The sequence below is a fragment of the Semicossyphus pulcher genome, unplaced genomic scaffold, assembly GCF_022749685.1.
Source record: "Semicossyphus pulcher isolate SPU_LCO1_2020_fin unplaced genomic scaffold, fSemPul1.0.p SCAF_11, whole genome shotgun sequence".
Taxonomy (NCBI): Eukaryota; Metazoa; Chordata; class Actinopteri; order Labriformes; family Labridae; genus Semicossyphus; species Semicossyphus pulcher.
Genome location: NW_027211615.1, coordinates 21,913,401 through 22,197,169, shown reverse-complemented (window position 1 = coordinate 22,197,169; position 283,769 = coordinate 21,913,401). Strand labels below are relative to the sequence as shown.

The 283,769-nt window shown below is 42.1% G+C and overlaps 13 protein-coding genes, 1 non-coding gene and 1 pseudogene across 16 annotated transcripts; 12 read left to right on the top strand and 3 right to left on the bottom strand.

The window, feature by feature from the left end:
* Nucleotides 1-88,656: 88,656 nt before the first annotated feature.
* vsnl1a (visinin-like 1a) lies at nt 88,657-128,389 on the top strand. The gene is made up of 4 exons (XM_069686151.1): nt 88,657-88,909; nt 98,069-98,235; nt 124,869-125,084; nt 126,141-128,389. Exons 2-4 carry the CDS (start codon nt 98,074-98,076, stop codon nt 126,336-126,338), a joined length of 576 nt encoding a protein of 191 aa, XP_069542252.1. The 5' UTR covers nt 88,657-88,909; nt 98,069-98,073; the 3' UTR covers nt 126,339-128,389.
* A 2,198-nt stretch (nt 128,390-130,587) lies between these two features.
* On the bottom strand, nt 130,588-132,907 carry sf3b6 (splicing factor 3b, subunit 6). Its single transcript, XM_069657206.1, has 4 exons — nt 132,800-132,907; nt 132,087-132,205; nt 131,310-131,448; nt 130,588-131,192 (listed from the first exon to the last, which is right to left on the bottom strand). The coding sequence occupies exons 1-4, from the start codon at nt 132,827-132,829 to the stop codon at nt 131,103-131,105; spliced, it is 378 nt and encodes a 125-aa protein (XP_069513307.1). The 5' UTR covers nt 132,830-132,907; the 3' UTR covers nt 130,588-131,102.
* Nucleotides 132,908-140,430: 7,523 nt separating this feature from the next.
* tdrd6a (tudor domain containing 6a) lies at nt 140,431-154,217 on the top strand. Its single transcript, XM_069684970.1, has 17 exons — nt 140,431-146,311; nt 146,515-146,591; nt 146,710-146,790; nt 146,975-147,008; nt 147,241-147,326; nt 148,742-148,796; nt 149,044-149,111; nt 149,200-149,263; nt 149,355-149,431; nt 151,140-151,194; nt 151,413-151,480; nt 152,330-152,384; nt 152,542-152,594; nt 152,683-152,746; nt 152,881-152,948; nt 153,965-154,019; nt 154,126-154,217. Exons 1-17 carry the CDS (start codon nt 140,431-140,433, stop codon nt 154,215-154,217), a joined length of 6,933 nt encoding a protein of 2,310 aa, XP_069541071.1.
* A 655-nt stretch (nt 154,218-154,872) lies between these two features.
* Nucleotides 154,873-161,816, bottom strand: pla2g7 (phospholipase A2, group VII (platelet-activating factor acetylhydrolase, plasma)). Of its 2 annotated transcripts, none has more exons than XM_069657204.1 (11): nt 161,492-161,816; nt 160,795-160,922; nt 160,010-160,160; nt 159,569-159,662; nt 159,390-159,458; nt 158,326-158,491; nt 157,834-157,947; nt 156,390-156,481; nt 156,051-156,221; nt 155,811-155,959; nt 154,873-155,690 (listed from the first exon to the last, which is right to left on the bottom strand). In XM_069657204.1, the coding sequence occupies exons 1-11, from the start codon at nt 161,553-161,555 to the stop codon at nt 155,590-155,592; spliced, it is 1,299 nt and encodes a 432-aa protein (XP_069513305.1). In that variant the 5' UTR covers nt 161,556-161,816; the 3' UTR covers nt 154,873-155,589. The 2 variants fall into 2 exon arrangements, with proteins under 2 accessions (XP_069513305.1, XP_069513306.1); XM_069657205.1 differs by lacking the exon at nt 161,492-161,816 and adding an exon at nt 161,276-161,369.
* Nucleotides 161,817-162,567: 751 nt separating this feature from the next.
* On the top strand, nt 162,568-171,288 carry ints9 (integrator complex subunit 9). The gene is made up of 17 exons (XM_069657264.1): nt 162,568-162,653; nt 163,112-163,239; nt 163,341-163,401; nt 163,582-163,644; nt 163,975-164,114; nt 164,301-164,387; nt 164,664-164,784; nt 164,982-165,116; nt 165,215-165,326; nt 165,416-165,596; nt 165,832-165,892; nt 166,953-167,124; nt 168,272-168,396; nt 169,016-169,183; nt 169,445-169,543; nt 169,640-169,777; nt 170,892-171,288. The coding sequence occupies exons 1-17, from the start codon at nt 162,645-162,647 to the stop codon at nt 171,066-171,068; spliced, it is 1,977 nt and encodes a 658-aa protein (XP_069513365.1). The 5' UTR covers nt 162,568-162,644; the 3' UTR covers nt 171,069-171,288.
* A 3,398-nt stretch (nt 171,289-174,686) lies between these two features.
* Nucleotides 174,687-178,698, bottom strand: glrx5 (glutaredoxin 5 homolog (S. cerevisiae)). Its single transcript, XM_069657538.1, has 2 exons — nt 177,898-178,698; nt 174,687-175,197 (listed from the first exon to the last, which is right to left on the bottom strand). The coding sequence occupies exons 1-2, from the start codon at nt 178,193-178,195 to the stop codon at nt 175,025-175,027; spliced, it is 471 nt and encodes a 156-aa protein (XP_069513639.1). The 5' UTR covers nt 178,196-178,698; the 3' UTR covers nt 174,687-175,024.
* prkrip1 (PRKR interacting protein 1) lies at nt 178,582-179,671 on the top strand. The gene has a single exon (XM_069657537.1). It carries the CDS (start codon nt 178,624-178,626, stop codon nt 179,191-179,193), a length of 570 nt encoding a protein of 189 aa, XP_069513638.1. The 5' UTR covers nt 178,582-178,623; the 3' UTR covers nt 179,194-179,671.
* A 147-nt stretch (nt 179,672-179,818) lies between these two features.
* LOC138587374 (small Cajal body-specific RNA 13) lies at nt 179,819-180,095 on the top strand. Its single transcript, XR_011307379.1, has one exon. It is a non-coding gene; the product is annotated as a small Cajal body-specific RNA 13 (non-coding RNA).
* A 2,473-nt stretch (nt 180,096-182,568) lies between these two features.
* clmnb (calmin b) lies at nt 182,569-187,290 on the top strand. Its single transcript, XM_069684957.1, has 10 exons — nt 182,569-182,721; nt 183,161-183,222; nt 183,325-183,420; nt 184,327-184,410; nt 184,515-184,607; nt 184,711-184,937; nt 185,087-185,280; nt 185,619-185,701; nt 186,641-187,239; nt 187,284-187,290. The coding sequence occupies exons 1-10, from the start codon at nt 182,643-182,645 to the stop codon at nt 187,288-187,290; spliced, it is 1,524 nt and encodes a 507-aa protein (XP_069541058.1). The 5' UTR covers nt 182,569-182,642.
* Nucleotides 187,291-197,582: 10,292 nt separating this feature from the next.
* Nucleotides 197,583-199,773, top strand: LOC138585036 (alpha-1-antitrypsin homolog). Of its 2 annotated transcripts, XM_069657255.1 has the most exons (5): nt 197,589-197,668; nt 197,753-198,267; nt 198,506-198,776; nt 198,992-199,139; nt 199,253-199,773. In XM_069657255.1, exons 1-5 carry the CDS (start codon nt 197,589-197,591, stop codon nt 199,442-199,444), a joined length of 1,206 nt encoding a protein of 401 aa, XP_069513356.1. In that variant the 3' UTR covers nt 199,445-199,773. The 2 variants fall into 2 exon arrangements, with proteins under 2 accessions (XP_069513357.1, XP_069513356.1); XM_069657256.1 differs by having other exon boundaries at nt 197,583-198,267.
* A 5,531-nt stretch (nt 199,774-205,304) lies between these two features.
* Nucleotides 205,305-207,689, top strand: LOC138585097 (alpha-1-antitrypsin homolog). Its single transcript, XM_069657336.1, has 4 exons — nt 205,305-205,917; nt 206,076-206,346; nt 207,214-207,361; nt 207,498-207,689. Exons 1-4 carry the CDS (start codon nt 205,311-205,313, stop codon nt 207,687-207,689), a joined length of 1,218 nt encoding a protein of 405 aa, XP_069513437.1. The 5' UTR covers nt 205,305-205,310.
* A 3,245-nt stretch (nt 207,690-210,934) lies between these two features.
* LOC138585081 (alpha-1-antitrypsin homolog) lies at nt 210,935-213,330 on the top strand. Its single transcript, XM_069657316.1, has 4 exons — nt 210,935-211,553; nt 211,717-211,987; nt 212,855-213,002; nt 213,139-213,330. The coding sequence occupies exons 1-4, from the start codon at nt 210,947-210,949 to the stop codon at nt 213,328-213,330; spliced, it is 1,218 nt and encodes a 405-aa protein (XP_069513417.1). The 5' UTR covers nt 210,935-210,946.
* Nucleotides 213,331-216,575: 3,245 nt separating this feature from the next.
* LOC138585115 (alpha-1-antitrypsin homolog) lies at nt 216,576-218,964 on the top strand. Its single transcript, XM_069657365.1, has 4 exons — nt 216,576-217,194; nt 217,358-217,628; nt 218,492-218,639; nt 218,776-218,964. The coding sequence occupies exons 1-4, from the start codon at nt 216,588-216,590 to the stop codon at nt 218,962-218,964; spliced, it is 1,215 nt and encodes a 404-aa protein (XP_069513466.1). The 5' UTR covers nt 216,576-216,587.
* Nucleotides 218,965-222,211: 3,247 nt separating this feature from the next.
* LOC138585049 (alpha-1-antitrypsin homolog) lies at nt 222,212-224,604 on the top strand. The gene is made up of 4 exons (XM_069657278.1): nt 222,212-222,830; nt 222,994-223,264; nt 224,132-224,279; nt 224,416-224,604. The coding sequence occupies exons 1-4, from the start codon at nt 222,224-222,226 to the stop codon at nt 224,602-224,604; spliced, it is 1,215 nt and encodes a 404-aa protein (XP_069513379.1). The 5' UTR covers nt 222,212-222,223.
* Nucleotides 224,605-230,499: 5,895 nt separating this feature from the next.
* LOC138585088 (alpha-1-antitrypsin homolog) lies at nt 230,500-232,554 on the top strand (annotated as a pseudogene).
* The last annotated feature ends 51,215 nt before the right edge of the window (nt 232,555-283,769 follow it).

Sequence of the window (283,769 nt, the reverse complement as noted above, 5' to 3'; positions counted from 1 at the left end):
GTGAAATCTTAAAGTAAAAATCTCAAAGATTTTTATTTAAATAAATGTCTGTTAAGTCTCTATCGCTGAATGAGGTAACACAATGGTGATTGAGCATTTTGTGCGCACAAGATAGTAAATTGTGACCTAGTTTTATTTTTATTTTTTTCAGTGACCACTCCCGGGCTCTGTCCAGTACAGATATTTGTTTAAAATGTAAGTACAGTAAGGAGGTTTTTGTACTCTGTGTGTACTAACAAATGATGTGCCATCGCAGTAATGGTGGCTTGTCTTCTCCCACCTATATCCTGCATTCGCCTGTACAGAGAAACTGAATTAGAACCATGAAACGATTAGCTCCAATAATGGAGCTAATATTACAGCCCATAATAGCAGAACGCACTCAAGTGGAATCCAACCAGCATCAGAGACAAAGCAGCTCAAGAATCAATTGAACAGGACGGGGTTTTCCTTATTAGAGCCCCCCCGAGCTCAGGTTTGTTCATTTCAGGGTGGATGATTGGGGCTGCCTCGTCTATGCTCTAATGCCTCGCTCTGCAGCAGCAGCAGCAGCAGCAGCAGCAGCGGGGATGTGGGAATCACAGCAGATCAACAACCTGCTCTCCTCTGCTCAGGAGAAGAGACTTCAATGGATTTTCTCTCCTGGCGCTGGTTGAACCCAATTACACTTGAAGCAATAAATCCTTAGCAATGCAATTTCCCCTCCAGACAAGATCTGCCGGGCTTCCCCCCTCGCTCTCTGCTTCTCTCTCTCCGTCCTCTGCCACACACACACTCACACGGTCTCTCTCCTTGTCTGTCGCTGCCTCATTCATCCTGCTTATTTATGCCTCTTTAATCATTCCCGCTTTGTCTTCTTCTTCACTCAGTTTATATGTCTTTAACCTTTTTTCACTCTCCTGTCTCTCACTCCGTCGACTGTTCCGGCCTTTTGGCACTCCAATGTCTCCTACTCTTTATCCATCCTTCTAATGCTCCCTCACTCTCTTATTACACCACTCTCCCTGCGACCTTCATCTCCTCCCCCGCCCTTTCTCCTTTATGTCTTTCCTTCATGTCTTCCCGGACCTCTCTCTCTCTCAATCCTCCCATCTGAGCCCTCTTAGTTTCTTCTATGAGTCCAGAGTCTTGTTTGTCTTTGTCTCCCTGTGTTTCATACACACGTCTCTCTTCATGTACGAGTCTCACATGGCTCCCTCTCTTTCTCCCCTGCTTCATGCTAATGTGTTCCCAGTTAATCAGAATATTACATGCAGGAACGTTTTGACCTGCTGTGATGATGGAGTGTGTGCACAGAACAGTTCATCACACATGAAGGGCACGTCAGGTTCCTGTGGTTGATGCAAGGACAGTCGCTAATGAGAGAACTCCACAAATGAATACACTTGTTTCCACTTGTGTTACTGAAAGACTAATCACCTGATGATATATATATTATGGGATGTTAGTAATTTCATAATACATTGTATAGGCTGTTGTAATATGAATGATACTATTATTAGTTAGTATCATTTAACCAATCAATCAATGTATTTATATAGCAGCAAATCATAAAAGTGATCTCTGGACACTTTACATTTGGCAACAGACGCAAGAAAATACTTCCTTATAACGGGCAGAAACCTCGAGCAGAACCAGAGTCACTGTGGACAGACGTCTGCTGAGACGGACAGACAGACAGACAGGGAGGGACACAGACAGGGAAACGGATAGGCGGGGAGGGATACTGACATACAGGAAGGGAGACAGGGATACAGACAGACAGACATACAGGGAGGGATACAGGAAAGGAGACTGGCAGTCAGACAGACAGACAGGGAAGGACACAGACAGGGAAACTGATAGACAGGGAGAGAGACAGACAGACAGGGATGGAGACTAACAGACAGACAGACAGGGAAGGACACAGACAGGGAAACTCATAGACAGGGAGAGAGACAGACAGACAGACAGGGATGGAGACTAACAGACAGATAGACAGGGAAGGACACAGGAAAGGAGACAGACAGACAGACAGGGGGACTGACAGACAGGGAGAGAAACAGATAGACAGGGATGGAGACTAACAGATAGACAAGTAGAATTATTAGAGGTTGCATTAGCATAAATTACCATTTAAATGTATAAGCAATAATCACTGAGTCACTGCATAAGCTACAAATGTAGTGTTACCTGTACGTGTGTGTACACACGAGACAGACACATTCACAAAGACGCTTTACCACAGTAGCAATTACGTAATAATTCTCCTTAATGTTTGAAGGTTGATAGACTTCATACAAAGGATTAATTGGCATTAAGCTGGTGGGTAAAATACATTGGAGCAGTAATAACAACAAACCCTTAATCCCACCCAGTCAACCTGACTTTTCGTTGCTTGGCCGATATTTAAACGCTAAAGGGAGGACGAGGAAGTTTGTCCTCTTTCTTTCTAAATTCTTTCATGTATAGAATACGTAACGTTCTCTTCATGAGGGTATTATTTACATCAAACAGACACACTTAAATGTTTGGGTGTTAAGTTGTCTTTTAATTTGTGACCTTTGCTGTAAAGTAAATTTTTGATTTAGATATAGATCGATAAATAGATGTGCATATTAATATGCCTAGCATCAAACGTAAAGGATTTGAGATTTGTGCTAAAGACTTGTTTAGTAGTTTCAAAAATGTTTAACAAAAAAAGTTATATTTGTTGTTGTTTATTTTAACTGCGATTGGATGTTGGTCCTGAGGACTGAATTCTGTCACATATTGAAGAAACATCCAGATGGATTGTGTGTAGTTTTACTTCAGGTAAGTGAAGTATTTGGAGTTGAATCAATAAGTGTCCAAGTTATAATGTAAGAGATTTTTTTTTTTAATTCTGTAAATTCTGTAAAAAAGAAATCATCACTTTATAGATGTACTACATTCCTACATCTACAAGTAATGTTACATGACCTCTCTAAGGCAGCTTGTACATGTGTGCATGGAGAAGTACAGAGTTTGGTCTCCCGCAGTGTAATTCTGTCTAACAGGGTTAGCACTGTTGTTATTGCCTCAGTGTGACATGTCAGAGAAGCTGGGGGTGTTACATCAAACAGGAAACAGTAGTTTCCTTTGTGCTGTGGCTGCTGGAGCCCCGAGCCAAGAGCTTTATTTAATCTCACTGGTTATTCTCTTCAAATGCAAACAGGTACCCAGGTTTTCTGATACTGCAGGAAAATGAAGAATAACGCTGAGACAGCAAAGTACTCATATAAGAGGTCTATTGTGAGTTTGGTTGTTGGGGTGCTTAAATCTGCAACCTGGACCTGGAATTTTCCTTGATGTTTGTTATGGTGTATCCTCCTAAAGCTCATATAAAATATGAATCATTGCAAACATTAGGTATATATTTAATAGCAGCCACCTGTGCTCTTTATTCTACACATATTAGTGTGGAGTCACTGCTTTCTTGCTACCTGCTGCATTAACCTTTTGTAATTTTATCTCGCAAATCTCTGGCGGTCAAACGGGACTTTAGAGTAAACAAACATGGCGGAGGACAGGCAGGAAAAATTGGGGACGATAGTTTTTGGACTTTTTACTGAAAATTCAGGAAGACAAAAGAACAAACTGTGGTGGAGATGGCGTGAACATGGGCTGTACATATTCAGGAATATACATTTTTTAACAGGAATGTAACTTTTTTCTTAAGACTAAAGTTACGAAGAAAATTGCACCTAAGATCCTAAGAATTCTTTGTGAACCCGGCCCCTGATCTCTGCCAGGAGTTTTCCTCACACCCCTCCTCTGCTCCACTCCCACCTCATCAGCTAACTCTGCTCACCTTTGCTTTCCATCTGCAATCAACCAGTAGACTCTCTCCTGCTCACTCACTCATTGCCAGATTGTTCTTTTGCCACCTCATGCATTACAGGCTTCCCAAATCTGCGCCTGGCCCCGACTAACCTCCCGCCTGCTCCCTACTGGATTGTCTGCTTCTACTGAGTGCCAACCTGGTTCTGGACCCGCTGCTTCCCCTCCGTTCTGTTGCCCTTCTATGAACTGTTGTGTGAGTGTGTGTGTGCACAACCTTACCACACTCGCCTATCTCCTGGTCCTCCTCTAGCCCAGTCCAGAGACTCTAGCAGCTCTAAGCCTAACGAAGAAGGTTAATACATCCTACAACCTCAAGTTAATTCACACAATGCTTAAAGTGACAGTGGGTTTGTTTTGTTCTTCCTTTATACATGGCTTTGTTTGCGCCGCATTCATTCGTCTCAGCTCGAATAAATTAGGCACAAAAAATCTGCCAACTTCATAAAAATCTTGACCTCTGGAAAAGAACAACCCCAGATTACAGCGGACGTGTGGCTGCATGCTGATGAGACGGATGCTCTTTTCCCTCCACATTCTCTTTGGGGTCAGAGCTGTCAGCTGCAGGTCAGGTCCCCGTGTGACATTTCTAAAGGGACGGAGAGAACGTGGACAACGATATAATTGATCTGACATATTACTCATTTTCTTCCTGCTAATGTCATGCTACAAAGGTAGTCATTACAAGTTTGAGTGCACAGTTAATTTAGTCTCTGGTATTTGGATGCAAGTTGAAGAGAAAATCCCAAAACGTCATGAATCTGACGATGCACAAACCTCTCGTATGGTGGGAGTGAGTCATGGTTTAGGGGCTTTGCGGCTGTATGTGTGAAACTGACTGTAAGCTGTCTTAAGCTGCAGCTACATAATTAGGTCAGAGCCCTCCAGCAGTGTGAACAACCCGACTTCAGCGTGTGTTTGAGTAGAGAACACAATATATTGACTTTGAACACGCACTGTGGCGGATGCAGTTGTTTGCTCTGGGTTTTCAAGCCCGACATGTACAGTATGATATACTGTAGCTGTGTGTGTAATGACTGCATTGATTTCAGATCTCTATATATTTTTGTTTTATTCTAAGTATAATCACGACCTAGGATTTGAGTCTCATCCGTTTTAAGTTTCAGTTAATATTGCATTTTTAATACAAAAGAACAGTTTAAGGTACAAAATACTAAAATACATCTCATGTTCAGTGCACATATAAATATATTCTAAACGAATGTGTTGTAAAAATACAAATAATGCATTGATGAAAAACTTAAGGTAATACCTGAATTAACTTATAATACTATATATATATATAATTAATTAAGGGGTAATTAAAAAAGTATTTAAAATTGCTTGCTTACCTTATGTTAAATGCAAATTAAATTACAATGCAAATATTACAATTACTAAAAATAACATATGCAATAACACACTAATACTACGACTAAATAAATATTAAAATATTATATTAATATTATTTTTTCCAAAAAAGTGCACTTTTATTAAATATACTATTTTACAACTTCAGTTATATTTCAATGTCAGTAATCTTTGTCTAAAATATGATAACATGGAATGTAAACTTCCAGATTTAGAAAAAATACTTTATTTATATTTTTATATTTTTTACTTGAAGGCCCTGTGAGGATTTTTTAGTTTGTGTTGTACATCTTATCTCTTCGCTGATTTTGTCCTGTCCATTCTGTAAAGGTATAATAGGTAAGATTTTCCTAGAAAAATAAATAAAGACTTTTACAAATATAATATAATATAAATCACTTATGGGCCTCTGTACATGTGTGTTGGTGAGTGTGTGTGCAGACCCTTGTGAGACCCTTCCCTCTGCATCTATTCTGTTGTTTTGCTTTGCTCGGGATGTTTTCAGGAGGGGCGCTGTTGTGGTTCCCTGAGCCAATCACAGCGTACAGGTGAGTGTGGGAGTGGTTCAAATTAGCAACTGGGCCCCTTTCAGACCGGCGAACATGGCGAAAGAGCGATGCAGAGTTGGCCTTCTTTCTGTTGCGCAGGTAGGTGCCTCAAACTGGGTAGGACAAGCTAACCGGTGGTTAGTATGCTAGTGCAAAGCTAACCGGCAGATAGTATGCTAGCGCAAAGGTAACCGTGATGCTGTTGGTGTTGGCTTGGCGGGGTGGGCGTTTTCTCAGAGCGAGAGTGAGCTTCTGCTGACCGAGGGGCCCAGTTTGAATGTGTTATTGACAAAATGCAAGAAAAATCCTAGTTATTAAGATACGATAAGATATCCAGGGGGGAATATACCTTTAAGTGGTGTTTTTTAACAAAAAATCTCATCCTGCTTTCTTTACCAGTCATATGTATTACTCACAAAACATTTTTGCCCTGGAAAATGTAAACAAAGGCAGCGCTTCATCTGACATCTAACCCCTGCCAGCGGTTTCAGGCATTAAAAGTAACTATATAGAAATAATCAATCTTGTCGCTGATGGTCTGGTTTGCTTTTGTAGCTCACAGAGACATCAATTAATTTCAGTCTGTTTCATAACCAGTGAAAAACTCTCACAGGAGCTTTGAGTTATGGAAAAGTTGAATTCTCCTGAATGTTCTACAGAAATACAAAGTTTTAGGAACTGTAAAAAAATGATGGATATCTCTGGGAACAATAAAACTTTTCTGACTCATATTTATGTAGATTTACAACGTGTGGGCGAAATCAGCGAGCACGGCATTAAACAAAATAATAAATGAAAACCAGTTGGCTGTTTTATTTGTTCATTTGCATTCATGCAGCCAAACGACTTAAACATTTTTTGGGTCAGTTGCGTGTACGAGCGTTCATGTAACAGTTTCTCTTTTGGGCAAAAACAATAGGAAAGATAACTTATAATGGATCTCATGTTCTCCTTGGGGAGTTTTCAGTGGAGCCTCACAGCTCTGTAATGAGCGAGCAGAATGATGCACAGAAACCGCTCTCCGCTATCAGCCGTGGATGCTTAAGATACAGCTCTGAATATTTAATAGCTCCTCTTTTGAATGCCTATTTTTATCATCTTGGCTCAATAATTCAAAGCGCACTTCTCCTGTTCTCATCTGCAGAACCTTGGGAGTGTGTCATTACTCTTTACATGTATGTCTATGTGCATGCATGTGTGTGTAGCAGCACAGAGAGGACGATGGAGAGACGAGCTTTAAGGAAACACTTGTTTTGCTCCGTGTCAGTCACCGGGTAATGCGTCTGCCCCCACACTGCGCTATCAAAGACGCCTTGCCGAGGAAATAATTTTAAGTTTTGCGTGGTCCTGACCAGCTTGTCATCCTGTCAAACTCTGTGGGGAGAAAATGTCTTTTTTTTGTGTGTGTTCTGTTGTGTTCAGAATATTTCCAACAACAACTGAGATGAGAGGGAAAGCATGAAAGGAAACTGCCAAATTTTACCACAGCTTGGATCCCAGGCTCAGAGTCCCCATGATGTCAGATCCCCCCTGAGTCTTAAATCTCCTCATGAAAAGGTCTTTTTTTGAATAATAAAACTGTAATCAAGCTCAGACCCAGCCAAACGCCCAGCACTTGACCTACAATCAAACAGCCAAGCGAGCAATCAAAGACCTTTCTCTTTTTCCCCCCAATCAGGATGAACGACAGGTTTGGATGGGAAGTTTAGTCTGTCGACGCCCACCTCACAATGTTGCCACAGAGCTGTTTAAACTGATTTAATTAGCTGCTTTTATATCAGCCCCGAGTCCACTGAAGAGAAATGATGCAAGGACGTTCCTAACTAGGCCTTTGGGCTTTGTCTTTTGGCAGAGTAATAACTTCACTTAATGAACATCTGAAGTATACCTGCTTCTCCCGTTCTTTGGATTTCAACTTCAGCAAAGGTATAATGAAACAGGCAGAAAAGGCCAGGCGTTAAATAAATCAAGGTTATAAATGTACAGTATATGTATAAAAAATGTCATGTGTCAATGTCAATCCAATGAGAAACCAAAACCAACAGTGCATTAGTCTAGCTATCAGTTATTCCTGACTTCCTTCCCTGGCAGTGGGCACAAATACATTACCCTGTCTTTTGGAAATGTTGTTTAAATACACGTTATATACAAAGAAAAAACCATAGCCAGACTGCGTCTCCTATAAACATAATTTGGAATTGTCAAATGAGTACAGATGTTTTGGAACCGCACACAGCAGCGAAACAGGCTGTAATGGCTGCAACGTAATCCTTGGGTGCAAATCGGCAGATAAAAGTATGTCCACTAAAAGTGCTTTTATGTCGCCACTGACGGGCTCAAATTGAAAGGATCGCAGAATTCAGGACTCGCCAGTTCCCCCAGCAAAGGAAAATGTCATCCAGTGCAACATTGTTGAATTTGAAAGAGATATTGGAGCTCTATAACACTGAAGAATTTATTACAGGATTTTTCAACTAAAAAAATGTAGTACCATAAAATTCGGTGTATAAGACGCACTTTTAAAACGTAATTTTTTCATGTAAATAGTGGGCTGCGTCCTGTATACCCATGCGAGCAATATACCAGTATAAAATGCAGAGGGAGGTGTCAGTACCCCATCTGTCCCGGCTGCCCGATCCGTTCTGTGCGTGCGTCGCTCCACTTGAGAGAGTTGTGTTGGTGGTGCAGGCGGGCAAATTTGCGTGTTACATTAGATTAGAGAGTTGTGTCATTGTGTTGGCTGTCAATTAGCTAATTTTACTGAATTAGTATGTAAAAAAAAAAGATCCTTTCAGCGACCTTAAGTCATCCTTTATGTCTGTATTGATCACCAAGTGATTTTAGTAAAACATCTTTTAACAATCGATGTTAATAAAACATGCAGTTGTGCAACCTTTCTGTGCTTTTATGTTGGCTAATAACGGCCACATACTGTTATTTGTATTGCAGTGAAGTGTATTTGTCTGATATTGTGTTGTTAACAAAGTTATTAAAACATGTGTGGTACAAATCATTATCGTGTTACGTATTTTACCCAGACGAAGGTGCTATCCGTTTGTTAAGTAGTGACGCCACATCTCCGCGTTAAACTGTTTCCGGATCCAAGCCGCTACAACATCTCCTATTTAAAATATGCTGCAGTGCTGTTTTGTGTGTCTACGCTTCGTCACGGACAGGCACCGCCTTGAACGCCATTGCAGCCGCCACCCTCACAACAATCAACGTTACCGTAGCCTGCCAGCTACCGCTAGCTCTGGGTTACCTCCAAAAACAGACTATGATTTATATTCCGGATTTTACAGTATATTGCGTTATTAACTGATTTATGTGTAATTATTGCTCAGCATCACTGGCCTGTGTGGCTTAGTTACATTAAATCATCTTCATACGAGTAGATTTGACCTGACCCTTTATTACTGTGACTTTTCTGATGCTCCATTCGCCGACCCAGCCTTCTCCATATGTGCAGTTTTTAGTTGTTGCTTGTTCCTGCATGACCTCCTGTATTAGGTGATTGTACACACAGTATATAGGTATGAGCAATTATGCGCTTCATGCATGAATGTGCACACATATGCACCCCTGTAAATGCTTTAAACTGTATATGTGTGCAAGCAAGTGTGTGCCTTAGCGCATAGATGCCTGCAGGCGTGCTTTCAAACGGACGTTATAGAGACAGATGGCTCAGGTGCCCTCCACACCCATGTTTGAGCACTGCTCATGCCGGCGTATTGCGTCTCTCGCTGCGTGTGTGTTCTGTTGCGGGTGTGTTCCTCCCTGCGTGTGTGTGCCATGGCAAGTGTATAAATCTCCGCAGCGACCGGGATTGGTGCTGCGGCCCCTGATGGTATCGGAAAGAGGAGCGCCAGCCGACAGAGAGCCTGGACTCACGTGGGAACATCCCAGGCAGCACACGGGAGAGGAGGAGGCACTTTGTGTTTTATGGCTGTTTTTAATGCAAGGTTACTGCTGAGCCGCGAGTGATTCACCGTCTGACTCACTGCTGCTTTTATTGTGTAATCAAAGACGCTTTCATCTTCCCCAAGGTGCATTCTTTTATATTCTCTGGATGTAAGAAAAGTACATTGTGTTGTAATTAATTATTGATATAATTTTGAAATATAGTGTTTACTTTCTCGGAAGATGTAATATCAGCACTCATATCATAGCAACAGTTATACAGCAATGATCTCCTCTTCACACATTTCTCCATACGCATTAAAAATGTCAACGATGTTTGTGTAGAATTACTGGGTTTATTTATTTTCTTTTTACGACAGGACAGCAGGAAAGGGAGTAAAACCTGACATTCTCCTGTCATCACCAAAGACAGTCCCACAATGGTAAAGTTAGCATCACTAATGCTAATGCTGTCATTAGCATGACATTTTTAGTAGCCTAGTTGTTGAACATTTTGATAACATGCTTCCTTCCTTCCTGAGAGTAAGGCGAGGACATCGACTCTACTCTAATCTCTACAGGCACGGGAGCCAGTTAGCTTAGCTTAGCATAAAGAGTGGCAGCATAGGGAAACAGCTGATCTGTATGCTGTCTGTAGCTTCATGTTCAACAAATCATGAGAGCGTTATCGATCTAGTGCTGTAGCTCTCAGCAAGAATGCAAATAAGCGTTCACTCTTATGTAATATTATATTAAATTGGATTCCGGCTCTGTCATCATTTTCCATAAAGAGCCCGAGGCGGGTTTTTCCTGAAAGGGACAAGTGTGCTTGATGTCAGCGGGAATCCTGTATTTAATGAATCCCTGTTTAAATAATAATGACCTCTGTCTTCCAGGAAAGCTCCTGTTTCGGTCAGAGCGTCTCAATGTAGAAAGGGAATCAGCACACACACGTTAAACTGGAGCACATGGAAAGCTGGTTACATAAGAGCAGACAGGCAGAGGAAAGCAGAGCGTCTTATCAACGGGGGGTGACAGTGAGACTTTTAAGTTTGGAGACTGCAAAGAACTCAGTGAAGAAACGTTAACGTAGGTTTTGCAGTGTTAACTTTCTTGAATGTCCATACAACCTCCACTGTCCAAAAAGACAATATTCACTGACTGATGTTTTTGGGTCCTATATTGTCAGAATGGGCTGGGCACAGCTAGAAGGATCCAGGTTCGAATCCCGGTTCGGATGCAGGGGGCCTTTCGGTGTGGAGTTTGCATGTTCTCCCCGTGCATGCGTGGGTTCCTCCCACAGTCCAAAGACATGCTCGTTAGGTTAATTGACGACTCTAAAATAGCCTGCAGGTGTTGTGAGCGAGAGAGGTTGTCTGTCTCTATTTGTCAGCGCTGTGATTGACAGGCGATCAGTCCACGATATACCCCAACTCTCACCCAATGACAGCTAGGATAGGCTTTTGACATGACAGAGTAGATAAAGCCTGGTGTCAATGATAAACTCATGATTGTTGCATTTATTGGACAAAAGAGGCCAAGTGTTACTATCAAGCGGCAACCTCCGGAAAATTGCAGCCATCGAGTGTCACTCACACAGCCACTGAACTTAAGTTCGCTGTTGTTGGAGCCTTTTAGGGAAGCAACAATCCCCTTCATGAGTAACGGTTCCAGACCGTCTCCACACGTGTGCCGGGGTTGAGCCTCAGACAGCCCTGGCCCGATTGATGTCTTGATTGTAATAATAATGAGAACATATTATTAACGAATTGTATTTACAGAGAAATACATTTTTTGGTCACACAAAAGGTGGAATTGTGGTCATGATCACTGGAAACTCTGTGTGTGACGGCCCTTATAATACTGCGCCACAGTTACCACCAGCTCTCTGCAGATGGCAATGCTTTCACTCTTACTGCGCGGCGCTATTAGCACTTTAGCCAAAGAGACTCATTTGCATAGAGAGGGCACAAATTTGCCCAGAATGTCTGCATAAGTACTCTTATACCCTCTGTGAGTTGTATGTCGTTTGCATAGGTTTAGCAGGAGCAAAAGCCGCGTAATCCTTTAGTGAATGAGACCCTGATTGTCTTGTGATTCACATGCAATTAGTAGGTCTAAACTTTTCCAAATTAACATCATCATGCAGATTTAAAACAGTAAAAATGCAAGCTTTATCAGGTCTGTCTGCATGAGGAAAAAAAACTACTTTTAAAATGCTTGTTTATTGAATGGCGTCCGGATCAATTTATTTCTGATGCATCCTGGAAAGTCAGGATAATCTAAACGTTGATTGGCGTTTTGCAAATGTAATGCTCTTTTTTTTACTTAAATTAATACGTGAATAAAGCAAGTTTTTGTGTGCGCATCACGTCATTGACTTTCTATGTAATATGTGAAAAATGTAATATGTCTGCAGGCTTTCCTGAACCCCAGGTTTGAGACATTTTATTCTACACTCTACAGTCTTGGATCTCTTTATATCGATATCTCCCACAGCAGCTGACAAATTTCAAGGACAAGCCCACCCAGCAGCCCAGGCTCTCGCTGGGACTTTGTGCTCCACAGGACCACTTCAGAGTATTCAGAGTTTATTCAGTTACTTTGTAGAAAATTCTCCTTTATTTGTGAAAGAAAGTTATATTTTTCTGCATTTCCTAAAGAAGTAAGCACCAGGTGACATTGGTTTTAGGTGCTTGTTTGTTCATGCCACTTCATGGACGACTTTTGCTCTGCAGTATGAGGCTGCATTTGCGGGGCTGTTCATTTGTTTGGAGCTGTGTTGAGGAGTCAGAACCGTAACCAGTTAGTAACGTTTGCATTATATCACTAAAATGTTTTGTCTTGTATTGATAATCAGAGCAAATGGCTTGTGGATACAGCTTCAGTGCAGACAGTAGCACCTTATACACTGCCAGTTCCACGTTTAGTCTTCTATGTAAAAAGCACGGAGGTGGAATGATTTCTGGAATGATCTTTTTAGGATAGACCCAAACGCAGGACACAGTGGGATTTTGGAGAAGAAGGATGTTTTAATGATGCTCAGAACAGAATGAGTGGCCTGATGGCTGGGAAGGGAATCCGGGTGGGCAGCAGGAGAGGGTGAGGCGAGTGGTGAAGCTGAGGTGTCTTGAGGCAAAACTAATAAGGCAAGTTCACCTTTTAGCTAAATACAAAATTATTTGGCCGAGAGCGTGGCTACCACTGAAGGTTGAACGACAATCTGGCGATGAGTGACTGAAGAAGCAGGGTTGAAATACTGCAGGCTTGATGACTTGATGAGAGGAAGGTGTGCAGACTGGGAGGAGTGATGAGCCGATTGAGAGCAGAGGTGTGCAGGAGGAGCAGAGCTGGGAGTCAGGGAAGTGGGGAAGCCACGCCCATGCCAGGTACACACACACACACAACCAGACACAGAGACAACGAGGAACAGACAGGGGAACACTGGGAACACAAGGAGAGGGAAAACACAGAGAAACACTAGGAGATAAGCTGTGGCACTGCCACAGCCATAACAAGCAGAGCCAGCTGGGCTCACAGCGCAGTGTGTGTATTTGAAGCATGCGCTGTTTGTTTACACCTCACGCACGTTTTGCTTCCGCAAGGGACGCTGCGTAAAGACACACACTGGGGCGGCTTTACGCCGGCGTTGCTTGGTCCAATGTATAATGGCAAAGGCTGCATGACGGGGGAGCTTTGTTACGGCGCTGAGGTGGAACCGCAGTGTAAAAAGGGCTAAAGTTACGTTAGCCATAGCATGCTAGGGAGCTAACGGTGGCTTTATACATGTGGGAAAGAAGTGATAACACTATTACTTTGTTCTCTAGTTTTCATGCTGCCAATTTTCATCTAATGATGCATGTATTTAACTATAAACCACGTTGTTTATGTGGACCAGCAGGCTGTTCATACTGAGTACACTATTATTTCGGTCAATTAAAGTTTTCTTTTCAATCTCATTGGCCAATTAGACCCTGTGTGTAATTTCTGGAAGACAATGAGAAGGATAAGGCATAACAATGAAAGTGTACTCTTCTCTTCAGACGTACAGTAGGCCTACATAGTTTGCTTTGTAGACACCGTTGATATTTTGTAGGATAAATGCATTAAAGCAGTTTGGTTGTAGGGCTGGATGATCAGTCTAACCTTATGTAGACAAAATATAAGACAAGTGATTTAGGTAGGATGCAACACATGTAACAGTTTCATATTTACAGGTAAGTAGAACAAAATTATTATAATTTCTCTTAGCTGAAGATGTGTAAAAGTACTCTCACTTGAAATACATAAGATGTAATGGTTGTACAATATCAAACATGCTATTTTTCTAAATGCGCTCATCAGTAGATTTTCTGTGCGTTACTGACACTGTCGAGTAGATATGAAGCAGCAGAGAGGCAACGAAAAAACAGGGCATGGCGTGATGCTGACCTACACTGATGAGATAGCTGCGGACAAAGCTGCACTTCAGATGCCAAAACAACTCCCTGTGGTTCCTTCGACAATACGCCTCCATCAGATGATTGCTCTCACACCAGGAAAGGTCATCTGGTAGAGTCAGTCATCTCCCAATAGGAAGGTTGATGGTTCGATCCCTCACCGCTACAGGGAGGGATTGCTCCCGAAGGCGTAGCCAGTGATGTATGTAACGTCCTGATTGGAGATTGGCACGTTGCATAGAAGCCTTTTCCATCGGTGTGTGTGAAAGGGTGACGAGTGGTCGGAAGATTAGAAAAGGGCCATATAAGTGCAGTCCGTTTACCATTTACCATCAACCGAGATAGAACACACAAAGGATTGAATTTGACGTTCAGCCCATCTATTCTGCCATCCCTGAAAAGCAACAAGTGCAGACAAACGGTGAAATCAACTGGGAAAGCAGAGATATAATTGGACAGTGGTTTGTCCTCAAATATGAAGATTAAATTTTACCTGGGACCATTGTTGACGTCAATGAGACGCATGCAAGAGTCGCATGCATGCACAACATGCTTCTCAAGCCGTGAGGATACTTTGTGGTATTTCTTTGATGGTGTCCTCAGAATCATCCCACAACCAACCCCAGTGACGGGACGTCATGTAGAAATAGATACACGGGCAGAAATCGCTAATGACTGCTTCGCATGGCCAGCGTGTGAGGGAGCTCTGGTGAAGCACGGGAGGCCTTGCTTCCTGTAGCGGAGTGGTTGGTGTACTTGCCTATGGTGTTATCAAGCTGGGTTTGATTACCGTCTACCCCTGCATTCGTGAGAAGGATCTATCAAACAGCTATCTAATTATCTTGGCAGCTGTTCGATTAAATGTATTGTGTCAGGAATAGACTGTAAATGGACCTATCCTATGTAGCGTCACCCATCGGTTTCTAAACTGCATGCATTATGCCTCGAGTTCCATATTTAGCCGCCACCATGTTGCCAGAAGTTGCCATATTTGGATGCTGGAGAGGAGTGAGCAGATGGTAAATGCAAAGTGGTAAAAGCCAAACCTACCCCCGTGGTTATTCCATTAGCTGGTGAATGAGCTAGCTTTCCGACAGAGTTAGGATCGCTTTGAGGTTGTGGCTGACCACAGTTGTTTACTTATCAGACGAAGCAGAGAGATCTGGTACAACATGGCAGAATCTCTGGTAAGACAGCGGCAGGTGAACGACATGTACCAGGTAACTAACATCAATACTGTCTGCTATGGTTAGCAAGTAGGGCATTTAGCAGCTAGAGACATTTCCATCAGAACAGATTTAAAGGACATTGAATACCAGACTTACAATTCGCACCCATGCTTCAAATATTCAAATGCTGCTCTGTATTTGTGGACATTAGCAGTTTTTTTCCAACATAAAACACTTTAATTATCTATATTTTGTTGTAGCTTCCAATAAGTGGCAACAAGGCTAAACGCAGAGGCTTGTATGCTAATACGTATCTTAAAATGTTAACCATTCTAATATGTCAGTGTTAGAATGACCCGTTCAGTGGCTGGACAATGCAGTGCTTAGGGTTGGAAAAAAATGCCAAGGTGTACCAAAAGTCATTTTTGTGACAGCAGCAGTTACCTGCTTGGCAACATTCAACAGAGCTCTGACCAGCAACACAGACAGATAGTTAATTGGCGCCTTTTGTACTGTGACACCGGTAGACTCACATTGGACTAAACCTATTATGAGGCGCTCCCCACAATATTATTGACTGACTAAATGAGCCTAAACAATATGTAGATATTATACTCCTATTCATACAATTTATAAACACCTACTGCTATTCAACACCAAATAAACCCATTGTACATACTTACAATAAATATAATGTACACCCAACTATTTCACCTCCCCTCTGCTTATCTTATTACTTGGTCCCTCCCAGAGCGTTTATCCGAGTGTCCGTTCCCCCGGGTGAATCTTTTGACCCAAACACCCTGGATAAATACGGTTGTTAAATAATCAATAAATAACGTTAAATACAAAATGTGCAAACATGCAATATGCAAAATGTACTGTGCAAATACCGCTATCAAAGTGCAAAGTGCCATTAATAACTGAAGGTGTTTGTGTGCATAAAACCAAACCCAGTGTGCATTATTTACATGGCAACAAAGCCGTCAGTCACAAGTAACGACGGGCTCTTCGTAACAGTCAGTCAGAACATGCACATCAAGACTTCAACCGTTTATAAGATGCACGTTGGAGTTTGGTCACATTACTTCTCTGCTGGTGCTCGGAAACAAATTGGCACAAGTTAAACAAAGACTGTCCCTGAGCTGATGAAACCCCCCGGGCAGAGCCTGACATACACAACATTTAAATAGACATGAACACACACAGAGAGGAACATGCTGAAATAATCACATAAATCTAAATGCTAATGCAGGAGGAGGCTGGGGACGTGGAGGGAGTTCGATTAAAAAAAAAGAAATGGGGCCGCATGTGGAAGATTTGCCTATAAAATGATTTTTGTGCCTGCCTGAACAATCTCCAGGCTCCATAGGCACGACCACATACACACATACAATCCCATACATTGCTACAGTGCACAGTGACTGTATTAATGATACAACAGTATAGACAGATCAGAGCTTGTGTAAACGTGTGGGCATTTCTCTGAGCAACGAGCCAACCAAAGTGCACACACGTGCGCTTCTCTTGATGGTTAGGATGGATGGAGATGTAACGGTTCACTGAATGATCCCTCCTCCATCTCCATCTTTCCTCTTCTGCCATCCATCCATCTATTCATCATTCATTTCTCCTTTCATCCCTCCCCCTGCAAAAGCTGCATTTATGTAAGAGATACTGTAGAGCGCAAACACTAAAAGCCAAATGGACTGGAGTGGATCTACATTATGACTCTGCTATGAGAGGTCTTCAAACGGCAACACAGCTCACTTGGTGTTAATGGAGTTAGTGAGAAAGACAAGAGGGAGGATTTATGTTCAATGGCATAACTGTAGTGTTTTCACAGCTCATTATTTCCATCATCAGACAGCGGACAAAAGGTACTGGTTCTTTGAGTACACGCTTCTCCTGTGACGTGATAGTACATACATCCAAGGTGGTAATTGCCAACCGAATAAGCTGCATTTTAATCAGAAATGTGGAAGGTTAATGACACAGCTGTTCAAATCTTGTGGCTCATCGAGCTGAGCCTCCCCACAATTGAAATTAACTATCAACATAAAAATGAGTGCTGTGCTGTGGTTCTACTGGATCCTAAAGTTTAGGAGCAATCACGTCAGCAGGCCTTGAGTTGAGACTGTTTTGTCAGTTGAAGATGAAGTGCTTTGGTTTTCTTCCTCACCAAACATCAGGAACATTATTCATCTCGCTGTGTTTGTTGTGTGCTCCTCGTCCCCGACAGTAGCACATTTTCCCATCCGTCCGTCTGACTTCCTGTTTGGAACGATCTGCTCTGTTCAGCTTGACGCGTGTTTAAAGTGGCCGCCATCAAAAAAAGACCTGGCGCGTATCTTTAGCGGAGCAGAGCGGAGACACACTTCTGGGATGCGCCAGAGACGGACCGCGGCGTGTGCTGTGGAATCACAATCATTGACTTGAATGGGCGCGATCGACTCCAGAGGTCGCGGCGTACAGAGAACGTACCGGAGACGGATCCTGTGGAATCGAAGGGTCACACTTTATATTCCTTCTAATTTTGCATCCTTTTGGATTCGGGAATGAAACAACATGTTGGTTGTAAAGGGATTCTCTCAATGAGCTTACACACTCTAAGATACATAAGCTGTGTCCCAATCCAGGGGCTGCAGCCTTCAAATGCCGTATTTGAAGGCAGATTGCGTCGCAGATTGCGTCGCAGAAGCGCGTCGAAGGCTGTCCCAATTCAAGGGCTCCTTCAGATGTGGCCGACAAATGCGTCCTCCGTTTTCCAGGCCCAACGTATCCCAAGATGCATTGCGATTGCAATTGAAACGAAGTTGAAGAGCCGAGGAATACACTTTAAAATGTAAAAGTTTTTGGTTTCAACTCAGTCGCATAGCTAGTGTTACACATGTTTAAAGAAACGAAAGGGCCCTTGAAACAAATTATCTTTAAAATGACAGGTTAACTTACTCAACGTTAGTTATGCTAGCTAGTTAGCCCGCTAGCTATCTGTTTCTAGTCGACAGAAGCAGCATTCAGTCATGCAAGGATAATGGTGGGAATAGCTGGTGACGCAAACAGGAAATGCTACGTAGACCAGACCGTCTCATTTCAGTTCGGCCATTTAAACGGTCCACGCAGGCTCTGAATGGAGCATCCTCCGTGGACCGCCTCCTACAATGGCTGCAGCCCCTGGATTTGAACACAGTTATACAGAAGAACAAGTGAAATCAGTTCTATTATCCCAAAATCACAAATTTAACTGAACTGGCTCAAAAATCTTTACAGCAGACAAAAACCACAAAGCATTGAAAGGAGATCAACAATTTTCTACAAACGGATATTCCCAATTCAACGTCCGAGTCTTCTCTTCGTGTCTATACTTCAGTACGTAGAGTATGAACACCTTTGACATGAACGAAGGTCCCACAGCTTCAGATCCACAGAACTTCTGAAAGCCATCCGTAGATCATTAATTAATCCAGCTGTCATAAACGTGCAGTAATTAATGGCAAGCGCTACGCGAACTAACAGCTGGTTGAAGCAGTAATTAAGTAATGAATAGGAGTGTTCAGTGTCATTCGAATGGAGAACCCAGCACAGTATTTCCCAAAAGGTTTACCTCATTAAAATATGATTTGACCTTATCAATAGCTGTTTGAGAGCCCACCGCTTACATTTGTTTTGCACCATTTGTGCAGAACGTCTAGGATTCCCACAAGCCATTGATTAATAGTGAGTAATGGGGTTTTCATCTCATAATTATCCTTCTTTCTGCATATTAGAGCAGATAACCAAGGTCTCCTGTGGGCCACAATGAGCTTAAGCACTGAATACTTTTGTTATAACTCATTCGGTGCAGATTTAACAGCAAAGGTCTTTGAGATCTAGGACAGACATGGCTTTGTAGTGTACGTTCCCTTGACATTCCTCATGGCTTTTAAGTGCAGTGAGGGTTAGCGAGAGTTGGCAATGTAGTGTGGTGTCAAACAGTATTGAAGTGTGAATGAGGTGACGATGACGGAGCACTATGTTCCATTAACTATGGCCTGTGTGCATGTTCACTGCTGGCGTGACCATATAGATGAACTAAGCAGTTGCCTAGGGGGCCACTCCGACAAGGGGGTAACGTATAGGCCAAATATTCATGAGCAAAATATTGAAGAAACTAATGCAGACAAAAGGCACATGGGCTGCTGTGGAATGTGTCAATCATGCGGTACCTGCAGCCAAATCCTGCCCCCTGTTCTCACCGGGCAATGGTTGCCTGGCTTACAGACTCTTTGCTCTGTTTGAGGACTTGCTTGAAACAAAAAATTGGAACAAGGCTATTGGGTTCATGGATCTGATAAATAGTAGGGAATCATTACCCCTAGGGCATTTTCTTCTTCAGCTTAGGTTCAAGCCAACTTATTAGCTGTTCAGTGCAGTAGCACCAGCAGGTCAAAGAGAAAGGACTGCAGGCTGGGTGAGGGCAGAGGTTGAGGTAACCCAAGCCCAAGTGGAGGCAGAAGAAGAGTCGACAGGCTGGGTAGAGGCACTAGCAGGCTGGACTGGAAAATATGCCGGAGTCGTAAGGTTTCCAACTGTTGGCTCTGAATTCTGATCCCCAAATTCTTTATCTTCCAGCTCCTCCCCAATGGTGAGATCTTCCAACAGCTCATCTGTCTCCTCATAGTCTGGGTTCATGTCTTGAAAATCAATAAACAGATAATGATATAATTTTTCCAAACTAAAACAAATCTAGTGCCTCATTACAAGTTAACATTAGTTCATCTATACCAAAATCTAAGTTTACCACAAATAACTATCAGAGTTTTGAGTTCATTTAAAGGCGAGCGACAGGTGTCAGAGAATTAAAAGATCACAGCTGTGGAGTGGCTCTTGAAGATGCCTTGGAGGGAACGACCGGCAGGTGATTGGTGGAAGAAGCAGAAGGACTGAGGAAGGTGGAACTGGGGAATACTGGATGAGTGCCGAAGCTGGGCAGTCCGGAGGTGTTGCCCCAGGAGAAGCAGATGACGTCTCCAGAAGCAGGTGACATCTGATGGACCTAATTGACGAAACTGCACCAAAAAAGCAAAACAAACACACTGGAGCCCGAGGATCATAACGTGCACAGTTTCTGAATAATGAGAAACACTTAAGCACTTAATGCTGATTATTTATTTATATAATCAGATTTGCCTGGAATAAACCAGCTCAGGTGTAAGTGAAATGAATCTGGAAAAGGCCGGCAAATTGTGTCATGAATATTGTATATTGTTCACACTTGGGGTGAACTAGCATTGCATGAGACTCTTTGCTGTATGTGTATGGGTTAATAGCCTGTTTCTGTTGCTGATATGTTGCATTGCTGTTGAATTGAACGACTGGCATATGGAATGACTTTCATGCCTTCACATTTGTAAAAAATAAATTTCAGACCATGGACACTCTGATCTTTCCAGTGTTCAACTACCTTATTTATAAAGAGTAAACACTTCAAGTAATATCATAAACTTTGTAGATTCAAGAAAATGGATTGACTACTACTTTTTAGAATTAAGCAGGCTCCAGAAGTAAAATATCTCGGCCTTGTATTAAGATTCCGACCTAAAACTTGATAAGCATGTGAAAACTGTGAGCAGACAATCTTCAACATTTATCTTCATCTTCAACAATCAAGCCTCTGATGATGATAAATAATAAAGCCATAAACATTTTAGACAGGAAGCCGATAAGATCACATCACTGTGATGTTCTAAAAAAATTAAATATGTTAAGTTTTGATAATTTTATTAAATTTGCTAATCTAAAACTCGTCCATAAATGCTTACATCATCAGGCTCCTCAGGTGCTCAGTGACCTCGTGGTGCCACTGAGACTATCAGGCTCTGTAACTCGTGGAGCGTCTAATGGAGATTGTAAGGCGCCCTTTCGTAAGTTATCACTTGGATGAAGCGCTTTTTCTGTTCAGGGGATCAATATGTGGAATGTCTTACCTGCAGAGCTCAAACTGGATCCTGACTGGGAGCAATTTAAACTCAAACTGAAAGAGTTTTTGAAGAGGGCTCAGTCTTGTAGTCATGTATGATTTTGTGCTCCCTGTTTTACATTAAGTTTTATTGGAGGAGTGTATTTTGTGTCCTGTATTGTTTTATCTGTCTGTTTTGTATTGTCTCTTGTGTATTTGTTGTTGATTTCATGTATTTTAAAGGCCCATCGAGGGACGGGCTTTGCAAATTAGCCAAGGCTATAAATGCTGTAGTGTGTGCCATCGGTTTACTTGCTTCGTACTTGTCCCTATACAAATAAACGTTAAATAAAATAAACTGTGCATTAGATGTCGGGACAGCAAACAAAGTGAAAGTGGATGTGGTTTAAGGACACACAGAGTCTGCCTCAGGGAAGACTTAAATAGGACCAGAGGCAGGAGGCTGATGGGAAAGCTACTTTTGGGCTGATGGTAATGGTAGGATACCCTATGGGGAAGCATTGACAGGAGCTGCTGCCTGCTGCCTTTTTCTTTTCCAGCTCGGAAGTGCTCGAGGGCAGTTTTTACTCATCCTTAGTGCCATATTAGCAGGTTGAAGTGCCTCAGTTGGACAGGAAAGGCTAAGAAAGATTTATTCCCTGCAGGAGCAGTGAGACATTCTGCCGCTTCACCCTTTTGTAATGCCACTGGATGAGGGTTGTTTGACTGACCTCTACCAGCTCAGTGTGGGGCTCTGCATGATGGCTCCACTACGTAGAATTAGCTGCCAGATGTTGCAGATATCCAGCAGAATAAGAGTTCATCTAGTCAGGGTCCCCCTTCCTTGTTTTTTGTGCCAACAACACAGTCTCAAAAATGAGGCTTTGACAGGGCGGCAGAAGTCTGGCCACTGGGGAGGGGAGGCAGTGGATCCCAGTACTCACATTGGGAGTAAACATTACTTAATTTGGAAGACTGAACTTTACTGCTACCAGCCTGTCCTGGTGCCTGGCAGTGAACACTACCTGTTTCTGGTCATTTGGCAGAAGCTTCTGCCAGAGGCCAATGATTGTGTTGACCTTTTGGTACTTTGAGGTCAGACTAGTACTTGAGATGCTCAGACTCCCCCGATACCCATCTAGTCTGTCCACATTATACATGCCCGGCATGGTGAGCTCATCCACAGCCTAAAACAGAGCAACGATAATGAATTACTTATATAAACCAAATAGTAGGGACTCATTACCCCTGAGGTATTTTCTTCCTCAGCTTAGGTTCAAGCCAACTTATCAGCTGTTCATTGCAGTAGCACCAGCAGGTCAAAGAGAGGGGACTGCAGGCTGGGTGAGGGCAGAGGTTGAGGTAACCCAAGCCCGAGTGGAGGCAGAAGAAGAGTCGACAGGCTGTGTGGAGGCAGCAGCAGGCTGGACTGGAAAATAACTGTTGGCTCTGAATTCTGATCCCCAAATGCTTTATCTTCCAACAGCTCATCTGTCTCCTCAGAGTCTGGGTTCATGTCTTGAATGGGCTGCCATGTCTGCATATACAAATAATCAATACCAATAAGCTCTCCTTGGACATTTGTTCATCTATACAAAAAGTTTACCACAATTAACTATTAGAGTTTTGAGTTAATTTAAAGGCGAGAGACAGGTGTTGCAGAATTAAAAAATCACAGCTGTGGAGTGGCTCTTGAAGATGCCTTGGAGGGCACGACGGGCAGGTGATAGGTGGAAGAAGCAGAAGAACTGAGGAAGGTGGAACTGGGGAGTACTGGATGACTGCCGAAGGTGGGCATTCCGGAGGTGTTGCACCAGGGGAAGCAGATGACGTCTCCAGAAGCAGGTGACATCTGACATGGACCTAATTGACGGAGAGAAACTGCAACAAAAAAACAAAACAAACGAAGCCCGGAGATCATAACATGCACAGTTGCTGAATAATGAGTAACACTTAAGCACTTAATGCTGATTATTTATTTATATAATCAAATTTGCCTGGAATAAAACAGCTCAGGTTTAATGTTGAGTTATGTTGAGCCTCTGGAGCACCTGTAGTTTTTAACAACCAGGCCCTCCGTGGTGGTGGTAGTGTCGGTCTCCATGCGGAGAGCCACACCTGACAATTGGATGCACTTAACATGCCTCTTTTGCACATGCCACGTATGCTCTATCCTCATCAATGGGTCGTTTCCCTTTTGCCACCAATCAACTCTTGCAGCAGGTGGTCATAAGTTCCTATGCATTTCCATTGCATTTTAGCAGCAGAAGCTTAGTTTTTTCCATATCCTGCTTCCTATACAAAGACTAATGATCACATCTGATGTTGATCTTACATTTCATCCAGCAGAGCCTTCTCTTCATGCAAAGCTAGTTGGCTGCTCTAGGGCGCACAAGCATGAGCCATTTTTCCTTTTGGACAACCGTAGGAGACAGCGAGGATAATTTGCAATCATCTCTTTTGTTTTATACTCCCTTAACCGATAAATCAAAAATTCATTATGCAAATTAAATTAAGTGCAGAGTGTTATTGTGCTCATCTTTCATAGCAGGGAGGAGGCAGTACAAACGAAGGCTCTAAATTATGCACTACCGTTCCCGTTTTTTATGGTTTTTATAGAGCTTTGCGGACAATCATTTCACGGGAGAGAGGCAGAGTTCGGACATTTTGAAACACTTTGTTGGATCGGGTCCATTAATTACATAACGATGCATGTGTAGCTGAGCACACGTGTCAGTGAGTGATATATTTTCCTCTCCGATTGATCAAACCTTTTAAGTTAATTTGGCTTCACGGGAAAAATGAGCTCAATCGCCATGAGTCAGGCATCCACAGTCAATTTTGATTGTCTGGAACTGAATTTAAATCTATAACTCAACCTTGACTTGACTGGAAACGACTGGATTAACTCGTGTGACGGATGTATGAGAGTGAGTACAGTATACTTGTGCTGTGATGGTGTAATTGTGTACCTACACTATAGACACACATTTATATGCAGCCTAATTCTCCAGTGCAAATTGTTTCAGTGAATTTGCGGTTCTCTTTATTTCAGTGCAGCTGGATAAGACTCCAGCTTTCAGGGCCTGCACGCGGCCATGCTAACCCAAGTAACGGGAGATGCTGGCTAAGCTAAAGAAAGAGTACATCAGTGCCAGCTCCTGCCTTCAGGTCTTTTCAGACGGGGGGCGATTGACGCACCTTGTCAATCATTTTCAATGAGAGGTAGGGAGGCGCCTGCGATCTGACAGGTGGAGCAACAAGTGGGCGCGACCTCGTGAAATAGTCGCGGTCGTGCTCGTCACACGCACACGCCCGCCTGCTGCCAGAGTTAAAAGTTCTTAAACTTTTTTCTACGTGTCACGCTGTAGTAATCAGAAAAACAATGGATGAAAGACTGATCCTTGCTGTGTGTGACTTCCCGGAGTTTTATAACCACTTCTTAAAACAGCTACAGGCACATTAACGGGAGGGCCTTTGTATGGCAAAGCATCGGCGCAAGACTGGATGTTTCAGGTAATGTATCTGTGACGACCCCAACCTGTGGTTGCTGGTTGGCTGTTTGCTCTCTGTGTTTAAGACGCCAGTGGGTGTGGTCGTGTTGTCACGACTGGAAACACTTGGGCCCGGTGTTCCCAATCCTACTTAAACATCCCTCACTCTGTCTTGGACGGGAGATAGAGAACTGTCTGCTCCCCATTAGGCCACGCTTCTTAATCTTGTGTTACTTCCTATTTTCACAGCTCACACCTCATAACCTCGCTCATGCACACACACTAGCACCACTGACTTAATGACTCCCACACTTCATAATGTTGGTTAATTTCATCCTTTTGTGTTTAGTTACAATAAATTAATTAGTGTTTTGAAGTAAGTGTTTTGAAGCCATGATGGTATCGTAGTTTTAACTTAAGCTAGGCTATATGTAACGTTAGCTGGGAAGAAAATACAGTTGTACCGGTAGGGATACAATAGTGCGCAGAAGCCGTTTCCATGGTTACCACACGTAGAGTCCGGTGTCGTCCCCCGTCTGAGGGGAGAGAAGACAAAAAGCATGTACAAAAACATCAGAAGGTAAAAGCTAGTTAGCCTAGCTTGCTAGCTTTTGCTTTCAAGTTAATGTTGTATTTTGTAAAGGGACATGATTCACGCTATGTGGACTTTTCAAGACGAAAGTATCGATGATTCTCGGCTGTACAGGACAAGCACCAGCGGTTATGTGTCACTGATCAGATGATAATTTGACGTTGAACATGAAAAAACATTCATGTCAGTCTCCCAAGCTGTGATATTATGAATTTCTGAAATGATTGTGCGAGTCCCTTTGCAATACATGCACAGGAGATTAAATTCCCTGGGTGGCGTACATATCATGCTCCTGTCAGAAGGTGACAGGGAGTCTTGTCAATCAACCTGTCAAAAAATAAAAAAAACAGTGTCCATATCATTTTCATAGTTTAGATTTTTAAACAAAAAATTGAGGATAATTTAAGTTTAAGATTTTAAATGTTTTTTTTTAAATTGGGAAGTTCAGATCATACAATCAGTGAGTAAACAGCACATCAGACTGTCCCGGCTGTTCAGCTGCTGACAGACAGTAGGTTGACAGTACAGTTGTGTCAGCACAGAGACAGGGACAGTATTGATTCCACAGTGACATCTTATTTCACATGTCTGTTTAGTCCTGCTAATGTGTTTGTTTAGCCTGCCCTGCACATAAACAAGTATTGAATATGCGTGTGCATGACAGCAGACTTTTGATACACTCGGCCCAAACCAGGAGATTTTGTATTCTTTTTATGACGGCCATCTGTCGGCACTAATGTCGAGACTGAATGACGCACACAAGACAACAACATGACAATGTTTGGGCCTTTTAGATAGAGATATTTTCCCAGTAATAGAGCTGTTGCTTCATTGTATTGTAGCGTTGATTAAACTTAGCTGAAAGAACAAATAAATGTAAATAAAATGTAAATATTTTGGCGGCTAATGGATTTAATTTAGGCTAATTTAAGAAGGCCTTCATTTTTTTTGATTTTGATCAATACTGGAACTTCTGACATGGGCCAAACTGTTCAGGTGGTCAGTGTTTGACATTGTATCACTGTGGCATCATCTCATTAGTGTTATTTTGCGGCTGTTTCATCTTCTGGATTTATGTGTCTTCACTTCTTAATTAGCTCTCTTTGAGGTGTTGTTCAAGAAAACATTTCATCAGTTAGCGGCAGTGGTGAAAACTTTATCTTGTTATACTGAAATCAATAACAACAAAGAAAGTCTTTCATCTCAACTTGTTTGAGCCGTGTGAGCCTTGAAGTTAAACTCGGCACACAATCTGCTGCAGCGGTACAGATTATGGATCATGTGTGATGTCAGGGGAAAAGCATAGAAAAGACAAGGACAATGGGACATGGTAAATAGACTGCACATTATAGCGCTTTTCTACTCTGCCACTTACTCACAGCTGAGTGAGTAAGTGACCCAATCATACCCAATACCCGGGTATGAGCGAGTACGCCAGATATTTTAGGCAGTATAGGAAGTGGATTCTAGTACTGGTATCAGTACAACTCTAGAAGGTGATTCAACTATTAAGTGAGTCAACCTTGGAACCCATCGACCATCGTCTGACGTTGATATAGCCTCTGGGGACAACGGTGAACAGCGGTTAGCGCTAAACAACTTCCAGCCAAGACTTCCTTTTCCGTTCGCTTCATTGTTTAGAGTTCAGCTAGAAACTTGAGAAGCGACCGTGTGTTCAGATAAAAAGCAAAGCTAAATTCATCCCTCCAGATATGTCAGCAAAACAAACGGCGTCATTTCATGGTGCGTTAAATCCCCTGAAGGAGCGCCCGTTCATCTGTTTGTGATGTGTCTCACACAGCGTTTGCACTCAAGCTAACTTTAGCAGTATGAACCTGTTAGTTGAAATTAACCGGTCTTACCTTTGCCGAAATTCCAACATCATGATGCATGAATGCTCGAGGTCGGATCGATCATTTCTGATGCATTCAGGGAAGTCGGGAAATCTGAGCGTCAAGCGAATTTGTCTCAAGTTGAATTTTTGATCTAAAACGGATTGTTAGCTGTTAGCATGCAGATGTCTGTTTATAGAGATTAATAAGAAGCTAAATCACCGTCGGATCGCGCTGATGGTAGAAGATATGTTATTATGGGATATATATAATGTGTATAATGATATGGTGATTGGCTCAGTTGGTGGAGAAGGCACCACCTATACAGAGGCTACAGTCCTCAACGCACTGGCCGCAGGTTCGACTCCTGGTTTGCTGATCATTTGGTGCATGTCATCCCCCACTCTCGCCAAAAACATATAAAAAATAAAAAAAAGGCTCGGTAACAAGTAGCTCTGCATGCACCCGAGGCCAATCGTTAAGAAAGTCTAGTCAAAACATTTATCTATGATCTAAATCAGCCTAGCCACAGCGTTCATGCAAAACGTCTGCAGTTGCTGTCGATGTTTGTCAAGTTTGGTTCAGCTACAGTCTTTCCTCCTTTCCATGTGACTTGGTTTGTAGCTGAAAAGAGCTACTTGCTATTTGAGCTTGGATTTGCTTGTATTGCAAACTAACTACACTTCAAAAAGAACTCTTTCATGCATTCCCGATTTCTTCGTCAATATAGCACACGCTGAGGAATGTGTTGCTTCAATTCACTCCATTTACCATTAGCACTGATTGGACATCCACAGAGAACTTGGCAAAAAAATTCCCTTTTAACAAGTGACTGTGCAAGAGAGGACACACAAATTGGAAGGAAGTGAGTGGGTGAACAAGTGGGTGAGAGCAAACTGCAGAGTGAAGCAGTGAACATAGCATGGAGTGAATCATGGGCGACCAACAAATCATGGAAGTTGAATGCTAATGCCGACCTGTGCGACATCAGCCTGCTGCCGCTTCTCACCTCACGAGTTCACAGTGGGCTCGTCTAGCTTCCGGCTCAGCTCGCCTTGCTGAGGAATCATCTTGAGGTGGTGAAACTTGTTGTTTTCCTGCAGGGAAACATGCGGGATGAGACATCTACACACTGTGGCGTTGATTTTGTGAAATATTTATCATCCACAAGTATAAATTTATAATAAAAGGGTGGAGATTATGTGTGTGTCTGTGTGCTTACCCTGTCCTATTTTGTCAAAGGCAATCTCCCCGACTCATGTTTAAACTGATGTTAAAAAAGAAGAGCTGGAAGGAGAGAATGAGTGAAACAATGGAAAATAAAGATGGAAAAAATGATGGTGACAGAAAGAGAGGAAAAAAAGAGATAAGACAGCAAATAGGATTCAGAGGGTCGTTCGGATTGAAAGGAAGAGCAATAAAATGACAGGGAGATGCATCCTGAGGAAAGGGAGAGACAGGGTCCCTTGATGTCTCTCAGGTGGAGAGCAGAAGTGGCTCTCGTTGGCTGCACAGCAGAGAATAATATTACATCACTAAAGTAGCTGCAGCATCAGTGCACAGTTACATAAGACTGTCACAGATCTTTCCACTCTTCCATTGAGGCCAAAAACCTCAGGAGAAGCACATTCATACTTCTGCTGTCATTCAACTGTGAAAAGAATTCAATTTAAAAAGCATTAACCGTGTCCGTGCAGAGCTGTGGCATCACTTTGTATCCATGAGTGTGAGCTGTGAGAAAAAGCAGTGAAACGGAAAGATATGGGTATCTGACTGACATGTTTGAATCATCACTTATGGGCCTCTATACATGTGTGTTGGTGAGTGTGTGTGCAGACCCTTGTGAGACCCTTCCCTCTGCATCTATGCTGTTGTTTTGCTTTATATGGGACGTTTTCAGGAGGGGCGCTGTTGTGGTTCCCTGAGCCAATCACAGCGTATAGGTGAGTGTGGGAGCGGTTCAAATTAGCAACTGGGCCCAATTCAGACTGGCGAACATGGCGAAAGAGCGATGCAGAGTTGGCCTTCTTTCTGTTAGACAGGTAACGTTGGACAGCAGCGCAACGGTAACCAGCGGTTAGCATGCTAGCGTGAACGTAACAGTGATGCTGTCGGTGTTAGCTCGGCAGGGTGGGCGTTTTCTCACGCGAGAAAATGAAAGTGAGCTTCTGGTGACGAAGAGCCCAGGAGCAGGGGCCCAGTTTGAATGTGTTGTTGACAAAACGCAAGAAAATATCCTACTTATTCTACCTTTAACAATTACCTGCTTTATGAAATTGGAAAGAGCAGCTTTAACTGTATCTCAATATTTCTTTTCACCTAACGTGTGCAAAAAAACTGTGTGCAAAAAATGTGTACTACACGTCTCACATTTTGCTCCTCCTTCAGTGTGCTTCCATCTGTGAAACCTCCAGCAGTGCACAAACTGTGCACTGCTGACATATGCTCAGTGAACAGCACCCAAAAGAAGTAAAATATTCTGCATATATTTTTTTTTCTAGCCAGAAGACACCAAGGGATTCTTCTGACTCGTAAATGAGCAACCTGCACCTAAAATGCTCAGTGAAGCCGAGACTACAGCGGCAGCTTTGCATTGAGCCAGAGCACAGGAGGTCTGTTGTGCTGCTGGCTCTCCCACACATACAGCAGAATGCTAGCACATTAGCATAATGAGAGAAAAAACAAAACAAAACTGGCACACAGCAGCTGTGCAACGGATATGACACAGAGTCATTTCCAATCCCTTTTCTGCATAGAAGAAACAACAGTATGTTTTTAGCTGGGTTTGTTAAACGTGTTTTGTATGGTGTTACGCGGAGTGCCCTCCAGGTGTTGTCGTGAAAGCTGCTAAAAAACGAGAGCTGTGAGGCGAACTCTTCTGTGTCTACACAGGAGGCGTAGCGTGAGCCTCATGAACTAATTAAACCAATTTATGTCTGCTGATGCTTGAGTTCTTTCTTTTCCTGTAAATTAAATAAACATAAAGGAATAGTCCAACATTTTAGGAAATGCAGATACATGCCTTCCTTTCCAGAGTAACGTGAGAAGATAAGTGACTTATCTTTACATTAAGAGCTGGAGTCAGGAGGAGATTAGCTTCCACAGCATGAATCCTGGAAGCAGGGGGAAAGTGGTCTTCAATGTGCAGTGGGTGGATATAGTGTTCAATATGAAACCTATTCCCTTATACTGCAAACAGTTGTTTTTACATTTATGTTTGCACATGGATTACACATTTCTATCTATCTATCTATCTAGTTATGCTTTCTACAAGCATCCTGGCTTTTATAGCACAAGATATCGGTTTCCTTTCCCATTGTAAGACGTTGAAACTGATATAAATGGATTTGTGCACTCTTTAGAAAACGACATGACTGGCTTCTCAACGAGAAAATGCTCTGATGGTTAAAATGCTGCTGCTACCGCTCCCTCCACCTACACTTACAGCCAACAGATGAAATATAAAGTAAGCCCTGAAATGAATTCAGCAGATTGATGAAACATAGCACAGAGCCGTAGAGGTAAAGCAACTTATTTCACCGGCTGGAACAAGCCTGTCAAATTTCATCCCAAAAGAAAACACAGCATTTATTTTATCCCTTGAGTTCTTGCGTAGGCAGCCGTCATGTCCCTCCACTTTGCTGAGACTGGAGTGACAAAGCTTTCCTCTCTGGCATTTTCACTTTGACGTTCGGCATCAAACCAGCTGCTGAGCGGAAGAACATGCTGCGTTTTTCTTTTCTTTTTTTTTTGTTGTTGCAATTTTTTCTGAGTGTGTGTGCCCTTCTGCTCCTGTTCTGAAAATAAACCATCACACGGTGAGGCATGCTCATGATTTTAATATGAGCAGCTCAGAGGATGCAACACTCACTCTGTTGTATGATTTTAACACGTGGTGATGGTGTTTTATGTTATTGTCATGCTGCTGCAGTAAACCTTGAATAAAGAGACATATAGACACGACACACCTATTCATGTTACAATAAAGGATCAGAGTGCGTCGCATGCCTGTTGACTGCCTCTCCACACCTAGGATTTATTTGCAGATAGCCAGACAGCCATTTTTTTCTTTGTCTCTAGACACGCCACACGTGGCCACAGGAGAACATAGAGGTAGTGTGTGCGGTTGCACTTTGTGTTTGACAGTGTGTGATGTAATGGCGGGAGGTCACGGACAGTAGCAGCACTGAAGCGACAGAGGTCAGGCAATCAAACTGTTAGAGGGAAACTCTCTGTTGTTCTGCATTCTGGTCACTTGGGTTCATCTTCCTTTACTGCATACACAAATGCATTAGTTTAAAATATGCGCGCGCACACACACACAGCAGCAGCAGCAATGAAAATAAATGGTGCGCTGGCCTGCAGCCTGAGGGACTGAATTGTTATTGGATACTGAATGAGAAGGTGGCCAGATTTGATACGCTGTATTCTAGCATTATAATGTTGATCTATTAGATCCATTAAAGAGCGCAGCAGAGCGTTTGGCCTCTATAAGGGAATTCTGTTACGTTTGCAGTTTGTAATGAATCCCATGAGAAACACTGAAAAGGGAGCAATCATTTAGTTTTAATATGTATTCCCACTGTTTTTCATACGGCTTGTGGCAGCCCAATCAGAATTCATGACTCAATCAGAATGCAAGGTGTTTGCTGATAGCAGTCAGCCTCGCAAATGAACTCTTTCTAAGGCCAAAAGAAATATAACGGATTTTTAACCAAAGATTATTTGATTTTTAAACTTGTTTCCCTCAATGACTGTTTAGATAGATAGATAGCTAGATGGATGATGCGTCTCCATCTGCTCCCATTGTAAGAAAGTGATGCCAAAATAGCCTCCATGATAGGCGCTGCCATCTTGCGATGGTGACGTCATTTGGAGCTAGAGTCTGTGCAGTAGAGATCGACGGGTGGCGCCGCCGTAGCCACGTCCGCTAACCAAAACACACACTTAACTTACCGAAAAACACAGCAAGGATCCCGCACGCCGGCGTGTTTAACAGCAGGACAGCTTCTTGTGTTGGTCTGAGGTTAACGTTCACAGATAAACTTCAATGACTGTAGTGATTGTTTTAGTTACGTTTCCTCTCACCGTTCCTCCTCTACTCTGCTCAACTGGAACTGATTGGCTGCAGGAGCCCAATTTCTCAACAGAGCTGTCAATCATCATTTTGACAGCATCAGATAACTAATTAAAAATAAACTTGTCAGAAAAATGAACACTTGGACGTAAATCAGCAAGATAAGAACTAACTATAATGACAGAAATCATGTTTGAGAGAAATGTATTTTGATTTTATAGTTTGACTCATGTCTCATCTGCTAACATGGTGGAGGCGGGCTTTATGACCTATACTGTAGCCAGTCAGCAGGGGGCGCTAGAGATGTTTTGGCTTGACTTTCAGGGAGCTGTCATGTCGTACATCTTTTTATACAGTCTATGGCTTCCCTGAAAATAACTACTTTTGGTCCCGCTTAAAAAGCTCAATTCAAACTCCTTTCTTTACTGTCAAGGGTAGGAGCTTTAAACAAAAAGGGAGAGGACCCAGATGCAGACTCTGGACGAAAGATGACAACAGACTAGCAAAGAAACAGGGAAGACAAAGACTTTAAACACGGGGTAAACAGGGACACGAGAAACTAATGAGGGCATGGCACGCAATCTCAAAGGCGGGAAAAAAGACAGGAAGTAAATCAACGCAAGAGACAGTGACATAATACAAAGTAAAGCTGGAAATAAATATCAGAAACAAATACATAAGTAAACAACAACAACTCATGACACATACGTTGGATGCATGCCTGTAGGCCAACGTCACTTTTTACCAGCTCAGCTTACCTTCAGTGCACTGACTCACAGACTCTTTGGGTTATACTAATGAGCAACTGAATTTATTGGAAGTGCACCAGTTAATTGGAAGTGTTGCTATTTTCCTTGTAATTGTTATTAAATGACACGGTCTTTCCAGGAAACTCCCAGTAACAATGAACACAAACCTGTAAAATAAAGCGTCTCTCATACGGCTCCTCTAAACTGGAGTGACATCTCTGAAATGAGTACCGGCTCATGACTCATGCAGACATTTCCAGGCCACATTTGAAATTACAACGACTGCTAATCAGAGATTTATGACAAGACGGTTTACTGTCACTTCACATCAAAGCAAGAAGCAGTGATGCTGTTAAATGCTCACAAGACAGGACGTCTGTCTCCCTTTGACATCCTTCTCGGTGGTTTTAGCTGACTAAATAAAGCTACAGGAAAATGGATCTTGAAAGTGACACATCGTAGCTTGTTGTTGCATTCACTATGAATAGAACAGCGAGATAAAAATAAAGCCAGATCATTTTGAGATTATATGAGGGGGGGGATCAAGGTGCAAAGGCTAATGCATTCTCCAAACAGTGATTGTCACACAAAGCTTAGCTGCAACAAAGAGTGTCTGTTAAATATGATCTGTTTGAGAAAACCAAACTATACAGTGTGTTTAGGCCTACTGATTAAACGTGTAAGGAATGGACTAAACAATGTTTATCTGCTCTAGTGTCAGCTGCTAATGGCTAGTTAGCAAGCTTATATTGTTGCTATTTCCAAAGCCAAGGCTACGTTTAGCATACCGTTTGGTAACTGCATTACTTTAATGGTAACATGATGCTATTGTGGCAACATTTAAAATGACATTAGCAGCTCTGTGTTGGATTTGGAGAAGATTCAACAAGTGTTTGGCAAAGGTGAGAAAGAGCTATTTAACTGGGACATGGTATCCGTTAGCTTTAACTCATGTCTATATTGCACATTGTGTTGAGTTAGCATCGTGTGTGCAGCAAATACATGTGTATTTAAAGGTATAATATGCAGGATTTTTCCTTGCATTTTGTTCAAGCTCACTCTCCCTCTCTCGTGCGAGAACACGCCCACCCCGCCGAGCTAACACCGACAGCATCACAGTTAGCTTTGCTAGCATGCCGACCGACCGCCGGTTAGCTGTCCTACCCGGTTTAAGGCACCTACCTGTCCAACAGAAAGAAGGCCAACTCTGCATCGCTCTTTCGCCATGTTTGCCGGGCTGAATGGGGCCCAGTTTCTAATTTGAACCACTCCCACACTCACCTGTACGCTGTGATTGGCTCAGGGAACCACAACATCGCCCCTCCTGAAAACATGCTCACTGGGAGTGAAAACATGCTTCCTACTTCATGAACAGACAGTGTTATCAACAAACTGAATGATGGGTTAATTGCGTTGCTTGATAAAGAAACAGCCTTGCCAACCTTCAGCCTTCCAATCATGAAGTTTATATTTCACCAGCCAGCTCTTCCTTTCGCTCTTGTGTCTCTGTGTCCAGCTGTAATTACAGCAGCTGTTCCCTTCTTGGACCGACTCTCTTGAGAGCCCTCATCCACATTTCCTCTTCAAATTAGACTCATGTGCGATTATAACTGGAAATGTGGTGTTGTGGCGCTGCACACGAAGCTGTCAGCATCAATCAGAGTGACGCCTGGTCTCTGAACATGCTCGGCTGGGTTTACACAACACTAAGTGTGTGTTCAATGTACGTTTGGTGCGTGTCTGACAGAGACAGAGATAAGATAGGAAATGGTATTTATGTCATAAATTGTCCAGAACAAAAGAGTTTCAGGCATCTGGGCTCTGAAAGAGAGTTAGCAGGTTGGAGTAAATTCCTGTTGAAGCAGCACAAGGTATATGGTAAGAAGCAGACTTGAGAAAAAATAGAGTAACTGACTGATGAACATAATTACTACTGACAATACGCCACACATGCTTGCTCGCACAATTAATGCTAGCAAATCTGTAGCTTTCTGGGGCCCAGATGCTAGCGGGGCAACTTGTTAATCTTAAATATAAGCAATGATAACCAATTCTTAATTTGACCAGAAATAAAAATTTAACCACTAGTCAGCTTAGGAAGCTGCTGCTAGCCAGGCTTAGGAGACATGCTAGAGCCAGGAGGCTAACACGACAGCTAATCTGACACCAGTGAAGGCGCTGCACTACCACCTCTTCCTGTCAGAAGGAAGATGAGGTGGATCATTTCAATAACAGCGAAGACTTTATTAATTTTACATTGGCTCTAGAATTTTGACCCGCTGTCTCTTCTGTGAATAATAATGGTGCACCTACCTATGCTCCTATAACTTAGCAAGTCCTCTCAGTTAATGTGTGTTTATACAGGATGTCGAGATAGTCATTCATTGATATGATTTCATCAGGTTAGTTAAGGCCAAGCCATTTCTGTGGGCGGGCCTAGTGAACGGGCATGCAGTGGTGCTCAGATGGACCTCTACAACCTTACTGCTTTTGCTCCCAGATGTGCACAGCTGTAAAAGGACAAGTCTGACTTAAGCTCCCCTTAAATGGGAGGAATTTTTAAGTTCCAGTTGAATTAGCGGAGATGGAAAACCCGGTTGGAGTTTGATCTATCACAGGGGTCTCCAACCTGTGACTGACAGCTCTGACCAACCTGTTTTCTTGGCGTGGTCACCTTCATCGTCCATCATAAATCTGGCTAAACAGGCTGATAGCGCCGAACTCCTCACTTTAGCTTAACTAGCGTAAAGCTTAACTGACCCAACCTGTGGAGGTTGCTGCAACATTGCTGTGATTGGTTAGGTTCAGACGTTGACAAACTTGCCAGGAGCATCATCGTTTTTTATTGACAGCTGATCGGCCTATCCTATTGTTTTGTATTGGAGGGGGCGGGACATCTGTGTGTTTGATTGATCTGAAATGGGAAGAGACTTTCAAGGTGCATTTATTGTCGTCAGATTTTTTGTACAGAGTCTGTGAACCTCTTGGTGAGCTACTAAAATCCAGCCCGCGAGCTACCTGTTGGAGACCCCTGCTCTATCAGTATGTTTTACCTCCTGACAGGTGAATGTAGAAAAGGTTTCTTGCAGTCTGAAACCTCTGCATGCGTATGTTGCCAAACTGCCAGGGCTGTCAGTTCATAACAACTGTTTATGAACTATTACTTGTGAATTTTCTGCCATTGCAGTTGAACACTACAGCATGTAACTGCTTAACTCAGATGGAAACATTTGATTGTACCACCAACAATGACGGGAGGAAAAAGAGGAAATCAATGCAAAGATTGAATTTTCTGTTTTAACTGGAGAAAGTGGGTCAGACTGGTATTAGATGTTAGATTTAATTACATGAAAAGGATCAATTGTACAAATAAACCAGAGGATTTCTTTAATCCCAGTTAAGACTTTGTACAAGTACGAGGAGGAGAGATATCCGAGCCAAACTTTCCACACAAACTTCACTAATGAAAACTGCTCTGACGTGTTGGAGCTTGATGATGTTAATGCACCATGAAATCTTTTTAAAGGGAGCTTTGTCTTTGCTGTTGATCCTCGCTTGTTTTAATAGGGCAATCTATCCAGAACAGACAGCCTGATGGATCAATGGTGAAGTTTAGAACTAATGCTGGCTTTAAAAGAACAGTCTACTTTAGGATTGGGATGGGTTTATATAAAGTTAGTAGGTAAAGTTTATATATATATAGCATCTTTCAGGAACAGATGCTTCCCAAAATGCTTCACAATCAAAGATTAGAAGGCAAATCAGAAGGAACGCAACAGACATTATCCTCTTTCACTCATGTGCTGCACTCCTGAAAATGTCCCGACATTGTCCTGGTGAACGGCTACATTTTTCACCCCAACTTTATGCAGACATTTTCCTGCCAGCCTACTAGTAAAATGTCCACAATAAGTGTGAACGCAGCAGGAACATTCACCATGAGTTTAGGATAATTTACATGACAATGATAGCAAAGCTGGGAAATTGTCAGGAGTGCAAGTGGGTCTTTAGCTGCAGTTCTCACTTTTAGTGGGAGACAGTTCCAAAGTTTAGTAGCTACAACCCTAACAGCGCAGTCTCCTTTAGTTTTGAATCTAGTGTGAGGAACGACCAGCAAACCCCAATCAGAGGACCTACGAGTCCTGCTGGTGTTGTGCAGGACTCTTGGGTCTGAATTTGATCGGAAGCCAGTGCATGCCAGACATGACGTTGGAATAAAGCTGAGTATAAATGCTAACAAAGTTAGTGAGGCAAGGTTTAGTCTTTTTTAAATGCTGTAAAGGACGATCCAAACAAATCAAAGCCAGTGGAATTGTGAGAAACTGTGAGTCTATGATATTAAAAGTGTCACAAACAGAATGATTCTTGTGATCATCTTTTGTTAGGAGCTACAACTTTTTTGTTAAGCTCCCACGACCCTGCGTCCTTGGGTTTGCTACACCTTACAGTTCATTCTGCTTAACTGTCACTTCATTGTGGTAGCAAAAGCACTATACACTAATCATTGTGAAAACAAGATGGCAGCTATCTCTGCCAAGTCATTCTTCAGCCGACCAAGAGAGGAAAGTGGACATGGTACAGAAAAGCATCAGATTTTATTGTTTGAAACTTTATTTCTGCTTCTTTTTTTTTGAAACAGGGGAAGAGAGCGGGGAAGACACGCGGCAAAGGGTCGAGGGCAGGAGTTGAACCTGGGACCGCTGAGCTAAAGCCAAACTTAATTAATGCTTAAGAATGTTTGTAGTTCGATATGTTGTACAAACATGACATGTTTTTGTTCATTCAAAGAAAAAGTGTAATAGTAATCACAGTTTGGGAAGATGTTGGAAGAAACCAACAACTTTTATACTTATGTAATACATTTCCAGTGAGTATTAAGCTGTCAGAAAAATGCTGAATTCGGTAGAAGGATACAGCTCAGATGAGAAGACGAATGAACACACAGCTCTTTGTTTGCTGTTCTGTTTTTGCCCAGCAATGTTCAGACATTGAATTAACTGTTTTATAATTGAATTACACACTGGTGACATTATTGTTTCCTACTTAAAATAATCCCAGTGTCCCCATATGAGAACACATTTGTCTTTCAAAAACTTCACCCTGAGGCCGCAGACTCGAAGGCTGCTGGCCTTCTAAAAATGTATGATATACTGTTCATCAGGGCGATACATTAAAGTCCTTTCAGCCATTACAGGAAGAGTTTCTTCTTATACACATTTTTATTGTCACCTACAAATCAGGATCTGAACTCAACTTCATATTATGAAAGTGGAATAAAGCTTAATATCCATGATGATCTTATAACAGAAGCAGTGTTCTTCTAGTGAGAGTGTTGACTTAGATGTAAGACCAGCTGTCTCTGATAAGACTAAAATGAACATTAAACATAGCTGGGAAGAGGATGTTGGTATTCACCTTGATGACAAGATCTGGCACAGAGTTTTGTGCCAAAAACCACTCAAAACACAATATAAAGATAATTAAAGTGTAACTGCAACCACAGGTCTGACCGTAGCTCCACCCACTGTACAAGTTTGAAAAATACTCAAAGTGGGCGAGGGGCTGAGAGGGGGCTGGGTGCGTCTGGCAGCTCAGCGACGTCCCCTCCCCTGGCCAGAGAAAAACGGGAGAGCGACACAGAGTCACAAGGCACATACGCCACAGAGAGCTCTTTTGAGGTGGAGGACTTCTCCCCTCCAGAGTCCCAGTTCCAGCCGTTGGCTCCAGCCCCACTAATGCCTGAAGTCGGAGCTTTCAGAGCCGAGGCAATGCAAGTGCGCATGCGCTGACCGTGCGTGCATTGACAGGTGTTACCATTCCTTTTTATATAAATTTCATGATGTAATTTTGTCCCAAACGGTCGTCCTTACGTCACCATCGGCCGTGTGACTTTCAAAATACGTAGTAAATATGATTATTGATGCCTGTCGGAAATGCCAAAAACAAGCAGGCACGCATTTTCACTTCATGTCATCATGTCCATTGATCACAACATTCTGCTCCCAGTAATGGATCCACAACGACGTCTTCTTGATGTTAGCTTGTTGTCTGATCAAAAGGCAGTATTGCTCAGTATCATGTTGCGTGCTGCACGCCTTTCAATCCTGCATGTACACACATCTGTCGTGTTCTTAAACAATTAAGAAGAAAGTAACAAGTGTTATCTTTAAACAGGAAGTAGTTTTTTTACTTTTTAAAAGGATCAGGTCCTGATCCCAAATAGTTTGGAGAAAGTTAAACGCACGCCAACAAAAGCTCGCATCTTAGGGGCGCTGGTTTAGCTCAGTTGTGCGGAGGCTACAGTCCTCGACGCACTGATTGAAGGTTCAACTCCCGATCATTTGGTGCATGTCATCCCCCTCTCTCTACTCCCCATATTTCCTGTCTCTCTTCAGCTGTCCTTTCCATTAAAGGCAAAAAGCCCAAAAGTGTTAGAAGGTTAAAACAGAGGATCATCGACAAACAGATTCACACTGGCTGTGTGCACAAAGAGATTTATTAAGTCTATGTTTTGTGCAGGCATCTTTAAAACCTTAAACTATGAGCTAAACTGGCCCTGTGAATTTTCTCTCAGTAATGCAGGAGAATAATACCTAACCCCAGTGTGAAGTCCACACCGCTCTTTTTAAAGACACATTAAAATAGCACCCATCGATTTGACCCCTTTAATGATGCACACTTATTTTTTTCTACGGCAGCAGACACCCGGGAAGCCGCGGCTCCGCAGATAAAAGAGCTCACCAGTGGGTGGCACTTTTATAGTTGATTTAAGTTACTTAAACAGATGAGTCAGTGGTGAGAACGTTCTTATTGGTGGTTTGGGGTTTGTTTTTAGCTGCAGCACCAAAGGGGGGGGGGGGGTAGTTAAAGTGACATTTAACAGAAAAATCTATACAGCGATGACTCAATTCTGCTGGGTTTACAGTGTGATATCTACAATCATCTGCTGTGCTCTCCTGATAAGACGCTTTGAGGAACACCAGAATGAGCTGTTACTCTTTTTAGACTGAAATTATTTGTCATTTTTGCCAACCAACCCGATTTCTCCTGCCACTCTGTCTCCCCGTGTGTCTTTATCGCTTTGTTTACCAGACAGAATGTCACGGTGTCATTACCACAGTGTCTTATGAAGCAAGGAAATAATATGTTTCCCCCAGCATTTTACCTTTTTATTATCTGAGGTAATAATCCACAACATAAACACATCAACAAAGCTGCATCAGGGAACAATGGTGGCCAAGTGTACAATGATATTTACAGCTGCAGCCTGGTTACTTGTCAGGTTTCTTTATGAAACAATATGTAAATATTGTCAGTATACAAGACACATTTACATCGCCTACTGTACTGTTTTGCTTCTATTAGGACAGGCTAATGCTAGGACTTACAGCTGGGGGCATTAAAACATTGTCACACATTGACATGACAAAATAAAAAGTATCCTTAGACATCCTAAAACTTGCTGGACAGAGATAGATAAATGAACGTTTGTTTCATGCATCAGTTTGAGGAAACACCGATCGGATGTTTTTGTCTGCAGCTATTTTAAGTCCCCTCAGCGTTGCTAATCACTGAGTTTAAGGACTCTTTCACACCTACAGTCCGTTTGTTAGATCCGAATCAAAGACAAAATAGTTACAATGAGGAAATGAGGAAATTGCTTTCTGATTGGTCAGAATTTCCACATGGGAAAACTGCCTGAAGTAAACAATGAGAGAAAGCACACTCCTCTTCATCTATCAGTTCGATCAATCCCACTCTCCTCAACAGTTTGAATACATCCATATTCTTGTGCACAGCATATGAGTACGGAAGCCCTTAGCGGACATGCACGAGATAATGATGTGGCACCACCGTAACGTCACATGATTAGAAATCGTATTCCAAGAGTAAAGCACAAAACGAACATAAAAACACGCTTAACTTACCTCAATAGTGTGGGCGATGGCAGCATGGCATGTCCTGGTCTGTAATATCACACTGACCAGCCTGTTGTTCTGTTTTCTACATTGCTGGAAAGTTATCCCGTTATCACGAGAAAACCAGCTTTGTTTTCCCGAGATAACGAGAGAAATAAGTCGAGATCTCGAGAAAACGACCAGAAATAACTCGTTATCACGGGAAAACGTAATAAATAAAATTTATGGATGCCTGTCCGCTAATGGCCTCCGTATATGTGAAACTTTTTAGTGACCCCCTATTAGAGTCCTCACCTCGTCGCTCCCCCACATTTGTCCTCTGCTCATCTTGCTGCATGACTTCGTGGCTGTCTCTGCAAGTGTCAACATCCGTTAACAACCCACAACGCTCAGTTTTTTGGTTTGCTTCCTATACTACTGTCTGTCCTATAGTAAGTCTGATTATGTTCTCGTCTGTATTGACCCAGACCCAGGTTCGTTTGGAAACGGGCCGAGTCCGGTCTCCGGTGTCTCCACTCTTCTGTGTTTTTTATGCAGAAATATGAAATATGCATGAAATCAAGTGCCTGGTGTTTTGCATCCATTCAAATCTTACTAAATGACATGAAGTACAGAAGGTCAAACTCTGTAAAAAAAATGTCTTGTTCTTTGATTTTAAAAAGTCGATTAATAATGGCAGGAAACATTTCATCACCGAGCCTTACATCCTGGATGGTGTGGTTCTTTTTACCCAGGTCACATGTTGTTGTCAGTTTACTCTCATCTCATCCTCCACTCTCTCTTTCCAAATCCTCCCCGACTCTCTCCAGCATGAATCGTGAAATTAAACCTCAAAAAGCCAAAACACATCTTCAAAACTAAGTGTCATTTCTCTGTTGCTGATTGATGTTACACAATCATGACTCATCCTACTGTATCCTGAGTTTATTAAAGCTTCGGCGTTTTGCTATTCCAAGCACAGAGTTTCATAATTCTGCTCTTTTACATTTGATTTTTACAGATATTTCTGCTTCTCTCTCTGACTGTATCTGCAGCCTTGCATATCAAGTAGATAGACAATGCTGTAACAACAATACTAGTGTCTTTCTCCTTTGGTTACTGCATCACGTGATAATTATAGAGTCATAAAACATTGCAGACTAATCATAGCTCTTGGTCCGTCACAACTCTCATTACTCCCACTCAGAGGTGTGGACTTGAGACTTGGTGACTTGGACTCGAGTCGACTCGAGTCACTGTTTTGATGACTTGCAAGTTGACAAAAAATAAATGAATTGAGACTCGACTTGAGGCATGATGACTTGGATGACTTGCGTGTGTTCATAAGTTTGAATGTTAGCTGTTAAATATAAAATGATAAAATTCAATGTTGTCAAGTTTCTGTCTAACTATCAGGTATGTATGCAGCGCAAACTGGGAATCATGATTGGACGACTCAAAAAGCTCCCCGGTATGTGATTGTCATTATTGGAAGACTGGCTGTCGGTCAAACTCCTCGCCAGGACCCAAAGAGAAGCCTCATCAGTCGTACTCGTTACTACTCAATACGGTCTCAGAGCAGACCATCATCATGGCTGCGTCTGTGCCAAGAAAATACAGATACAATTCATTTTCATACTTTTTGAACAGGTTATATACATTGGCCAATAATATCATTATTAGACGAGCTACTAACACCTTGTCTTTTCTTTGACTCGGGACATGACTTGCCTTGACTAAGGACTCGACTTGACTTGACATAGCCTGTTACTCGACTGGACTTGACTTGACATCACCTGTGACTCGACTTGACATAACTTGTGACTTGACTTGACATCACCTGTGACTCGACTTGACTTGACATAAACTGTGACTCGACTTGACTTGACATAAACTGTGACTCGACTTGATTTGACATCACCTGTGACTCGACTTGACATAACTTGTGACTTGACTTGACATCACCTGTGACTCGACTTGACTTGACATAAACTGTGACTCGACTTGATTTGACATCACCTGTGACTCAACTTGACATCACCTGTGACTCGACTTGACTTGACTTGCCCAAGAAAAAATGTGTCGAGACTTGCTTGAGACTTGGACCAAATGACTTGAGACTTACTTGGGACGTGAGCAAAGATGACTTGGTCACAGCACTGCTCCCACTACACCTATTATCAGACCAATACTGCGTAATCTGATGACTTGGCCTCAGACTGGCTTCAGCTAAACTTGAACAAACTTTTTGCAAAGAACAAGGACAGATTTTTTCGCTCTCTTCTCTTTACTGGAGTGGAGGAATGATAGTGTCTAATGATACTAATATCCACAAGCCTCTCTCATGTGGCTGTTATATTAAGATGGACTGACACATCCTTCAATAAATGGCGTGGCTGGATCGATATATTGTCAAGGCGTGCAGTTTGAGTAAAAGCTGGCGCATTTGCTGAGGGATCCTGCAGCACTGCAGTGGGTTGTGTGGCCCTATTTTCTTTATACATTATTGTGATATATTGCAGCTGTCAGAAGTGTGGACCTGGCCCCTTTACACTTCTTTAGATTACTGAAAGCCAAATCAATTCCCCCTGCTGCGGCTTCTAATAGACTTTTAGTCGAGGCACGTTGAAAACAAAACAAACCGAGTGATTTTATTCTGAGATAAAAACACTCTGGGATCCTGGGCCTTTTTCTCTGCCCAAAATAAAACATTGCATTTTTCATTTTTAAAGTCCTCCAGGAGGTGGAAGGTTTCATGCACCTGTGAAGAGGTGCATTCTCTTTACAAAAAACATTGTTTGTTTATGCATCACCCTTCTGTTTTCAAGATGCCCTTGTATGTAATTGGCAGGGAGCTCTGATTTTTTATTACTTGTGTGGCTGTGGTGGGGGTGCGGATGGGTAGTGGCGGAGAGGGGTCTAAGTGCGCTACTGATGTTGGTGAGGGGATGGAAATTACTTGTGTAACAGCGACGACCGAACCGAGATCTCCAGGAGATCATTAATATTCATTGAACATACCACATCACATGCAAAACACAGAAGAACGGGAGTGGTGTAAAAAAAAAGTCCCAATCGTAAATTTACATATAAAACGTGAACACAGGCGGCGGAGGGAGATCCGTGCTGGGGCTTTGGTTCTCTCTGTGATTTTATTCGGAAAGGAAGCTCAAGAGTCGCAGCGAGGACCAGGAGCAGGAGAGACTACATGTTACTCTTTTACTCTCAGGGAATCCAACAAGGGGCTTTATAATGTGATTGCTGGCGAGCGACCGGCTCTGCTGTCTGCAGGTGAACGAGGAATTCAATGAGACATCATTGTGAGCAATTGTCAGTCGCATTAGTGTCGCTCACAGTTCCTCTTACAATCCTTATTTCATACACCGATTAGCCATAACATTATGACCACCTGTCCAATATTGTGTAGACCTCTGAAGGTGTGCTGAGGTATCTGGCACCAAGACGTTAGCAGCAGATCCTTTAAGTCCTGTAAACTGCGAGGTGCGGCCTCCATGGATCGGGCTTGTTTGTCCAGCACATCCCACAGATGCTCAACTGATTTGAGATCTGGGGAATTTGGAGGCCAAGTCAACACCTTGAATTTGTCGTTGTGTTCCTCAAACCATTCCTGAACCATGTTTGCAGCATGGCAGGGAACATAATTCTCCTGCCATTAGGGAATACCGTTTCCATGAAGGGGTGTACTTGGTCTGCAACAATGTTTAGGTCAGTGGTGCGTTTCAAAGCAACATCCACATGAATGGCAGGACCCAAGGTTTCCCAGCAGAACATTGCCCAAAGCATCACACTGCCTCCTCCGGCTCGCCTTCTTCCCATGGTGCATCCCGGTGCCATGTCTTTCCCAAGTAAGAAACGCACATGCACATGAAGAAAACATGATTCATCAGACCAGGACACCTTCCATTGCTCCGTGGTTTAGTTCTGATGCTCACGTGCCCATTGTAGGCGCTTTCGGCGGTGGACAGGGGCCCTGTACGCAACAAACTGATGCACTGTGTTCTGACACATTTCTATCAGAAGCAGCATTAACTTTTTCAGCAATTTGAGCTACAGTAGCTCTTCTGTTGGATTGACCACGCGCATCGAGGAGCCTTGAAGCTAAATTAGCCGTGAGTGTGAGTGGTTGTCTGTCTCTATGCGTCATCCATGTGATTGACTGGCGACCTCTCCAAGGTACACCACACCTCTTGCCCAATGAAAGATGGCATCGGCTCCAGCCCCCCCGCGATCCCTGAACAGGATAATCAATAACATTTGAACACATCAAGAGAAATGATTCCATATGTTCTATTTATCAGTTTGTTTTTATAAAGCTTTTGTTGGTCATGTCAGTGCCACCATTATCATCTGTATTATGGCTCATTAATACACCTATCTGCAGCTCTTAACATCTTTATTGTATCACTGTTTTGTTTGACATTATCTTTATGCTCTCTAACAGCACAATAGCTCTGCTATATTCTTTCTCCTGCATTTTAATTGGAAATAAAAAGCCGTTCTGTCAGGACACCAACTCTCACAAACTCAAGCAATCACATCTGCTAATGACAAATGATATCCCATTTGGCCTCATTTACGAACAGGCCATTTGACGCACACATCTTGGATTCATCATTTTGTTCTTACCTAAATTTCTTTGTACTCTGCGAACAAATTTAGAACTCCCTCAGACCATGCGTACGCACAAATGATGAAAGAAATGTCCTAGGAAATGTTAACACACACCCTTTTAACTAAATGCATACTATATTAAAACTTCATTTACTGGGAAAAAAAGGCTTTAATAGACAACAATAATTGAATTTACTAATGTATGGACCAAACGTAAATGCCGTGTCATCCTCATAATTTATTGTCATATAATTAAAATCTTCAACTATAGCAGTTGAGTTAGTTTATTAAGTTTACAACAGAGTAGACCATATGAAAATGTTCATATTGAAATGTAACACTTTTGTTACAATTGTTTCCATTTCTGCTGATGTGAAATTTTTCATTTTACCTTTTGAGGCCATCTTTCACGTTCTTTCAGCTTCTCCGTAACACCGCTCTCTTCATGTGGCACCAAACAGATGTCCTTGTACAGAGAAATAGAGGCGTGGCAGTATGCTGATTGCAGATTGCGGACACGCGCCTGTCAATTCAGAATGGTTCTGATTTACTAACATACGCACGGTGGTGAGAACAAAATTGGCCGGTACGCACGTGTCATATATCTGACGGTGATTTTGCGCAAATACTTATTTTTTGCGGAGAGTAAGAACATTTCTGCGCAGGTATTAGTGAATGAGGCCCATTGTACCTGAGAATCTCCTGTTACAGCATGTGCTAACTTGTGATCATGTTATTTCACCTTACACATCCCTGGAGTCATTTCACATACCGTACTGATGTCATGCTGGTACTCTGCTTTAATTAAAGTCAATACTTAGCTCAGCAAAACTCCTCAGTCAGTGCAGCCTCACATTAGCATTTTGGCCACAGAAAAAAAGGGTATAAGAATCCCAGCTGGGCAATGATATTGAAGGCTTTATATCACACATACTTAGACTGTGTTGTATTGTAGTGTGACGCCAGTTGATGTTACCACCCAAATGCAGCACATGGGCAAACAGGGATCGTAGGTACTTACTTTTACTTTTAGCTTAGGCAGGTAGCAAACAGGCAGGTCATAACACAGTTCAGTATCATCCAGTACCGTGGAGGAGCAGGCAGGAGACATAGTCGAGGGAGCAGCGGGCCAAGAACCAGGTAAGCACTGTGTAGAAACCAACAAACCAGTAGGGAGCGAGAGGAAGGTAAGTTGGTGTCAGGCAGAGATTCGGGGAGCCAGCAGGTGGGTGATCACTGGATGCACACAGCGATGAGTGTGGCCACGCGGTGAGTGTCTCTGAGCCACAGGGAATCACAGGAAAATAAACAGGAAAACTCAATCTGTAGTGCTGTCGCAGGGGTAAGCCGAACAGCCAAGGGGAGAAAGAGAGAGAAACCAGGAAGTGCTGGAGAGTCTTGCACGAGTGAATGAGCAGGGATGTCTTACTGGCTCGGTTGCAGATGGAAAGCAGCTGCGTGCACATTTGAGCAGGGTTAGCTGATGAGGTGGGAGTGGCCGGCAGACGGAGTGGAGCAGAGGTGGGGTAAAAATGACTGGGAGAGGGCAGGTGAGCGGCGGAGCAGAACTATGACACATGCTTAGACTGTGTTGTATTGTAGTGTGACACCATATTTGCTGTTATTCCCTCACCTGCTTGGGTTCCCTGCTCCCCTCGGCTTTACCTGAGACGGGAGCGGCTGTGTTGGAGATATTCTTTACTTCGAGGTCTTGTCTGCTTAGTTCAGCACTCTGGTACAGCAGAGCTTTGCTGCCTTATCAGAGAAGAGAGACTTTATTTACCATTTGCGTATGTGTGTGTGTGTGTGTGATCCCATATCATACAATATCCAAACCCCAGCTTGCCTCTCTTGAAAGCTGAGGAGGGCTTTTCTAGCTGCAGTCATAACACCATCTTCTATACGCTTATGCATCCACTGATATTGGTAATCTAAAAGTGTGTAGTTCATAATTTTCCTGTTACGTATTTGTGCGCTCTTCGTCCTTGGTGTAATGTGATGAGTTAGAAACAATGAAACGACTCCAAACCCACTTTGTTGCTTTAATTACGAGTGCATCTGGCACCAACGCTTCTTTCTTTTTCCTCGAAAATGTGACTAAATTGAGATGCATTGTTTTCTTTCTTCTGCCAATTTAATGCTCTTTAGGTTTTATCCACATGGTTTGTTGTTGGCTGCCAGGGGGCCAAACAGGAAATGTCTCCTTTCATTGTGAAAATGGGCTGCAATCTTTTCATACTAAAGGTTTATTGTACTCTAAGGTGATTTCCCGTAAGAAGAAAAGGCCCCAGCTGACTTTTATGCAGTAATATTCAGTGAAGCGGCTCAGAATATAAATGACTGCTGAATCCATGTCAAGGCATTATGCAAAGCCTGTTCAATACCCCTTGAGAAAAGGACATGAGAGCAGGCTGAAATACTGAACTCATAACTATGTGTAGTCATGCAGTCGTGGCAAAGAGAGGACAGAGGCTTCCTGGTTGCAGAGATACAGCATGGAGTCAGAGGGAGGCATTAGGGTTTTCAAATCTTCTCGTCATTGGTTGAACAAGCGTGTTTTCTTATTTGTCCGTATTTAAATGAGCTGAGAGCAGGCAAGTATTGAAACATCTGTTTTTAGTATTTTAGCCTACGTCCCAATCATGTAGGAGATGTGAGTTCTTGTGTCTGGCCACCTGATCAACGTAAGAGCAATATTCACTCTCCTTTAAGCTCTGTTAAGGTCTCCACCAGCTCCTGAGGAAGATGTCTGACTTTTTAGCTTCGTTCTCTTTGGCTATGGTGATAAACGGTAATTGCGGGAGCACACTTCCCAGATATCCAGACAGTGTTGCATGTGTGATGTCCACGGTTGGCTCCGGTTGTAACTCTTGATTTTCCTCGCTGACGGTCTCTTTCCTTTTTAGACTGTTTGCCTTCTTTCATCGCGTCGAGTTTGTTTCTTTTTTTCACTTTTCATTTTCACTTATTTTTGAAGTTGTATCTGTAGTCATCCATCTTTTCTTTGTTTGTTCAGCCATAGTAGATTACTGTTTACTCGCAACACTTGCAGAGAGCGGAAAAGCAGCAGCTTAGCTCCGCCTACCCTCTCTGGCAGACCAACCACTGCTTGCTGATGGAAAAAGCGTCACTAACTGGGCGCCGCTTGTGATTTTTTTCCACAACAGTCGCCACAGACACCCAGTCTGTAATACTGCAAATGCAAAGGCTTTCATCAGTGGGCCATAGGCTCAATCACCATTGTGTTACCTCGGCGATAGATAGAGACTTAACAGACATTTATTTAAGATTATTACTTTAATAAAAAATATTGATTGGTGCAGCTTCAAGGATAAGAGTTTAGCTGAGTGTATGTCTCCCTCCCTCCCAGTCTGTCTGTCTGTCTCTCCCTCTGTCCCACCTTCTCAGCCCATCCAGTCGAGGCATGTTGCTGTTCACCATCCACTCCAGGTTTCTGCCTGCTTTCAAAGTACTTGCTCATGGATCAGTGTTGGGTCTCTCTCTAAATAATATGACATAGAGAATGATCCAGAACCTCCTCTATTTGTAAAGTTTCCTGAGATCAATTTTCTTGTGATTTGGTGCTGATAATTGATGGATTTATTGACGTTGGGCTTTTATGAAAGATTCCAAATCAGGGCTTTATTAGCTTAAAAGTTTCAAAGATAGCTTGTAAAATATTTAGACTGTACAGAAAGCATTGTCAAACAAATGTACTATTATTATAATGACCTTAAATCTTGTCACACACAGTAAATCCACCATCTCACTGGCCCTGAAGACCTATGTAACACACCTAACACGCAACATATTTAGATATTTGCTCAATATTTCTAATACAAACTGATCACGTGGTGGTTTGTGGATGTAACCAAGACATTTACAGAGATATTAGTAATGAGTGCACTAATTTGTACACTAATTTGTGCATAATTAAATGCCTCATCCGCACCAATGTTTATGTGAAATATATCATGATTCTGATGAGGAACATGAGGGCGCTACTTAAGTAGAAAAACATCATGTAGCTTCATTAAGCAATTTTTGAGAAACGTCCTCATGGCTTTTAAACTGTCAAATATAAAGCTAAAGAAAAATATTGACAATCTGAAACTTCCAAAAATATCTCAGCATCAGCTGTTAAAAGTATTTGATAAGGTGATTTAAACCTGGATCAGAGCTTTAGTTATCAGCATCCAACACGGTGATCGTACGTTTAACATCCGTGAGAAAAAGCTGTGTTTCCAGCAGCATCATTACTGCTCATTAAAAGCTCATCAGGCGAGGACGTGAGCATGTGAGTCAAAGGAAAACGCACGAGCGCTGCAGACGAGCTCGTTCCTAATGAAGTTTGTCGTAAAGTATGCACGCATTAGCCATTGATGGAGGTGGCGCTGGGGGCCGTGCTGGAAGGCCTGAATGACTAATTGATTTTTTACACACAAATCCCCCCTTTTGCTATTGATTACCATTAGTGCACTTATAATTTAGTGGTCCCGGGAGATATTGCTGCCTTCATTTACATGAGTAATATGGGGTCAGAGCTGTTTGCGATCTGCGCTCACATTTGATCCAGATTAGTCCCAGAATTATTTTGATCACTGAACATGTGTAAGGAGGAATTACTCCTGCCATGTGCTCAAGGTCTTTTAAAGAAAATCTGTCCAACATTTACGAGTAGAAAAATTGACAAATATATTTGTATCCAGTTAAATTCTGACAACTTCCTCATATTGATCCATAATCTAAGCCTGAGGGAAGATGCTAAGGCCTAGCACGCTAGCAGACTGCCACCCACAGCAGCACCGACCGATTCCCTGCAAGATCGGATCAAACGTTGGCCACGGCAAACTGCACCTGCTGCCAAAAGCTGTGAACACGGACCAGAGGGATTTTATGCTTTGAGAGGAAAACAGAAGGCAGAGTAGAAGTTTGCACATTCTGCTGTCATAAATCTTCACTAGCGGTGTGAACGCCGGCTGACTCATAATTTGCTCTGCGGCCGCCCTGTCTCTGCAAAGAAATCTGTGCATTCACGCTATACGGGGAGTCTGTAGGTTTTTGTGTGTGTTTGCCTCCATGGTTGAGCTTGTTTGCAAGAAAAATAGAGTTTGGAAGAGCAGCTTCTCTTCTCCGTCTCTGTCTTTCAGGGCACTTAAATGCGGTTTGCTTCGCTGAACACTGCGAGGCTTACACAGGATAATTAAATTAAGGCACTGTTCCCAAAACAATGAAGAACAGTGTATCTGAATATTTGACTGGGGGGTATGTTCCTCTTTTATTGTACACAAATTAAAAGTTAAGGAACATTTTTGTTTACTGCAGCTCTTCGTCTTATATATATGAAGCTTTGTGCACTATTGCAAATATTCACTTGAGTTAAGTAAGGAAATGATTGAGATCGCTTCGCTACACCACCAATAAACATGCAAGATCAAACCAGTTTAGTGAGATTATTTTAACCCTTTATTTGAGGGTAAAATCGACCCTCAATGGCAACTCGGCTGCAAGAAAGGTTCAAGAAATAACCTGGCTATGGAAAACCAACTATGGCTGAGGTTATGCAGTGAGAGCAATTGTTAAAGATGAGGTTATTTACTGAGCATTTTTGTTATATTTGTTAAAAATTCGGACAGCAATCAATAAATCAAAGGCTTTGACAGATTTGGACGGAATATAATTATTTCAATCAGGAGAGACTTCATGAAGACTGAGCACTTATTTATTTACAAGTTTGGAGAGAAATGTGCAAAGTCTTTGGCCATTAGACTCCATCGTGATGTCTTCATGCACTTGAAGGGGTGGAGAGGCCAAGAGCAGGACAGGATACACCCCCGATGGAGTCTAGACACTGGTGGTGGTGATGATGGTGATGACAGGATGAGCTGAGGAGCTGGACTTGGACACTCATGAGATGGATTGGAGGTGAACGGGGTGGAGGAGGGTCGCATTGATGAAGCTGAAACGACAAACTGTCTGCGGAAGAGAGAACAGCTTTAAAGTTTGACAGCAGCGGGATGATTGGTCGACAGACGTCGAGGCTAACTCTGGTTGGTTTAGTACTTAAATAGTAAACGCCCATAATCAGCTGATGGCCAGACAGTAAGGACAGAGAGGGAGAGAGAGAACGTGACATGAATGAATGATGCTAATGACAGAATGAGTATAAACATGAGTCTTCCTGCTTGAACTTGCGCTCAGCTACATTAGACGGCGCACCTGCCTGTCCACCTGCACACACTCTGCCTGTGCATTCATGAGCCGTGCAGCTTAAAGGTAGCGGGATAGTCACACAGGAACGGCATTGAAAAGTAGTTGAATTCAGTATGACGTGATGATGCGCTGCACTTCTCTCTCGGGGTGTCTTCTTGCACCAATAGTGTAGCGGTTCAGTGGTCATGTGTTTTGGAGTGGCTTTTGCTGTGTGGCTAGTTTCTCCAGTTGTCGAGCCCTTATTTGACGTAATAATCTTGAAGATTTTCATGTAAATAAATGTCTGTTAAAGTCACTATCTATTGTTGAACACAATGGCCTTTACATTTGCAGTATTACGGACTTGGTTTGTGTGGCGACTTGCGTGGAAAAAATCACAAGCGGCCCCTAGTTAGTGACGCATTTTCCATCACCCAGCAGTGGTTGGAGTGGATGTTACGTGCTATGTTCTGGTAATGTTTTGAGGGGGAAGTTTTTATTTGGTTCCCAGAAAGTTCCTCTTAATAGCAGGAGAACGTTCTCTGAAAACGTCTTCAGAAAGTTGCAGTGAGAACGTTAAAATCACGTTTCAGGAACGTTTTATAAATCACGTTCTGATAGTTGAGGCCGTACTAACATCCTGAAAAGATCCTCAGAATGTTCCAGTGAGCATGTTCTACCTTTGATTTTATGTAACATTGAGCAAATGTTTTATAAAAACGTTCTGACATCCCACGCCTCAATAACATCCTGAAAATATCTTCACAATGTTGCAGTTAAAACGTTTAAGTTTTAACGTCACAAGAACTTTATTTGAAATGAAAAACATTCTTAAAACATTCTTTGAATATTAGATTAAAACATTTTCTTTCGAACGTAATTAGAACTTGTAGGTAATGTTAGCTAATGTTATGGGAACGTTCCCTGCTAGCCGGGTAGGCGGAGCTAAGTAGTGTGAAACAGTCTGAAAAGGAAAGCGACCGTCAGCGAGGAAAATCAAGAGTTACAACAAGTGTTGCGAGTAAACAGCAATCTACTATGGCTGAACAAACAAAAAAAAGATCGATGACTACAGATACAACTTCAAAAATAAGTGAAAATCCAAAGAAAGCGAGGAAAATCAAGAGTTACAACCGGAACCGTGGACGTCACACATGAGACACTGTCTGCGTATCTGGGAAGTGTGCTCCCGCAATTGCCATTTATCGCCATAGGTGGCGCCAAAGGGAACGAGACTGAGATCTTTGAGATTATAACATTAACTCAAATTACCACATGAAATTTAGACCGGCTTTCAGAAAAGAGATGACCACAATAAAGAAAGAGAGAGAGCAGGAATATGACAAAGAAGGGCTGTTGAGTCTGTTTATGGCAGGGCCACCCGGGCGCCGCACAGATAACAGTTTCAACTATTTAAAACATGTCATTATACACACACATGTCCTGTGGCTTTAGGAGTTAATATGCAGTATTCAGTATAATTGGTTTATGAGTGTTACTGTCCCCCAGGTGACTCTGAGTGTTGCATCAATTAAAAACCGAGTGAAATAATGTCAGTGAAAATTGTGTGCGGCCCACCGGTTGGAGGGGGCATTTGGGAGAAGTCACTAATTAGTTTTGCACACGTACTCACACACACAAAAGTAATGAGGTTCGGAGGAGGAGAAATCAAACACGGACTCACTGGGAGCGTCTGTGACTGCAGGCAGCAGGTCAGGAGGTGCATTGGATTGTGCTGTCTCACTTTAACTCTATCCTCTTGAGAGAGGTGAAGAAATGATGGCTCAGAAAGAACAAACATTATATATGGAGATAAGAGAAGCATCGTTATTTACACAGGCTTGAATCGCTCCCTCTCTCCTCCCACGGAGGTGTTGTCCGGTTCACAGTGAGTCATCGGAATATAAAGTGATGCAGGCGGGAGAGGAACATGTGTGACAGCGACGCCATCCGCCAAGCGTCACCGTTAAAACAGAGACGCAGATGTGATGTTTTGGATATTTAGACTATACGTGCATCACTTTGCATTCGCGTCATATTTAAAACAGCACTTGTTGTCATGACTATTAATCTCCAACATCTTCACATGACTAAAGGTCCGATTTCTTCAGACTGATGCTAAAGAGGCAGTGATTCAACTTCCAGGAAAATCCACTTCATGAATTATGTACAAAGGCAACGTTTTCCGAGGGAGTGAGGCGGTACATTTATGAATCACACTGAGGCGGCGGGAAGCTGCTCGGGGTAGATGGAGGACAAACAAAGCACATGAGGTCGGGGTTTGCACCCTGAGCGTGCAGGGCGCGCAAACAAGATATGAAAGCAACAGGAGCCGGTAACCTGATATGTTTCAATCTTGTGTTCCTCTGCCGTGCGTCCCGACAACTGTCAGACATCCAAGATGAATGGTGCTCTTACCCAGATGAGGTTTGGGATCCATGGCAACAGCTCCACCACTTTTAAAATGCTGGTTTTTAGGAGCATCTTGACTCCGTCTTGCTGTCATTACACTGTAATTAGACTTTAGCACAACATGTTTCTTCCAGCTGTACTGCTTGTCATTGTCACAACCTTTGTTAAATATGTACCTTAATTGTTTTAATTGACCGCAGCTGCAAAACAAACCAAAGCAAACACATTGTTTTTTTATCATCGTATCAGAAAACATCTTGTTACTGTTATTCTGAATGGAAGGGCCTGTTTTCTCTCACTCATCACCGAAGCTATTTGCACTCAGAGCACAATGACATGCTGAATTTAAAGCTTTCCTCAAGTAGCATTTGTGACATTCTGAAGACAGAGAGGCAAATAAATCCCCCGAGTACCTGGAAAGATCTGTGCTCATCTGTCTCAGTTATAGTCAGAATCTTAACGTTTGTTTTTGTACATAAACTTTGGAAACACAAATGCTGACGCCGACATTTGCTTGCTGACATGAGGCATCTTTCCCTGATTCTTAGGGAAACAAATGACTACATCCTTGATTTGTTCAACAGGAATAACTCATTACAGGTGCTGCTTGTATCTCGGCTAAATGCAGTTATGTATTTCAACTCGTCAAACTCCCTAATGCAGGAGGTAAGGTATTATTCAAGCGATTCCTCTGTCCAGAAGTCCTACATGGAGCACCAGTGTTTTGGTTGAACGCTGTTTCTCTGAGCATTCCCAGTATACGTGATGGTTATCTGACATGTTTTCAGGCGTGTTACTTTGTGCAGATTAACACTTTAATTGTGTTAAAATGTTAATCCAGACATTACACATAAAAACTGTGTTTGAAATGCCATACTACACTCGCAGTACGTACTGATTTGGCCAAAATGTAGTATGCAGCATGCAAACAAAAGCAAAATGTGCAGTATGTCAAAAATACCCGGATGTCGTACTGATTCGGAGAAAATCTCCAGTATGCATCGGACCAGTCTACCTCGCCTACTGTATCCCACAATGCAAAGCGCTGGAACGTCACAACAACAGTGAAAGTAGTGGACAACAGCAGCATTCCAGCAGAAGGGGGCGCTATAGCTAAAGAAGCGGCGCCTGGTAGCACCCTGCAAAATTAATTTTTACTATACTACATACTACCGCCAAATGCAGTATGTAATATATAGTATATAGCAACCGGCCGTTAGCATGCTAGCGCAATGGTAACCGGCGGTTAGCATGCTAGCACAAAGGTAACCGTGATGCTGTCGGTGTTAGCTCGGCGGGGTGGGCGTGTTCTCGCACGAGAGAGTGAGACTGTCGAAGAGCCCAGGAGGAGGGGCCCAGTTTGAATGTGTTGTTGACAAAATGCAAAGAAAAATCCTACTTACATACATACTTATTTCTTGACATACAATTTTGAACTTTTCCAGAGAGAAGTATGAGGAAGACATGTTTTGTTTCATTTCTCTTTACTTGTTAGAAATGTAGAGTAATGTCTGAAGTCAGGAGTGTAAAACCTCTGAGCAGAAGAGTTGGAATCTTTTCCCAGTCGTTACAGCGCAGAGGAGAAAAAGCCCATTATCTGGAGTTTCCCACTCGGCAACCTCTGCTGCAGAATGTGTTCGGTGTATCATGTCAGATAAATTGACCCTCCAATCCGGCATTTACTGCTGTGTTCTGACCTTATTTTCTGGGTTTCAAATACTGTCGAGGTGAATAAAGTGGAAGTAATTTCATGCATCGCTCTGTGAGAAGTGTCTGCGCTCTGGCTTGTTATCAGTTTTAAAAATCAATAATGTAGTTTTTCATTGCAGAAATAGCTGAAAAAAGAGATCGGGGATTACAGTTTGAAAAATCCACGAACCCAGATCTCAGCTGGAAAAAAAACCTGAAGAAACGACCATCAGTGGCTTTTCTCTCCAACAAGTGCACATCTGAGACTTTGTGCTCAGTGTAGAAGCTCATTTGCCCCGACTTCTGGCCGAAGATCAGAGCCTCGTGATTCGAGGCGATCGTGTCGGGCTGCGAGCTGACTGACAATCCTTTGTGGGCCCGGAGGGATTGATGGAAGAGAGTGAAGAAAGAGAGAGAGAGAGAGAGGGAGCAGGAGGAGGACGGATCAATGGTTGGTCGACCCTAACAAACAGATCAAGAGGTGACCTCTGAGTGCACGCCAAGAATACCACAACAGAAGAAATGGACAAAGCTAAGAGAGTGGAAGCCAGGTGAAGACAAAGGAAGAGCTAGGCTAATGCAGAAAGACCTTTAGGCGCTGCAACATTCCCCACAGCTTTCCAAGGGTAACCGCTTAAAGCTCTATATTATACAGGTGAAACAAGGTATGTGTGGGTGGGCCATGTATTGTCAGAGTGCTATATTGTGACCAAATTGTCGTATGGATATTTAGTGGTGCTGTAAATTATGTGTATTTATTTTTTTAATGTTCAACTGCAATTTTCTGTTGTGCTTACAGAAATGTTTCCTTCAAAGAGGGAGTATTATGCTGTCTCACATTTTTAGATATACTGTATATAATTTCACAATGTTGAATGTCCAGACTAAACGTGTGTGAAGTTTTGAATCTGTAGGTAAAAGTATGTTGGAGTAATCCCCAGGCTTCTCAGCTCAGTCTGCAGGCTGCTGTGAACACAGTTTTTTCTACACGCTGCACTTTGTGATGTCACAAGTCTTCAACAGAGCAACACACAAACAACAGTTTAGTTTGCACCTCCGAGGTTGATTATCTGCTCACTGGGATATCATTCTGTGATTTTTGTGCTTCTACCATGGCTGAGTAAACTACTTCATTAAAAGTGTTCTTTGTTCAAGATTTCAGTGTGTTGTTGTTATGAAAACAGAAAAAACGTGAGTCTGTACCGGTCTGTACATGGTGTTTTATTTTGAAATGACCGGATGCTGTATGTTGTTTTCGTGTGTGACTTCCTGTTTGGAACGATCTGCTCCGTTCAGCTTGACGTGTCCTTGAAGTGGCCTCCGTCAAAAACAGACCTGGCGCGTATCTTTAGCGGAGCAGAGCTGAGAGACGCTTCTGGGACGGGCCGGAGACGGACCGCGGCGCATAACACTCAGACGACAAACGGAAACTCCCCATGCCAAAAATCTTGTCCCTTGCCTACAGATCGTACCTTCATGCAGAATCTGTCTCACAGTTAATCAGATTTGGGGTTCTTTCACTGTGTACACTCCTTCAGACCTCCAAATGCATGGAGATCTGTTTGCTCTTCCTTATTGCTCTATCCTGCAGTGTTTAACCATCTTCTCTGCTTCCCAAAGAGAGAAGGATTTATGTCATTCTGGTTTCATAACTTCTCTTATGTCTCTTTGCCATGTGTGCACGATGTACTGTGATGGAAGACTGCATTGTATGGATGGATTATTGTGTGTGAAGTAATTATGTGACTAATGTTAGTTGCTTACTGTAACTCGTGATTTTATGAGTATAGGTGCAACCATCTAAGCTGTTGGTTCTTTAACTAGAGCCACTTTCCCACTGGTCAACAAACCCACTAGCACCCACTGACAACCGCTAACACTCAGCATTCAGACCCGGGTAAAATGACTCTGCAGTGGACCCGGGTAATTATTGCCTCCGCTTCGGTCGGCATTGATGGGAACACAAAACCCGTGTCGACACACTAATCTCCCCCCCCTTTCCTGCACGATGCTATCTCCATCGGTAACTTCTGCGACTCCTTGTCATCTCAGCTACAAATTCTGCCCGTCTCCGTCCGAGCAGCGCTCCAACATCGTTCCAAATTTGTCGGCGCCGAGTTTGACACACAGACTGAATGAGTAATAGATACAATAAAGACCTAACCACCGTAACATCTTTAGTGTTTACTAACCCTGTTTCGGGCGCGTTTGTGACGTCAGACGGTGAAGCAGCAGAAAAGAGACCAAAAGGAGTATACTTCACTGGCAATGGGAAAAGAGACAACCGGCATTTAAAAGCAGGTCTTCCCGGGAAAGGGGTATAAGTGAGGAAAATAGTTTTAAGCTATATGCATAAGCAAACTTCTTACACGAGAAACAGCTGTGGCTCAGAGGGAGACCCCAAACTGATCCCAGAGGTATGGCCTGCTGTGTATGCACATACTTAGCTAATTCGTGGCCTTGCATGAACTGTTTGAATGTGACATGTTGTGTAAAAGTGTACTCTACAAGTACAGTCCAATCACCATTTACCAAGGTGTCCCAAATAGGGATCGCTTTGAGGGCTGCTCTAATCTGGTTATACCTTACATAATGGGGAAAATCCAATACTAGATCGGCCCTAAGTGCAACTTGTTTACTGACTTACTCCGTCAGTAAAAGACTTCCCCAAACATTGCTGTGGTCCAGCCAAAAAACAATAACAGTGATGTTACAGGGATGTGTCAATCGCTTGCAACAGGTCAACCAGAAGTTTTTATTTAAGCTCTTAGTTACAGCTGATCTAATATGCTAATGCTGACGTGTGTCATCTTAACCAGCAGTGACAGTTGCTAAGTATATGTTCTCCATTATTGTCCCCTTATAAAAGAAGAGAGAGGGGAGAGTATGGGGATCAATTGGAGCATAAATAAACAGTGATACCTTCGCTAGCCAAGAAACTTTGAACATACTCTGAGATTGATTTAGTGGTTTGTAGCGAGATGCCGGTTGTTTTTCTGATAAGGAGAGTCTCCCGAAATGTAGACAACACTTATTTGACCTCTGCCCTTCTCATCAAAATTGAAACGCTCCTCTCTCTTTATCTTTCTGGTTCTCTTCCAGCACCCGTCCCTCTCTGTTCTTCCATCTCGCTCTTGGTTAAAGCTCTGGCTCCCAGCTGCAGAGTCTTCACAGGAGACAGAGGTTAACAGAACACTGCCCTTCCCTCTCTCTCCCTCACTAAATTATTAATCCAGCGCCCGGCGAGCTCATCAGTTAAATCAAGACGGGGGGGGACAAATCAGACATGGCACCTTTTCTCATCTTCGGCTTCACCTGGAAACAAAAACTTGGGTCTGTCCGCTGTCCTGCGCGGGCTGCTAAAAAAGCAAGACATTTAAACTGTGCGAGCGCGGCTCACTTCTCTGCTGTTTCATCGCGTTAGCTGAGCGACGGCTGAAACGTGCGCCTTCAGGCTGCGCTCCAGCCAATCCCTATTGGTGCATTACCGTGCAGCAGCAGCATAACTTCATTAAAGTTTCATTGTGTCTCGGAGCAAGCTTGACGGGAGCTCTAAGCTGCCCGCCTGCGTGCCACCGCTGACTGAAAGTACAAACGCTCCTCTCTCTGACTCACTCCTCTCTCTCTCTCTTCATCCGTCCTTCCTCCCTTCCTCTCTGGTCAAGCTGAGTGCTTGTTAAATAACATGCAGGCCCTCTGAGATTTGCCTATAAGCCTGGTGTTGAGCAGATGGGCCAAAGGACTCTCTTACTCACTTAGAGCTGTCTCTTCTGGTGTTAAAGTTGCCATTTAGACTCAGGAGAGAAATGTAAGGAACATGAAGCAGGCTGTTATCTCTACTCTGCAAACTCAGACATCTTTTCCTGCAGAAAGTCAGCTGCAGAAATGTGTAAGGAAAGCGCTATTTTTTAAATGTAGGCTGATATCTGATGCTTTCATCTTGTGTGACGTTCCCCGAGCGTGCAACTTCAGCACCACTGCAGCTTTTGTCTGGAGCTTCCCAGCAGTGGGTGTGTATGCACCAAGTCGATCTGTCGATGGACCAGAAAGGATCCTCTGGTAAATGTAATCTGGAATCAATTGGACTTGCTTGTGGCTGGATTTGTAGCAGAGGATTTATATAGCTGCCCTCTCTCTCTCGCTCTGTGTGCTTTCGCTGCAAATGGGGTTTTGTTTCAGTCACTGAATATCTCTGAGTCAACAGCAGCTACTGGGAGATTCTTAGGGCGAAGCAGACGGGCGTGTTTCAGCAAACACTTTTATGAGATCATTTTTATTGTTTGGAGTAATTTTGAACCTGTCAATATTTCCCAATACTGAAAGCATTGTGGTTTAACTTGCTTTGTGTTTCTTAGCTTCTGAAGCAGCAATAAGTCAGGGATCAGGACATTTCCTGCTCTATTTTAAGCACTGATAGATCAGAGTGAAGTTGGTTTTTATTTGAAGTCAGTGAAGGTTTAAAAGTTTGATTTATTTGATTCTAAGTTGATTCTTTTCACCCAAGGCTGTCACTGCTGGTGCTGCAGTGACGTTTGGGTTTAACACCCTTTGATCCAGTCGGGTGATCTTGAATCGGATGTTACGTAGTATCACCAGTTACAGGGTATCTGTTATTGTTCTTCTTTTAGACATCTGTAGTCCTGTGACAGTCAGGAAAATGACATTGAAGCCCTGCAAATATTACAGTTATAATCTCGAAAATCTTTGGCAGCACTGCAGGAGCACACTTCCCAGATATCCAGACAGTGTTGCATGTGTGACGTCCACGGTTGGCTCCGGTTGTAACTCTTGATTTTCTTCGCTGACGGTCGCTTTCCTTTTCAGACTGTTTGCTTCATCTGAGCGTCAAGTTTGTTTCTTTTTCTTTGGATTTTCACTTATTTGTGAAGTTGTATCTGTAGTCATCCATCTTTTCTTTGTTTGTTCAGCCATAGTAGATTACTGTTTACTCGCAACACTTGCAGACACCGCTTAGCTCCACCTACCCTCTCTAGCAGACCAACCACTGCTGGCTGATGGAAAACGCGTCACTAACTGGGCGCCGCTTGTGATTTTGTCCACGAAAGTCGCCACAGACACCCAGTCTGTAATACTGCAAATGCAAAGGCTTTCATCAGTGGGCCATAGGCTCAATCACCATTGTGTTACCTCAATCGACGATAGATAGTGACTTTTACTTAAATGGTAATCTTCAAGATTGTTGTCTGTCACTGTTGGCTGTGATGGTTTGTCTGAAATACCTGCATAACCGTGAAATGGTTCCAAGCACAGAGGAGTGACGATGTTTCAGGGATTGTTTTTTCCCCTTTTGGGAAAGGAGGCAGAAACGGGCATACACTCTCCAACAGCCAAGAAGATGTTTGACAGGAGAAACAGGCAGCAAATGTATGAATTCAAAGACACATACAAAAGTTCAAAAGTTGGAAATAATTAGGAAACACATGGCTGAAAGCTCCGAAATATCGCCTTCAAGTCGGCATATGGTGACCTCTCCTTCTTTACCTTTGATGGTTCTTCTCCAGCCGCCTGCTCGCAAGTCTCCTGATTTTACGGGAGTGCATTTCTACATGGCTGGATTACCCTTTTAAGTGATCAAAACCCTGCTGTCCATACTAAACATACATATTTTTCAAATGTACGCTGACCTTTGGACTCCTTCAGCCTGGCTGATTTTAATGAGGGTAAATCAAGGATACTTCTATGAGAGGTTTGCAAACTTTGGAGACATCCTCTGGTTAATCCAGTAGCATCAGATTGCTGCAAAATGCCTTTATAATATGAAAAAATGTGTTGATTTAATTTTTAAACATGTCTTTTCTGTCCATCTGTCTTTTCTTTTTTTAAAAAGTGGAGTATGAAGAGGGAACCCGGCTGTGTGTTTCAGCCACAGGGAGCAGATCAAAGTGTGAGAGCCTTCAAAGGGAAGTGCTTCTGTAGGCCCCATACTTCTATACATCCAAGAGTGTGATCCATACAAGGTTGTTTTATGTCACGCCTCGTTTACGCTGCTCAACAGACGCAAAATATGAAATGAATATTATGTATTATCATTACAAGCGATTACCCTGTGCCCACTTCAACTGGCACGGTTAACCGCATCGCATCAAATCCATCCTCTTTCAATTAGAAACTCTCCCCTTGAAGGTTTTATTAGAGGCTTTAGAGACACGCAGGCCAAATAATCAACAAACCACACTGTGATCGCTCAAGCACCCAGCGGGGAAATAAGCATCCGGCGCTGCGGTTTCGGCATCCGCTCAGCGCACACTCTGTTTCTGCTGAGAGGGTGAGAACGAGGGAAGATGCTGTGGCGGATAGCAGGTGAGGGATGGATGGAGAGCGAGACAAGCAGAGCGACTGTTAATTAGAGGGTGTGACGTGTCCCCTGGATGTTGCGGGTTGTGGTGGTAAATATTCAGTAACGATGCAATGAGGCTAATCCGCAGACGGAGAGAAGGAGCCGAGTGGCATCAGCCTCGGATGAGCGATGGCTGTGGGAAGGGGAGGAGGAGGGAGGAGGTGGAGATGGAAGGTGGTGTGGCACATGGCCTGTTACCATGGCGATGAGTCCCATGTCGACCTGCAGAACATAAATTAATTCCAGTTTTTCTGACATGAGAATCCCTCTCTCGCTCCTCCGAGCGAGCTCCGTCACCGCGGACCTCTCGCCCGCTTTGTGAGGCAGATTCCTGCTGCCAAGTAATGAGAACAACACGGCTGCTGTTTACTGTATGCTGACAGTGAGATAACGCTTAGTCATAGGCCTCATTTATATTCATACTGCTCTAACTTATGCTCACAGACACAAAGTAGCATCCTGCGCCGCTGACAGAGGCCCGTTTGGACGATGCTAAAAACGTGCCGACATGATTTTTCGTCGCGTAATGCCTCTTGATGTGTCTGACAGGTCGGCGGCTGTGATTTATGGCGTTGAAAAATTGGTGCTGATGTTCGGGAGATGAGAGACTTCTGCAGGTGGTGAGGAACAGACGAGAGGGGCGGAGAGGCAGACTGTAACACCAAACTGTGGAGAGACAGTTCTTTAGCTGTCAGACTTGTCAGCTGATATCACCACTTTTGTTTAGCCTGCCATACATCAAGACATGAGCGAAAATAACAACTGAGCTGTGGCTGTTTCATCACTTACATAACGCTGATCAAAATAAACACCTACAACAAATCCATGCAGTTCCTCATTTCTATACCGCATACATTTATAGTTTGATAGAGTTTAGATTGTCATGTTTCAAAGGCATCAAACACCATGTGAAACAATAGTCAAAGTGTCGCTTATGAAGATGATTGCACTGGGAATTAAACTCTGGATTTGCAGCCTCAAATGATGCACAAACACGGCTGCAGCTGTGCATTAACATCTACTGGAGGTAGTGCTTATTTTGCCTGAAACACAAAAGTGAGGGAACAACAGTTTCGTCACATATCCATTTTCTATACTGCTTAACCTGTTCAGTGTTGCTGGTGGGCTGGAGCCTATTCCAGCTGTCATTGGGCGGGAGGCGGGGTTACAGACTGGACTCAATCCCAGGGCTGACTGTGGGAGGAAGCTGGAGGGAACCCACACATGCACGGGGAAAGGCCAAGAAAGGCCCACTTCGTCTGAACCGGGGTTCAAACTCGGAACTTTCTAGCTGTGAGGCTAACGACTGCACCACCGTGCAGCCCCGAAACTTTCTTGCCAGAAGTAAATGCCACAGATTACATTAAAGCTGGGGTTGGAAACTTTAGAAACCAGCAAGAACTGCAAAGCTTGAACCTGTCAAAGCCACTCTCCAAAACACATGAAGTACTCTGCCTCACTTATACCCCTTTCCCACCTAAATTTAACGTGTTGACGCAGGTTTTTCAGACCCGGGAAGACCCTGCTGCGTCACCGTCTGACGTCACAAACCCGCCCGAAACAGGGTTAGTAAACAGTGAAGATGTTACAGTGGTTAGGCCTTTATTGTATCTATTACTCATTCAGTCTGTTTATCAAATTCGGCGGCGACAAATTTGGAACGATGTTGGAGCGCTGCTCGGACGGATACGGGCGGAATTTGGAGCTGAGATGACGAGGAGTCGCAGAAGTTACAGATGGAGCGTAGCATCGCGCCGGAGAGGGGGCGGAGATTAGCGTGTCGACACGGGTTTTGTATTCCCATCAATGCCGACCGGAGCCGAGGCGATAATTACCCGGGTCTACTGCAGAGTAATTTGACCCGGGTCTGAATGCCGATTGTAACCTTTCCCATTAAGCAAAAAAGCTGTATTAAACCTTCGTTTCTCTGCATTCCTGATGTGCAACTTGCTCGCTTGCTTTAGCTTGTGGAAGTCTCCCCTCATGCACAATAAGCGCACAGACAGAGTGTGTGCAGAAATGTACGCAGACAAGCAGTTACAACAGACTTATAGCAGGTCTGCTAGCTACAGCTACTGTGTGTGTGTGTGTGTGTGTGTGTGTGTGTCAGATTATTTGATTTATTGATTGCTTTCGGATGTAAAGAGAATTAAAGAAAGAATCAACTCATTTAACAACAAATGCTTTGAATATCTCGCCTACCCTCAGATACAGCAGAGTTACTGTCTGCAGCCTGGCTCTAGCAGGTGGACACCGCTCCACACAGTATAAACTATATATACAGTAGATCTCCCAGGCCAGAGGTGAGCACACTCCCCAAACCGTTCTATATGCACCACAACACCTCTGGGTGTTTCTCTTCCCTGCTTTTTATGGCTGTGCGAGCCGCTGCTAGAGCGAGCTCTGAGCAGGGGGAGAGAAATATCGACTCTCTCTGCGTGGCACATGTAGGCGCAGCAGCCTCAGCTGACTGGGGTCAAGGAAAGAGCAAATGATTTGTGCATGCGCCCTAATTCTCCCGCCCTCCTCACAGCTGGAAATGTGAGTCGAGCTTTGGAAGAGGAGGATGTTTGGAGTTGTTAGCAAACTCAAACATTTACAGAGGACAGAATGTAAGTTTTTAATTGTCGGACTGTTTGATTATCTTATATTCCAGCATGACGTGTTACAGTAAACTGGCTCAGGCAGTGATAAGGCGTAAAATGAAGACATGAAGAAGCTGTGCTTCCAGCTCAGTCATAATCATGAAGCGAGTAACTGCTAATAAAAGCAATGGACTCCAGAAAAGAGCTTCATGTACACATCCATCTATGATCTATATCGCTCATCCTGTTCAGGGTCAGGGGTGGGATAAGGGTGGGGAGCCTGAGGCCGATCCCAGCTGTCATTGGGCAAGAGGAGGGATTCATCATGGACTTTCCTCACCAGTCAATCACAGGGAGACACTTCAGCCGAATTCCCACTGTTCAAAAAACCTGCTAACACTCTTGCTTAGTGGGAAAGGTTACAATCGGCATTCAGATCCCGGTCTAATGACTCTGCGGTAGACCCGGGTAATTATCGCCTCGGCTCCGGTCGGCATTGATGAGAACTCAAACCTGTGTCGACACGCTAATCTCCGCCCCTTCTCCGGTGCGATGCTATGCTCCGTCGGTAACTTCTGCGACTCCTCGTCATCTCAGCTACAAATTCCGCCCTTCTCCGTCCGAGCAGCGCTCGAACATCGTTCCGAATTTGTCGCCGCCGAGTTTGATAAACAGACTGAATGAGTAATAGATACAATAAAGACCTAACCACCATAACATCTTCACTGTTTACTAACCCTGTCTTCGGCGCATTTGTGACGTCAGATGGTGACGCAGCAGAACAGAGACCGACAGGAGGATACTTCAGGTGCAATGGGAAAAGAGACAATCTGCATTTATTAGCAGGTCTGAAAAACCTGCGTCAATGCGCATATTTCATTGGGAAAGGGGTAATAGAGACAGACAACCTTTCACGTTAATATCAAACCTACAGGCATTTTTTAGACTCTTCAATAAACCTAACCAGCATGTCTTTGGACTGTGGGAGGAGGCCGGAGTACCCAGAGTGAGCCCACGAATGCACGGGGAGAACCGGCAAACCGCACACAAAAAGGTCTTCTATGTAAAAAACAGGATGTGAACCAGGAACTCTGAATCTGCGAGGCGACAGAGCTAAGCACTTCACAACCCTGCAGCCCTTTAGGTACACATCCAAATCTAAAATCTGCTTTTCCTGATATAACAACAGTATAAAGTATGTTGTGAGCATTTTAAGTTGGCCTGTGTGCACTTGTCTTTTAATTCTTTGTGAGCATTCTCTGCTTTTTTCTTACACCTTTGTATGATTTGTATGCACAGTGTGTGAGAGGTCTGGAAGTGTGTGGTTGTACCATACATCTGAAAGTGAAAACCGTAGGCGGCAGATGCAAAGCATGAACCTTGAAGGCAACAAATGATTAGCTTAGTACATCATGTTTGTGCAGCAGTGTTTGCAAACTGTGTCAGGGTCACTCGTATATGTCAATAACAGCCTTTTGTCATGTGGCACTCATTGTGTGAGTCTATTCAGTTCCTTATGTGATAACATGAGGTGCATCAGGTGTGTTGTACATTCAAGCTACAAGTCCCTTATCATAACAATAAAAAAATATGTTGTTTTTATCGTCTTCAATCTTCTGTTCGCCTGGGTGTTCATTTGTTTTAATGTCTGACCACAGAGAGGCAGCCGGAGAGGGAGAGAAGTGAAACTCCGAAACGTGGGGAGAGGCCCGTCTCGCAATCACAAACACTTAATAGATTCTCGCCATTTGTTTTGCTGCATTGCAGCAGTGGTTCCCTCATGGCCCTCTCTCTGGAAAGGAGGGAGAGTCCCCCCCCCCCCCCAACATGGCAGCCGAAATCTCAGTTCAACTCCTCACATTACAGCACATTAAGCTGAATTGATCTGTTTTCTCTTCTTGCTCCCATTGGGTCGCAAAAGAGGCTGTTTTTCTGCTCATCTATCACCCCATCATCCCTTTTTAATCTTCCATATTTCCAATCCATATTACTTTCATTAATATATTCCTACAGTTCCACCATATTATTTCATCAGTAGCACTAAAACCACTTTTTTTTCTCCCCATGGCATTTCATTTCTCTGACCAGATCAAAGCAATTTATTAGCCTCTGCTCCAACACAGACATCAATTCCAAAAACATCAATATCACTCTGTGGAAGGTGTTGCCTGCTGCTTGATGACTTAGACAGATTTAGCAGTCCTCTATTTTTGCTGTGACACATCATCTACTCCCTATAGGGATGTGTGAGACGTCTGACGGCGGAGGCGTGATCCTGGGTCAGAGTATCGACAAACCCCCTGTGGAGGTCAAACCTTTTCACACATGTACAGTCTTTAGACGGACAGGACAGCCTGCAGGGGGCCGTGGGGACAGAGAGGAGGAGAGACAAAAAGTTAGAATTTAATTTTTTTCATACATAAATAATTATTTTTTTCAGTTTGTATTAAATAAATACTTGGACATTTGGAGTAAATTTACTAACTTGCTTTGTTGCCAAGAGATAAATTAGAAGATTGATACCGGGGTGAAAGCTAAAGGCGGTTAGCCTAGCTTACAATATAGAGCGCAAGTAGTTGAAAACAGCTAGCTTGGCTGTGTCATAGTTTCACACGCACACCTTTTAACTTTATTAAATACAGTCAATTCAGTTGTTATATGTTCTATTAAATGCAAACAAAAAGTTAGCAATTTCTTTTTTAGAGGGAGTTCTTTCTTAACGAACATCAGGAGCCTGCTCGGTAATGTCACGATTCAGGGACATCCCTGAGTCCAGCAGCAATTTCCCATGTAATAATTACAGCACATAACTCACAGTTATTAAATCACAAATTGCCTCATTTATTTAGCTGTCAATCATCCTTTTTACAGCATTAAATAACTGATTAAAAATAAACTTGTTAGAAAATGAACACAGCATGATAAGAACTAACTTTAATGACAGAAACTATGTTTGAGAAAAATGTATTTGTCGTGTATTTTAATTTTATAGTTTGACTCATGTCCCATCTGTTAACATGGAGGAGGCGGGCTTTATGACCTATACTGCAGCCGGTCAGCAGGGGGCGATAGAGAGGTTTTGGCATCACTTCAAGGGAGCTGACATGGTGTACATCTTTTTATACAGTCTATGGTACAAATAAACAATAAAGATACCTGATGCCCTACATTCCTACAACGCCCAGCATGCATTGCGCCCCTCCCTCTGAAAGGAACGGCCCAGCGAGAGACGCTGGAGTGAAATACAACCGTTTCGTGAAGTCAATGGCTCAGAGTGGTACAGAATCTGAAATAAGACGAGTATATACCGGTGGATCGTCTAAAAAATCTTCAGGTCTGCAGCCTACATTTCAAACCTGATGATTTTGAACGAGACATGACATCAGAGGCGGGCGTCCTAGATTGAGGAAGTCTAGTTTAGCCTTCGCCAGATGACGCGTTTTACATAGTCTGTTGGAGGTTTTCCAGGGCCCATTGGAGAAGCGGATAGCGTCCTCCAAAGGCACAGAGCAAATTGCATTTTTTCCTACCATAATGGCGTTAGCTCCCCATAATAGCATGATAGCACTGAGGTTGAAAATCGGCGAACTGGCCCTTTAAATATTGCGCCTAGATGGCCTTATGTTGGTTGTAGACTTACATGATTTTGCAAAGTGCTTCGTCATTAACTAAGAGACAGACTGTGTCAGAGCATTCAGAGCAGCTTAGACCTTTGGGGTTTTAGTGAAATAGCCTGGTTATGTAGCAGAAAAGTGTTTCCCAACGGGTTAGCCTGATGGTTAAAGAGCCTGTCGCTCACTTAAAAAGCCACATCAGTTTCTGCAGCAGCCAGAGACAACACTGCAGTTATATATTCTGAAGTGCAAATGCTACATTGTCCACTCAGTGCATGGATTTATACTTTCAGCTGCGATACATTTTCCAGAGAGATGCAGCAACACAGCAGCAATGTTCCTCTTCTTACATGCAAACAGTCATTTCCACTTCTCCAACCTGTCTCATCTGTCTCCACCTGCCACTACTTGTTGCGCTCAATATGTATCCATCATTTCTGTGTGTTATCACTTGTATAGAAAGAAACCACTGGCAGCAGCAGCAACAACTGCAGCAGCGTCCAGAGCCATTTTGTCATGACTGTTGTGGAACAGCACCCTGGAGATCAATGATGGAATCAGCGTCACGCAGTGAATCAGGGAGGTTCGTGTGGAATGAGAATTAGTCTGCAAGATCAATGCACTATAAACAATTTCACTGCATCTCTCCTCCCCTCCTTCTCTCCCAGAGCTGAAATAAATACACCTAATTAAGCACCAGAGGGAATGCTGACTCTGAGACCAGACACGTTTTAAGAGAAGCAACAGATAATGTACAGTGTAGCGCTGAACAAATCAAACATCATCGATCAGGATCGATGCCGCTGAGCTGCTTCCTGTGCGTGTGTTTTATTTGTGCCACCTCAGCACCAATGCTGCTGAAAATCAGAGGCGCTAACTTTTCTTTGATGTGACTCGTGTAGATACACGGAAGACAGGAAGACATCTGTTCCGTAAAGACAGCATGTTCTGTCATCCAGAAACATTATGAGACACTTCTACAGGCGGCCGCCGAGCTAATGCCTGTTAATTGTCTGTCCCTCGTGGATTAGATATACACTTGATTTGACTTCCTGTTTTACTTTGTAGTCCTGTCAGTCCTGAGTTTGATTCCTAGTGTTTCCTGTTTTATTTTGTAGTTCTTGCCCCTTGTATGTCATGTCTTGTTTTACTTCCCTCCTTTGTTCTGTTTCCTGCCTTTCCGATTGTGTGCCCTGCCCTCATTGTGTTCACCTGTGTTAATTAGTCTCACCTGTCCCTGATTACCCTGTGTGTATTTAGTCTGTGTTCATTCCCTTCTGTGCCAGTTCATTGAGTCTATGTCTGTGACCATCCAGTATCCTTGTTCCTCATGTTTCCTGTGTGGACACTTCTTTGTATATATTGACAGGAACATCCTGTTTCTACCTTCATTTGGCTGTTTTTTTTGCCTTTTTCACTGCTTCTTGTCTCGTCGTAGGAGGCGAAGCACAGGTGTCGCTAATTACATTAACGAAGGCTCCTTTGTATTCAGGTGTCCCAACTGTGTGAGCAATCATGCACGACACCAGGAACCTAAAACTGAAGCAACTAAAGAGACTTCAGTCGTCGTTAATCGTAGTATTCACACCTGTGCGTTTGCTGCCTGTTTTGCATTAACCTACTAAATCAAAGTTTGGGACACATACATAGCACATCTTTTTATCTCCTATTCAGTCTGCATATCTCTATTAATTCAATATAAATTGCACAGTTAAACTAACATTTGCTTGTGAATAAATAAGACTAAGGGTCTTCCACTCTGCTCTGTGGGGCAGGACAAGACTTCTGGTGTTAGCTAATAAACCTACTCCTGAATGTTGGTAAGATGAACGAGCTAATAGTGGACTGGAAAGGAAAGGGAAGGGAACTACACCCCCAATGGGTCCTCCTGGAGAGGGTTGGCAGGTTTGTGTCCACACCTTGGTGTCCACAGCCTGCAGGGCCTGACCTGTGCACTCAGTGACTCAGTGGTGAGAAAGTGACAGACTGTTTCACCTCAGATGCTTGGGTAATGTCTGCGTTTCCCCTTAAATACAGAGGAAATTCTTCTCCTGCACCATCAAGAATAATTCCTTTTAACACTGACTGGTCAGGAATAAGCATGCACAGAGCCATGCACGCAATATATTGTTCAGTTTTTAATATTTTGGCTTGTGTTTTCTGTTATTTATCATGGCTTCATACTGAATCCTGTCACCATTTGAAGCTGTAATTACCCCAAATGGCTGCAATGTCGCCAAAAAGGGCGTAAGACTTATAATTCAGACTGAATACTGTAATTTCCTCCACTGCAGAGGCTACAGCAAAGAGAGTTTAGTGCTTCTGGGGTCACAAACACAAAGTCCCAACATCCTTCACCAGGATCGTGGAGCGTCCCTGGCATATTTAAGAGGCTGAGCCATTTCAAAGAGTACCCACTCTGACAAGTAATGCTTCAGAGCGTCTGAGGGAAGAATCATAAATCTGATGCAGGAAAATAACTTCTGTCTAGAACTGCTGAGCCTGTGCTCTGCAGCTGTCCTCATTGTTAAACCGAGTCACAAAACTACAATAAACAGATTAATTGTTTGACTGGCAGAGTAAAACGGCAGGCGTGAAATATTTGATAATGCTGTCTTGGAAATGCTCGTTGCCGCGGCTCACGAGGGTTAGAAAGCTGGCATTATTTTATGTTCAATCCGGTCACAGTTGCGCTGAACGTTCCAGCTTTGTCGAGCAGTTTCCCCTGAAGAAGCAAAGCTCATCCTATTTAATACAATATCAAATTTCTGCTGCAGTCAGTCCACAGGAGCGGGTCCAAAACAGACAGACTCTCCAGGAGGTGCCTTCACTGTTTTCTGTATAATAAGGGACTTCTCTTTTAATGACATTCACTGTTAGCAGCTTATTAAAGGAGATGCTGTTTTTAAACAGGTTAACAGCGCAAAATGCAGTTATTGAAGATGAGGGAACCAATTCCCAAGCTGGTCCTCTGCAGATTAATGCCCTCTCCCATCGTGCCTGTGGGGTTAGCAGAGAGGCAGACAGCGATTAGTCACTGGGTGCGGGGAATTTATGACAGCCCCTCATTTTCATGTCAGCTCAGTGACTCTGCTTTCGCACTAACAGGCTCTTTGAATATCTCCTTGTTTAATCAGCCCGATGCAAACGTGTTATAAAATCTGCACGGAGTTTGCGGACCTCGCATGCCAATCAAAGTCGAGAATACTTTCAGGAGTTCTGATGTACGTATAACTGCATGGCTGTTTTGTACATTTTGCATATCAGGAAAACAATGCACAGCGTTTAGCTTCAAAGCTGAGCTCTGGAGACAGCTGGGATACAAAAGGCCAGTGTTCACAGTGTGGGTGGATTAAAATGGTGCTGTAGCATGTACGTAATGAAGTACCATAATGGAATTATGAGAGATTTTGGCACTTGTTAATTCAGGCCATTACTAAATGGCCCCACCTACGTTCCTTCAGCTGATAGGCCCTGGCCCTGATTCAGGCTCCACACACTCATCTGGGCTTCGCCTCTCTAAAATAACCGTCCGCCTCATCGCTCAGCAGCAGATTTAAGTGATGCCCACAACAGCATTTGATGCTAAAGAGCCTAATGATGATTGATTGCAAGGCCGCAGCTTTGCTTTTTCTGACCTACTAAAGCAACACAAAGTAATTGTGAGAATTAAGTAGCGTTTAACACCATCCACCCATAAACAACCTCCTGAGGTATGCGGTGACTTTAATACCACTTAGAGCAGTAATTGTAGGTGTATTTCAGAAGATCTTCACACTAGTCGTGACCTGATATTTAAACCGCTCAACCAGTAAGCTGCCGGAAGAAGCAGTAAGATGTAGGTGCTGCTCAAGAAGTGAAGGCAGACGTGTAATGGAAAATTTGCCTTTTAAAAAGGAAAAACCTGTGAAATTGGGGCTTTTAGACTTTATTGTCCCCAGTGGAGAAATTATTTTTCCATTATCCATCCATTATCTATACTGCTTATCCTGTTCAGGGTCGCGGGGGGGGTGGAGCTGATCCCAGCTGTCATTGAGCAGAAGGCGGGGCACGGCCAATCACAGCGCTGAGACACAGACACAGACGACCTTTTGCACTCACACCCACACCTATGGGTTAATTTAGAGTCACCACTGAACCTAACGAGCATGTCTTTGGACTGTGGGAGGAAGCCGGGGACCCCGGGGAGAACCCACGCATGCATGTGGAGAACATGCAAACTCCACACAGAAAGGGTTTGAACCAGTGACCTTCTAGCTGTGAGGCAGCAGCTCTAACCACTGCACCACCGTGCAGCCCCAGAAATTCTTTTCACAGCCAAAATTCTTGGACAAACACCAACGTGAAACATCATCAGCATAAGACAGCAACATCAAAAATAGCACATGTAACCTAGCATCACACAACTGTTGTATATTGCACCCAACAAACGGTGCCCGCGCAGCAGGGCCTTCTATTATTTACGGCAGCTATGGCAGGTATCAGGCTTTTCCCAAAGCGGGCTCCTGTACCTGCGTCCTGAAGGTAATGGGGTGAGGAGGTGATTGAGTGGGTGTGTGATGTCCTTATCTTTTTTTTTTTTTTTAACATATGTTTATTGACATTTTTGATTTAAAGATACAAAGTACATTAACATACAACACGAACATCAACAACCCCACCCATCAAGGATCTCATCCAACAAGGTCCATAGAGAGAACAAGCAAGAGAAATAAATAAATAAGTGAAAAATTAAAAAAAGTAAGATACATAGAGCTATAAAATCAAACACACAGTGTCACGTCACTACAAAAAACGTGCACAGACAACAGAGTAACGGCACCCAGGCGGTTACAGAGCCAGTGTAGACTAATGAATTTCAAGGGTCAAGGGCACACGCAGATCTGCGCTTCCAAGAAAATGCAAAAAAAGGCCCCAGATTTCATAGAATTCGCCAAGCCTATGTTTAATACTATAAGTCAGCTTCTCTAGCTAGACACAATGATAATTCTCTGAGCCAACGACAAATAGGGGGACATGACACATTTTTCCAATACATGGCAATGAGACGTTTTGAATGGACAAGGCAAAGATTTATCAATTTGATTTCATGCGATCTTAAGGAAAGATTTTCAGGGTAGAGGCCTAAGATACAGAATTTAGGGGAAACAGGAATGGGTTTGGAAATTATTTGGGAAATTACATTTATTACTTTCTTCCAAAATGTTTGCATCTTCTCACATTCCCAGATGCAGTGGAAGGGTGTGATGTCCTGTTCTATTGAGTTTGCGATGCTCGTGACGGACCTGCTGTTGAGTTCTGTGAGATTGGGTGTGGGGGGGGGGGGGGGGGGATTAGCTTGGCAGCCGTGTTTGTGATGCGTATGGGTTTGGCCCGGCTAGTGACTGATAGCAGTGTGAAAAAACAGGTAGAACAGTACAGTATGGGCTGAATGATACTCCGGTAACATTGAGTCCTTTGAGCGTGCGGATGGCTGATAGTCTTTGGTGGCTGCTTTTTTGTATGTCGGTGATGTGTTGGTTGAAACTGATTTTATTGTCCAGAGTCACTCCAAGATATATTTTAAACTGTCCACTATTTCAGCTGTTTGGTTATTGATGAGAACGGGGTGCTGAAGTGGGAGGGGCATCTCATGATTGTCAACTTTTTGACCCAGAGGCTGCGTCGGGACAAAAAGTTGACAATCATGAGAGAAACTCACACAAAAGCAAAGTGGTCTTACATCACGCTGAAGGCTGCAGCAGAGCTTTGGCAACCAAACACAGCCGACTTTAGCATCGAGCGTCTGAAATTAAAGACTACTTTGTTGACCATTCGGTGTGCAGAGCTTTCGCAAAACCTCCGGACAGCTGTCCCGGTTGCCATCCTGCCTACACCAGTTTATCTGGGCTCTGTCATGACTCAGCGAGGATCCTGTGTTTTCAACCAGCACTGCTGTTTGTTTTTTGCTCAGACGGGTCTCCTGTTCGGTTCAATTTAATTAAAGCTTTTCAGGAACGGGCAAAAACAATAACGCAAACTCGTGTCATAACACTCAACTGTGAAATCCTCTTATTGTCACGTCTCTCGGCCCGCTGCCCTTCATTCTCTGTCCCAAAGCAGAGATTACTGTGCGGTCGGACCTGAGCGAGACAGCAGTGGGATATATTTCAAGTGTTCACAAATGTTTTTGGGGTTATCTGGATGTAGGGCAAGATAAATCAACAGTGATTACGCAACTTTGAATTAATGATACCTTCACTGTTGTCCTGCTCCACCGCAGGCTCTCCGCCAGAGCTGCTTTCCACCGGCATCACACAAGATTAAAAGTTATTACGATAAAGTATCCGTTGAATGTGTGTAGAATCAAAGTGTTCAGGAAGTGTTTACTTCTGCTCACGTAACATTACGGACCAGCAGTGAGCTCAGCAGTCTGCAGAGACGATAGATATTCCATCCAGGGTATTTTTAGTCTCCGAGTCGATCATCTGATTCTGCCACTGTGGCCCAGTGATTACTATTGATCTGGAAAAGGCAGCAAATACATGCAGGCTTAGTTTGTTAGTGCTGTAATGTGTGTGAAAGGGAAACGCTTAAGCTCTGCTTGTTTGCTTTGCAGAGGTGCCGGGGTCTCCTGCAGACAGATTGACACCATGGCTTCTCCTTTGATAATAACACATCAGGTACTGAAAACACAGTTGTAAACAAACGTTAGATGCAGACAGATACCTTTAGGTCCCGGTTTGTGCTGGATACGTCAGTGAGAAGAAATTACAACCCTTATTTAAGAGTTTGATCGGCGCTTGTTAAGAAGCCGGGGCGAAAGAAGTAGTAGATATTCAAAGCCGAATAATAGCTGCTCTTGCCAAATTGAAGGCATGTTGGCTAATGCCCATTAATTATCCTCCATCTTTCCAGTAATAAGCTTTCTAAGTATAGCCCTCATGGTTCTTCCTACACAGAGAAACCATGCAAATGACTCAAAGGGCATAAAGGGAGGAGGAAGTGCGTTTATTCCCCGTCTTCAAGGTCTCTCTACGAGCTTAATGACGTTACTTGGACTCTCACGCTGGGATAATTCCCGACTTCCATTACGCCTAATGAAAATAAACAAATGTGTGCATGCCTAATCCCTTTAATTTTGGTTGTGGGGGAGAAATTAAAAACAGGGGAATGTTAATCACTGCCAGGTTTCATTTCTAGTAATATTCTGCGTCGCCGATCCCTGGGTTATGCTAGGAGATGATCATTTGTGGTAAGTGAATTATACAGTGAGGTTTCTGTGCGAAGGGGGAGGAGTAATTTTGTAAGAAGTTAAAAGAAAAAAAGAACAGAGAGAGATAACTTCAGTCTCAACGGGAGCCTTTGAAGTCTCCTCGCGGCTCCTAAAGCTGTGATGTCTCTTTAATGTTTCATTGAAGGGCAGCAGATACAAGTTAAAGGGAAAAGAGTGTCACATGAAACGTAAAATGAAAAGAGAATTAACCCTTTACTGCCCGAGCTGTGTTGTGGAAGAAAGATATTTGGAAAATTGGCCACTTTGGAAGATGTATCAGTCAAACAACTTATCAGCCTCTAACCACTCCCCAAGGTTCCTCTGCCTCGGAGCAGTGGTTCTCAACTGGTTCAGTTTGGACCTGAGAAGGCGGGAGAAGTCAAATACGTGGAAGTGAATAAACTACACGTCTACTGCACGCACGTCACAGGAAACCCATGTCCTTCAAAATAAAAGCGCAGCATAGATTTTTTTTTCAAGCACACATCCGCGACCCACTTTTGGGTCCCGACCCACCAGTTGAGAACCATGGCTTTGGAGCATATAATACATATTTCCATTATTGCCATAGAGTGTAAGTAGAAGGACCAGAATCTTTTCACACAGTACATCTCCGGCTTTGAGCATGGTTCTGTCCGATCAGCCTGATGTTGCCTTCAGGGAACAAAAAGGAAACGGCGTAGTATACAGCGCTAAAATATGTATTTGAAGATACAAAATCATTCTTGTATTTCTTTGGTCCATGACTTTTGTCCTGATTGAAATATCCCAATAACTTCTGGATGGATTGCAAGTACACCCCTTCATGGAAACAGTATTCCCTAATGGCAGTGGTCTCTTTCAGCAGGATGATGCGCCCTGCCACTCTGCAGAAATGGTTCAAGAATGGTTTGAGGAACAAGACAACGAGTTCAAGGTGTTGACTCCAAATTCCCCAGATCTCAAACCAATCGAGCGTCTGTGGGATGTGCTGGACAAACAAGTCCGATCCATGGAGGCCGCACCTCACAGCTTACAGGACTTAAAGGATCTGCTGCTAACTTCTTGGTGACAGATACCTCAGCACACCTTCAGAGGTCTAGTGGAGTCCATGCCTCGACGGGTCGGGGCTGTTTTGGCGGCATAAGGGACCTACACAATATTAGGCAGGTGGTCATAATTATATGGCTGATCGGTGTATAATTAGATATACATAAACACTTAAAACATGCGTAAAGGTGATTTAATAGAAAAGCTCTGATTCACTGTGAGTTCTATTACAGACAAACTTTTCATGCGCTAGCTACAGCAGCTGGTTTGTTTCATAATTCACAGAAGCTTACATCAACCTGTTGTACCTGCTGTATGTAGGCCAGACACATTTTTAGTTCAGACTGGCATGCATTATAAAAATACATTAACTGTCAAAGTGCCTGGAAGTAACTCCCTGGCCTCATTACGATACATGGTGTAATTGATCATGCTTTAATTTGAAAATATGAAAGAATAGTGAACGGGGCGCTGGTTTAGCTCGGTTGGTAGAGCAGGCGCCCCATGTACAGAGGCTACAGTCCTCGTTGCACTGATCGCAGGTTCGACTCCCGGTCTGCCGATCATTTGGTGCATGTCGTCCCCCACTCTCTCCTCCTTACATTTCCTGTCTATCTTCAGCTGTCCTATCAATTAAAGGCAAAAAGCCCCAAAAAATAATCTTAAAAAAAAAGAAAGAAAGAATAGTGAACAGATAACACTTCATTACTCTTAGAGTGAAACTAAACCATAAGGTGAGCCGCCTGTGTGCGATTAATAAGAAATAACTGAGTGAAATACTGTTCCAGTGACTGCAAATGGATGTTTGGTCTAATAAAACACAATAAATGCAACATTAAGTTGTGAGACTAAAATAAATTAATATGTTAGCAATGTATTGAGAAGTTGAAGTTGTCATTACCATCGACCGAGAAGATGATGTTTTAAGCTTTAGGGGGAAATATCCACATGAAGATTAGGCGCTGCAATAAATCAGCAAACAAACTGGGCAAATACGCCTCAGACACAACTGACATAGTCATTATCAGTCGTATGAAAAATCTAATTCAACTTGCCCAGCATCACAGACTGAGCCTGATTAAAAAGGCAGATTGAATGTGTAGCGTCTGAATCCAATTATTTTTGGAAAGCCAAACTGTGGCGTTGTTTCTTTGTGATTTGCGCTTGTGTGTGTCTGCCAGCTGAGGCACCTTGCTCATTGAAACAAAATGCTCCCCCCGCTCCAAAAAAAACGCTCACATTTCCTCATGCTGTTTTGATTCAGAGATGTGATCAGGACATGAAGAAAAAAAGACATCATTAAATAGAACAGTGGTCAATTTGCTTTGATAAATGCACCGAGGGGAATCCTGCTAACACAAAAGCAATTACTGGAGCTCGATTCAAAAGAAATATCCTAATTACTCTTTATAAATGCGTCATTTCTACTTTTTCACTCTGCTCGTTAACAGAGAGGACTTCATAGCGATGAACCAAAGACCACAAATGGCAGGTTTAGCAGCTGGCAGCCTAAAATCTGAGTTGTGTACAGTGAAGGGAAGTAAGCACGGTAATGTGGCTGTGCTATCTATTCAACAGGTGCATTTAGTTTGCTCTACCAACTGGAACCGTCTCCAACATGCACGCCGAGCTCTAGAAAAAAACAGCACGTCTAACGAACATAAACAAACACATTCACTTCACATTAGCGGAGCTGTGGCAGGTAAACAAACCCCAAAGAGCACCTCTTTCTGCTATCATTATACCTCGAGCCGAGGTGTCGCGTCCACAGCCTACAACCGCAGCGGCGAGTGCTGAGTTCATGTTTAAATCAGTGCTTCCAAAACCTGACGTAACGAAATTAATATTGATGTCATGTTATGATGTGGTGCTCGAGCTGTGGCACGATGTTACTGAAATGTTTGTTATGATAAGAGAGAGTAGATTTAGCTCTGGATAATTATGAGTTTTTATTCATACATTTAGAACAAATAACACATTTTGCTGGTGGTGGGACATTAGAGTACATGCTCCTTGTTTGCCACAGTAATGAGCACGGATCTATGCTGCCTAAAGGAAGAGTCCCGTACAGTACATGCGTGAGAAACACATAAAATATGGAATTATATTATTAAATAATTTAGCGAACTGACCATTTTTAAACTCCAGCTAACCTCCCACGGAACAGCTCGGGGATGTGTTGCATGCAGCACACGAGGACCTGTTTAACAGTAAAAACAGAACACAACAGTAACAGAACATACTCGGCTCATTTACTCCGACTGCAAACGCCCACACACAACTGGAACGTGAAGCATACTGTGTCGGTACACCTACAGTGAAACACATACGGACCAATTATATGCAACTGAAAACAAAGCCTATGTATTTTACAACAATACAACAACACTATATAGCTACTTCATATATTAACTTGTACTCTTATACATGTATAAATAAGATTGAGAGGGATGTATACATTTAAAACGATCATCAGTGCTGGAAATAAGCCAATAAATAAGTAGATAAATACAAATATACGTAGTTAATAAATAAATACATATTGGGGAAACATTTTTTCAGCAGGGTTTTCTTTCATCAACAAATACGGGGAGGGAGTCCTCCGGCAAGGCACTCAGTCCCGCGGCTGAGCTGCTCAGAAGGCAAACAGCAGCAGGCTGTGATAATATAGGAACTCCCTGTGAGAAGATGCATGCAAATGTGTCATTTTCTAGATGCATCCTTCTCAGGGTAAAATGGCATTTAAAAATGTACAGCACTCACAATAACCAGAGAAGAAAACATTGAGCAAAACACTTTAAATAAGCAAATATCACAGCAACAAAGAACGCTTCATTAAGCTCGTACATAACGTCTCGATTACATTCCGGACGCTCATTTGTAAGGGTGGGGGCGGTGTAGGTGTTTGGTCTTGGCTCTCTTTGAAAGTCCGACCCGCAGCGGCCGTGTGCATGTTCTCAGAGGCTCCAGTCTCCGGGGCCGCTCTGCTGGTCCTGCACACAAAAACACAATAATATAACTAAACAGTCTGCACGGAAGCCTTCATATTACACATTATGCAGCGGGTAAGAATTAATTCAGAACCAAAGCCCCACAGAATAAACTGGCTTTGTTTTCTGTTTATTGGTGGCAAAAAATCCACAGTGAACAGAAAAACTGAACACTTTGAGCTTTTACCACAGATTAACGTAATTCTCCTCAATGTGCAGACAGAATAGCCACGCTCTTTGACTGGTTTCTTTTCTCAAACTGACAAGGTGAACACATTGCATCTCAAGGTAGGCAGGTTGTTAAATATTCAGAGGCCAGCCCACTTAACTCCCAGCAGACACACTGAGATTCATGATGCAGCGGACTCCAGCAAAAGTAGTGTAGGAAACGTGGGAAGAGAGAGTGGGGGATGACACACGGCAAAGGGCAGAGGGCGGGAGTTGAACCCGGGGCCGCCGCATGGTTCATCCGTATATGGTCGCCAATGTAATCGCTGAGCTTAACCGGCGCCCCAAATGATTCTTTGAATTCTTTTTTTCTAACATCGAAATTAATTTAACTTTTATCAGAATCAGAATCAGAATCTGGGTTTATTGCAAAGTATTTTATTTACACCAATGACTGTATATATAGATGGACGACGCGTCTCCATCTGCTCCCATTGTACGAATGTGATGCCAAAATAGCCCCTGTGATAGGCGCTGCCATCTTGCCATGGTGACGTCATTTGGAGCCAGAGACTTCGCAGTGGAGATTGGTGGGTGAAGCGGCCGTAGCCATTTCTGCTTACCCAAAACATATTTAACTTGACGAAAAAACAGCAAGGATCCCGCACACTGGCGTGTTTAACAGCAGAACAGCTTCTTGTGTTGGTCTGAGGTTAACGTTCACAGATATGTAAACTTCAATGACTGTAGTGATTGTTTTTGTTACGTCTCCTCTCACCGTTCCGCCTCCACTCTGCTAATTCAGAACAGATCGGCTGCAGGAGCCGTATTTGTCAACAGAGCTGTCAATCATCATTTTGACAGCATCAAATAACTAATTAAAAATAAACGTGTCAGAAAAATGCACTTCGACATAAATCAGCATGATAAGAACTAACTATAATGAGAGAAACCATGTTTGAGAAAAATGTATTTGACGTGTTATAGTTTGATTCATTTCCCATCTGTTAACATGGAGGAGGCGGGCTTTATGACCTATACTGCAGGCAGTCAGCAGGGGGCGCTAGAGAGGGTTTGGCTTCACTTTTAGGGAGCTGTCATGTCATCCATCTTTCTATACAGTCTATGGTTTACACATACAAGGAACCTACACAAGAACCCAACATTTCACCAATAAAAGGCTCAGTGGCATTTCAGTCTCTCGTCTGCTTTAACAAAATGCAACTCACTGTGGCTCAGTTGTTCCAAGAATGGTTGACACATGAAGGAAGGAGACCACATTTTTCCTTTCTGCTCCAGCTCTCTGGGCTCTGAAAGAAACATATTCACAGTCGGAGGCAGGCTCTGTCTTATTTGTTTCTCTGTTTACCCTTAAACAACATTTTCAGTCATGGCGGTGTAATCGTTTCCACTGCAGCTAATTGGGGAAGGGAAATGAATATTTGAACACTCATGAGACGAAGCTCTGTCAACTTCAAAAGACGAATCAATAAAAAGAATTGTATTTCTTCACTGAATTAACCTAGCTGACCTTTCATAGTCTACCACCAGCACTCTGGAAAAACAGCGTTAACCACGCAAGACTGAGAATACAATGGAAGAAAGGAAGAGTTTGCTCTAATTAAACTACTTCTTTGTAATGTCGCCTTTGTAGTGTTGCATATTTTTCTTCTGAAAAAGTTTTAGTTGAGAAAATAATTACAGTATTTCACTTTTGTGAAATGTAATTGTTTTGTTCCTTTAAGTAATAATCTCGAAGATTTTCATGTAAATAAATGTCTGTTAAGTCACTATCTATCGCCGAATGAGGTAACACAATGGTGATTGAGCCTATGGCCCACTGATGAAAGCATTTGCATTTGCAGTATTACAGACTGGGTGTCTGTGGTGACTTTTGTGGACAAAATCACAAGCGGCGCCCAGTTAGTGACGCGTTTTCCATCACTCAGCAGTGGTTGGTCTGCCAGAGAGGGTAGGCGGAGCTAAGCAGCTGCTTTCCCGGTCTCTGCAAGTGTTGTGAGTAAACAGTAATCTACTACTAATCAAGAGTTACAACCGGAGCCAACCGTGGACGTCACACATGCAACACTGTTTGGATATCTGGGAAGTGTGCTCCTGCAATTACAGTTTATTGCCATAGGTGCCGCCAAAGAGAACGAAACTGAGATCTTGGAGATTACCACTGTAGCGGCAATCTATCCACAAAAAATGCCACTTGAGGGAACTTGAAGTCTTTCCAACTCATGCTGGTGTGTAAAAATGAGGTCCTCCATGGTATGCGTTTAACACTTTATTTGATCAAAACATTAAAAACACCTACAAAAAGACAGGTGTAAAACGATTGTACCAAAAACACATCCATTCGACACACACACACGGACACGGTTGAAAAACTGTGTGGCTTCCCCTGATTCTCATTTCCTAATCACTGATCAGCTGTGTCTCCCCTATCTAGCCTACATGTGACTAATCACCACCTATGCCCACAGCGGTGCAGGTAACCAATAGCAACCATAGTGCCTATCACAAACACACATCCACATTCACAAGTCTAAATTGGCTGCAACAACCACTTTAAGGCATAATAAGCTTTTTTTTGTTTGTTTTGTTATATTTAAGAAAACTACAAACCTGTGTGTTTCTCTGCAGTGTCCACTGATGCTTCTTGGCCGTGGCGGCCGCCAAGTGGCACCTCCTGCTCCCCATCATGGCTGCCAGGGGTATGAGAAACGACTGGATCGCTTCCACACACGTCCAGGCGGTGGTCTTCATCAGCACCATCTAAACAACCGACGTGCGACACACAGTGGAGTCAGAATACCGATGAAGTCACAGAGGAGTGTTTGGTGCATCATTGTTTCAAGATTTTAATGGTGTCTATAAGCCTCATGTTCATTTTTAATGTGATTTTTCATATGTCAATTAATTACATATAATTTTTCTCATTTGTTTTCACTACATTTGGTCGAATTTGTACATAGGTAGTGGTTCGATTTTTAAACTAATGTAGGATAACTACACCTTCTTTTTTAAACAGTGTGGTGTAGAGATGCAGCATTTTACAGCGTTAACAAGATTAAAAGGATAGTTTCACTTTCTTGCTGATAACTGCTCTCCAATCTGTTATCAGCAGATAAGCTTATTTTAGCACTGACATATGAAGCAGGGGCAAATAGCCTGCCCGGGTCTGTCCAAAGTGGAAAATCAGCCTAAAAACACCTCTTAAGCTAATTATTAACACACTGTTACTTGTTTCATTCACATAAATATTAAAAAGTTCTGGGTTAAAAGGACTTCATTTGCTGGAATAATTCCTGGAGTCTTGTTGTGACTGTGCGGTTGCCAGGCAGGAGACTCTCTGCAAAGAGTATTTCCCAAAATCTCTTTCAGTTTGTGCTGTGAATTTGCACATTAATTCAACTATACTGTACTTACAAAACCTATGCACAAATCATCACAGAGTTGTATGTACATATTACGGGAATTTAAATGTTTATATTTTGTGAGTTAAGAAACAGAATGTCAAATCTTTGTTCTGCTGTGACATTTGCGAAGAAGGGTTAATATCCCAGAGGATATTCTGCACTGTGATAACTGCGTTTGTTTTGCATTACAACAGTCAGCAGCAGGAGGAAAAAACTGTTTTTCAGGGTATTATGGCTTTCATATGAGCTCAATAATATAATATTGTGAGTTTAAATCAGATAGCTAGTCACCAATTAATGGCTAAGTGTTTAAAAAGAAAAGGCTGAGGTCTAATGGTGCCGACTGCTGTATCTCATAGGTGCTGTTAATAACTGGAACCATTCTTTAACCATTAGTATCAAGTGATTGAAGTTGTAACTGTATACTGTTCAGTAAAGCAGAGTCCTTTTCTTTGTAGTTACCTGATGATGTGTCTTTAAGGTGTCCTATGGGACGTTCTTTGTACTCTGAAGTGTTGCTCTCCCAGGCTTCAGTTACATCACCACTCTGCTCAGGTGAGGATGCTGTACTGTCGCTTGCAAAATCACGTCTACTGACATCAAAAAACAAGTTGAGCTCTTTCAAGACTTTGTCGAATTGTTTTTTCATCTCAAACTTGGGACTGTCGTTCACATCAGAGGCCGGACTGTCGCTCTTTGAGGAAACGGTGGAGGGCTGTGACTGTGGCTTTAACTCATCTTGGAAGCACACGGAGGAATTACAGGCTGATTCGCAGTAAGGCTTTTGCTCCGGCCAGCCGAGAGCAGGGACATGTGCTGCTGAGATAAAGTTTGTAAGTTCATCACAACTGTAATCACTGCTTGATAATCCATTTGCCATGTTGTCAGTGTGACACTTGAATCTTTCCACCTCCTCCTCTTCGGCCTCTTCCTCCTCCTCTCGTGGCACCTCCTTGTGCTCGTTGCCCTCTGCCTCTGGCATGGGGTGGTGAAGCTGTTGCTGGGGTGTTTTCAACAGCTGCCTGGGCAGGCTGGTGAGGAGAGGGCTGCTGCTCAGACCAGCATCATCAACACCATCGTCGTCGAGTGAGAGCTGGATCTTTTCAAAAGTGTCATAAACACCCAGCACGCGTTCGGAGAAGGCAGATGGTAATGGGGAAAACCTGTCGCTGCATATGAAGGGTTTTTTGTCGTCATTTTGTGAATGGCTTAATACACGAGGGCCGGGAACAACTGCATCACTAGACGGAGGAAAAGCGAAAGCTAAAAGGTCATCCGTCTCAGGTCTGTGTCGGCAATCAGGGAAGCCGCTCAGCTCGCTTGTTTGTTCATGTTGACCGCTGAGGATTAATTCGTCTCCACTTTTGCTCATGTTGCCTTCTATCCATGCACTGATACACTCATCAAGTGATGCCACAGTCGTGTCTCTTTTCTGTCGACTGTTTGCAAACATCTCTAAGCTGCCAAACTCATCAGTTTGTTCCTCGTCTTGACTTCCTTTCTTCTCTGTTGTCCCTTCTATCTTTGGAGTTACAGCACTATATGGGTGATCACACAGTAATTCAAGGTTATTTTCCAACTCCACGTCAATGTGTACTAACTTGTTGCCAAAGTTACTTGTTTCGCCCTCTGCCCAGCCGTGGATGAGATCACCAATCGATATTTCAGATGTCTCTTCTTCATGTTGTTGCAGAGGTTTTTCCTGTAAGTCCGCTGAGTGTTCAAATGTTCCGTGTTCGCCACTTTTCATTTCAGGACTTGTTGTGTCTCCTCTTTCTTTTATGTCCATTGTTCCCTCCATTCCCGCAATTTCAGTCCATAAATATTCAACCACCTGTGTCATCAGGTTGTCTAAATTGATGGGAGGACATGCAGACTGATCCTGCTCTGTCGAATGATGTGCCACAGTGTCATGGCTTTCTAGTATTTCGTCCCCAGCAGTGGGAGGCTTTGCGGGCCCACCTTGGCTGCGGCTGGGATGGGACTTCCACTGACGGCTGCCTCCATTGCCAGTTTTTTGGTGTGTTTCATCGATGGTGATGCAACGAGCTTGGGGTTCTTTGTATGACTGATAGTCCTCTTTTTCCTCTTTGCACAGGTCTGTTCTGATTTGGTGTGGAGCTGGAACCTGCTGTGAAGGCCGGACGTCAGGACAGAGAGGTATATCTATCTCACAAACTTTAACTGATGGAGATAATTCTACACCTACAGTGCTCTCAGAGTTACAGTGTTTCTCTTCAGCCAGCCCGTCACTTTCACTCCAAATTGCAGGGTCAATTACACCGAATGGGCCTGCGTCATTATCTCCCTCAGCAGGCTCTTGACTGATTCTTGCAGGCATTGGAGTCTCTATTGTGTGATCAGCCGTTTCACTCCCAGCTTTGGCTATCATCTCGCCAGCAGCAGGTGTTCCTTTTGCCCCACAGAAGTCATCAGCTTCAAGACTCGCAGTCTCAGTTCCAATATTTCTGCCTAATACCACATCATAAGAAACAATTGATCCCTCGGCCCACTCAGCAGCAGAAGGGATGGAGTTTTCGCTCATGCCAGTCTCATTAACTTGGCCTTTTGTTTGCCCATCACAGGCAGCAACATTTTCATTCACACAAATCTGCAATTCTAATATGTCTGCCATACTCCCAGAGGCCTCCTCTTTGGGAATTGAGTAGAATGATTCAGAGTCTGCATAATCATTGGAAAATATGGGACTGTTAGCGTCTTCCTTTTCCTTGCATAAAAGTATGTTCTCACTGAATGCAACCTCACTCCTCTTCTGATTGCTCTCTTTAACTACAGCAGTTTGGCTCCATGTATTACAGAACTCTGTGTCACGGAGTGTATCCTCACAAGTGTAATCAGACAGACACCTGACCTCCTCATCACTTGAACTAAAAATAAATTCTTGGATTTGACTGACACTACTTTGCACCTGTCTCCCATCTTTTTCATTTCCAGCGGGAAGATTGCAACCACCAGGGGGCTCGTCTTCAAGTGATTTCCCCAGACAGTCGCAATCAGGATGACTGGACGTGTCAGCGCTTGCTTTTTTTGAAGTGTGAGACTCTGCTAATGCCTCACCTGCATCATCTGGCAGGTATGAGCTGAGCTTGTCAGTTTCATTAACTGGAGGCTGCTCATCTTTCACCAGAAGTAGGGAGTTTCTCTCAGCAGCGAAACAACAGGCATTAGATTTTCCAGCGTTTACATTTTCAGTGTGTGACGTAGTCAACTTAGTAATAGGGCTTACTACTAACTTAGTGTCTTGCAGTGGATTTGGGGGCTTTCCATCTTCAATATCTTCACATACTGCTGTGCATACTAGGCCTGCACTCTTCTGCAAGGTACTTGTTGTCGATGGGGAGCCAATGGTTGTCCGAAATGTTAAAAGCTCTGGAAAATCAAACCTGCTGTGGTTGTTTGTCTGTGTACAATCTATCCTCAGTCGTTTTGGGGAGAGCGGTGAAGTAAGTTCAGGGCTGATATCCTCTCGTGTGATTGTATCCATTTTCTTTTATCTTTTATATCTGAAATAGAAACAGCTTGGATGTGAACGCTGCATTCAAAATAAAACTGCTCAGGACAAGTGTTACTCTATCAGAAAAATGCAACCATGTCAAGAATGTTGCTAAAGCCTCTGGCAGATTTTTAGTAAAATCATATTCCACAGTAAAGAAACCCCAGCCTGTACTACGTGCATATTTTCATGCATAAATGCATAAAAGCCTCAACAACTCACCTTACATCAACGCTGCTGTTCAAAACCGCAAAAAAGTCATCCTTCTGCAAACCTTTGAAAAAAATATAGAAGACAGCAACATAATGTTCAGTGAGTGAAATTCCCACATCAGAACAGATTGTTACACAGCATGATGCTGATTCACGTTACAAAACACAGAGATTGCATTATAGCACTGTCACTGCTCCGCTGCATCCCTATTTTAACACCCAAATCAAGAGCTATGATGCATCAGCCTCTGACAATGCTAGCTTTGTCACAATGTGAACAGTTTTTTTCACATCGGGAGATGTTGCCTTGTTCCATTTGGAAGAGCACAGGTGTTACTAATAACATTAACAACGGCTCCTTGCTATTCAAATGTCCCTATAAACCATGAAAGAATGACAGCCCGCCGGCACTCACAATACCAGCAACCAAAGCAGCGAAATGGAATGCAGACATCATTAATTTTGTAATTCACACCTGTGCTTTTTCAAATGACATGTCTATATTTCTTCTGTAGAAAAAAAAATGTCTCACGCTCACTTCTAAGACTGATCAACCAAAAGTTAGATTTAAAAACTTTGAGACACTAAAGGGGCAGGCGTCAAACATTCAATGTGTATGTTACCTGACAAACTACCCTGTCACACAAAGGCACATTTTTAAATGTACAAATACTTGTTGATTTATAATATGGGATCTTTAGAACTATTTTTGAAATATATAAAGGACCTCACAGTTTAACATAATTAAAATTTAATTAAATAACTTTTTCACCGTCATATCTATGCTTTATAGCAGACTAGAATTATATGACTATATGTATAGGATAGTATTTGGAAACCACAACATTTATACATGTTACAATGACTAGCTATGGGCCACTTTGCAAGAATAGATGTTTCTTATTTAGCGAGCTAGCTAGTAGAGTTAGTTGCTAGTTACTGTTCGCTTTGTTAATTATAGCTTTGGCCAGCAGCCTAGCCAGAGCAAGAGTACAAATGGCTAAACAAAAGCTGCCTCCTTTTTTTAACTTATGAATTTACAGTTTTGAAAAACGCTGTTTTCATAACTCAAGTTACGAGCAAGCGTTTCTGAATAATTAATTGATATATCATGACTTTATGTAGGCCTAATTATGAACCTAACAAAGGTAAATGTTAGCAAAGTCAGTTAGCTTGGTGAAGTGTATTTTAACATTGCGATTGAAAGAGGTAAGCTAACCTTTTAAACTCATTAAATCATTAACTTTGACAATTATTTTATACCGTTTATGTTAGTTGTTCAAAAGTTACTCACCGTTCGTATTAGTTTGTTAAGCATATAGTCGAACACACCTAGTTACTTGGGTTAGCGGGCTAGTTTACGTTAGCTTAGTTGTCCGGTATGTGGCGCGAAATTACGGCAAGGCACCTAGTTCTGTGAGCCAATGGGGTTTGAGCTTGGGCACACGTGACCTCTTTGCGCAAGCGCAAGCCGATATAAACCTACATTTACTAACTTTAACAGATTAATCAAATACTAATCGTTTTCTAGCGCCGAAAGGGATTTAAATGTTAAATATGAATATAATTTCTGGCAACCATTTTTTTTTTTTATTCATGGCAGTATCGTCCTGTAGAACCCGGCCACATAGTGGAAGGAAGAGAGACTAAGATGAACTGCTCTCTCTCTCTCTCCCTCTCTCTCTCGCGCTCTGTCAGTATCTGTCTCCTCCTCTCAGTGCATCAGCAGCAGTGTGCGTTTAGCAGCATCATTCTACGGACCCGCTCCGCTGTACTTTCGGTCGAGTCAGACTTTTCTCTCCTGCAAACATAAGATACAAACACCACAAAACAAAACCAAACGCACAGCAGAATCCCAAGCTACCAGTGGCTCCACAAAAGAGCAGCTGTAGACGTTTGAATCGCTTCTCTTTTCCGTGCTCGCGGGTTTTTTGACCACTCCAGACAGCAGACCGGACTTCTCCCGTTGACTCCGCACTCTCGCAAGGTAAGATGGATGGATGCTCTCTGTCATATGTTGGATTCGTGTTGTGCATGGAGAAAAGAAAACATTTTACGCATTTACGTGCACGGTGCAACCTGTTTCATTATACATTTTGCTTTTTTAGGAATAATAGATGGATTTATTGTCGTTCATATTAATGAGACGCAAATTACATTTATCAATACAGCATACACAGCTTTTTGTAGAAACTCCTTGTTCCATTTGCACGTTGTGCATGCAGACATGCGACCTGTCAGTATTTCATTAACATGGTTGTGCCTTGCTTGGGTTTACTCTGACTGCAAACACACGAACACACACACATCCACACACAACAGGCTTTTTTATGAACAACAAAAGTGTGAAGAGAGACAAATCGGCATCGTTGGTTCATGCTGGTTAATGCACACTGTGCGAATTTTGTCGATTAAAAATTGTGACTTTGCGTGGGAAGTCTGTGCTTGGCACGACATGGCACGATGTTGTGTGATTCTGGTGTAGTTTGGGACTGGTGCTGATGTTGCAAGGGTGTGTGTGTGTTCAAGAGGGAAATGGGGGTGTGGTGTGTCTCCTTAACCCACATCATCCTCACCACGAGGCTACTTTCTGCAAATCCAGCAGGCATGACCACATCCCTTGCAACTGCACCACTATGCTTATTGTTCCATCTCCTGCACACACTCTTTAGCAGACATTTCCAATTATCAACAATTACAATTATCTGACAGATTTGCCTGAATCAGACCCTTAGATATTGTGCCTACTGGGTGTTGCTGGGGCTCTGCCTGCCTCTCAAGGTCATCCCCTGTTGGCAAATGATGGTGGAGGGACAGTGTTATGTAACAGCGTGGCTCAGGGGCAGGTCTGCTGGTTGTCACAGGTCTGTAAAATTGCTTATTTAAATATATATATTTGTGGCATCCCACACCTGTGTGCTGATGTGTAACTACAGTTTGGATATTTTTTCATTTTGGCTGTGACGAGGCCCCAGTGGACCAGAAGACAAAGGGCTATGACTCAGGTTGGAGTCAGCACGGTGCTCTGCTCTGCATTGCACTGCAGATTGACCCAGAGGGTCTTGTCCCAGACTCGGCCCTTCTCATGTCTCCATAAAAAAGGGTGACATTTGGTGATTATGCACAAATTCTCTATTTCCCCTGTAGATGTGAGTAACTGCATGGTGAAAAAAATGTTTTTACCATGCATGCAATTAAGAGCTAACAGGGGGGCGGGGTGTGTTCACTGTGCTAACAAGGGTGTTATGGCTCTGCATCCATCTCACGTCACACCACGAGTACTTTCACATCACTTTCCTCGCATTCATCCTCTTTCCTGGCACATAGGCGTCATTTTCTTTGTGCTGTCTTGTACTGCTGATGCACTTTCCCATCCTGTTGCATTGTGAAAATGTAACTGAGGTAGCTGGAGAATGTGGAGGGAATTTCATTATCACCACTGAGCGAATGCTGAGCGGAGAGCTCTTGTTTAGTTACCTAACAATCAAAGGTAGTTTTCATCTTCTTTGTCTCATTAATTGCCACACAAACTGTGTGAAAACAGGCACAAGATGGTCGTTTTAAAAAGTTCATGCAAAAAATGTGTAGGAGGATGATGTTTGGAATTTGCTTCACCGCACCATGCTGCCACTTGCGTCACTTTAAAGGTTGTGCAGTTGCAGGTTTTATATAAAGTAAGCTGCGTGGTTGGTATTAAAAAATGTGTTGTTTATTGAAGTGTTAGTTCTCTTGTTTTTACACCATGAATTAAACACTACAAGTATTTCCAAAGGAGGTAAAGGTAATTGCGTCTTGCTATTTCTTTGGGAGTATTCACAAGGCCTGGATGCTGCTGTATGGTATGGAAAAGTAGCACCCTTTGTGTTTGTGATGAAAGCTGAGCCACCAGCAAACACACTGACAGAATACAGACACAAATGCAGCCCTGATGCTTGTTGCATGAAGAAGGGAACATAAGAGTAATGAGTAACACATGCAGATTGATGCAGTCTGAGCTGGTGTAAGTACATTGTGAGCAAATTAGAGTGAATGAACATTCAGCACCATATCCGTAAACTGTGTCTGTCCTTGTCTGAATTTCTCTTTCTATGTTTTGTGTGCTGCCTCATCATACATGCAGACAGTATGCTCTTAGTGTGCTTGATGTCTTAAAATGCAGCACTTAAGCTTAAGTCTTACTGATTCATGTAGTCCTGGGATGCAAAGTGCACACACACATTAACAAACATTACAGACGCACAGTCTTAAGCGCACACACTTGCAATAGTGACTGGTGTGATGCACTGTAACTATGAACGGTTGCATTCATTCACAGACTGCACATACATGCTGAATAAATATGGATCTTTCAGTGCACACACACATCTACACGGCGGTATAATGCGGAGGCAGTCGTGAGCCCTGTGCACACATCTCTCTGGGGACGCATCAGTCTTTTGCTGCAGCTGGGGTCTTCAGGCGCGGCCCATCTTGTCTGACAGGCTGTATTGTAGCTGAAAAGTGTTGGCAACTTGCTGTCGGAGTGCACTGCCTCCTCAGTTTCACTGCAGCACCGGTGGGCTTTTCTCACGTATCACCAATCGCTTAACATAAAGAGAAGAGTCCAGGTCTTAGTCGACATATTCTAACAGTTAACTGTATGTTTGTGAGGATTGCTGCAGATTTCCTCTTCTAACATAATCAGGTCTGTGCAAAGCGACAACCTCTGAAAAATGCATTTAATTTCTCTCGCTAATTTTCCTATTTATGACAACTGTAGTGAGGTTGCATTTTTATATAACTCACCTTTTTAAATTCTCTTAAAGTTTAGCACAGTTAAGGGCGTGGCAGCTTTGAGTAACAGGTGGATTAGCTGTATGCTAGGTGTCACCTTAGCTAACTCCTGTCACTGGACTTAACCTCTCAGCTGTGTTTGTGCTTTGATGCCTTTTGGGTAATTTTCACGCATTAATCTGATACATAACATAGCTTGCTGTGTAGTTCATACTAACATGCTGTCCAAAAAGCCTGTGCTCCATGTTTTTCAGCGAGTGGAATTCTAGTGTTATTTACCTGATATGTTAGCGCTAATTAGCAGGTATCCGCGCTCACCGCTCCTTGCTAACTGTAATTGTTTCTCATATAATTCTTAATTTGTGTCGGGCCATGCCTGGGAGTTGGGGTTTTTGTTTCCCTGTAGAGAAAACCGTGCGCTGTAGTGAGATGAACAGTTGTTTTAAGTGTTCACCAGCAGCTTGGCCTCACTACGGAGGTGTGAGCGAGTGAGCATCGAGTCCACCGCCTTACACACACTCTCGTACACTTAGTGTAATAAATAAACTAATCTGGCCAGCAACCACCACAAATAGAATCTCGTCCTGGTTACTAGCTCATTTGCCAGCTAGTGAATTAGCCATTGGCACAGACTGTGGCGCTTTGATAACTTGATTTTTGCCAACCCTCTGCTGCTCTCCAGTGCCACCCTCTCATCTACATATGGCCACTTCTGGGTTTGTGCCTTGAGAGTAAAAATTAGGTTTCAGCAGCATTTACTGAATCTTAATCAGAAATAGTGGAATCCCTTATATAATATATTTTGGTTGTTTTGGGAAGGGGGGTAATTTTTTTAAAGCAGTGTTTCTCTTGTTAACAGTTTAACAAACACTTCAATAGCTTTAAGTTCCCATGAACCATCTAGCAGGGTGCTGCTAATATCTTTATTTGTTTCCTTTAAAACAGGAAGCCAGAGAAGGACCGCAAGTTTAGGTTTGGGTTTACATAAGCCAATAGCATCAAATGTGAAAACATGGAGACCCAAACACAGCGGCGATAAACTTGCAGGTCCTGTGCGTCATGGGGGAGGGCCATAAATTGGGGCTGAGTGTCATTGCATGTCAGTGCATTATGGGACATCAACATTATTTTATGGTCTCCAGGAAATTACAAACTCTACAATGCCATTAACAATAGCTACATTGTGGTGCATAGTGGAAGAAAAAAAAACGTTATTTGAGAACTGAAACACAAACATTGATGTAAAAAGAAACTTGAAATCCAACTTTTTATGTTGTTGGTCTGCTACAGATTACATGTCTGAGATGGTGGTAGGGGTTGTTGGATGATGATAGAGGATGATGTGCCTTTGCTTGTGTATTATACCCCTTTCCAATCAATTAGCATGTTGACGCAGGTTTTTCAGACCCGGGAAGATCTGCTTATAGATGCTGATGGTCTCTTTTCCCATTGCCAGTGAAGTATACTCCTGTCGGTCTCTTTTCTGCTGCGTCACCATCTGACGTCACAAACGTGCCCGAAACAGGGTTAGGCTTTCTTGTATCTATTACTCATTCAGTCTGTTTATCAATATCGGAACCGACAAATTTGGAACGATGTTTGAGCGCTGCTCAGACGGAGACGGGCGGAATTTGTAGCTGACATGAAGTCTGTGCCAATGGCTAATTCATTAGCTGACAGAAGTTAGCAACGGAGCATAGCATCGCACTGGAAAGGGGGCAGATATTAGTGTGTCGACACGGGTTCTGTGTTGCCATCAATGCCGATCAGAGCCGAGGCGATAATTACCCGGGTCTACTGCAGAGTCATTTGACCCAGGTGCTGATTGTAACCTCTCCCATTAAGCAAAAAAGCCGGGTGTTAACAGGTGAAAGTGGGTTTTTTGACCAGTGGGAAAGCGACTTTAGTTGGTTATTAGATCGTTCACCCCAGAGTTCCCCACAGAGTAATATTGTGTTTATGGTGGTAGTTTACCAGAGTAGTTTTTATATTAGAACGTAAACCTGCCGCTTGCTCGCTCAGATGTTGGGTGGTCTTCTCATCAGTGCAGCCTGCTGCCTTCTCTGCAGGGAAAAGCCAACAATGGTCCTGACTGTGGTCAAGCTAACAAGCCAGGTACGGGGAGCATGGACATCGATATTTGCTTGATAAACCCTCAAACAACACAAACAAGATATCAAGTTCAGCAGCTGGAATTAGGTGTGGTGACATCGAGCAGCATCCAAGTCTATATAGTTTTCAATGTAAACCTTTTTGCACCACCTGCAGTCCTGTAGAGTTAATTAAACATGGGGGTCAATGTGGATTGAGTTGTTTTTTGGTTGCCACCTGATCCTGACCAATAATAGGGACCAAACGTCAGGATGTCGTGACCTCTGCTGCTTCAATTGTTTTTTTAATCTGTCTCCCATGAGTCCTCTTTGTAGAACAAGCAGTACTTAATCACTGGATTACCCTCTTTCATAAATCCAGGTCAAATATCAGTGTCCCACTAAATACTGAAATCACAAACTCAAAAATATCGCCCATCGATGTTGGCAGATCATCTCCTTCTTGGGTGTGTCAGTGTTTTGCTCCCCCAGTGAATGTTGTAGCATCATTTTCACATATCAAAAAATATTTGCGCTTTTTGTGTTTGACAGGGAAAAAACTGCAGCTTCACAAAGGACATTTTGTCTGCCAGTGGTTTTGCTGCGGTGCCGATCCACTGCTGAACGATACGAGTCGCTGTACAAAATCTCATTGACTGATTTTGTTGATTTTCTACCTTGAAATGCAGCTCACAGGGAACGATGATCACAGGGTCAGTTATGAAGGAGAAAATTGTACAACTTCCTCTCCTTTCCATGAGCGACTAAATGCACTTAAAATGCCCCGTGGGTCGCATCAACACAAGGCGGGTTTTCTTTGCTTTGAAAAGCCCCTATTTGAAATGAGCAGGGTTTTATGTGAACTCTTTTTGTGCGCTCATATTGTATGAACTGCGTCATAACTACCACATGGAGTCCCAGCTCAGAGGGGGAACGATCCAGGGATACCACTGAATGGTGTGTGAAAGAATGATAGATAATGCCACAGCACCATTACATCCCAAAGTGTCTCAAATCAATTGAAGGCTCGTAAGTCTGAGTTCAGCAGCTGTGATATCAGCTGTGCTGTTTTCCTTTATGGCGGTACAGCCTTTGACGTACCTGCAGCGACTTAATTTGATGTAAATTAATTTATTTGTTGTATGGTCCGTTTAATTTTCTGTCAGCGTGGAAGCCTGATTAGTCATAACTTCATTTTGTACCTCATGAATCCTGCGTTACTTTGTGAACTTGGATCATGCTGAGGGAAAGATTGGATTTCGGGACAAAGTAAATCCATCTGCCTCAGACAAATAGTTTCCAAGTGGTGGAGCAGGGACCGTGTCAGCTGCCGGGGAAGGTTCTTAGGGTCCTCGGGGACACGAGGAATTGTTCCTTTTTCTTTTTTTTTTTTCTGCTCGGTCAGATGAGAATAGCTTTTCTGATCAATGTGTCACTCTCTCCACTAGACAGTCAAATTAGATCAACTGCTACACAGACACGCGCGCACACATAGACACATTTAAGAATCAGTATGACATAAGACACAGACGTCTCCTTGTCATAAAAACAACCCCACACACGGCCCAATTCCATCCAGATAGAGGTGATAGAAGCAGATTTGTATCGCTGCCCAGACTGATAACTCTTTAAAGTATGTACATTAAATATGAAGCTGCCAAGCTAAGCCCCCCCGTCTCTCTTTGCTTTTAAAACTTTGGATTTTATCTTTGATCAAAACTAGGCTTCTTGTTTTCAGTTTTTATGCTAAGCTAACATGTAGTGTAAAGACATGAGAGTGGTTTGTATCCTCTCATCTTAATTCATGTGAATCCATCATAACTATCTATTTAAAGTAGGGATAGACCGATTATCGGCGCCGATATTCGGCATTTTGACGCATATCTAAATCGGCCTTTTTTTTACTTGTTTTTTTTTTTTTTTTACTTGTTTTTTTTTTTTTTTAATCCGACGGCCGATAAGAGATCAATTTAAAACTGGGTTATTTTGGCTCTGATGCATATTCTTAAAGGCATTTAAACAAAGTTAAGTGTTGGAGTTTGTATTATTCAAAATTCTGACGCCAATATTTTCACTTTTACTGCAAATGAATATCGGCTTCAAATATCGGTTATCAGCCTCCTTGACTACTAATAATCGGCATCGGTATCGGCCCTGAAAAAACCATATCGGTCTATCTCTAATTTAAAGCACCTCACAACTGCTATCTCAGCTTTTAAAGTTGTAATCTGGAAGATCTCAGTTTCGTTCTCGTTGGCGGCATCTATGGCGATAAACGGTAAGCACACTTCCCAGATATCCAGACAGTGCTGCATGTGTGACGACCACAGTTGCAACTCTTGATTTTCCTCGCTGACGGTCGCTTTCCTTTTTAGACTGTTTGCCTTCATCTGAGCGTCAAGTTTGTTTCTTTTTCTTTGGATTTTCACTTATTTTTGAAGTTGTATCTGTAGTCATCGATCTTTTCTTTGTTTCTTCAGCCATAGTAGATTACTGTTTACTCGCAACACTTGCAGAGAGCGGAAAAGCAGCCGCTTAGCTCCGCCTACCCTCTCTGGCAGACCAACCACTGCTGGCTGATGGAAAACGCGTCACCAGACACTCAGTCTGTAATACTGCAAATGCAAAGGCTTTCATCAGTGGGCCATAGGCTCAATCACCATTGTGTTACCTCATTCAGCGATAGATAGTGACTTAGCAGACATTTATTGAAATGAAAATCTTTGAGATTATTACTTTAAATGATAAATAATTTATCAATGTATTACTTTGCATTACTCATCATTGTGAAAAGCACTCTATACATTTTACTGATTTTAATTTGATATGCTTAAAACCTTCTACAGAACTACTGCTTCCTAATGGTTTCACTACAGTATGGACATGACCCTGCAGACTCACTTAAAGTAATCAATCACAGACAACTCTCTTACTCTTTCTAAGGGATCACTTATGTTGTTGTACTTTACTAATGCGGTCGTGAACAGTGGCCATTTTGGAAACATGCCTTAATGTTGTGTTCAATACAGTCTGACATCAGAGGCATCACATCAAGCCATGAAAATGAAAACGCAGCAGGCCTGAACGCTTTGAAGAAATGTGACTTTTCTTCCAGTGAAAAGGTTGCTGCTTGTCAGTACACTTCACTGGATGTCGAAGCGTCTTTGAAAGCACCACAGGGAGAGTTTTAAAAGAAAGTCCCTGCTCCCAATCACATCAAGTGATGCATTATATGTCCCAGGTGAGCCGCGGGTCTCTGCATTGTTGATTTTCACAGCATATTGAAATGAATGGAAACCAGTTGCAACCTTGAAGGCACAAAATCAATCTCAGAACTTATGGTGCTCTTTCAAAAAACGGCCACTTTAAAGTCGCGCCCTGAAATGGAGCTTTACAGAAAGCAATGCAGCATGGCCGCCTCAGCGTATGACTGCAGCACCTCCTGGATGCCTGCCGGAGCCTCCTCTCCTCTCCCTGTGCACGCAGAGACAGATTGGCACCACGCGTGCTGCCGCTGCCTCCTTTCTCCCTCGGTCTTTACAAGCTAAAGAGGTTTAATAAAACATCTCGGCAGAGAGTAAGAGTAGAAAGGTTCCAAAACCCTCGCCATCTTTTGCAAATTATGATAATTACCGGTTGTTTAATGAACTAATCAAGGCTGTAAAGAGGCAGCATCAGCGCTGTGCCGACACAACAGCTATCTGCAGAGGCAGCTGGATGCGAGCAGCTCCAGTGGAGAAATTAAGGGTCATTAAGCACCAAAACACACTTTGGTTTTCTAAAAAGTCAAATCAGGCTAAATACATGTCATTACTACATAAATCCGAAGAGTGTCATTGAAGGGTGAGGCACCTACCACTGCGAAAGGAAATAGCGAAAGGCTAAACATGGAAAAGAGGTCGGGGGCAAGAAGGAGCTATTTTGGCAAAGTAGATTATTTTATCAGGATTTTAAGGGTTCAGACTTTCTCTAAAAATGAATCAACAACAAACAAACCAAACTAGGACGAGCAGCTGCTCAAAGGGACACAGAGAAGAAAAGTTGCACATCTCACAAACTGACCCTGATAATCAAGAAGAACAGTCCAGGACTAATTTCAAACATCTGACCCCGTTCCTGTTCCTCATATGACACATCATTTTTAAAGCTTATTTTTAGACGGAGCTTTGGTTAGCACTCTCAAGTTCTTTGGAAAAACCAGCCTCATAACCTTTAAACAAAGAGGCACTTCTTTGTGTCTGTGTTAATGAAAAAATTTGTGTGTGCGTCTTCCCTTTCTGCAGGCAAAATGGGGAAACAGAACAGCAAGCTGACCCCTGAAGTGATGGAGGACCTGGTGAAGAACACAGAGTTTAACGAACACGAGCTCAAGCAGTGGTACAAGGGTTTCCTGAAGGACTGCCCCACCGGCCGCCTCAACCTGGAGGAGTTCCAGCAGCTCTATGTCAAGGTGAGACTCCACTGACTCACTTTGCAGCTGATGGATTACACAAATATTGTTCGCTCCAGCACTCACACTCATTTGTATCAGCTCACCACACACATACCAACCCAGACAACCCCGGCTAGTGTCCGAGGTTAATATCTTCAATACGCAGCATGACTTCCTTCATTTACAGGTACCATAATTTAAGTTTTGGTGCCTTAAACTAACCAAATGTTTGGGTTGTTTTAAGTTAAGGCACCACAACTACAGTTAGGCCCAGAAAAAGATCATGGTTTGGGCTTGAATAATACATGTTCGATCTGGTTTGGGCATGAACAGTGGCCTGCCAGGCGAGCTTTCCGGTAGTAAACCCTGAAGGCGTCCTGGAACGTTATTCATGCCACCAGAATGCAACAGGGTTTGGAAATAATGTTGAAAATCAAAAGGCTTTCATGTCACAGGCACAAAACACGCTTCTGTTTTAAAGACATTAGTTTGAAACGGTTTCTGACTGACAGAAAAAGGGACGTTTGTGTCCTTGTAAACAAATCTACACTCTTAATTTTGTGACTAATTCGCTGACTCCCTTGAGACTTGTTTGCACATACACAAGCTCAGCCCACCGAGCACTCACTGTGCGCATGACGCACAGAACTCTGAGTAGATCTGACGAGAATTCAGGAAAGCAGTTCAGGCGACTAACATTAGAGTCAGATTAATTAAAGTAAAAGGACAAAATAGCCCAGAGCCGAAGCACAGAATGCTGCTGAGATCCTTAACACTCGTTCTTGACTTATAATTATGGTGGTTGAATGACATCCAAGGGACGAAAGATTTATTTATAAATGACAAGTGAAGTGTTTATTTTTTAAGACATTAGTATGACATCATACAATAATGAAAAATTATAAAGTATGCAAGTATACTTTGAAAATGTGCGAAGTTATAGTGGGCGTACATTTGTTTAAAGCCGCATTACGGTCATCTGAATTTTTCGGCTACTTGGGGGTTGTTAGTTTTCATTATAGCAAAGTGTTGCCTATCCAGCAGACACAGGGCAACTGACAAATGTAAGTGCAATAATCACCTTTAAGCTCGTTTTTGGTCTCCACCGACTCTTGTGAGAAATATCTGTCTCTTAAGAGGCTAAATGCTACGCTATGCCCAACAGCAAGACGCTAACTTTGTCCGTCTGCTGCTTGGTGTTCGACAGCAAGCGTACAGAGTGTATGAGACCTTTTCATGTGAAAACAAAGCAACAGACCAAAGAAATTTTCTAATTGTGACCCCATTACACTTCAGACATAGTCATGTGATCCATCCATTTTCTATACCGCCTATCCTGTTCAGGGCCGCGGGAGGGCTGGAGCCTAACCCAGCTGTCATTGGGCGAGAGGCGGGGTTACACCCTGGACTGATCGCCAGTCAATCCCAAGGCTGACACAGAAGCCTTTTTTGCGGTTCCGCCTCAGCGCTGTAACGAAGCTCCGTCCCCATGCCACCTTTGTCATCTTACAGTGGACCACGCAACACCGGCGTAAAGCCGCCCCAGTGTTTGTTTTTAAATACTGTTACGGCGTTGCGGAAGCAAAAAACGTGCGCGAGGTGTAAACAAAGCGCATGCTTCAAATACACACAAGCGCTGTTCTACCCTGGAGTTTACACAGACGCCGTTTCGCTTATGTTACTTCCTCTGATGCCGGCTCAGAGGCAGAACGACTTCAGCCCACCATACCTCCTCTGTGCGTTCTACATAGAAGACGGAACGTAACAGAGGCGTAACAATCCCGCTTGGAAGCGGCAGTGTAAAAAGCCCTGTAGAGACAGACAACCCTTCACGCTCACATTCAAACCTACGGGCAATTTTAGAGTCATCAATAAAACTAACGAGCATGTCAAAAACTGTCCAGTTCGAGTCTGTACAGTCTTAAACATTTTAAATCTTGCATTAGGCCAGGCTCCGTTAGTAGCATTTAGTAGCATTTATATATAAGTAATAGTCAAAATGTAGCACTACTGACAGCTGTAGATGTAATAGCATAACAATAGCATTAGTCACAGTATCAAAGCATCATTAGTAAAGGCTTCAGTGTCATAATAAGATGATGTGCATAACTCAAAGACCAACCAAACGCATTCTCAGTGGGTTTGCCCATAATTGTTCTATAAAGGGTTCCTCGGTGTGACATGAATACGTTCTGAATCACCACAAAAACCACTGAGGGAAACTTCACTCCCATTATAAGCACTGCTAGATTCTAGCAGGCACCCTGCCATGTTCCCATTTGCCACTCCTGTATCCGGGCAGAAAACCAACCGAGAGGCAGATATCAGAGGCGCTCAGATGATTATCTTCTCATGCTAATATGTAGCCCACCGTATCTCATTACCTCCGACGGAGCCGTGTGAATTTATTCCGTGATTTATTCATTTCGTTTTTATAAAAGAGGAAGGAACACTTTAATAGAAACAATGATGAACGTGTAATGGAAGTGAAAGTGTGATGAAATAGCTCAATAAGTGGCTATGAATATAGATTCTCGAACACAAGGAGGGCTTCTACTGCTGCAGCTGATACTACCGTCTGCAGTTAATAAATGCAGATAATAGAAGTTATTAAAAATGGATAAAGGGGGTTTTTAGTGAGGGTGGGCATTTCAAGCAAAAATACTGTCACTGGGAACTATTCGACTATTATTCTGCCCCCTGCGCAAACACCCGCTGACATAAGGACAGAGAGAGATCTTTTATTTTCATCTCAAAGTGTGTACAGAAAAAACTCCTTACCTGCACATAACCTCTTTTTTGTTTATTTTCCACACAGGACCTTTGTTTTTTTTAAGATAATTTTTTTTGGCCCTTTAAGCCTTTATTGACAAAGAGCAGTGGATAGTGTCGGAAACAGGGGAAGAAAGAGTGGGGGATGACACGCGCCAAAGGGCCAAGGGCAGGAGTTGAATCGCATCGAGGACTGTCGCCTCTGTAAATGGTCGCCACTGTAACCGCTAAGCTAAACCGGCGCCCCCACACAGAACTCTTTGACGGCTGCATTTTTCTCCGGTTCTGAATCTCACAGCGCCACACCCGCTTTACCGGCACCTGGCGCTAATGCTTTCTTCTTTTTCTGCTATTTAATGGCAGTTAGCAAACAGCTTTCAGCTGCGCTACAGCCACTGTACTCCAGTTGTACCGCATTAAAACCAGACTGCCAAAGATATACTTTTAAGATGAGATAATAGGGGCGCTGGTTTAGCTCAGTTGGTAGAGCAGGTGCCCCATGCATGGAGGCTACAGTCCTCGACGCACTGATCGCAGCTTCGACTCCCGATCTGCTGATCATTTGGTGCCTGTCACCTCCCACTCTCTGCTCCCCACCTGTCCTGTCTCTCTTTAGCTTAAAAAAAAAAGAAAACATGAGATAATTGTCGCTTGAACTTTTAGATTTTTTTTAATGATGATTGAAATATTCTAAATTCACCGCCCTAGTTTTTAGTGGCTCAAAATGTTGGTTTAAGCAACAGGCAGAAGGAATTTGAGGGAGCCACCTTTTGATTCTAGGAGCAAACAACACAGAACTATCTGTGCTGTTATGTTTCTTTGCTACATGGTAGTACTGTATGTCCCTTTTGGCTGTTGCGTCTGGCTTATCTCAGCATCTTGTGTCCTCGTGCACTGTATTCTTTAACGTCCTGTGAGTTCTCATGTAAGAAAGCGCTCTGAGTAGTGTTAGAGTAGGCATTCATCTTTTATCACTGGTGCCAGGAAATGCCTCATAACCAGGGGGCTGCCGTTACATAAGACACGCCTGGTTCGCTAAGGTCATGGGTGCACTTCCTCTTAAATGCCATCGGAGCTCATACATCAGCTGAGACCGGAAAAGAAAGTAAAAAGAAAAACCGTGAAAGCATCAGAAATAAGTGTCGATACGGCTGCCGTGGTTTGAAGATGAATCAGAGGAAAGGGTACATGTCACCACCGGGAATGACATTTTCCATTTAGACCAATTTGTTCCATTAAAACCTGCAGGAAAATCTTTTTAAATTGAATTGCAAAGATAACCTGGACTCCTGGGAAATAAGACAAAGTTGGCAGCTCTGATAGAGGGATAGAAACACAAAAGGAATATCCCCAACAATCTCTTTACTACACAATACAGAGTGGCAGGAAAATCTGCAGCTTCACAAAGGGGGCAACACAGCCCAGATCCAAAAGCGTTGTAGGCTTGAGTGTAAATCCCGTTATTGATGCATCCCATTGTGTTTCTAGGCAACAGTGTATCAGTGATAGCGCTTTATTTAAATCCAGAGGGCTGATAAGTGGAAAAACGGTCTGCTGCGACCTCACATTAACGGGACAGATTGTTCCTGTGAAGAGTGAGTCTGTGTGTGTGTGTGTGTGTGTGTGTGTGTGTGTGTGTGTGTGTGCGTGTTTGTGCGGCGGGGAGGTCATATGTTTAGTGGGAGGAAGAGGGAGACGGAACAGTTTGTTTGCGTCGGTTGAAAGTGAGAAACAGAGAGCGGCAGAGATGAGAAGAGTAAGCAAGTGAAAGAAAGTGCGTATACATTATTTATTAGTCATTAGCTCCGATGGAGTCGTGCAACAGAGACACCAGAAATGACCGGGAAGAGTCGTGTGTGAATGTGTGTGTGTGTGTGTGACCTCGCTGTGCATGCATGCATGAGAAAGGCAGAGATCGACTTACACCTGTGCACCAACATCTTAATTTTTCTAAACTCCTGCCCTCATCCCTGCTCCGTTAGATCTCCACACATTTTGCAGGTCTGCTAAATGCAGTGCTACCTCCAACCGTCTTCCTGCCTTGGACTGTTTGTACTTTTTTTGGTTTCAAAGAAGACACGCTGTTCTCTTGCTTCCTTCATATTTCTTTTTTAACTTCTGTGCTGCCTCTCTCACTCCTTTAATTCCAGCTGCCTTTGTAGAGGAAATCATCTGTGAGGCTTTGGAAAGGACAGAGAGAAAAAGAAGAAAGAGGGGGAGTTGGAGGCAGAGGTATGAGAAAGGAAAGAGGAAAGCAGGTGTAGCATGTCGGCTGGAAATAATAGGTGTGCGTATCTCAGGGCGGTCACTGATATTCACAGTTGATGCTGTAGTGCAGCATATAATGAGACGTTCTGTAACCGGCAGTATCGCACTTTACCGTTTCATTTTCTCTGTACGGGGGGTTGAATTACTTGGTATATCATTATGAAATAAGTCATTAAAAAGTAACGAGTCTCTAACTGTCAGATTGCTTTTATAGTTTAACAATAGTCCTTGAACATGCTGAATTCAAAAGTCAGGCGAAATGGATGGAGAAATTAAGACTGTAAGATTAGAAGTAGTTGAAATGGTTTCCAAAAGATAAAAGTGCCATTAAAATGTCCATTTTAGATGTCAGTTCAAATGAAATAGCTCATTTAAATGCATATCTGCCATTTATATAATCAGTAATCCATCACTGTGGTGAAGAGGCTGAGTGGATTTAGTTTGACTCGCAGAAACTCGAGGTGTTTCATTTTCGCTTGATTTTTGTTCTCTATGGAAAAAATGACGCATCCTTTGTGATTTGTATGTACTGACGATAGACTGTATAAAAAGATGGATGACATGACAGCTCCCTAAAAGTTAAGCCAAAGCATGTTGAGCGCCCCCTGTTGACCGGCTGCAGTATAGGTCATAAAGCCCGCCTCCTCCATGTTAACAGATGGGACATGAGTCAAACTATAAAATCAAAATACACGCCAAATAAATGTTTCTCACACATGGTTTCTGTCATTATAGTTAGTTCTTATCATGCTGATTTACGTCCAAGTGTTCATTTTTCTTTGAGTCAAAGTTATTTGATGCTGTCAAAATTATGATTGACAGCTCTGTTGACAAATACGGCTCCTGCAGCCTGATCTGTTCGGGATTAGCAGAGTGGAGAAGGAACGGCGAGAGGAGATGTAACTAAAACAATCACTACAGTCACTGAAGTTTCCATACCTGTGAACGTTAACCTCAGACCAACACAAGAAGAAGCTGTCCTGCTGTTAAACACGCCGGCGTGCAGGATCTTTGCCATTTTTTCCGCTAAGTTAAGTGTGTGTTTTGGTTAGCGGAAATAGCTACGGCGGCAGCGCCTATCGGGGGGTATTTTGGCTTCAATTTCGTACATTGAGAGTAGCTGGATCATGTCGTCCATCTATATATACAGTCATCGGTATTGAAGTATACCCCTATGCCGTAATGTGTACCAGCCCGGTCACAAAGCACAATTCTTTTGTGCATCCTTGCAAAAAGGACAAATCCAGTGGCCAGGTGAAATAGGTCATTTCCACGTGGCTACTTGGTTAAGTACTGTAGCTGATGAGATTTTTGCAATAGCGCACTAGCTGGCAAGGAACTGGTGCTAATCAGTTACAATGGCTCTCCTTGCTTCTTTCTGTTAGCTCTGTAATGGCCTCCTAATCTCCTTCGGCAGTTTTTTTTCGGGGATTATTAATTGTAAAGGTGGAAAAAAGTCTCCAGTGACACATCTAAAAGTCAACTTTTTCATTGTGCATTTGCACATTTACTATTGTGAGGGCCCGATCAGACAGAATGCGTTTTGCAGGCGTAAAACGCGAGGCGCACTGCACTGACTTTTTGTGAAAGTAAACACCCGAACACCAGACAGAGCGCGTTTTAGCAGCTGGAGGCGGCTTCTTTCCCCTACTGTTGTTAAGGCAACCACCGAATCATTAGCTGTCATTAACCTAACTATTACATTGTAAACTGACAGAAGGCTCGCCTCTCCTTTCATCCGATTGGACAATGAGAAAAAACGCCCATGACGTCGGGCACTTTTCTGCTTTGAGTTGAAGTTTTTTTAACTCGAGTCGCTCGGAGCGTTTCCTCAAAAACACGAGGCGCACTGAGTGGATAAAAGCGAGGTGCTCCGCAAAGCAAAAGCAGCGCGCAAAAAGCCTCTCATTGAAAACAATGACAAAAAAGCCGCCCCCAGCTGCTAAAACGCGTCCTGTCTGATCGGGCCCTAAAGCTGCTTTTCTTTCTAATTGACAGCAGGGGGCGACTGAACAACAACAAGAAATGTTATTTTATGAAAACAGATGATAAAATATCGTTACTTCTCAAGTGAGAAGTACAGTATTAGTACAGTTTTACCATAATGAGTTTCTTGTCCCCTCGCTAGTTTGAAGTCCATACAGCATGACTTTACATAACACATTGTCTGTGTTGTAATTCCTGTAAATCCTGGTCAAAGTACCCAGGATCATTAACCTGACCTCCTGCAGGTTTTTGTTTCCCAGTCGATTTTCCACTTTTAGTGACACTGCCGACGCCAGACAGTGATGTAAAAATGGAAGAGAGGCCTCCGTGACAATTCACACTCCAGCGCTTGCATGCCACAGTGTGTGAAATTTCTCATCCTTGACACGCCAGCCGCTCTGGGAGCCATTTGTAACGGGGTAACGACGCTCCCTGAGATGTTAAGGTGATAGATTTTGTCACTAGATTTTTGTCAGCGCTCGATGCATGCAGAGACAGCAGCCACACACATACATTGAAGAGTGATGCACGTACACAACACATTATTCTTTTACTCGAAACAGGAAACACTTTTATGTTGAAATACTGCTAGCATCCTGTTAGCACTGTTGTACTTGTTGCAGCTCTGTCCATGTTAGTGCGTCGGTTGACAGTGACATGAAAATGAGCATCAATGTTGTTGGTCTCCTGCCAGCTGGTGTTCTGTGTTTGCTGTTGTGATGAGCTAGCATTTCACCGTCAGTATAATGGACCTCATAATGGTTTCTGCTACACACGGCAACTATCAGTCTCTGTCTCTTCCACTCATATTACTCTGTTGTTGTTTCTATGGAGAAATCATGCACTTACTTACAGGGACACAAACAAAGAGAGGCCTGTGTGATATTTCCACTCAGTCTTTTGAGCTTGCAGCTGTTGTCATGGTTTCTTTGCGGGTCCGGGAAGGCTCAAAATATTAAGAAAATGTTTTATTACGTCGTCAAATTCAGTTGTGAGAGGGAAGTATCAACATACGAGAGGTCGGGAGCAAAAAAGGGACATTTCGGAAAAGAAATATTATCATTAACTCGTCTTTCTTTCTTCAGATGGGAAGTGATGTAAAGGGAAGAGAAGGCCTTGCTGTAGATTAAAAACATTGTTATGACACAAGCCCGCTCATACACACACACAGATGCTGACCTGAATGTAGATGTATGGATGGATGGATTCCGCTCTGTTGCGTCTCGCTTGCATAGCCTCAAGGCTTTCGCTGTTGACGGGTGTGGAGTGTGTGTGTGCGTGTGTGTGTGTGTGTGTGTGTCCAGCATTCAGCAGCACTGACTGTGAGATTCCCCTCTCCCTCCCCTGATAGACAGACAGATCGCCGGGCAGAATGATAGGACGGTAAATGGAGCGACAGACAGACAGTGACATCATCTGGCTGACAGCCTGTTTCTGTGTGGAAACATATGTCGCCCGATCACAGGAGACAAAAGGCAGGAAAGATAGAGATGTAGTGTTAGATTGACGCGTAATATAAGCTGTTAAAGCCCGCCTTTTTCCAGGAAGACTTATTTGGAAAATCCTTCTGTAATAATTCAGACAGATGTTTGACACGTAGTGGAGCTAAGCCTCTGCAGTAGCTGTCACATGATACAGTCATGACATCAACAGTCAACAGTCCCATAGACACAGATTAGAGCATGACAGTATGGCTGAAATCAGGGTCATAAAACTGAAGACTATTATGCAGGGAAAAGATCAAATAAGTGCTTTACAATGACATATGTATATATTTATGGACGACACGTCTCCATCTGCTCGCATTGTACGGAATTTAAGCCAAAATAGCCCCTGTGATAGGCGCTGCCATCTTGCATTGGAGTAGAGATTGGCTGTAGCCACTTCCACTAACCAAAACACACAATTCCCGTGTGTTATCCCGCACGGCGGCGTGTTTACAGCTTCTTTGTGTTGGTCTGAAGCAAGCGTTCACAGAAACTTCAATGACTGCGGTGATTGTTTTAGTTATGTTTCCTCTCATCGTTCCTCCTCTACTCTGCTAATCAGGAACAGATCGGCTGCAGGAGCCGTATTTGTCAACAGAGCTGTCAATCATCGTTTTGACAGCATCAAATAACTAATTAAAAATAAACTTGTCAGAAAAATGAACACTTGGATGTAAATCAGCATGATAATAACTATAATGACAGAAACCATGTTTGAGAAAAATTATTAGACGTGCATTTTTATTTTATAGTTTGACTCATGTCCCATCTGTTAACATGGAGGAGGCGGGCTTTATGACCTATACTGCAGCCAGTCAGCAAGGGGTGATGGAGAGGGTTTGGCTTCACTTTTAGGGAGCTGTCATGTCACGTCCATCTTTTTATACAGTCTATGGTGCCCATACATACCACTTAATCAAGGCAGGTGGTTCCTATTCAACATCTTGGAGCGGTCTACTGCTGACTTACAGTACACAATATTCATCCACCCATTATCTATACTGCTCATCCTGTTCAGGGTCGTGGGGGTGCTGGGGCTCATCAGCTGTCTTTGAGCGAGAGGCGGGGTAGACCCTGGACAGGTCGCCAATTAATCACAGATGGCGTACAACAATTTACGCTCACACTTATACATACAGGTAATTTTAGAGCCACCAATGAACCTAACGAGCATGTCTTTCTGTACATCCCACTAGCACCATATTGTTCCTTCACTTTAGTGTGCCTGCACTCGACACCTGCACTTGTGTAAATGCATTATAATACACTTAGTTTATCTTAAATGTACAACTCACTAACTTCATATCAGGACATATAAAACATGTATCTGTGCATAATACAACATCATTTAACTGAAAGTAATGCAGTCTGAAAAGGCACCAGTTATATTTGTGCTTCTGTTCAAAACGTGATGAAAAGCTGGAAAACTTGATGGAAAAAATAATGTGTTTCTGTTCACTCCAACATCCGAGCCACCTTTCCCCTTTCACACAATTCCAGGTAGCTGAAGATGTGGGTGTTTATGTTCTACAAATCTTGTATTCAGTCCATGCTTTCATAATATTGCATAATATCAGATGCTCCTCTCCCTCCTCCCTGTCTCACTCTCTGTCACTTTTCCTCTTCAAACCTCCTTTTTCATCCATCCCTCTCTTTACCCACTTCCTCTCTCACCTCTCTTCCTCTCTGTCCAAGTGGGCCTGTGGCTGCCGCACACTAAAAATAGCTTTTGTCATTTCAGAAGCTCTCTCATGCCATCCTCCATCGCTGTCACCACACACACACACACACACAGATAGAGAGAGAGAGCACAAGAAATTCTGTTTATGTGGTTTAGCAACATGAAACACTTTGTGTTCGCCTGAAAAGACTTGAAAAGTTACACTGTGCTCCAACAAAGAAACAATCCTGACTCTTTGTTCAGAGCTCAGAATATTTGAGTCAAACACGCGGCAATGATAAACTCCGGATGCATGACTCACTAATGACAGTTAGTCGTTTGCAATGTTTAGAAAGCACGGAGGGGAGGAAATCTGACACTGAATTAACAGACTGTAATTTTCACAAAGACAAACAGTGGTTTTTCCTCTGTGAGTTTTCTCCGCCGTTTCCGAACAGAAAATTGGTGCTAATTGCTGAAAGTGTCTCTGTCAGTGTTTGCAGATGAGATGCATCTTTAATGAGCTGTTATGAAGAACACGTAAATACAGTCAGAGAGGCAGAACGAAACATTCACAGAGACATAGACGGGAACAAATGGACGGATGGTTGGATTTATAATAATGAATCCGCCTCTCTGGCCTCTTTGCGATGTCTCACTTCAAACATAGAAGTTGTAATTGAATTATTTAGCAACTTCCAGCAAGTCCCACCACTGCCTGAGCGTGAGAGGCAGAAGGGGGAAGTTGGTGAGTGCTTTTAGATGCCCTAAGTAAGATTATATGGCTTGTTCTAGGGGGAAATCATTTTCAGATTAAGCTGCGTATAACCATTAGCACATCCCCACAAAGCTATTAGTCTCACAGTGCAGGTTTAACTCCTGCTGTGTAGTGCGGTGGTTCTGAGAATCACGTTGAATTGCTTAACAAGGGTTCAAACCATGCCCTCTGACCTTCAGAGAGCTGATCTGATTACTAGTCATATATCATTTTGATTGTGCATGAACAGAAACAGCATGTCTGATTATGGCAAAATATATATTTTTAGCAACACAAGCTACAACGTGATTCAAAGAAGGATATTTTGATACCTCCACTAATGGTGGTTAAATCACACACTATATCCTGGTGTGTATTTAGATGTGAACTCGAGGTCAGGTCAGGTCAGGTCTTGCATTTGTCAAAGTACCCTGTAAATAAAATTGGCCTTGTTAATCAACAGAGTGGCCCTCCTCTTCCCAGCCTGTAGTGCTTTGAAGTAGGCCAATATTAGGTTAGGAGCCTGCTTTCCCTTTCTTTCTCTCCTCCTCTTTTTATCTTGTGTCTCGCTTTTACTCTTAGTTTCTCTGCCTGTGTTTTTCCCATTTGTAATCACTTTACTTTTTTATGTTAGCTTTTTTTTGTCCTGATCTCTTTATCTTCTCACTATCTAATATATATTTTTTATTTGTTTGTGTGGGTCAAAGATTGACAGTAAAGGAATAAGTTGACATTTAAGAAATAGGTTTATTGCTTACTTGCCAAGAGTTAGATGAGAATATGAACACCAGTAACATGTATGTACTCATATTATATACTCATACATAGTAAAATACAGTCAGTATAAGTTGGTTAAGCATAGCATAAAACGGTAAACAGATGGGAACTGCTAGCCTGAAAAAAACAGCCTCTCAGAACCTCAAAATATTAACAACTAACTCTTCTCTTCTCTCTTATCAAACAGAAATTAAAAATAGTTTGTGATGACTTAGTTAAGAGCGGTAACTGTTTCTTGGCCAACCAGTGACTTCCTGGAGGACACAATTAAGATTGAACTAATGAGATATTTTTAGGTTTCCTATGTAATTACACCTCTGACTGTTGGTGGTGTTCCTCAGGGCTCCGCATTGGGTCCTCTCTTTTTTATCTTAATGCCCCCAAATTTTAAAAGTCTCTGTGACTCTGCCCCTTTGATCCTGTCTCATGTTTAAAAAAGCACTAAAGTTTCAGCTCTCTCAGCATAATCACACCCTCTCACATTCCCATTGCATGCTCTTACGTCAAAGTCAGGAAGTATAGTAAACGTGTCAGCACGACACCATGTAGCATTCATGTTTTGACACCTGTGACAAGGAAAGGACTCAGTTAAGCCTTCACTTATGATTGCATTTTTAGGGAACCACTCACTGCAATATTTGGACAAAATTACTTTATTTCAGTCACAGCAATAGACCACTTCTCAAGATAAGTGTCACGCTTCAGTCCAGTGACTCAGGGCCGATTCGGTTTCTTTTTTGTTCAGATATTTTGTGCTTTGCGGTGTTTATCCCCTCTGACCCAGCTGTCTGATCAGCATAACTTAACAAGGCTTAACTGCTGGACAGAGTGCAGCCAGTCTCCCAAACTGAAGGGTAGTTAGTGGAAGTGAAACCATTAGTGCGATGACAGATACTATATATAACAATATAACAACGTCAGCTCCCGTTACGGTTCAGATGATGTCGAATCTGCATACGATTTGAACAGAAGAAAAGTTGTGTAAGTCACTTTATGGTTATGTAATGTCTCTTAATCATGCAACATCTGAATTGCATCCCTAATGGGTGCAGTGTATCAGATTATACGGCTGCCAGATTTTCAAAATAAAGTTTATCCTGCACGGAGAGATTTTTTTGGATCAAAAGAAATGAATTATGGAGGCTAATCTGAACACAACCACAAGGATTGAAAGAAACTCATCATGAACTGTATCAGCAACTTGCTTTTTTATTAGGTTGCGATGAATATTTCAGAATTATTATTGTGTATTTTTTTACTCAGGCTGTAAGTATTGACTTTTGTAATAACTGACGGCCAACAAGGAAGTGTTTCGTCTGCTGCCAATGCCTTGAAAATGAACTACATTTGTTGAGGGTTAAGGGAGCTATTGAACTACTGGGGGAGGCACGATTTGTTATGACAAAATAAAAATTATTAAATTATAAAACTGAAGATTATGAAGAATATTTTTAGAAGCTTAAACTGGTTGATGGAATTTTAGAGAGCTGACAGTCATGCTAGTGACTGTATTTGAGCTTAATGCTATGCTAACATGTTCACACTGTCGCTGCTAAAATGTGTTTAACAGGAATAATTCACACACCTTACTTTAGCATGTTAGCGTGCTATCCTTTACTTATTAGCAGTAAATGCAAAGTACAGCAGAGACTGGCTGGAATAGCTCAGCAGATATTTGGTCATAAGTCTGCAGCTCATCAGTGAGATTAGGATGAAACCTCTGGGAAGCATTGATGTCTTAACAAAATGTTATCATATTACCGTAGTACCAGGGTTGACTCACAATGCTGCCTCGTTAAGTAATTATATCCGTAAAACGTGTAATCTTAATGCCGAAACTGCCGTCATGGTTGGTGCGAGAGAAAAGCATTTGACTTGACTTAAAAGCCCCGAAACCTTGAAGTAAAAGAGACAAGGAGGCTGTGGGAAAAGAGAAATAAAGTGAACACTTTGTGCCAAATGATTTAGTCACCCCCTCAGGTCGACTCACACAGTCACCAGAGAAGGGCAATGTGCTGCTACCTGTGCAGAGTGGATAGAGAGACTGAGAAAAGTTGGTACATTTCATATTATTGCCCAGATTAATGTTTGTGCAGTGTGCACAACAAGCCCAGAGCTCTAATAATCACTTACAGCCGTCAGCTGGCCAAACTACAGTGTTTATATTGCATGTTTATATCCTGACTGTTACCTGTGAGTCCCTGTGCTATGAGAGTATGCCTAGATCTATATTAGCATTCATGCCAGGGTTAGAATAAATGCAAACCCAATGCAAATGGGCTCAAACCTGAGGGAGATGCTATAAAACATTAAGACATCCTGTAGGTGTGATAGCTTGTTTAAGCCAGATGGAAGTTATGTCTAGGCAGAAGGGAATAAAGAGAGTCAGTGTTTGCATGCAGATTCAGAAGTTTTTCAGACACAGAGTCAGGAATGATTAAGGAGCCATGAGTGATGAATTTAAGCTTGAGGAAGAATAACTAAGGAGGTGTGAACAAAATAATGATACTGTAATGTCTGCATGTAGAGAAAATGTGAAAGGGGTTATGCTGTTTTTCTGCTCTTCTCTTTCTTCCCTCTCTTCTTCTACTGGCACGTCTTTTGGCTCCGCAGAGCTCGAGGAGCTTGCAGGCCGATTATGAGCTTTTTAAAAAGGGGGCTTCAAACTGCACAAGCTGCTGTGGACTTATCTTGCCAGCGCTTTAGAGACTTGCTATTCTGGACGCACAACTGTCCGGCGAAGATAAAGGAAAGCAAGTCGTCCCAGTTTCTCAGATATTCTGCCTCGCTTTGAGTTGCGTCACAAAGGGCAGAGGGTATTCCTCAGGTCTACCTGCCAGACCAGGCAGCCAGCAGTGAGTCACACTCTGCTTCCTGCCTTGCTTGGCTGCTTTTCTGTGTCTGATTTAGATCAGAGTCGGTGTCCGAAAGGCAGAAAAATGGCACTGGTGGAACACGCTAGGCATGACAGTTTTTGAGCTTCTGGTTGATAAATGCACATTTACAGCCTCAGTTTAGCACACGAATGGCTTGGTGCTGATCTAGGATTATTGATAGTGAATATTATCATGTATGCAGTTTGGTGTGTTTCCCTCTCACTGCAGCCTTCCTGATGTTTCTTTCCTCAGTACCAATAATTCCTCACAGCCCCTTGAGGCATAAAATTAGTTTCCATACTCAATAGTGCCATCTGTTGTCATTTACACTCCTATCTCAGAGTTAATGCTGCCAGATGGGTGTTTTGTAACAACAGAAAACCAGGGTCAGGTCCCTGGACTGCTCCAAATTCCTCTTAAATCACAAGCTCACTGATTATGTGCAGTCCAGGAATTAGTGGCAGATTCCTGGATTTCACACGACCGTTCTTGATGAACATCAGGGATTTCACACGGCCATCCAAAGCAGTTTAAACATCCTCCGGGTCCCTGTAATGTATGGTTTCACATGTGGTGTCAGAGACGACGACCCCCACCATTCAGTATGTGATCTCCACCTCCAGCACAGACACGTAACCAGTACTCATTACACGTATCATTGGTGGTTTATGTTTTAATCAAGTGGCCGCTCTTCCTGAAATCCTATTGTCTCACTGAATCAAATGCTCATCCCTCAAGACCAAAGCAATCTTACAGTCCTTGACCTTGTAAACAAAGGTCACACGTGTATGAATGTTCACAGTAGCCAGAGATGGATGCCTACCACACTCAACTTGCTGTAGCAGTCATTCTGTAGTCATGTCTTATCAGTGTTGGTTAACGTTACTTTTAACATAACTCGTTACGTTACTGCATTACCGACTGAGAAAAGTAACGTGTTACATTACTTTTGCGTTACCAATAATAATACATGTCTGTTATATTCTCAGAACGGCGTGTAGCCTACTGTTCGTCTACATTTGAATGTGTTGACTCTACTGTCATTGCATAGCCTACTTTACGGCCCATAATCTGTAACTCTTCAGCCTAATAACAGGAATGACAGACGCAGTATAATCTTTACAGCTCTTTATTAAGCTAACAATCTGACAGTGAGACAGTATTAGGCACAGCTGTTTCAATGACAACAATACAACACGGGCTCTTAGTCCCAGCAGTGTTGCGGAGCTGCAGATAGCAGCTGAAGATGCTAGAAGCTCTTCACAGCTGACAAGCACTTATCCTACAGACACAACATACATTTCACCGTCATATTGCTCTTGCCCCTTTCCCCAAGAATCTCTCTGCCATCTCACTCGTTGAGTTAGGTAGCAACGCATGCACACTTACACAGCTGTGTTTACCTTTCGCTGGTACGCAGCTACCTGCCAAGAGGTAGAAGAGAGACAGAAACAGTGCTTCAGATATTTCCTTATTTCGTGGCCAAAAATGGAAAAGGGAAATACTGCTTATTTTTCCAGTAACGGATTACTGTTACTGATGAAAAAGTAACACGCTACGTTACTCATTACAACAAAAAAAGGAATCTGAGTACTCTCACAATTGCTTTGTAATTATTACTTCTTTTACTTCTGCTTGTGATTCCAAGTCTGAGAGATCAGGACATTCATCACTGATATCTCCAGTGTTGTGACCAAGTCATCTTTGCTCAAGTCATTTGGTCCGAGTCTCAAGCAAGTCTCGAGTCATTTTTTCTTGGGCAAGTCAAGTCAAGTTGAGTCCTTAGTTAAGGCAAGTCAATTCCGAAGTCAAGTCACTTTTTTTTCACCCAAGATGCAGCACTCTGACCTGTAGTATCCGGCCTTTATAAAGATAAAAGTCAAGGTGTTAGTAGCCCGTCTAATAATGATATTATTGGCCAATTTATATAACCTGTTAAAAAAGTATAACAATGAATTGTATCTGAATTATCTTGGCACAGACGCAGCCATGATGATGTACTGGTCTGAGACCGTATTGAGTAGTAACGAGTACGACTGATGAGGCTTCTATTTGGGGCTTTGATGTTGCGTGTTGCCATAGCGAGTAGTTTGGCAATCCAATCATGACAATCACATACAGGGAGCTTTCTGAGTCCTCCAATCATGATTCCCAGTTTGCGCTGCATACATACTTGTTAGACAGATACTTGACAACATTGAATTTGATCATTTTATATTTAACAGCTAACATTCAAACTTATGAACACATACAAGTCATCCGAGTCATCATGCCTCAAGTCTCAAGTCATTAACTTGCTAGTTCAAGTCGAGTCTCAAGTTGTTTATTTTTTGTCAAGTCGCAAGTCATCAAAACAGTGACTCGAGTCGACTCGAGTCCAAGTCACCAAGTCTCAAGTCCACATCTCTGGATATCTCCCACTTTGGGAAAAGAACTACTGTCATGTCAACGAACATATACATAACAGATACAACAATATTAAGGCTTATTTAATCGATTCAGATTACTTAAAAGGAGCAATACACTGTTCATTTAGTTGTCTCAGGTAAATTATTATGTGCAGATAAAAAGCAACAGTGCATTGTTAATGGAAAGTGTAAGTCTCAAATCTAGCTAAATGTCACACTGGTAGCAGAGGGGTGCTCCATATTGGTCGAAGAATCAAGTCCAGGTATGAGAATCTGAATAGAAGGAAAAAATGGTATAATAACACCTCTAGTTTGTTTGTATTTGGTCTCACTTGGAAAGGAGGTGCACATGTACATAACACAACATACTGGAGGCAGCTGGTGTGTGTGTTTACAGAGCTACCAAACAAATTCCCGTTGTTTTAATCAGTCACTAATCAGTATTTTTCCATCACGCCACGAGCAACCACAGTCTGATTTCACACTGCACAGGGCACAAGTATATTTCCACACAACAGCAGGTCACAGTGGAGCTGTGAAGGTAATTTTAATCCAGGAAGTGAAAACAGATGAGGTAATTACAGAATATGAGCCCGTTTAACGGCTGCTGCAGAAACGATACAGACCATAAATAGTTTCAAAAGAGGGGTTTGGTTTTAGAATTCTAAATTTAATAAGATTAGAACAAAGAGAGAAGCTTATTTTAGTGTTTTTTTATTAAAAATATACTCTGGGATCAAATACTGCTGGCTTGTTTACCCTCAGTGACACTGATATCACAGCCGACACCCATCCGAGGGTAACAAGAGGATGATTAAAAATGAATTTCACAGAGCAGAGGGAATTGAGTGTGTGTGTGTGTGCGTGTCTGTGTGTGTGTGTGTGTGTGTGTGTGTGTACACTTTCCATCTTGTGTAGACCCTGGAGGCTTGGAAGCAGTAGCGGCTACAGCAGTGCGCTGGCTAAGTTTCTGTTGCTGCCTGGCATGTCACAGAGGGTTTATGTAAGAGCACACGCAGGCTCCGTCTCTCTCACGCAGACACACACACACACACACACACACACACTGTAAATACCCCAGCAATGGATTATGCATGTATTCCCTCTCCCTCTCAAGCGGCTGCGTTCTGCTCGGTGAAGTAGCTTCTAAGCGATGCTTTGATGAGGCAATGTAAACAGCCATATGCAGCGACAGCCACTGCTGTCATCCAAGGTCCTGCATGTGTGTTTCTCCAAATAGGCTCGAGTGCATCTGACAATGTTAGCGAAGAGATGCACCAAACATAAGGCATTATTTACACAGCCCTCTGGTGCCAGAGCTAACGCCCGCTTTTTGAGTATGTCGCTTACAGGAAGAAAATTCAGACCCGGAGTGCTTTGAAGGGCAAATTACAGCCTCAGACTGACCTCTAAAACCTCCGCTGGTGTGCTGCGAGATGAATGGCCAATGGCAGACCTGCTACATATTGTTGATAACATTAGAGGCAGTGTCTGAAGCACCCTCAAGCGAGGAGAGATGACCTTGTAAGCTTCATAAAAGCTGAGCGGGAATATTAATAGGCTTAAGAACCCAAAGTGTTATAAGATGTAGCTCAGATCTTTTACAATCAATTCTGCTCTATTCTCTGGTGATCTGTGGTCATTGAGCAGCTTCAGTGAGGGATCATTTTTCTCGCGGCACTTACCCTGCAGGTAATGATAACATTTATCCATGGGCATAAATGATATTGAACAATATTGCTTAGGGAGAGGGAACCCGGCACAAGAGTGTGTGTGTCCTCATGTCGTTAGCGTGTGTCTCTGGACCATGGAAGCAGCGCTGAGATACGGACAGGGATGGATTTGGATTCACACACTATCAGTGGAAAATAGACAAGAGTGTGGCATCGCCATGGCAGCAGTCCAGCGCAGGCATTATGGGACAGTGTGCGCATGAATGATCACCCTTTGGGTCATCTTGTGGGAGATAGGCTGGACAGGAAGAGGGCTGTTTTGGCAGGTCTCCTGCTTGTCAGCTTTCCCTCTTTGTCCAATGTAATTACAGCGGGCGTATACAGACCACTTTTGGGTCTTAATTATATTATTTGGTCATAACAGAATCAATGGATCAGAACATTACAGTGATAATACAATACTTAAGATTGAAATAATATTAAAATCATTTTTATATTAAATATATCTGACATTTATTCAGCAAGAGCTATTTTTATGTTTGCTAATAGCATCGTCCACCTTTCACGTGTTGCACATGCACAAGGGATTTATAGGATCATTCAACATAAATATAAATTAGTCTAAGCTAGCATGTATGTTTATTAAAGTTCTGTGTGCTGACTATCAAAGAAAGGACAGCTGTAAATGTTTATATACTTATTGCTGCTGCTGGATCACACAGCTGTAATGTCCAGTGTGTAATGGAAGCTGGATGGTTTATTAATGTCTGTGGACACGATTGTCATTGCCACAGGTAGTTGTGTCTCAGGATGATAATAAATTTACCTCTAAGTTGTGTGTGTGTGAGCATGTATGTGTTTCTGCACGCATCAGAGTAAGTGCGCATAATGGAGAGCTTGTTGTCTGTGATTCTTATCGTTAACGATTAATGACCGTGAACTGGGGTCTGATATCGGTCAGACACAAAAAATCTAAATTAGCATCCCTAGTCCCAGACTTTTATCCAATCCAAAAAGTACAGTTTAATCTTGTTGGTTAACCGGTTATTAATTGTTAAGAGTGTCAGAGTTAACCGGCCAAAAAAAGAAATCTCTAGTAGCAAGGCTTCCAAAAAGTAGCCTGCTTTCCTCCTTAACGCAACAATCTTCTGTATTTACTCTGTGAGAAGAAGATCCAGCTTTATACATGTTGACCTTTGGCATTAAGGCAAATGTAACACTGTTAAAATGTAATACATGTATTTACAATAAATGGCGCTGTAGTTACACACTGTGGCCACCGGAGGGCAGATGACGTGTTTTTTTAACTTGTGCAATAGTGCCTTAATAATGTGATTTCTAGTTGCAGCTTTACATCAGTTCTCTTCAGTCCCATGACAGTATTTAGTGTAAATTGTTCATCCTAACTCCAGGTCCACTTTCTAGCTTTGCATATCATTTTCAATTATAGCAATCGCCATGACAACTGAACACTGAGGAAGGCTGACAGACAGCTCTGTAACACAGACTGTGAGGTGTGCTGTTAAATGGACCTTGACTGAAGACTTTAGAGGTTTTGGCAGCTGATCAAAATAATAACTTTCTACATAAAACTTCTGTCCGTGCTTAGAAGTGACATTTTATAACAAAACAACAAATAAATTAACTGATAAAACGATCAGGAGATAAAATAACAGTTAAAGTGAATCACGGTTAATGGTCCAAAGAGGTTATAATTCTGACAGCTCATTGGATGCATCACAATGCTCAAAGTACCAACTGTAGGTTGCATCAGATCTGTTTTTTATGTAAGCACTCACACAACAATAATCCAGTTACACGCAATCTGCAGCTCCCCAAACTGCAACAGAATGTGCATATAGTAAACAAGTCTTCGCAGCATTTAAAGCCCGACCCTTTGCGAGCTCATCACTGGAAGCTTTTAAGCTACAAGATGTCCGTCCAGCTTAGCTGTTATCTGAAGAGCTGGCAGCAGAAGCAGGGCAACGGAACAAAAATAAATAAATCTGGATCCGACGTTGCTGTTACTTAATTCTGGAGTTATTTTAAAAACCAAGACATTTGTCGCTTCTTACTGATGAGCTTCTCGTTTGCTGTTGAATCACAGTGTCTTTGTGTTTGGAGCTGTATTATTCATCTGTTCTCTGATCTCGCAGTCAGTCACTGTTCTGTTGGTGTGAAATGGCCTTGATTTAAGTGTGACGAGTGGAGTGTGTCTTTCTATTTAGCGCTACTTCTCTTACTCTGCACTCCCTTTCCTCGCTCTTCGTGTGTTTCCATCCCTCCTCTCTGGCTTTCCCTCTCACAGCTTTTGGATCAGCACCCAGTGCCAGCTTGCCTGCTGATTATGAGGCTTTAATGTTCCATTTAACAGCAGCATGTTCTGGGTCGTGTGTGTGTGTGTGTGTGTGGAGGTTGGGGTATCCGTATCACAGAATAGGCTTTGCCGCACGCTCATTGTCACACACAAACACTCGGACATTAGCCTTCATAAAGCCAGCTGTGCCTGTCCGCCTGGCTCTTCCCTGAGTGGACAGAAGCGGTCTGGCATTCAGCCGGCCCTTTGATGGCCGATCGCAAACAGCCGTATCGAACAGCCGTAACGGCGAATAGGAGCCAAATCAGGAGAGGAATAGGATTTAATGGAAATGTTAACAGCCTTATACCCGGAGCTGTAAAGGCGAGGAAGCAGTGGCTTCAGGTCTTGACTTGGTCATTTTGTGCCATCTAGTGAAGGTTTTGTTTCACCCACAGCTGCGCTCTCTGTACTCTGCTTTTAAAAGCAGCAAAGATTAACTAAAGAAACTCACATGGAGGAATTTCACAGTCTCATCACCCTGCCCCACTTTCTTTCTTTCCCTCTTTTTTACATAACAAAGTGTTTCATAACTTGCCAGATTGTCGATGAGCCGCAGTGCCTTTCTCTCCCCCTCCCTCCCATCATCAACATCTCTCCCTCATCACTTCCCTGACACCTTTCCTCCTCTGTCTCATTTCCCTCTCCCTCCCTCCTCTCGACTCTTCCCCCCCGCCACACTGTCCCGTCCCGTCCACGTGCCTCCTCCTCTTCCCTCTCGGGGCCTGTTGCAGATGATCTGGGGCAGGAGGCAGGGCTCGCGTGGGAGGGAAGCCATGTTTAATTTGCGCGGGATCCGTCAGGCGGCGTCCCGTTCATCCCGGCGGCTTCGCGCCAGCAACCCCACTCCGTCCTTAGGGGGCTTCTTTCCTCAAATTAGTTTGGCTTCGGCGCGGAGCAGAGGGGCAGATAGGAACCTGTACTGCTTCATCGCTGTCACACTCCCTCTCACACTTTCTGTCACACTCACTTTCATCTTCCCTGTTTTCATTCTTCTTTCTGTTAGCTCATTGACATCTCTCTCTCTCTTTCCTGCTTCTCTTCTGTCTCTTAACTTGCTGCAGCAGAATGTACACCTTATTGAAGATGGGCAGCTTTTACAACCTGAAGTGACGCCTACTGTCTTATTTATCCTCCTCCTCATTCCCTGCTTCATTCTGTACCACCTGCATCTCCCATTAGGATTCATGGCCTCGACTCCCCCCCGCCCCCTGCTGTGACTGCAGACAGTCGGAGTGTGCTGGGGCGGTTACTCTTCGGAAAAGCTATGGCAGCGTCCTCGCCTTGTTCCTCGCCCCTGTATAACGCCACCGTCTGCTACGTTCACAGGCAAGGACACGGTGTAGAACAGTCCTGCACCGCCTGAAACAAAAGCACACGCGCCTTTGAGAGCTTTCTGCGGGAGACTGCGACAGAATTTTTCCAACTGCTTTGAAAGTTTTTCGGGAGTTTGAAGCTGCTATATTTAAAATGGATGAATAGAAGCAGGGGTTGCTTTCAGAGGTGAAACCAAAGCTAATTATCGCCCGGCTCTGCAGCTCCCACAACTTTACGGAAGTTTTCAGTGTCTTTCAACTCACAGCCCAGAGCAGGGTGCAGACTAAAAAAAGGCTAGACCTAGGCGAGATTAAGAGTGTCATTTGTAGGGGCTGAATTGATTTAGAGGGATGATCAAGTTGCTCTCTAACTACTTTCTGTGTAATAAACTGTGTGCCAACAAGTCCTCAATACAACTTCAAAGGCGATCACACGGTATTTCAGTGTTGTGTTCACAGCTTGTTTCTGCTGCCCCCAAGTGGCCAAAAAGAGTCACAGCAGTTCCAACCGTTTTTTTAAAAGATGGATATTTTCACGTTTTCATGGGTGTCACATTTTTTGTTGTTCACAGTGAACAAGTGGAAACTTCATAATTCCATGTTTTTCCAGAATTACATTTTTGAAAATGTCGCCTCTGAAATGGGCCGTTTAGAAGAGCTACAGGTTTCTACCATAGACTGTCAAAAAAGATGGACGACATGACAGCTCCCTAAAAGTGAAGCCAAACCCTCTCTATCGCCCCCTGCTGACTGGCTGCAGTATAGGTCATAAAGCCCGCCTCCTCCATGTTAACAGATGGGACATGAGTCAAACTATAAAGTCAAAATACACGTCAAATAAATGTTTCTCAAACATGTTTTCTGCCATTATAGTTAGTTCTTATCATTCTGATTTGCGTCCAAGTGTTTTTCTGACAAGTTTATTTTTAATTAGTTATTTGATGCTGTAAAAAGGATGATTGACAGCTCTGTTGACAAATACGGCTCCTGTGGCCGATCTGTTCAGGATTAGCAGAGTGGAGGAGGAACGGCGAGAGGAGACGTAACTAAAACAATCACTACAGTCAGTGAAGTTTACATATCAGTATAAGAAGCTGTTCTGCTGTTAAACATGGCAGCGTGCGGGATCCTTGCTGTTTTTTCGGTAATTTAAGTGTGTGTTTTGGTTAATGGAAGTGGCTACGGCTGCCTCACCCGTCGATCTCTACTGCGCAGACTCTGGCTCCAAATGACATCACCATCGCAAGATGGCAGTGCCTATCACGGGATCTATTTTGGCATCACTTTCGTACAATGGGAGCAGATGGAGACGTATCTATATATACAGTCATTGGTTTCTATGTAGAACCTTCCTTTCGCCGAAATCGACCAATCGTCATTCACCATCATTCACCTCGGGCTGCCAGCTTACCATTCTGATTCCTCCTGGGAACTCCTTGGTTGCTGTACTTGCCCCGGTATCGTCCTCCCACTCGGAGTACGATTCTGGCTCGTAGATTTAAGGCTGATTAACCGATCCTAGAGCAGCCATGTTTTCTACAGCTTTGGAGTGACAGTGCGGTGCCGCTCCCCCATGTGTCTGACCTTTGAACAGCGAAACGGCTTGTTCGTTTCAGGAAGAAGGAGAGGCTCCGAAAAATAATAACATTAAAATATGTGCAATATTTTAAAATGGAACAAACTTCACCAACATGATTCAAAAACACATTAGAATATTAGAAAATTGATTGCAGAGCTAAAACATGTCCACTGTAAGTCTGTCTTACTCACGAAGCTTGACTTCCTCTTGCCTCTTTCCTCCCACATGACTTCTCGTAATAGTCTCACAAAGGCAGCACAAACAGCATCTGTTGATATCAGCTGATGGTTAAATAAGTAGATGAAAAGGAAAACTGTAATGAAAGCCTACTTCAACTCCTCACTTGATTCACCTTGACTTTAATATGTGCAAACAAAAGCCTGAGAGGGAACAGAAAGCTCAGGAGCGCCGGTCTCTCTGTTTTCAATGATTTCTTCATACCTCTCTTATAACATATAAATCATAGTTTATATTCACATAAAGTCATCTTAAGATCATTTACTCGATTGGATTGTTTTCTATTTAGTTGTTATTCCTTGATGAGGGCTGTTGCTGCATCACCAGCGCTCTTTTGTTTACACCGGTCCTCAGAGAGCAGCCTCGCTCGGCTCAGATTACCCATCGGCTCTCAGAGTTTTTACCAACGAGGTCAAGTGGAAGGTTGTAACTAATGAATCGCTCAGCTTCTCGCGGCTGCCCACAGGGTTCACGGTCTACGGTGGATGACGAGCGGCACGGGGGCTCGGCGGTCATCCACAGCGTTACTGCATTAACCTCTGAGCCGGTGAACATGTAGAGAAGGACGCTGTGATGACATGGTAGTTTGGACTGCTAACAGGCAGAGGGGCTCTAAGTGGAAGTCAACACAGAGAGATACACAGAGCTGATCGATTGTATTTACTTAATCACAGACTGTACAATCATACGGCCACAGCAGCACAGTCAACCGTAAACCATAGAGTTGAAATCCTTACTTACTATTATTACCACATTTAAGAAATCACATGAGATAGATGCTGTTGTTTGTTCTACAAGGAACCCCGGTTCGGACATAAGGGGCCAAGCCTGTGGAGTTTGCATGTTTCCCCCCGTGCATGGGGACGGGTACTCCGGCTTCCTCCCACAGTCCAAAGGCATGCTCGTTAGGTTCATTAGTGACTCTAAATTGCCTGCAGGTGGGAGTGTGTGCGTTAAAGGTTGTCTGTCTCTGTGTGTCAGCCCTGTGATTGACTGGCGATCAGACTAGGGTGTAACCCCGCCTCTCGTCCCATGATGGCTTAGGTTAGGCTCCAGTCCTCCCGCGACCCTGAACAGGATAAGCGGTATAGAGGATGGATGGATGGATGGATGGATGGAAGTCCATAGCCTTGCTAGAGGTGCTGGCAGTGCTAAAGGCTAATGTCAGCATGCTAATATGATCAAAATGACAATAGCACACTTCCAATGTTTATTATTTACCATGTTCACCAAGATTAGCATGTTAGCTTACTTACAATCTCGGATCCCATCATCTACAGTCTGAGACGATATAGCCTCTGGGCACATCGGTAAATGTGCCAGGCGGTAAGCGATAATCAACTTCATGTCAAAACCGTTTTTTTGTGATTTACTTGTTATTAACGGGTCTTACCTTTGCCCAAATTTCAACATCACGATGCAGATTTGTAAGAAGTAATAATTCAAGCTTTGTCAGGTCTGTCCTCAAGAGGAGAAGAAAACTCTTAAAATGCTCGTTTGTTGAACAGAGGTCGGATCGATCTGATGCATTCGAGGAAGTCGGGAAAACTGAGCGGCTTTCGTGACACAGCGTCAAGGGAATTAATCTCAAGTTAAATTTTAGATCTAGAACAGATTGTTAGCTGTTAGCATGCAGATGTCTGTTTATAGAGATTAATAAGAAGCTAAATCGTCGTCAGATCACGCTGATGGGAGCCGGGATGGCATTACGGCGGATTATGTTCCGCCTGCTTGTCTCTCCTCACTGACTGTTTGTCCTGCATAGGCCACAGCCTGCTGATACGTGATTGGTCAATATTGCTCGGACTACAAGCGTAGTTCAAACAGAACATTTGCCGTCCCGGAAATCCACGTCCCCGTGGATTCGCTTACTAATAAAAGCTAATAAGCTTTAATCACAATTTAAATCAGACTGATATGAGTTACAATAGTTTTGCGGGTATTTGATCTTGAACAAAAGTACAGAAAAAAAAGACAATATGACAGCAACACAGTGACAACTTGCACACCTATAATTAAAGCTGACTTTAACTAACTGTGTGTGGACACAGCAGGACGTCCTGCAAAGTGAAGTTATGAGGGAGGAGGACTCATATGCAAGTCACGTGTCAGGATGCATCCGGTGTGTCTAAAGTTTTTCAGAATGAATGAATGGCCTTTACAGCTCCTGGCAGCTTATGTCAGTGACCCTGAACTTCCTGTGCGAGGCCCCGAGGGAAAAGACAACTTCCCTTCTGGGATCAATAAACACTAAGATGTAAATGTTGTTGCCTTTTTAAAAATGTCTCATGCATCTTTAAAGACTGCAGCCTGTAGATGATGTAAAGTGACCAAGGTAACTGTACACTTCTAAATCTGCAGGACTTCTTTAGAAACCAAATCCAAAACAACAGGCATCAGTACAGACAGCATTGTTTTTGGAAGGAATTGTTAAAAAAAATAGCTAGATCATGAAGAACAACTCAGTTACATCCTTGTCCTCTCTTTTCTTTATTCCAGTTCTTCCCTTACGGCGACGCGTCCAAGTTTGCCCAGCACGCCTTCAGGACCTTCGACAAGAACGGGGACGGCACCATCGACTTCAGAGAGTTCATCTGCGCCCTGTCCATCACATCACGAGGCAGCTTCGAGCAGAAACTCAACTGGGCCTTCAACATGTACGACCTGGACGGAGACGGCAAGATCACGCGGGTGGAGATGCTGGAGATAATCGAGGTAAGAACATTTTGTAATGGAGCTAAATGGGTTTTCAAATGGTTCTGGAGTACTGTTCTATACATATATACATATATCTACATATGTGAATGTTATATTTTAGAGGAATCGTTGACATTGTGAGAAACAAGCTTGTTGCCTCATATATCTGTACGGTTTATACTGTAAGGCTGAAAATGGAGGGGGAAGCCAGTGCTGCTGAATGTTACAAAATCCTCCCGCAAGCATATTTAGCGAACACACCTGAGAGTGATATCAATCTCCTCATCTCGCTCTCAGCGAGAAAGCGAATTAAGTGCATTTACCAAACTACTGTGGAAAACTATTTCCTCCGTCCTCAGTTGGCACACATTTCCACATGTCTTTTTGTGTTTTTTAACCTGATGAGTCACTGGCACTTTCTATTTTTTTCCTTAGTTAAAGGTTACAGCAGAGGGCTGAGCCTAAAGGGCCAGACAGAACACTTATTATTCACCAACAACAGTAATATGAAACAAAGGTGCAGGTGTAGAGCAAACTCATGCAGAGTTTTGGGTGCTTTGTCTCCTGGATAATAGTCTGGCAGAGGGAAATGTTTTATAATTCGGCAATAATCACAATAATTAATTAAAACCTTCAAGAATTAATTCTGATTTTACATGCCTGCAAAAAAAGGGCTTATTTTGTTATTGCATGTGTGGATGCTTGCAGAGACTAATCTTCCACATTCTGCACTGTTATGTAAACACGCATCAATAAATACAAGCTAATAGCACATGCTGCGGCTTCTGTGGTCCTTATTATGATTTGGACAGCACATTACATAAACTGTGCAAATAAATAGACCAAGGCATCAAAAGACTCTACAGGGTAGCTGGAGCCAACTGACAAGGTGATCCAGCTGTGCTCCATCTGTGCTGCCGTCACAAGAGGAGAGGACACCTCATTTCAACACACAAACATGTTGCGATCCTCCTCGCCTCTTATTTTTGCATCACCGAGGAAGAGAAGTGAAGGCAACATGAAATGTATTAAGGGCTCTCAAAGAAACCTGCGGCTCTCTTTCTCCCCCTGCAGGCGATCTACAAGATGGTCGGCACGGTGATCATGATGAAAATGAACGAGGACGGCCTGACACCGGAGCAGAGGGTGGACAAGATCTTCTCCAAGATGGATAAGAACAACGACGACCAGATCTCGCTGGAGGAGTTCAAAGAGGCGGCCAAGAGCGACCCGTCCATCGTATTACTGCTGCAGTGTGACCTCCAGAAATAGGCCGGAGGGGCGAGCGGAGCGCTCCACCAGCCGCCACGGACTGCACAGAAAGAATTTCATGTTCCATTCAGTTTGCAGCTATTTCCACTGAAAAAAAATATATGCTTGGACTACCTTTCAATGGATCTGCTTCTTGTGTTTGAAACACTCGTGTGCATGAGAATGTTATTTGCTATAAAAAGATCTACACACAACATACGACAGTGTGCGGGTTCAAGAGTGCGGTGCACACTCACGCCACAAACACACGACACACACACAGACACACATCTCACTACATATGAACACCTTGCACAAATGATATATATAGATACAGTATATAAATATTAATATATATTTAAATTATTCAAAGATCAACTGCCAAAATGTGAAGTGTGCAAAGTATTTTCCATACAGTTTCATTCCACTGGAGCTTGCGCATCAGTGATGTGCTACGTTGAATTTGCCGCTACTCTATTTATTGTTCCGAGTTTACTGACGCTAGCTGTATGTGTTTCATAATACTGAGTAATGTCGACTGAACCAAATTCCTATGATAATGTATCTGCCTCCAAGAAGACACTCTATCCATCGTCTTGAATATTAGCTAGAAGAGATGGATTAGCATTCGTCCAACTTTTCCTTCCAGAACATGCTTGTACTGTCAGTAACGACAATGTAAACGTAGTTAATTTGCATGCCTTTAGGTTCTGCCTTAAAAATCTCCTCATTTTGCATCCTGTGATTGCAGACGGAAAGCCTTATCAAAGCAGCGCGGTGACACTCGGGAGAAACCGCGAGAAAAAGATTTTTAACCGGATATGGAGTAAAAAATCATATTGCAGTAGGTCCTTCTACAAGTATTGTCGTATGGGATGTAATTTTTGTGACCTGTCGAGACCTTTTCTTTTGACTGCTTTACTGTGGGAGCATGTTTCCTCGTAGATTAGCTGTAGTGTATGTTGCTAAGAACTTAATCCCCGCCCCTTTGCATTCAAACACACCTTCTCATGACAGATTAGCAGATGGTACATGTGGAGGAATCCAACATTTCGAAAGTTTCAGAGATAAGGAAAGAGATAAATTGACTAGAGGCAAGTGAGATGAAACACTTAGATCCTGATTCCTTGAGGAGTGATTGAAGTGTCCCTTAGCTGGAGCTCATTAGATTAGAAAGGAGAACTTAGTATTCATCTATAGTTAGAGAGCATTGTTATCAAACCTTTAGTATATTTCACCATCACATCCACTTTTTCCCCATTAGCCTGCAGGTCGCATATCAATACGATGAATTCAGAGGAGTGTTTTTAAGACTCTTTGAGTTTTACGAGGAGAACAAACAAGGCCCACGCAGCATTTTAACGTTCTTGTCTGTCTTTTTCAGTGGAAGTAAATGAGTGCTCAAGTAGTGCGAGAGAGCAGTGAATGGCGTTTCATTACACACTGTAAGTAGTAGAGGACAGCCCTTATTGTAAAGCCATGTGTTTAGTAGGTTGGACTATTTCGCCCCTTAACAACCCTCGTAAGTATTTCTCTCTTACCAATCAGTCAATCTTTTTGTACTTTTTTACTCCCCTCTCTCACACATTGTACACGTTCGGATGCATTTGAAAATGTAGAGAAGTTCAGCGAGGTGGGTGCCTCCTAAACGTGATTGAAAAAGACCTCTAAGCCCACTTGTTTACCTTGTTTACCTGGTCCTGTCTGAGAGCAGCACAGACACTTAACCTGCATTAATGCTACCAGTGCTTAAAGAGCTAAAGGAGGCTAAAGGAGACGTGATATGTGATAATATTGCGATAGAGATCGAGCATGCCAGTCCATCGTCATCTCTCCGCAGTGTGGCTCTTCCCCCGTCACTTTGTAATCTGAACTTCTTTACATGAACATCTTTGGCCAGATAATGTTTCTAATTCCAACTCTCTTATTACTATTATTGCTATCAAGATACCAAATGTAAGCAAAGGCAACCGTGTACAAGGATTCTTTTGTAGCATGTATTGTGTCCCTGACGACATGGCTGCACTACTCCCTGTGTTGTGATTTACTCTAATAAAAGGAACTCTATGGGCTGTTGTCTGGTCATTCACTCCACGAACCATCTTCTGAACAATGTCAGACAAAGATCTACACATAGACCAGTGGTTCCTAACCTTTTTGTCTGCCACGCCCCTCGTCATCAGATTAGCACAAGTATCCCACCCCTGATCCTTATTTTTAGCTTCTATTTCAATCAATTATCTATCACCTTAATTATTTCTTACATTTCTATTAGTGCTTATCCATCATATTAAGCGTATTATTTTAAAGGTGTATGATTATTTGAGCTATTTCAACAGTTTATCCGTTAATTGCTTTTATTTATGTGTTTATTTAATGTGGACAAATTGTGTTAATGAAGATTGTTACAAAAGCACAGGATGGAAACATTTCAGAGGTTGCAAGGATGCTAATTTATACTAAACCCCTAGGCATGTCACTATAAAGACACTTACAAATGACAAAGTACAGATACATATACACAAGTAAAAAGACTTTGTACAAAATGTCACTTTTAGCTAATTAATTAGACTATATCCATTACTGAAAGCTAACAACTGTTTACTCTTTACTTTAAGCTAATTTGTTGTTATCCATTACTGAACACTTTACTCTTCTTCTTTTACTTGTCAACAAGTTTTCTTTAATCTGTGTCCTTTAGGTGTTACAACTCAGTCAAAACAAAAAATAATCAGCAACATTGTTGGATGTATTGATGATGATTTTCCTCCCCAACAAAAACAAGGATGCATCATTTTAATCAATTCACTTTACTTTTCCAAATGATCTGAGCTGCTCCATATTTTCATGGCATTCAAGTAGTGTGCTTAAATACGAATGTGAGGCAGTTTGAACTTTACTGAGCTATTTTTGCTTTATATTGCATGATACTTCGCTACTTTTAGGAAGGAAATATTATACTTTTTTTCCATTACATACAACTACAGCTTCAGGTCCTTTGCAGATCCATACTTTACAAAGCAAACATAGGCCAAGTGTACAAAATGCAGAACCTGTTTACAGATTAAACGAAGAATAAAGCCCACTAAATGCTGCTCTAACATTAATGCATCATTATATAGTGATAGCAGTCATGTAATTGCCAGATGTAATGGTAAAGCACTCAAGGGCCTCTTGGGCCACTGCCGAATGAGTGCTTATAAATGTCAGAAATTATGAAAAATGTCCGTAAGCGTGATGTCAAATCTCAATTAGTACATTCAGCTGATAATGCCTCTGGACTTTTGATTACATAACACAGCAGGAGTTTTATTTGTTTATAAATGTTGTTTGAACTATATGGCATTGTATGCATACAAGTGAAAAAGTGGAGTACTTCCTCCATCACTAACCCCCCGTCTGTAAAGACTTGTGCTAAACTACACAGAGCTGATAAACAAACTAGTTTGTGTTCTTGAAACGCTAAAATGTTGCATAAGGCGGGCTTACAAAGATTCTTTTACTGTGAAAAAAAGGCTCTCCTGTTTGCTTTATTTTTCAGTCAAGAGATAAATATAATCAGCATCCATGTAATTACCTATACTTTTTTCTTATGTAATGTCACTGTACAACCACCAGATGTCTCTGTCGTGCTAACGTGTCTCTTCAGTGACAGACATACAAAAAGGTTTATTTTTATCATTCCACCACAGTGGAGAAAAACGTCACACTCCTGTTTCATAGGACAGGTGTGTAGGAGAGGAGAGGTGAAATCCTGCACACTGTCCAACTTGCAGAAAAAAACTTCAATGCTTGCAATGTTTCGGTACTAGACCTTCATCAGGCAAACAGTTTGTGTACAGGGGCTGACCAGTTTAAGTAGGGAGTGGCTGCATGTTTGTAACCAATCAGCATGGACACAATAATTAGAATGATAAACATATCACCAACATCAGCCTCCTGAGAAAGTAAACATCTGCAAACATAATGTAAAAAAAAAACAATAACAGTGCAAGTTACCAAAAAAGCCTGCATGTTTTCCCATCTTTGGTGAAATGCCACCAATAACAGGGGTCACTTGGAGGTTTATGTCCTTGCAAACAAACAGCCAACTGCAAACTAAAACCGCAGCAACTGTATCATCACAAGCTATTTGAAGCTTCAGGCAAACGTACAATCAGGCAACCCCCTAACCCCTGTGCAAATGAGGGAAATGCACAGTCTATTGATCTGAATGGGGTCACACGGAGGACAGAAAATCCACTATGTTACATGTAAAAAGAGAGCAAACTGGGTCTTTAGAAAAAGGAACATTTATTTTACAGAATACTTTACATAGTCAGTACTCATCAACTCAATCTCATATCAAACGCTGCATGTCCATCATTAGCTTTAAATTAAAAGTTTGTAGAAGTATGAAAGGAGTGACAAAAAGAGTGAAAAATGATAAGCTCAAACTGATTTCCACACCTTACACAGGGTTAACACTAAGACAGATCATTGTCATGTGAATCATTCTTGTTGAAGAGTTTGGCATGCCTGCCATAAAACTGTTCCCTGTCCTGAAATTAACCCTCACATTGACAGTCTAACAAGTGTGCATATTTACTTGAAGATGAAGAAAATAGAAAAGAAAATCATCCGACTGCTCATTTCAAAACCATGATTAAAAAAAGACTATTTTATACAGCTGTATCAGAAAATCCTGAACAGCACAAACAAAGCACAATGTGAGGTTTGAACAGACAGAGAAAGAAAAACTCTGGAAACATAGATGGAGGGGTGGTGGTTTGGGTTTCCGGAAGGCTACTTTGGAGGGTCTGTGTTGATGCCGTATTTCTCTTTGAGAAGCTTCAGCTGTTCCTCTTTCTTCTTTGTGTCCATCTTCTGGAAAGCCTGCGAAGAAAGTTCATAAAACAGAAAACAAATAATTAAAATGGGAATACTTGAATAAAGACACACACGTTTCATAATAAGTCTACGGTTGTCCTTTGACCAAAGGTGCATACGTACTCTGTTTGCGTTGTAGTAGAGGACGACCAGGTAGCGGTTGCAGACATTGAAGCCTGACAGGTGGTCACAGGCGTTCTTGGCGTCAAAGATGTCTTCATAGACAACGTATGCTGTTCCTCTTGTTTCAGGTGTGTTCCCTCTGAGAAATGGGAAAGAACAAAACACACAGGAAGTGACTTAATGGGAAATACGTAAAGGTGGAGTTGTGTAGGGGTTGAAAGTCAAGTGAACATTAAACAGAAAAATGTTTTTTCATAGTTCTGAATCAGTTTTAAAAGTAGTTTACATACGACATTATTTGTAAATGCAAATATATGGGCAATTCTGATATTTCATTCCTGCTTATCATGAAATGTATGCAGCATAACTTGTAGTGGATACATAGATAGTTGTACTTTATTGATACCAAACTGGGAAAATGTGGATGCAGTGTGATGTATGCTGATCATTCACTTAGGGCAACGTTATCTCAAGTGAGTCATATCTATTTACAACTAACTGCCATTCCCAAGGGACACAACTTGTTCCTGCTTCTTCCATTCTCACCAATCTGAGAAGCACAGGTTTGTGGAAAAGGACCCCAAATGTGATGGACCTGGCAGTTTTGTCAGATAAAGATCAGCACCGAAAAGACTATTACATTTGATAACACAGTCTAAACAGCCAACAGTGTGGCTAGTTGTCAAATTTCCTCAATACAATCTTTCGTTTTATATTTTTGTTATCTGTTTGGCCCACAGTAAACCGCACAAAAATCAACAGTGTATACAAACTTACGTTCTGATTTGGCGTATTGGTCCATATTTCCCAAAGATATCATACATCTCCTCAGCTGTGATCTTGTAAGGAAGGTTTCTGACGTACAGGATTCTGTTTACCTCGGGGGGTAATCTTATCTGTAACACACAGCAACAAATCACGTGATAAACACATTTAGTAAAACAAGAGAGAAGTCATTGAGTGGGGTAATATCAAACCTTCATAACCGTCAAAAGGTCGCAACCAAGCCTTGTATTAAGCTATTTGACTCGTGCCTATCATTAAAGACCATTACATCTATCAAATCCATATAATTCATATATTTAGTTTTCCAGATACTATCATAGACTCCTAGAAGGAATAAAGTTATATGTTTAATCACAATTAAATAGTCTTGCTAAATGAACATTGTGATTACCAAGGCAGCACTGTTAAAATGTTGACATAAGCGTACACGCTGCCCCTCTTTAAAAACTAAATTCAGACCGTAGACGGTCACCTCAACCTATAAAGTAATCTAAATAGGTAGACATGTTTTATAGTAAGTTGAACACCGTCTAAATTACAAGCAATAATGTGGCAAGTTTTAACGCAGGTAGTGTGATTGTTTTCAATTTGTTAGCATGCTAACCGTAAGCTAACGCTAGCTGAAGCTAGCTTCTAGCCCAACTAAGCTAATACTCTTAGTTATCTCTATAAAAAAATATACCAGACGCTTAGCCCAAACTTACATTAGCACGTTTCGCTGCTTGCATAGCCATGGTGAAGGATTTTTATGAGTATTAAGACCGCTAAACGACACACACGTAGTTTCGAAGCTACTTGCTTCAGTCTCCCACTCAAAATGGCAGCAGTCGCCACCTATTGACGAACTTCCGGTTACCGGCTGGACGACTGTACCAAAATATGGCGCAGTGCTGCCCCCTGCCGGAGAGCTGTAATGTTAATACAGTACTTCACTTACTCTCCTGTGAGAATAAGTGATGTCTAAAGCACCTTTAACTGCATAGTTTATTCCTTTACAAAAGAAAAACAAAAACACAAAGACACTCTTGCCTCTCAGAGGAAATGAATTAACAGATTATGTGCACTGACCACAGTGAATGACTGAGAATCATGAGGGAACAGTTTGGACACTTACAAAACCTTATGATACCTGACTTATGATTTTGTAATGAAAGGCAAGAAGTTTAAAAAGTCAGTTTTAAACATAATACACTGGCAATTTATATATTTGTGGACCAAAGAGTCTTTTCTATCATACAAGGATGTTATATATACTTGATTGGAAATTATAGTTCAATTATTGTATCTTAAAGTCCTATTAATTATTGATCCATTGATTAAGGAGAGCAGGAGCCGTTTAGCTCAAAATCAAAATTTTTCTGTCGTCGTTGCTCTGCCCATACTCCAAATACTTTTCACTTTTTTAGTGGACATTATTGAGATAACAACAATAACAATTCTTTCTGGAATGCAGCTCCAGTCTTGTTGTCACAGCTGAAGGGACGTGAGAGGTGGATTCGTTCGGCTGTCCAGCGACTGTGGGGGCGACTGTGGCAAGGAAAAACTCCCTCTGAGAATGTGAGAGGAAGAAACCTTGGGAGGAACCTGGCTCTCTGGGGTGGCCCTTCCTCCTGAGGGTTGTGGGACATCCAAATCTTGCTGGGCACGGAGCATCTCTGTTGTCCATTCTTCGCCGGTCCTCCATCGCCGGTCCTCCATCGCCGGTCCTCCATCGCCAGTCACTGTGTGCAGCTTTTTTTTCTGGACTGGATGGTGTCTCTCCTCATTTGGCTCCTGGTGCCTTCTGGTTCCCTCATTGCTCCCCATTCAGCTCCTTCTCCACCCTGCTCTACTCCTGAGAATACAGACAAATACTGCGAACATTGACTGTTAATACACAGGGCATGTCTATTGTCCATCCTTCGCTGGTCCTCCATCGCCGGTCTCGGTTTTCACCATCTGTAAACACAGACACACAGACACAGACACCTCACGCCGTCCCTCGTTGCTCCTCATTCAGCTCCTTCTCCTGCTCCTGCTCTACTCCTTTGGAATACAGACAAACATTGACCGTTAATACACTGATGGTAAGTTTTTCTTTCTCTGATCAGGATGTAAACAGCGACGTCTTTAAAGTCATGTCAAAGTTGTCTTCTTACGTGTCTCTTGTAGAGCTCACACACAGACTCGCCGGTTGATTCGGTTACTTCTGTGTCGTCGAAGGTGAGTCAGCGGTCAGTCGCCTCGTCCGGATTGTCGTCGGGATGAACGCCGTCACAGGTGTAAATGGTAAATGGTAAATGGACTGTACTTATGCGCTTTTCTAGTCTTTGCGACCACTCAAAGCTGCTTTTACACTACATATCACATTTACCCATTCACACACACATTCACACACTGATGGGCAACTGTCAATCAGATAACACATTCATACCCGTTGGCTATGCCACCGGGAGCAATTTGGGGTTCAGTGTCTTGCCCAAGGACACTTCGACATGTAACCTTCCGATTGAAAGACGACCGACTCTACCACTGAGCCACAGCCGCCCCGTTCCTGGGGATCGTTGCTGCAGACCTGCTCGACTGCAACAACTACTAACATCAGCCTTCCCCATAGTATCATTATTGTTGCTGCTAATGCTAATAGTAGACCTGTTGACTTCAACTGTTACAATTATGATTACCTCAGCCTTTATCATTACTCTGCTTCTCTCGCTAATTTATTTATTTATTTATTTTGCTAATCTTCACCCTAGTCTACCACTATTATTGGCATTGTAACCATAAGTATGTGTCTGTTGTTGTTCATGTAACAAGGACATATGTTGTTGTTGTAACAAGAACATATGTTGTTGTTTCTCTCTCTGCCTGTCTCTATCCTGCATCTCCTTCTATCCCATTTTCGGCCCATCCAGTCGAGGCAGATGGCTGTTCAACATGAGTCTGGTTCTGCTCGAGGTTTCTGCCTGTTAACAGGAAGTTTTTCCTTGCCAATGTGTCGAATTGCTGAGTGCTACTCATGGTGGATTCATGTTGGGCCTCTCTTTAAATAACTTAACAAAGAGTCGGTCTAGACCAGGGGTCCGTTTCACAAAGCAGGTTTATTGAAAACTCTGAGTCTGTTAACCCTGAAATGAGGGAAACTCTGAGTTTTCCGTTTCACAAAGGGAGGTAACTCAAACCAGAGAAAGAGGGGTAACTCTAGCCTGTTTCACAGAGAGAGGTAACTTAAGCTCTCGGTCAGTTACCGTAGTAACAGACTCTATGAACCAAACCTGGTCGGGAGCAGGTTTTCTTCAGGAAACTCAGAGTTTCCTATCTCAGAGTAGATCAACTCAGAGTTCAGGGTTAGACTCAGAGTTTGTTGAACGTGCTTTGTGAAACGGACCACTGCTCTTTCTGTAAAGTGTCTCGAGATAACTCTGGTTATGATTTGGCGCTATACAAATAAAATTTGATTGATTGATTGATTGACGTGAACAGGGTGAAGAGGGTGGTGTCCTATGGTTTTCCTTCACCACACAAACTGGGGCCTATCTTTTGGGGAGATAGAAGAGCTTTTAGTGGACATAGAAGAAGTCAGAAAAGCATAATTCACATATAGTCCAAAATATTATTTCTATCAGTCTTCTGTCTATGCAGCAAATTGGTTTGATCAAAAGCAGTAGGCTAAAATGCATCACTGACAACTTATATGACAGTGTCACTTTTCCATGAATCCTACGTGAATTATTAAATGAGTCAAACATCATAATAACCATAGCAACACTTGTCAACAGTCCAGTCCACAATATAGGCAAAAAACCCTCTGATTTTACAAATCAAATATCATGAGAATATCCATATACCTTTAGAGATGGCAGTTAAGGCAACATGAGCCATAGAAACTGAATATTTTTCATTGAAGTACTCAGTCATCGAGGTAAGGACTGTAATTTAAAAAAAAAAAACCTAATTCCTGCGGCTGAGACTAAATTTCACAGCAGTAGGTCTCCAGCCCATTGAGAAACGATCAGTGCCAACTTTGCAGTTGGTTTGGCAATTATGCAAGACAAAGGAGTAGTTGCATATTGTTCAAGCAATAGTCAGTCTGTTTTCAAAGAAAAATGGGCATCAAAGAATAGCATTGTTACATGCTGTTCTTCAATGACACTAAATCATGCGTCTCCTCTTGTAAATAAATTATTGCTCAATGGATGATTATAAATACTTGAAGTGACGTTTCTACTATAATAATGCACACACAGTGATCAGTTTCCTTTGCTTACATCCTTTGTGTGGAGAGGAAGGTGCCGGTGAAATAACTTTTGGGGCAACACTTTCCTCATCCAGTGTATTTTATTTAAATGGTCAGCAGTCAGAAGCACTCTTGTCTGTCCTGGATAAAGGATAAATTTGTCAGTCTATGAAAGAAAGAAAAACTTTGAGACTACAGCAATCCATGTCTGAGTATGACAGAGAGAAGGACACCATATTAGCCATTTACACATAATTCGCATTTTTATTTATGTTTTACGGAGGTCGGAGAAGGATCAATAGACCAAGGCCTATGTGGTCATATGGGTTGGAATCGGTGTCTATAGTTGGAGTACAAGTTGACTAAGTATTGATGTGCACAGAATATTTCCTATCAGGAAACAGGTTTTTATGTGTCAAGACTTTATCATAAAATATTTGTCTTTTAGTTTGTATTATCTCTAACTTTGGATTTTTTTTATTAACTTTTATACACATACAGTCCATTGTTAGGCTATTTAGAGATACCCATGTTGTTTCTTTTCTTTTTTGTTGTAGTTATATTAAAATAAAAAGAATGTTTATTTGGCGTCTAACTGATCAGCTTGGAGTACAAGAAAAACAAATCCTAACTTTAATTTCGTTTTTAATTGTTCCTTTACTTTTCTGACAGGGCTCAAGAAACACACTTCCGGTACAGGGCTGGGAAAAAAAAGAAAGAAATTACCCTTCAAGGTTTTCGGCACGCGCGTGGTCTTGTTAGTTAGCTAATACTGAAAAAACTAACTTCGGTTTGCTGTGGCGTTTGTTGAATCTGTAACAACGATAACATTTCTTCTTGAGAAGTTAGACGAATCATCTTTCACAACAGTGTTCACCAGAACAGACACACTGGAACTGGATTAAAGTTGGCTAGCAAATTTTTTAAGTTTGGGCGGTTGGAAGACGTTAGCGCCGCCGCGGCTGCGTTGATTTACCAGATTAACGTTGATTCGGGGAACCTGCGCTGCCACCATCGTGAGTGAAAGAAAGACGCAACACTTGAAATAAAACAGGTGAGTTTTAAGTTTGCCAACGGCATTTGAGTCACTTCAACTTGGCTCAACACCTGTAACCTTACCTGATTGATATTCTTTTCATTTAAATGGCTTCGGTGCCGAAGTATGATTTTCGGAAGGTGCTAGTTTCGTAACGTTAGCTTAACTCTCTTAAAAATACGGACTCTGTGTGCATAGGCGTCAAGAGGTTGTACTGCTGCAAAACTGTTAAACTAATCTCTCCTCATCATTTCATTGTTTATTGTAAACATAATTAAATCGATTTATGATCGTGATATCGTTTAAAGTTTAGAGTTAAAACTAAAATGTGTTACGTAGCTTGCTAGTTCAGTGACAGATCATTTATAATGAATACATCTCATCTACGTAGCCGTAATTTCGTTCCTTAAACCTATCCATTTCAAGAAATATCGACAACATATTTCATATTACCATATTACTGTAAGATAGTTTGAAGTAGCAGATTTTTAAGGGCTTTCTCTAAAACGTCATAGGGCTAATTTTCCACGGTATGCGGATAGCACCTAGTGTTATAACTTTCAATTCCGTATGGTTCATCAGGCTAAACATGATTATTTTTTGGGAATTAAAGGAATGTTGAATTAAGCATTCCTTTAGGCTTATTAAATTATTATCTGTATCAACATCTAAATCATTTTTTTATGATGATATGTGAACCCAATAATTCTAGCAAAAGTTCCAATTCTAGTGAAGTTATGCCCAACAAGTAGAGGTCATCTTTTACTAAATGTGATAAAACTATGTGAATAAACAAGCATGGCCTGATTTAAATCTTAGTAGTAGCCTAACCCTGCATGGACACACTAGGTCCCACTAGACAGTATATTTGAAATAGAAATAAATGAATAAATATTAGGGACAAGAATAATATAACTTGTTTAGTACAATAATTATGCAAATAAAATCAGTAATGACCATCCAGAAAGCTGAGAAAACTGTTAATATGTAAACTGAAATAGTGAATTTAATAATTTTGGTTAATCTTTATTAATTTATCACAAGCCTATATGGAGGCACAACAGTGTGTGTGATGTTATGTTAACTAAATGTTAGTTATAACATATTATAGTCAGATTTTACCCCCCAAAGTTGTCTACTTCCACCTTTGATTGCTGCAGTGTGTACTGGCAGCGGGCTAGACTTTGTATCATGTTCATAAAAATCACTACCTCTTAATGTTCACTTGGTTTTTGATGGACAGTGCCAGTGTGAGCATCAGTTTTTTACATGTGCCTTGGTCTCATGATTTCAGATTTCCCACTGCATCTGCTTTCAGCAAGATTTGTGCAAACTCTGTGATCACAGTGAACATCAAAAATCAAAACAGACACAGTGAGTATTTTGGCATATTGCAGCATTTTCCCACCTCAACCAACCACTTTCTGGTGGAAGTTCTGAAAAGCACTTTACAAATTTGTGTACTGGTGTTTTGTAGGAATGTACCATTATTCCTTACATGTGGAAAGTCTCAGTATAACTGTCTCAGTGTTGCGCCTGAAGTGTTGATGTTTACATTTAGCGGAGCGGAGCCACTGCTATCTAACACCATCCACCGTCCACGCCATGCAGGTGCTGATTGAGCACAGATTTTGTGCCAGCAGAGCCTTTCAGAACAGACAGAGGGAGACATGATAAATGTGCATCAGACAGCATGCTTATTAATGTTTCCTCATTTCACTTTCTGAAAAATGCATCTTTCTTTACTTGTTGTGTTATCCATATCTTCTGTCGATCATTTGATGGGAAAAGTTAGGGAGTGGAGACGTGTGTTGCTTGGTAACAGTCACTCCTGTGAACTGTAGTCAGGAGTCCCTGTTTACAGTGACAGAGAGAGTGATCGCTGTCTCATGCAGGACTTCTCCGCAGGTTGAAAGTGCAACATTAGGCGTATCGTATATTCATCTTTGGGCAAAATGATTGTAGGGACAATTCATTAATTACCCTATTCTACGCCCTTGATTTAGCCTGCCTATCAACTGTTTTTAAGCTAAATAAATGCAGATATTATTTGACCGTAATTTCACCCGGAACATTGAAATGTTGCAGGACACGAGACTGGCACAGATTTTTTAACGGAAACCCTGCCGTCAGCGATCACTGATATCTCCGTAGTAGTAAACAAGTCCGGGCATGTCTCCCTCACTGCCGTGATTTGGGGGGATGCGCTGAGTCGTGCTGTGTTCAGGAGCGCTCAGAAACAGGATTTATTAATCGATATTGAGTAATTCAAATGAGAATTGACTCGAATCGGAAAATCTTTTTTTTTTTTAAACCCAGCCCTAGTGCTGCAGTGTAATGGTCATATTGCAGAACGTGAAATGTTAAGTAAGGAAAATTAACTAAAACTAAATGCTACAAATATTTTGCAGTTTGATCCAAAAGGAAAACTTGCAGGGTTGTTCTTTAAAGCTCCTGTGAGGAGTTTTTGGTTGGTTATTAAAAAGACTTAAAATAATACTGATGCCTCTATATGACCTAATAAAGCAACTCTTCCACAGAAAAGAGTGATATGTTTGACTGTTCAATGATAAAAAATGAGCTTGAGGTAAATGTTACAAGAGTAATACTGTAATCTTATCATGAAAATTGGTCTGCAGACGTTTCTAAAAACAAACAAAAATAATAATTTCTTGAAATAACATGACTCCAAAACTTGTAGAAGTAAAATTCGTACTTTAGATAAGATAGATTTTTGATGCATCTTTGAAATTCTGTTGAGAACTCCATGAAAGTAAAATTTGTATGTGAATAAAATGACGCATCTAATGATTAAATTTAAAGAAATAACTAGAGTCCCTTAATGCTTGCTTTCTACGAAGTAATTGTTCTAAAAAGTAATTTCTATCTGCAATTTTACCTAAGTTCAAACGCTTCAGATACTTTTAGCAGTGCACCTAACCCACTGAATCATAAACCAAACGTAAAACATTGTTTATGTTGTGTTTAAATGTGTGTTTTTGTTCTATGTTGTGTGTTTGTTTTTCAGAGCAAGAGCAAGAGCTGACAGATGATGGGTAGCTTGTGGTTATGAAATTGCCAATATGACTTCAATTATTGGACTCCCAACCAGAGGATCAGATGTAACAATTCTCATAACCAAGGTCCACTTGCATCCCCTTTGTATGCTTGTGGAGTTTTGGGGAAAATTTAGCCAGGAGAGGACAGCAGACTATAAGAACCTGGCTAAAGACATTCAGTCCCCTGGAAACGTATTTCAAGAGTTTGAAGGAAATTCTGGCGACCAGTGCTTGGTTCAGATTGAGGGAACTTGGTATAGGTCCCGCATTGTCTCAAGAAATGGCTCGAAATACAGTGTTTTCCTCATTGACAAAGGGATTACATTTAACACCTCGTCTAGTAAGCTTGCATGGGGTAAGAAGAAGAACTTTCACCTGCCACCTGAAGTGGAATTTTGTGTGCTAGCCAATGTGTTACCACTCTCGCCTGAAAACAGATGGTCTCCAGTGGCTCTTGAATTTCTAAAATCTCTCTCTGGGAAGTCTGTGAAGGCAGAAGTGCAAGATTTACTTTTGCCGCACAGAACATTTCTACTGCACATTCCTTGCATATCCAAACAAATGTATGAAATGGGAATTGCAAAAAAGCTGTCTCCCGACATGTTCCAGGACTTTGTCCTTCTGTCGCAGCAGTCCCAAAGTGGAGCTGAAGTGCCTCCAGGAACTGGGGTGACTTATAAAGCAGAAGGTGAGAGATTGCACAAACAAGAGCTCTTCCTGTACCCAGAACTGCAAGCAGGAACTGTGGAGACAGTCATAGTCACGGATGTGACAAATCCGCAAAGGATTTTTTGCCAGTTGAAGGTGTTTTCTCAAGAGTTGAATAAACTCTCAGAACAAATCACACAGCGTTATGAGGGAAGAATGACCAATTGCCTTATAGGTCCAGAAATGGTCGGGTTTCCATGTGCGGCAAGAGGAAGCGATAGCAGGTGGTACCGCTCTGTTCTACAACAGGTATTCCCAAACAACCAATGGGTAGAAGTGTTGAATGTTGACTATGGAACAAAACAGTTTGTTCATGTAGAGAATGTAAGACCACTGGCTACAGAGTTCTTCAGGATGCCTGTAGTGACTTACATCTGCTCCCTCCATGGAATCATTGACAAAGGGGTTGGTTGGACAACAAGCCAGATTGACTATCTAAGGAGCCTTCTTCTGCACAAGACAGTGATTGCCAAATTTGACTATCAAAGCATCTCTGAGGGTGTTCACTATGTTACACTTTATGGGAATGAAAACTCAAACATTAACAACTTGTTTGTTTCACATATGAGCTGTTCACTGGAGAGTGAAAAAACACTTGGAGATTATGCCCTCCGTAGCACTGCATACAGGCCCAAACGTCCATTTCAGCAAGAAGGAGAGCAAAGAAAGATGTTGGAGAAAGAAGAAAGGAAAGCAGTTGTAGAGAAATTGCCAGCGGAAGACCTCTCTCTCAACTCCTCACATGTGGCAGTTGTTCAGCACGTATCTGACCCATCAAAGTTCTGGATCCAAACTCAGAACTATGCAAATGAGTTGGATGAACTGATGGATCGTATCTACCATTTGTACAAAGATCCAGTAAATAAAGATGTGGTGAGAAATCCTACTGTTGGACTGTACTGTGCTTCTAAGGCAGAAGATGGGGACTTCTACAGAGCAACTGTGGCTGAAGTTGGTGAGACCAAAATCAAGGTGTTTTTTGTTGATTATGGAAACACCGAAGTAGTTGACAGGAGTAACCTCAGGACACTTCCTGATGAGTTCAAAAAGCTGCCATGTCTTGCACTGAAATGCACCCTGGCTGGAATCAGGCCAAAAGATGAGAAATGGAGTCAAAGTGCCTGTGAGTTTTTCATCAAAGCAATCAAAGACAAAATGTTGAATGTACATGTAACAGCAAAATATGATGAGGGCTATGTTGTCCAACTAGCAGATCCTGAAGCACAGGAAGAAAGAGATCTCGCTGTACTGATGTGTAGTTCTGGCCTTGCTGAAAGGGCTGAGACAAAGAGAAAACCCAAAGCCAAAATTACCATGGAAACTGCTATTCCGCCCACCACACAGCTTCCAGATGCCAGACTCTCAGGTGTACACAACAACAATGGAATGCCTTTCCAGACCGGAAACGCCATAGGTCTCGCTGGAAATCAAAAAACTCCTACATTTAAGGAGTACATGTTTTCTACCGGAAGTGTCCTTGATGTCGGTGTGTCCTACATGGAAAGCCCAAATGACTTCTGGTGCCAGCTAGTACAAAATGCAGGACTCCTGAAACTGCTCATGCGTGACATACAGGCTTACTATGCAGGCAGCGGGTTTCATCCTCCTGTAGAAACCGCTTGTGTTGCTCGCCACCCTGAAAACAGAATGTGGTACAGGGCCCTTATAATTCACAAACATGAAACGCCTCATGTGGATGTCTTGTTTGTTGACTACGGCCAGACAGAAACTGTCTCCCTCTATGACCTGAGGAGGATCTGCCCACAGTTTCTCACTCTGCAAGGCCAAGCTTTTCGATGCAGTCTGTTAAACCCTGTTGACCCCACGTCTGCTACAAATGAGTGGAATGAAGACGCAACAGCAAGGTTCCACAGCTTTGTGGAAACTGCTGCATCCAACTTTGTGATCTTGAAGTGCACCATCTATGCTGTCATGTACAGTGAGCAGAAGATTGTTTTCAACATTGTGGATCTAGAAACTCCATTTGAAAGTGTCTCTACTAGTATGGTCAATCTTCTTAAAAGTGCTCCTCCCAAGAAAGCCATTGGGCCATCTTTCTGTCTGAACACTTACTATTACTCAACACACAACGTCAAAACTGGAACCGAGGAACAGGTCACTGTGACATGTGTGAACAATGTCGGTCAGTTCTACTGCCAGCTTGAGAGGAATGCTGATGTGATAAAAGATCTGAAGCTAAAAGTAAGCAGTCTCTGTCATCAGCTTGAGAATGTAAAGCTCCCAACAGTCTTTGGAACTCTGTGCTTTGCAAAGTACACTGATGGACAGTGGTACAGAGGACAAATAAAGGCCACAAAGCCAGCGATTCGTGTTCATTTTGTTGATTATGGTGACACTATTGTGGTGGAAAAATCTGACTTGCTTCCAGTTCCCAGAGAGGCTAATGACATAATGTCTGTGCCTGTGCAAGCACTTGTGTGCTGTCTCTCTGATGTCCCTGCAGATGTTTCCAATGAGATGAACAAGTGGTTTGAGACAAGTGTGACAGAATGTAAATTCCGAGCACTTGTAGTGGCTCGAGAGCCTGATGGTAAACTGCAGGTTGAGCTGTATCATGGGAATACTCAGATTAATTCAAAAATCAAGAAAATGTTTCGGATTGAGATGCATTCAGAAGAGATGGTTGTCCACCAGGGTTGGAGAGCGCTTGACACTTCAGTGAATCATACACAGAAGAGTCTAAAATCTGTCCCAAAACAAGTTGAAGACATTGATACTACAACCACCAGGAACAATCTCTCAGCCTCAAAGCCAGCACTCAACCTGAGGGATGGCGAAAAGAATCTGCAGACTGAGCCTAAGCCTTCTCGCAATCTTTGTGAAAATGGTCAGAAGGTCAAAGCTGCTCCATTAAAACTGTACCAACCTCCACACAAAATGAAGGCATGTGAAAGGACACAGAGTAACACAAGAAATGGTTTTCAGCCAACATCTGCCAACATCAAGCCAACAAAAGCGAGTCTTCCTGCAGAAACTAAACAACTTGTCAAGTCCACATCACCAGCCACAGAATCTCAAAAGGGAAGCAATGTTGAGAAAGTACCTAAACTTGAAGACCTGCCCTCAAAATCTATCGCACCAGGTATAGAAGAAGAAGTTTATGTCTCACACTGCAACAGCCCATTGAGTTTCTATGTGCAACTTCTCAGAGAGGAGGATGAAATATTCTCCCTAGTGGAAAAGCTTAATGATCCCCAATCTATCCCCGAAACAGAGTACATCAAAGACGTGCATCCAGGTGACCTTGTTCAAGCAGAGTTCGCAGAGGACTCTTCATGGTACCGAGCCGTTGTAAGAGAGATTCACAGTAATTCAAAGGCTCTTGTAGAGTTTGTTGATTTTGGAAACACAGCAATTGTGCCAGTTTCTAAGATACGCAGAACACCCAAGTCTTTCTTGCAACTTCCATTGTACAGCACACACTGTATGCTGAACAATGCTGCAACTCTTGACGAAGAGAAAGTGCTTGATCCAGAAGTGGTGTCAGCTTTCAAAGAAGACATCGGTGGTAATGGAGAAAAGGTGCTCAAATGCAAATTTATCAAAAATTCAGGGTCTGTGTGGGGAGTGAGTCTTGAAAACAGTGGTATGAATCTCGTGTGTAAAATTCCTTCTATACGTGTAGCTGATGGTTCTGAAATTACTTCAGACAAACTCGAAAAAGTCGAGGAAAAACCTGCCCAGAACTCTGAAGACAGCCAAGTGCCAGGGAACTCGCAAGTGAAGTCCTTTTCTCTTTGTTACCCCCAACAAGATTTTTCAGAGGGGCAAAAGTTGGAGGTCTACATCACAACTACAAATGATGCTCAGACATTTTGGTGTCAGCCTGCAGACTCGGAAGAGCTCGAGAAGATAACATTAGGTGTTGCAGAAGTTGGGAATACAGTTGACCACAAACATAATGACCCAGGCTCTCTTTCCCCCGGCAGCCCATGTGTTGCTCTTTTTTCAGATGATCGTCTTTGGTACCGCGCAGAGGTCATCAACAAAGACGGAGACGACCTGTTTGTTTTCTTTGTGGATTATGGAAACAACTCCAAAGTCAGAGTGACAGATGTGAGGGAAATACCCCGCAACCTGATTGAAAATCCTCCACAGGCATTTTTGTGCGAGCTTGAAGGCTTTAATGCTTCAAATGGATCCTGGGAAAGCGGTGCAGTAGATGAGCTGTCAGCACTTACATTAGACAAAACATTACAGCTGACTGTCACTCGAGTAACAAGGGAAGAAGGAAAAATCAAATGCCTTGTTCAGATAGAATGTGAGGGCCGGGTGATAAATGAGGCACTGAGAACCTGGTGGAGGAGCTCCATGACAGAAAACAAACCTGCTGCAGTTGAACTAACCACTTCATACAAAACATCACTGCAACATGACCGAAGTTTGGAAGAGATTGCACCACCTGACGACCAACTCAAATACCAAAACCCAGAAATGGATGCTTCTGTTGCTAGTTTTCTCCCTCCAAAAGACCACAGTGACAGCCAAAGTGTTGAATCGCCTGCTGACAGTCACACAGCAGATGATGTACAAAGACTAGCAAAAAGCTCTGAAGATTCTGTTCATTCAGAGTCTTTTTTGGAGTCCCCCGAGGAAGAGAAGGATCAGATTTTGTCAGAAGGCAATATGACCACTGAACCTCTGATACTAAAAATGACGGAGAGCCTAAGAGAACCTGTCTCCAATGAAGGGGTGAACATTGTCCCTACTATGATGTTGTCTCAAACCAAATCCAAAGACATTTTACCATGTGATGGTGGCATAGATAAAACCATGTTACCTCCTGAATGCAACAAATGCACTGAAGAGGAGGTTGCTTCAGTAATGGACACTAATGCGCCTGATGACTTCAATTCTCCCTCGGAAGAGAACCCTGAAGAGGCCATAGATTTAGTGATCACAATGACTCACTTGGAATCTCTGCCTGGAGAGGTATATACCTACTGCATTGATAGCCGCTTAAATGAAACCATGTTAACTCTTGAAATTGACAAAGGCCTTAAAGAAAAGGATGCTTCAATGATGGACACTATCGGGCCAGATGACTCAAGTTCTCAGTTGGATGAGAACCCTAAAGGGACTACTGATGAGTTGGGGATCATGACTACTGACTTGGAGGCTTTGCCTGGAAAAGTTCACACCTGCAGCATGGAAAGCAGCTTTGACATGATTTCTGGTAAGCAATGATTTCTCCTTAATCTGTCTTTCTGATAAGTGAACAATACAGTGCATCCCATTAAAAGTTTATATAAATCATGTTTATTGTAGAAAGTATTACAGAAAAAAATGTATTCTGCTCTGGCTTGTAAAGTTGCATTAACAGTGATTGGATCAAGTTAATACTTGTGCATTTTTTGTATTTTCTTTTTGCAATTCCAGATCCAACTGAGGAAAAGGAGGACAGAGAGGTTTCTATTACAAGGGATAATTCTATCACCAGTACAACAGTGAAAATGGTAAATTGTGTAACAATGCTAGTAAAGACATGTACTGTTTATATGAGACGCATGACAACGACTAAAGTAAATATGGGTAGATGAACTTGATAAAATCTGATTTGGTGTTCTTGTAAAGGTTCCCCGTGAGGTCATACGGCCCAGTGAAAGCCTCGATCTGTTGGGGATCATTAACAACACTTCTGAAGACTTAAAGCAGGTAAACAGTTGTATGGGAATGTTCCTCATTACATTCAAAGGACATTATCTAATTAGGTCTTAAGGTGCTCAATGTTTTAACAAAGACACTCGGGTAAATGTATTGAAAAGAATTACCTGCAAGGGCATTATTCATTTTAATTTTTTTGGTTTTATTTCTGTGTTTTGTCACCTTTCAGATTCAGACTGATGTACAGCTGCCTTCCTGTGTGGTTCCTGTGTTTGGTAAGTGACTCCTTAGGTAACCATGCCACAGTTTATTTTCAGGGCAAGCCATCACATTAGCCTACAACACAAATCCAACACAAAGCATCTTGCTTTATAGATAATAGAAAAAGATCAGTATATGCACATAACAAAAGACAGCATTTCAAGTGAAAATACATGTTATAATGTTCCAGTTTGTCATAGAATGAGTGCATTTGATGACATAATGTAAATGTGATTGCCTTTATGGATGCTTATACAGAGCAGGGAGTTGAAGCTGAAGACGATGTCCCAAAGGAAGAGGTGTCATGTGTTACCACACATGTTAAGGTAATGTTTTGGAGCAAAAACCTCTTTGATTATTTACCATAAAGATAAATAATTTGTCCCACAGGATTTTGTGAGACTATGGTGGGTGGACGCCGAACTCTCTTGGGGGGGGGTCTGGGGCATGGTGCACTTTGAGAGGCTAGAAATGTGTGCTCTTCTAAACAAATTGGATGTATAGATATGAATGGTGATGACATAGCAAACGAGACAGCGCAGTTCTCAAATGGCCAAAACACAAACTCAAACAATTCTAATAATAATTATCAATGATACCTTCTGCAGTAACATTACCCCGTTGCTGTCGTACATTGATAATGATTAAATTGTGTTTGGACTCGAGGATAACCGTAACGTTAGTTAACATTACTTTGTTAACGATACTTACTGGGGCTGCGCGATATTGGGAAAAAGTGACATTGCTACAACTTTTTGTTTTGCATTATATATTGCGATATAAAATAATTAGGAAATTATACCAGATAAATGCATTGTGTTTTTATGTCCATACAATTAACAGTCATACTTTTTTATTTTTTGGGACTTTTAAGTCAATTTACCGAACGAAACGACACCCCCACCCCACCTATTTTTATCACAGTTGGTTCAGCGACTGACACTCCCATGAAAAAGTACAGGGCACAGGTGGAGGGACAACTTTCTTTATAAAATATATACAAATATACTTGTGGGCTGCAGTTGCGTTACTTAAATGGTATGCCATCCACCATTTCTAATTTAAATGTATATTTATTAGCATGATGGGCCCGATGATGGTAGCTTTTGGAAACAAAATCTCACTGTACTTCCCACTTAGTTCCGCTTCGTTACCAGCCTGTATCTGTAACCACAGCATTAACGAGCACCGGGACGAGGTACCGCTGATAACGGCACGCACTCCAAAGTCGACACACGTTACCGAAAGCCTGCCTCAAAAGCAAGCCTGATCATCCCACTGACATTATTCGTGACAGCAGAAGCGCAGCTTGCTTGTTTACAGTTTACAGACAGGTGACACACAGCACAGACTCTGCAGCTCTTCATCAGTTCACTATGTGCTAAGATGAAGAGCTGCACTAATGTGATGTCAGGCAGACTTTTGTTGTAGATTAGTGATTGAAAACGAGAAAATGGCCAGTACTCCTTTTGCACCAAGCACCAATAAAGTAGCAGCTCTACTTATTTCAGTTAATTTGATTTACAATTGCATGTCCTGCAATGTGACTATTGCACGTGCGCACTTAAGAGCTCAAGTGTAAAAATATTTTCTGTTCATTATGAAATTGCAGCGGGACAAATTAGACTATGGTGGGCTGCCTCAGGATAGTAACTCTGGATAGATTTACATTACATCATTGACATAGTGCTGCTGTAGATACATTTCTCATTTTAATAATAGATAATCTGTTCTGTTTCAGAATGTCCTGATGACTGCAGTGGAGACCATGGCTGAACACAAGGACACATATTTTGGTATATCATCTCAGAATATTTTATTTGCCGAATTGAAATGTTGGTTTAAACGTCTTTCAGTCTTTATTTTTACTTTGCACCCATGTGTACTCATTGTTTGTATAATCAAAATGGGGAAAAAAAAGCTAACTTGAGCCCTGTCTTAATGAAGAGTTAAGCAACTGATGCAAATGTATGATGATACTTTTCAATAAGAAAAGAAGCACTCATTGGTGGAGTCTCTCAGCATCTGTTTTTGTGTCTGCAGACCTTCTAGCGGACACTGACAAAGATGATAGTGTGAGACACGCCTGCGTGGCTTCCTCTCAAGTTTTGGTAATGGTTTGAACCCACACAATACTAAAATCAGCTTGCAGAACCTTTCCCATTTGATGTGTGAATTTTTGGCTTTATTGCTGCTCAGGATGATGGGGTTGAAGACGTGACCTGTTCTGTTGAAGAGGCTTGTTTGACAGATGTCTGCACAGGTATAGCAAACAGTGTGCCAGGAATGCAGCATGCTTACCATAAGACTTTCATCAATCTTACCACAATTTTCTTTTTACCTTTGCACTTCAGATCCAAATGAGCCAAGTGACAGAGAAGTTACCAGTGCAAGAGACACTTCTCTGAGCTGTGTGACAGCAGAGGAAATGGTAAATTTCACCACTTTGAGTTTCCCAATGTAAGGTACATACATCTGCAGTGTGTTATACTGAGCTTCAGGCTTTGTGGTGTAGTTGCATAATGCAGCATTATAACAAGAGAGTCATGATATAGACCATATGGTATATGCTCTATCGGCTTCATCAACCTAGATGAAAGATTGCCAACAGTGAAGCTCAAAACTTCCTGTAGATTTTTCACATTAAAAGCATGACCAAAAACACAAGGAAGGCTGAAATACTTCGCCCCTGGAAAAAGCCACTGTCAGTCAAAGCTGGTGTTCTCTATAATCAGTAGAAGCAATAATATTTTAAATTGGCCTTAGCTGTTGAGAAAGTTGTACAAACAGCTCGTGGTTTCACCCATTCTACATTGCTACAACACCCAGCGTGCATTGCGCCCCTCCCTCTGAAAGGAACGGCCCAGCCAGGGCGTGGTTACAACGGGAAGTTATAGGTCTGTGTGAAAAGTCTACCTGTTTGTTATGTTTGTTCTTTCGACCAGAACAGCAGGTAATTCACTCGTCTCAAGGTCCGATTCACATAGCACATTGCCCTGATGATATTCAAGCTCAAACATGCCCGTGCAGTTTGCTCTTGTTTTGTGTCTGATTGTGGGGAGAAGCTGTCTGCACCTCCACTCTCTGCTGCGTGGTGCTGCGCTCTCAGCTGAGCGCACACTGACAGACCTCAACTGCAGGCACTGATCGATATTGTCAGAGTGTGCCCATGTGCTGAGGTTGAGCCTCACACAGCCCCGGACTGGTCTCCCGATTATACTAATAATGACAATATATTATTAACAGATAGTTTTTACAGACGAATACATTTTTTGATCACACAAAAGGTGGAATTGTCGTCATGATTACTGGAAACTCTGAGCCTGACAGCCTTTATAATACTGCGCCGCAGCTCCCACCAACTGCTGGTGCTGTTAGCGCTTGTGTTTGCGAATTAGGTGCTTTTTACTGCGAGCCTCATTTGCATATACAAGAGATAAATTTGCCTCGAATGTTTGTGCATATTTCAATGAGTCATGTTATGCAAACGACTCCAGAGATCAGAGACGCGGTTTGCTCTGCAGCGCACTTTGGACTTTGGCAATTAAACCCTCTGCGTGTGCTTGGAGTGTGAGGCAGTCTTTTTGTCATGAGCAAGAGACGCTGGAGTGAAATACTCCCCTTTTCCAGTCAGGGACAGTGATTGCGGCAGGCGATCAAAGGGGGCGGGCCTCCTGGATTGAGCAAGTGTAGTTTAGCAAGCTCCCTGGCCTCCGCCAGATGACGCGTTTTATGTAGTCTGGCGGAGGTTTTCTAGAGAAGCGGATAGCGTCCTCCAAAGGCACAGAGCGAAATTGCGTTTTTGTTTTTCCATAATGGCATCAGCTCCTCATTATAGCATGATAGGAATGAGGTTGAAAGTCGGTGAATTTCCTGGAATCTGGAATGATGAAGTAAAAGGACTTGAATACTTTTTATGAATAAAAACTTAATTTATAAAGGCAACGGGTGAACATTAAGAAGTAGTAGGTAGTAGAAATAGTATATTATACAAGCCTGTTTTAAATAAAGGCCTGGTTCTCCTTGCCATTGTGCTAACACTACAGTATGTAAATATTTGATTAAACAATCTGATTAATTGGATTTATTGAATTGGATTTTCCTGAAATAGTATTTGTCTTTAATTAAATTTCTCATAGGTCCAAAGTGAATCACTGCTTCCTTGTAGCGAGCTTCATAATGAACCATCAATTGGTGAGTAACTTCTAATACAACCTACATAACACTGCACATCATAACATGATGCAACAAAAAATACTGCAGGCTTGGGTTACAAAGGGTACTTTAATATAAATATCCAACTACAAAGCTGCTCATTGTCCTAACAGTTGTGCTTTTTGTGTCTTGTTCTCATGTTGTGCACTGTGTGATGATGTGCTCTGATGTGATTTGGTGTGTGATTATCTTAGCAGAAGCTTCCTCAAAGCATGAAATAGAAGTTGGAGACATTTCCCGACAGGACGAAGCCTTGTTTAACAAGGTAAGGTAGAACCCAATATGTGTCAAATGAGAAAAATATTGACAACTGTTTGCACCAACCATAGACTGTATAAAAAGATGGACGACATGACAGCTCCCTAAAAGTGAAGCCAAAACCTCTCTATCGCCCCCTGCTGACTGGCTGCAGTATAGGTCATAAAGCCCGCCTCCTCCATGTTAACAGATGGGACATGAGTCAAACTATAAAATAAAAATACACGTCAAATACATTTTTCTCAAACATGGTTTCTGTCATTATAGTTAGTTCTTATCATGCTGATTTACGTCCAAGTGTTCATTTTTCTGACAAGTTTATTTTTAATTAGTAATTTGATGCTGTAAAAAGGATGATTGACAGCTCTGACCAATAACCTCTTGAAGCCAATCTGTTCCTGATTAGCAGAGTAGAGGACGAACGGCGAGAGGAAACATAACAAAAACAATCATTACAGTCATTGAAGTTTACATATCTGTGAACGTTAACCTCAGACCAACACAAGAAGCTGTTCTGCTGTTAAACATGCCGGCGTGCGGGATCCTTGCTGTTTTTTCGGTAAGTGTGTTTTTTGGTTAGCAGAACTGGCTATGGCCGCTCCACCCGCCGGTCTCTGCGCCGCAGTCTCTGGCTCCAAATGACGTCACCATCGCAAGATGGCAGCGCCTCTCACAGGGGCTATTTTGGCATCAATTTCGTACAATGACAGCAGATGGAGACGTGTAGTCATCTATATATACAGTCATTGGCACCAAGCTTAAGTTCCAACAGAAATTTAGATTTTGTTTTAAATATTTATTTTAATTGTCTGTGTTACAAAGCACTTCAGGTTATTGGTGATGTGTTCCATTTCAGAACAACTCGATGACTGAAGAGGAGACCAGCGCTCTTTATGAGGATAGAGTCTCTGGTTTGTTTGCATCATCTGGATTGTTTGGATATGACATTTTAATCGAACACTTCTTGGGTTTTTCAACACTTCTGTTTGCATACTTTATAGAATATTTTACTTTTGGTGACTGTGGATTTAAATTATTGCAACAGGACTTTTGTGTTTGTGTTTGCAGCTCTGCAGTCTGACTCTCAGCCACAAGTCTGCACAGTCCCCTGTGAAGATATGGTGAGAGATCAATGAAGACAATTCGAAAATTACACGGCAAAATGTCCAACACTGACAAGTGACTGGAGCCTTTGTTGCTTTTTTTTAGAATAACCTGGTTGAAGAGGTGACCTGTCTTGTTGCGGAGATCTGTCTGACAGACGTCTGCAGAGGTATCAGACTTAACAAAGTGTGCCAGCTGTGCACCACACCACCACTTTATGCCTCAAATAGATTTAGACTGCGGAAAGAGACCAGAGTCTGTTGGTTTTAAGCTTAATTACACTGATTCCTTCTTGGTTTTCAGATCCACAGCAAGAAACTGAAACGGATGAGAATGAGCAGCTGGTGCCTACACCCCCCGAACAGAAAGAGGTAACTGTTTACATACCGGGAAGAAGAAGTTGCATTTATTTGCAGAGAATTCCAAAGGGTCGATTTCCAAATGTGCACAGACAACTTAGTTGCTCATACTCGTAACTTATACAGAAGAGAACGTAAAATGGCAATTGAGCTTATAAACACTTGTTTACGGTTTACTACTTTATTTTGCATCCAGTGGGGCTCCCTCTGCTGGCCATTACAAAGAATTCATGTTTAAGGCACTTTCTCATTGGTATCACTTTTGAAACTAATTAAAAAGTGGATGTAGCCTGAGTGTATGTCGCTGTAGACTTGCTGCCATTACACAGTATTCATTAGGCACTCAGGATGTGTGCACAACGCTTCGGCATAGTTACTTCAGACTCTGTAGGCTCTCAAGTTCCCCAATATAAGAGGAATTCAGTCTGAGCTGACATGGCCAGCCGTGCAGGAGGTTTCAAGCTTATTAACTAACTCCATTTATGCCTTACCTCCACATTACACCTCACTGCAACACCTGAGAATTTGTGATTCATCAAATTGACATTAGATATTTTGGTAATAGCTGTGTAAAGATTTGAAACAACTAACTGAAACTCCTTGACATAGTCAAGAATGGAAAAAGTAGAAGTTTTAAAATTGTTATCAAACTGACGGGAGATTTAACAAAGCTGCTCTGTAACAGTTCAGTTCCAACCTCAGAAAGATAATGACCTCAGAGGGGCTGGGGCAGCGTCTCTTCAAGGTGATTTTAATCCCCATTTCAACAGATGTGACACCAGTTTCTCTGTCTTTATCATGGCCTCCTCTCCTTTAAAAGCACCTTATCCATATGAGCTAAGGTCCTTTCCCAAACCACCCCCTCCATCTTCTCCCTACGCACTTTCCCTCCGTTTGCACGCTCGTGTGGAGTGCCGTCCAAAACCTCTGACTGTGGATTAGGAGTGAGTTGTTAAAGCCTCCACCAGCGAGTCTGCACCGATGCTGATGGTGGTTGTTAAAGCTTTTAATTTCTTGCCGATTTCCAGGATTTCGACGATGGTGTGCTTGAAAAAGAATCGTCGTTTTCCGATGACAGCTTTGGTAAGTGAACACTTTCTCTGGCTTACATTCCCTTTTGTCTTGTTTCCTATTTGCCTTGTTTCCTATGCAATTAAATAACCTAATATTAACCTAATTCCTTTCTTAGAGGAACAGCTGTCAAAGATAACTCATCTCTCTCTGATGATCAACGACTGTTCTGCTGATGTTCTGCCTGTTGAGCGGCAGTCGGAGGAGTAACAACCTTCTGTTTCCTTCATGTGTCTTTATCAGACACTTTTGCTTTAAGTTGTATGAAACAGATTCAAGTTCTTTCTTCTTTGTGTTTGTTGCCCAATGGCAGTCTTGATTTCTTTGATTGGCCTGCCGGGTCATCTTTATCCTTTTGCCCGTTGGCTTATTTCATTGTTCTGCCTTTGTACAAAAATAGTTGTTGCCAGTATCCATGTGCTCGCTCAGTGTTACTTTGAGCACTGTTGTGTTACAGATGATCTGTTCTGATAGACTGCCACGTAATTCTTTAACAATACTGATTTTTTAGTTGAATACTAGACTGACTTACAGCTGTTTTCAAGAAAGTTTTCTGTGTTTTGTGTGGATGTGTGCATGTGTTGAAGCTGTATTTATGTTGGCACAATAAATATAATTACAGATCCACAGAGATGAGTCGTCGTTTTTCCGTTTTTGGATCTAATCTGGTGAGAAACGTCTCTTCCCTACAAGAACTAATTTTGCCGAGCTGCTTTTTCTCATGTGAAATAATTGCGTACTCTGTTGAATTAAATAATAGTTACAAATTTCAACATCTGACATTTCAATTATCAGTCTCCTCCTTAGAACATTTTCCTAGGCTGGAAAAGAAGCCACGTGCATAAACTGCACAAAAATGTTTGTATACAAACCAGATTTATTGGATTTGTGTTGTGTATAAATTGCAGATATTTACAACAGTAAGTGTATAAAAGTAAAAGGCTGTCACAGTGACCCAGGATGAACAGTACTGTGAGTAATGGCGTATTTCGTAGTGTTTGTATCCTTCACAATAAAGCTGATTTGCTCATGCAGCTATGCTCCATTTTTATCAGGATGTTTATCTTTATAATATTACATCATATGAGTCTTCTAACAGTACCCGGGCCTAGCCCATTGGTTGGATATGATTCTCATTACAGGCCTTATCTAATAATCACACTGCAATCATTGTGTAGCTCGTCTGTGCTGGCAAGTCATTCCCGAAAAGACAAACATTTGTGTAAAATAACATGATTATGATCTCATTCGGCTTTGTAGACACTCAAATAACAAAGATTAAAATAAGTTCATTAAGGAATTGCTGGTAATGCTCAAGTTTCACTAACAGTAAAAAGAAGTGTTCAGCTGCTTATACGCCACATTCAGGCCTCATAAAACAAACACTGGGCCACTGAGTGTTTTGTCTGTCTAGAACATCTTTCCTGCTGATGAGGTAGAGATTGTCTTTCCATTACTTCTCCAAAATGGTAGCCTTGGGGCTTGACATTTTGGAACTCTTCCACTTAAGTCTTGTGCAGGAGGTAAATTCATTTAGCTGACGGAAAGAGCCCCAGATATCTTCTGCAGTGTGTAAGGCAGTTCAGATGGCAGACTGAAGCACAGTAACATTCGTTCCTTGAATGAGGTTATCATCTTGCCCGTCGATCAGAGGGTCCCACTGGTTAAAGTTCTTCTCTAGACCTGCAAACATCCACAAAGCTTGTCACTCAAAATTGCAGCAAAAAACAATTAAAATGACATGGACTTATGTGACCGATGAGAAAGTAAAAATAACTGATGGAGGGCTCTTTATTGTCTTACCAAGATGGCGTTGCAGAAAGGCGAGTGATGCTTTGTTGGAGAGGTCTATAGCGAGCTCGGGGTCGATCTCTCCCTTCAGCTTCATCAGCTTACCGATCCAGTTACCCGTCAGGAAGGTGAAATCTGGGAAGCTCTGGTGGACTGTTCCTCTGAAGAAAAAACATCTCCGCAAAGTCAGAGGAAGAAACAAACTGATCTGAAGACTTAATTTGAACCCGACATTAGTTTTGTCCACTTTACCTGATAGTGATCATTTTTCTCTGTATGGCGGCTGAGTCGAGCTTCCTCATGCGGCTGATGTTCCCCGCCCACTGGAACTTCTCCGAGTTGATGAAGAAGATCGGCTGCTTCACTCGGGCAAAGAGCTCGTCGTCTAAGGGGAACATCCAGGCGTCCAGTGCGACGCCACACCTGATTAAAGAGCGTTAAGAGATTGCATCCATTTTTACAAACAGTCTTATCAAGGAATCAACCTCTGGTATTGGATGTACCAAAACAACGACTAAGACTAAATAATGTTGTGTCATATTCCTGCCTTACAGACATGATTATGGATGGATGTAAATCAATTTCACATACTTGAATTTAACCTCTTTGCACAGAGCTTCGATCACTGTCGCTCCACCGAACGAATGCCCCATCACTGCTATCCTACACAGATCCATGGAGTTCTGTCGGCCAGGAGACAAGAGCAAACACAAGATACGTGTTTATGTGTACACCCTCAACTGTCACACAGGTGTAAAGATAAGTTTCACAACATTCAATATTAACCCTTTTTGGCTGACCGCCGGGGTCAGCCCTACCCATTGGTCTGTATGTGACTGACTGACTAACTGAGTGAGTGAGTGAGTGAGAGTCCTTTCACAGCCGTAGAGAGAGAGGGTTGCGACACCGCAATGGCGGATCATGGAGCTGGACTGGACTTCCACTGACGCGACTCTCTGTCTATACGGCTCTGGATACTTTGTTTGGGGAGTAGGCGGGGCTGCTCCTCCGCTGTCCTCCCTTATGTCTGCAACGCGCACCTGCTTTCAAACACGTTATCATCTGCCTCATAAGGACAGTCCTTGTAACACATTGTCCACAAAGGTGCACATTGATCTGATGTGGTCAGCCACATACTAGGTTTTGACCTCGTCTTGTTATTGATTTAATTTGGTTTATACTGATCCCCCATTGGGAGAAATTCACCTGTTACAACAGCTCAAAAAGTCAGAGAAAGGGAAAAGGGTAAGATTAATAATGTATATTAAAAAATTCTGATTGTAATAATTCCTCCATCAATCCATCAATCCACTATGTACACCTTTCTCTTAATCGTCTAATAATCATCGATAGCCATGCCTTAAGACAGGGGTTCATCATCTGTCTCTGACCTGCTTTATTGTCTATTTTATTGTAAATGCAACCACGATTCACAAATTAACATCTTGCTGAATTGAGATTATAAACTCATTAGGGAAACGCTTGCTGAGGTAAATAATGAACACTTGCATTACAATTGACATTAATTTTGAAAGCAGGATGACGGCACTTCTGCTTTGGCTTCACTTTTCTAACCAGGAGGCTCGATCCACTTCCTACAAGAGTATTATTATTTCACCTAAGTGTCACTTTACTATAACAAAACTAAAAGTACCCAAAAGTTCTTTATTGAGGAATGTCGTTTTAATTAGGTTGCATATGTTCGCTGTGAAAGGATCCTGACTTTAACCACTTTATTCTATATATGCTCATTATAATCATAATTGTTAAAGGTGTGCACTAACAATGTAGGTTTAAAGGGAGGACATTTTTACGCCTTTATAACGGACAGCGGTTGATGACATAAGCTTTGGTTGCCTGCCGACATGCTTCAACTTGTATAATCCCTGGTCTTTGACACATATTTCCTTAAACCTCAGCATTCACATTGTTTAATCACTAATGCTGCTGCTGCTGCATTGTATCCTGGTTTTCTTTTTCTACAAGAAAGAAATAATATGTCTAAAATTAGACTCAAAGTTAATAAAAATATTACCTCCAACGTTGTCCAGTCAAACCGTGTTTCCAAAACATTTTGCACTGGAATCCCTGAGTTAATTTCAGTAAGTTTGTCTAGAGCCAGAATGCATTCATTCGCTCTCTGTTTCACCTGGAGAAGACACCAAATGTATTCGGTTAGGAGAAAAGAAAAAAGCATACACATGATATTTGACATGAATCCAAACCATTGAAATAGAGACTCATTATAACAAAGTATTGCAAAGCAAAGACAGCATAGATGAAAAGACAATGTCAAAAGTGCTAACGTAAGATAAAAAGCTCAGATCACAAACAAGGATGTGGTTTCATTTGAACATCAGCGTCACGCAGCATGATGGTTAAGGAGTGTATAGTTCAGATGTGTCGCAATCCAACTGCTTTCAATTCAACACCACACTGTATGACACAGGAGTGTCTCCACCTCTACCCTTTATACATGACGGGACTCAGATCTGCCGCCGTCGTTCAGTGCTTAAAAATGTCTCACCTGTTTATTTCGGAGGGGGAATTCGCTTTCTCCGTGCCTCAGAGATCTGTAGTACATCCACTCTTTCACCATGTTGTTGTGGTCTGGGGCAGATGCTTTAGGCTCACTCCGCTTCTCGGACTCCGCCTTCTCCCGATAATAAAATGTAGCTGATGCTGACTGATCTCTGAATGCAAAAGAAACAAAAAGAAACAGGCAAAAACAGTGTTTAGATGTTTTACCTCATGAACTCGACGTGCTTGGAAGTTTTAATCCTTTGAAAAAAAAGTAAAAATAAAGATTAAAAATGAACATAACTGCCTTTATGTCACGTGGAAATATCGGGTAAGCATGACATTACATTCTGTTTCAAGTAAAAAACTACTAACTTAAAGTTCATATATAAACACATAAGCACAGCGTGTGCTTACAGTGTGTTACCATCTCTAGCTTTTTTTAGTGGTCTGAGATTAAGCAAACTGATTTGGCGGTGGGACAAAAACACCACTGGCTGAGCGTCGGGGCTGACCTCTGACCAGTAATGCAGCCTGTGAAACAAAGTCTCTCCCGTGTCACAGCTTTGAAATACGTCACAACACTAACAAGCACTGTTTGGCTGCTAAAATTCAGTGGAATACCACTTCAATCCACATGAGTGACAGACTAACTGCAACCATTATGTTCATCTCCATACGGTCCCCTTGTCTCTATACTGAAAAGAAATGTGATGACCTGGTTCGTACTATTGTCCGCACACCCTTTCCACTCCTACTCCACAGATAAACAGACAGCCGCTTGCAGGAGAGACTGCCCTCTGTTATTGTTTGCTTGGCTAATGTTCAACTAGAATTTCCTCCAACCGACAGGTGGCCTTCGTTTTTTTAGTGTACATGTTGTCAGCCTACAGTTTAAATAAAGTTTAAATAGCTAAAGATTCTAAACATGACAGCTTACAACAGTAGGGCTGTTTGAATAACTGCAGTACAGTCAATCCAGATTTATGTACATTAAGAAGCTTCTCTTGTTTTTTAATCAAAGTAATCCTTATTGAGAGAACGTGTTAAATAAAAAATGTGCACACATACCTGTGTTCCACAGACGCCACAATGAAGCCCTGAGAGGCCAATTCGGCACATATAGCTGAATACAAAGTCCTGGAAAAACACCAGGAAGAAGTCAGTTACAACCATCCATAGCTGATAAGTGTCCACTTCATGATGAATGAATTCTGTAGCAGAGTTAAAAATGTTTCTAATGTGTATACCTGAAGGCTCCAAGGCCATGAGAGAAGATAACTACAGGACATTTCCCGTCTGATTTAAACGGAGCATCCAAGAACGCTGGGATCTTAAAGGACCCTGAAATACACAGGGATAAAAAGAGACTCTTTTAAGAGCAAAATATTAATGTTTCTGTACATAAATTATGTGGACTATATTACTGATGATACTTTCCTACAGCTTGGTTTAAGGCAACTGCTGATTCCAATACATCTCTACAGTGTGAACATACACTTGCATGATTTCAAAATACTAGAGTTAAGATATAGACAATATTAAATTCACAGGTTAGTTAAAAAGTTCAGCAAATTTGTCATAAATTAAAGAAACCGACAAACTGATAAAACTGCAAAAATACTAACATGGTATTATGAAAACAAACACTTTTATAATGTTCTGCAAAGTGCCAATGCAATTTTAATTACCAAAGAGGTAGTTGAAAAGCCTTTCACTTATACTCCTGTTGATTTTCATGAAGTCTGCTAGACCGTTAAAATACTCCCTGCACGGTACCCAGTCCGGCTTTTCTGCTCTTTCAGTCTCTTGACAAGGATAGTAAAGCCGGAAGAAGCTGCCCTGTAAACAAGACAGATTTAGTGGTTCACTTAATACTGAACACAAACTGTCTTTTGTTGTGTATTAACATGTTTAAAACATCTTAATCACAAACCGTGTGTTAACATTATTTGTGTACAGATACTGTTTGTCTCTCGTGCTGAACTTTGACACTCTTGAACTTGTTGAACTGCTGTAAGAGTGACCAATAAATGATGTCGTTGAACTGATTGTCCGCTCGTTGTTGCTGCTGCAGAGTAAACTGCTTCATATCTGCTACATTAGCTGTGTTTAACAGGACATCTGCTGCCAATGTCTGTTATTAATGTGTAGTGGCTTAAAGTAATAGTGTAACTCACTCTTACTCTAATTTAAATATAATTAATATGCTGTTCTTCACATTGACTAAACAAAAATATATGCAAATTGAGTTATTCAAGCTTTAACCAGTGAAGATCTCTTAGTAATTATACCTCAATTTTAATGTATAATGTATTTAATTATTACACTTTTAATTCTTTGGGGGAACAAATAGATTCTTACACTACCATCCCCATATAAAATATGTAGCCAATCCTACTAAATAAGTCAATATAAATATCCATACAGATAAAAAGTGAACACATCCTAATTTAAAATGTGGTTCTGCATTTACCCGTTCAGTGTTGTCCATCATGAAATCGGTGCATCCCACAGCATTGGGGCCCTTGGCTGGAGGGATCCCAAGATTATTACTGCAAGAATTCCCCATGGTGAAGAAACTGAGCGTGTACCTCCTCTGGTCTGTTAAATAGTGAGACACTCATGATAAAATGCGGAGTCATCATTACAGGAAGCAATGACTAAGATTAAACAGGGAAGACGAGTTCTAAGAGGGAAAACATAAGTGGTCAAAAACAGACTATTTCTGTACAGCTACACTTGCTGATCAAGAGTTCATGCAGTGAATTTGCTGATCAAGAGTTCATGCAGTGAATTTTAAATGTCAGCAGATTCTGAGTACAGTACCTAATTTAACAGCATCAAAATGTTCTGTACTCCTTTGACCATTACACCATAGTGATATTCTAAGTTTGTTAATGTATGAGAAATAAATTAGTTTATAAGTGACAAATAAGACTTGAGTATGCCGTTACCTTCAGTTTCCTCCCAGCTCCGTGATTGTTTAAGCAAATGCAACGAAACACCTTAGGTGTTCCGGAGGGTTAAAGCCCCTTTTTTTATAAAGTTTGTGCTAAAGTTAACTTCATGCTGTAAAAACCATACATGACCTGACAGGTGTTTAACTTAAGTGAGCTAACTAGCTGTACGGGAAATGTGTGTACTGACGCAATCAATAAAAAAAACCCTACCTGTCCTTGCCCACTCGTAAATCCTCTTGACTAATAACTGTACAAATCCTCCATGAGTAAACATCGACCACAGTAGTTTCAAAAGCGAGCTAACTGCAGTGTCTTCTTGTTAGCTATTAGCCACAAAACAGCAATACCGGTATTACTATTTAACAAAAACAAAGTTTACTGGAGATACAGATGCAGTTCAGCGCCAAAGTCACAACATCAGTTTCGCAACATTTTCACGTAACTGAATTGACTTTCTCGAGTTAAATGTCACGTCCTGAGTCACCTGGGAGTGGTTTAGCAGCTTATTAATGTTGGTGTTGTTAGCTAGCCACCACTAGCGTGGGAGGGGGCTTACTGCTGCGTTCCATACAACTCGGAAGTCGAAAATTTTCCAGTAGGAATTTACGACTTCCGGTGGTGAAGTCGGAGTAGATGAATCTGCCCCGAGTTCACAAGTAGGAACTCTGACTTTGAATGGCATTACATAGCAATTTTTCAAGTCGGAAAGATGCTGCGTTTCCAGACTTCACAGTTCGGAAGTCTTCGGAACTTTCTACTGGGACGTTCTCGAGTTCCCAGCTGTTTTGAACGCAGCATAAACCAGAGTGGTGAATGGAAAGTGGTCGCGTCGCTGTCCCGTAGCAGTCGCCCCGCCTCTGGCTGCCTAAAGACTGCCCCCAATAAAAACATAACAGACGCTCGTATAACCTGCATGCCAAGGGTAGGGTACAAAGTTGGCCGTCAAGCGCATTTAACATCATAATTACAGTAGAGGTCTCTCTTCGTCTGCCCTGTAAAGTGTCTTGTAAAACGGAAAGAACTGATATGTAGGGCTCTGGTTAAACAGCGCTGCAGTCAACTGGCACGTGCATTTGTTGACAACAATAATGGTTGTTTTTGTTGACATTTTTCTTCCTATATAAAGTGGCAGCGTGCTCTTTTCAGGACAGTCGCAAACTAACGAGGACGTGCAATATTTTGCGCATTCTGAAAGCCTGTATAAGCTATTTCTGTGATAGCCGAATCACTCCGATGCTCTAGAGGGCAGTAGAGGGCGAAAGTCATTGAAACAAAGCAGAGTCCCCAAAAACTGTAGAAGGATGCAGTGTTAGCACAGCCGGTTACCTAAAGCTAAATAATCAACCCTTTACTTGTGTTGAAAATGAAATTGGTGAGTAAACAGGCTGTTGGCATTTAAGTAGCAAAGTCAACCAGTGCTGACTATAATGAAACTACACTAAATCGTTAAGGGTAGCTTTAGTTATACATACTCTGTTAGCTTAACAGCCAATAGCCATGTTTGTTCCAGTTCCAACCATGGGGTGTAACATCAAGGCAGCTAACAGCTTGGATATGTAAACTTTTTAATGCATGTTGTCCAATATTGAGTCAAATGGTTAATCTTATGTTGCTAAATGGAACACTTCGTTCTTAGGATAAGACTAACGTTACAGCTGTGATTGTGCAGGCCTGTGCATTTACACAGTTCTACAGACTCACAGCATCTCTTGTGTTGACATAAGTGATGCTTCAACCGTGCTTGGACTGTATCTGTCAGACAATATACTGTTGGCGCAGTGGTGTTGTTTCCACGTTTATCTCTTATAACTTTCTACCCACGTGTTTCAGTATTGTCTATCTGGTCATCCTACATTGCCTTGCAATGTTCTCAAGTTCAAATCCACCACTGTCATGCTGGACTGTGGGCTGGACACCACCTCGGTGCTCAACTTCCTGCCCCTTCCTCTCGTTCACAGGTGAGTCACTGGCATCAGCTTAGTGACTATTATTTACGTTTGCATTCATGTATCCTTGTACGGATAGCAGTCTTTTAGCCTAAAAATATGTTTTTGTTTAGCCCAAGACTCTCCAAGCTTCCTGGTTGGGTCTCTAAGGATGGAACCGTAAACTTAGAAAAGGTATGACAGGTTGTTCATTTAACCTGTAAACTGACTTTAACTTGAGTTTAATTTTTGCTGTGTTAAATCAACTAAAGTTGTCTCTGTTTCCCTCTTTGTTTGCCAAGTGTAAATGTATTAGGATTTGACAGTTATAAAGGGCTACAAAAGTAAACGAGGCATTTCTCCCCGTCTTTTTAGGAGCTGAAGGAATGTGCAGGAAGAGTGTTTGTAGACTCACAACCAGAGTTCTGTCTACCTGAGGTAGTAAAACAAGCCACCACACATACAGTACAGAACATTTATATAGCATATTTAGTTAAGATGCCTTTTTGTTCTTTGGCTAAAGTCTGGTGCAAGGAATCAAGAGAGAAGCCTGAGGGGAAAAAAATAATGTGCTGTGTAATTGTTCTGTTTACCTGTCAATTTTGTGTCTTGACTACACGCTTACTGGCGGCTTACCAGCTCAGGCTTAACTATTGTAACTTCCACAATCCAGTTTTTAAATTGTATATTGTAATAAAATGCTTTCCTTTTTAAAATGATAGAAATCTGGCCTAAATCAACAATCTGTTCCATGTACACTGTCCACAGAGAGAACTGCTGGATCTGTCTACCATTGATGTCATTCTGATCTCTAACTACCACTGTATGATGGCCCTGCCCTACATTACTGAACACACAGGCTTCACTGGGACAGTGTACGCCACTGAACCCACCCTGCAGATCGGCAGGTACGAGATACAAGGGAAAATGGTTATACTATTGCTTTGATATACATTTTAAAGGGAAAATGTAAATTTAAAAAAATATATATTTTGTGTTTTTGAGTTGAACTGGCTGATATTGTATTGTGAACCACAACACATTGACTGAAGTTTCAAATATTTAAGAAATGTTGATACTGTTATTTTCCTCAGACTGTTGATGGAGGAACTAGTGAACTTCATGGAGAGAGTTCCCAAGGCTCAGTCTGCCACCTGCTGGAAAAATAAGGAACTACAAAGGTAGGTGAACTGTTGAGAAACAAAAAGGAGAATAAGAGTGACTCTTTAAATATTGTTTTGAAATATAAAGTTATTTTTTACATTTTAAAATGAAGGATAAAACATACATAATTTAAGCTTTTTATTGGTATATCATCTCTGTTTGTGTCTTTGTTTTTCTTTTCTGGCTTTTGTTTTAATCTTTGTCTTTGTTATGCAACTTCATTTCACTCTGCATCAGATGCATTGAATGCATTTAAATTGATATTGAATAAATAGATAATTAATTTACATCAGGTTGCTCCCTGGTCCGCTGAAGGATGCAGTAGATGTGTGGACGTGGAAGCGGAGCTACAGCATGCAGGAAGTCAACTCCGCCCTCAGCAAAGTGCAGCTTGTGGGTTATTCACAGAAAGTGGTGAGATGTTTTTTCTCCTTCACTGTCTGCACAGACGCACACAAATCCTGTTGTTAGACAGGCAACTTTTAGGCTTCAATTAGTACAGTCAAGGTCAGACAGTACAATGTGAGTGAACGGTTATGTATTGTACTTACTACTTAAATAGCTAATATCTGTTTTTGTGTTCTTATTGCAACACCTTTTTGTGTCTCCAGGAGTTGTTTGGAGCTGTACAGGTCTCCCCCTTAAGCTCTGGTTACTCATTAGGGAGCTCCAACTGGATCATCCAGTCTCATCACGAGAAAGTTTCTTATGTGTCAGGTTCATCCCTTCTCACCACACACCCACAGGTAGGTCAAACGTGATGAAATAACACGTGTGGGCCGAGGGCAGTGATCGAGCATGTGATGCAAGTGTCTAAAGTGTTTCTCATCTTCTCTCCTCCCAGCCGATGGACCAAAGCTCCCTGAAGAACAGTGACGTTTTGATTCTGACAGGCCTCACACAGATGCCCACCGCCAACCCAGACGGCATGCTGGGAGAATTCTGCAGCAACCTTGGTAGGTTCAAACATACTGGATAGTGTAAAGACTGCTGGAGTCTTTGTTGATTCTAAGTGTTTTAATGTTTTATTCATCTCTCCCTTTAGCCATGACAATCCGAGCAGGAGGCAATGTGTTAGTGCCCTGCTACTCCTCAGGAGTGATATATGACCTGCTGGAGTGTCTGTACCAGTTCATCGACAGCGCCAACCTGGGGACCACGCCCTTCTACTTCATCTCACCCGTCGCCAACAGCTCGCTGGAGTTTTCACAGATCTTTGCTGAGTGGTGAGAAGCTTGCTCTTACTTATCTAACGAAATATTTAGGTATCAATATTGATATCACTGTTCGATATAAAACTGGCATTTCAGAAGCATTTTGGTTTTCCTTCAAAGCAGCAGTTTACTCCTTTGTCTTGAAGTCTGTTGTTGACTGCACTTGTTCTCGGCCACCTTTTCATGGTTCTGCAGGATCATTCTGGAATGTTCTGATTACATTTATGCTCTTGTTTATTCATTTCAGGCTTTGCCACAACAAGCAATCAAAGGTGTATCTTCCGGAGCCTCCATTCCCTCATGCAGAGGTGAGTCTTGGGGGCTATACTACGAAGCAGGATTTGTGGTTATTGAGGTAACTTCAGGGTCACCTCAGAGTTCTCACTACTACGAGGTAGATCACCACGGTAACTTATGCTGAACGCCTAACCTGCTCCGGTGCAGGTTATGTTGGAGATAAGCGATTAACCTGAACTACACACCACCTACTGACCAATCAGGTCTCTTGCTTCAGGAGCTGTGAAAGGGAGGAGGGAGAGGGAGCGGTAAAACACTTCTGCTTACCGTCTGATTTTATGAAAGATATTCCTCGAGCTTCTCTGATATACATGTACAACAGAGACTGATAAAAACAATGAAGCCTGAAGTACTTTTGTACTTATAAGATATAAAAATGAGCAATCGTACTGCTTTAAATTGTGCTGTAAACCGCTGCAGCTGAGTAGATTTTAGTCTTTAGTATAATTTTTTCACATCTTTCTAAAATCATAGTTTGCTCTTTTGTTTCTAATATATGCCGATCAGCTGACGGCAGACTTACCCGTGTTTAGATGCTCCAAACAACAACAGCTCTTTTATGTGAAAGCACTCTTTAATCGACTTGATAACCAGCGTCGTGTGACCGCTTAGCGTTATTGCCTTTGTCAGATTGAGTGAAGCCAGATCAGGAAAAGATACCCTGGGTATGTTAAACACGTTTCCTGGTATAGGCCCCTGTGGCTGTTTCTCCTACTAGTGAAGAACTGTACTATATTGTTGACATCATGGATGGTTGGGAATCCTGACTTCCTGCAAGCAAATGAGCCATGGACAGGGTTTCTCACACCATCTGCAGTTATCTGAAATCAGCATAACATGACAAGAAATCCTTCATCATCAACAATATATTTCTTTAAATATAGTATATTACAGTCTGACATGTCAAAATCTGTTACAACACCACTTTTGTAAACAACTACATTAGGAAAGTATATGTTCAGTTTCCTTTTATATGTTAAATAGCATTGCAGAGTCTTTCTGCGTCGGCATCGTGCGAAAAAAAATCCACCCATGTTGGCTTCTCTGACATTTCCTGTGTTGTTGTTTCAGTTGATCCAAACTAACAAGCTGAAGCACTACCCAAGTATCCACGGAGACTTCAGCAGTGAGTTCAGACAGCCGTGCGTGGTTTTCACCGGTCACCCCTCCCTGCGCTTCGGGGATGTGGTTCACTTCATGGAGCTGTGGGGCAAATCCAGCCTCAACACCATCATCTTTACTGGTAACTTTGTTACAAGCCAACCTGTATCCTACACCGATCAGCCATAACATTATGACCACCTGCCCAATATTGTGTAGGTCCCCATTTTGCGGAAAAGACAGCCCTGACGCGTTGAGGCATGGACTCCACTAGACCTCTGAAGGTGTGCTGAGGTGTCCGTTACCAAGACGTTAGCAGCAGATCCTTTAGGTCCTGTAAGCTGCGAGGTGCGGCCTCCATGGATCGGACTTGTTTGTCCAGCACATCCCACAGACGCTCGATTAGATTGAGATCTGGGGAATTTGGAAGCCAAGTCAACACCTTGAATTTGTTGTCTTGTTCCTCAAACCATTCCTGAGCCATGTTTGCAGGGTGGCAGGGCGCATTATCCTGCTGAAAGAGGCCACTGCCATCAGGGAATACTGTTTCCATGAAGGGGTGAACTTGGTCTGCAACAATGTTTAGGTAGGTGGTACGTGTCAAAGTAACATCCACATGAAGGGCAGGACCCAAGGTTTCCCAGCAGAACATTGCCCAAAGCATCACACTGCCTCCGCCGGCTCGCCTTCTTCCCATAGTGCACCCTGGTGCCCCGTCAAAACGGGATTCATCAAACCAGGACACCTTCTTCTATCGCTCCGTGGTCCAGTTCTGATGCTCACGTGCCCATTAAAGGTGCTGTCGGCGGTGGACAGGGGTCAGCATGGGCACTCTGACCAGTCTGCAGCCCCATACGCAACAAACTGCGATACCCTGTGTTTTCTGACACTTTCTATCAGAACCAGTATTTACTTTGAGCTTCAGTAGCCCTTCTGGCCGCCCATGACCCTGTCGTGAGTGACCACTGCAGACCAGGAACACCACACAAGAGCTGCAGTTTTGGAGATGCTCTGACTCAGTCATCTAGCCATCACAATTTGGCCCTTGTCAAAGTCCCTCACATTCTTATGCTCGCCCATTTTTCTAGCTTCCAACAAATCAACTTCAAGGACAACACGTTCACTTTAACATATCCCACCCACTGACAGGTGCCATTTTAACGAGATAATCAATGATATTAACTTTACATGGTTATAATGTTATGGCTGATCGATGTGAATGAAAAGCTTTCCTCCTGTTTCTATAAAGCTCTAGCTGTGCTATATCGACTTTTCTTATTCACCTCCAGAGCCAGATTTTTCTTACCTGGATGCCTTGGCTCCCTACCAGCCGCTGGCTATGAAGTGTGTCTACTGTCCCATTGACACACGGCTCAACTTCCACCAAGTATCCAAGCTGCTCAAAGAAGTCCAGGTATGGCTGAAACCTATTTGTCATAACACTTTTCATATGTTTCATATTAGCGTCCCTTTTATTAACATTGTAAACGTACTGGTAGCTATTTTTTTCTCAACAAAATAGCATCAACATGAAAGGACTTTATAACGGGGACTTCTTCAGAAGATGAGCAATCGCAAACAGAGTGAGATAATGACTGATTATGACATCAGTTTGTCTCAGAAGTGGCTGCCTCTTGGGCCTCATTGTTTCCATGCAACAGTGCGATGAGCAGAATTGTGGAACAAGCAAATAATCGTTGAGACAGCAGCAGTCCTGTGGGTAAAACCGGAGAATGGAAATATGCTAGGCACAAACGAGACAGAAGAAAAATGTTCAGAACAGAGCAGGAGGGACACAACCAGCAAATTGTCCAAATGTGGGCTGTGTAGTTTGATTGGATTTCAATTTTAAAAAACGTTTTATTCCCATGCAGCCGATATTAAACTCCCCAGGGGTCCTGACTGTCTTCATTAAAAACAGGCTCAGTGTAGGACAGGGTACAGTAAATGTGTGTAAAAGCTGCTACTCCACATTAAAGCACAGTTTCAGCATTTAGGAGTTGGTCACTGTCTCCTGTCTTTCCCTCCTGCAGCCCCTGCATGTGGTGTGTCCAGAGCAGTACACTCAACCCCCGCTGACCCAGTCCCACCGCTCCGACCTGATGCTGGAGCTGCAGCCCCCTCCTATGCCCTACAGACGCTGCTCTGTGCTCAACCTGCCCTTCAGGCGCCGCTATGAACGTGTCTACATCCTGCCTGAGGTGAGTCATAGCAGAGCGCTAACTTAGAAAGATACGAATATATTCTCCTTCAACTTGTCTGGTTTGAAAGGACCTAAAAGACCCAGCTGACAATGTTGAATAAAAGTACCGATGGAAACAGGTGGTGAGTGTAAAATTTAAATTCTCTCCTTTGTTGGGGGAGACGGTGACATATGGCTACAAAAAAGCTGCGTTATGGAAACGGTTCAGCTCCTGTCAGAGAACTTTTCGAGTCTAAAAGTCCGATTCTTCTGTTTTAAGCTGGCAAACTCCCTGGTGCCCTCTGAGGTGAAACCTGGCATCTCCCTGGCAACTGTGTCTGCAGTGCTGCACTCTAAGGACAACAAACACACACTGCAGGTGAGTGTGTGTCTGTCTAGATATGAATGTGTAAATATGGATTCCACTGTTTATTTTTAGTAAAAAGTAAAAGATTTTCCTCATCTGTGTTTCCAGTCGGTGCCCAAACCCCCTCCAGCTCCCCCGAGCAAGAAGAGGAAGCGTGTAATAGAGGAGCCTCCGGTGGGTCTGGCCCCCAAACCCCTGCTGAGTGGAGCTGTGCCGCTGGAAGCTTTCCTCGCCACATTGCAAAAGGTGTGAAATCTGCAGACACCCGTTACACCATAAATTCTTAAATAACAGTCGGTAGTCAAATAAAAGCCAGCTCTCTATAAGTAGCCGGGGGCGTGGTCGGCATTAACAAATAAAGGCCCCAAACACAGGCCGGGGTAAAAAAGTTGAATAATTTATAAATGTATTTTTGAATTATTTATGAGGGATGAATCTTATCATTCTTTTTATTTACAAATATGAGCCAATAATCAGAGAATCATGTTGTTGTGGATTCCTCATCTAAAGTGTTAGTGAACTGTTGTAGTCACTGCGGGTGCAATCTGACCGGAGCGACGTCAAGACTTTCTGTTACAGAAGAAGAAACGTTTCTTGTGACTGACTTTAATTAACGGGTCTTACCTTTGCCGAAATTTCTACATCATGATGCAGATTTGTAAGAAGTTCAAATTCAAGCTTTGTCAGGTCTGTCCTCAAGAGTGTGAGAGTAAAATGCTCGTTTGTTGAACGAAAGTCGGATCGATCTGATGCATTCAAGGAAATCGGAAGAACGCTGGACGGCTTTCGTGACACAGCGTCAGGGAATTTATTTCAAGTTGAATTTTTAGATCTAGCTTAAAGCTTTAACAGAATCAGGTACTGGGAAAAAAAGCGCAATCAGAGCAGATCGTAGAAAAATGAGGCTTCAAACTGAAACCAAATCCACAGAGGGAATTAGAAAAAACAGCCTCTCTCTAACATAAGCCTGCTTCATATAAAAGCCTGGTACCCTCTGCAGCTGAGGTAAATAAAGGCCCCGCCTATTATTTGAGTATTTATGGTATCTCAAAATTGTTTTTGAAGCAGTCAGTTCTACAAATATTTTTTGTACTTAACCTGCATCTTTCGTGACTAAATCTCATCCTATCTGATATTACAATCTCTTCATGTGTTGATGGGATTAGTTGTTTTGTGTAGGAGAGGCAAATTAATTTGACCCAGAAGATTAAAAAAACAACCAAGCCATTTTAAACTGAAAAGGACTGAGCATGCCTCAGCAATAACTATAAAAACAGAAAAATATGTCCTCTATAGTTTCACACTACTGGTTTGAGTAAAATATATATATGTTTGTGCATTATCTCCTCCTTCCATGCAGCATGGTATGACAGAGATTAAGGTGGAGGAGACGGCAGACGGACACATTCTCCACCTGCAGGCGGAGGACACACTGATTCAGCTGGAGGAAGACGGGACACACATCGTCTGTGACAACAACGAGCCGCTGCGCGCCACGCTGCGAGACCTGGTGCTCCGCTTCCTGCAGAAGCTTTGACCTGTTTCTGCTTCATCCCTCTTTATTGTTCATTGGAACAGTATCTCTGCTTTAAGTGACTGTGGACAGCAACAGAGATGAAGGTAGAGAAGGAGGATGTAACAAAGAGCTGTGAACAGGACTGTCCTCACCTCAGTCATGTTTAATATTGTAACTTTTACAGTAGTGTTACTGTAATGTCCACTTGTATTTTGTAAAATAGTATTTTGTATTAAAGGATTTTTCAGACAAAGACCATCTCAGTTTTTTGATCTGCCCAACTAATTGATTATAAATGTGCAAAGTATGAAAAAGTCAGGTTCTTTTAAGTCAGTACAAAATGTGTGGAGTTCCACAGGGTTCGGTCCTTGGACCAATCCTATTCTCACTATACATGTTTTAGGTTTCTCCGTACTCTAAGGCCCAATCCCAAATCAGCCCCTACTCATTCCCCCTCGGTTTGTCCCCGCCGCCCTACCAGGAAGTACACGTGCAAGAGGAGAACGGAGCAAACAACGTATAAATGTAAAAGTTCCGTCTTTCTACTTTGGCAAATATATTTTAGATCTAGCACTTGCACCTTTGTTTTCCTCACGCTGGCTTTACATAATCACAGAATGTGTGGTGTCAGAAAGATAAAAATGTTGTCTCCAAGGTCGCTTGATTTGAGCCACAAATGCCTGTATGCATGCATAGCCTACAGAGAAATTGATTAAAATCTCTCATTCTCATGGTTTTAGATGTTTTGTGTTTACAGGGACAGCTATCCTCGCCGTGCAAACAGGGCGCCTGTCCGTTGCCATGGTGACGGCTGCTTACTTATTCCCAGTAGAGCGGGGAGGGCGTCCCATAATCGGACTACCCATTTATACCCTCCCCCTTCATTAGAAGTGCCCTCCACAGCTGTGAGAGTAACTTGATTTTGAGTGACATTTGGTAGTGAAGTGGTCGTGAGTAGGGGCTGATTTGGGTTTGGGCTTAACACACCTGATTCGAATGTTTTGCTCGTTATCAATCCCCTGAAAAACTTCAGTTGGTTGATAACGAGCAGATCATTTAAATCAGGTGTGTTAGAGTACGGAGAAACCTAAAACATGCAGGAAGGTAGCTCTCCAGGAGCAGGGTAGGTAATTTGTTTAGCCGATTTCATGATATAGCTGACCACTGTTTTGCCGATGATGCACAAATCTACTTCTCTGCAAAACCAAATAACCTGAACCAACTGTCCTCCCTTCATAATTGTTTAGCCGCTATCCAAGAGTGGATGTCTCTACATTTAATCAATTGAAACTGAAATACTTTCAATTGGACCTGATGACGTCACCACCACAGTTGAACAGTTTATTGGCCCACTTCAATCAATATCAAACCTGCCGCTATGAATCTCAGAATCACATTTGACCATCACATCGCTAAGCCTGTCCAGTCCTGTTACCTGCAGCTAAGAAATATTGCAAAAATCAGATCAATGCTGTCCTCTCCTGATCTCGAGCGATTAATTCACACCTTTATTTTCTCCCGCTTCAATTATTGTAATTCCCTTTACACATACCTCAGCCAATCATCTCTCGGCCGTTAACAGTTAGTTCAAATGCAGCTGCCAGATTGTCGTCGGTCCCATATCTCTTCTTGCATCCCTCCATTGGCTTCCTGTAAAATTCAGAATAAACTACAATATCCTGTTTATTACAAATAAAGCACTGCATGACCTCGCCACTTATCTCGGCCTGCTATCAATCCCACGTTCTAATACCAGAACAAAAAGTGATCGCGCATTTGCTGTTTTAGGCCCACGCCCTAGACGAGCCTTCTTGTAGCTCTCCATCCCTTTCCTGTGTTTAAGTTTGTTCTTGTTTTGCCTTGTTTAACTTTGTGATTTTTGCCTTTTGTTTCCATGTTTGTGAAGCACTTTGTAACCTGGTGTTTTAAAACGTGCAAACCTAATAATAAACCTTACTTACTACATCTGAACTGCTCTGTCATGGGCACCTACAGAAACGGCAACGAAAGACATTTTGACATGTCACAGTAGGAATATAACAAGCGTACTATTTAAACTCACTGAGCTACTTCAGTTTCAGTGTCCTGGTGTTGTGCATTATGCCTCACTGTTCTCTTAATGTTGTTACACCTGTTCTTTCCCTTATGACAAGCCAGAGTAACTGCTGTGAAAAAGGGCCTCTCCAACAGCTCGACTGACTGGTTTCTTGTCACTGTGGGGTTAATCAGCGAGTGCTACTGAAGCTGTTTTGAGACTTAAAAGCTTGAATTAAACTTTGGCATAGTGTCCAAAAATAGTGGTCTGCATTTATATACCGTGGACAAGCAGAGTGCATCAATTAGGATATACTTACTAGTAGTTAGTACTGTTGATTGTAAGCGGGTGTCAGCTAAAACAAGTCATTCAAAGACAGCACTAAGGGCTCTTGGAAATGGTAACTACGTATATACCAAACAGGAAATACTCCAAGTCGCTCGTTATTTGTGTCACAAAATATTTAATTGGTGCAGGGTTTACATGCAGCTAAAATACATTTAATAATATGCCTTCAATGTACAATATTTTACAGTGTACTACATGACCATTGCTTTGATAATACAACTGCTGCAGGAAGAACACCTAGGATCGATAAATGTCAGGGTTTCTTCGGCTCAGTGAGAAACTCCTCACCCCTACAAAAATAAAACTTCCTTGTGTGACAGATCAACAAATACCACAGGCTTGGACAGACGCAACAAATACAACGTCTTCCGTTTGTCGCTGCAAATCAGTCATCTTCAGCAGGAGAGAGAAAAGGTATCACGGTGTGTTTGTTGCGTTTCAGCGGGTGTAGACATTAAAAACGAGAGGACACATTTTGTACGTTGTTCATGGCGGGAAGAACAAATAGGGGACACCGGTGTTGGTTCCAGCAAAAGTAATCTGAGGTGAATGTGTGTAATAAAGTATTCAAGGTGTGGTCCATGTGTGTTTTTACCACTGCAAAAACGATATATGTAATAGTTAAAAATCATTTTGAACCATCAGTATTGTCCCCTGTTTGTTCTTCCTTTTTGTGTGCTGTAGTCACAGGCAGTGCGCTGGAAGGTTTCTAGCATGACGACACATTTTCGCACCCTGAGGCTCATTTGGACTTGCAGAGAACTGGCAGTAAGAGGTCCAACCTCGCTGTAAATGAGTTCTCTTACAGTGGTGTTACAGTTGGAAGTTCATCACTGTATTTATCACAAAAACCCTGCTGGTATAGAGCTTTAACTTTTTTCTCCAAAGATTGCGTTTAAAAAATGATCGGTTGAGATATCAGTGGTGAAAACTAGCAAAACCTTGTTACAGAAGGAGGGTAAGATCAAAGAGTCCTCCATATTAAAGCTGATTTAAAGGGATGATAAACCCAGTGAATGCTACCTGCAAAGCACCAAATAGTAGACAGGAGAGTTAGCAGCTAGCTAAACAGACACAGTGGAGCCTGAAACAGCTAAACGCCTTATTTTTTTAAATAAATGTTCATGTTGCTAACAGGTTTGGAATATCAACTTAAAAGGTATATGTCAGTGTTGTGTTTGCAACTTGTATCTGCTGCCCCCGTGTGGCCAAATATGTTTATTGCAGCTTCAAAGAGAAGGTGTAGAGAAGAACTGTAGGCAGGGAGGGTTCTGTAAAAATCATTTTGGATCTCTGAAGAGATTGAAGTCCTCGCCGGTCAAATTTAGAGGACCTGAATGAGTACAAACAGTGCAGCTTGAGCTCTTTATTTCACTCATCATGATAATTCATGGATCTTAATGAGTTAAGGTACAGTGCTGCCCCTTGTCACTTTCATCTGCAGTCTCTCTGTGACATATTTGCCAGAGGGTGTGAGTCAGTTTTGGTCTTGGCTGCCTGGAGAGTTGATTTATCTGCGATCATCTGAGTTGGGGATTTAACCTGATAAATGTGTCCTCTGTCGTGTCAGCTGTTTAAAGTTTATCCTCTTCTTCTACTTGGATTCTTTCTCAGCATTCAGCAGCGCAGAGCTGATGCCCAGCTTCTTTAACTCCTCCACCAGGTCTCCGTTCTGGTGCATCTGGAGCAGGATGTCACAGCCTCCCACGAACTCGCCGTTGAAGTACACCTGAGGGATCGTGGGCCAGTTGGAGAAGTCCTTGACTCCTGTGGAAGGCAGATGGCATTCATGTCACAGTCAGAAATAAACTAAAACCAATACTGCATCAGGTGTCAGGCCAAGGGAATCCCGAAGGGAGTAGTGACTAGGGTTGCAACTGTAAGAGATTTTCACTGCATATAAACTGACGCCGTCTCCGAAAATATCACCATTTCACAGTGCCCAATATTACACAGCTATTATAAATGTCATAGATTAAAATGACTATTAGAGGAATGAAACAGATGGGATCTTTTAGTTGAACAATCACTTTATTATAATTAGATAGAACACTGATGCGTAAAAATTAAATACCAGACAATAAATTATGTATTTGGCATAACTTGTTAAGATCAATGACTGTATATATAGATGGACGACGCGTCTCTATCTGCTCTCGTTGTACGAAATTGATGCCAAAATACCCCTGTGATAGGCGCTGCCATCTTTGAGATGGTGATGTCATTTGGAGCCAGAGCTGTGCAGTAGAGGTCGGCGGAAGGAGCCGCCATAGCCGCTTCTGCTAACCTAAACCAACATAAATTACCGAAGAAAACAGCAAGGATCCCACAAGCAGGCGTGTTTAACAGCAGAACAGCTTCTTTGTGTTGGTCTGAGGTTAACGTTCACAGGTATGGAAACTTCAATTGCTGTAGTGATTGTTTTAGTTAGGTCTCCTCTCACCGTTCCTTCTACACTTTGCTAATCCGAACCGCAAGAGCTGTATTTGTCAACAGAGCTGTCAATCATCCTTTTTACAGAATCAAATAACTAATTAGAAATAAACTTGTCAGAAAAATGAACACTTGGACGTAAATCAGCATGATAAGAACTAACTATAATGACAGAAACCATGTTTGAGAAAAATTTATTTTGATTTTATAGTTTGACTCATGTCCTATCTGTTAACATTGAGGAGGCGGGCTTTATGACCTATACTGCAGCCAGTCAGCAGGGGGCGATAGAGATGTTTTGGCTTCACTTTAAGGGAGCTGTCTTGGCGTCCATCTTTTTATACAGTCTATGGTTAACATGGTTTGGAAGGGTATACCTATTAAACTCTTGTACTTATATATGATGTGAGTTAATCTGTTTAAAACCAGCTGCGTGTCCTTTTCACCCTGTGTTGGGTTTATATCAAGAAAAGAAGCAGGAAGCTTCCAGTTAAATTCCTTAGTAAAAGTACTTAGTGTGTTATAAACAGAAGAACAGAGTGGTTCACATAGGCAGTGATAAGCCCGATGACTCATTCTTTAGCTATGGAAATCCAAAGACACAGACCTCACAACAACACCAACTGTTTAATCACCAAGTGGACTCCATAATATTAACCATTTTAATATATTTACATATATTTCTTTAGTAAATGTCTGTTAATATAAGTTACTAAGCATCTTCTGATGGCCTGTGTATTACTATATTAAGTTGGACACCTTTTGACAGTCATTAGGGGAACATCTAAAGAATGTTTGAGGGAAAGTGCTGACACATTGTGTTCCCTTTAAGAGCCTGTACTGAAAGTGTGCAGAGATGCCAAGTTTACAATCCAAAGATGTTAAAGGAGCAAGCTACCGGATTTACACATGACGATCAGTGAACTTGTCATTTAAGTCCTACTTAACCGGTTACAACAGCTGTATAGTTGTGAGAACTCCAACTTTACAACAGCACAGTGCTTCATCCACAGGTGTTCCCCTTTAAGAATACACTGCAGTATCTTTTGTTTGTGTGTGTTGATTAAGTTGACTCACTTGTTCTCTCTTTTTATTCAATTCCTTTTTCATTTCTGTCTTTATTATTTTGATGTCTATATTTGTTGTTAATTTTCAGTCATCTGGTTTTACTTTGTATACAGTCGGGACTAATGCGTGAATAGAATACAGGCTATTTTCCTGCTGTTCTTGTTTTTCCTTCATTGCCAGTAAGCAGCAGCACTTTCAGAAACACTACAATAGAGCATTGTGGGATACTGAATTCTGTGTTTGGCCTTGAGGAAGTATAACAGACTCACCTCCTTTCGGTTTAAACTTCATGTAATGAAGTAAAATAACTTTATCGAGTCATCCATATGCTGTTCTATGAAAATAAATTGTACATCATGACCTGTTGCAATTGACATCAACAGGATTGTGGGTGAATTAAACATTATGGGTCAGATTGTCCTTTTCTACATGCCTTCTGTGCCATGACTAAGCATTACACTGCTGTTGCAACATAAGCTTCAATTGACAAAATCCCATTAAAGGGCAGTGATGACGTTCTTTAAAAACGTACTTCCTTGTTCCTTCACATGTGTGCTGTCACTTTTTAAAAGCATTCAAGCAAAATATTTTGGACAGATTAGTAGTAAAAGACAGCCAAGTTCATATTGATGGTGTCATGTTGGACTTAAAGGACCACACCCTTTGGTCCTGCTGCTGAGCACTGATAAAAACGCAACACTTAGAAATCTCTTAAACTTGTTAAAGATGGCCGTTGACAAAACGCTGATATGCCAGCGGTTTGAATGTACCAATTAAAAGTCTTGTCAAAAACAAGGACAGCTGAAAGATGATAATAACTACACACAACAATTAGGTCACAAGCAATTTGTTTTGTGACACTTCCACTATGAATTTAGAAAAAGTTAAGATTAAAATGACGAGTTGAACTAGGAGGTGAAAACTTGTTGCTGCTATTTCATGAACTGGTTACCTCAGTTTACTGACCTTGTCTGAGGTCCTGGTCATCCAGCACGTTGTACGCAGCATAGTGGTCCACCCCATGCATCCGGAGGATCTGAACAACTGCATTACTGAAACCACACATGGGCTGCGCCGGCGTCCCCTTCATGAACACCACCACTTTGTCCTTCTTCACCATCTCACCAAGGTCTTTCTGGATGTCCGCCGCCGCGCAGAGGAACCGGGCCGAGCCTGACCAAACGCGTCCGTCGGCTCGTCTCGGCAGATAGACCGCCGCCCCTGACCACAGACACCTCGCAGTGGATCTAATTAAACTGTTCATAGTCTTTGGTAAGTATTATCTTAGACTGAGGAAAAGATATGTCGCAGAAAGTGACGAGCCGGGTGCTGTACAAGCCGGAGTAAAACCAGTTCGTCAACACACTTCACACTCTCGAGGAGGGGGCGGGACCTGGACGTTCATTGGACAGCTGCGTGCAAAAAAAAAATCCAACCTGATTTGCTGTTGGTGCAGCAACACGTCAATTACATCAGTTACACAAGGAACGCTTTTCAAAGCGACATTTTTTTAAATTTACACATAAAATAATATAATCATAGCCATCTTCACGTGTACAGCAACTTTTGCTTATTCTTTGGATAAGGTAACATAAAATCAAAGTTAAAATAATTATTTCCAGGTTACAGACGCTCTCAATAACTTCCGGGGCGACTTGAACAAACAGGAAGAAGACGGCGAGAGTTTGAAAGATGGCGGCGCACACGCAGAAGAATAACAAGCCGGGGAAACCGGGGGGAAAAGAGGCTCAGCCTCTGATAATCGCCAAAACTCCGGCGGAGGAACAGCGTCTGAAGTTGGAGAGGTTGATGCGGAACCCAGATAAGCTGGCTCCCATCCCGGACCGGCCAAAAGAGTGGAACCCGCGGGCTCCACCTGAGTTCGTCCGAGATGTGATGGGCTCAAGCGCCGGGGCAGGCAGCGGAGAGTTCCATGTTTACCGGCACCTCCGTCGCAGAGAGTACCAGAGGCAGGACTTTCTCGACAAGATGGCAGATAAGGTGGATGAGGACGTGGATTATCTAGATAAGGTGGAGCAGAACAAACAGGCAGCAGAGGAGAGAACCTTAAAGCGCAGGAAGAAGCGGGATAAGCTGAAGCAGAAAAAGCTGCTGGCAAAGAAGGCTAAACTAGAGGCCAAGAACAAGAAGGAAGACGACGCCGATAAGAGCTCAGACAGCAGTGAAGAGGCGGAGGAAGAAGAGGAGAGGGAGGCTGATGATGATGCCGAGGCTCCGAGCTTCATCATGGGGAAGAAATGACGCCCTCTGTCTTTTTGCAGGGTGATGGACACACTACCAGGACTGGATAGTGGTTTTAATGCTCCTTGGTGGTGACATTGTGGGTGATTGGTGCTGTGGCCACGGAGAAGATGAACACCAGTTACATAACAACCCCAAAAGAGAACGTGGTCCCTGTTTTACAATTGCCAGAAAACCTGGATGGACTGCCTGGTTTAATTGGGATAAAAACCACCCCCATGACTGTATGATTTTTAACAAACAATGTGGACGCAGATGTTGAGACACTTGTTTGGGGTTTTTTATACTTAGGATTATCTCATTGAAGTATTTGTAGTGTTTCAACTGTCAGGCCAGGTATGCTGTTGTCTACAGGGTTTTCTGAGTTTATCAAAATGTATGATCAAATTTTCCAATTTTTGAGGTGCTTAATTCTTACGTTTAATTGTTAAATTGTTGGGAATCCTCTACATTTTACTGCTCTAAAAATAAAATAAGAATCTTCATACATGTTTTGGGTATTTTGCAGTTAATTCTCATTTATATTTGTAAATTATGTTTTTATGAGGGATACGATGAAGCAACTAAGGTAATATTAGAAATGCAAGTGAGTGCATGTGTGTATTTTATATGCATAAGTTCTCAGTTTTTGCAGCCTTGTGAAGCGGCTCCTTGCAACAACTATTGCTTGTGGGCTCAACAAGGATGCAGAAAGCAACTCAAAGAATGAAAAGGCGTGACTTCTAGAGGCTCAGGAGTATCACGTGCGATGTTCCTTGGACAGACTCCTGCTTTCCACGGTGGTGATTGGCTCTTCCTGTAGCCATCACCTTTCTTGAGGCAGGTAGAGTAAAACCTGACAGCCAGATATTGTTTGAAACAGGGAGAGCTGTTCCTATCAGACACTTTCAGCTGTCACAATAACATCTGATCTTTATTTTTTACACATGCACATCTAGTTTTTGTCCTGTAGTCTCCGTTCCAGATAGATTTTGTGTGAGCTCTTAACCGTGCAACTTGTTATCTCTGCTCTTGTGCTGTTATGATTTATGAATGGCATGTGTTATACACGTTTCTCTTCAGTGATTCTTTTCACTGATGTGATTTCAGTCATTAAAGATGCACTGATGTTCCCTGCTGACGTCTAATCAGAAACACCAGAGAGCTGAAACAAATGTGGGTCCCTGCTAATAACATGGAGTTTTTGCACAGCTTGTTTTTACACAAATTTAATTGCATCATATCAAGATCCAAAAGAGGCTTTTGGTTCCCAAAGGTGTTTTTAATTGAGTAAAAATATTACTGTAAAAGTTTGATTTTATAGTTGGCTCGTTACACGCCAAACATCGTCGCTGATGAAAGTTACTGACAATGTTTTGAAAGCAGGTTTTAAACCTGCATTAATAAATAAACACATTTACATAGATAGACAGACAGATAGACGTACTTTACTAGAAGATGAATATATACATCCAGGAATTCTAACAGCAATAGTAAATAATAACCTATTAATCTAAAATGTAAGCTAACATAACAAAATATAAACATATCTGAAAAGTAAACCTAGTCAAGTAAGTCTAAAATATAAAACTAACATATAACTTAATATACTAATGCAGAATTTTATAAATCCAACCCTCAAACAAGCTGGGGAAAAGATATGACATGTGCTTCTCCAGAAGCATCTGAAGATGATAATAAAAGGTTCTTAACTAATGTTAAAAAATAATTCAGTTTACCTAAAACTTATTGAGACAGCAGCTAAAATAATTGTGGGTTTGAGTTGTAATATCCATGTTTTCCAAACCATTGTGCAGTGTTTCTACCAGAGGCAGTAATGTGACTTGTGTGTGCAAATATATGCCATATGTTACGTGCCATGTGTGTGTGTGTGTGTGTGTGTGTTTTCTCCCTCTCTCTGCAGGTTCCTGCTCTGCAGTAGAGGTGTGGCAGGTGTGGCTAATCTGCTGATGAGTAGGAGGTTATAAGAAGGAGAAGAGAGCTGTGGTCTCCCTCTCTCATTCCTCCCTTCTCATCAAGCCCGTGTGGACCAGTGTGTGGCTGGGGTAAAGTTCAGCGTGTGAACTTTGCATGCCTCCAGTGCCAGTGAAGCCTGCAGTGATTTAGCTTTTTCTTTATTGTTAGTTAGCCTACTCTTTGTGTTGAAACTAGTGGTTTTCAGTTTCTCACTCGCTTTAAGTTGTTTTGTTACATTACTGAATAAACCTTTGGCCTACTTTGCTTGATCCGCTTCATCCGTTATTTTACCTGGGTTTTTAAATTTATTGTTACTGCCGTCATCCTCTTAAACATCTTTTGGGTCGTAACACCATATAACACACAGGGTAACATTTTATCCCATAATACCTATTTTTCACGACTTTATCGATCAACTTGTGCCTGATGACTTTATGCCATTATCTTCTTTATGTTTTCATTTTCCCCTCGGGATCAATAAAGTATCTATCTATCTACCTACCTACCTACCTACCTACCTACCTACCTACCTACCTACCTACCTACCTACCTTCCTTCCTTCCTTCCTTCCTAATTTCTGGAGGAGAGAGACACAAATGCAACAGACACAATTTTCCACAATGATGTTTTACAATTTATGACAATTAACTAACTTTCCAAAAATGTAAATAATCTGGGTTTTTAAAAAAAAAATTAATGTCATTAATAACATCACTGCGAATGTTCTAAAAATAAATAATTAAAGATGAATGATTGTTTTTTTCTTTAATGGATAAAGGATGAGAGTTAAATGCATCAATTGGACTTCCTATATTGTGTTTCAGTGTCTCAGAAGTACCTTACACAACACTACCACACCATCGCAGCACCCTGAGCTCAGCACCCTCTTTTCCCACTACTGCAACAACCATGTTCAGATAACTTTGAAGGCATAAAATGTCTGAAAGGCTTCATTCTGTTAGTCCACCATAAGATAATGTCCTAAGCCGTTGGGGATAAGGCCTTCATGGACTAGAATGTAAAAAAGTGCTATTGGCACATTGCTCCATCTGCTCACTCCTGTTGTGAAATCCAGACTACTCACTCCCTAAGTCTGAGCTGAACATTCTTCTGTCAGTGAGCCACTCTGCTATGATAGTCAGAGAGATTTATTACATTGCTCTGAAAGCAAACAACCATGAACTCGTCAGAGTGATCTCAGCTGATTCCTTCACAGTAACCGTTAAGTACTTCATGCTACCGCCTCCAGAGACGAAGTTTTACAAACCGCAGTCTGCCAATAGCATTCAGATTGAGTTGTTTCAGGGGAGTGGAAGCGAGCGTTGATCAACATCTTGGAAGGAGGTGTCAGCGTGTTCAGGCAGGACACACTGCCTCACTTGCCTTTTCTTCATTCGTATACTGGAAGGAAACCTCTGAGCACCTCGAATATCTACGAGTGCTACTGCTTGTCAATGGATCGTAAGTAGAAGTGCGACTGATATTAAAGGAGAATGCAGGACAAGGCTAACGGGGATTCTCAAGAGAACTCAGTGGGAGAGGTCAATGATCAAAAGGTTCAGCAGCCTCAAGGTAAAGTGATGAGAAAATCTGTCTTAAGTTTATGGTTAATACTGAGCCTCTGAGTGATAAATATATGTTAATCACTACACAGAAAACTAAACTGTACTTTTGAAAGACAACAACCTTTTTTGTCTTTTTCTTCCTTTACTGAATTTTCTCATTTTCATTTGTCCAGGAAGGCGTCTTTGGCAATATTACATCTGATTGCCCAATCATACACAGATCTTTCCTTGTTGATGATTCACTTCTGAAATCATCTTACGTGTTGCATGTAAAATATATGACACAAAGGTGGTTTGGTCATCTCAAATGTGTCCATATTCAGTTGTCTTTTAGGGTGAAACATATGTGCTATTTTCTCATTTTCTGCTCATCGTAATAAACAAAATCTCCTGTGTGCATTACAGTCAATATTTTCTGTGCCAAGTCTTTGTTTCGTTTCCTCCAGATGGCAGAAAAGCAGCCCAGAAGAGAACCTTCACCCGGTGGATAAATACTTTCCTGCAGAGGGTAAAATATGAATCAATGCAGTTTTACTTTCACATTGTTATGCTTTTATTCTTAAGCTCATAAATTCAGTCACCAGTAAGGTTTGCACTTTGTTATTTCCAGTGTGATCCTCCGGTTGAAGTGCACGACCTGTTCACAGACATTCAGGATGGCAGAGTACTGATGGCTCTGCTGGAGGAGCTGTCTGGATGCAAGCTAGTAAGAGTCAAGCTTTACAATGAAACTAACTACAATACAGTCATTTAATTTATATACTTTAAAATCAAAAGAAGCCAAAACAGATGACTGTTAAAGGTTGCTAATATGAGCCTACAGCTAGCAGCCAATGAGCTTGGCTTAGCCAAGGAAGACTGACTATTCAAAACATACGAACAGTGGCCATTTTTTTTCTGACATCACGCTCTGGATGAAAAGCTCGATTTATCAGCAGATGAAAAGACAAAGGGACATCAGCTATATTCCAATATTGATAACCCATTAGGTACGATTAAAACACCAAGGTACATTAGCTTTGTACTACCTTAGTTTAAATTTCTGTTAGCTAGGAAGTGGTTGAATGCTAATGCTAGCTGTTGTCAAATGATAGCCAAAAAAATCTGTTGTTTTACCTTCAAATGTTGCTGTCTCTCTGTATTTCATGATCCCATTTCTATTCAGTTGCTGATCAATCGGGAAGCAGTGAAAAAATAACTGTTAGTGTGTTATGATCTGCAGCCTGAAACACAGAAATCCAATATTATCCTCGTTAGCACCTGAGCTTCCCATCCTGAGCATGAGGCTAGAGGAAAATGGCCGCTGTGCGACTATAGTGCGTAGCCTAAGGTCATAAAAACCACCTACCAGCAGCTTTAAAGCTTAACCAAGAAAAAGTTAACAAAGAACTTTTTTTTAACCTTTGAACAGAGCCAAGCTAGGTTGGCTTCCGAGTCTATATGCTAGCTGAAGCTAACAGAAGCTGAGAGTAGCTTCATATAAGCTATTAAATAAAGTGGGGGAAAATAAAGTAGTTCTGATTCTGACATTTTTAGGATTTCATGCTAATACTACTGCAAAAAAAACAAAAAACTTTCCCATTAAATGTTGCTTCTGTACATTTCATATTAGCTTTACAGGTTTAGGTCATCCTCTCACCGCATTTTCAGACTGAACAACATCTCCAAGGCCCTTGCATTCCTGGATGATAGACACGTGAGTGCATTTGCTTTAATGCAATCCAGTTATATTGTATATTACATTTACACTCACATCTGGAGAAACAGCATTTCAGATGATATCTCCTCCCTGTCCCTCAGGTGAGGCTGCTTGGCATAGATGCCCCCGGTATTGCTGATGGCGTTCCCTCTGTTGTCCTTAACCTCGTCTGGAACATCATCCTGCATTTCCAGGCAGGTTTTATATCATCATCCAACATTTAAATGTATTATTTCACTTGCCGACATGATTTTGTCACTTACCTTACATGCACTCTGCTCCTTTACTCTCAAACAGGTGAAAGAGGTTACAGGAGGCCTCCAGAGGCATTTGTCTTCCAGCCTCTCGTCCTCACCAGTGAGCAGTTACCCCTCCTCCGGTGACATCACGCCCCAGACAAATGACGGCGGCAGCTGCTCCTGCAAAACCCTGCCAAGCAAATCTAGAAAAGCCACCAGGGAGCCAAAGTATCAGGGGAAAGCAATCAAGACTCTTCTGCAGTGGGTCCAAAGATGCACATTAAAGTGAGTGTGAAAAAGATCCTACAATCTGTCAATGCATTTTTTGTTTGAAATATCCCGAACTGAAACTACAGCAATATAACCACCGTGAGAGAGGTGAAGTGTGCAGGCTTGCTGTGTTAAAGTTGTATTTTTCTATTATGTAACTTCAGGTTCGGGGTGGAGGTGCATGACTTTGGTAAGAGCTGGAGGAGTGGGCTGGCATTCCTCGCTATGATTAAGTCTATAAACCCAGCACTGGTTGACCTGATGGAGATCCAGGCGAGAGAGCCAAGAGAAAACATTCAATTGGCTCTTAATGCAGCCCATCACAGTTTGGATATACCGCCTTTGCTGGAGCCTGAAGGTAAACACTTACTGAATAGAAAGTGCCAATTTACAAAGCATATATCTCACGGGCCTTCACATAAACAGTACGACCACTGCACCTACACCCTGAAGGTCCTTGGCCCACCACCTTGTAATGATACCAACCATCAGGGGGCCACAGGAGTGCATCAGAAGCACTTACCTCATGGCAGACCAATTTAGAAGTTGCCCTTGCTTGAAATGAGCAGCAAAGTTTATCACTGTGTGTAGCACCAATCGTACTGTATTTTCAGATAGCACCTAAACTGGTTTTCCAACAGGAGGACGGTGACCTGAGATACCGTTTAACCTGTGTGAAAACTTTTCTTTCTGCAGATGTTTTGTGCAAATCACCAGATGAGAAGTCCATCATCACCTATGTGTCTATGTTCCTGAGGCATTGCACAGGCACAGAGGAGGTCAGTACGGCAAACTTAAATAGTTTGACACTTCCTAGCTTTCTTGTTGAGATTAAGATGGAAAAGAAATGTCCCATTCTCATAACATTATGTAGCAACCACAAGCCGCTGGTTAGCTTTGCTTAAAGACTGGTGACACAGGGGAAAAGCAGGCCTGGCTCAGTCCAATAGTAACACAATCTGCACACCAGTACCTCCAATTAACACATTATATCTTGTTTGTTTGAATTGTACACAAACTAAAGGGTGCAGTTAGGTGGAATCATTTTGTATTGATTAAGCAAACAAGACGTATCATGTCTTATTTGCTGCAGATTTTGCCAGGCTAGCTGTCTTCTGTTTTCCATTTTTTATGTTAAGCTAAGCTAAGCTAAGCTAAATGGCTGCTTTAATCACATGGGTAAGAGGGAGGAGTTAATAACTTTGGGAGAAAAAAGTAAAGCTTGTTCCCCAAAATATTAAACTAATTTCCATTCCTATCAAACACAAAGCACTGTGAAAGTTAAGCCCTTTTTACACTGCCAGTTCAAGGCGGGATTATTACGCCTCTGTTGTGTTCCGTCTTCTATGTAGAACGCACAGAGGTGGAAAGGTGGGGCGAAGTCGTTCCGCCTCTGAGCCGGCATCGGAGGCAGTAACAGAGGTTAAACGGCGTCTGTGTAAGCTGCAGAGCCGGCAGGGCGTAACAGCGCTGTGTGTGTGTGTGTATTTGTTTGTTTACACCTCGCACACGCTTTGCTTCCGCAACAACGGAACACTATTTAAAAACACACACTGGGGCGGCTTTACGGCGGCGTTGCAGGGTCCAATGTAGAATGACAAAGGTGGCATGAGGACGGAGCTTCATTACGCTGCTGAGGCAGAACAGCAGTGTAAAAAAGGCTTTATTCTTGGTGATATCATGTAACTGCAAGTTCTAAACTCAATACTATATTACAGGATCAAAAATCTAATACTGAAATCCCACATTTTGGATCACTTGAGTCAGTCAACTTTGGGGAGATCCTCGCTGATGAACCAGAAGCCAAAGCTTTGCTCGCAGGATTGGAGGGAAGCAGCGAGCAGCAACTATGGAAACGCTGGGCCAGAAGACCCTCAGGAAGCACCCGTACCAACTCGCTTCACAAAGGTGGAGCTGCCTCTGACTACTCCCCAAGCTGCGGTGACATCTTTTCATCCTGTCATAGCCAAGACATCACTGATCAACCTGCGGGGAGTCGTGCGACCTCGGCATTCACCAAAAAGAAAGGCAAATGTCGAAGTGTTTTCAAGTCGCCCAGTCCACTGGATGCAGGTGTTACCAGCCAGGAGATCCGGTCATGGATGCAAAAAGCGTCATTAAGTCAGAGCTACAGCAAGCCAAGAGTGGATGAAAGTCGCTTCTCCTTGAGCTCTGAGGAAGGAATCTACAGCGTACTGGACTCGGACGAGGAGGAGGCCTACAGCTACATCCTGGAGTTGAATGAAGAGGATTCTCGACCTTATAATCAGATGAAAAGGCAAGTACCAAGGGTGGAAGAGGAAACGGCAGAAGAGATGTTCCTGAATGGACAGCAGACTGAAGAGTCCAAACATCTGGAAGTATGTGAGACGTCAAATGAAAATGAATGTAAACATCAAGAAGGCTCACACAATGTTGAATCAGAAGTCGTGGCTCAGGCAGGGGTTCATAGGAAGTTTGAACGGGGCATAGAGGACCAAAGCAGAGAGGGTGATAAATTGGTAGATAAAGCAGAAGAGGATTTGACATTTGAGGAAATGCAGGACAGAACGGTCGGGAGTGAAAAAGAGGAAGACGATAGTTTAAAGAAGGACGAGAGGAGAAATCAGCAAAGTGTCATGAGTGTAGGAAGTTTTACGGTCGAAGAAAATGAGAAACTATTATTTGACGAAGCTGTATATGAAGTCAGAGGAGCCGATCCAACGTTTAACACAGAAGGAAAAAATGACAGTGAAGACAATGTCTCCATAATGGAAGATTTAACATCTGAAGATGAAGACGAGGAAGATCACAGTGATGAAGACACTTACTGGATGGATTCTGAGGAAGTTTTAACAGAAGAGGAGAAAAACAGAGAACAAACAACGACCTACAAGAAGGCAACAATATCAGACCGTCCTGCTAAAACCACCTCCAAAAATGGCACTAATGGAGGCGTTAAGGTCCATGGTGATGATAACTGTTGGACTCCTGCTGGCAGTACAACCTGTCAGTCATTCAGGTAGGTCGTATCATATAAACTATTGCCCTCAAATTACACTAAGTATGTGTCCAGCTTTTTACATTGGTAAGGGTGGCAGACTGACGAGTCAAAAAAGATTCAAACAATGGGTTTTAAATTTCCACAGAGGCAATCAGAAGCAGGCTTTTTATTTCAGGCTGACTGCTGTAGATTTTGTTGGCTGAAAGAAAAACTGATGCATATAAATAAGTAGCATAACTTAAAGGTCTAATCTTGAAGATTTCAGATGCGTTCTCTTCGGCGGCACCTTTGGCAATAAACGGTAATTGCAGGAGCACCCTTCCCAATTTAACCAGACGTCCACGGTTGGCTCCGGTTGTAACTCTTGATTTTCCTCGCTGACGGTCGCTTTCCTTTTTAGACTGTTTGCCTTCATCTGAGCTTTTTTATGATTCCTTAATTTAAATAATAGGAACTCTGTATATGAAGTTTGGCTACATGATTTTGAGCTAAAAGACTGGTGCATTAAGTAAAAAGTCAGCATCCTTGCTAGCTGATGATCCACTCAAAGACGGGGAAATAGTTTTTATGTCATGCAACATAAGGCAGCTCCTCCTTACTGTATTAGCAGCTACAGTATAAAAGTTAACATCTTATTCATTCAAACATAACCCTTGAATTATTTGGATGCTTGACATAGAAAAATGTACCTGAACATGCAACACTAGGTATAGATTTATCCTTTAACGACGAAATGATCTAATAAGAGGGTTTATTTGACAAGAGAAAAACAATAACTGAAAAGTTTGACCAACATGGAGTTGCTGGAATGTCAACTTCACTAAACCCAACAAGGAGCAGGACAGAGTTAGCCTAGCATTAGCATCTTGGCTCGCACAGAGTGGATGTTAAAAGCTATTTTGGTAATGTAATCTGAAATCTCACTAAAAAAGTGTATTTAACTCATTAATTCCCATTGCCTCATCACACAAGGTGACTATTTGAGGTAGTATGCTAGTTAGCAGGGCATGCTAACACTAAAGCAGATAAACACAGTGTCTAATCCATTTCTTAAACCACTGCTCTTACTAAGACCCTAAACATATTGCTCCAGCTTCAACAATGATTTGAGTCGTAGTAACCATATATTTGCTCTTTATAAATGTAAGTGTGAAATGCCTTCCTTTAGTCTGATTCTAACACTCGTGTGTTTTATCTATTTCCCAACAGAGGTGGAGGAGTTATCCTTCAATCTTTAGCGGCCTGTTGTGACCTAACCCCATTGGAGGTGGAAACGCTCTTGGTCCTGTGGATTCTGCTCTACTGCTGCCTCATACTACCCCAACTCAACCTCTGAGTCCCCCTGCAGTACACTCCTCATATTAAGACATGCTTATTAGCCCGGTTCCTAATGCGCCAAACAGGGACACTTCAACAGGGTTGTCACTAAATTTCCCTCAAGGCAGCATTTAATGATTTTCTGTTTCTTACCGCCAGCAGAAATAATTTAGCTTCAGACAAACACATAATCATGTTAGACCCATTATTGCACATTTTTATCTACTTTTACAATGTTTTTGCTAAATGCATATGAAAAATGCTCTTTTTCAAATATTTATTTTCTGGGAGAATTACAATTTCAGTTATGTTATTATTAACCACATGGTGGCATCGCAGCATCACAGCAGCAGCTGTCTCACACAACACTGTTTTTACAGCATTCTGTTGACTGCTGAGAATCCCATATGACCTGCTGCTTAATTACACGCTGTATTGACATGGTGAGATTAATCTCATGGTATTTAACGAGCACTTTGACATTTGGCAGTCTCTCACTGTGTCACTGCTGGCTTAGCATATTTAATAGTTTCATTGTTTTAATCTCAGATACTGTACGATAGTTAACGCTTATCAGTTTTTTTATGTGAGATATAAATAATAAAGCAAATACTGTGTCATATGTTTTAGTCCCTCATAAACTCAGTGATATACAAACTGTATTTCTTGTTGTGAATACATATATGGCGAATGTATAGTGTCTGTGATGTATTGACATTGTGCACACAGTGAAACTAGGGCAAAAATTAAGTATGCATCAGTTGCATAAGCGTTCAAATTCCATGTTGACCAGCATGTGTATTAACGGGGGGGAATGAGTGTGCCCTGTCCTCTCTGTCCGCTGCACACACACATTCACTGCTGCTAAAATTCTAAGAAAAGACAAATGCTGCCATTGTTTGCTTGGAGCTCAACCCAAGGGTCAAAAGCTCAGCCCTGGAGATCGATATACTTTCAACACCACCGCCACCCCCGCACTGAGTCCACTAGAACAACGCTCTCCCGAGCTGGAGCTTGGCTGGTCTTATGTGAAAAGAAAACCTGCAGCTTTTTGCAGGCTAAGCCGGGATGGGGAGAGAAGAAGCGGTTATGTCTTCTCTGTATAGCTTTACATGTCTCACATTGCTGGAATTGCTAAAGGGGGTGGCTCAGTTCTGCCAAAGCCTATAAGCAACTCTTCAGCAGGCCTCTGCAAACAAGAGGTCAATCAGGATCACACATCCGCCATACAAACAGCCTGGGCCTTTGAACCGTACCACGACTTTGCCACAATAACCACTGCTGAGCTGGGAGTCACGCAGCAGCAACTGCTGAACAACTTGTTGCTCTTGGCCCTTTGGCCTGACGTCAGATCTGGCTTTGGTATCCTGAGTGTCGACGTTTAACAGTCGGAGCCAGGCCCTGGAGGACCAGGGGCTTGCAGCTAACCCTGCGGAAAACATAGCTTGGAGGCCACCATATCTGCTTTTACAGATCTGCAATATAGCCCCTCTCTCCAGAAGGGGGGGGGGTTCAAAGGGTAAAAGGGAGCCTGAGGCTGGAGCCTGAACTCAAGTTGGAATTGGAGGCACACCCGAGATGGACACTGGAGGGGCAGGTTCTCAGAACAGTACTGATGTAGACGATGGGCCAGAGGGTAGAAATGGAACTGAGGATGTGATTGATGCTGGGGGTCATTTAAGAACGTGAGGCAGCCTGCGTTGTGATGGGACACCTTCACTGGTCTTTGATAGCTTTTTGTCCGGGCCTCAGCACACTCAGCTTCGAAACCTTTGAAGAATGACTGAACTTCACTGTACAAAGAAAGCTTCTTGATTTGGTGTGTGGGTAATGAAAGTAGCAGTTTTCGCACATGCATATTCATACTTTCAACACCAAGTTGGATAGTAATTATTGAGGGTATAAACAAGAAGGCAGATGTTTCACTTCATTACGTGCAAAAGAGAGACAAATACCTTTGAAAGCACAACAACAAATGGAAAGCTTAAATGAAAATGAAATGCGGCTACAAAAGTCAGAGAAAGTGAAGTCAGTACACATCCAATATGGGCTCATTATCGACTATGCAATACCACCCACTGCATAGCATATTGAACACCTGCTTATTCATCAGTCTGTGTTTTTTATGAAGAACAGATGATCCCTTGTGACTGTTGGTGGTAGTAAATTCATACAGCAGCTTTTTGTAGTTCAACTTTATCTTTTGTATTCTCACATTTCATCCATTCATACATGTTTCCTTTACTAATGACACATAAATCGTGTCATCAACCATTTGAGCGGCGCCACATAGAGGCCGTGATCGTCAGGGATGACTCTTCTGAGGTGATAATGCTATATGACACCAACTTTCAACCTCAGTGGTGCAACTGGCCTTCTCAGAACACCTGGCCTGAATACTCTTCCTAAAGCAGAGCTGCAGCCCCCGGAGGACTACGAGGCCTAATGAGCTTTTGGCTGAGCAATAAGCCGGGGTTCGTGGGGAGTCTAAATAGTTGAATAGGAATGAGGTTCAAAGCATGTCAAGCTAACCGCCTGAATCCACCCGGCGCAAAGCGTCAAAGCGCACAGTGCTAGTGTTATTGCTATCTTCCACCCGGCGTAGTCGTCATTTTCACGCCCAGCGAACACGTTGTGTAAAAAGTCATCTTGCGTTACCGTTAGCGCCCATGGGCATGTTGGTTTGATATGAGGCGTGGTCCGGGAAACAGGTGGCGCGTTGCTATCTAGATGACGCAGAATGTGACCACGCCTTAGACCAACAAAAACCTGGTCTAAAGTCTACGGCGCAGTCTGTGTTTGCTATTTAGAGGGCGCATTATGGACATATATCGGCGAGTTCACAACACGAGTCTTTTTGTCACTGACACGGGGACGCACAGCAGCGCTTCTACTCATAAGGAAAAAGCAGTGTGTTTGCAGATACAGTGAAAAAATGTTGTTTAAGGGACAGACTGCAAGCTTTTGTTTCCCTCGTCTCCCTAAATCATGATACTGCTTACCGCAGTGCGCTTTAGACTGTGCACCTTCCGCCGTCTAAATAGGGCCCTTAGACTTTTATCTACAGATTTAAGAATGAGTAAATATCAAAATATTTCATGTGTGCCATTTTGCATCCCTTTTTGAATGCATCTACTTCTTTAATAGGGTGATTCAGAAAAGAAGCCACTGAAAGAAAGGCGAGGCCAGTCGGAGGTGATTTAGGAATTAGTTACTATTGACATCGTCTCATGTGTGCCATTTTGCATCCCATTTTGAATTCCATTGTGTTTTACCTCAGATAATTCAGAAAAGAAACGTCATGATGATGCCAGTAGGAGGTGGTTTCGGAATGAGTTACTGTTGACATTGTCTCATGTGTGCCATTTTGCATCTCTATTCAGGAAAGAAGCTTCAAGATGAGGCCAGGTAGAATTCTTTAAAGGATGAGTGGATATACATTTTTTTAGCTTGTGCCATATTGCATCCTTAATTTAAAGTCGAACTGAAACGGCATTTCGAGAGTATCTAGCTTCCCTATCGTGACGTATTTCCGAGTGAAACAGGACGTGCAGGCGGGACATATCATTAGAGGGATTTGATTTGATCGTTGAGAAGTGGGCGTAGACAGACGTTCTCCACAGCGCAGTAGCTAGCTAACTGACCGAGCGTTCTTGGTGCTCTGCGGCTAAATGTTGCAGATTGATTGGTTGAAATTGTTTGGTGCTAGCCTACGTAAGCACACAGGATTTTTTTTTTTTACTGGAAGAAAAAATGATCGGATTTTGATATAAGTATACGAAGAAATGGATTTTTTGTATTTTTTTTGGCCTATATTGTCAAATAGATGCACAAAATTACCGGGGATGTGATCTAAAACGATTAAAATTACATTTTGCATTTCACCTCGACTTTAATTTCAACATGCTCTTACTCAAGTAAGAAAAAACTAACTAACTGTCTAAAAACTAACTAACTGTCTAGTTTATCAGAATCAGAAATACTTTATTAATCCCCGGGGGGAATTCGGGCGTTACAGTTGCTCTGACACAGAGAAGTATAGAGAAATATATAGTATAATAGAAGTAAGAAAAATGTCAAATATGTGCGTTATATAGCCAATAAAATAAGAGATAAAGATTAAATGTGGATCTATGGGGCTTTAATATGAATGCCAGAATTAAATGTAATTAAATACAGTTGAGAAGTGGATCTGCCATCTTTAAAGCGTGTTTGCTTCTCCATGATTTTACAGTTGGCTGTATTGATCCATGTCATGGCAGCAAGCAACTCTCCCTCACTGGTCCCCTGCAGACCCTTGATTTCTGTTGTTGGCATGATGAATGATGCTGAGTAGTTTTTAAGTCAGCTGTAATTACTGTGCTCTCTACACATCAGTGAGTGAAAGCCTGCAGTACGGGGCCCACAGGTTGTAACAAGACAACTTAGAGCAAATCCAATCACACATTGATTGTTGTTTACACAGGCGGACAGAAATCCGATTCCCTAAGTTCCAGCTAAGGAAATCTGACAATTTAGAAAGCTCTCACACTCAGCCGGCTTCGAATATCACCAAAGAAGATGAAAAGACTAAAAGAGAAATGCAACTATCCAGTGTTTCTTTACGAGACAGCTAACAAATAAGCTTTTGTAAGGTCACATATATGCAAAAATAAAATTGGAGATTATTTGCCTTCAGTTCACACCATTTGTTTCCTGTTGCAGAGCAAATATGCATGTTCCCGAGTTCAACTTTGGTGAACTTCGTCCGGCAAAGTTGTAGCCACAGCCAAAAGCAAAGAAGTTTGTTTGGTTGACCCTACATGGCACCGCCCACAATCAGCGGAATAAGATCAGTTTACTTGGCCACCTCATGGAAGTCCGAAGATGGGGGAGTCTCAACATCATCATCTGTCCTCCCTGAGACTCACCTTTAACCTTTCGAGCTCGTAATCTATGACAATCTTAAAGGCTCTTCCTGCTCATACAGACCGTACTCTTGTTTATATTAGTCCGTGTTAAGATTGAACATCATCATATTGATAAAAATGCATCCCCTGAAACATCACTGGTTTATACTTTCACAAATTCTATGCTGTATAATTTTGGAAAGATTTTGCATTTCAAGCAATTTCCCTGAAGTTGCAGAGTGTGGTTTGTTTTCCCTTCAATTTCCCAACATTGCAGGAAGATTTAAAGTTAATTTCTCCATTTTCACTAAATGATGAAAGGGATTTAAATGGCAGCAATTTACCTCTGTAACCGAATCTCTGCTATTCTTGCAAAAACCCCAAATACCTTTTTTTCATTACAAAAGCATTTTGTCTTTTGTTATTTTTTTTTTTCGTACCACAATCCATTTCCTCCTTTACGTAATTATCGGAGATGGCTTTGCGAGAACATCGAGGCTTACTCGCCAACACAACAAAGAAAACTCTCATGCGATGCATTTTTAGTCTGCAGCAGAGTTCAGCAGTTTTACCTCAGCAGCAGACGGCCTTGTGGAGATGTCGTGATGATATTTCGCTCACTTAGGAGATGATGAATAGAGGACAGTTTGATGAATAGGACAACAGATCCATCACAAGTAACAGAAATGTCAGCATATTAATCAAGAAGGGCCTTGAAATCCCCGGGTTGTGAGCCAATAGGAAGAGCGGAGGATCCCCAGAGGTGACTTGCGTCATTTTTTCTATCAGACTTCCCAGACTTATAACCCTTAAACTAACAATGTGACTAGCAGATGGGCCAGATGTATAAACGATGAATAAACGTAATAAACCATATGCCTTTTTTCCTACATGAGCTGATAATTATAGAAGAATGTGCTGCGAGACTGTCTGAATGAACCTCGTACATACTTACGGCTCACAAGGCCGTAATTATAATATGTATGCTACAGGGGGTTAATGGTGTCAGATGTGGGTAATGGTGTGATCATTACATGACAACGAACAATATGTAAATGCAAGTTCATGAAGTTGCTAGGGCCTATAACTTAGCATAAGTAGTCTTTTCATCAGCTAGCATTTTATGTCTATGATGACAACAGTTTACAGGAGATTAAACAAGGCTGTTTTTGTCTGACATTAAAGTCACTTGATCTTTCAGTTTCACCCTTCTTTGTGAACTTTGTAAAGTTACCAGTGCTATATGTGAATCATTAATCATTCTTCAAATGTTTGATAGTGATGACTAAGATTTCACTGTTAGGCTAATGCTAGTCCAGGCTATAGAACCTGTTCCCATGGATTAAATGTGAAGTACAGACACGGGAATGAAACTAATAAATGGCCCAATTTAGAGGTGTCTGAAGCTGATCTGCAATTCCAGTGAGACCCTCCGTTCATCACTCTCTTCCTCTGCTGCCAAAACCCTGATCTATGCTCTCATCACATCCAGAATTGACTACTTTAAGAGTATCTTATATGGTTCATCCTCCAAGGTCCTCAATAAACTCCAATACATCCAGAACTCTGCTGCCCGCCTCCTCACTCACCCCCATGAACACATCACCCCTGTCCTCCAGAACCTCCACTGGCTCCCTGTTCCACAACGCGTCCAGTTCAAAGTCCTTCTTCTCACCCACAAAGACCTCCATACCTCACAGACCTGCTCCCTCCTGCAGCCTCCGCTCCTCTGATGCAAACCTCCTCTCTCCGACTCTCAGAACCAAGCACCGAACCTGGGGCGACAGAGCTTCCTCCATAGCCCTCCCCCTCCCTCTGGAACTCTCTACCCCAACACATCCGAGACCGTACCGACCGACCTCCTTCAAATCACTGATCAAGACCCACCTTTTTAGAACAGCCTTTCACCTCTGATGCTGTTTCTTTTTCATTGTTTTAATTGTTTGGTTTCTTCTTATTGTGTTTCTATTGTTCTTATTTTGTTTCTTTAGTTGTTTTAAAATGTATCAGGCCCCCAGGTTGATATATTTAAATTATCTTTGCATGATTATCACAGGTATCACAGGCCTTCTGTCAGTTTACAATATAACGGTTAAGGTTAATGACAGCTAATGCTTCGTTGGTTGCCTTAGCAACAGTAGAAAAAAAAAGGCGCAGCGAGCTGCTCTTTTTTTAACAGTAGGCTTCAACAGAAAAGGCAGTGCGGTGCGCCCGAGCGGCAACCTCCGGTGTTGAAAAATGAAGCCAATGCGGAAGTGCAAAAAACTGCAGTTCCTCGAGTGGCCACTTGAGGCTGGCCCCAGAAAACAAGAAATAACATTACAGCAGGTGGGAAAATGCCAATTTTTACAGCAGGCATAAACATGTACAAAAAACGGTTTTGTTATATATAGCTAATTTTATTGTTCAAGATAACTGAATGGGGGTGAATTTTTTTTAAACACACTCGTTTTAATTATATTAAGCCTTAAATCATAGGGGCCGGCTCACTTGATTGACAGGTGGAACCTGCTGGCGGTCTGCTAGACGTCAACACAGACACACAGTCACTGCCTCTTTGCCTCCTTTATCCCCAACGCCGGCGCAATTCGGGCTTCAAAACACATTAGAAACCAGTGGGTGACATCACTGAGACTACGTCCATTATCACGAATTTCCCCCCTGGGTATCAATAAAGGATTATCTCATATCTTATTTATACAGTCTATGGGCCTCGCATTTTACAGCCTGCAAAAAGCGCTGTCTGATCGGGCCCTTAGTCTTAATGTTTTATTATATTATGTGTTGGTTCAAACTGAGTTATGTATATCATAAAGGAAGGAAGCGAGTGTTTGTGTTGCACCTAAGAGATGTACACTGAATCATGTTGGATGTAATATGTATTGTGTTGTATCGGTTTGGCATGAAAGGGAACAGACCTTGTTAATCTATTCATTTGTTTCTGCTTCTCTGCATAGGCGAGTTATTTCAGATCATACCTTTGAGTTTAGCATGAGAGCGAGGGAGATAACCAATGCATTTTATTTAGCTTGTTATCTCACCAGTGATTCTTTACTCATGATGTGCTCAGTGAGTTGTGTTACATCAGTAAAGACAGTCTGGCCAGATAGCTATCTCGGGACAGAGAGCAGGGGCTGGTCTTGGTTAATCGTTGACCAAACTGTCAGCTGACTCTGACAGCTCCTGTATATATTGGGAAAACTTGTGGCCAACTGTCTGCAGCAAAGGGGACATTTAAGGTAAGCGTTGCACTGTATTAAATAATGTTATATTACAGACTTGCTTTTTGTGGTAAAAATCCTGTTTGAAAGTGAGGTTTTTTAAGTGATAGATGTTGAACCAGCTACTTTCAACTTGCTGTTCTGTTAAAAAAAAAAAAGGAACAGCAAAAAGGGGTCTGCATTATCTAAAACGACTAAACCCTGTATTGTTGAGCCAAACTAACCTCCACTGATTTTCTATTGACAGGCTGTAAACATGCGTGGTATCTTTGGTAGTTGTGCACTCGCAGCACTGCTGCTGGCTGCAGCCTGGGCAGACCACCACCACCACCACCACGACCACCACGACCACCACAACGACCACCAACACGACCAGCACCAGCACCAGCACCAGCACCAGGACCAGCACCATGGTGAGGGAGAAACCAGCTGCCACAAGCTGTCCTCTCCCAATGCTGACTTTGCCTTTGCCCTCTACAAAAGTCTGAATGCCAAAGCTGCTGCTGGAAAGAACATCTTCTACTCACCACTGGGCATCTCCACCGCCCTGTCAATGCTGTCTACAGGGGCCCGAGGTGAAACCCACAGCCAGCTGTTCTCCAGCTTGGGCTACAGTGCCTTTAACCAGACACAGGTCGATGAGGGTAACGAGCATCTTTTCCACATGCTCGGCCACAGCAAGGAGAATCAGAAGCTCAATGTAGGCAACGCAGCTGCCCTGCGCTCTGGCTTCAGTCCTCTGGGGAAGTTCCTGAATGATGTGCAACATTTCTACTCCGGTGAGATCCTCAAAGTGGACTTTACCAATGCCGCTGAGGCTGCAGCTGAGATCAACACATTCATTGCCAATAGAACCCAGGACAAGATAAAAGATATGGTGAAGGACCTGAATCCTGAGATGGCCATGGTGCTGATCAACTACGTCTACTTCAGAGGTAGGATACATAGGCATGCAGAGAAATTCTCAAAGTGAACAGATCATTAATGCAGATTTAAACCATCTGCTTTGATAAACATTAAAAGACACATCATCTTTATAAGGTCCAGTGCAGATCGCTTTGTGTAGTTTAAGGAGACCAATGACGAGGAAAGAGCAAGACCATTTTAGTGCATATAAGTAAGCACAAGCAACCAGTTGACCTGCAGTAACTACAGTTTTTTTTTTTTGTACAGGACAGTGGGAGAAACCCTTCGATGGTAACCAGACAAGAAAGGCAGACTTCAATGTGGACGAAACTACCAAGGTTAAGGTGGACATGATGATGAGGACAGGTCGCTATGACCTCTATCAGGACACTAACAACCACGCCACCGTCATCTTGCTGCCCTACAAGGGCAACACTTCCATGATGGTCGTTCTGCCTGATGAAGGCAAGATGAAGGAGGTGGAGGGCTACATCAACAGGGATTCCATCAAGCACTGGCATGACTCACTCTTCAGGGTGTAAGAGAGACATTTGATTTCCTTTGAGTGTCAAGTAACAGTGTAGTTGTTCGTAGGATAATACAGAAAGTCTTGGATTGTGTTTGGCTTGTATGCAGAGAGAAAGAATATTAAGGGACTGGATGAAAATAATCTGGATTAACTGAGAAATAGGCAATTTGTTTATTTGTATTAGATATGTTCGATTCTGACAATGGTGATGTTCTGTTTCTCAGCTCTGTGGATCTGTACCTGCCGAAATTTTCAATCTCCGCTGATGCTTCCCTGGATAGCACCCTAAAAGAATTGGGCGTAACCAATGCTTTTGCAGACAACGCTGATTTCTCTGGCATGTCTGAAGAGATCAAACTCAAAGTCTCAAAGGTAAGACAACCCAATGTGTTTTGACTGCAAATCTCCTGTGCTAACTTGTAGCATCTAGTTTCCCTAGAACGACGCTCTTGTTTAAACTAGACCTTCTCCTGGCTCCTCCACAGGTGTCCCATCAGGCCGTGCTGAGCGTGGATGAAACAGGCACAGAGGCAGCTGCAGCAACCACCATTGAGGTCATGCCCATGAGTATGCCTGAAGTCCTGAGACTGGACAGGCCCTTCTTGGTCTTCATCCTTGAGCACTCAACTAAGAGCATTCTCTTCATGGGCAAGATCAACGACCCCACAGCCATGTGAAGAAGCTAGGGAAATGAGTGTTACATCTAACAAAGGTTTCAGTAGCTTCAGGACACATCTGACAGCCCTGTAGAGACGTCACAGCTGCTTAGGAACAATGGCGGAATGATAAATAGAGGATAGTTTGGCGAAGAAGACAACAGATCCATCATAACGAAACTGAATTGTTAGTCAATTAATCTTTTTGAAGTCTGTCAGCATGACACATATGTTAGCATCACCTGAACCTGGCTAGGTGTATCATCATTATATATTCTATCCAGCCAACTGTTGTATATGTTAGAGTAAATAAAACACTAGATGTATCACCTGATGCATCTGCTGACACGCTGAGCCAACGTGTTACTGTGCTATTGCTGTCTCAACATCGTTCAATATGAAGTGAAATAAAGACTCGTCATAAACAACTGGCATTTTATGTATCTTTCAGCCTAATGTTCACAGATTCAATTATCTTTACTACAGGCTATATCATTTTCAATTCCAATTAATAAAAAGAAATGGAGAAGTAACCAAATATTTTTTATAGTGCAAATTAGTCAAAATCACAGTTTGAACGAGTCTTTTATTCCTCTTTTGATTTCTGATGCATTACATGACTTCTGTAAATATTTGACGATTATAAGCAGTTCCTTACCAATGTCATATGAAGTGGGTTGCCTTACCAAAGATCTTTTGGCACAGGGCAGAAAAAGAGGCAGCTCCCTGTTAATTTATAATAGAGCTGTCCGCAAACTCTCTCGGATCAGTTGTATGTAATGAGGACGTCTCTGTAGCAAAGAGGACAATGATGGTTCCTCATGGAAATAACAAAAAAGCATAAAACTAAGTGACATTATGGAACTATTCAGGTTGGTTTTAAGCAATCATAGTTAGTACATTTTTCATTATCAATTCCTCTCGCTGGTGGGCTTAAAAAATGTATGGTATCTTTGCTAGCTGTGCACTTGAGTCACTGCAGAACACCTACACCCCCAATGCAAAATCTGAATGCCAAGGCTGCTGCTGGAAAAGCCTCTCTGTCGGGCATCTCCACTACCCTGAAATCCACATCAAGCTTTCCTCAAACTAGACTCTGGCTGCCTCTACTGCTTCCACCAGGCCATGCTGAGCGAATATGGAAGAAAGGCAGCAGCTACCACCACCTAGTGCAAGTCTGTTGCTAACATTTTTGTAGCTTGCTGCCTCCATAGTTTTCTAAGGCACTGTGTTTCAAACAAATACTGCCTCCTCCTGGTTCTCCCCAGCTGTCTAATTCTCATTACTCTGCTGAGGGTGGCAGCGTATAGAACAGAGGCAACATCCAGTAACATAAAAATGTGAAATCATGGTACATTTAGTTACACTGGATCATAACTACTATACTACTAATACCCTACTACTCCACTGTCAGGCCTGGAGTCTCCATGTCCCCGGGAGGCATATCCATGTCACCCTGCTGCACATGTAAACCTCTGTTACAGGATCACAGCGTTGCAGCTATTGCCTTAAAACAGCCAGCGCTAGCCCTAACTGCTCCTATGGATATACAGCTTACATACTGTTTAGGTGACACTCAAGCAAATATATCATAAAAACATGGGAGATGCAGGCGGCCATGTCAAAACAGAGCACAGTGTTCCCCTCAGTTGTCACAGTTTGCTTTCACAGTCACCTCTTTTACTTTATGCTAAGTCCCTCAGGCGATGAATGAGTCTAGACGGTCTGTTATCCTCCCATATATGCTCACACACACCTGCACAGGTGGAAACACAAAACTAACAGCTCTTCCTGTAATTCTCCACACTCCCTATGATTCATTGTATTCTATGAGGGATTTATGGCTGACAAACCCTCTTGGATGTGAGACCAGACCCTTTTCTTATATGGCTGCTGAGTGTGTGTGTGTGCGTTTTGTGTTTGTGTCTTACCCTAACCTTCACCACAGAGACACTAAAATATTGTCTGTGTATACAAAACAAATCCAATTGACGTGGGCAATTTCAGAATCCATCCATCTTATATAAGTTTTAAACCCAACATCAATGAGTCACATATATCACCATTATTAAGTTGTTTTCCTGGAGTACGTGTGAAACCATGAAACCCAAGAGAGCCTTGTTTGTCTTTGTCCTGCTGAACTCATCATCTTTATGTGGAACATCACTCACACCATGCCATGGCACACTTTGGGGCATTAGATGTTACATTTGGATACATTACAGATCAGTAGATTTTAGTGGCTCTGACAAATACAATGTTATATTGTATACTGCTGATCATTGTATATAATAGAGTTAATAAAAAATATTGCACTTGATACATCTGCCAACTTTTTGAGCCAACTATAGTAATGATGTGCAGTTGTTTGGTGCACTGCCTAACTACAGCTGGAGGATAAGTGTGTAAAAAATGTTGGGGGAATTGTCATCATTGGTAACCGTATCTAACTCGTGCAACTGGCTTGATAGCCTTAGCTTGTGGAAGACTACCTTTAAAATAACATTACCCACCCTAGCTTTAATCTGTAAGCTCTCAATCATTATCATCATCCAGATAAATTATATACTCTAGTGCTTATATGATTTACAATTTAACTATTTTCAGGGACAGAAGTCACAGTTTTATTGATCTTACTGACTACTAATAGTGAGGCATCCAAGTGACAAGTTGATAGAAATAATTACCTTGTTCCTAACTAGTTTAGAATAGGGTGGGTGATTACTAAGCGGGCACAGTAGGGGGCGATCCTACGCTGAATGTCAGGTTGAAGTACATACCCTGTTGAAGTAGAATGTTAGCCTCTGAGGGCCAGTAGTGGCAGGTGCCTGGTACATGGTTGACATTGGTTGGGGAAGATATAAAGAGAGGGAGGTACACTGCTGAGCTGAGGAAGAATTACATGACTGGAAAGGGAACAGAATTAGTCCTGGGGAAACTACATTGAGGATGCATCCAGGACATCTGACCACAAGACGCTGACAAAAAATTGTTTACAATTACTAAGTAACTAAGTGATGTAAGTAATGCAGCCTTTTTATCAACTCCGCCAAAGGAGATCTTTCAGAATGGCACAAGCAAAGGAAAGCTAAAGAACTTAGATAACACTGAAGGAGATAGCTGGCTGTGCAAAGAAGGTTTAAGGTTCAGGCCCATTTTCCCCGTCTGCGAAGTATCCAAATACATTGTCGGGGCAAATCAGTCCAAGGATAAAAGGGGGATGTTAGAGGTTGATGAGGTACTGTAGCTTTTGAGGTCTAATCGGGCTGATCTCAAACTGGTTGTCAAACGTTTCACCAACACATCACATCAGGGGAGAAGGGACACGGGATTATTGCAACACATTCTTTAAAAACAGTTAGACCTTTCCTTACCACACAACAGATAAAATCAATCAATCTATTTTGATTTGTATAGCGCCGTGCCAAATGATAACATAAGAGCAGGTCTAGACTGTCCTCTTTGTTACATTATTTACAGAAACATTTATTCACCATGAGCAACTGCTTGGCAACATTAAACACTTCCTTTAACAGGCAGAAACCTCGAGCAGAACCACGCTCACGTTGAACAGCGGTCTGCCTCGACTGGATGGGCCGAGAAGGAGGGATAAGAGGGAGAGGCAGTGATGGATAGAGACAAACAAAAATAGCAACAACAACAGCAACAGATAATACAGACTTGGAAGTTACTAGTAACATGCATAAATGGGACACGAATGCATACAGATAGATAGAGGTAGATAGGAGCTTGTAGTGTCAGATCCCCCCGGCAGTCTAAGCCTATAGCAGCATAACTATGGGCTAGTCCAAGCCTGAGCCAGCCCTAACTATAAGCTTTATTAAAGAGGAAAGTTTTAAGTCTACTCTTTAAAGAAGAGAGGGTGTCTGCCTCCCAGACCTTGACTGGTAGATTGTTTCAGAGGAGGGGGGCCTGATAAATGAAAACTCTACCTCCCACACTACTCTTAGAGACTACTACAATCAGGCCTGCATCCTGGGAGCGCAATGTTCTAGAGGGGTAATATGGCACTATGAGCTCTTTAAGATATGATGGTGCCTGACCTTTGTAGGTGAGAAGAAGGATTTTAAATTCTATTCTGCATTGTAGGTCGCCAATGCAGAGAGGCTAATACAGGAGAGATCTCTTTTCCTAGTTCTTGTCATTAGTCATGCTGCAGCATTTTGTACCATCTGAAGAGTCTTTAGAGACTTATCATTGCAGCTTGATAATAAGGAATTGCAATAATCCAACCTAGAAGAAACAAATGCATGGACCAGTTTTTCTGCATGGTTTTGAGACAGGATGTACCTGATATTTGCAATATTGCTGAGGTGATTTCTTGTTTTTAATTGTTCTATATGAGAGTTAAATGACAAATCCTGATCCCCAAAACAACTCTTGGATTCCTTACAGAATCTATAAATAACACAAATGTTTCTTTGCTACTCTATTTGCAGTCCGTCATGACCCATGTATTGTATGTATCATGGTAAATATATAGCGTACTTATATAGCGCTTTTCTAGTCTTCGCGACCACTCAAAGCTGCTTTTACACTACATATCACATTCACCCATTCATACAAAAAGTAAAGTGCCCAACTGTCAATCAGTTATCACATTCATACCCGTTGGGTACTCCCCCGGGAGTAATTTGGGGTTCAGTGTCTTGCCCAAGGACACTTCGACATGTAGTGTAGACCACTGCGCCACAAATGTTTTTGCCTGTTAAAATGAAGTGTTTTTCCTTGCCTCATTTGTCAAGTGTGCGCACACTGGTGGATTAATGTTTAATTTTTTTTTTTTTTTTTTTACATGGTTTAACATGAAATAGAAGAAGGAGCTCTTTAAAAACTGCCACCATGTAACTCTCAATATTTCTATCGAGATGTATCTACTTACTACTAATTGCTATATGATTTATGGTACCAGTGAATGTTTTTATTTGAAATTAGTTTCTTTATATTTTCATCAAAGGCTCTCAATTTGTTACGAGATGATTATTGTAGGCGTGTGTGTGTACAACCTTTAGACCCAAAATCCCAGATTCACTACAGGTACTTTACTCAGTGGTAAAGGTTAAAACAAAAACAAGTTAAAAAGAGAAAACAAATATTTACACAGCACAACAGTAATAAATAAATAGTAATAAGTAGTCAGTTAATTGCACTTAATCATGATTAATTGCACTCTGCCCAATATTTAGTCACAGTCCTACTTCCTGACAGAGTTCAGGTCCTTGATGGCACATGGGTAAAAACTGTTAAGAAATTTAGGAGTGCAGGTCTTAATAGACCTATAGTGCCTTCCAGAGAGCAACATGGTGAAAGGTGGTGTCCTGCCTGAGATGAGTCTTTGGTTATATTTGTGGCTTGATGTAGACGTCAGGATCTGTTATGTTTGAATACAGAGACATCTCTAACACAGGACAGAAAAGGCTGCTGCTTGTTAATTTTTAACAGAACTGCCTGCTGACATCCCACGAGCTACTGAATAGTTAAGTTTCTGCCAAGCAGCACCAAAGAGGACACTGATGGTAAGCATGGAACTCCAATGAATGAATGTTTTGAGGACTTATATTTAAGTAGTGAGAGACATTTGTACTGAGTGAAGATTAAAAGTGAACTTTAGTGAATGTACCGACAGAATTTGTGTTACAGTAGGAGTAAAATGTTTAAAAGATGTCCTGTTTAGAAGATATTGACGTTTAGCTGCTGTTGACTTTGTTCTTTTCATTCACCGTGTTATGTACGATGTTTAAATAACCTCTTGTCTAACAATTACTAATTCATAATGTTGTTCATCAAACCAACTTTTGTGACCTAACTTGGACAGTCTACTCAGAGCTTTCTCTGGTTTGTCCTTTAGTATGAGCAGGCTGTAAAGATGCGTGGTATCTTCAGTAGTTGTGCACTCACAGCACTGCTGCTGGCCGCAGCCTGGGCAGACCACCAGAGCCATGAACACAGCCATGGGGACGATATGAGCTTCCACAAGCTGTCCTCTCCCAATGCTGACTTTGCCTTTGCCCTGTACAAAAGCCTGAATGCCAAAGCTGCTGCTGGAAAGAACATCTTCTACTCACCGCTGGGCATCTCCACTGCCCTGTCCATGCTGTCTACAGGGGCCCGAGGTGAAACCCACAGCCAGCTGTTCTCCAGCTTGGGCTACAGTGCCTTAAACCAGACACAGGTCGATGAGGCTTACAAGCATCTTTTCGACATCCATGGCCACAGCCAGGAGAATCTGCAGCTGGATGTTGGCAGTGCTGCTGCCGTGCGGTCTGGCTTCAATCCTCTGGAGAAGTTCTTGAATGATGTCAAGCAATTCTACTCCGGTGAGATCTTCAACATCGACATGAGCAATCCCACTGAAGCTGCAGCTGAGATCAACACATTCATTGCCAATAAAACCCAGGACAAGATAAAAGACATGGTAAAGGACCTGCGTCCTGATATGGCCATGGTGCTGATCAACTACGTCTACTTTAAGGGTAAGAAGCAAAATTCATGTCTCATTTTGTAGGCCAAGATGGGACTAGACACAAACTCACCACATGTACATGAAACCAGTTTCAATGATCTAGACATGAATATAATGATTGTATATTATCATTAACAGTCAAAAACAAATAACTCCTCTGTAACTCAGGGCTGTGGAAGAACCCATTTGACTGTGAGTTCACACGAAAAGCTGACTTCCATGTGGACAAGACCAACACAGTCAAGGTGGACATGATGACGAGGAAGGGCAGCTACAACATGTACCAGGATCGTGAAAACCATGCGACAGTCGTCATGCTGCCCTACAAGGGCAACACGTCCATGATGATTGTCATGCCTGATGAAGGCAAGATGGAGGAGGTGGAGGGTTACATCAACAAGGACTACATCAGACACTGGCAAGACTCTCTTTCCATGAGGTAAGAGGAATCTAACTTATTGGTTAGTTGTAGATAAAGAGTGTTCTAGATAGACTGCATGTATGTATGTTTGGATCTGGCTGCTGTGGCTCAGTGGTGGAGTGAGTCGTCTCTCAATTGGAAGGTTAGCTTCAATCCCCAGCTACTTCAGTCTACACGTTAAAGTCTCCTTGGGCAAGGCACTGAACCCCAAAGTGCTACTGAAAGCACAGGGACTGGTTGGTGAATGTGTGTGGTTGGTTAGTTAGATCCTGATGGGCATATAGGCACTTTACATAGCGTCTACCATCAGTGTGTGAATGTGTGTGTGAAAGGATGAATGTGACATGCAGTGTAAAAGTGCTTTGAGTGGTCAGAAAACTAGAAAAGGGGGAACCGGGTTCAGCTCCGGGGTTAGGGCATGGTCTTCGTCCAGAGGCCCAGCCCTCGCTGCCCCAGACTCAACACCAACCCTCAGCCAATCGCTGCATTTCATCCCAACTCTCTCTTCCCTGGTCAGAAGACTAGAGAAGTGGGTGCCGCACTTAGACACATTAGACACTGGCGAGACTCACTCTCAATGAGGTAAAAGGGATTTAAGTTATTGGTAGGTTGAAGATAAAGTGTGTCATAGATAAAATGAACAGGGTTGTTATTCAGTGGGACTGCTTTTGTGTATCTTGGCGTCTGTACAGGTCACGTACAGTAATGAGTGATTGAATGAATACATGAGTATAACCCATCCATTATGTGTACCACTTATCCTGTTCAGGGTCTCGGGGGTGGGGGGTGGGGGAGAACATACAAACTCAACACAAAAAGGACACATTAGACAAGCTGTAATATAACTGTACATTCCAGTGATTCTGACACACTTATGTTTCTCAGATATGTAAAACTGTACCTGCCAAAATTTTCCATCTCTGCTGATGCTGCCCTGGATATCACACTGAAAGAAATGGGCATAACCAATGCTTTTGAGGACAATGCTGATTTCTCTGGCATAACTGAAGAGTTCAAGCTCAAAATATCAAAGGTGAGAGAACATTTTTCCTCAGGTTTAAAAGGATGCCAACAACGCTGAAACCGATGTAATCTGAAAAAGACCCGTAAGGTTTGATCTTAGACCTGTGCAGTGATTCTAACTAGACTTTCTTTTTTGTCCTCCACAGGCGTCCCACAAGGCTGTTCTCAGTGTCACTGAGATGGGAACAGAGGCAGCAGCTGCCAGCACCATGGAGATTATGTTCCTCAGTTTGCCTCCATCAATCAGAATTGACAAACCGTTCTTGGTTTTCATCCTGGAGAACTCCAGCGGGAGCATCCTCTTCATGGGCAAGATCAACAATCCAACAACCATGTGAAGGCGCACACTCGGAAAATGAGAATCTTTAACAAAGGAGTCATCATGACGATCTCATCGTGACAAAATCAATGACTCTTTATCCATCCTACTGATACCAGGGCAGGAAATATCAAAGTACATTTCATATACAAGAGCTTTTTTGACTCAGTGTGTGGTAGAGCTGTGATGATAAATATCACATTTACATAATTTATTTATAGTTTGAGTAATTTTTCAAGCAAAGCTGATGAGCATTTGATGGTTTCATGTTCTCAAACTGGAGAATGTTCTGCTTTTACTTCTCTTGTAATAAAGCAAATTGAATATCTTTAGGTTGTGTACTATTTGACTCACATGACAAAACATTTGATGACACTTCCTTGAGCTCTATAAACGTTTGATGAGCATCTTGCACAGTGTTGCTATATTTCATAAATTAACCATGAACCATATTGTGATGATTGATGAACTGGTTTTATGAATTGAATATCTGAGGCACAATACAAGACAAATATTCAATGCATAACATGTAAAAGTGACAAAACACTTATTCCCAACATAGCAATAGCTATTTTATTCATAAAGCACATTTCATTACAGGTAAGCTCAACGTGCTTTACATTGGGGGTAAAAACAGAGATACAAAAAAACACCACATAGCAATCAAACACATAAAGAAGCATGAAGAGAATTAAACTATAAACATAGAAAAACAAAGCTGCACATACAACCGGTGACACAAGTTGCAAAACACAGAGTAACTATCCATACGCTCGGGAGAATAGATTATAGGGAGATAGAGGATTTGAGTTTAGTTATACAAGTAGAGACAGTTGTGATAGACCTCAGGTCCACACTTGTTCTAGAGAGACGGACCACAGTAACTAAAGGCCCCATTCACCGACATGCTGAACTGCGTTAGTTTTGATTAGAAAATAGGCTCAGCCAGCGCAAAAAGTGCTGTTCATGGACACAGGCCCTTGATGTCATTTATGCAGTCTGGTACTTTGTTGACAGGAATGAGATCACCAAATAAAAGCTGTGTGTGATAAGCAAACTTTTACCGTTTGGTTAACCTTGGATTTAAGTCTGACTTTCTAAACTTGCGTCTGCTCCATCCTCAGCGTAAAAGATACACCTGGGTGCAACACAAACAGGGCTTAAGTCTAACTTAAAGTCTGTCATAACTGTCACCTTTAGGCCGGACGTAATGTTACACCCAGACGTACGCCCAGCTGATGCACTCTGCTACATTGCGCTGCCTGTGCTTAGAATTATAATATCATAACCTTTGTTGCGGATATCTCGAGTCATTAATTGACACCACTGTACAGTAAGATTCTCAGCTATACCAGTTACCTACAATTCCACATTATACACTAAATTGCAGGGGCCTAAGCTTGTGCTAGATTGTGCTATTTCTTAGCTATTTGTGAAGTCATCTTTTTTTTTCTCTCAGATGACACTGGCTCATAGATACGAGATAGGTATTAACTGGCAATTTGCATGGTAAAAAAGTCACAAAACCTTCGACAATAGCCTGGCATTGGTCTAGCAAAACCAAATTAAAGGGAGCATGTAAAACTGTATATTAGCCGAGGCAAGATCTGGTGAGAAAAAACCCCAGCTGGCAATGGGGAGAGGCAGGGAAGGAGGTATATTGTATAAAGGGGTTGATGGGATAGTGAAGGGCAGGTGCCTGGTGCTAGTTGACAGGGGGAAGACAAAGAGAGGGAGGTCCACTGCTGAGCTGAGAAAGAATTACATGAATGACTGGAAAGAGACAAGAACTAGTACTGGGGAAACTTGTTGCATGTGAAGAAAATGTAAAACATTGAGGATGCATCTGGGACATACTTCATTCGAACACAAGACACCGACAATTTGTTTACAGTTCCTAACTAGTAATGCATCTTGTTTTATCCACTGATCAAACTTGGCCAAAGGAGATCTTTCAGAATGGCACAAACAAAGGAAAGCTAAATAACTTATATGACACTGGAGAGACAACTGGCTGTCCAAAGAAGGTTTAGGAATCAGGCTGATTTGCCACATTTGCAAAGTATCCAACAATCCAACTACATCGTCCAGGCAAATCAGAGTCTTTCGAGACAATAATCCAACCTGGAAGAAACTAATGCATGGACTACTTTTTCTGCATCGTTTTGAGACAGGATGTGCCTGACTGTGGCAATACTGCCTGGGTGAAAAAGGTCTGTTCTGTTCTAATCTGTTTTTATCTCGTTAGTTTGGTTGCTGTGAGTAGAACTCCCTGTTTGTCCGTCTGCCTCTCCCTCTATTCAACTTTCACGGCCCGTGTGGTCATGTCAAATGGCCACTATTGAGTTTGGTACAGCTCAATATTGTCGCGTGTGAAAAAGTTTTTCCTTGCCTCTTTTGCCAAGCGTGTGCACATTGGTGGATTAATGTTGGGTCATGGTTGAACATAAAAATAGAAGAAAGATCTCTTTAAAAACTGCCAGTCTATATGAATGAATGAATCTATATGCAACTCTATAACACAATATTCAATGTTTCTGTTGAGATGTATCTACTACTAGTTGCTATATGATTTACAGTGCCAGTGAATGCTGTTTATTCAAAGGAAGTTTTCAAGAGCGATTTAGAGTGGACATGATTTGAAGTTAGTTTCTTTATATTTTCATCAAAGGCTCCCACTTGGTTACTAGATGAGTATTGTAGGCGTGTGTGTATACAACCTTTAGACCCCAAATCCCAGATTCACTACAGGTACTTTTCTCATGTTGTGTTCTTGTGTTACATTAGAAAATAGCTTTATGAGAAATCTCTAATTCAGGACAGAAAAGGCTGCTCCTTGTTAATTTTTAACAGAACTGTCTGCTGACGTTCTGTGATCTACTGAATATAAAAGTGAAGTTTCTGCCAAGCAGCACCAAAGAGGACATTGATGGTAAGCATGGAACTCCACTGAATTGATGTTTTGAGGACTTATATTTAAGTAGTGAGAGACATTTGTACTGAGTGAAGATTAAAAGTGAACTTTAATGAATGTGATGACAGAATTTGTGTTACAGTAGGAGTAAAATGTTTAAAAGATGTCCTGTTTAGAAGATATTGACGTTTAGCTGCTGTTGACTTTATCCTTTTCATTCACCGTGTTATGTACGATGTTTAAATAACCTCTTGTCTAACAATTACTAATTCATAAGGTTGTTCATCAAACCAGCTTTTGTGACCCAACTTGGACAGTCTACTCAGAGCTTTCTCTGGTTTGTCCTTTAGCAGGCTGTAAAGATGCGTGGTATCTTCAGTAGTTGTGCACTCACAGCACTGCTGCTGGCTGCAGCCTGGGCAGACCACCAGGGCCATGAACACGGCCATGGGGACGATATGAGCTTCCACAAGCTGTCCTCTCCCAATGCCGACTTTGCCTTTGCCCTGTACAAAAGCCTGAGTGCCAAAGCTGCAGCTGGAAAGAACATCTTCTACTCACCGCTGGGCATCTCCACCGCCCTGTCAATGCTGTCTACAGGGGCCCGAGGTGAAACCCACAGCCAGCTGTTCTCCAGCTTGGGCTACAGTGCCTTAAACCAGACACAGGTCGATGAGGCTTACAAGCATCTTTTCGACATCCATGGCCACAGCCAGGAGAATCTGCAGCTGGATGTTGGCAGTGCTGCTGCCGTGCGATCTGGCTTCAATCCTCTGGAGAAGTTCTTGAATGATGTCAAGCAATACTACTCCGGTGAGATCTTCAACATCAACATGAGCAATCCCACTGAAGCTGCAGCTGAGATCAACACATTCATTGCCAATAAAACCCAGGACAAGATAAAAGACATGGTAAAGGACCTGCATCCTGATATGGCCATGGTGCTGATCAACTACGTCTACTTTAAGGGTATGAAGCAAGTTTAAATTCATGTCTCATTTTGTAGGCCAAGATGGGACAAGACACAAACTCACCACATGTACATGAAACCAGTTTCAATGATCTAGACATGAATATAATGATTGTATATTATCCTTAACAGTCAAAAACAAATAACTCCTCTGTAACTCAGGGCTGTGGAAGAAACCGTTCAACCCTCTGTTCACACGAAAAGCTGACTTTCATGTGGACAAGAACAACACAGTTAAGGTGGACATGATGGACAGGACAGGTTACTACTACATGTACCAGGATCGTGAAAAGCACGCGACAGTCGTCATGCTGCCCTACAAGGGCAACACGTCCATGATGATTGTCATGCCTGATGAAGGCAAGATGGAGGAGGTGGAGGGTTACATCAATAAGGACTACATCAGACACTGGCAAGACTCTCTTTCCATGAGGTAAGAGGAATCTAACTTATTGGTTAGTTGTAGATAAAGAGTGTTCTAGATAGACTGCCTTTATGTATGTTTGGATCTGGCTGCTGTGGCTCAGTGCTGGAGTGAGTCGTCTCTCAATTGGAAGGTTAGCTTCAATCCCCAGCTACTTCAGTCTACACGTTAAAGTCTCCTTGGGCAAGGCACTGAACCCCAAAGTGCTACTGAAGGCACAGGGACTGGTTGGTGAATGTGTGTGGTTGGTTAGTTAGATCCTGATGGGCATATAGGCACTTTACATAGCGTCTACCATCAGTGTGTGAATGTGTGTGTGAAAGGATGAATGTGACATGCAGTGTAAAAGTGCTTTGAGTGGTCAGAAAACTAGAAAAGGGGGAACCGGGTTCAGCTCCGGGGTTAAGGCATGGTCTTCGTCCAGAGGCCCAGCCCTCGCTGCCCCAGACTCAACACCAACCCTCAGCCAATCGCTGCATTTCATCCCAACTCTCTCTTCCCTGGTCAGAAGACTAGAGAAGTGGGTGCCGCACTTAGACACATTAGACACTGGCGAGACTCACTCTCAATGAGGTAAAAGGGATTTAAGTTATTGGTAGGTTGAAGATAAAGTGTGTCATAGATAAAATGAACAGGGTTGTTATTCAGTGGGACTGCTTTTGTGTATCTTGGCGTCTGTACAGGTCACGTACTGTAATGAGTGATTGAATGAATACATGAGTATAACCCATCCATTATGTGTACCACTTATCCTGTTCAGGGTCTCGGGGGTGGGGGGTGGGGGAGAACATACAAACTCAACACAAAAAGGACACATTAGACAAGCTGTAATATAACTGTACATTCCAGTGATTCTGACACACTTATGTTTCTCAGATATGTAAAACTGTACCTGCCAAAATTTTCCATCTCTGCTGATGCTGCCCTGGATATCACACTGAAAGAAATGGGCATAACCAATGCTTTTGAGGACAATGCTGATTTCTCTGGCATAACTGAAGAGTTCAAGCTCAAAATATCAAAGGTGAGAGAACATTTTTCCTCAGGTTTAAAAGGATGCCAACAACGCTGAAACCGATGTAATCTGAAAAAGACCCGTAAGGTTTGATCTTAGACCTGTGCAGTGATTCTAACTAGACTTTCTTTTTTGTCCTCCACAGGCGTCCCACAAGGCTGTTCTCAGTGTCACTGAGATGGGAACAGAGGCAGCAGCTGCCAGCACCATGGAGATTATGTTCCTCAGTTTGCCTCCATCAATCAGAATTGACAAACCGTTCTTGGTTTTCATCCTGGAGAACTCCAGCGGGAGCATCCTCTTCATGGGCAAGATCAACAATCCAACAACCATGTGAAGGCGCACACTCGGAAAATGAGAATCTTTAACAAAGGAGTCATCATGACGATCTCATCGTGACAAAATCAATGACTCTTTATCCATCCTACTGATACCAGGGCAGGAAATGTCAAAGTACATTTCATATATAAGAGCTTTTTTGACTCAGTGTGTGGTAGAGCTGTGATGATAAATATCACATTTACATAATTTATTTATAGTTTGAGTAATTTTTCAAGCAAAGCTGATGAGCATTTGATGGTTTCATGTTCTCAAACTGGAGAATGTTCTGCTTTTACTTCTCTTGTAATAAAGCAAATTGAATATCTTTAGGTTGTGTACTATTTGACTCACATGACAAAACATTTGATGACACTTCCTTGAGCTCTATAAACGTTTGATGAGCATCTTGCACAGTGTTGCTATATTTCATAAATTAACCATGAACCATATTGTGATGATTGATGAACTGGTTTTATGAATTGAATATCTGAGGCACAATACAAGACAAATATCCAATGCATAACATGTAAAAGTGACAAAACACTTATTCCCAACATAGCAATAGCTATTTTATTCATAAAGCACATTTCATTACAGGTAAGCTCAACGTGCTTTACATTGGGGGTAAAAACAGAGATACAAAAAAACACCACATAGCAATCAAACGCATAAAGAAGCATGAAGAGAATTAAACTATAAACATAGAAAAACAAAGCTGCACATACAACCGGTGACACAAGTTGCAAAACACAGAGTAACTATCCATACGCTCGGGAGAATAGATTATAGGGAGATAGAGGATTTGAGTTTAGTTATACAAGTAGAGACAGTTGTGATAGACCTCAGGTCCACACTTGTTCTAGAGAGACGGACCACAGTAACTAAAGGCCCCCTTCACCGACATGCTGAACTGCGTTAGTTTTGATTAGAAAATAGGCTCAGCCAGCGCAAAAAGTGCTGTTCATGGACACAGGCCCTTGATGTCATTTATGCAGTCTGGTACTTTGTTGACAGGAATGAGATCACCAAATAAAAGCTGTGTGTGATAAGCAAACTTTTACCGTTTGGTTAACCTTGGATTTAAGTCTGACTTTCTAAACTTGCGTCTGCTCCATCCTCAGCGTAAAAGATACACCTGGGTGCAACACAAACAGGGCTTAAGTCTAACTTAAAGTCTGTCATAACTGTCACCTTTAGGCCGGACGTAATGTTACACCCAGACGTACGCCCAGCTGATGCACTCTGCTACATTGCGCTGCCTGTGCTTAGAATTATAATATCATAACCTTTGTTGCGGATATCTCGAGTCATTAATTGACACCACTGTACAGTAAGATTCTCAGCTATACCAGTTACCTACAATTCCACATTATACACTAAATTGCAGGGGCCTAAGCTTGTGCTAGATTGTGCTATTTCTTAGCTATTTGTGAAGTCATCTTTTTTTTTCTCTCAGATGACACTGGCTCATAGATACGAGATAGGTATTAACTGGCAATTTGCATGGTAAAAAAGTCACAAAACCTTCGACAATAGCCTGGCATTGGTCTAGCAAAACCAAATTAAAGGGAGCATGTAAAACTGTATATTAGCCGAGGCAAGATCTGGTGAGAAAAAACCCCAGCTGGCAATGGGGAGAGGCAGGGAAGGAGGTATATTGTATAAAGGGGTTGATGGGATAGTGAAGGGCAGGTGCCTGGTGCTAGTTGACAGGGGGAAGACAAAGAGAGGGAGGTCCACTGCTGAGCTGAGAAAGAATTACATGAATGACTGGAAAGAGACAAGAACTAGTACTGGGGAAACTTGTTGCATGTGAAGAAAATGTAAAACATTGAGGATGCATCTGGGACATACTTCATTCGAACACAAGACACCGATAATTTGTTTACAGTTCCCAACTAGTAATGCATCTTGTTTTATCCACTGATCAAACTTGGCCAAAGGAGATCTTTCAGAATGGCACAAACAAAGGAAAGCTAAATAACTTATATGACACTGGAGAGATAACTGGCTGTCCAAAGAAGGTTTAGGAATCAGGCTGATTTGCCACATTTGCAAAGTATCCAACAATCCAACTACATCGTCCAGGCAAATCAGAGTCTTTCGAGACAATAATCCAACCTGGAAGAAACTAATGCATGGACTACTTTTTCTGCATCGTTTTGAGACAGGATGTGCCTGACTGTGGCAATACTGCCTGGGTGAAAAAGGTCTGTTCTGTTCTGATCTGTTTTTATCTCATTAGTTTGGTTGCTGTGAGTAGAACTCCCTGTTTGTCCGTCTGCCTCTCCCTCTATTCAACTTTCACGGCCCGTGTGGTCATGTCAAATGGCCACTATTGAGTTTGGTACAGCTCAATATTGTCGCGTGTGAAAAAGTTTTTCCTTGCCTCTTTTGCCAAGCGTGTGCACATTGGTGGATTAATGTTGGGTCATGGTTGAACATAAAAATAGAAGAAAGATCTCTTTAAAAACTGCCAGTCTATATGAATGAATGAATCTATATGCAACTCTATAACACAATATTCAATGTTTCTGTTGAGATGTATCTACTACTAGTTGCTATATGATTTACAGTGCCAGTGAATGCTGTTTATTCAAACAAAGTTTTCAAGAGCGATTTAGAGTGGACATGATTTGAAGTTAGTTTCTTTATATTTTCATCAAAGGCTCCCACTTGGTTACTAGATGAGTATTGTAGGCGTGTGTGTATACAACCTTTAGACCCAAAATCCCAGATTCATTACAGGTACTTTACTCATGTTGTGTTCTTGTGTTACATTAGAAAATAGCTTTATGAGAAATCTCTAATTCAGGACATAAAAGGCTGCTCCTTGTTAATTTTTAACAGAACTGTCTGCTGACGTTCTGTGATCTACTGAATATAAAAGTGAAGTTTCTGCCAAGCAGCACCAAAGAGGACATTGATGGTAAGCATGGAACTCCACTGAATTGATGTTTTGAGGACTTATATTTAAGTAGTGAGAGACATTTGTACTGAGTGAAGATTAAAAGTGAACTTTAATGAATGTGATGACAGAATTTGTGTTACAGTAGGAGTAAAATGTTTAAAACATGTCCTGTTTAGAAGATATTGATGTTTAGCTGCTGTTGACTTTGTTCTTTTCATTCACCGTGTTATGTACGATGTTTAAATAACCTCTTGTCTAACAATTACTAATTCATAAGGTTGTTCATCAAACCAGCTTTTGTGACCTAACTTGGACAGTCTACTCAGAGCTTTCTCTGGTTTGTCCTTTAGCAGACTGTAAAGATGCGTGGTATCTTCAGTAGTTGTGCACTCACAGCACTGCTGCTGGCTGCAGCCTGGGCAGACCACCAGGGCCATGAACACGGCCATGGGGAAGATATGAGCTTCCACAAGCTGTCCTCTCCCAATGCCGACTTTGCCTTTGCCCTCTACAAAAGCCTGAGTGCCAAAGCTGCAGCTGGAAAGAACATCTTCTACTCACCGCTGGGCATCTCCACCGCCCTGTCAATGCTGTCTACAGGGGCCCGAGGTGAAACCCACAGCCAGCTGTTCTCCAGCTTGGGCTACAGTGCCTTAAACCAGACACAGGTCGATGAGGCTTACAAGCATCTTTTCGACATCCATGGCCACAGCCAGGAGAATCTGCAGCTGGATGTTGGCAGTGCTGCTGCCGTGCGATCTGGCTTCAATCCTCTGGAGAAGTTCTTGAATGATGTCAAGCAATACTACTCCGGTGAGATCTTCAACATCGACATGAGCAATCCCACTGAGGCTGCAGCTGAGATCAACACATTCATTGCCAATAAAACCCAGGACAAGATAAAAGATATGGTAAAGGACCTGCATCCTGATATGGCCATGGTGCTGATCAACTACGTCTACTTTAAGGGTAAGAAGCAAGTTTAAATTCATGTCTCATTTTGTAGGCCAAGATGGGACTAGACACAAACTCACCACATGTACATGAAACCAGTTTCAATGATCTAGACATGAATATAATAATTGTATATTATCATTAACAGTCAAAAACAAATAACTCCTTTGTAACTCAGGGCTGTGGAAGAACCCATTTGACTGTGAGTTCACACGAAAAGCTGACTTCCATGTGGACAAGAACAACACAGTTAAGGTGGACATGATGGACAGGACAGGTTACTACTACATGTACCAGGATCGTGAAAAGCACGCGACAGTCGTCATGCTGCCCTACAAGGGCAACACGTCCATGATGATTGTCATGCCTGATGAAGGCAAGATGGAGGAGGTGGAGGGTTACATCAACAAGGACTACATTAGACACTGGCAAGACTCTCTTTCCATGAAGTAAGAGGAATCTAACTTATTGGTTAGTTGTAGATAAAGAGTGTTCTAGATAGACTGCATGTATGTATGTTTGGATCTGGCTGCTGTGGCTCAGTGTTGGATTGTGTCGTCTCTCAATTGGAAGGTTAGCTTCAATACCCAGCTACTTCAGTCTACACGTTAAAGTCTCCTTGGGCAAGGCACTGAACCCCAAAGTGCTACTGAAGGCACAGGGACTGGTTTGTGAACGTGTGTGGTTGGTTAGTTAGATCCTGATGGGCATATAGGCACTTTACATAGCGTCTACCATCAGTGTGTGAATGTGTGTGTGAAAGGGTGAATGTGACATGTAGTGTAAAAGTGCTTTGAGTGGTCAGAAAACTAGAAAAGGGGGAACCGGGTTCAGCTCCGGGGTTAAGGCATGGTCTTCGTCCAGAGGCCCAGCCCTCGCTGCCCCAGACTCAACACCAACCCTCAGCCAATCGCTGCATTTCATCCCAACTCTCTCTTCCCTGGTCAGAAGACTAGAGAAGTGGGCGCCGCACTTAGACACATTAGACACTGGCGAGACTCACTCTCAATGAGGTAAAAGGGATTTAAGTTATTGGTAGGTTGAAGATAAAGTGTGTCATAGATAAAATGAACAGGGTTGTTATTCAGTGGGACTGCTTTTGTGTATCTTGGCGTCTGTACAGGTCACGTACAGTAATGAGTGATTGAATACATGAGTATAACCCATCCATTATGTGTACCACTTATCCTGTTCAGGGTCTCGGGGGTGGGGGGTGGGGGAGAACATACAAACTCAACACAAAAATGACACTATAGACAAGCTGTAATATAACTGTACATTCCAGTGATTCTGACACACTTATGTTTCTCAGATATGTAAAACTGTACCTGCCAAAATTTTCCATCTCTGCTGATGCTGCCCTGGATATCACACTGAAAGAAATGGGCATAACCAATGCTTTTGAGGACAATGCTGATTTCTCTGGCATAACTGAAGAGTTCAAGCTCAAAATATCAAAGGTCAGAGAACATTTTTCCTCAGGTTTAAAAGGATGCCAACAATGCTGAAAACGATGTAATCTGAAAAAGACCCGTAAGGTTTGATCTTAGACCTGTGCAGTGATTCTAACTAGACTTTCTTTTTTGTCCTCCACAGGCGTCCCACAAGGCTGTTCTCAGTGTCACTGAGATGGGAACAGAGGCAGCAGCTGCCAGCACCATGGAGTTAATGTTATTCAGTTTGCCTCCATCAATCAGAATTGACAAACCGTTCTTGGTTTTCATCCTGGAGTACACCAGGAGCATCCTCTTCATGGGCAAGATCAACAATCCAACAACCATGTGAAGGCGCACACTCGGAAAATGAGAATCTTTAACAAAGGAGTCATCATGACGATCTCATCGTGACAAAATCAATGACTCTTTATCCATCCTACTGATACCAGGGCAGGAAATGTCAAAGTACATTTCATATATAAGAGCTTTTTTGACTCAGTGTGTGGTAGAGCTGTGATGATAAATATCACATTTACATAATTTATTTATAGTTTGAGTAATTTTTCAAGCAAAGCTGATGAGCATTTGATGGTTTCATGTTCTCAAACTGGAGAATGTTCTGCTTTTACTTCTCTTGTAATAAAGCAAATTAAATATCTTTAGATTGTGTACTATTTGACTCACATGACAAAACATTTGATGACACTTCCTTGAGCTCTATAAACGTTTGATGAGCATCTTGCACAGTGTTGCTATATTTCATAAATTAACCATAAACCATATTGTGATGATTGATGAACTGGTTTTATGAATTGAATATCTGAGGCACAATACAAGACAAATATCCAATGGATAACATGTAAAAGTGACAAAACACTTATTCCCAACATAGCAATGGCAATTTTATTCATAAAGCACATTTCATTACAGGTAAGCTCAACGTGCTTTACATTGGGGGTAAAAACAGAGATACAAAAAAACACCACATAGCAATCAAACACATAAAGAAGCATGAAGAGAATTAAACTATAAACATAGAAAAACAAAGCTGCACAAACAACCGGTGACACAAGTTGCAAAACACAGAGTAACTATTCATACGCTCGGGAGAATAGATTATAGGGAGATAGAGGATTTGAGTTTAGTTATACAAGTAGAGACAGTTGTGATAGACCTCAGGTCCACACTTGTTCTAGAGAGACGGACCACAGTAACTAAAGGCCCCCTTCACCGACATGCTGAACTGCGTTGGTTTTGATTAGAAAATAGGCTCAGCCAGCGCAAAAAGTGCTGTTCATGGACACAGGCCCTTGATGTCATTTATGCAGTCTGGTACTTTGTTGACAGGAATGAGATCACCAAATAAAAGCTGTGTGTGATAAGCAAACTTTTACCGTTTGGTTAACCTTGGATTTAAGTCTGACTTTCTAAACTTGCGTCTGCTCCATCCTCAGCGTAAAAGATACACCTGGGTGCAACACAAACAGGGCTTAAGTCTAACTTAAAGTCTGTCATAACTGTCACCTTTAGGCCGGACGTAATGTTACACCCAGACGTACGCCCAGCTGATGCACTCTGCTACATTGCGCTGCCTGTGCTTAGAATTATAATATCATAACCTTTGTTGCGGATATCTCGAGTCATTAATTGACACCACTGTACAGTAAGATTCTCAGCTATACCAGTTACCTACAATTCCACATTATACACTAAATTGCAGGGGCCTAAGCTTGTGCTAGATTGTGCTATTTCTTAGCTATTTGTGAAGTCATCTTTTTTTTTCTCTCAGATGACACTGGCTCATAGATACGAGATAGGTATTAACTGGCAATTTGCATGGTAAAAAAGTCACAAAACCTTCGACAATAGCCTGGCATTGGTCTAGCAAAACCAAATTAAAGGGAGCATGTAAAACTGTATATTAGCCGAGGCAAGATCTGGTGAGAAAAAACCCCAGCTGGCAATGGGGAGAGGCAGGGAAGGAGGTATATTGTATAAAGGGGTTGATGGGATAGTGAAGGGCAGGTGCCTGGTGCTAGTTGACAGGGGGAAGACATAAAGAGAGGGAGGTCCACTGCTGAGCTGAGAAAGAATTACATGAATGACTGGAAAGAGACAAGAACTAGTACTGGGGAAACTTGTTGCATGTGAAGAAAATGTAAAACATTGAGGATGCATCTGGGACATGCTTCATTCGAACACAAGACACCGACAATTTGTTTACAGTTCCTAACTAGTAATGCATCTTGTTTTATCCACTGATCAAACTTGGCCAAAGGAGATCTTTCAGAATGGCACAAACAAAGGAAAGCTAAATAACTTATATGACACTGGAGAGACAACTGGCTGTCCAAAGAAGGTTTAGGAATCAGGCTGATTTGCCACATTTGCAAAGTATCCAACAATCCAACTACATCGTCCAGGCAAATCAGAGTCTTTCGAGACAATAATCCAACCTGGAAGAAACTAATGCATGGACTACTTTTTCTGCATCGTTTTGAGACAGGATGTGCCTGACTGTGGCAATACTGCCTGGGTGAAAAAGGTCTGTTCTGTTCTGATCTGTTTTTATCTCGTTAGTTTGGTTGCTGTGAGTAGAACTCCCTGTTTGTCCGTCTGCCTCTCCCTCTATTCAACTTTCACGGCCCGTGTGGTCATGTCAAATGGCCACTATTGAGTTTGGTACAGCTCAATATTGTCGCGTGTGAAAAAGTTTTTCCTTGCCTCTTTTGCCAAGCGTGTGCACATTGGTGGATTAATGTTGGGTCATGGTTGAACATAAAAATAGAAGAAAGATCTCTTTAAAAACTGCCAGTCTATATGAATGAATGAATCTATATGCAACTCTATAACACAATATTCAATGTTTCTGTTGAGATGTATCTACTACTAGTTGCTATATGATTTACAGTGCCAGTGAATGCTGTTTATTCAAAGGAAGTTTTCAAGAGCGATTTAGAGTGGACATGATTTGAAGTTAGTTTCTTTATATTTTCATCAAAGGCTCCCACTTGGTTACTAGATGAGTATTGTAGGCGTGTGTGTATACAACCTTTAGACCCAAAATCCCAGATTCACTACAGGTACTTTACTCATGTTGTGTTCTTGTGTTACATTAGAAAATAGCTTTATGAGAAATCTCTAATTCAGGACATAAAAGGCTGCTCCTTGTTAATTTTTAACAGAACTGTCTGCTGACGTTCTGTGATCTACTGAATATAAAAGTGAAGTTTCTGCCAAGCAGCACCAAAGAGGACATTGATGGTAAGCATGGAACTCCACTGAATTGATGTTTTGAGGACTTATATTTAAGTAGTGAGAGACATTTGTACTGAGTGAAGATTAAAAGTGAACTTTAATGAATGTGATGACAGAATTTGTGTTACAGTAGGAGTAAAATGTTTAAAAGATGTCCTGTTTAGAAGATATTGATGTTTAGCTGCTGTTGACTTTGTTCTTTTCATTCACCGTGTTATGTACTATGTTTAAATAACCTCTTGTCTAACAATTACTAATTCATAAGGTTGTTCATCAAACCAGCTTTTGTGACCCAACTTGGACAGTCTACTCAGAGCTTTCTCTGGTTTGTCCTTTAGCAGACTGTAAAGATGCGTGGTATCTTCAGTAGTTGTGCACTCACAGCACTGCTGCTGGCTGCAGCCTGGGCAGACCACCAGGGCCATGAACACGGCCATGGGGAAGATATGAGCTTCCACAAGCTGTCCTCTCCCAATGCCGACTTTGCCTTTGCCCTCTACAAAAGCCTGAGTGCCAAAGCTGCAGCTGGAAAGAACATCTTCTACTCACCGCTGGGCATCTCCACCGCCCTGTCAATGCTGTCTACAGGGGCCCGAGGTGAAACCCACAGCCAGCTGTTCTCCAGCTTGGGCTACAGTGCCTTAAACCAGACACAGGTCGATGAGGCTTACAAGCATCTTTTCGACATCCATGGCCACAGCCAGGAGAATCTGCAGCTGGATGTTGGCAGTGCTGCTGCCGTGCGATCTGGCTTCAATCCTCTGGAGAAGTTCTTGAATGATGTCAAGCAATACTACTCCGGTGAGATCTTCAACATCAACATGAGCAATCCCACTGAGGCTGCAGCTGAGATCAACACATTCATTGCCAATAAAACCCAGGACAAGATAAAAGACATGGTAAAGGACCTGCATCCTGATATGGCCATGGTGCTGATCAACTACGTCTACTTTAAGGGTATGAAGCAAGTTTAAATTCATGTCTCATTTTGTAGGCCAAGATGGGACAAGACACAAACTCACCACATGTACATGAAACCAGTTTCAATGATCTAGACATGAATATAATGATTGTATATTATCCTTAACAGTCAAAAACAAATAACTCCTCTGTAACTCAGGGCTGTGGAAGAAACCGTTCAACCCTCTGTTCACACGAAAAGCTGACTTTCATGTGGACAAGAACAACACAGTTAAGGTGGACATGATGGACAGGACAGGTTACTACTACATGTACCAGGATCGTGAAAAGCACGCGACAGTCGTCATGCTGCCCTACAAGGGCAACACGTCCATGATGATTGTCATGCCTGATGAAGGCAAGATGGAGGAGGTGGAGGGTTACATCAACAAGAAGTACATGAGACACTGGCGAGACTCTCTTTCCATGAGGTAAGAGGAATGTAATTTATTGGTTGGTTGTAGATAAAGAGTGTTCTAGATAGACTGCCTTTATGTATGTTTGGATCTGGCTGCTGTGGCTCAGTGCTGGAGTGAGTCGTCTCTCAATTGGAAGGTTAGCTTCAATCCCCAGCTACTTCAGTCTACACGTTAAAGTCTCCTTGGGCAAGGCACTGAACCCCAAAGTGCTACTGAAGGCACAGGGACTGGTTGGTGAATGTGTGTGGTTGGTTAGTTAGATCCTGATGGGCATATAGGCACTTTACATAGCGTCTACCATCAGTGTGTGAATGTGTGTGTGAAAGGGTGAATGTGACATGCAGTGTAAAAGTGCTTTGAGTGGTCAGAAAACTAGAAAAGGGGGAACCGGGTTCAGCTCCGGGGTTAAGGCATGGTCTTCGTCCAGAGGCCCAGCCCTCGCTGCCCCAGACTCAACACCAACCCTCAGCCAATCGCTGCATTTCATCCCAACTCTCTCTTCCCTGGTCAGAAGACTAGAGAAGTGGGTGCCGCACTTAGACACATTAGACACTGGCGAGACTCACTCTCAATGAGGTAAAAGGGATTTAAGTTATTGGTAGGTTGAAGATAAAGTGTGTCATAGATAAAATGAACAGGGTTGTTATTCAGTGGGACTGCTTTTGTGTATCTTGGCGTCTGTACAGGTCACGTACAGTAATGAGTGATTGAATGAATACATGAGTATAACCCATCCATTATGTGTACCACTTATCCTGTTCAGGGTCTCGGGGGTGGGGGGTGGGGGAGAACATACAAACTCAACACAAAAAGGACACATTAGACAAGCTGTAATATAACTGTACATTCCAGTGATTCTGACACACTTATGTTTCTCAGATATGTAAAACTGTACCTGCCAAAATTTTCCATCTCTGCTGATGCTGCCCTGGATATCACACTGAAAGAAATGGGCATAACCAATGCTTTTGAGGACAATGCTGATTTCTCTGGCATAACTGAAGAGTTCAAGCTCAAAATATCAAAGGTGAGAGAACATTTTTCCTCAGGTTTAAAAGGATGCCAACAATGCTGAAAACGATGTAATCTGAAAAAGACCCGTAAGGTTTGATCTTAGACCTGTGCAGTGATTCTAACTAGACTTTCTTTTTTGTCCTCCACAGGCGTCCCACAAGGCTGTTCTCAGTGTCACTGAGATGGGAACAGAGGCAGCAGCTGCCAGCACCATGGAGTTAATGTTATTCAGTTTGCCTCCATCAATCAGAATTGACAAACCGTTCTTGGTTTTCATCCTGGAGTACACCGGGAGCATCCTCTTCATGGGCAAGATCAACAATCCAACAACCATGTGAAGGCGCACACTCGGAAAATGAGAATCTTTAACAAAAGGAGTCATCATGACGATCTCATCGTGACAAAATCAATGACTCTTTATCCATCCTACTGATACCAGGGCAGGAAATGTCAAAGTACATTTCATATATAAGAGCTTTTTTGACTCAGTGTGTGGTAGAGCTGTGATGATAAATATCACATTTACATAATTTATTTATAGTTTGAGTAATTTTTCTAGCAAAGCTGATGAGCATTTGATGGTTTCATGTTCTCAAACTGGAGAATGTTCTGCTTTTACTTCTCTTGTGATAAAGCAAATTAAATATCTTTAGATTGTGTACTATTTGACTCACATGACAAAACATTTGATGACACTTCCTTAAGCTCCATAAACGTTTGATGAGCATCTTGCACAGTGTTGCTATATTTCATAAATTAACCATGAACCATATTGTGATGATTGATGAACTGGTTTTATGAATTGAATATCTGAGGCACAATACAAGACAAATATCCAGTGGATAACATGTAAAAGTGACAAAACACTTATTCCCAACATAGCAATAGCTATTTTATTCATAAAGCACATTTCATTACAGGTAAGCTCAACGTGCTTTACATTGGGGGTAAAAACAGAGATACAAAAAAACACCACATAGCAATCAAACACATAAAGAAGCATGAAGAGAATTAAACTATAAACATAGAAAAACAAAGCTGCACAAACAACCAATGGCACAAGTTACAAAACACAGAGTAACTATCCATACGCTTGGGAGAATAGATAGGTTTTGAGTTTAGTTTAGTAAGTAGAGACAGTTGTGATGGACCTCAGGTCCTCACGCAGCTTGTTCCAGAGAGACGGACCACGGTAACTAAAGGCCCCCTCACCGGACTTAGATCGAGTTCTGGGTACAGCTAAAAGACCCCAACAAAATGATATGGTTCTCTTCCTCCAATTGACAAAGTTCATATCTGAAGTCTGCCGTTTGGACCTGAGACGGCTACCTGACCAGCAGGTAGCAGAGCCGGGAAAATATTCACTCTACAATTATGATGACATGAAAATGAGCAACTGTCGCTACTGCATGTAGGCTTGTACATGTTTAACTTACTTTAAGATTACACATGACTGCCCTTAAACAAAGAAAAGGAAAAAATCTATTCATTGTGCAACATGAGTTCCAATATATAATAAATACTTTGATAATATTTTAATATTATTTAATTATGATTAAATACTCTCATCTATGTCTGTGAGTGTTACCTTGGTTATACAGCAGAGAGAGGATTTGTAACCTGATGGACATTAGCGCCTCATGACACCTCGCCCTTTGACCTGTCAACAGACAGTAGTGTTTACCCAATCAGTACACATACACTTTGTCTTTCCTGTCACGACCCAGACACAGTGATTTCTGTGAAGAACATGAGTCAGAAGTGTCGGAATGCCACAGCTGAGTGGGAGACTCTTCCGAGGTGTTAAAATGCTTCCAATCTTTCCAGTCTGTTGAACATAAACAGGTACTGATGAGGACTGAGCGGCACTTAACCCTGTCTCAAGCTGCACTGGTTTTATGGTCCTCTTTTATTCAAGTACTTTCTATAAATGGCACATGCGGGAAAAAAAGGCAGTATTGGTACTTTTTGCAAGTTATACTGTCACAACAAACATAATGTACTCTTTACTTAGGCCCTACAGGTTGCCTATTATCAGGAATTCTGGGTCATGTGGAAGCCACTTAAATGGAGTCCAAAATGAGATGAATGCTACATCTACAGCTACTTTATATGGCACCCCGACTTTAGCTTTCTCCCCTGGGAATGAAGGACAACCGTCGGCAGTTGGCTCCGCGGTGCTAACAAGTGCAGCGGTGCTGCTTGTCTCACTCTCTCCCTTTTGGCTACTGCAGCTTTTCTTATGTTAAGTAGGACTTTATTTTGTGAACGTTACCACTTCCTCGTCGAATAGCATGGGTTTCAGGCATTGCCGCCAATGATAATGAACTAGATTGAGCTTTCTGACAGGAAACTTAGATACGCATCTAACGTAACCAAATGCATCCAGTGATTATTAAATATAACAAAAATGTATTTAAAATCATGGAGGCTCCTATACCTTTTCCCGGACGGCACGAGTGAGAACAGGCCATGGGAAGGATGATGAGGGTCCTTTATGATGTTGCTTAAAAGTGTGGATGTGAACGCAGCCATACTCGTGTCATTTTCTTTAAGAGTCATGTCTCAGCATTTTTTTTTATCATAGTTTCGTTTTTGTCTGGTGTGTCCTTTGTCCAGATTGTCCTGTCCCAGAAAAGAAGCTCAGGGCCGCAGCATCACATCCAGGGGGCCTCTGAGGGTGTGACCCAGATTTAGCTCTGCAGGGGTAACCCCTGTGGACTCATGTACAGCCGAATTCAGAGCAAAACGAAAGTCTGGAACGTATTTATCCCACTTTTTGTGATTGTCAGCAACATAGGAAGCTATCATGGGTTTCAATGTTCGGTTTATTCTCTCTGTGAGGTTAGTTGCTTAGAGTTAGGGTTAGCTTGGGGTTGATCCCGGGCTGGATTTCTTGGTCTGCTCAGGGCTCACGTAGGGATCTCCCTACGGTCAAGAAGGCTTGTAAGAGGTAGCAGTTAGCGTTTCCTCGTCTTGTGGAATCACCAGACCGACTTTAAATAGAACTCCTGGATTCCTTATGGAATCTACAAATAACGTTAATGTTTGTTACTCTATTTGCAGTCAGTCATTATGACCCATGCATTTACATCAGTCATCAGTTGTGGTGGACTGCTTGCTGCCGTGGACCGGCCTCCAACTGTCATAATCATTTTTATCATTCATACTCATTTTATTATTATTATAGCTATCATTGCTTATATTTATTTTATTATTGGCATAGTTTGTTTCTATCAATCATTCTCTTTTTCCCTCTCCCTCTATTCAACTGTTACGGCCCATGTGTTCATGTCATTTGGCCATTGTTGAATTTGGTACTGCTCAATGTTTTTGCCTGTTAAAAAGACCTTTTTTCCTTTTCTCTTTTGCCAAGTGCCTCCACAATGGTGGATTAATGTTGGAAAATAATTTTACAATATTACTTAGTTTTAGAAAAAATGTTGAATCATCTTAGTTGGGCTTTTTTTTTTAACATGGTTGGTTTAGCATTAATTAGAAAGATCTCCTTAAAAAAGTCACTCTACACAACACAACTTTAAATCAATATTTATATCGAGATGTATCTACTTACTATCAATCAATTTTGTTTCAGGTGCAATACACTTTACAATTTAAAAAGAATACATAGGACAAAACAGCAAAAAAAATAAATAAAATGAAATAAATCAACCATATTAAAAGCATTGATGTTAAAGGCTAATATTTAGGACAAAAGACAGCAGGTAAATTAAATAAACAACCATATTAAACACCTCAATGTAAAAGGGATATTAAACAGGTGGTGGATCTGAATAAAATCTATGGTTGGCTGTAATGTAGTGAGTAGAGGTAAGTTTTTAATCTTGATTTAAAGATTTCAACTGAACATGTTTCTTTATCATCTAATGGAAAGCCATTCCAAAGATAAGGGGTGCGGTGGGGAAATGTTCTAAAGTAGCAGATTTTCTGTTAACTCTGGGAATTACTAGGAGACCAGCATTGTGAGAACGAAGAGGGTGTGGTGGTATATGTGGCTGAATCAGCTCAGATGAAGACCATGCAAGGTTTTAAAGGCTAAAAGAAGAACCTTAAAGTCAGCTCTAACTTGCACTGCTAGCCAATGCAGACGGAAGACCAGAGAAAAGAACATTAAAATAATCAAGCCTGGAAGATACAAATGGAAATACTTCTGAGATGATGAAAATGCTGTCTTGGTAATAGACAGCAAATGGTAAATGGACTGTACTTATATGGCGCTTTTCTAGTCTTTGCAACCACTTAAAGCTGTTTTTATACTCATTCTCCCACACACACACAAACACACTGATGGCAGAGGCTGCTACATTAAGTGCCCAACTGTAAATCAATTATCACATTCATTCCCACTGGCTATGCCACCATCTTGCCCAAACACACTTCGACATGTAGCCTGAGGGAGCTGGGGATCGAACCTCCGACCTTCCGATTGAAAGACAACAGACTCTACCACTGAGCCAGAGCCGCCCCCCATGTGATATGAGACTGGAATGTAATGCAGGAATCAAAAATCACTCCAAGGTTTTTGATTGTTGAGCTATTAGAAATAATACACCCATCAACGTTGACGGTAAAATTGTCATATAGATGCCCATATTTGACAGGTCTAACAAATAGCTGTTTTATCAGCATTTAACAGCAAAATTCATACTCATCAATTTTTCTATTTCTGATAGACACGTCTCCAACTGATGGAGTTGGAAAGAATCATTTAGCTTTACAGGTACATACAGTTGTGTATCGTCAGCATAGCAATGAAAATTGTTACCATGTTTGTGGATGATGTCACCAAGGGGAAGCATGTAGATAGAAAAAAGCAAAGGGCCGAGGATTGATCCCTGTGGGACACCAAACTTAACTGGAGAGAAATTAGAGATTGAATTGTAGTAGCTAACACGATGAGTTCTGTTTGATAGATATAAGTGAAACCATGACCGTACTTTCCTCTGTATACCAAAATGCATCTTCAAGCGGCTTAAAAAGTATGCTGTGGTCCACAGTGTCAAAGGCTGCACTCAAGTCAAGGAGCAGCAATAATGATTTCAGGTCAGAATCAACAGTAATTAAAAGATCATTGACTTCCTTGGTCAAGGCAGTTTTGGTAGAACGATGTGACCGAAAGCCAGATTGAAATTTATCAATAAGATTGTTGTTGGATAAATAGGCAGTGAGTTGATCAGCGACAGCCCTCTCAAGTAAATTTGACATGAAAGGAAGAGTGGAAATTGGTCTATAATTATTCCAAATTTGGGGATCAAGATTAGGTTTCTTAAATAGCGGTTTCATGATTGCGGTTTTTAATGCTGAGGGCACAGAGCCCATGGAAAGCGAATTGTTAATAATATCAAGAACAGGACTATTTAATACAGAAAACAGTTCCTTAAGAGCAAATGGTACAGGGTCTAATATGTAGGTTGCAGGTTTGAAAGCAGTTACCAAGCTTGTAAAGGCCTCAGGGGAAATGATATTAAACTGTGAAATAGTGCAGTTGGTCTCAGTTGCTATGCCTGCATCCATCAGATCATTTGAGAAAGCACAGCCATCTTTCTGAAAAGAGCATGAACCAGTGATTTTGTCTGAGTCAATCTTGTTTGTACTTACTAGTTGCAATATGACTTACAGTACCAGTGCTGTTTATCCAAAGGAAGTTATCATTTTAGTTTTTCAAGAACGATTTAGAGTGGACATGATTTGAAATTAGTTTCTTTATATTTTCCTCAAAGGTTCCCAATTGGTTACTAGATGATTACTGTAGGCTTGTGTGTATACAGGAAAGGAAAGGACATACAAGGCTGCTCCTTGTTAATTTTTAACAGTTTGCTGACGTTATGTGATCTACTGAATATAATAGTGAAGTTTCTGCCAAACGGCATCAAAGAGGACATTGATGGTAAGCATGGAACTCCACTGAATTAATGTTTTGAGGACTTATTTCAAAGTAGTGAGAGACATTTGTAATGAGTGAACTTTATGTGGTGACAGAATTTGTGTTACCATGGGAGCATGTCCTGTTTAGAAGATACCGATGTTTAGATGCTTTTGACTTTGTCATTTTCATTCACCATGTTATGTACAATGTTTTAATGACCTCGTCATCTAATTTATGCTTGTTTGCTTTGTTAGCTAATTACTGATTCATAAGGTTGTTCATCAAACCAGCTTTTGTGACCTAACTTGGACAGTCTACTCAGAGCTTTCTCTGGTTTGTCCTTTAGCAGGCTGTAAAGATGCGTGGTATCTTCAGTAGTTGTGCACTCACAGCACTGCTGCTTGCTGCAGCCTGGGCAGACCACCAGAGCCATGGACACAGCCATGGGGACGATATGAGATTCCACAAGCTGTCCTCTCCCAATGCTGACTTTGCCTTTGCCCTGTACAAAAGCCTGAGTGCCAAAGCTGCAGCTGGAAAGAACATCTTCTACTCACCGCTGGGCATCTCCACCGCCCTGTCAATGCTGTCTACAGGGGCCCGAGGTGAAACCCACAGCCAGCTGTTCTCCAGCTTGGGCTACAGTGCCTTAAACCAGACACAGGTCGATGAGGCTTACAAGCATCTTTTTGACATCCATGTCCACAGCCAGGAGAATCTGCAGCTGGATGTTGGCAGTGTTGCTGCCGTGCGCTCTGGCTTCAATCCTTGGGAGAAGTTCTTGAATGATGTCAAGCAATACTACTCCGGTGAGATCTTCAACATCAACATGAGCAATCCCACTGAAGCTGCAGCTGAGATCAATACATTCATTGCCAATAAAACCCAGGACAAGATAAAAGATATGGTAAAGGACCTGAATCCTGATATGGCCATGGTGCTGATCAACTACGTCTACTTTAAGGGTAAGAAGCAAGTTTAAATTCATGTCTCATTTTGTAGGCCAAGATGGGACAAGACACAAACTCACCACATGTACATGAAACCAGTTTCAATGATCTAGACATGAATATAATGATTGTATATTATCCTTAAAAGTCAAAAACAAATAACTCCTCTGCAACTCAGGGCTGTGGAAGAAACCGTTCAACCCTCTGTTCACACAAAAAGCTGACTTCCATGTGGACAAGAACAACACAGTTAAGGTGGACATGATGACAAAGACAGGTGGCTACAACACATACTGGCATCGTGAAAAGCATGCGACAGTCGTTATGCTGCCCTACAAGGGCAACACGTCCATGATGATTGTCATGCCTGATGAAGACAAGATGAAGGAAGTGGAGGGTTACATCAAGAAGAAGTACATGAGACACTGGCGAGACTCTCTTTCCATGAGGTAAGAGGAATCTAACTTATTGGTTGGTTGTAGATAAAGAGTGTTATCGATGGATTGAACAGGGTTGTTATTCAGTGGGACTGCCTTTGAGTATTCTTGCATCTGAAGAGGTCACGTACAGTATTCAGTGATTGGACAAATAAATGAATAAAACGTGGATGATCCATTATGTGTACCCCTTATCCTGTTCAGGGTCTCGGGGGTTTGACTTGTTGATCATCAGTCAATAATAGGGCTGACACATAGAGACAGACAGTCTTTCACGCTAATATTCACAACTACGGATGATTTAGAGTCACCGATGAACCTAACGAGACAAGAACATGCAAATGCCAAACAAAAGGCCCCCTACTTACTAACTGGGATTTGAACCAGGAACCTTCTAGCTGTGAAGCGACAGCGCTCACCCCTGTGCAGCCCTGGATGAACTACTGACTGAGTTAATGTAGACTGGAATAGAAATATACGTGTCATGAAACAAATGATGTCTTCTTGATTAGAAGAGTCTAACCACATTAGACAATCTGTAATATAACTGTACATTCCAGTGATTCTGACACACTTATGTTTCTCAGCTATATAAAACTGTACCTGCCAAAATTTTCCATCTCTGCTGATGCTGCCCTGGATATCACACTGAAATAAATGGGCATAACCAATGCTTTTGAGGAGAACGCTGATTTCTCCAGCATAACTGAAGAGTTCAAGCTCAAAATCTCAAAGGTAAGAGAACATTCATTTTATGAGGATGCTGAAAATGCTGGGGAAAAAAAGGGAAAAAAATTAGTTTAAGGTCCATCTCCTCAACAGGCGTCCCACAAAGCTTTTCTCAGTGTCACTGAGATGGGAACAGAGGCAGCAGCTGCCAGCATCTTGCAGGTTATTCCTGTGAGTTTGCCTCCAACCATCGTGATTGACAGACCCTTCTTGGTTTTCATCTTTGAGAAGTCCAGTGGGAGCATCCTCTTCATGGGCAAGATCATCAATCCAACAGCCATGTGAAGGCGCACACTCGGAAAATGAGTCTTCATCAAATTAGTTATCATGACGATGTCATCATGACAAACTCAATGAGTCATCCTACTGATACCAGGGCAGGAAATGTCAAAAGCACATTTAATTACCTCTTTTGATAGAGCTGCAATGATAAATATCACATTTATACAATGTCTTTATGGTTTGAGTGATTTTCCAAGCAAAGCTGATGAGCATTTGATGTTTTCATGTTCTCAAACTGGAGAATGTTCTGCTTTTACTTCTCTTGTAATAAAGCAAATTGAATATCTTTCTGTTGTGTACTATTTGACTCGCATAAGAAAACATTTGATAACACCTCCAATCCTTGATTGCGATTGCATTATGCAATACACTTCAAAAACCAGTCAAGAACAGGACCTGTCAAGGTGACTGACTAATGAAGCCTTGGAATCAAAGGCGACTGTAAGATAAAGCAGCACTAGTTTTCTGCAAGTCACTGTTGATCCTAAGGTCATTGATTAATGTTTCAGTACTGTAATTTGCTCTGAAACTAGACTGGTATGTATCAAATACATTGTGAGTTCAAAGAAATGTGTCCAATTGATTTTATACAACCTTTTTTAAGTATCTTGCTAATAAAAGGGAGAATTGAGATTGGTCTGTACACTGTGTTCCAAATTATTATGCAAATGATATTTTTCTCAGATTTTCCTAAATAGTCGATGCAAATGACAGTCAGCATAATTTTCAAGTCATCAACCGTTAGTTTAATGAATTCGAATGTTATTGAACAAACCTCCCAATGATAACAGTATTTTTCAAAAATAAAAAACTTAAAATGCACTGTTCCAAATTATTACGCACGACAGAGTTTTATAATATTTTATACGTTGTTATGAACTGAAAATGCTCATCTTTTGAATTTGCAGCATTAGGAGGTCATATTTACTGAAATCAAAAGCTATTTCAATCAAAAACATCTTAACAGGTCAAGTTACATTTTAACATAGGACCCCTTATTTGATAGCAGCTTCATAATTCTTGCATCCATTGACCTTGTGAGTTTTTGGAGAGTTTCTGCTTGAATTTCTTTGCAGGATGTCAGAATAGCCTCCCAGAGCTGCTGTTTGGATGTGAACTGCCTCCCACCCTCATAGATCTTTTGCTTGAGGATGCTCCAAAGGTTCTCAATAGGGTTGAGGTCAGGGGAGGATGGGGGCCACACCATGAGTTTCTCTCCTTTTATGCCCATAGCAGCCAATGATGCAGAGGTATTCCTTGCAGCATGAGATGGTGCATTGTCATGCATGAAGATGATTTTGTTACGGAAAGCACGGTTCTTCTTTTTGTACCATGGAAGAAAGTGGTCAGTCAGAAACTCCACATACTTTACAGAGGTCATTTTCACACCTTCAGGGACCCTAAAGGGGCCGACCAGCTCTCTCCTCATGATTCCGGCCCAAAACATGACTCCGCCACCTCCTTGCTGACGTCGCAGCCTTGTTGGGACATGGTGGCCGTCCACCAACCATCCACTACTCCATCCATCTGGACCATCCAGGGTTGCACGGCACTCATCAGTGAACAAGACTGAAAATTAGTCTTCATGTATTTCTGGGCCCACTGCAGCCGTTTCTGCTTGTGAGCATTGTTTAGGGGTGGCCGAATAGAAGGTTTACGCATAACTGCAAGCCTCTGGAGGATCCTACACCTTGATGTTCGTGGGACTCCAGAGGCACCAGCAGCTTCAAATATCTGTTTGCTACTTTGTAATGGCATTTTAGCAGCTGCTCTCTTAATCCGATGTTTTTGTCTGGCAGAAACCTTCCTCATTGTGCCTTTATCTGCACGAACCCGTGTGTGCTCTGAATCAGCCACAAATCTCTTAACAGTACGATGATCACGCTTAAGTTTTCGTGAAATATCTAAGGTTTTCATACCTTGTCCAAGGCATTGAACTATTTCACGCTTTTCGGCAGCAGAGAGATCCTTTTTCTTTCCCATATTGCTTGGAAATGGTCGTCTGCTTAATAATGTGGAATGCCCTTGTTAAGAAGTTTTTCCTTAATTGGGCTCACCTGGCAAACTAATTATCACAGGTGTCTGAGATTGATTTCAGTGATCCAAAGAGCCCTGCGACACAATACCATCCATGAGTTTAATTGAAAAACAAAAAATGTAATCTTTATGACACTTAAATACAATTTGCGTAATAATTTGGAACGCGGTGTAGTTATTCATCACTGAATGATCCAGGCTGTTTGTCTTCAGTTTGTCAATTAAAGAAAATAGAAGAATCTCTTTGCCATCTTTATTTGATCACTGTTTCTCCAAGGTGTTTTGGTGCTCCATGTTTTTAAACAGTTTTTTTCGGGAGTGTTTGTGGACAGAGCTTAGACAGACATGAAGCAATATCTTACAATATCTCTTCTGTACTGCGCTTCAAGGAGTATCACCATTAACATCCCTCAGCATTCTGAGCTGGCGCTCCAGTCGACCCAAGTCTAGCAGCCTGGGAAGGTTAAGGGACTTGAGTTCCACTGCGTCCCCCTTTGCTGCCTTGGTAATGATCTTTGCTCAAAGAGCCGCTATCCTCATCCTCTGATCAAATCTCCTTTTCAGTTTTCAGTTCTGATTGGACCAAGTCCACAGCCTCAAAATACTCGGTAGGTGGTGTGCCATGTGCCTACCTCTCACTTAGCCGTCTGACAATAACGGGCGGGGGTTTTGATAGCCCTGGGGGGCAAATAATTCTCTGGCATCTTAAGGCCGGTTTGGGATGCACATGTAGACACCCATCTGCATCTCTTGAATCACTCTTTCATCTCTGAGTGCTACTATGCACCGAGCACGTAGGCACACTCGAGGGTGCCCATTGCACTCGCTTTATTGCTCTGTAAACTCCTGGCAAAGACCCGGCAGGGTTCAAACAGTGCTTCAGAACAGAGCAGGCCAAAGCAGGTTTTCCTTGTCAGAGCCTGTTTGTGCAGCCCTCCAATTTTGTTTACTCACTAAAACTTTTGTCATCTTTAAAAGCTCCTATAGTGCTCAGGAGAACTTTGTATGAGCCGCATACTTGCTTGTTGGCTGTCGTACTCACACACCAACTTGGCAATAAATGATACTTGGTTGATGTATACATGTAAAATCTTACATATAGCCCCTTTAATAATTATTGCCAGAGTAACTGTGTAACGCTACTGCATGTTAGCTTGTACATGTTTGTCTATTCATTGTGCAACTTGAGTTCCAATTCCTAATAAATACTATTATAGGTAATACTCTCAGCTTTGCCTGTAAGTGGTACCTAAGTGATGCAATATTTGACTAGTAATTATGAATGACCTTTGACCTTTTTTCTGAGATAATCAGTAATTTATCATTATAAATCCAGCCATGTGAATTAGCAAAGAGAGGATTTGTAGCCTGATGGACATTAGTTGCCTCATGACACCTCGCCCTTTGACCTGTCAACAAACAGGAGTGTTTACACAATCAGTACACATATACTTTGTCTTTCCTGTCAGCACCCAAATACAGTGACTTCTGTGAAGAACATGAGTCAGAAGTGTCTGAATGCCACAGCTGAGTGGGAGACTCTTCCGAGGTGTTGAAATGCTTCCAATCTGTCCAGTCTGCTGAACATAAACAGGTGCTGATGAGGACTGAGCGGAACAGAACCCTGTCTCAAGCTGCACTGATTTGCAAAACTTAAGTTTTCATTTTCTCTACATAGGTTTAAAAGAAATGTAAAAATGAAAGTTCCTCATTGTTGTAATAAGATGAGTTGCATAAGTTGTAAAAGGAGGCTTTAAGTTAGATACAAGCTGATTCGTAGTCAGGGCATTCATTTGGAACGCAAGTAATCCAATTAAAAGAAATTAATTGACAACCTGCAGCCAATCAGAATCGAGTATCCACACGGACAATTGGTATAAGACTTTGGAATGCATACTGTTCAGTTTCTCTTGATGCTTTTTCCCCCCAAGTTTCGAATCAGGCACGGCCTTAAGGAACTTACTTGAGTTGTTTGATCTAATGAAGTCAGTATATAGTCAGTGGTGACCCCAGGATTTTTTCATAGGGGTGGCCGGGTGGCACACCAAAACCAAAGTCATATACACATGCTGGCTAAGCTTTTTTTCAGTAGCCTCAGAAAAGTTATGATTTAAATAAATAGTACATAATATTCTAAAAACATTGAGATTATCCAGGGCTTTCCACAAACGTGGAGTATTCAGTCAGTGGAGAGGGGGATGCTAGGGGGATCTGGGGGCATGCTTCCCCAGAGAAACAATTTGGCTGTAAAAGCCCAAATGTGTTGGCTTCCTGCTCATTTTAACAGCACTCCATCATATACACTGATATTTATTATTATATATTTTTGTGATTTTGCTTACCCATTTCTAAACAGTGAGGAAATTATTTCAAAGAAGAATTAGGCCTCCTGTGTGTTTTAGCACTCTGTGCCCACCCAGTCTGTAAACAGCTGTTAGGTTTGGTACAAAATAATTCCTATACAGATGCTGTTTAATTAATTAACTTATAATGATCAACAGCCTGCTTCATGTTTGGATCTTTTAATAAATGACAACATATAGAAAAAAATAACTGTTGTATCCTGTTACAACAAGCTGTCATGCGCTCAGACTCTCTTCTTTCTTATGTTTAAGAGGTTTTTGAGCTGCAACTGTAACAACCGTCCCTGCCTTCTCTCTCTCAATAAAAGTTCACCGTATGCGTTTGTGAGAACTTGTGGGCCATGTGAAGCGTTCCTGTGCTCACATGGCTGTGACTCAGTGAATTAAATGTCCTCGTATTCCTCCCAGGGACTTTTACAGTGCGTAATTATCGTCCCCGCAAGTGTGATGCTTTCCGACCAGCGGCTCAGAGGAGTAGAGGACCACCACGGTGCAATACGGCAATGCTACAAATGATATGGTAAGCTGCAAGAGAAATAAAGAAGAGGAAAAAAATTCAGTAATAACAATCATCCCCTTGTGATTTTGACACAGACAGATGTGATCACTGCAGCACTTCCCACAGTTAAAGCAGTGCTCTCAGTGTGGATGCAGCGATGTGCAGCCGGTGCCGTGGCGGGCGCTCAACAGCACTTTCGATGGTCAAACGTCCACTGACTAGAGGTCAGCTCTCACGGCCTCAGTCCTACCTTTACTAATTGCAAACTGACCCTGAATCAGTGGATCAGCTGAGCTGTCATCATTGATAGATCAGCGTTTGTCCTGCCTAATTATGTTGATTAACGTGACCAACTCCCTATCAGATCTGGGGTGGCCACAATTTTTTTTTTTACATCTTTGGCAAAACAGAAAGCTGTATGAAAAAGCGCATGTGATTTGTAGTCAATGGACTCGAACATCAACATCACAACACAACCGTGGGTGTATTCCTGGAACATGTAGGACCGATCAATACAGAGGAGGTCATGTGATGTTAGAAACACCTACCAGAGAACATAATATATTTAAATGTGATGAACAGTCTTCCTGTGACCTCTTTAAAGCTTTATTTAACCTGTGTTTAACCAAGAGGGATGATTCCTGGCCAAGATATGCAGCAGTATAATTTCACAGTTTCAGACCCTAACTGAACACAGGCAAATACTTTCAATAGCCTTAGTGATAGAAGAAGATAAGAACATACTTAGTGGATACTAAGGAATACAAAAGCTGTACTTGACTGTATCTTGAATAATGTTGTTAATCAACCCTGAGTCGCTCATTTGTCAGACTTGCTCTGAGCAGAGTTTGAAGTGGTTGTTTAGGCGTTGGTGGGCCCGTCTGAGTCCAAAAGTTCAGGGTAATTTTTCATTACCCAGTCCTTCCCTCTTCAATGAGGAGCTACAATAAAAGAAAGCATTCTGAAAACAGGCATGGGACGCACACAGCCTGGGACTGCTGATCATTGGTACCCATCTATGAATCAGCAGTACTGGTGAGGTGAGGTGAGGAGCCTCCTCTGAGGCCAAAGCATACCTAAAGTCTCAGACTGAGAGACTTTTCTGTGTGCACAATTTAAAACTCATTTTACACTTAAAGTATATGACACATATTGTTCACACTATGTATTCCTTAAAAATATAATTTAGTTTTCCTTTTCTTCCATTTAGTGCTACTATAGTTTGTACTATTCTCCAGTTTATACTATAGTGTAATCTTATTTGTTTATATGCCTTTTTATTCTCTGTAGCGTAAAGGGGGGCTACAGCAACATTCATTTTGCAATCCTATAAAATGTAATGACACTTAAACCTTGAATCACAAAAAATCTGATACTGTGTTTTTCCAGGTCCAGAGACAGACTGTCTGCTATTACAAATTAAACAGCGCTCATATCAGGGCGTCCTATCGGCTCCAACCCACCTAGTTTTTGGTCTGCAGCCAAAAGGGATATATAAAGATTGCAGTTCAAAACAGAGCTGCTTTTCTAGCTCTGCACTGTTCACATCACAGAGGGATCTTACATGGGATCTGTTTTGTCTTCCAGAACCTAAAGAAAATAATAAAAAAAACATTCCTGATTTTGCTTTCTGTATAAAGCAGTGTTCAGCTTGTGCAGCATCTTATCAGACATAAATTCAGCACTGCAAAAGACCCATCAATGCTTTCACACTGGGGATAAGACTAAACCATTAGTACAATGATCTGCGCCACACAGGCTCCTGAATAAAAGCAGATAGTGTTGAAACAGCAGAAACTTTAAAGAACACAATGTGGGAGGCAGACACCCTCTTTACTTTTAAGAGGCTTAAAACTTTCTGTTCTGATAGAGCTCTGTCTGTCCGTGTGCTAGAATCTTCCTTATTCAGGTCTTAAGGAGTAAAGAAATATTAGTTAAAGCATCTGCTGTGGCCCAAGCGGATTCAGAGGTCAGGCGTAGGGAGATATGATTTTTAAGCCTTTGTGGACACAAACCGGCTGACGCTGCGCACACTGATGAAATTGAGCTTGACCGTGTGAGCATGTGCGGAGGAGTGGTGCTGCGCAGCATGTGATTAACAGCAGCCTGAGAGACTGCTCGGCTCTGATTGGTTGTTGTGTTACGGGAGCGTTGGATTCTTACAAATGCCGTTAGGAGCAGTAGGAGGAGCCAGAGGAACATGATTTTTTTTTTTTTTTTTTACAGATTATCTCTCTCATGTACTACTGCATGTTTAAAGTGACAGTTTGAGCAAATATGACAAAAAGTTAGTTTTAATAATGTTACTACAGCTACTACACTACTACAGCTTTAAGAGACTTAAAACTTTTTTTTTGATAAAGCTGTCTGTCTGTCCGTCCATCCATCTATTTGTCTATCTATCCATGTTCCATTTATGCGTGTTACTAACTTTATCTCTTCCTGGGAGTTTGAGCTCCCTTGTCTCGCAGGTTCCTGGGGATCGTGGTCGTGGACTGCCCGCTACTGTGACTGGCTTGACTCCAACAATTGTAATCATCAATCTTACTTATATTATCATTTCTATACTTGTTATTGCTAATATTAGATATATTTATTTTATTATTACCTGCATTGTATCCATAAGTGTATTATTTGTTGTTGTTGTCTCCCTCTATCCCACCTCAGCAGATGGCTGTTCACCATGAGTCTGGTTGTGCTCGAGGCCTGTTAAAAGGAAGTGTTCCCCTGTCACAAAGTGTTGGATCTCTAAGTAAGGACCTCAAGTGGGAGCTGAACATTGGCTCCCTCATCAAAAAGGGACAGCAGAGGATGTACTTCCTGGGGGAGCTGAAGAAGTTCAACCTGCCAAAGACAATGATGGTGCACTGCTACAACGCCATCGTGGAGTCCATCCTCACCTGCTCGATCACCGTCTGGTACGCTGCTTCCACTGCCAGGGACAAGGGCAGGCTGCAGCGTATCATCCGCTCTGCAGAGAGGGTGATTGGCTGCAATCTGCCATCTCTAGAGGACATGTACACCTCCAGGACCCTGAGGCATGCAGGTAAGATCGAGGCCGACCCCTCTCACCCCGTCACACAGTCTCTTTGAGACCCTCCCCTCTGGCAAGAGGCTGCAGTCAGGATCAAAACCTCCCAACACAAGAGCAGTTTCTCCCCCTGTGCTGCCAGCCTCATCAACAGTTTTTTTCCCCAAGTATAAATGTATCACTTCTTAGAAAACAGACAGATAGAAAATAGAAACCTTTTATCCAAAAAAATCCCTTTAACACCTTTTCCTTTGGTTTTGTTCCGTGGTTCCTGGTTCCATTAGCTTTTAGGTTTTATTTATTATGTCTATTTTATAGTTTTAATATTGCATCTTTTTTTTTCTTTTGTTTTTTAGATTTTAGCTATTTGTTATTAATATAATAATATGTTTTCAGGTTTAGTTTTTAATATTATATTTTGTGTGTATTTAAATATTTAGAGTTAGTGGTTTTAAGTTAATTACTGTAGGTATTTTATTTTGAAACCAGGACCTTTATTTTGTAACTCAAATCTTATTACAGACTCTTCAAAAACAGCAAAAAAAACTTATCCACACGAAAACTAAATATTCCTATATGGAACTTCTAGATTCTTAAACACTCAAATATTCAACAATCATTCAAACCCATTATTTATATCTCAGTCCAATCGGTTATTAACGGAGTCCTTGTGTTTGTCTGAAACCACTTTGTTGGGTCTTCAAATTGTAGAAAAAACAACAAATTCAATTGTCCTACCGTCGCCGTAGATGGGGTAAAACAGAGTCTTTTCTTCCTCTCGGGGAACTCAGATGGGTGGCTCGCCAGAATACAACCAGCCACAGCACTCCAAGGAAGATGGTGCAGATTGCAGAAAAACGGGGATCCAGGAATCCAACTCTTCAACTCACACAAAACACCCGGCCTTGACAACAAAGCCAAAAGTATAATTAGTGTTTTTTTAATGATTAAATTACATTAGATGTGAATTACAAACAGCATTTGTCATCTAAGACAAAAACAAAGAAATCAACTATGCCACATTTTGGCATGTATTCTCTTCAATAAATCCCATCAAATATCACATCCGCCATCTTATCGTCATGCACTCAGTCAAACCATTTTTAAATCGCATTGGACATATAATTTATCACAGTTAGCTTTACCATTTGTTTTTTACAGTGTGCATTACATGCGTTCGTCACCACAGGTAAGCAAACATCATACCATGTTGCTTTAACATGCCACAACATCAGGCAACGAGGCAATGCTAAGTTCATCGCCAAAACCACAGCCCGCATGCGGACATCAGTCACAACACATGAAAGCAGCACCGACACATGCGATGCTAACAAGCTAGCATGCCACTCGACGCGGCTAACATTAGCAGCTGTTTCTGTTGAGTTTAACACTCATTACTGTAAAGTCTCTAATAGATTTAACTCACCAAGGGTATCAGTTTAAAGGACGGTGCTCTCCGGAACTCGTGGCAGAGGAATAATCCACTGAAAACAGGCTTTTTTGACGAGGGTAAACTCCACGCAGGCGCTGCCGTTCTGTCTCATTCTGAAGAGAACAGCGCAGCGAGAGGGGGCGGGTCTATTTTGTGACTGGCTAGGTTAGTCAAACGATATTAAGATTGACAGGTGATTTAATCAATCACATATATCATGCACATCTGTACAGTTTTTAGTGACACCTGTTGTACATATTTTGTATTATACGTATTGTTTGTTTATATTTTTATTCTTAGTGCCATTTTTATCTTGTTCTATTTAAGTCTTTTACTTATTTTTATTCTAGTTCTGTTATAACCAAAACACCAAAACAAATTCCTAGTGTGTGTAAACCTACTTGGCAATATACCCCGATTCTGATTCTGAATAATATAAATCCCAAATAATAAATGGACCACTCTTGGTCTACTTTTACACTACAGGTCACCTTTACCCTTTCACACACACATTCATGATGGCAGGGGCTGCTAATCTCCAACCAGAAACTAATCATTCACGCACAGCTATGCCTTCGGGAGGAATTTGGGGTTCAGTGTCTTGCCCAAGGAGACAGTTGGCAGGAGCTGGATGGAACTGTTTGGAACGATCTGCTCTGTTCAGCTTGACGCATGCTTGAAGCAGCCTCTGTCAAAAATAGACCCGGCGCGTATCTTTAGCGGAGCAGAGCGGAGAGACGCTTCTGGGACGCGCCGGAGACAGACCGCGGCGCGTGCTGTGGAATCACTAGCATTGACTTGAATGGGCGCGATCGACTCCGTAGGTCGTGGCGCACACGGAACGCGCTGGAGACGGATCCTGTGGAATTTGAGGGTTATGGTGAATGGCTTGTGTGTATTCATAAAGTCGAATGTGTGTTAAATGCAACTTTTTCCACGTTTAATTTTTCTCTGGTTTGGAGCTCGATACTGTAAGTGCAAGTTACAAAAGTGCAGTTTTTATTTCTTTCACTCACTTCACCAAAGTTAAGTCTCTACTATAATATGAACATCCTCGTTCTGGAAGACATCACAAACTCAGGATGTGTTCATTAGTGTCGAGCTTCACGCCTCGCCCTATTCTACCAAAGTCTCTCTGATCTCTCTGCTTTGGTTATTATTCCTGCCTGAAGAAGATCAAATGTGTGGAATGCATGCAAATGAAGACATGATGTGACACATTGTGAAGTGGGCATCTATAATGCAAACGCCGTCGAGTCGAGAGCGTGCGAGTCCTCTCACACCACTCGTGTATTCAGATGTGACGAGAGGAAAAGCTCACTGCAGGAAGCTGACTGAAAAGACAAGAAATGAGCTGATCAGGTGTTCATCGCGCATTGTATTGACTATTGTTCAACAGAGATGACATTTAGAGGTACTGCTGCCAACTGAAACGTAACTGCTTAAACAATTCTGTTTGTTCACAGAGCAGCTGTCTTATGGTGTCAACACACCTGTTTTTGTTCTAAATTATAGACTCAAGCTTTACTTTGTTTTTCTTTGTCAATTTTTTGGTTGCATCTTATGAAGGATGTGTCAGTTTATCTTTTCCTCAAAACAAATCCAATTCAGGTCCCTATTACTTTACTTAAAGTTACTGCGAGGAACTTCTGAGATGTGATTGTGTCAGACACCAACCCTGTAGCAGCGGTGAGAGGCATCCAAAGTATCTATAAAGAAAAGTAAATCTTCTTGTTGGTCTCGTGTGCGTTTGAAGGCCATACAAAGGCATCATTAACAATTTAAGTCTGTTTCATATCCAGATAAAAAGTCCTCACAGTAGCTTTGAATTGGATATATATATATAGCCATAACTATAGACTGTATAAAACGTGACAGCTCCTTAAAAGTGAAGCCAAAACCTCTCTATCGCCCCCTGCTGACTGGCTGCAGTATAGATCATAAAGCCCACCTCCTCCATGTTAACAGATGGGACATGAGTCAAACTATAAAATCAAAATACATTTTTCTCAAATATTGTTTCTGTCATCATAGTTAGTTCTTATCATGCTGATTTATGTCCAAGTGTTCATTTTTCTGACAAGTTTATTTTTAATTAGTTATTTGACGCTGTTTAAACGATGATTGACAGCTCTGTTGACAATTACGGCTCCTGCAGCCGATCTGTTCCGGATGAGGAGAGCGGAGGACGAACGGTGAGAGGAGACGTAACTAAAATAATCACTACAGTCACTGAAGATCTGGGAACGTTAACCTCAGACCAACACAAAGCTGTTCTGCAGCTCTGTGACATCACCATAACCATAACTCTTTAACTGAGCATGTGGCCATATTTGTCATGCATTAATGCCCACGTGTTTTTGTAGCAGATAGCACCCCTTTCATTTGACAGACAGCCAGTCATATTAGTGGAGGTATTCTGCATCATCATTTAAAACACAAGGTGACAAAGGTGATAAAGACAGCCAGTGAGCATACCTGCTGATGAGACATTTCCCTTATGGTCACCACAGCACCCTCTGGTTTCAATCATTAAATACGAGATACAGTAAGAACAGACTACCTGTGATAATTGAATCACATTTTATCAGGAATCTGAGGAGCACTAAGAAAAGAGACTGCCTGCAATCACATCGTCTTGCATGCTCCATTCTTGCCATTGTGATAGCGATAAAGAAAACAGCAGTTCTATTTCAGAAGCGCGGCAGCTGCACTGAAAACAGAGATGCATTAGTACTCGCTGTCACTTCCACATATCTCTGTACTATCTTCATTCCTCCCTGGACTTGTTACAGATTAATTCACAAACAAAAGGCCAGGAACATGTGGAGGTTTTCAGCCCATCATTACGTCTAAATCAGGAACATTTGAAAAAGGGGATTTGTATGGAATAAATAAACACACATCCTGTAAGAGGATACAGGTATTTAAGAAAGAACTGCAACATGAAGACCCACTGTATTCAGAATGAATCACTAAAACATAGGTAAGATACGACAGAATGCATGCACTAAGTACAAGAAAATATGAATGTTTCCAGTAACAAGTAGTATTACATTACAGCTAGTTTGATGTAGGGTTTGTATCAGTACGGTCTCTGTGGTTCAGTCGACAAACTTGTAATGCTTCATTGATCAGCAGCTGAAAAATAAATCCAAAGCGGGATAATCCAGAGGGACATCTTGGCATATATCAAGTTGAAATAACACGTTTTATAGACTATTAGCTGTTAGCTAGAAAGTGGTGATGCATGCTAACATTTGCTGTTGGCAATTTCGGCTGCGATTTATATGGCTGCAGCCTGGACCGCAGTAGTACAAATATACCATATAAAGCTTCCCACCCTGAGCCTGACGTCAGAAGAAAGTGGATGCTGTGAAAATATGGTTAATTTAGGCAGATAATCTGTAATAAGCTGCACAATAATGGAATAAAAACTACTATATGAAGAGATAATCACTCACTTTTAATAAATATTGAATATTTATCAAAATATGTTGGATCATCACTCTGCAGAATGATGTATTGCACAGATTCTGACACTATAAGGATGATTTCACCTTTATCTGCTGATGGATGAAAGTTTTTTGGTGCTCACCTAAGACATAGTTTAAGTTTCAGATCTGATTAAGATGAGATGAGAACCTTTAACAGTCTATTTTCTTTTGAAATGTTTGCAATTAAAGTTGGTCCAATTACACGGATGATTTAAATTGTAAATGGAAAGTAAAATACTCAGTAAACAAAGGTATCCTCATAAATCATACTAAAATCAAGTCATTAAACGTTGAACAAAGGAATAGCGATACCTACAGCTAAAAGTAACAAAATTACAACAAAAATAAAAAGTCCCAAGTAAGTCTCATGTCATTTTTTCCAAGGCAAGTCGAGTCACAGGTTCTGTCAAGTCAAGTCAAGTCTAATTCTTAGTTAAGGCAAGTCAAGTCCAGAGTCAAGTCACTTTTTTTCCACCCAACATACAGCACTCTTACTTGTAGTATCTGGTCTTTATACGGAGAAAAGACAAGGTGTTAGTAGCCCGTCTAATAATGATATTAGTTGCCAATTTATATAACCTGTTCAAAAAGTCTGACAATGAATTGTATCTGTATTATCTTGGCACAGACGCAGCCATGATGACGGTCTGCTCTGAGACCGTATTGAGTAGTAACGAGTACGACTGATGAGGCTTCTATTTGGGGGCTTTGATGTTGCGTGTTGCCATAGCGAAGAGTTTGGCTGACAGCCAGTCATCCAATCATGACAATCACATACAGGGAGCTTTCTGAGTCGTCCAATCATGATTCCCAGTTTGCGCTGCGTACATACTTGATAGTTAGACAGAAACTTGACAACACTGAATTTGATCATTTCATATTTAACAGCTAACATTCAAACTTATGAACACACGCAAGTCATCCGAGTCATCATGCCTCAAGTCAAGGCTCAAGTCATTTATTTTTTGTCAAGTCAAGTCGCAAGTCATCAAAACGGTGACTCGAGTCGACTCGAGTCCAAGTCACCAAGTCTCAAGTCCACACCTCTGGAAATCTTATACCTGTAGTACCTATAGTGCACATACTCTGAGAATCAGTCAGTTTTTTTTCAGTAAAAGAGAAGAAATGTATATCAGACAAATTATGATTCACATGAAAGCATTGTAATATGCCTCCAAACATCACTGGAGAGGATCTTTAGGTGTACAAACACAGGCAGATAAGCACTCACACAAGCATCTGTTCATAGTGTGAAAAAAAAGCGTTTAACTTGGCTGTTCTCAGCTGGACACACATCATCATGACACACACACACACACATGCGCGCACACACCAGTAGGTGGCACTGTTGTGTCACAGAAACGGAGTTTGGTCCTTGCACCTTGCTATTGTTCACTTGATGCTGTGCTCATCTGAGTTTGTAATTTAGACCAAAATGAAAGCACAGCCGCTCCTCCATTCATTGTTCTGCTTTACACATCAAAGTCACATGGGCTGAATGCTCGGAAGGTCACAGAAAGGTTCTTTCTCCTATCATCTGCTATCATCTGTGTGCCAGGGACGACACAATAAAGAGGGAATCTAACAAAAACACTGGTATTTCTTTTCAGTCAACTTAGACGCTGCAAACAGGCACAAAAAAACAAGAGCAAAGCTTTAATCCATCCGTGTGGAGGGAAAAAAGGTTTCAGTCACAGATTAGCACCTATTGACTTTAGGTAAAACAGCGACAAAGTGTTAATTTACACATCTCTGAAGTTAAAAACCAAGATCGTAGCAGGGCTAGTTTAAAATTCTGTTTTAGGGTCTACTTCTCATTAAGAGGCAGCACAGGAGCACTGACGAAAATGCTTCTTCACTCGAGCCACGAGGACACATTAAGAATCATTACACAAGTGTCAATGTTAAATCCCACCGAGTACACAGACTGAGTCTGGGTGTAACCTCGTTAAAAGTGCATCAAAGCGCCGCAAAGAAGAGGAGGCAGGAGCAGGTTGACAGAAGGAGGCTGCTCCTGCATCAAAGACAAACAATAAAGAAACTAATCATGTTTATTATTTATGTCTGCAGGCAGAAAGTGGAGATGTACAGTTAGAAATCTGCCTCCTTTCATGTTGTGGCCTTCGTGTCAGTGGGGAGATAAACTCACAAGAAAGTGAACTAAAAATGTTTGTATGCACAGCACACGTGCTTGTGATGCTTTATTACAGTAACTCGTGCTGACAGTCCAAAGCGCATCACTCACTAACTGCGCTGACCTATGCATCTGCACACGCACGCTGTTACTGTGTAAAGCTATCCTGTGCCGCGATGGCTGCCGTCTCGTCGTGTTTGAAAGTGTTGTTTGACCCTAAAATCCAAGCGTGTCTTTGCTGTTGACAAATGGGATTAGACGTAGCGCGATTCAACAGAGAACCTGCTGTGTTTGAGGATTGACTGCCTCTGCATCTCCGTTGTACTGTATCAATCCAGGTCAGTGGTAAGACAGCAGCTGCGTTTCATTATTATTCCCCTGTCATATCGCATCAACCCTGCAGCATCGCGGCGCTCTCACCGACTTCTCCATACACGCGCTGACTGTTTTTTTTACACCTGCAGCTCTGAGGTGTGTGGCAGTGTGTGGCTGATCCATCACAGGTAATGCGAGTTGAAATTTGCTGCTGGCCTGTTAGGGACATCCCTGAACACACACACATACACACACAGACACAGACATACACACCACTTCACCACCTACGACCTGTCCGATAGAGGCAATCAGGGAAGATTTACAGCGTCATGAAAGATGCACTGCAGGTGTTGACATAAGTAACCCGAATACTGTAGAGCCGAGTTGTTCCTGTTGAATCACTTGGTAAGAATATCATCAAGTCGTTATGGAAACGGCAGTACATTAGGAACATTAAGAACTGATGGATAGTGTAAGAAAATGACTGCCGGACAATTAAAATCCAGTTAAAAACACACTAAACAGCAGGACTCTGTGTGGAGCCGATGTTGACCCACATGGGAACAATAGGGAGGCACAGCCGAGCCAAATAGTAAAAGAACATGTAATTAACAAACCAGGAGTTACATTATAGCGCACTAAACTTAATGCACTATATATAGTAAAAAAGAAAAGATAATGCTCCTTGATAAAAGGTCCTGGATATCTTCAGTTTGGACACATGTCCTGAATTATTTGTTCCTCATTAGCTTTGAATCAGGAGCTCTATGACCCAGTTAATAAATCATCTGTATGTCGACCAAAGCTTCAGAAATTGGGAGAGAAAGGGGATCACAGCAACATAACTGAGAATGGAAAATTTCAGGATCTGAAAGAGAGACATGGACTACAGAATGGAGACTTTTTAAGATATTTGCCGTTGAGGGAAAACTTAACAACTTGAAATGGACTGCTGGATGTAATTATACAGACATACAATTGGAAAAGATTCAAGTCAATCGCAGTTCTCTGCCACACTTTAAAGCTCCCCTCCTGTGAAAATCAAGTGTTTAACCTTGTAAACATCTCCATGTGGTGTTCTTCATGTGCTACAAGACATATCAGGGACAACATCAGCTGTCATCTCCATGGCTGGGCCTGTCTGCTTTTAAACTGCAGTGTACCAAGGACAGGCTGAACAACACGTTTTCAGATTGGCAGGTTTGAGACGTCACAAACGTAAGGAGCCAATCCCGTTAATGGACAGGGTGACGCTATGTATATCATTAAGTGCAACCTACGGCAACCACTTCGGCGATGTGCGTGCCAGCTGTAACCGTCATCGTAACTTTGGCAAAGTCACTACTGACTACTAACGCTATCATTACTACTACTAATTACTACATTTCAAGCTAGCTAAGTTTCAACAAGTTTCCACTAAACGATGACAGAGACGTGTTTTGTTTTCGCAACGGTGGCTGCTGTTGGAAATTTGCATAGTGGGCGGGGCCTATGCAGATTCAGGAATTTTTAATGAGGAAGATGGACGAGATGCCTTGGGAGGATTTTTACAATGTAATTAAACATATTTTTCTGAAAAAAAGACAATTTATTATTTCAAGCAGAGCATTTTATATGTCTTAAAACATGACTGGAGCTGGTCTTTAAGAGAATGTTAAGCTTACTGGATCATGCACATTAAGGCTACGTGGAAGAGGGAACTTAATATTTAAATTACAACAGAAGAATGGCTCAACACAACACACCACATCAGTTCAAGAGAGTAAACAAACGGGTTCACAACAACCATGTTGGCAGTTATGTGGGAATAGAGAGGTCAGCCATGCGTACATCTTTTGGAAATGCCGTAAATTAAACTTATTCTGGCAAAATGTGCACGATACAATTAAGAAATTCTGGGATATGAAATATTGATAATGATAGATATTTAACAAAGATATTATTGATAACAAGTAAGAAGGCAATAACAAGTAATTGGTACAAGACTGAATCCCTACTGTACAACAATGGTTAGAAATAATAAGAGAGATTTGTACTATGTAAAAAAAAATGACCCATCAACTTAAACTGAGAGAAAATATATGCAGTAGTCAATGGAAGAGAGGACTCCTGTTACCATGGCGGTTTGGCTTTTCTGATTATCTTGTCTACTCTTTGTTTTTCTTTGTCCACCTTGCTGGTTGAAAAATGTCATAAGTTAACATGCACAATACTTTATTGTATGCGCAAACAAAAATCTATAAATATTAAAGTTAAAGAAATATCTAACTGTACATCCTTATGATGCAGATATTATTATAGAAAGCTGTTGAATGTCCAAACTATTTGTCTTGCGCATGAGTAAGTCCACCTCTGTATGATTGAGATATGAGTACCAACAACGAGACACAACAAAAACACAACATTAATCATCCAGTCAAACCACCTTTGCATGAATATTCACACTCATATGACACATTGCGCTAACACAGCTATCATAGATGTTAGCCGACTGATATACTGGATGTTGTACTATTATATGACTGTAATTTATAATGAGTTCAGCTCATTAAAAAATGTGTTGTGCTCACATAATACGACATATGGATGTGAATATTTATGTAAATATCCTCTGAATTTGATCATTCAGTATTTTCTTTAGACACCTGTTTTTGGTGGTTTGTGTTATACATGAATTATTGTTGCAGTTTAGACTAAAAGTTTTTTAGGATGCTCTACTTAACTTAAAAGAACATTACATCACATCCACTCCCAGGACAGAGCCTGCCATCCTGATGAGCTTGCTGAGCCTGTTAGCGTCCTGTGTCTTCAGCCTGCTGCCCCAGCATAGAAGATGACGCTGGCCACCACCGAGTGATCGAACATCTGCAGCTTGGTTCTGCAGACGTTGGAAGATCTGAGTCTCCTGAGGGAATACAGCCGGCTCTGACCTTTCTTGTAAACCGCATCTGTAAGTTGTGCTAATGAACCAGAGTTATCAGACACGAAAGTCTAGTGTACTCTTAACGCTGTAATTTACTGTACTGTTGTGGTGACTTTAGCATTGTAAAAGGAGACCCTGCTTTTCCCATCACGGCCGCTCAGCTCCGGAACGACCTGCCTGAGGGGATAGAGACTTGTAGAATCAGTGACATCTTTTAAATCACTTGTTAAAACTCACTTTTATAGACCTGCTTTTATGTGATGCCATGTGTGATATTTATGTGTTTTATTGCTTTTATTTCTTCCTATTTCATTTATTTTCTTTTATTGCTTTTTATTGCCTATACCCTTTCTACTCTGCTCCTCTCTGACGTGTCTTAAATTTTTACACCTTTTGTGCTATTGCTTTGCTTCATATTGACCGTATTGTTTGCTTTGTCTGGCCATGTTGTTCGTATTATTTTACTTATTATTGTTGTTATTATTATTATTAATATTATTGTGATTGAAAGTTGAGGATTGTTTAACATGACTCATTAATTTCTACTATTATCTGTTTAACTATATCATATTTGTAGTATTTCTCAGTATATAACTGTACTTTCTCTGTTGTCTCAACAACAGTTTGTCTTGTTTGGAGTAATATATTGTCTTATATTTTGGGTATTATAAATTGATTTTTAAAAAATGTGTCTTGAGATAACCTTGGTTATGATTTGGCGCTATACAAATATAATTAGATTGATTGATTGACTAATTGATTGATAATGGTTCTGTTAGTCCAGCCATCACTTCAAAGTTAGTTTTAAAAACTATCTGAGTATTTTTACATTTTAGCAAAGCAATTACATGTTTTCTTGTCGGGAATGAGACAAAAAATATTTCCTACTCTCAGATCTGTCTGTGACTTATTAAGCTGCAGCTACGGGCTGGTTAGCTTAGCTAGCTTAGCTAAAGACTAGAGCCATTGGGGAAAGCAGGCTGGTTGTTTCTATGGGTAACAAGATGTTCCAGCACTGAGTTCACACATTTACCTGTTATATAGATAGATAGGTAGGTGGGTAGGTAGGTAGGTAGGTGTACTTTACTGATCCCAACTGGGAAATTGTGGAGTTACAGCAGCAGGAAATCAAAGCGACTTCAGCACAGTAAAAATAACCCTAACACAAGAAGAAGGAATATACACATCCAGGAATTCTAACAGCAATAAGAAATAATAACCTCAACTACTTTAATCTAAAATATAAAACTAACATATCTTAGATGTTAACATTGCAGGGAGGTAGAGGTGTTAACGTACCATACAGTCTTCACAGTTGTAAATGTAAATTACAGTGTATAGGTTGTTCATGCGCAGATACAGCGATGCAAGGTGTTAATGTGCCATTACAGTGTACAGAGATGTGATAGAAGTGGTATTAAATGTTCAAGATGAATCAAAGATTAGCAGGAGCAGAACAGAGTGCAGTTTGAATGAGACAGAGACGTTCCCTGCTCGACAGAGGTGAGTTGTTGTTCCGAGTTATTGCCTTGAATCCATCAAAGCAATAATTAAGTGTAATATGTCAGATAGAGAGCTTAAGAGGTGCTGTAGTCTTTTTTTTTCCATCTCTGGACAGAGTCGAGCTGTTTCCATGTTAACAGTCTTGTCAGGAGTCTCAGCCTCCCACCTTTACCCACAGTGGATGCCGCCTACATGTCCCACATCAGCTCCACTGTGTGTTTTACTGCTGAACCCAAACCCAGACTCCAACACAACCCCCTCAACTCAAAGGTGAGGTCAGGACACATCCATACTGTATTTTAACCTGTCAACAGCATGCCCCCTGGTGGCCGTTATATGGTGCCTACAGTTAAAATAATCATAAAACACTTCCTCCCCTCTGCACCTGCAGTAATGTTACATTAACAGTGCAGTGGTGTGTCCTGAGGCAAACTGAGGCACAACACACCACAACGCAGAGCTGTAAAAGACTGCAGCTGCTGATTTGACCCTCAACACTGCGAATGTAAGCGAGCGCAGCTTTGACCCTGCTATCCACAACACAATGTGGAAGAAAAAAATGTTAAGGTGCGCCTGACATTCAGCTGAAATGTAGAGAAAAACAAGGGTGGTGTCATCACTGACAAACTGCTCCAGGGCAAACCTCCATCACTCCTTCTGCATCACCTCTCACCTCTCTGTCCTCACCTGAAGCTGATCTGATTCCAACATGAATACAGAATCTGAATGTTTCCTGCAATGTGCCGAGCCGCTGCCTTTTCACACAGCCGCAGTCGAGTCCATTTCCTTCCAAGCGAGGCGGTGACATGATGAATAGACAGAACCGATCGCGTTCCCGTGGCTCAGAGTGGACCCTAATCAAGATGAATGTTTGTTTCTGATTGCTCGCGACTCCAAGATGTAGCTGATTTTCTGACGGAGAAGCTGTGATGGACCGAGTGACACGGAGAAGAAGAGAGAGAATCAATGGGTCATTTACGTATACAGCGCTTAATGAAAAGGCTCTGCTGCAGATGAGGAAAGTGCTGCCAAAGGGAAGTCTTCTGAGGCTCTCGCTGCCCTTAGCTTGTTGTCATGATCACTTTAATACTCAGTCTGCTCGTTCGCCACTATTGACCCGCTGCTTAATGGCTTTTCTTACACGAGCATCATTCAAACAGCACTTTATAGCTGTTGTTTTTTTACTCACTGATTCTTTCTGACACCACTTATCCATCTATCCATGTTTTGAACGTTGCTCTCATCCCACATTGTCATCTTGCATAAAGGACTTGTTTTATCTACCTCGCTACAAATCTGAAACAAAAAAAATGAAGGTTTTTTTTTTATCTTTAGGGCTTTATGAGTATCCACTGCGAGACAAAGGAATAGAATTAAGCACAACTTTTACACAAAATCTGACACTTAAACCATGTTCCAAATGTACACACACACACACACCCACACACACAAGAAATGTGTGAATGGTTTTAAGTTGCACTTAATTCTTCAATAATATGTTGCACAAATTTGACCTTAAATTGTGTGTGTGAGCAATTTACAAACTTTTAAAGCATCCTTGGAGACATGAGTACTTCTTGCTAGCTTTTAAGATCAAAAAGAGTGCCATGGATCACACAGCATGAATAAAATAAATGTTTACACCTGTTAAAGATACATTGCAACATTCCCAACCATAGTCTAGATAAAAGACAAAATATCAAATCCTATTTTGACACGTTGGGGTAGACGGAAGCTCAGTCTGTAAGGGCTTGGCTTGGGAACCGGAGTGTGGCCGGTTCGGGCCCTGATATGGACCAAGCATGGAATTGGGGCTGGTAGCTGGAGAGATGCCAGTTCCTTTCCTGCAAGACCTCTTGAATATGGGATGTAGATGCTTTTGTATATATAATAGTATCATCTGCATATAGTTGCATACTACAATCGGAAAAGAGGAGTGGGAGATCATTAATAAAAACAGAGAACAGAAGTGGTCCGAAGGTAGAACCTTGTGGGACACCTCTCTGTTGTGTAAGTAAATCCGATTTAGAGCCTTTAAAAACAGCACAATGCTTCCTGTTGTTGAGATATGAGTCAAACCACAGCAATGCGGTAGCTCAGTCTGTGGGGGCTTTCCTTGGGAACCGGTGGCTGGTTCAAGTCCCGATATGGACCAAGCATAGAATTGGGGCTGGTAGCTGGAGAGGTGTCGGCTCCTTTCCTGGGCTCCGTCGAGGTGTCCTCGAGTAAGGCACCGAATTCACTGCGTGAGGCGCATGGCCATGTGCAGCCCTCTTACTCTGACCACTGTTTGTGCATGTCTGTAGTTCAGGCCTTTGTGTGTGTGTAGCATGTTTGTAAAAACAGAGTGAAAAGATTTAATTTCCCTTTGGGAGTAATAAAGTATATCTTCTTCTTATCACTTACTCACTGCTATGAGTTATCTGCTTGGGCCTTCCAGAGAGAGACGGGAGATAGACCCGGCATATTTAAGGTTCAGGGCTCCCCAAAGTTCTTCAGGGTATCATCAAGTTTCCATTAACACCACCAAGATTAAATGGGACCTTTATGCCATTGCTTGACTATACAGTATTATAATGATAGGAGTTTTCACTTGTGCATTATAACCTTTCAATATAACTCCATCTTGTAATTAAGGGGGTTAAGGCTTTCCACTTCTATTGTAGCTCATGACATCTCCTACCAACCCACGGACTCAGCAGGAGGAGGCCTGTAACCACAAACTGACTCATACTGACTCAGTGGTTCATATTATTAGCATACTGAGAGGCTGGTGTCTGAGCATAATGTAACCTGTCAAATGTCAGTGGCTCGTTGGTAAACGGTTTGTGTATGTCACTTAAACTGCTGTCTGTATAAAGTTTTTTGGAGCAATACCCAGAGTAAGCAATTTGCATACTGCCTGACATGAGCATCTTGAATTAGCAAGGTATGATGACGAAACCCAACTACGATTTCATCATGTTCATTCTTTGCTTTGCGCACGAGCAAATGTAAGAGACAAATAAGAAAACACTCACACATCAAGCCAGACAGACTGAGTTTGTTGTGCAAGAGCTTGATGCAGAGCCTCCACCCAGGAGCACATTAACTGCACACCATCCCCAACACTGGTGCCTGACCTCAATAAACGAGCCAGGTTCCAAAATCTTGTAAGAAGCCTTCTTGGTGGAGTGGAAGTTGGTATGGTAAATAATTGCTCAGCAAATACCAAAAGCTCTGATATTAGACAAACACATTTGGGTGATGTTAGGGCGTCCACATATGTTTGACATTATCCATCTGTCAGTATATTCTGTATGTTCAGGATTAGACTGGCAGATCGGACACTTTTATGCCATTTTCCCACCAAAATTAATGCGTTGACGTGGGTTATTCAGACCCAGGAAGACCCACCAATAAATGTGTCTCTTTTCCCATTGCCAGTGAAGTATACTCTTGTCGGTCTCTTTTCTGCTGCGTCATCGTCTGACAGTAACCGTCTAACTTACATTATACTCTTTGGTAAGCAGCATGGAGGCCAGTGAAGGTGTTACAGTGGTTAGGTCTTTTTTGTATGTATTTCTCATTCAGTCTACTTATCAAACTTGGCGCAGACAAATTTGGAACGATGTTCGAGCGCTGCTTCTGAAAGGGGTTACCCGGGCCTACCGCAGAGTCATTTGACCCGGGTCTGAATGCCGATTACAGCCTTTCCTACTAAGCAAATAAGCGGGTGTTAGCGGGTTTTTTGACCAGTGGGAAAGCGGCTTTAGAGTGGTCCATGTGCATTTTACAACAACACAACTTTTACGTTTTTCTCTGGCCAGCCTATAACACAGCTGGATTGTTATAGATGTTGGGTTGTTCCCATCACATCTTTAAACCTCTGACTTTGGGCTCAGTGCACATATAAACAAAGATACCCCACTGGTTGCAGCTGTAGGTCGCTGCTATGCGTCCATTCGAGATCCATATTGCAGCAAGCAAGATCTGCAATAGTAAATAAATAAAATCAGTACTGTAATATGCAGACAAAATTGGCTATACATGGCCTAAGTCGGAGCTTATTTTCATGAAATTAGGCTCGTTGTTGACATGAGAAATTGATACTAGTTACTTCTTAAATTTCAGTTACTGAGGCAGCTCTATGCTAATATATTAACCCTCTGCATAACCACAGTGTCCACTGGAATGAGCATGTTCTGATCTATGAAGAGGAATCATTTATAATTTCATCCTGTGCTGTGTATGTTGTACAGTATGTAAACACACACGTCTGTTACCTGCAGCACGAGCCCGTGAATCGGTTATGTGGCGGCTTCTCTGGATCTCAGCTGTGAGCTCTCTGTGGAGCAGCAGAGTGCAGCGACGCTGCGCCGTGTCCTTGTTAAAAAAATGCTCTCGGCAGTTTACGCGTCCGCTTGAACTGTGAACCATGGCCCAGGGATTTATAACACCTCATTACCGAGCCGTCATAAAACCCTCATGTTTATAAATGTTAATGCTCCTGATTTATATTTAAATGTCATCTGGATGTCGCAGTTGAAAGGTGTGTTAATGAGGGGGGGGCGGCGGCGAGGAGGGAGACGGGCAGACAGACAGACGGAGATGTCAGATGAGAGGATCATTGCTGGGGAATGAAAAATGAATTCCCTGTGATGACTTTTATTCCTCCATCTTTTGTTATTCACTTCATGTTTGGCAATTTGTCATGAAAGCTGCGTGTCCCATGTGGCAGATCTGCAATCACTTAATTATGGATATCTGAGCTGCAGCCACAGTCAGAGCTGCCACTTCCTCTCGTGTCAGTCCGTGGTGCTGCTGACGATTCTTTCTTACGGTGATTAATAATCTGATGTACAGAACATCTCACTCCAGATGACATCTCACGCATACTCTGATAGTATCCGTCTGTGGAGGAGTGAGGGAGAGTCCCTCCCTCTGCCCCTCTCCTCAGGAGGTGACACACTTCCACATCAAAGCCGAAATGCAGCTTATTAGCGTGGCAGAGTGAGACCGGTGGTACGGTTCAAACGCTCACGCTCACTTTCAATTACACTTTTTGGAGACGGATTCATATTTAGATCTGGGAGAAATGTGATCATCAAAGCAAACAAAGCGCCGCACGCTCGCCCTGCTCTCCCTCTCCGCCTTAGATGAGAGTTAGAACTCCTGATTTGAGCCAAACGATTGAATTTCATCACCGCACATAAAAAATGAAATTTTTATCCACTTACACTGGATAGATCTGATATTTTCACATCACTCCACATAAGCAGGAGCCTGGTTTTAATGACTAGAGGTTTGATAGTTTCCATTACAAACTGAGGGTTGCTGAAAGTTCGGATCAGGTGGACCTGATAGTCAGGAAACACAGAGGAAACTTATCGGAGACTAAAACACGTTGATGTCCTGAGGCAAACGCAGTTAATGTATCCCAGATCCCGGCTAACGGATGATATTTCAACAGCAAGATATGACATTCTGGTTTGCCTACTTTGTACAAAAGCTGGCTTGACCAACAGGAAATGTGTTCTTGATGTTGGCTCTGAATCACAGCTCTGATTGAAACATTGCTGTTTGCATCTCCAACTCAAAATTCTAATTTAGCACCACAGCAGCAATGCCTGTCAGTCAAGGCGAACGGAGCCGCTTTTTAAAGTTTCACTTCACTTTCACACTTCATCAAATGACTAAGTGTAATGGGGAAAGTGGTTTTGTGTATTGACAAACCCATCAGGTATTATTACCCGCCGCTGCAGTCGCTCTCAGCTCTTTGGAGCATTTTCAACTTATTCTTTTGTTTTGCAGCGCCGGCTTTCTCTCCGGCTCTCGTCAAACAAATGTAGACAGAACCTTTTAGGCAAAGAACCTGCAAACAAACACTGCATGAGACCTTTCCAGCACCCAACAGCACGCAGACAAAGTTAGGGACTCGTAAACATCGCCAGATATTTCTCTCAAAATGTGGTGGAAACCAAAACAGAGCAAAAAGGAGAAAAATATAAAGTTCACATGTTGAAAGAAACAAAGCGCTGATGTTGCTTTGCGCCTAGTGCAAGTCTAATTAGCAGCTTTTAAGGTGATACATACACCGATCAGCCATAACATTATGACCTAATATAATGATATAATAATAATAATGATCTGCCTAATATTGTGTAGGTCCCCCTTTGGCTGCCAAAACAGCCCTCAGCCACCAAGGCATGGACTCTGGCACCAAGACATTAGCAGCAGATCCTTTAAGTCCTGTAAGTTGCGAGGTGCGGCCTCCATGGATCGGACTTGTTTGTCCAGATTGAGATCTGGGGAATTTGGAGGCCAAGTCAACACCTTGAACTCGTTGTCGTGTTCCTCAAACCATTCCTGAGCCATTTGCAGTGTGGCAGGGCGCATTATCCTGCTGAAAGAGGCCACTGCCATTAGGGAATACAGTTTCCATGAAGGGGTGTACTTGGTCTGCAACAATGTTTAGGTAGGTGGTACATGTCAAAGTAACATCCACATGAAGGGCAGGACCCAAGGTTTCCCAGCAGAACATTTCCTAAAGCATCACACTGCCTCTGCCAGCAAAGTGCATCCTGGTGCCATGTCTTCCCAAGGTCAGCAATGCAGAAGCACCCGGCCATCCACATGATCCAGGTCTGATGCTCACATGCACATTGTAGGCACTTCCGGCGGTGGACAGGGGTCAGTATGGGCACCACTAAACGTCCACTTGCTGCCGAATATATCCGACCCACTGACAGGTGCCATTGTGACGAGATCGTCATTGTTATTCACTTCACCTGTGAGTGGTCATAATGTTATGGCTGATTGGTGTATGTCAGTTGTGTGATTAGAGATTGTCGCCCCCATGTGACCAAACAAGAAAACAAATAGTAATGAAGACTTCATATTTCCTCATTTTGACAACAATTGTGAAATCTGAATCAAAATAAAGCATTTTGTGGTCATTAAAGGAATGTAATTTTGAAATAGCGTCACCTTTTAAAGATAAAAAACAAAAATTGACAAAGTTAACGGAGCAAAGGATTTGCTATTTACATCCAACAGACACAAACCAACGTTAGCATTGATTTGAAGCCATGTTTCCGATGGAAGTCCATCATTCCCTCTCTTTTTGGGTCTGCTTTGGTCTCCACCAACCTGGGACAAATATCTGGCTACAAAGCGGCTACATGTTTGTACGAGCTCATTCGGCCACCTCTGGTGTCTGTCTGTTGCTTGGTGTTGGACAGGTAGTGTACAGTTGGTTTACAGAGCTTTCTTCCTATAACTATCAGCCTGCTGCTGCTGGAAATGAGGTTGCTGCGAGATTATTTTATGTGGTCCAAAGCTTCAAAGACCATTTCATTGTCATTGTAACTATTGCTCAAATAGGAAACATATCAGTGAAGCGTAACTTCCTTTGACATTTGGCTTCAGCCATGGTGGCTGCCACTTGGATGAACCTGCCCAGTCTTTCACTCAGAGTTGTTTTAGAGTGATTTTCTTCTCTCTGAGTCTGGCATCGAAATCCAGAAATCCCCCACAGTGACAGCATCGCTGCTTATACATTCCCATACCGCTTTCCAACTGCCTATCAAATGGAGATGGAGACAGTAACACCTAGAGTTTAACCCTTCACCTCTGGAACACTTCCCGAAAAATGCAAATAATCCTTAAATGATGTTTTTTCAAGTGGTGCTTGTTTGAATGTGTGTGTGTTTTAGGAAAACGGGAACAGTCCTGCTCTCCCTCACCGTTTTCATCTGATTCTTACGAAGAATCAAGTGAACCTTGACTGCAGTGTGTTAAGGGTGACACAGCCTGTGTTTGTTGCTGTACTATGAACCTCAGAAGCGATGTTCTGTTCATTCCCGACATGATGCGGCCTCTTTGTTTATCCCCCAGATGAAGCGACCCTGCATGTAGCTGCTGTTCCAACCCTGCACGGCGTCTGCGTTAGTGTCTTCGTGTGTTCGGGGGATTAAGCGGCCCTGTCTGGCGGTCCTGTTGTGTGGCGTTTGGCGAGCAGCAGAACGACTAGGGGATGAATGCGCTGTGAAGTCCCGGTGTCAGCGCAGACAACCACCTCCAGTCTCAGAAGGGGGGTGCTTCCGTGATTGCCGTCAGCATTCTTGTGTTCCCCTTGATGCAAAACATTTATCACCTGACAACATTTCACCACTTCACTCTTTTTCTCTTCTTCAGGAATATCTTGATTCAAACGGGGGGATGCAGATTAAGTTGGAAGACACATGCATGGCTTTTGTAGAACTGGATTATTTTGGAAAAGCTGATTTTCTTTTTGGTAAAGTGGTAAACCATGAATTAAAGATGAGGCTGGAGTTTTGCTATTGCTGTGCGGTGCTGAATAACAAAAAGCTCGATCGCTTCAAATTCCTACAGATGCCATTCACATCACATCGCACTGCATTTTGCACAAACTTATGTTTGGCTCTTGTTTATATTATTGAGCACCTAAACCCTTAAAATCCATCGTCGGCACATATGGAACAATGGAGCCGATCTATACCATGAAAATCCCACCTCCCACCAGGCATCGGTGACTATTAGGACACAAATCTGTTCTGGAGAAAGAGAAGGAAACCGACCAAACACAGCAAACACACAATTCACCATCAGCAGCCTAATTGAAGAAAAAAAAAAGCACAAGCAAGGAAGGGGGGGAGAAAAGGGTCTCACACACAGCGGGGTTTTCATGCGCAGGGTGAAAAGAACAACCGGAGAGTCATTCTGCACATAATGCGTCATCAGAGGACGCGTGTGGGAGAATATTTCACGGATAATTGAGCTGCTGCGATGCCGGGCAGTGTCATCGTCTGGGGAAAGATGGCAGAGGGTTCATGAGGAGAACAATCACAGAGACTTAACAAGCTCTCACTGGTTTCTCACATCACTGTAATTAAACTATGTTGGTGGAACAGGCTGTCCTTCTGAGCGTTGCGGGGAAAAGAACAGTCGCGCGGTGTCATGGGGACGCATTCGGAATGTGATTTCTGAATAACTGCGAATGCTCATTTTCAAACTTCAGTGAGCGTTATTAGTCTGGTATGAGGCCACAGTGAAAATATGAAAAATGTCTTCATTTTGTTCAAATTGCAATTTTTTAATTTCAACTTCACCCAGAGTTGCACTTTTATCTCTTTTACAGCCTGTAGCTCTGATGAATAAGTTCAGATTTCAATCAGAAGATGTATTTGAACCATTGACGTCTGTCTAATAACTGCTGACCATTGTTCTTTTATGAAGCAGTTTATAGTCTGACAAATGACGTGAGCTTGGAAATACAGCTAACAACTTACAACAGCATCGTCCATGTTGGACACTCTGGCTCCCGCTCCTCAGTTTGCTCGTCGAGCTTCAATCAAAAGATTTGCGCAGATGTACATAACCCCTCGAGGGAATCCCGTCAGTGCAGAGATTTTATTCAAATAAATGTATTTTTTTGCTATTTTCTTTTTGTCCCCTGTCAACGCTGGTGTGAGCACGCTGTAAGTGTTGAGTCTAGCTCATGCAGCAGGAGTTGTAAAGTTTTGATTTTGAAATAAGGTTGTACACAGCAAGATTGAAAAATAATTAAAACACTACATGATAGAATTAAGTGCTAAAGAAAGCAAAAGCACCACTTCAGGTGATCTCACGTGATCTCATAGGAAGGCCAACCTAAACAAGATAAGGACTAACTGGGAATCTACACCAACACTGTAGCGTCAGATGAACGTGCGTGAAACGTAAGTGCCACGGCAGCATCTATTGTTCAATCTACACCGGCTGCGACTACAGCAAAGATGAGTCTCAAAGTTAGCCAATGGTAGTTGCGATTTCTGGCCATAAATAGGGCCGGCAGTGACGCCAAAAACTGGGCAGCCGTAGAAGAAGACATCTTTCAACCGCCTTGTAGACTTTACTGCATATATTCTGTATTGATGTAGGAGGTAGAATCAAATGAGAATAAATTAATAGGATTGGTAGATGTTGGGAAATGTACATAGTCATTGCTCTTTCAAATTAGTCTAAGCCAAAATGAAGAGATCACATTGTTTAACATGGATTCCTTGTTTGCGGGGATGTATGTATATATCAGTCAATGGCTTTCTACGCTTCACTGACGCGCAGCAGCAGGGAAGAAATGCACTTGACGTGTAAAATGGCCGGAGCAGCAGTAAATGACTCGCGTATTACGCCCGCCTCCCGCACAGCATACGCAGCCGGTGGTGACTGCAGCATTGAATAACATTGGGATGGTTCTGTCCGGGCACATGTGTCAAAAATACGCTTCAAATACGTTGCCTGTGTAGATTCCCCGTAAAGGTGGTGATACACGTATCGACTTATACATCAACATCAACAGACAACGCCAGTGTTCAATATTGACAGTACATTTTTATATTGAAAAAGGTCAATGTCCTCTGATCTGGAAATGTCAGATCAGCAGCGACCTCTTGTGCTCAACATACAGAATAACATCACAAATGCTCCAATCACAGCCCAGATTTGGGGATCATGTGATCTCTCTGGCTTGAAAAACTTTCTGAACAACGGCGGCCATCCAAGTGGACCGAGGAGAAGGAAGTTATCCTGGTAAAACATTACTAGAACATCTGACAGGAAGAAACAGTTGTTTAAACTAAAAACACATTTGAGATGGTTTATTGCTGTGAAGTTTGTCAGTGAGCAGATTTGTATGAGATCGTTTGAGCTAGCTTAAATTGCGGTTGTACTTGGAGTTGCTATGGTAACGCCGTAGTTGTGACTGGAACGGAGCAGTACAGAGACCCTCGTTGCTCATAGCCCTGTTGCCCTGTGTCAGATCATGTTGCTTGTTGATGTAAACGTTGATACGTGTATCACCACCTTTGGAATGTGCAGCAACTTGCAGTGAGGCAAAAACAAAAGCAGAAAGCTTAAAAAGTCTGGATAGGAAAATGAGTGATTACGAGAACACTGACGGTTTGATGTTAACTGTCACCTTTAGTATGTCAACTGTAGTATGCTAGCTAACATTAGTGAGTGTTTACAGTTGCTCTGCAACACCATCGGCTATTGTAGCCCTGCTTTGAAAGTTCTGCAGAAAATGATCCGGGCAGCTATAATGAGTCTGCAAGCTCCCGGGAGGTTTAAGAGCGTATCTGTAAACCCCTCTCATAAAATAATGTGGGCAGAACATTGGTACCAGGCCAGATTTCTCCCTCCTTTGTTTGCCAGTGAATCAGCGATGAAACTGCACAAACCTTTGGTAGTCTGACCAAATTACTTTGTCCACTGACAAAGGCATGATTGACCACAACATTGAAGCAAGCAGTTTTTGAAAACTGAATTCATTCTTATTTTGTACTTTACTTTGTTGCTGTTGTCCTAATCTCACCCGGAGTTTCCCTAGTTTTCCAAGAGCACAATAACTTTTAAATAGAAGTGAAGTCAAACTAAGCACTGCTTAAATAAAGACCTTGGTGCAGGCTTAACGTCTAGACTTTCACATTTTCCCTCTAGGAAGTTATTTCTGGCTAAGATGGTTTCCTATTTTCTCAACTGAAATGATTAATTTAATTCATTATCAGCCTACACAAAGTGATAAGTGACAAAATGAACTATAAAAAACAGATTTATAAATAACAACAATCCGAAGCAAATTATTTTTGGCCATTAAAATGAGGGACAGATGGTGTATGACAGAAAGAAGAGAAGAGCAAACAAAAGAAGAAGTGGGAATAAGGACGAGGATGAAAGTGGGCTGATTGTTTGGACAGACACAATCAATCTTTGAATACATAAGAGGAAAAATAATCACAAAGTTAGTTTACTTTATCTGCTCTGGGAAATAAGAGAGTTTACTTTGTGAAATCAGAAGTTTTTGTTTGTAGTAGCACAGCGGCTGCTTTGGGGACGCTTCTAAACTTTATTGATTAAGTGTTTGTCTTTGTTACAGGGCGTCGAACTGTTGAACTTCTTCTAACTGTTGAAGGAACGCATATTTTCCTGCAGAGGTGCGAAGAGTGAGGCCTCATATCCACGAGGAGAGGAACGAGTCGATCTTGGAGGCCGACAGTGAATCGGGGTCGGAGAGATGAGTGAGAAGATGAGAAACGCTCATGTTTTTAAACACGGATAATATCTCTGAGCTTTGGGAGGGAATCAATGCCAATCCCCCGATTTGCTTACAAGGATTTGTTTCCACTGGATGCCTCTCACACTTATTTGCCTTGGGATGTGATATTAAAAAGGATCCTTGACAGTTTGATTTTTCAGTTGGCTACGGGCTGCATGCTTCCCCCCCCTTGTGAGAAAGCATGCACAGGCAATTCAGTTTCCACCGTGATGTCTTTTTGGACCAGAGTATTTATTTCCTACAGCCTGGGCGTCCGCCGAGAATTGGCCGTCATGTGAACAGTCAACAAGCTGAGAAAAAGTTGGCCGCAGTTGAAAATCTAATGTTCTTTGTCTATCAACAGCCAGGCAATTTCTGTACTTCCATGTTGCCCTTGAGATGTGATTTTCATGGATGTGTGCGGCGTGCAAAATAAACGACAGGTTGATTACACCCATTCGAAGCAGCCCAGTTTTCCTCGGTTCATAATGAAAGCCTGCAGGGTTTAACCTCTGAGTGTAAAAAATAATGGAGAAGAACTGCATTCATTACCGGGGTGAACGGTGAGCTCTGCTTTTAACTACTTCTGTTCATTTCCCCTGTGCTACATTCATGCATGCGCGGTAATCTCGGTCACAGCTCAAATACCTACAACTAAAATGGTACAAGACGTATGTTGTTTGACTAATGCCTTTGTTGTTTAACACCAATATGCACCTGATAATTGGCATTGGTTACTTTAAAGGACCAGTTAACCCAAATTACAGAAAACTGTTCCTCTAACTGAGAGTTTCCTCTATATTTTACGATTTACAAAAAATATTTTACGAAAGCTTTACACGCCACAAAATCTCACCTCCAAAATCCAAGCATCGACACCACTAGTGGTAAGTCTTTGGTAAATATGTGTGCGCCCAAAACCCTTTTAAGTAGTTTAACATTGAAAAATTGCATCATACACTACATGCTGAGACCTAGATAAGAGATCAATACCACTCTCATGTCTGTTCATCAAATATGAAGCCAGACCCAGGAGACGAAAACAAAAAAATTGATTTTCTTACGGGGTCATGAGTGGGTTTCTGTACATAACCCCCACATAACCCATTTCGGCTGGCTGTTTCTCCCTACCTGCTATTTGTATGCTAAGCTAAGCTAACTTGCAGGCTTCTGAATCAATCAATCTTCTTACCCACTCGCATAAAAAGCCTCAAATTGTCAAAGTATGTCTTCAGGTAAAAAATGGTTAACAAGATGAAAATCTACATAGATCCTGAAAAACAAACTATTGGTCAAAATATCTCCCAGTTTATTTTAAATTTCAAAACTATCTGTCTCCCTCTCTTTCATACACATGAGATACAACAGAAGGAAAAGGCACCGAATTTGAATCTCACAAAGGGTTCCAAAATAACTTAGGCCGGCCCAGGAGTTATGTGCCAGAATACTGTTTATCTTGACAAAACTTCTATAACTGGCCATCTGCCTGGAATTGTTACAGTGACAAAAAGACTGCAACACTGTTCCCAGCCGAAAAGTAGCCACCACAACTTTTAACTTTTCATTCCTTGTTTCATTCAGCTTTTAGTCTTTCTGCTAAGCTAAGTGTCTCACTGCTTCAAGTACATATTTAATGGACATCTGTGGACAGAACTAGGATAGCTGTTTGACCCAGCTGTCAGTCTCTATGCTAAGCTAAGCTAAACAAAGCTACGCACTGCTTTAGCTTTATATTTAACGAACATGTATGGCCAGAACTAGGCTAGCTGTTTCACCCAGGTTTAGTCTTTATGTTAAGCTAAGTGTCTCCATGCTTCAAGTACATATTTAATGGACAGAACCAGGCTAGCTGTTTCACCCAGGTTTAGTATTTAAGCTAAGCTAAGTGTCTCCATGCTTCAAGTATATATTTAATGGACATATGTGGACAGAACCAGGATAGATGTTTGACCCCAGCTGTCAGTCTTTATGCTAAGCTAAGATAGGTGTCTTCCCAGATTCAGGTACACATTTAACAGACATATTTGGACAGAACCAGGATAGCTGTTCCAAACAGTTTTCAGCCTTAATGCTAAACTAAGCTAAGCTAAGTGTCTAGGTGTCATCAAGTTCATATTTAACTGATATTTGTGGACACAACCAGGATACCCTTTTCACCCAGCTTTAGTCTTTATGCTAAGCTAAGTGTCTCGCTGCTTCAAGTACATGTTTAATGGACATCTGTGGACAGAACTTGGATAGCTGTTTGACCCAGCTGTCAGTCTTTATGCTAAGCTAAAGTAAGCTAAGCTACGCAGTGCTTTAGGTTTATATTTAACGAACATGTGTGGCCAGAACCAGGCTAGCTGTTTCACCCAGGTTTAGTCTTTATGCTAAGCTAAGTGTCTCCATGCTTCAAGTACATATTTAATGGACATATGTGGACAGAACCAGGATAGATGTCTGACCCCAGCTGTCAGTCTTTATGCTAAGCTAAGATAGGTGTCTTCCCAGATTCAGGTACACATTCAACAGACATATGTGGACAGAACCAGGATAGCTGTTCCAAACAGTTTTCAGCCTTAATGCTAAACTAAGCTAAGCTAAGTGTCTAGGTGTCATCAGGTTCATATTTAACTGATGTTTGTGGACACAACCAGGATACCCTTTTCACCCAGCTTGAGTCTTTATGCTAAGCTAAGTGTCTCTATGCTTCAAATACATATTTAATGGACATATGTGGACAGAACCAGGATAGATGTTTGACCCCAGCTGTCAGTCTTTATGCTAAGCTAAGCTAGGCGTCTCATTCAGACATATGTGGACAGAACCAGACTAGCTGTTTCAAACAGTTTTGAGCCTAAATGCTAAGCCAGTGTCTCCCTGCTTTAGGTTCATATTTGACAGACGTGTGGACAGAAACAGGCAAACAAACGTTGATCTTGACAAAATGTTGATCTGATTGATCTGATCTCAACCATTCCTACAGATTAATGATCCAAAGAAAAAAACATATCTATCTCCCTCTCTGTCCTACACATACAGGATATGGTAGAGAAGAAATAGACTAAAGTGGTGTCACCAGGACCTCACATGAATTTAAAGCAACATGCAGTTGATCTGCTCAGCTGGAAATCACCCAGGCTAGCTGAGGGAATCGTCAGTGTGAACGCTTCCATCTTTTTTGTCAGTCATTCCACGATTTCACATTGGCATCATCCAGGGTTGACTTTCTCCTTTTCAGGATTCAAAAGGAAAGATCTCGGACGGTCACTACCTGAGGAGCTCCCCTTCAAAGAAACTCAATTTTCACTTTAAAAGGCAGACAGATCGCCCTTCTCTCTCGCTCCTTTTCTCCTCTGCTCTCCCTCTGTGTCTGTTGAGTTGTTCCCCCAGCCTGGACGAAGGACGATTACACAAATCTGTCACCCAGGAAATCCCGACACTTTATTTCCTCTCAGACAAAGAGCCAGTGATGGGTGATGAGTTTGTAGCTGCTGGGGGATTTGACAGACTCTGGGGGAATAATAAAGCAATTTCAGCCTGCCAGGAAAGTCGGAGGACAGAGAGGGAAAAAAAACACACAAGGAAGATATAAATCACTCTGCAGTTTTTTGGTCGAGAAATGAGACAGTTAAATTGTACAGAGAGATGGGTGGCTTGACCAGGGAGCATAGCCACGGTGCAGAAATTACACAGTGGTCAAATAAAGATATATTGTAAAGAGTGAAATACTCAGAAAGGTTTCAGGTTTTATGTGAGGAGAGGTTTAGGGGGCTTTAACAGCCTGAACTGGTGTTATTTTGTACGTCCATCTAGACACACATCATAAAGAGACACATAAATGGATGCAGTACATATTCATATAAAGTAGCATGTTTGATACGTTGGAAGGTGCAAACTGAATGTATACATACATATCAATGTTTAAACATATGGTGCTTATACTGCATAAATATATAATGTAGTTTGGTATAAAATATAAAGCATATTTTGCATTTGATTGCTCAATGTAATTTAATGGGTTAAATACAAACGTTCCCAACACACCATTCACCATTCGACACATTCATGGTAAATGGACTGCACTTAAACAGCACGTTTCTAGTCTTGTGTTCCACTTAACTGCGCTTACTTTCTTCTCGTCTTTGTCCACAATTTGCATAAACAAGGTTTTACCTCTTTATGTTTTCTTTTAGCTTTTATATCCACATCAGCAAGCAAGGTACCCATCATTACCGGCTTTGGCTTCAACTTCTCTCTGAACCTGCAGTCACGTGACGCGTCACTTAACTCGTTGTTGTGCTTTCTTTTTTTCCACTTTATTTCCCGCACGTTCCCCTCCGAATGACACATTGTTGCAAGTTAAAATACACACACAGACACACACAGCACTTTAATCATGAACGCTTTCTAATCACAGCCAGGTCCACTCAGGTATTACACACAATGTTGAACAGAACTGAGGATATAGAACGAGCCCCGACCCAGGACCCGGACCACGTATTACCTGGGTCAGGTTCCGGTAGACATGTGAAGACCTCTAATTCATATGCATTCATACACCGATGGCTATGCCTTCACATATATACTGTAAAATTCGAGTATAATACGCACTTTGACATTTTCTTTTCATCTAACAAGTGGGCTGCATCTGATATACAGGTGCGACCAATATACTAGTATAAAATCCAGACAGAGATATGTTACCGTGTTACGGTATTTGACCCAAACGATGGCGCTATCCAGTTGTTAAGTGGCGACGTCACACCTCCAGGTTCAAGCCACCACAACGTCTCCTATTTATAACATGCTGCAGTACTGTTTTCTTGCAGTTTTAAGCGAGGAAAACTAACTTGATTGTTGTTAATGCTTCGTCACGGACATGCACCATGATGATCGCCATTGCAGTCGCCACCCTGACAACAATCAACGTTACCGTAGGCTGCCAGCTACCGCTAGCTGCACCAGCACTGTTACCTAGCAGGATTGCAAACTCCACATGGCGAACAACAAATGCAATTTGTGTGTTTTGAATGTGTTTTAAATGAAAATAAATGAAAATACTGTTGAAATAACTTTTTTCTTTTTGCTACACCCCCAAAAACAGACTGCGTCTTACATCCGGTGCGACTCATATTCTGGATTTTATGTTACAAACATGTCACACTGAAATTTGATCACTGAGAAATCAGCATTAATTACTCTCATCGATTAAAGCTTCAGCACCTTATACTCAAATCTTTTGGCCACTCTTGGCTTCCATTCATACGCCCACACAGCCTCTGTGAAAATGACAACTTCAGATGGATGACAGTGATCCAGGTACTGAGGTAAACAACAGCAGCATTTTAGTGACAAACTACCTGTGCAGCTGGCCTAAATGTTATCCAGTGTATCACTGTCACAGTTTACTGTTTGAGCGTCGGAGGACTTACTAAATAGTCTGCGGGAGAGAAACCCCCTAAAACACTGGTTATATTTAGAGTTATATATTATATTACTTATTATATTTATACTTTTATACACAAATATATACATTTTCAGAAAGTGAAGGTATATAGAACAGAGCTTGCTTTGATTATTTTGAGCAATTTCTCACTCTGTAACGGCCTCCTGGTGTTTGACGGCAGCAGACGCTGTGCATCGCTTACTTGAATTAAACAAGTGATTATTGTGTTTTTTTAAAGTTGGGACACTACGGAAAATATCACAGACGTAACATTTTTCTGACTCTACATATCATATATCATATATCACTGTAGACGAAACTAAACAACTCATCTCATTATAGCGCAGCGTTCCACCGTCTGCTGGAGGGAAAATCCAACAAATGTAAACGGCTTCAGTCAGAGTCGACACAAGACAACTTTCTCACTTCATATTGTCAATCCACACAAGCAGAGCTTTTTTGGAGCTTCACAGTCTCGCAGTGATATTTTACAATGACAGCAGCAACTACTATCAACCACCCCAAAGCCTTTCATGTCGCCTTCTTCCTGACGTCTCATCCATCATTAACTGTCACGTTATGAAGATCCAGCAGAAGAAAAGTGTTTTTCTTTCACGCTCATAAATCGACATTGCAGAATTTTCGAGTTCAGCTCAAACTGCACAAATGACCCGCTGCGTTGTGCGCGGGGCCGTGTGGCGACAGCAGGATTGTTTGATTACAGAAATTGCCTTCTCTTTATTATGGTAATGGCCGCCTTTCAAAAGCAACACCTTGTAACCTTTGCACCGCGAGTGCATCAAATTCTTTTGAGATGCTGCTTTAATGGCTAAGCAGGCTGCATAATCAACGGCTGGCTGACATTTAAAACATGTAAAATTGCAAATTGGAGTGCCGGGAGTGTCCGTGATGTTCGGTGCCGTTGGATGACGCCAGCATCTGCTCACAGATGATCTTAAGCTGCATCCCGGAGGCAGGATGGTGAAAGTGGCTGTCCCCTTTTTAGACAGGGGCACTTTGGCTTTATTTGACAGTTCACAGCCAAAAAAAAAGACCGAAAATGGAGTTCAACCTCTTTTCATAATAATATAAAGTGATGCTGCTTCATGGATTTAAGAACGTGTCCTGATTTCTATGCAATGCAGGTTTGTACTTACAAATTGAGGGACGCACGGGGATAAAGCTGGATTGATTAAGAGTGGTGCAGTGAGTAATACACACGCACAGATCCAACAACCCCCTTCACACACTCTCTCTCACTCTTACGATTCCACTCTGCTGCGCCTCAGCACACAGTGCAGTGCTGTGGTTCAACAACTCCCTCTGTGGGGAGCGAGGGAGGCTGCTTCCGCCCAGCCAACCATTGGAAACTCATTATTACAGTACTAAGTGATGGATCATTTCCAAATGATCTCCACGTACACCTCAACAATTAAGCCACCAGCGAGGCAATTACAGATCGGCAATATAGCAGTGGGACACTGATGTATTGCCAGGCTTTAACCTTTGGGCTAGCGGACAGATTACACTTATTAAGCCGCAGCGTTATTGGACCAATAAAAATCGTTGCCCGGCCATATCAGCCCACATAACTGCAGAGTGGACATTCCTCTTGCTGGAGGACTGTGCTGGTAGGAAGCTAAAAAGGAGAGTTTGAGAGGAGAGGTCAGGCACATCTCTGCTCTCCGGTGTCATTGAACTCATCCTGTTTCTCTGTGAAGTTTTTAGATTCACTTTTAGTAGGCCGTTGATTCACCACTTTAGTTTAGACTAAAATATCTCAACAGCTTTAGGACTGATAGTTATATATTAGACGCACAAGCAGATTAAGATTCATGGACTTCGGAAATGTCCCTCATACTTGCTTAAAGGTAGCCTATGCAGCCTTATGTTTGGGTCCCCATGATAGTAAGCATCAGCGTCAGACAAACTAGGTTATCTAAAGGATTGCAATAAAAGTTGGTACAGTTGTTCAGGTTCAGGTCAAGACTTTCATGTTAATAAATGTCTGTTAAGTCACTGTCTATTGCCAAATGAGGTAACACAATGGTGACTGAGCCTATGGCCCACTGATGAAAGCCTTTGTATTAGCAGTATTACACACTGGGTGTCTGTGGCGACATTCACTGAAAATATCGCAAGCGGTGTTGCGTTTTCCATCGCCCAGCAGTGGTTGGTCTGCCAGAGAGGGTAGGCGGAGCTAAGCGTCTGATTTTCCGCTCTCTTTAAGTGTTGCGAGTAAACAGTAATCTACTATGGCTGAACAAACAAAGAAAAGATGGATGACTACAGATACAACTTCAAAAATAAGTGAAAATCCAAAGAAAAAGAAACAAGCTCGACGCTCAGATGAAGGCAAACCAAAGAGAGATTATAGCTTTAAAACTTTTATAATACTTAAGTTTATGAAGTATCTGTAATGCTTTTACACTGTTAAGAACAAAAACCAAAAAAACCTTTAAATTTTAAGTTGTCTGAATTTGAGAAGAGAAGTAGTTTTGTCAACAGTTTATTTCCATTTTATTCATGTCCAAACCAGGATGTGAATGAGGGACCTTCTGTGAGGCTACAGCTTGAACCACTGCACTGTGTAGCCACTTACAGATTCGATTTTTTTGGGCCTTTATTATCAGAGAGCAGTGGATAGTGTCGTAAACAGGCGAAGAGAGAGTGGGGGATGACACGCAGCAAAGGGCCGGGGGCGGGATTTGAACCTGGGGCCACCGCATAGAGGACTATAGCCTCTGTGTATGGTCGCCGATGTAACTGCTGAGCTAAATCGGCGCTATGCATGGTGTAGCCACTTCATGCACTTGTATCTTAATTATATATTTATATATGGGTCAACTCTATTATAATGCATATCATTTTGACATTCTTACCATAACTATTGTTTTTACAGCGTAGAACTACTTAAGTTTACATGTTGAGAATGCTGATTAAGTCTTCTGCAGGTGAAGCCCATTGACAGCTGTGATTTGTACCTGGTGGATCGAGGAGCTGTGGATCATGCGTAATACGGTATTTAGAGCTGTCAGCCGCGCTGAACTGAGGGACAGACCCTGATATCTCGGGGTCATCATTATATTTATTAAAAATGACAAATGACAAGAATCATAGTGTTTAAAGAGGCGCTACAGAATAATTTGTATATTTTTTCACTTTAAAAATACTGTCGTAATATCTTGTAAGAGTTGTTAAACACGATGTTTGAGCTTTAATCAAGTTATTACAGTGGGCTGAAACTGTTTTCTTTCTTCTTCTTCTTCCGACATTTTCTTTTTTTATGTGCCTGTAAACAATCAAAAGTCAGATCCATTTTACGTCTCCGCAGAAACAAACCATACGTTACAGCTGATCCACTCTGACACTGACTTGTGGGCTCTCTCGCATAAAGCTGTCAGCTCAAACTCGAGGTGACAAGACGATGGCAGAGGACTCGGTTTACACTGGCTGGACGAGCAGTGAATAAATGAACACAGTGGGCACGGGGGGAGCGAGTGAAGGAACGAACAGATGCAGGCCGAAAGAGAAAAGATGGAAATCAACTAACAAGTTTTCTCCTCAGGAATGAGGACGGATTAATTCACGGCCACGTGTCGCTGCTCAGGTCCTTAATTAACTGTCTGCGTGTTAAAGTTATGAGTTTGACAGCAGCCGCTTTCTCTTTCTTCTTCTTTCTTTCTCCGACTGATATTTCATTAAAACACCCACACATGCTCTCTTATTTGAAACATCTAGGAATATATAAATAATGTAACATTTGAAATATCGAGGGAGCAGGTGGGAATGTCAGTTCTTTAAAGTGAAAAAAAAAGGCTCCCTCTTGTTCTGGGTTGCATCATTGTGTTAAGTCTGTTTTACTTAGATAACATTCGCAGGTCTTTCATACACTGTAAGACTGTTCACAGCCGAAGTGGAGATAATTAGACTGGTAATTTAGTTCATTTTAAACACACTTGCATCAAACATCATTGTGATTTTGCTTGTAAAAGTCCACATTTGACTTTTTAGGGCTTCATTAAAATTTCCTATTAGGTTATTCCAATCAAAATCCCACAGACCGATCATTAAAGTTTTATTCTTCTCTGAAATTTGAATGCTGAACAAGAGAGCCGTATCGAGAGGGGAGAACAGAGCAGAATTAAACAGTCTTGTTCAATGAAAATGGCAAACTGAAATGACTCATTATTAAAGGAACAGCAGAGGCCAAGTTAGTTAAAAAAAAATGGAGCAACGAATTAGTTTGATGAAACACATTATTTTAAAACTAGAACTTACAAGCGATTTTCTGCGAGCTGAAAGCAAGACGGACATGAGGTTTCTTTTTGACGACATTATTGCAGAGTTTGATGTTTGACAAAAGCTTCATAAAAGCAGCAGCAGAGTGAGACTTCATCCATTCACACACTGATGGCAGAGGCTGCTACGTGAAGAGCAAAACTGTCAATCAGTCATCACACTCACAAGCTGTTTGCTTTGCCACCAGGCGCCATTTGGGGTTCAGCGTCTTGCCCTGATAGCTGATTCAGCCTTTAGTGGGCAACACTCCTCTGATCCCTCAGCATTATTATGTGAGATGGACTGACTGACGGACAGACATGTGTAAACCTACTTGGCAATAAACACCGATTCTGATTGTGATTCTGATTGAGTGTGGCTGAGTGGAGCCCTTTAAATATTACACTAGGCTAATGGTAACCGATGGTAACATCAGTTTTTTTCTAACGTCAATACATGATTAATGATAACAGTTGAGAAGTAAGCAACCGTTTCTGAGTGTAAAAAACGTGCACAGACTGCATAAAATAGCATCAAAGTATGTGTTTTTTTAATTTAGCCCCTAATTTTCTTTATCCTGTTACATTATTCTCAAATTAATAAATTATTTCTGGGATTATTCTGTAGTTTCTGTTGGAGTTTACCATTAGTAAGTATTGGTGAGCAGAATCGCAAAAGCAAACACACATTCAGGCTTATCAGAGACTGTCTACCATTCCACGCTGCTAATAGCTTTATGCATTCTATGATTTCTTCACATCTATTGTGTAACCTCCTGGTCACAAGCAGCATCTTCAACAATCAAGCCTCTGATGATGATAAATAATAAAGCCATAAAGATTTTAGACAGGAAGACGATAAGATCACATCACTGTGATGTTCTAAAAAAAATTAAATATGTTAAGTTTTGATAATTTTATTAAATTTGCTAATCTAAAACGGGTCCATAAATGCTTACATCATCAGGCTCCTCAGTGACCTCGTGGTGCCACTGAGACTATCAGGCTCTATAACTTGTGGAGCATCTAATGGAGATTGTAAGGTGCCCTTTCATGAGTTATCACTTGGACGAAGCGCTTTTTCTGTTCAGGGGATCAATATGTGGAAAGCCTTACCTGCAGAGCTCAAACTGGACCCGGACTTGGAGCATTTTAAACCCAGCTGTAACAGTTTTTGAAGAGGGCTCAGTCTTGTAGTCATGTATGATTTTGTGCTCCCTGTTTTACATTAAGTTTTATAGGAGGAGTGTATTTTGTATCCTGTATTGTCTTATTGCTGTTGAGTCTGTTTTGTATTGTCTCTTGTGTATTTGTTGTTGATTTCATGTATTTTAAAGGCCCATCGAGGGACGGGCTTTGCAAATTAGCCAAGGTTATAAATGCTGTAGTGTGTGGCATCGGTTTACTTGCTTCATACTTGTCCCTATATAAATAAACATTAAAATAAAATAAATAAATGTAATTTTGTGACATGGTACTTGTAAATAATCTCTGGTGATGACACAGTTGTGGGGGGAGGGCACCAAACCCAAATCTCACCTATAGGACGCAAAGATGCTGCTGACTATAATATGATTAGTAACTTGAAATGAATACTTACCAGATGAAGAGCTGCTGCTTCCTCTTCTCGTTCTGACACATGTGGCTCAAACACACTGTTTTGGGCTGCACTGGGCTGATTACTGCTATGTGCGGAGACAGGGAGATGTCAGTCAAAATGAGGGAGATGTCATCATGACTTAACCTGCCACGCCCACACTGACATGAGAAGAACATTTTGATGTGTTCTTTTTTTAAACTAGGGTTTTTAATAATAAGAAACATTAACTTTCCTTAATACGGTTCTAACTTTAATATAATTGTACACTAAAGATGTTTTAAGCAATAAAATGTGGGTCACTTCAAATGGAGTACACTCCATCAGAGACTGTGATGTGTACTCATAATGTAGCCTGGAGCTGATTGCCTGGAGTAGTGAGGCAAGCTTCTTCCTTTTGAAATTCATAAGAAAAACTCTTTGCAACTTCTTTCACTTGGACTCCAGGGTGAATTGATTTGACTTCTTAGGGTCAAAGGTCAGGGTCACTGACATGTGTCCCTCTCTCATGAACGCCATATTTCTGCAAATCCTGGAGGAGTATTTTTATACATGTTTATTTTTACTGTATTTTGAGTTTCTTGTTTGCATAATGTCTGTGCTTCTCATGCCGGACTGCCGGGCGAGCAATAGGCATTCAGCTGGCAGCAGGAAAGATTAAGTTCATGATGCACACTACAGGTGAACAAACAAAGTGACTGTAATGTTTGTGCAACAACTTCAGATGTAACACAGTCGCATACTTGCACACACAGAATAGAGGAAGCTTTTCACTCATGTAGCATTGCAGACATCCCTCTAGTTGTTGGATACTAGCATCACCCTTAGCTCTGCGTTGCCTGTTGTGCTAATTAGTAAATGTTGGATGCAGTCTGATGAGGTACATGACATGAGAAGGACTCAAAATACACTCCAGTGGGAGGTATTGGGATACATTTGGGGTTCAGTGTCTTGCCGAAGGACACTTCGACGTGTGGACTTAAGCAGTCAGGGATCGACCCCCAACCTTCTGATCGAGAGACGACCGACACTTAGCCACAGCCGCCCCAATGGGATAACACACGATGGATGGATATGTTTGTGCACATGCATGTTCTAAGCAGCAATACCGTACAGAAATTGTCAGAGGAGGAATTTAGGAAATACTTTCTTTGTTGGTAACCACAAATACCCGAATTTATAGAATCCAAATTAATCCTGCGTGTTTTCCAGTTGGTGGCGCTGACGCGGTGCATTGGGCTCCAATACGCCACTAAAATACAACAGAAGAAGCCTAGCCTCGGAAGCTAATGACCAGCCTATCCAATAACCGATCCAGTGGGTTGCTAGCTTCAGCATGCTAGTCGCTAGCCTCGGAAACTAATGACCAGCCTATCCAGTAACCGATCCAGTGGGTTGCTAGCTTCAGCGTGCTAGTCGCTAGCCTCGAAAGCTAATAACCAGCCTATCCAGTAACCAATCCAATGGGTTGCTATGTTAGACGCATGACTTGCCACCCTGCTTCTCATTTACCATCCCCGGCCTCTCAGTAACCAGCGCTGGCTTATCATTGGTCAGATCTGTAGCTGGCTTCGGCAAGGATATAACCTCCCTCGGCCTCTCAATAGTCTTAATTTTTACCTTTTCCCTGCGCCATATGCACAGTACCCATTGAGCAGAATGTACAGGGAGCAACATTTTAGCATGCACGCTTTAGCATTTAGTCAAATCTTTGCAGTGCTGCTTCACAAAGCTGTTAAACTTAAACTCTCATGCTCAAACTCTGTGAGCCTACACCTACAAATTAGGTGCAAAAACAAATAAAAAAAAGAACCACCTCCTGCAAGCCTACATTCAACCACAAACCTCCAGGTATAATATAACCAGGGCTGCCAAGTTTCAGAAAATCACAAGAGTGAGACATTAGTGCTATGATGTGTTTGGAAAAAAAAATTTTTGGCCTGTTTTAACGTCGATTTGGCCTGTTTTAACGTCGATTTATACCTTAAGACTGATGTCCTCACCTCCATGCCAGCTGCTCTCCCTGCACTGTGGCCTCCTAATGCTAGTCTTAATTAACCAGAAATTAGAAATGAAAATTGTAACAAGAATTTTGACAAAATACATTTATTTGCAATATTTCATTTCAACCAACTGTCCATCATTTAGCTGGGGACATGTCTCATGTTGTAGGCGTTTGTGGCAGATTTTGATGCCTTGATGACAGAGGCAGGGGGCTCCCACTTGAAACACTGTGGCTCAAGGCTCACCATCTTCACAGTCATGATGGACGATAGAGTTCCCTCAAGAGCCAAACTGTTTCGGGTTTTGGTTTTGTTTGAGTAGGGGGTGATTTCTGACACAGCCAAAGTGGATTCCAGGGACTCTGTGGGTTCCTTTAGGGGGGTCTAATAATAATACAGATAAAAACTAAGAGCAACATTTGTCCTACGTCGACATCAAACTAGTAAAAATATTTAAAAAGTGAACCCATTTTCAATAATTTTGTGTGATCAAAATTGGGTAGTTACCTACCGTCCGTCTTCTAGCAAGCAGGAGAACGTCGAGTGGGTTTTAAATGTTGGCGCTGTTGTGTGTGAAAGATCGTTAGAGACGCCAAGACCCGCCTTACGTTGCTTCTGATTGGTTTATATTGCGTGGTGCCTTCCGTGGTTGGTTAGATTTAGGCACAAAGGACTGGTGGATTGGTCTGGGATTGGTTATCTCGGTCAGTCAATCAGAGTTACTCGAACTACGGCATGCCGCGAGGACCAAAGTTTATTATCATGAAAAAAATAAATATAGAGTATTGAATGGGGAAATATGAGCGTGAGAAATGTCAAGTGTGGCGTGTGGTGTGAGAATGGGTCAAATTGCGTGACTGTCACACTCAAAGCGTGACGCTTGGCAGCTCTGAATATAACATTGAAATACACAGCATTGCTAATTTAGAGCTACTGGACTGTACAGGGAGATATGGTGATTGACGGGTGTTGGCCCTGAGCAGCAGATAGATATATCCGCCAAAGGAGTCCAGACACTGGTGATGGAGGTGTTGGCCGATGATGAAGCTGATGATGAAGTCTGGGCGGCGATGGGGAGGTGGAAGGTCGAGCATAATGATAGCATGAATGAACTGGAGGCAGAGAAAAGCCACAATCTGACAGCAACAATACGATCGGCTAACACTGAGGGTGTGTTGCAGTGCTGTTGGTGAGATGTAACCCGGTGATGAGGACGTCTGATGAGTGCAGGGACATATGAGTGAGCATGGCAGTGGAAGCAGAATGGTATCTGAGAAGCACGAACAAAACCAGCTCTTTTTTTTAACAGCCTGGATGAGCTGGAAATAACCAGTAATAGTTTCGGTCAATGAAGCTGTACGAGCATCGCAGAGAGAGAACTGTTGCAAACACAGATAATGAGAGCTCTCTGCAGCCCTCTCCGGCTCCGTAGAGGAAGCCGAGCTATTGATTACAGCTCTGTGGGAGAGCATTGATTTTTATCTCACAGTGAGTGAGTGAGAGGACTAAATCCACTCAGCGGAGGGAGGAGGCTTCAACTTCGACGACAAAGGGACAGTGGACGGGAAATGGGGTCACACTTGACAAAGTGAGTGAGCAAGCCACTTGTTTTTCCTAAATCATGTTGACCATCCCGCTACTTCAGGCTCCTATTTGCTGATCTTTGTCCAATATGTAAAGATAATTGCAGCACTTCTTCCTGCGAGAGTTTTTATGTTTTCAGAGTGGCATGTTACATTTTTTAGACGTTCAGTGCTGTCCTGCCTACAGTCTGTAGACCTTCTATATCTGCACTTATCAATACTGTTTAACCTGCTCAGGGTCGCAGGGGGGCTGGAGCCTATCGCAGCTGTCATGAGCAAGAAGCTCGCAGCTGTCATGAGCAAGAAGCGGGTACACCCTGGACTGATCGCCAGTCAATCACAGGGCTGACACACAGAGACAGACAACCTTTCACGCTCAGATTCACAACTACAGGCAAGACTCACCAATGAATCAAAAAAGCATGTCTTTGGACTGTAGGAGAAAGCCGGAGTACCTGGAGAGAACTCATGCATCCACAGGGAGAACATGCAAACTCCACACAGAAAGGCCCTTTATATCCCGATCTTGGAACTACTCCGACTATAAGCATACTACAAATGGAAACCAGAACCCTTCCTGTACCAATAATCCACGCTCCTGACTACAGATTCTACATTTTTATGTCTGTCCGAGTAATATTGACCAATCATGTATCAGCAGGCTGCAGTGTACGCAGGAAAAACAGTCCGAGAGGAGAGCAAAAGCAGGCGGAGCGTAATCCGCCGTAATGCCATCCCGGCTCCCATCAGCGTGATCTGACGACGATTTAGCTTCTTATTTATCTCTATAAACAGACATCTGCATGCTAACAGCTAACAATCTGTTCTAGATGTAAAATTTAACTTGAGATGAATTCCCTTGACGCTGTGTCACGAAAGCCGTTCAGCGTTCAGATTTCCCGACTTCCTCGAATGCTTCAGATCGATCGACCTCCGTTCAACAAACAAGCATTTAGAAAGTTTTCTTCTCCTCTTGAGGACAGACCTGACAAAGCTTGAATTTTTACTTCTTACAAATCTGCATCACGATGTTGAAATTTCAGCAAAGGTAAGACCCGTTAATAACAAGTAAATCACAAGTTTCTCTTTCTGTAACAATGCAGCACGCGGAAAAGGAAGTCTTGATGGGAAGTGGCTACATGCTATACATGATTCACGGCATGTGTATGTTACAAGTATTTTTAAAACATTTTTAGGGATAATTTTTTGCATCTGACAATCATCTTTACATTTTTTGTGACTTCACGCCTTTTTAAGATAATCCTTTATTGATCCCCTGAGGAGAAATTCGAGATTTTCCTATCTGATGTGACAGTTTTCCCGGATCACACATCTCTGATACTTCTATTTCTATGACTCCAATCTCAAGAGAGCAAACCTCTCCATGTTTTAAACCTTTCTAATTCACTTCACCTGACTTTAAAAGGATTCAGGATCTTGAAAATTGACTTCTCCGCCAGGCAAATAACTGACATCGGAGCTGAGATATCTGATGTAAAGAAACAAAACAAAACACAATGCATGACATGTCAAAAAGAAACAATCGTTTCTCTCTAAAGAGGCACTTCTTCCGTTGACGGATCGGCTCCTCATCTAAAGAAAGCAGTGGGTTTGTGAGTGAGCAGCCTAGATGGATGGATTGATGGAGGGAGTGAAGATTACTGAGAAAAATATTGTCTGATGACCCTGGAGTAGATAAGCACAGCCCAGCGGCTATCAAATGATGACTTTCTGAGCTCCAAACCAACGGCCTGCATGCTGAAGTGGAGACAGAGAGAGAGAGAGAGAGAGAGAGAGAGAATGTGTAAGTAAATCAGGGAGCAAAATGAGAGGGTGGATGTCCGTGGCAGCCAGCTAACTGGATTAGCATGTGTAATAATACCAGCAAAGGTTAATGTTTACAGATGCAGAGAGGCTAATGCAGGGCAGGTCAACGGGACTGGTTAATCATCACACTAAATGGCTTCTGATTACAGCCTGTGCTATTCTGTAATGGATGCAACTGTCTCTCAAAGAGGATGACGAGAGAGTATGAACATATATAGGATGATCATCTAACTCACTGCAGACTGATGGAAAGTAACAAGTTACTCTTTTGCAGAAATCTACCAACAAAGTACTACATCAGTAGTAGTAGTAGTAGTACTTAAAGGTTTAATAAGTAGGATTTTACTGGAAAAATAAAATATAGACTTCTACAAATACAAATGTTGTGGTTCCCTGAGCCAATCACAGCGTATAGGTGAGTGTGGGAGTGGTTCAAATTAGCAGCTGGGCCCCATTCAGACCGGCGAACATGGCGAAAGAGCGATGTAGAGTTGGCCTTCTTCCTGTTGGACAGGTAGGTGCCTCAAACCGGGTAGGTGTGAATGCTGACATGTAGAATAGAGTGCTTTGAGTGGTGGGAAAACTACAGAAGTCCATATCAGTGCAGTCTATTAACCAGTTTTTTACGCTGCTGTGGTTAACATGGGGGCACTAAAACATGTCACATATTGGATATTAGTTAGTGTTACATCTACTAGTCACAGATCTCACCTCAATACATTTTTATTGCCATTCCTTCATCATTCACTTGTGCTATGATCCATGTCAATTTTTTGCATTCAGGATTATGTAAAGCTAGTGTGGGTGGTTAATAAGCGTAAGTGCTCTTTTATTTTCTGTGCATTGTCAATATGTCTGCAGCCACGCAGCCTGAATTGTGAAATGTGCTTCTGAATCTATGTCTTGTATGTAATACCAACTAAAATTAACACTTAACACTTAATTGTTTTTTTCATGTCCATATAGCAGAAGTCTTTTTTCCTCGTTTGCCGGTGAAGAAATATTAGTTGTACTTCTGCTCTCAAACAATATTCAGGGAATGTCGAAAATATATTTCTGTAGAACTCTAAACATGTTGGTACGGCAACAGTATTTGTATTGTAGTTGATGGGTGCTCAAGTAGCTTTCAAGTTGAGCAACTACAACATGATGCAGTCACATCATCAGCTGAAACATTCAACACGTACAAGTTGGACTCAAGTCATATGTTGTCATTGACTCAACGAGCAAGTGGACCATTACGCTGACTGACATAACCATCTATAGAGCCAAAAATACCACACACTACCACTACTAATAATATTGTACAGTTATAATGCTGATATAACAACCACAGTACCTCCCTCCCACATCATTTACACCATCAGGCTCACTGACCTCATAATTGCCAATAAAGTTAAACTCATATTTTTCATTGCCATCAAAGTGAATAATGCGTGTTAACTTTAATTAATTCAGAGACAAAATGTCTTGCTCAAAAGTGTCTTTGCTTTAAATTTATGCAATTATTTCTGCTCTAAGTCATCCCCTTCATTATTCAGGCTGCGTGTGAACAAGGCTATTGTTGAAGTTAATCAATGTGGCTCCGAGCTTTCAGGAAATGATGGTGGTGGTGGATGGGGGGGGGGGGGGTCAAGATGAATAGGCGTGACGCACTCAATTTAGCCCCCATCAGCAAGTCATAACTGTTAAGCAGGGTGAGAGTTATTTCAGAGCACTGTCTTCTCAAATCCAACTCGTTCATTAAGGCTTTCTGGATCATTTAACCTAAATATGTAATCAGTATTTATTCCTAGCAAATGATATTAGGTCTCGTGGCACATTAAACTTTCAATTTGGTCAATTATTTCCTCTAATCTGCACTAAATATATTATTTTTATCTCCTTTTCTTGGGACAGTTTGCCTGTTAGTAATGAGGGACTCTTGCTTTACGACCGATTTGCTCAATTGTTCTGGGCAGACAACATCCAGAGGTCTGTGTCGTATATCTTTCCACCTGACAGTTGGCCCTTGATCTATTGCTGAGTGAAGCATTAGGGTCTGAGATTGAACTCTGCTTGCTTACTGGGTTGTAAATCTTCACACTACAAAAATCATTAAATACTTTTTAGAGCTGAAATCTGATATCTGCTTACTTTTAAGTAAAAAGCAAGAATGACTCACAGGCAGCCGTGGCTAAAAGGATACAAGCCTTATCGTCTATTTTACTCTTAATGGGACCATTATTTGCAAATTGAACGAGCTGTATTGAAGAGGACCGAAAACTTTGGCAATTGAGACCATAGACTCATTAGGGAAAGTGTTTACTGCGGTAATAAATCAAGTGGGTCATTCTGGTATCATTGGACTTTATTTGTGACCAAAGGAGTCGCCCCCTGCTGACCTTGACAAAGAAGAAGGTTTAAGGCACCTCCGCATATGCTTTACTTTTGAAATCAGAGACTAATACACTTCTTATGATGTTATAAGTTAATGTGTGTGCGCATTATAGCGCATAACGATTGTTAAATGTGTTTGAGTCTGAACCAATGACTGCATATAAAGATGGACGAGGCGTCTCCGTCTCCTCTCTATGTACAAATATAAAGCCAAAATACCCCTCGGAGCAGGCGCTGCCATCTTGCGCATTCAGAGCCAGAGTCTGCACAGTAAGGATCAGCTGGTGGAGTCGCAGTATTGGCATACG

Excerpts from the sequence above, each read along its gene's own strand:
- prkrip1 (XM_069657537.1), top strand. The coding sequence starts at position 178,624 with ATGGCGGCGCACACGCAGAAGAATAACAAGCCGGGGAAACCGGGGGGA.
- LOC138585049 (XM_069657278.1), top strand. The coding sequence starts at position 222,224 with ATGCGTGGTATCTTCAGTAGTTGTGCACTCACAGCACTGCTGCTGGCT. Across the intron at positions 222,831-222,993 it reads CAACTACGTCTACTTTAAGG|GGCTGTGGAAGAAACCGTTC; the intron begins GTATGAAGCAAG and ends TCTGTAACTCAG. Across the intron at positions 223,265-224,131 it reads CGAGACTCTCTTTCCATGAG|ATATGTAAAACTGTACCTGC; the intron begins GTAAGAGGAATG and ends TATGTTTCTCAG.
- LOC138585081 (XM_069657316.1), top strand. The coding sequence starts at position 210,947 with ATGCGTGGTATCTTCAGTAGTTGTGCACTCACAGCACTGCTGCTGGCT. Across the intron at positions 211,554-211,716 it reads CAACTACGTCTACTTTAAGG|GGCTGTGGAAGAAACCGTTC; the intron begins GTATGAAGCAAG and ends TCTGTAACTCAG. Across the intron at positions 213,003-213,138 it reads TCAAGCTCAAAATATCAAAG|GCGTCCCACAAGGCTGTTCT; the intron begins GTGAGAGAACAT and ends TGTCCTCCACAG.
- ints9 (XM_069657264.1), top strand. Across the intron at positions 164,785-164,981 it reads TGGGTTATTCACAGAAAGTG|GAGTTGTTTGGAGCTGTACA; the intron begins GTGAGATGTTTT and ends TTGTGTCTCCAG. Across the intron at positions 169,544-169,639 it reads ACAACAAACACACACTGCAG|TCGGTGCCCAAACCCCCTCC; the intron begins GTGAGTGTGTGT and ends CTGTGTTTCCAG.
- glrx5 (XM_069657538.1), bottom strand. The coding sequence starts at position 178,195 with ATGAACAGTTTAATTAGATCCACTGCGAGGTGTCTGTGGTCAGGGGCG. Across the intron at positions 175,198-177,897 it reads TGACCAGGACCTCAGACAAG|GAGTCAAGGACTTCTCCAAC; the intron begins GTCAGTAAACTG and ends TGCCTTCCACAG.
- sf3b6 (XM_069657206.1), bottom strand. The coding sequence starts at position 132,829 with ATGGCTATGCAAGCAGCGAAACGTGCTAAT. Across the intron at positions 131,449-132,086 it reads CCAATACGCCAAATCAGAAC|AGGGAACACACCTGAAACAA; the intron begins GTAAGTTTGTAT and ends CCCATTTCTCAG. Across the intron at positions 131,193-131,309 it reads TCTACTACAACGCAAACAGA|GCTTTCCAGAAGATGGACAC; the intron begins GTACGTATGCAC and ends CTTTCTTCGCAG.
- LOC138585097 (XM_069657336.1), top strand. The coding sequence starts at position 205,311 with ATGCGTGGTATCTTCAGTAGTTGTGCACTCACAGCACTGCTGCTGGCC. Across the intron at positions 205,918-206,075 it reads CAACTACGTCTACTTTAAGG|GGCTGTGGAAGAACCCATTT; the intron begins GTAAGAAGCAAA and ends TCTGTAACTCAG. Across the intron at positions 207,362-207,497 it reads TCAAGCTCAAAATATCAAAG|GCGTCCCACAAGGCTGTTCT; the intron begins GTGAGAGAACAT and ends TGTCCTCCACAG.
- tdrd6a (XM_069684970.1), top strand. The coding sequence starts at position 140,431 with ATGACTTCAATTATTGGACTCCCAACCAGAGGATCAGATGTAACAATT. Across the intron at positions 146,592-146,709 it reads CCAGTACAACAGTGAAAATG|GTTCCCCGTGAGGTCATACG; the intron begins GTAAATTGTGTA and ends GTTCTTGTAAAG. Across the intron at positions 146,791-146,974 it reads CTTCTGAAGACTTAAAGCAG|ACTGATGTACAGCTGCCTTC; the intron begins GTAAACAGTTGT and ends TTTCAGATTCAG.
- vsnl1a (XM_069686151.1), top strand. The coding sequence starts at position 98,074 with ATGGGGAAACAGAACAGCAAGCTGACCCCTGAAGTGATGGAGGACCTG. Across the intron at positions 98,236-124,868 it reads TCCAGCAGCTCTATGTCAAG|TTCTTCCCTTACGGCGACGC; the intron begins GTGAGACTCCAC and ends TCTTTATTCCAG. Across the intron at positions 125,085-126,140 it reads AGATGCTGGAGATAATCGAG|GCGATCTACAAGATGGTCGG; the intron begins GTAAGAACATTT and ends CTCCCCCTGCAG.
- clmnb (XM_069684957.1), top strand. The coding sequence starts at position 182,643 with ATGCAGGACAAGGCTAACGGGGATTCTCAAGAGAACTCAGTGGGAGAG. Across the intron at positions 183,421-184,326 it reads AGCTGTCTGGATGCAAGCTA|CTTTACAGGTTTAGGTCATC; the intron begins GTAAGAGTCAAG and ends ATTTCATATTAG. Across the intron at positions 184,938-185,086 it reads GTCCAAAGATGCACATTAAA|GTTCGGGGTGGAGGTGCATG; the intron begins GTGAGTGTGAAA and ends ATGTAACTTCAG.
- LOC138585036 (XM_069657256.1), top strand. The coding sequence starts at position 197,589 with ATGCGTGGTATCTTTGGTAGTTGTGCACTCGCAGCACTGCTGCTGGCT. Across the intron at positions 198,268-198,505 it reads CAACTACGTCTACTTCAGAG|GACAGTGGGAGAAACCCTTC; the intron begins GTAGGATACATA and ends TTTTTTGTACAG. Across the intron at positions 199,140-199,252 it reads TCAAACTCAAAGTCTCAAAG|GTGTCCCATCAGGCCGTGCT; the intron begins GTAAGACAACCC and ends GCTCCTCCACAG.
- LOC138585115 (XM_069657365.1), top strand. The coding sequence starts at position 216,588 with ATGCGTGGTATCTTCAGTAGTTGTGCACTCACAGCACTGCTGCTGGCT. Across the intron at positions 217,195-217,357 it reads CAACTACGTCTACTTTAAGG|GGCTGTGGAAGAACCCATTT; the intron begins GTAAGAAGCAAG and ends TTTGTAACTCAG. Across the intron at positions 217,629-218,491 it reads CAAGACTCTCTTTCCATGAA|ATATGTAAAACTGTACCTGC; the intron begins GTAAGAGGAATC and ends TATGTTTCTCAG.
- pla2g7 (XM_069657204.1), bottom strand. The coding sequence starts at position 161,555 with ATGTTTACTCATGGAGGATTTGTACAGTTATTAGTCAAGAGGATTTAC. Across the intron at positions 160,161-160,794 it reads TGATGGACAACACTGAACGG|GGCAGCTTCTTCCGGCTTTA; the intron begins GTAAATGCAGAA and ends TCTTGTTTACAG. Across the intron at positions 155,960-156,050 it reads AGAAAAATGATCACTATCAG|AGGAACAGTCCACCAGAGCT; the intron begins GTAAAGTGGACA and ends TTTTTTCTTCAG.